General features: G+C 45.0%; 1 protein-coding gene and 1 long non-coding RNA gene across 6 annotated transcripts; both read left to right on the top strand.

The window, feature by feature from the left end:
- Positions 1–29,680: 29,680 nt before the first annotated feature.
- LOC128333588 (uncharacterized) lies at positions 29,681–39,955 on the top strand. The gene is made up of 2 exons (XR_008310978.1): positions 29,681–29,780; positions 39,579–39,955. It is a non-coding gene; the product is annotated as an uncharacterized LOC128333588 (long non-coding RNA).
- Positions 39,956–119,298: 79,343 nt separating this feature from the next.
- KCNU1 (potassium calcium-activated channel subfamily U member 1) lies at positions 119,299–242,248 on the top strand. 5 transcript variants are annotated; one of them, XM_053269093.1, is made up of 28 exons: positions 119,299–119,524; positions 122,086–122,190; positions 125,007–125,068; positions 131,574–131,664; positions 135,604–135,715; positions 138,320–138,395; positions 142,042–142,117; positions 142,823–142,993; positions 145,582–145,673; positions 146,623–146,733; positions 147,898–148,003; positions 150,200–150,282; positions 151,798–151,867; positions 153,353–153,505; positions 158,757–158,869; positions 162,699–162,767; positions 165,639–165,725; positions 168,294–168,436; positions 173,415–173,511; positions 203,019–203,115; positions 206,799–207,017; positions 210,117–210,291; positions 221,827–221,910; positions 224,894–225,024; positions 229,615–229,815; positions 234,208–234,339; positions 239,390–239,491; positions 242,044–242,248. In XM_053269093.1, the coding sequence occupies exons 1-28, from the start codon at positions 119,333–119,335 to the stop codon at positions 242,203–242,205; spliced, it is 3,312 nt and encodes a 1,103-aa protein (XP_053125068.1). In that variant the 5' UTR covers positions 119,299–119,332; the 3' UTR covers positions 242,206–242,248. The 5 variants fall into 5 exon arrangements, with proteins under 5 accessions (XP_053125068.1, XP_053125067.1, XP_053125069.1 ...); XM_053269092.1 differs by having other exon boundaries at positions 234,205–234,339; XM_053269094.1 differs by lacking the exon at positions 234,208–234,339.
- The last annotated feature ends 46,110 nt before the right edge of the window (positions 242,249–288,358 follow it).

Here is a 288,358-nt window from a genome sequence, read left to right as displayed (position 1 = left end):
CCTGCTGAACAGCCCTCAGCTCCTCCTTCCCAGCCAGCAACCCGCCTCTGCACCCCATGGGCTCAATGAGTTCAGGTTGCAATGGGAGAGAACTGAAGGCGGAAAGAGGAAGAAGAGCTTCACCTTCTGAAGCCAAAGCCAAGGCGTGCTGCTGCCTCCGCCCGTGACATTGGTGTTTTCCCCCCAACTTTTAAAGTTTAAGCAAATAAGGACCAACTCCCTGGCGATTAAATTATCTTTATTATTATAGGATAAATAAAAGGGGTCGAGCGCAAAGGCGAGACCCCTTTGCAAAAAGTGACCTGTTCCTATGTTCTAATCTTCTTTCTACTCCCTCCTGGTGCTGCTTAACAATACACCGCCCAGCACTGCAGAGTCCCTGTCCCCCGGTAATGCTTTCGCTCCCCACTGGATTCCCTGCCATTTTCACCTGCCCCCTCTGCCAGGGCCTGCCCCCACCGCTGCCGCTGAGCTCTCTCGGGCGCGGTGCCTGTTTAAGCTCATGATCATTCACAGAGAGGAACTTCATTTTACATAGCCAGCACGCACAGACAACAGGGTTCTTTTTTTTAACTTCTCTTCCCCACCAAGCAGGTTTCCTTAATGCATCCCTGCCCCATCTAATGCAGGATTACAATGGCATGCATCAAGAAGTACCCCACCATGGTTTTGGTTTACTTACTGAGTGATGGGGCTGGCAGGCAGTGGCAGGCAAAAAACAGCAAACACAGCTCCTCCGCTCACCAGGAGCCAATGGAAGAGCGCCCGCCCCACCTGGACAGATCTCGTGACTGGTGAGTCGCGCCCACACCGGGAAGGGGGTACCAGGGGCACCGCTGCTGGCTGGGCTAGAATTTTTTTTTTAAAAAAAAAAATTAAAGAAATTTTGTGGCGATGGGGGCGGGGGTGGGGTAGGCACCTTGCGCCCCCTTCAGCTGAGCCTAGGGCACGTGCCCTGCCTGCCTCACCCTGATTACGCGTCTGCATGCTCCTACTCTCTCTGAATTAAGAGAATCTCCAGGGATTGTGGGGATGATGGCAAAATGAGGGGTGTTGCTGGTGTTCATTTTTCTTCTCTTTTTCTTTTTAGTTTCATGAACTAACATGTTCATTGTGTGTAATTATGCTTCCCATTCATCCAAGACCTGATTGACACTTGAGGAGAATGAGGTGGTAAAGTAAGGTGGTAGCATTAAGAACCCATAAGAACAGCCCTGCAGGATCAAGCCCAAGGCCTGTCTAGCATCCTTTTCCTCACAGTGGCCCACCAGATGCCTCTGAGATGCCCATAGGCAAGAGGTAGGGGAATGCCCTCTCTCTGGCTGTTGCTCAGCTGGTATCTAGAGACATCTTGCTTCTGAGGCTGAAGATGGCCTATAGCCATAAGACTAATAGCCATGGATAGACCTGTCTTCCATTCACATGGCACATTGTCTAAGACCCTTTTAAATCCATCCAAGCTGGTGGCCATCATCACATCTCACAGCAGACAATTCCATAAATTAATTATGTGCCATGTGAATAAGTACTTTCCTTTGTTCATCCTAAATTTCCTAGTCATCTGTTTCATAGGATGACCCCTGGATGACCCTCTTGTTGTGAGAGAGGGAGAAAATAGGAAAATTTCCCGACTCTCTATGTTCCATGAATAATTTTATAAACATCTACCATTTCTCTCCATAGTCACCTCTTTTCCAAACTAAAAAGCTCCAGGTGTTGTAGCCTTGCCTCATAAGGAAGGTGCTCCAGGCCCCTGATCATTTTGGTTGCCCTCTTCTGCACCTTTCCAGTTCTACCATGTCCTTAAGATATGGTGACCAAAACTGTACACCATACTCCAAATGTGACCACACCATAGATTTGTATAAGGGCATTATAATATTAGCATTTTTATTTTCAACCCCCTTCCTGATAATCCCTAGCATGGAATTTGCCTCTTTCACAGCTGACAAGCATAGTCAACACTTACAATAAGCTGTCCCACCACGACTCCAAGATCTCTCTCATGGTCTGTCACCAACAGTTCTGACCTCATAAGTGTATATGTGAAGTTGACAGATTTTTGACTGTGCGACTTCAACAGAGAAGGCTCAAAATTATTGGGATGCTCCCCTACGGGAAACACAAACAAACAACCCTAGGAACACAGGAAGCTGCCATATACGGAGTCAGTCCATAGGTCTATCTAGCTCAATATTGTCTACAAAGACTGGCAGCGGCTTCTCCAAGGTTGTGGTCAGGAATCTCTCTCAGCCCTATCTTGGAGATGCTGCCAGGGAGGGAACGTGGAGACTTCTGCTCTTCCCAGAGTGGCTCCATCCCCTAAGGGGAATATCTTACAGTGCTCACCCTTCTAGTCTCCCATTCATATGCAACCAGGGCTGACCCTGCTTAGCTAAGGAGACAAGTCATGCTTGCTACCACAAGACCAGCATGCCACTGAGGATTTGAAATAAGTTCTTTGAATCCTTTCACTCAATTATAGCTACACCTCTGGCTTGGGCTAAATCTTCTCTTTCTGGGTGGTCTGGAACTACATTAACTATCTTGGGGGTACACTTTAATTGAGAGCACACTCCAGGACTTGGAATAGGATTTGCATCTAGGTACAATGAACAGATGAAGAGGGAGTGTGCTGGCAGAATCAACCCCAAACCAACCTGCATTGATATATCCATGTCAAATTTCAAACACAAATAGACTCCTGTATGTGTCTTACAACAGTCGTTGGAAAATGGAGACCCTTCTACTTGTGGGCTCCGTACAGAGGGTCTGATCAATTCATGGATGCTGTGGTGGGGCCTGCCACTGCAATCCTGCCCCCACCCCCACCATTTTTTCATTGTTTGAAACTGATTATTTCATTGTTTTTCATTGCTTGAAACTGACTACCTACCTAGGGCTTGATTCTTGCTTGCTGGCTCATTTTGAAGTGTCACCTTTTACATTAGGAGCTTTAAACCTGCCTCTCATTGTCCAGCCCAGAACTCTTCTGTGGCTGTGAATCATTTATAAAATTTTGTGAAATTAAATGCCAGTTAAAGTAATTGTTCCTCTTGGCACCGATTCCCCTATTCCTTTGAATTGATTTTCTCATGAGGGCTTTTCTAGAATTCCATTCAGTTCAACCCACAACCCCTGCCCTTAACAACGGGCCTTTTATTTCAAAGGAATTGACTATTTTTTGTATTTATCACATTCATGCTCACCCAGTTAATTACTCTGCTTGAAATCCACTTAATTTTTCAAATTGCCATGGAAGATGTAAAGGACAATTGAACGTTTTGTAACTCTGCCTGAGCTGGATTGCAATTTGGTGCTTGTGTATTGTTGCTTCTGCCAAATTAGTCCTTAATATCCTATCCTGAACCAAAAGATACATGCACATGATATAATCACAGAAAAATGCTTGGCCTTCACATTTACATGTCCCTTTAACCCTTGATTTGGGATTGCTTTTAAGCAAGTAATTTCCTATGTGCATATCAGTGCACATGGAAAATTATATGGCCACATGTAATGTGGAGCTGCAGGACCAATGGAACCATGGTTCCACTCCCCCCTCCCCCCACTTGCCAGTCCAAATTTGGACATCATGGAGAGCAATCTAACCACAGTCAGTGAGAAAGCAGAGGGGAGGGGGAACTGGTTGTGCAGGCTTTCTTCCTGCATGAAGGACAGCCCGCACAGCCAATCACAGCTGGAGGACAGGGGGAGCTTCCTCCCTTAACTCTGGCTACACCAAACACTGCCTGCAGTTCCAAATTTGGACAACATGCAGGCAGCATGGAACCTCGTGTTGGGAAGACAAAACTCACTATAACCCATGGGTTCAAATTGGCGTTAAAGAAGTTAAACCAAGGGTCCGGTGCATAGAACCAGAGTTGCAAGCATTCGACAACTTGGTGAGGAAACCTCCGTCCCCTAAAACTTCAGTTCCACGTTACGTGTGAATGCTGCCTCTATGAGTCTGTACAAGCATCTGCCTTATGCTGAGTGACATGCCATTGGTCAGTATTGTTTATACCAGGAATGGACAGAGTTCGGTCTTATGCAAGCTAGCTTGTTTGTTGATTGGTTTGTTTTAACTAGAACTCAGAGGTTCACTTTCCAAAGCCTGTACAAATACTGACTTAGAAGGAAAGATTTAGTATTAGGTGACTTACATGTTGCACAGAACCCAAGCAACCCAAGAGCAGGATGCTTGCATTGGTTCTGTCCATTTCTAAGTTGTGTTCACACTGTTACAGAACTCTCGAGGGATGGGGCCACTATGGGGAAAGCACCTGCATGCTTGCATGCAGAAGGTCCCAGGTTCCCTTCCTAGCATCTCCAAGATAGGGCTGAGAGAGACTAATGCGGTAAACTTGGAGAAGCCGCTGCCAGGCTGTTTAGACAATACTGAGCAAGATCAATAAATGGTCTGACTCTGTATAAGGCAGCTTCCTAACTTTTTATGTAAGGGACATATTTTGGGGTGACACAGAGTGTTTCTGCAGAAATGGGAGGTCACTGAAATTCTCACATCCCCATCCTAGCAACAGTGCAGCATTAGTCTTCAGAAGCACTGATGCTACATTGGTGCTTCTTCCAGTCAGGGTGTCCATCACTGTGAAATTCTGGCCAGGTGGATATGAATGGAGGCCTTCCTCCAAATCCTCCTGCCATCTGAAGCTTGGTGGGTTGTGACTGGAGAAATGGTCTTTTCAGCTGTGGTATCTGGATTGCCCTTCCAAGAGAAGCTTAGGGAGAAGCGGTCCGGGTTCCTCTCTCTCTCTCTCTCTGGCAACCCTGCCCCCAGAGTGAGGGAGATAATGAAGAATATAGGGAGTGGTGGATCTGGAGGGCCCTCAGGAGCTCGTGGGCCCAGGTTCTTTGAATCCTTTCACTCAATTATAGCTACACCCCTGGCTTGGGCTAAATCTTCTCTTTCTGGGTGGTCTGGAACTCCATTAACTATCTTGGGGGTACACTTTGAATGAGAGCACACTCCAGGACTGAGGGAGGGATGTGTCTGTAGTGGAAAGCATAAAAACATAAGAACAGCCCTGCTGGGTCAGGTCCAAGGCCTATCTAGTCCAGCATCCTGTTTCACACAGTGACCCACCAGATGCCTCTGGGGAGCCCACAAGCAGGGGCGTATCTAGGGGTAGGGCAGGCAGGGCACGTGCCCCGGGCGCCACTTGAAGGGGGGCGCCATTTTTCTGAAATTAAAAAAAAAAATTAAAATGGCTGCTGAAAACAAAATGGCCACCGCACATGCTCAAATGGCCTCTGTGAGTCCCTAGGCCATGCCAGGCCTCGCAGAGGCCATTTGAGCATGCGCAGTCGCCATTTTGTTTTCGGTGGCCATTAAAAATTTTTTTAAAAAAATATATATATATATGGCCACCGCATATGCTGAAATGGTCCCTGCGAGGCCCTAGAGGCCAGAGAGGGGAGGGGAAACCTTTGCAGACCCCCCACAGCCTTTAGGAAGCCCCCCGAAGGGGCTACAGGTAATTTTTTTTAAATTACTTTTTAAAATTTTTTTTAAAAAATTAATTTTTTTTCAAAATTTTTTTAAAAATTAATATAATATAAGTCACTGTACACATATTCAGTTTGGCACTATGTACAGAGAATCAGATGGGTGTCAGATGTTTGGACAGGGGGCACAATTTCAGTGCTTGCCCTAGGCACTATTTTCCCTAGATACGCCTCTGCCCACAAGCAAGAAGAGAGGGCATGCCTTCCCTCCTGCTCTTGCTCCCCTGCAACTGGTATTGAAGGGCATTGTGCCTCTGAGGCTGGAGGTGGCCCACAGCCGCCCGGCAGCAGAAGCAATCTGTCTATTGTAGAATGCAAGCTGAATTTTGGAGGATTCTGTCTGTCTCTCACCATGATCCTAACCAGGTCATTTTTGGCCTAATTTCCTTTAGCCTAATTTTCTTAAAGTAAGTTTATGAGATCACCCAGCTTTCTCTGTGTGTGTCTGTGTATATGTCTGTGTGTGTCTGTCCCCTATCAACTCTGCAAATGTGAACCAAATTTGATACAGTTGTAGAGATACATAGGGACACATCAACGTCATAGTTTGTGATGATGTCATCCATCCCAGTTTAAGATGGTGAACACATGAAACATTCAAATAGTGTGTGTGTGAGAACTGTACCAGTTTGAACCCCAGCTTGACTCAAACTAGGGCAGTTCAAGTTGTTCAGGTTCAAACCGGACCAGCTCTCCCAAAGAGGGTGCTGGTCTGAGTTTGCTGCATTTGAACCAGACTGGCTCTGGTTAGAACTGGACAAGTTTGTACTGGTTTGGGGGGGTCTACTCGTAAAGGGCAATCCAGCGAGGATTCCTCTTTATGAGAAAAAGGGTAGGGTGCTGGAGTGGAGTGGGCTACTTACTTTCAGTGGTTGCAGCAGCAGTATTGGGGTGGTTGTTGCCCCTGCCAGCCTCCTCCAGAGTAGCCCAGGTCGGCTGTAATTCAGGCCTTTCTGGCCGGGATTGGGCCTCCATGCACATGTAGAAGTACATGCACAGAGGTCACTAAAATAGCCTCTGCATAGCCCTAACTGGGCCGGAGAGGGCCCCAACTGGAAGCCAGCAGGGGTGTGGGGAGCCACTGCTCCCACCATTGCCACCACAGAATGTAAGTAGCCCTGACTCCCTCCCCACACCCTCTTAGTCCAGGAAGCCCCCCTGCCACTTTACTCATAAAGGAGAATCGTCACCAGATTCCCCTTTATGAGTAGACCCCCAAACCAGTCCGTGAACGGGTTCGAACCAGTCTGGTGGTAGGACCGGACCTGGCCAGTTCCAAGCACATCCCTACATTTCAGGTTCAAGTGGGCTAACTTGTGAACTGCCTGATTTGAACCAAATTTGGCACAGTTGTAGGGAGACATAGAGACACCTCAACAGTGTAGTGTGTGATGATGTCATCCATCCCAATTCAAGCTAGCGGATACATGAACATTTGAGGCAGAAGTGGGCCAACGTGAATATGGGAACGATCAATTAATATCATAGTAAAAGGAAAGTAGGCAGGTTAGTTTTTACCAGATATTCTTCTTAAATAAATCCCACAGTCATTCTTTAAGAAATCTTTTATACGTAGGGAAACACTAGTCATCTTGAGATGACATTTAATGAGATTTCCTCCTGCTGGCTTCTACAGGAATTAAAAGGTTAAATTAATCTACTGTACATTTTAACCAGCTCTGATTTTGCTGCATTTGGACGTTATTGATTTCATCTCCTTCAAGCATACTCCTAAGATGCCCCCCCTTCAGTTATGCACAATAGGAGTCTTTTGGTAGTGCAGAAATGCAAATCAAGTTGCTATTATCAACATGAATTGAGCTAGCTCCTTGGAGATTAAAGCCCCAGGAGCAGAATTATCCTCTGATGAATTTTACCAAGACTTATTCAAAGGCTTTTGAAGAATGTACCTCTATTGGGGCAGGGGTGGTTAGTCCCCCCCCCCCCCCCCGCCAGCAGTATTTATGGCAAGGTGAATGAAGAAACCCATCTTCCCAAAAGGAATAAATTAGCAGTTTTCAAGGAACATCTGTGATTGCTGCTGAAAAGATTAAGACTATGAAAAATAGCTTTGATCTACAAACTGTGTAATCTTAATACCCTCTGATATTCTCATTGATACTGTGTATTTCAGCCAAACAGCTGTGAGAGTGTTTCTGTGGGCATTGTGAGCTAGGCAGAATACACTGTAAAATATTAATATGAATTTGGTTTCTATTTGCACTTTGTTGTTGTTTTTAAACAAAATGTAATTAATTGTAGAAGAATTGAAATACACTAGTAAAACAAGACACAGCACAAACAGCATGCAGCTGTGAAATCAACACAATTAAGTAATTGCTCACAGAAAATATGATCTTCTGTGTCATAAGATCTGAATGTTGCTAGAGATAGGGATGCTTACAAAAATTAACCCTATCTGAATTTCTTACAAGATTCAGGGGTTCCAAAGCACCTGATCTTGTTTCCAGAGCACCACCAACCTATTAACCATCTATCATTCTTCTGATGTATGTCTAAACTTTGTTTCAAGGGCTGTGCATGTGCAGTTCACTGCAGTTTTCAGTTCACAGTTCTACCAATGCCGTAGCTTGTGAGCCCTTTGTGGACAGGGATCCCTCTTACTTATTTATTATTTCTCTATACCTCTATATTTATTTATGATTTCTCTAACTCACTTTGGAAACCTTTGTTGTAAAGTGACATATAAACATTTGTAGTAGTAGTTGTAGTCAATGTGCAAAAAGTAACCCCTGCCTGAGAACGAGGAGCTGGCTTGCTGCATGTCAGACTGGCTGGGCCATGGGCAGCAGCACCTGAGGGCATAGTTCCAGAAGCCAGGACTGAGAGCACCAGGAATGGTGCGGAGAGCACAAGTAGGGGATGGAAAGATCAAAACAGGATTCGAGACCCAAGTGCACACACCAGGACTGAAGCCAGGTAGTGTTACCCCAGAGCAATTTAAGTGAGCAAAGCGACACCTTTTAAAGTGGCGATTCTCTTATATTTAGCAGGAGGAGAGCAAGTGGCCCTATCCAGCCACAACACAGCAGTGCTTCAGTGGCTGTTGCTGGTGTCTACCTTATGTTTCTTTTTATATTGTGAGCCCTTTGGTGACAGGGAACCATCTTATTTATGTTGTATTTATTTTTACTCAAGGTACAAATGACCAGGCTCAAACTATCATACTTTGGACACATTATGTGAAAACCCAGCTCCCTTGAGAAGTCCATAATGCTGGGGAAAGTTGAAGGAAAGAGAAGAAGAGGACAACCAGCAGCAACCACTGAGAGATCTTAAAGGCCAAGTCAAAGACAGATCATCCTGGAGAGAATCTATCTATGTTGTCGCTAAGAGTCAACACCAACTTGATGGCATTTAATCAATCAATCAACTTTTCCCCCTATGTAAACCACTTTGAGAACTTTGGTTGAAGTTCTCCCCCCTACTCACCCATTCTGCCACAGTGCCAATCGCTGATGTAGTTGCAAATTCAGAAGTGCAAGCACTCTCCATGGTGATCGCCATGACAGGCCCCATGGCCATGCCCACCCCAAGAGCCAGAGAAACCAAGAAGTATCGGTTCTCCATCATCACACATCCCCCCTCCACTACACCCTGGTGCCAATCCATATTAGGCCCTGCCACATGTGCTGTTAGAAAAAGCAAGCTCTCCAGGACCAGTTATTATAGTCATTTCCCTTTTGGCTCTAAGAGGTCATGTGATGTGTGTTTGCATCAGAGAAGAGGAGGAAGGAACAAATAAGAAGTGAAAGTTGGCCTGGATCAAGGAATGGGTTAGCCAAAAACACCACAGGTAACAGAAGATTTCCTATCTGATAAAAGCAGTGTGACGAGATGATATGCTGTCTTTTCTCATGGGTTTCAACACCACTTTCAGTTTTCATTCCTTTCTTCCTCCTCTTTCTAATGCAAGCACAAACCATATGACCTTTTAGAGCCAAAAGGGAAATGACAGGATTGGTGAGTAGGGGGAGAAAGTTCTCATTAATCAGCCACTGAACATGTAACAAATTGTGGATAGTGGGATTTTTTTCTTTTCTCTCTGACTCAGCCAGCAACCAGGTGAATGATTGACTGGCAAGATTTAACTAGTTCTGCAGCATGAGGGAGACTTTAGCGCTGAGTTAGCACTTTCCTGTGCTCCTGTTCTGAGAAGCAGACAAGCTGGTTTAAAAATCTTTAACTTTCCAAACCCAGAAAAGTTAAAATATTCTGGTAAATCCACAAGTCCTGGTAGTTTAAAATGCTGCCACCAAGTCACCACCTGGGAGGTCTTTCCCAATGGGGTTTGGGTGACTAGCAATCCCTGTTCCACTTTGCTTCTCCTTGCTAGTAGTCAAGAATAAAACCTTTCCCTCCGGTGCATCTGCCTGCATGTGAAGTTAATTGTTAATTTGGCCAAGCTCTCCTTGAGATGTGTTCTGCACCAGAGAAAATCCCCCCTTCTCCTGCTCAGTTAATAACCAACCCTCTGAAGCTTGTAAAAAGTAAAGAACAGAGAGAAAAAGACTTTTTATTAAAAATTACTACAGACTAGTTCCATCTGGGCTTTTAGCTCCTTTTGATACACTTAAAGATGTTTAACTTTATTATAAGAATGCTTCAATACCTTACTAGTTCTAAGGTGGCACACTTTGAAATCTTAGTTACTTAGTTGCAAAGAACAGATATTTAGGAAAATGCAAAGCACACACACCAAGAAATATAAATTCCTGATCTGAACTCTGACTAAACAAACTTTTCCCTAGACTAAATTCCCAAAGCCAAAGCCCTGGCTCTTTTCCCTTGAACTCACCAAACTCCTGATGAGAACCAAGCCTCCTGCAGATCTCTCACTGGGAGATTATCCTGCAGCCTCCACCATGAGTTAGCCAACATCATGCTATTCCACACTCTCTGGCCAGACTTCCTTTCTTCTTCCCAGAATCCCCCCTGCAGCTCTTAGGTCCCACACACCTGCTTGGCTGATTGGTTGAGCCCTGGAGTTCACCAGCTTGTAAGTCAAGAAAGGGGTTCACTTCCTATTAACCCTATAGAGGGAGGAAAGGCTGGTCACTACAGAACAGTAGCACATTGGATGTGGGATAGAATTCCTATGTGAGAACAGTACTATTGTTGCTGTGTATTTGTATTTTGTGTATTTCTATCTGATCAAAGATTGTAAGAAACTCCGATCAATGATTGTAAGAAACTAATTCATTCATTCAGCATACCATCTAAAACAGAGGTTACATACCACCTTCACAGCTTTGTATAAGCATTCTCTTAACTTGCCAGGAGCCCTGCCAGGTTGCAGTCTTACTTTGCAAAGGCAGGTGTGTGTTCACATATCATCCAGATTTATGTTGACATCCCTGCAAGCTATCAGAGAGTACTCCATACACAATTCGGGTTTTTCATTGCACATTGGAGCTTAGCCCAACTCATGTCCAGGGTAAAAAATGCCACTTTTTTTGCATCAGGTTTTTGGACAAATTCAAAATATCCTATTTGCCCCATAACCCGCAGTATTTCACCCCTTGTAATCCCGCAATAAAGCCTACTGTCTGGGAAAGGCCCAGGTCCTGCTAAACTGTACATTCATTTCTTTTTATATTTGTGTTTTTAACAAAATATATAACAATCTCATTCTCTCAACTTTTTCTCAAATAATTTCTCGCAGTAAATATCTCATTCATAATGCATGGCGTCATTTTAGACAACTTTCAGATCTTGCAGTGGCAGTAAAATGTAAGGTTGTTAATGTGTTTCTTGGTGGAATTCATTATCCAAATACATTTAAACATGATAATCCTAACATTTTAGCAGTTTGCAGATGCCTCCATTCTTGTCTTCTGAACAGTGGATAAAGGACAAGCCAAGCATGCCAAGTCCAAGGAAAGTATTTTTTCCATAACTGCTAAGTACCAAATCGTTTATATATATTGATGAACATCTTAGCATTACTTGATCATTCCATTTTTGCAAGAGGACAGCTGCAGACACTAAGGAGATTATTGGATCTTCATTGCTCTTAGTGGGTCCATCATTATCTCACACAAATACACCCCCGCATGGCCTTCTCTTGGAGGCCGTTTAGTGTGCAACAGGACATGCCTACACAGGAAAACTTTCCCAAGACGTTCTCAATCATTCCAAAAACACAAAGAGGTCATTCACACAATCCAAAACAGTGTTCTACCCAGATTTAGGAGCGGTGTGTGCTTCCAATTTTTGCCTGTGTGGAAGCAAGGTAGGTGGAAAACCTGGGTATACAGGAACATGGGAAGCTGCTTTATACCAAGTCAGATCATTGGTCCTTCCAGCTCAGTATTCGTTACCCAGACTGGTAGCAGCTTCTCCAAGGTTGCAGACAGGAGTCCTTCTCAGTTCTATCTTGGAGATGCTGCCAGGGAGGGAACTTGGAACCTTCTGCATGCAAGTATACAGGTGCTCTTCCCAGAGTGGCCCCATCCCCTGGGGTGTGTGTGATATTTTACATTGCTCACACATGTAATCTCCCATTCAGATGCAACCAGAGTGGACCCTGCTTCGCAAAGGGGACAATTCATGCTTGCTACCATAAACAACATGGCTACCTCTTCCTCTTACCTTGTTTTCACCCAAACAAAAATTGGGAGTACACTCAGTTCCCAAACCATAGTAGAACACAGTTTTTGATTTTGTTAATGACCTCAAAGGATTTACAGATGGACAAGTCTAGTCACTAAAGCTACAATTCTACCATACATATGGCCCAGTGAACTCAGTGGAATTTCCTTCCAGGTATGCATGCATAGGATTTGGGTGCATAGCACTTCTTCCTGCTTTTTTCTGAGTTGTGATTAATCAACATTAGGCTGCATTTACAGGATTCACTAGACATATCTGTGGAGTGGAAGCAACAGATGAGGGATCTACAAATCCACTTGCCAGCTCAACAGTATTGCGCGCCCGAAGTCCTCTGGTGAGCAGGACATTCAGAACCACATGTCTCCACCCAGAAGTCTCATTTTCACCACCATTTCTGAGAAGGTAAGAAACAGCAGTAATCCTTTCTGAGCAGTATGAGAGGGCTCCCACTGTTTCTTACTATTTTCATATCCCAGGACAAATAGGACAAATATTTATATACCACTTTTCAACAAAGGTTCCTAAAATGGTTTACATAGATATGAATGAATGAATGAATGAATGAATGAATGAATGGCTCCCTGTCCCCAAAAGGCTCACAATCTTAAAAATAAAAATAAGATAGACACCAGCAACAGACCCTGGAGGGATACTGTAAAGTGTGCCGTCGAGTCAATGTCGACTCGTGGCAACCACAGAGCCCTGTGGTTGTCTCTGGTAGAATACAGAAAGGGTTTACCATTGCCTCCTCCTGCGTAGTGTGAGATGATGCCTTTCAGCATCTTCCCATATCACTGCTGCCTGATATAGGTGTTTCCCATAGTCTGGGAAACATACCAGCGGGCATTCGAACCAGCAACCTCTGGCTCCCTAGGCAAGTCATTTCCGAGGGATACTGTACTGGGGGTGAATAGGGCCAAATGACAGAAGATCTGCCCTCTCTGAAGTCCTGTGCCAGTGTGCCACAAAAGGATCTGAGGGAATATGGGATTGGGGGTGCCCACAAATAACAGCTGGCTACTGAGCTAAGCCTACAATTATGTATCCCTGGAAAAGACAATAACAAAAAGTGTAGTTTGAGGGTTTTTCTCCCCCTTTTAAACAGCAATGGAAGATAGTGCCAGGAAGATTTATGGGTGATATCGCACCACTAAGAGATTGTAGCTTGTAAGGAGCACATTACAACCATAATTTATTGGCTGCTCTTATGACAGAGCTCTCGATTGGAAATGAAAAAGGAGCTTTTAAAACAAAAGCAGGCTATCTGGAATGTTATCGTAAACAATGGCCCTCTTAACCCAGCATAGGGATGACCAATAGCTTGAGCAGCATGCTGTTGAAGATGAAGAATTCTTTGTGATTTGGTACTGTCCTACATTAGAAAAGAATGAAGTGCTTGACATCAGCAGGCAGAAATGGTAGAATCACGTCTTAGGGAAAGGAGATTCTGAGTGGTAGATCTGAAATGGGATAGGGTGTCTCTCTGGTGTAAAAACATGATTCCATACTCTCCCTCACCACCAGCAGATTTGCTATATTACATACACAAGGGCCCATTCACACAACCATTTGGGAGGGTGGTAGGCCAGGCGGGGAGGAAGGCTGCATAGCCTTACGTTCCCCACAGACGAATCCCAAGACAGTGCTGTGCATACAGATCGGGCACCCGGACAGTCTGCAATGTGGTGTGGGGGTTGGGATGTGTCTCCCCAGCCCCCAGACATCCCACAATGCACCACGTAGGTGCATGGTGCACTGCGGGGACCTCCCCACACTCCTGTGGCAGTGTTGGTTAGGAGCAGCCCGTACTAACACATGACCAGTTATCATGTGTTAAGGGTACTCTCATGCCCATAACATTGGCTAACCTGCAGGCTCCATAGGTGGGCTTGCCATGGTGACACTGCCGAGATGTTCATGGATCCCGTGGTTCTCATGGGCCTTAGCCCGGTCTTGGCTGCTTGTGAGAATAACCTCCAATTGTCTTCCAGGATAAACTGGAATCATTGGAATCCAATGATTTCAATGGAATCATTGGAATCCAACTGGAATCATCCAATGGAATCATTGGAATCCAACTGGAATCAATGACACAATAGGGGCTCTCCTTGTGCAAACTTTTCCTTGGATTCTGGAGATTCTGAATTACCTGGTGTTGTTTGCTTTGCATAATTGAAGCATTAAGAATTGTTTTTTTTAATTTCCAAATTTTATACAGAGCACCGTGGATGTACAGTTTACTTCTGCTTTCGGTCCTGTCATTTCATTAATGCATAGTCTCCCCACTAGTTTACCAGTGCATGTGGCTATTGATAAAATACTGTTTTAAAAACAACAACCAAACCTTAATGCAATCATGAATGAATGAATGAATCTTTATTTCTTTCACTGACCAGAAACAGAAAACAAAGAAATACTAATAGGTATATATATCACCTATTTGTTGTATACCGTCCAGAGACACAGGTTTTAGGAGGTATATAAATATGTTAACTGAAATAATAATAATAATAAAAGAAAAAATCACAAAATACAAAGATCTACAAATTGAAATTGAAAGGCTGTGGCAGAAAAAGACCAAAATAATCCCAGTGGTAATTGGCGCACTGGGTGCAGTTCCAAAAGACCTTGAAGAGCACCTCAACACCATAGGGGCCACAGAAATCACCATCAGCCAATTACAAAAAGCAGCTTTACTGGGAACAGCCTATATTCTGTGACGATATCTATAACAACAGCAACAACACTGACAATAAAATTCAGCCATCCTAGGTCCTTGGGAAGGACTCGATGTCTGGATAAAAGAAACCAGTCAATAACACCTGTCTGACTGTGTAAACAAGAAATAATAATATAATGACCATCAATCATGCTCTGCACCCCCGCAGTGATGTAGATAGGCTATGCCTCCCTCGCAGCTCAGGTGGAAGAGGAATGCTGCAAGTCCATCAAACAGTCGAGGAGGAGAAAAGAGGCCTTGAAGAATATATCAAGGACAGTGAAGAAGATGCACTTCAAATGGTCAATAATGAGAAACTATTCAACACCAATGAAAGAAAGCAGGCCTACAAGAAAGAGCAAGTCAAGAACGGAGCAGAAAAATGGAGAAATAAGCCCCTGCATGGTCAATATTTGCACAATATAAGTGGAAAATCAGATATCACCAAGACTTGGCAATGGCTTAAGAACGGCAACTTGAAGAAAGAAACAGAGGGTTTAATACTGGCTGCACAAGAACAGGCACTAAGAACAAATGCAATAAGAGCAAAAGTCAAAAAGTCAACAACAAACAGCAAATGACGCCTTTGCAAAGAAGCAGACGAAACAGTGGACCACCTAATCAGCTGTTGTAAAAAGATCGCACAGACTGACTACAAACAAAGGCATGACAAGGTAGCAGGGATGATACACTGGAACATCTGCAAAAAATACAAGCTACCTGTAGCCAAAAGTTGGTGGGACCATAAAATTGAAAAAGTTGTCGAAAATGAAGATGCAAAAATATTATGGGACTTCTGAATACAAACAGACAAACATCTGCCACACAATACACCAGATATAACTGTAGTTGAGAAGAAAGAAAAACAAGTTAAAATAATCGACATAGCAATACCAGGGGATAGCAGAATAGAAGAAAAAGAAATAGAAAAAATCACCAAATACAAAGATCTACAAATTGAAATTGAAAGGCTGCGGCAGAAGAAGACCCAAATAATCCCAGTGGTAATTGGCACCCTAGGTGCAATTCCAAAACAACTTGAAGATCACCTCAACACCATAGGGGCCTCAGAAATCACCATCAGCCAATTACAAAAAGCAACTTTACTGGGAACAGCCTATATACTGCGACGATATCTATAATAACAGCAACAACATTGACAATAAAATTCTGGCATCCCAGGTCCTTGGGAAGGACTCGATGTCTGGATAAAACAAACCAGTCAATAACACCTGTCTGACTGTGTAAACAAGAAATAATAATAATAGAGAGAGAGCTTATTTTTTGTGTGAACTTACACAAATGGGTTTGCATTCTTCTGTGCATTGATAGGACATTGTAAGAAAGCAAGTTTGATACAATTGTACATACAGCGGTATTGAAATCCTTTCTGTGAGGTGTTTTACCACTGTACAAGGGTGTGCATGTAGATCAGTTAAACAACACACAGCACATATCTAGGAAACCATAGGGAAAGATAGGAACGATTGAAATTCTCTAAATAAACTGAAAGCTGAGGCAAACTCTGCATGCTTCAGTAGAAATTTTCCTAGTGGAATTGGAATTCAGGAGGAATGGATTGTAGGTCTGAACAAACCAGAGAAACAACAAAGAGAAAGAATGGGGAAACTGCCACATCCATACATGTTCAGAATAATCATAGCTTGAAAGCCAATGATTCCAGTTTATCCTGGAAGACAATCTTCAGCATATTAGGCAGCTGTGTTTTTACTTATGTAAGAAAGCAAAAGATTTCAGGGAATGTTTTTTGAATCAGTTTAGAACATAAGAACAGACCTGCTGGATCAGGCCCAAGGAGGCCCATCTAGTCCAGCATCCTGTTTCACACAGTGGCCCACCAGATGCTGCTGGACGCCTACAGCAGGAGTTGAGGGCATGCCCTCTCTCCTGCTGTTACTCCCCTGCAACTGGTACTCAGAGGCATCTTGCCTTTGAGGTTGGAGGTGGCCTGTAGCCCTCCGAGTAGTAGCCGTTGATAGACCTCTCCTCCATGAAGTTATCCAAGCCCCTCTTAAAGCCATCCAGGTTGTTGGCTGTCACCACATCTTGTGGTAGAGAATTGCACAAGTTGATGATGCATTGTCTGAAAAAGTATGTCCATTTGCCAGTCCTAAATTTCCTGGCAACCAATTTCATGGGATGACACTGGTTTTATTGTTATATGAGAGGGAGAAGAATTTCTCTCTATCCATTTTCTCCATGCCATGCATGATTTTATAGACCTCCATAAGAACATGTTTTAATCAGTTTCTGCAGATGACAGTATGAGCTCAGGTGTCTCCAGCTCCATCCACTGGTCACCCTCCACTTCTTCAGATGGACTGAGACTCCATCTCAGTCTTTATGAGCAATCTTGGCAACTATTGGGAGAATGTTCTCTTCCAGGTCATGGTAGTTTCATGCAGATTATCACATTGCCCCCCTGGGAATTGTACTTTGGCTGTGGCAACCATTTTAAAATTGCAAGCTTGAGAAAGACGGATTTAATTTATTGTTATACCGCAAGATTGCTATGCCTTGTATTTTCAGACTCAGGATGGTGGCCAAATATGCAAATGTGATTAGCTTATTTGTTCACATTGAATGGTATTCTTTAGGAAGTGACTATCCAGTCATTTTCACAAAGCTTTGCAAGAAATAACAATAGCTTGAGAGTGAGGGGTTAATTTAAAGAACCTCTGCACAAGTCCTACAAAGCAAGCAGCTGCCTTTGAGTGCCTGCTATGCAGAATGCTGGCTAGACAATGCCCAGAATATTACACAATCCAGCCAAAGTTTTAAAAGTTGAAATTCCATTGATTTCAAGGGGAGAGTTAAGAACAAGGTTGAGTCTCTACCAGTGAAATCAATAGGATCTGAAAGACCCTTATTAGGGGTGGATCACTCTCTGAAATCTTAACTGTATTCATCATGACAGATGAACTTAAAGGCCATGATAAATATCAACTTGCCAAGTTCACACTTTTACGCTCTTTTATTTCATGGCAGCCGGAACACTCCTCAGTTTAAGAATGTCCATTATTGAGAAGGGTGGGTAAAAGTTCAAATGGATAGGCTATGAATTAGATTCCACCCACCCCCACCCAGCAAATTAGTAAAAATTACTTGAAAATTCTGCTTTCCATCAACATAAACTTTAAAAAATGATATATTGTAGACATCAAACCTCAGATTCATTGGTTATGATATCATCAGATACATGCAGTCCAGTGAGGTGTGCACCCAAGAGGGATACTTGCTTTTTCCCTACATGGAACTCAATACTCCATCAATGCTCAATGACAGAAGAGGCTCTATGCAAATGATGCTATGCATCACAGGAACATAGGAAGCTGCTGTATACTGAGTCAGACCATTGGTCGATCTAGCTCAGTATTGTCTACACAGACTGGCAGCAGCTTCTCCAAGGTTGCAGGCAGGAATCTCTCTCAGCCCTGTTTTGGAGATGCTGCCAGAGAGGGAACAGAACCTAGATGCTCTTTGCAGAGCAGATCCATCCCCTAAGGGGAATATCTTACCGTGCTCACACATCTAGTCTCTCATTCATATGCAACCAGGGCAGACCCAGCTTAGCTAAGGGGATGAGTCACGCTTGCTACCACAAGACCAGCTCTCCTCTCTGCTGTGCCAGCCATTCTTTGGAAATTTTGTTTGTTTGTTTTTCACATTTATATCCCACTCTTCCTCCAAGGAGACCAGAGTGGTGTACATGGTTGCTGAGGGATACATGACTGTCCCAGAGTCACCCAGTGAGTGTCATGGCTGAATGTGGATTTTAACTCGGGTCTTCCCGATCCTAGGCCAACAATTTAACCATTACGCCATGCTGGCTCTCCTGTTTGTTGTTGGGCAGATGAAGCACAGTATCATCTACATGGAGTCTCTTCTCCCTTTGCTGTAAGTACCAGAGTTGGTGAGTTCCATGTAGCCAGGGAGCCCACATTCCTCTTAGGTGTGTGGCTTGTTGCCCTGTACGTAAGCCCTCAGCTTCAATACTTGTGAAGAATCTGATTCTGGTCTGTAGGCAGCCCTTCATACTGGGCCATCTATACGTATTAGATATCCCAAAGGAAATTTATCAGTGGAGCAGGAGCTGTCAGACAGTCTATATCTACAGTTCACATGCTCAGATGGACATTGCTTAAATTGACATCAGAGCTGGATGTATTGAGTCCTGTGTGAGTATGTCATATCCTCATATGACAGATTATCTGTCATATCCTTATGATGGATCCAGCAGATCAGACACCACAGGCTTGTACAACATAAGGCCCGGGGACTGGATCTAGCCTGTGTGGACTTTTTCTGGCCCACATGTAGGACTATCCTGTAGCAACAGCAGGAGCCATGAAGAGCCTGTCCCGGGGGGAGGCTCTCCTCTCCTCATCTGAGAGGAACCTGTCTGAGTCCTCTGCCCCACCACTTTCATTGATAGCTTGAATAATTAATTTTAATGTAAATTAATGCTTGATATATAAATTAATGTAAATTAATGTCCAATAATGTAAACGATTGCCTAGGCATAAATGTAAATTAATGCCTGATTTGCCTGATATGTTTACAGGCAAAGTACAAAGTGCTGGTTATTACCTTTAAAGCCCCAAATGGCATGGGTCTGGGGTAACAGAGAGAGCACCTTTCTCTACAAGATCCCCACTGTTCATTGAGATCATCAGGAGGGGGCCGTCTTTGGGTGCCACTAGTTTATCTGATGGCCACCTGCTATAGAGCCTTCTCTGTTGTTGCCCCTAGGCTATGGAAGGCGTTCCCTCCAGATCTGAGGGGATTATCTTCCTTGGAGGCCTTCAGGAGAGCCTCAAAGACCCATCTTTTTAGCCTGGCTTTTAATTATATTTAGATTTAATTGCAATTTTATTTGCTGTAAACCACCTAGAGATTTTGGTAGTGGGCGGTATACAAATATGTTGAATGAATGAATTTTAATCTGCTTTTAATTGGTTTCTGATTGTAATTACTATATATTTCTGATTTTTGTGTCAGTTGCCCTGGGCCACTTTAGGAAGGGCAGTATATAAATGAATAAATAAAATAATAATTAATGTGCTGAAAATTGACCTCAGCCCCTGCACACCACGACATGGTTGGTTCTGGCCCATTGTGGTTGGTTCCGGCCCACCATTTCAGTTGTGCACCCCAGATCTACCAGCTTATTAAACAAATTCAGGGGCTGACATTCTGCACCAAATTGCATTTGCGCTGAAATGTAAATTGGTGCAGCTGCACGGGAATGTTCTTGCACAATTGCAAACATTTGCTTGGGACTGCATCCGATGCACTGAGTCCAGTGGGGTTTATTCCTAAGTAAGTGTGCATAGAATTACAGTCTTAGTCACAAACTATGGGTAACTTTAACTGGATTGACCTGTGCAATTAAGGCTCTAGCCATATGCATACTTAAGAAGGAGTAACTCCCACTTAACTCAATGGGTCTTTCTAACCCATTATTATTTCTGAATAAATGTGCTTAGGGTCATACTTTCCATGTCCTACATATGTTGTGCATGATAATGCACTTTAACTTGAATGTGTGAACTCTCAGGAATTGTATAGCTCTGTCAAAGAAGCATTTAAATAAAAAAGCATTTAAAAATAAAAGCTTTTTTAAAAAGCATTTGATGCATTCAAAGTGTTTTAGAAAGGATTAGTAATGTAACTTGTAAAATATCCAGATGGCTAAAAAAAGGAAATTTGTCAGGCTGATTTAAAACCAACAGCACACTAGTTTAAATAAAGTAAGGCTTACAGGATCAAAAGCTCAACATATCTTTGCATCCTCTTTTAAATAAGAAACCATTGCATCAGTGTTCATAAGTACAGTAGAAACTTCTCATCCCTCCATCTTAACTTAGGTTGCAAAGCAGAGGAGGAGGAGGAGGAGGAGAAATGGTGTTGCCATCTTCTCTTCCTTCTGCTTCTCATCTCATGGAGGTCAATAGAACCATCAACTGCCCTATTTTGAGCTCAAATGTTCATGCATCCGCCATCTTGAATTGGAGTGAATGGCATCACAACAAACTATGCCATGGAGGTGTCCCTAGGGGTGTCTGTACATCTCTACCAAATTTTGTCCAAATCAGTCCAGGCATTGTGAAGTTGATAGAGACACACACACACACACAGATGGGTGATCTCTCCTAAGCTAACTTTCCTTAAGGAAAGCAGGCTAATAAATAAATTGTGGTATCTTTCTGAAATGGGGTTCTGTGGTTTGGGAACAGTAAAATACAACTGAATGGGCACAACCTCTTTAGCAGTCTCATAAGAGAGAAGATCTGAGAACCAGAACAGATCCAGCATTAGCATCATTATGTTTTCCTCCCTTTAAGACATATTGTATGGATTTACTTCCAATGCTGAACAAAAAGTGTCATGTGATTCTTCAGGGTCCCCTACCCCCACAGCTCTGCTATGTGGCTGGCTGACATACTGTGCAACAAATTAAAACACAACATTCTGAAAATTAAATATTGTCATCTTTCAACAGAGTTTGCCTTTGGTCTCTCTGTTTGTTTTTTGCCTGTTTGGGACCCAGTTTCTATCAATCTCTCATGAAGATCTGTTTTATTCTCAAAATGCCTCTTTAAAAATCAGCCCCCACTCCCTTCACACGGATCCCCTGAAGAGGCAGGATTAGAAAGCCCGATAAAAGATAGTCTCTAAAATAACCCAGGCTGCCAATGGATTAGAAATAAAAGGAAATAAAATTGTATGCAATCTCAAAATCACATTTCTTTTCCCAACCATTTTATGGTTTGTCTGCAGTTTGCCTCTACTGTCTTCAGCCAGGATTCCCTGCAATGTGATGATGTTCAAAATACTTTGTCAAAGTTAAGTTAAAGTCAAGAAGCTATTTAATAACTTGTATCATTCTGCTAATTATCTTTCCAGCTCCACTCATTCACAGCCCTGGCTTAGGATTTCTTCAAGGAGGTGGATCCCACAACTGAAAACTGGGTAGGACCAGTGTCTCATCCAGGTTTGAGAACTGTGAACAATCCCAATTTGCAGTTGTATGGGATCAAGCAACCAGATAGGAGGAGGGAGATGTGATTAAGGCTGTGCACACGAGTAGCCCTACCCAGGTTAGAAAAGCCCTATGTGGGTAGGCCTGCTCATGTGCGGCTCCAGGATCGAGCCTGATCCTGGTGCTGCCCCCCGCCCCCACAAGCCAGGCTTTGGTAAAGTAAAGGTAAAGTGTGCCATTGAATCGATGTCAACTCCTGGTGACCACAGAGCCCTGTGGTTGTCTTTGGTAAAATATAGGAGAGGTTTACCATTGCCTTCTCCCATGAAATATGAGATGATGTCTTTCAGCATCTTCCAATACTGCCCAATATAGGTGTTTCCCATAGTCTAGGAAACATACCAGCAGGGATTCAAACGAGGAACCTCTGGCCTGCTAGTCAAGTCATTTCCCCGCTGCGCCATTAAGTGGTTTGGTACCTGGGCTTATACCTGGGGTAATGGTCATGAGTCAATCTTTTACACATGGTACGGGGTCATGCAGCCCAAGCATACACAGAGATGGGCACCTAGAGCACCCATCTAATGGGGGTATTCCCCAGTGTAGCATGCTCATTGGGGGATATCTGGAGGCTGAGACACATTGTCCTGGCCTCTGGAGATCCGTGCTGCTTGAAGCAGTGTGGCTCATCTGGGAGTGCAAGCCACACTTCCAGCAGCATTTGTTGGTCATCTGGAGGGAAGGAAAATTGGACCCTGCCTCCCCCCTACCTTCCTTCCCCATGTAATTGTGTGAATAGCCTCATTGTGTGAAAAACGGCAGCTGGGTAGGACAGCTTTTCCTCCTACTTTGGTAAGTTACTGGATATGAAAGCTGGGTAAGATGACACTGTTTACCCAACTTCCACACCATCACATCTCCCTCCTCCCACTTAATTGTTTGCTTCCACCCAACCCAAAATTGGGAGCACACACAGCTCCCAAACCTGGGTAGGACACTTGTCCTACCCAGTTTTTAATTGTGTGAACAGCCTTCGTATCTTCATTCTTGCTCCTGAGCCTGCTGAGGGTCTCTGGAGGAAGTTGAAGGACTTCACTGGCATGGATGGGCCAATGGTCTAATTCAGTGTAAGGCAGCTTCCAATGGTCCCGTGTTCTGAGATACAGCAGGATGCTGCTGCTGCTACTGCTGATTCCTCATCATCTTCTCTGGAGCTGGGGATTTGTTGCCAACCTCCCAGCAGAGCATCTCCCCTAGTGGCATTTTGCTGGTAGAGGCATTTGGTTTGAGTCTGTCATTTACTGGTAACCTTGAAGCTTAACCTTGAATTTGGCAGAAGATTCAGAAAAGTCTGCATCCAGGGCTGGTAATTGGGGGGCTTTGTTTAACAGACCAACACGTATGACAGACAGACCAACACGTATGACAGCCCTTCCAGATTGTGAAGAAACACTTGTCCTATTTTCTTGCTCTCTCCCCCAGGACTCTTCCTTTGCCGTTCCACTGAATGAACACCTAAGAAAACCCTGAAGAATTTGTGTGATTTTGATGAATAGGATGGCACTTCTGCAGCTGACTAAGAGTAATTGAAAATAGGCCAGTATCTAAGAGAAAGCAGCATTTTGGCATGATGGATGGCTTTCCTAGGGGAGGAAGCACATTGCAGGGAGACACTATTGCTGGGGCTTTTGGGGGAGAAAAGAACAGGTAATTGGGGCCACTGTGGTGTGTATTGCCCCCCAGAAAGCGGACAGGGGAGCTAAATAAATGCAGAGGTGCAAGTGGAGCCATCTGAAAAGAATCAAACACTCCTTGTGAATCCCGTTGATCTAGGTATAAAATGTAGTGTTGCACATCCCATGTAAGCCTTTAATTCTCTTAGAGATGTTGTAATGGGTTCTGTTTGAGCATTTATAAAATATTTATGCCCTGCATGATCCTCTGTACCCACATTCCCATTTTTCTGAGAGAATTCACATATGATGCAGATTCTTTCTCACGATTCTGTGGGTAAAGAGGTTCCTGTGAGCAGGCTAGCTGGCTGGCGGCGGGGAAGGTGGCCAAAGCCCACCTTCCCAGAAGACGACCCCTGGGACTGTCTGGGCATGTCGATCACGTGCCCAGACCATCCGCCGCTGCCCCAGGCAGCATGGAGGCATGAGGGCTGGGACACATAATTCCAACCCCTGGATACCCCACAATGCACCACACCAGTTCATGGTGGATTATGGGGATCCCTCCGGCGATGGCCAGGAGCCTGCTCCTGTGTCAATGCCACTTGGGAGCAGCTGGCTCCAACACATGAGCAGTTAGCCTGGGTTAAGGGCATGCTCGCACCCTTATCCTTGGCTAACCAACGGGCTCCATAGGTGCGTTTGCTGTGGAGGTGTCCCAGCTCCAAGTTCTTACTTGCAGCCAAGCCCAGTTTTGGTTGATTGTGAGAACAGCCTCATATTGTTGCTTCGATTCAAATTTTTGAACATATTTGAGAAGGCTAACCATTTTCCAGACACAGTTTACCATATTTGCAGGGTACAGATAGGAAGTGTACTTCTGTACCTGCCTTCAACGTAACATGTGAATGACTGTACCAGCGTACACTTGTACAAGTGTTGAACAAAATGTGTGAATGGGTTACGGAGCCATTAGAATGTAAGGAGCTCACTTAAGGCATCATGGTTAGTGATTTAAGGAAACAACAACATCTTCACATTCTATTGACCTACCTCTGCTTTCAAATTTGCATTGAGTTACTTAACTTTCTACTTCACCCTTTTAAAAGTTTCCCCATTTTTGCCTTCCTTTTTCTGTAGCCTGAGGAAGATCCTACAGCACATCACCTTCTTTAATTTTTTCTCTCTATTTCTAGCATTTACTTCAAGAAAACTCTTTTCTACCATTCTTTTGGGTTCTTTCTTCCTTTAGATAACAAAGTCTAAGTCCCTAGTCATTGTAATTATTAGCATACTCCGTGGGAAAAAAAAATTGCAACAGTCTACATAAAAGAGCTTGCTGCAGAAATTGACACAGTGGGTATCCAATTTTTCTTTAAATAAAAGGTACTTGGGAACTGTGAGGGAAGGGAACAAACAAGGCTTTGAGGCACAGCAGGGTACACCACAGTGGTCAGGAGCAGAGAACCATGCTGAATTATTTGGATAATTAGGCTTTGTTAGCAAATTGCAACAAATTATAATGTAGCATCAAGGATATATAACCTGCCAGATCGAATGTGCACTCTTGGTTAGAACTGGTCGGTATGTTGGTCAGAACTGGGAACATCTGTTAGTTGTCAAAAAAAATAATCAGGTTTGATGCAATCTGAAAACTGTTTAAATCAGTTGGAAGTGTAGTGCTGACATGACAAGTATGTATGTATGTATGTATGTATGTATGTATGTATTTATTTATATTCGATTTCTATACTGCCCTTCCAAAAATGGCTCAGGGCGGTTTACACAGAGAAATAATAAACAAATAAGATGGCTCCCTGTCCCCAAAGGGCTCACAATTTAAAAAGAAACATAAAATAGACACCAGCAGCAGTCACTGGAAGTACTGTGCTGGAGGTGGATAGGGCCAGTTAATCTCCCCCTGCTAAATAAAAGAGAATCGCCATGTTAAAAGGTGCTTCTTTGCCAAGTTAGCAGGAGTTTACTTAATAAGTATTTACTTACTTATTTGCTTATTTATTTATTTAATCTATATACTGCCTGACTCCAAAGGCTCTAGGCAGTTCACAAAGAGGAATACAATAAAAACAAAATAAAAACCGCCAAAACAACAATTTAAAACAATTTAAAACATTCAGAGATTACTAAAAGCAAGGCAAAAAAAAAAAAAGCCTCTGAAGGGGTCTTTTAAGCCACAAATGTTAAGCCACTAATGTCTATAGGGAGCACATTCCACAGCCTTGGAGTGACTACAGTGAAGCTATGTGATTGGTCCACTGTTGGGGCCGCCTCTGAGGTCACTTCTCTCCCTGCCGTTCTTCCCCCACAACCCAGCCCTCCAGCCCCCCACCCACTTGCTCACTCTCACCGCCTCCATGGGATTCATTTGAAAACTTAACTATGATAAGTTTCTTTGGAGGAATGATGATATTCCGTTATTATCCCAACCTGTGGATACATGAGTTTAAACCCTTTTTTGCCATTTTTTCCCATGTATACCATGGTTGGGTGATACACAACCACGGATGGTGAGTCCATGAATAGTGAGGTTCTCCTGCACAATTAATCTTAGTGCCTTAGAGGGTCACAAGTTGAACATGGATTTTTGAATGCTGTGGAGGCACTGTGCATGCAGCACCTCCACACAGTTAGCAAAGATGTCATAGGAACATAGGAAGCTGCCATATACTGAGTCAGATCATAGGTCCATTTACAGACTGGCAGCGACTTCTCCAAGACTGCAGACAGGAATCTCTTCCAGCACTACATATTCGAATTGAATTGGGCCTGATTCGGATTGAACCGGTTCAACCCAGTTCAACCTGGTTCGGGTGGCTATGCTTGTAAAGCAAAATCCAACATTCTGTGTCCAGCTTCAGAGGACACTGAAAATGGAGGAAGTACTCATGAGTGGCAGGAGCATATGTTTGCCAGGAAACTCCCTATCCCTCTTCCTTCATTTGAACTCACCCTGAGAATGCATCTCATGATCCCACCACTTTTAAGAACAGTTCCACAGGCTCCCTTCTATTTTCTGGAATGAGGGGCCCCAGAAGGAGGGTAAGAAGAGCAAATGCCTCCAGACAAGTAGCTTGCCCCTGACCTACCACCCATTGCTGGACCTATTGCTGAATCAAAAACTGGAAGTTAAAATAAGACTTCAGGCCTAATAATAAAAATGTGAACAAAAGTGAGGGTGAAATCAAGAGGAATAAATTTGGGCTACTCAGGAAACATAGTGAGGACAAAACATAGGAAACCGATAAAATCACAAGAGGGTGGATTTATTAACCATGAAAGAAAAAGCAAGATCGAATAAACTAGCATGTAGATTGCCTTTCAATAATGTCAATGCAATGCTGTAAAAAGAAGAAGCATAAATAGATATTGGCACATTTTAGGATGCACTCTGTCTTGTGACAAGAGATTCATGATAACCTCTAAGAACCAAAAAAAAAAAAAAAAAGCCAGGGCATTTTTCACATTGCAGGCTTTACCATGAGTTTACTGCAGTGTTTTACTGTGAGTTGGCAGTTGCCCCCCCCACCAAAATAAAATAAAATAAAAAATGAAAAATTTGAATTTTTTTACTGTGGATATAAATTGGACTACACTCTAAAACGCAATGAAAAACCCAAACTGTGAGTAAAGTGTTGCCCGATAGCTCGCAGGAACTTTGGGGTAAATCTGGCCAATATGTGAATGCACACCCTCCATTCCAGAGGAGATGCAAGCTAAAAGCCCTGTGTGAAAAACATCCAGGAGAGGCTTTACTGTGAGTTTGAAGTTACCCCCCCCAAAAAAAAAACCAGTGCAAAAAGTGAATTTTTTTAACCCCAGATATGATGACCACAGAGCCCTGTGGTTGTCTTCGGGAGGGGTTTACCATTGCCATCTCCCAGACAGTATGAGATGATGCCTTTCAGCATCTTCCTATATCACTGCTATGTGATATAGGTGTTTCCCATAGTCTGGGAAAGGGAAACATACCAGCGGGGATTCGAACCGGCAACCTCTGGCATGGTAATCAAGCCATTTCCCTGCTGCGCCATTAGGTGGTAGCTCACAGGGACTTTGGGGTAAATCTGGCCAATATGTGAACGCACAGCTTCCATTCAGGAGGAGATAAATGCTAAACGGCCTGTGTGAATAACACTTAGGAGGGGTTAGTATAGTCTAATGTTTTTCTAAGGACAGTTAAAAGTATATTACAAGTATTTTCCTAAGTATCCGTACATAGGCTATTTCCCATGTGGCCCTTACATCTGTTGCACATCTGCAGAGTAATGTTAACTCCAAGCTTTATGTACATGTAACAGTATTTGGTCACATCCTCCTCTCCCTTGACTCTCCCTCCTTCTCTCCATTGTTTTTCCAATAGCTATTTTAAATTTTAAGTTCCATGGGAGAGGGATCTGTCTATCCAGTAAGGTGCCATGTACACCTTAAGTAGCGCAGGGGGGGGGGAAATAACACAACAGTTGTGATCGTGGTCAGGATCTGGACTAAGTTAATTGTGACTAATTTCCATTGGAACTAATAGGACTTGTTTTTAGTGGCTAGCACCCAAATTAATGAAGATCTGGTGCAGCAAATGCTGGTGCTGTAGAGGAGGGGTAATTTTCGTCCATCTTCCCTTCCCCCTGAAGCTGACTGTGACTCCCAAAAATATGTCCCCAAGAGCTGTGCAATGCTCAGGGACATATTTTCAGGAGTCACAGTTGTAGAGAAGGGGAGATTATTCAAAAATTACAGCAAGATGAAAACATGTTTCTAGATGTTTCTCTGAATATGAGCAACTTTTGAAAAAATAAAATAAGAAGCAAACTTGGTACTGTTTTGTATGGGGTCACACTTCCCTGGAAGGAACAGGTACACAGTCTGGGGGTGCTTCTGGATCCGAGCCTCTCCCTGGTTTCCCAGGTTGAGGTAGTGGCCAGAAGTGTCTTCTATCAGCTTTGGCTGATATGCCAGCTGCATTCATTTCTTCTTCTTATTTATTATTAATTTGATTTCTATACTGCCCTTCCAAAAATGGCTCAGGGCGGTTTACACACAGTAATAATAAATAAATAAGATGGAGAAAAATGGCCTTTCTTGAGAAAAATGGCCTCAGAACAGTGGTACATATGCTGGTAACCTCCAGAATTGATTACAGCAATGTGCTCTATGTGAAGCTGCCCTTATATATAGTCCAGAAACTACAATTGGTACAGAATTACTCCCATATTGAAAGATCTACACTGGCTGTCGATAAGTTTCCAGGCAAAATACAAGGTGCTGATTATAACCTATAAAGCCCTAAATGTCTTGAGCCCTGGGTATTTAAGAGAACATCTTCTTCATTATGAATCCCACTGCCCATTGAGATAATCAGGAGAGGTCCATCTGCAGTTGCCACCAGCTCGTCTGGTGGCTACTCGAGGATGAGCCTTCTCCGCTGCTGCCCCAAAGCTTTGGAACATGCTCCCTGCTGAAAAAAGAGCCTCCCCATCTCTGACAACTTTTATAAAGTCTTTAAAGACGCAGCTATCCACCTAGGCTTTTATTTAATTTTTTTAAAAATAGTTTTAACATTGTTTAAAAAATTTTTTTTAATTTAAATTGTTGCAATGTTTTTAACTTTGACTGTATCATTTATTTTGTTTAAACTAATGTTTTAATTTTTGTTGTCATTTATTTTAACTTATGTTTTAACTTTTTTCTGTTTGTTTGTTTTGTTGACCACCTAGAGATGTGAGTTTTGGGCAGTATAAAAATATGTTAAATAAATAATTTTAAAAATACTGTATTTAACTGAATCTAAGAGTAGGCTTTTTCCAAGTTCTTTAGAAATCAGGGGGTCATCCTAAATTCAGAGTGCTCTTCCTTTTGGGTAAATATAGGCATAACCTGTATTTATCCTCCATTTTTAAGGCATTCATCTTAAATTGAGAGTCATATTGTATTGTGGTAAATATGGTATATTTTTGGCAAATGGCTCTTTCAGCCAACACCTTCAAATGCAAGGAACAGAAATTCCGCGTGTAAATCACATGACCATAGTCTTCCCTTCTTCTATGTAAGGGTCTTCCCATAGCCGTTGTTCTGATCTGTATAACAAGCAGTTGAAGAAACGTTTGAAGCAGACAAAAGAGGCCCCACAACGGGGAAAGATGAAAAGGAGAAGATAATGCTGACGCATACCTAAAGAATCCATGTGCAGTGGGAACATAAGGTGTGTAATTAACAACTAGCCCAAACCAGAGAAACCAAGGGAGATCTCCCAGCTCCTAGACTTCATTAGCAGTTAAAATAAAAGAGAAAAGGAGAGAGAACTCAACTGCCAGCAGGTTATAAGTTAATTAGGAGTGGTGCTAGGGGACTTCTGCTTGCCTCAGAAGCTTATAGGATAGTTTAAAGCTCTTTATTGCCACTATAAAAGTTCCCATGCCAGCATGCTCCCTGCAAAAGGAAAACAAATCTCAGAGTAATTGTAAGCCAGGTTGCAGCTAGTTGGGGCCTCCTGAGTACAAAATGAATGTGGCCAGGGATGGTTGCTATTGTGCTGTAGCAATTTTATTTTACTTGTCAGACAATAATTTGGACAACCAGAGGAGAAGGAAGTTGTTAAACAACGCAATCGTTTCGATCAAAGCTTTTGAATTCCAAACTGGAAAGTGATTTATAAAGACACTTGTCTGGTACAGGAGCTGTTTTCTGACTATGGAGTTTTGTGTGAGAGATGGAAGATGAGATCCCCAGTATACGATTAAGGGGAAGGTTGCCATTTATTTTGCGATTTTTACATCTATGCATCACCTTTTTGCTCCCAAAGCATACAGCGTAAAATAAGCTGAAACTCAGCAATTACAATATTCTTATCAATAAAATATAGGGCTGAACGGAAATGGGGAGACATCTTAGCGGGGGTGGGCATGAAACGCATGCATCCTAGGGATGTGCAGACCGGTTCAGTTCAAACCCCGGTTCGACTAGAACCGGGGCAGTTCAAGTGAACTGGGTTCAAAATGAACCGCCCACCCTCCCTCAGAGGGGTTGCTGATTTGGACCAGTTTGGGAGAATCTGGTGAGGATTTCTCTTTATGGGCAGGGGGGCTTCCTAGAACTAGAGGGTGTGGGAGGGGAGTCAGGGCTACTTACTTCAATGTCAGCAGTGGGGGTGGCAGCAGCAGCTCTACACACAACCCACCCCAACTCTGCAGTAGCTGTACTTTACTACTTTTACCACTTCTTGGTACCTAAAAAGTGTAACCACAGGGGTTGCCTGTGGAAACAGCTTTCATTTGTTACCTGGCTATGAATATCCCCCCTTCTTTGTGTTTATTTTGGTATATTCATGCACTGACTTTCACAAGATATTTCACATGGAGATAAGGATCTAAGATGGTATCATAAACTTCTTATTCTGAAAATTGTAACAAGCATACTGGTGATTTCAGGTAAAACAGAATGAGTTTTGAATCCGTCATATTGTGCCTTCTTTGTTTCCATGGGTGCAGTGTTTGGACGTTAGGCTTTTAAAGTTAAAACAATCATAGTATATACATAGATTATACTATGATTGCCTGCCCATACGATTGCTGGCTGCACCCGGCAGAGCAGAGGATCGGGAGCTGGGAAGCATCTTCTTTAAAGGCTTCTTTAGCTCAGTTTTGTCTGCACATGAGAACAGCCTCTGTCTGTAGCATGGTGATCTATCTAATGTTTACCAGAATAGCCCCACAACTCTGGATCTGTTCCTGTGGTTAAGTACTTAATGCTAACTTAACGCTGTTTGGGAACTGTTCATTTCTTCAGAAAAACAAAACAAGCCTGTCGATTAAATCAAAGGACCCAACAGGGGCGTAGCAAGGTTGGAGTGGGCCCAGAGACAAGATATGTGGACGATGCAAGTCATTTAATGGTACTAAAGAAAGACATGCTGATCTGGTAGCTCCAGGTCTTAACACCCACATCAGTTTAGGAGGATGAATACAACTGAAGGAAGCCCGGGTGGGTGAGTGGCTGGGGCAGTTAATCATGTGACTTGTCTCTGGGGGGCTCCCCAAGGCAGTGGGCCCCCAGACAACTGTCTCCCCTTGCCCTATTATAGATACGCCCCTGGGACCCAAGGCACCCACCTCACCATTTATTTTTTTCCATTTGTTTAGAAGGAAATTGGAGGAAAGCCAATTCTTTTTTTTTTGCGAAATGCACAATAATTAGGCAAACTGCATCCAATAGTGAGTGGTTGACAACATCAACATCTCTTTTGTAGCTCGTGTATATTGTTATGCATTTATTTGTCTGTCTGGAACCAGAGTCTTCATTGATCCCACCACCCACCACCTTCTGCAGACCCCACAAGCATTAGCTGCTCAATTCAGCCTTTAGCTGCTCAATTCAGCCTTTTGGAATTTCCTGGAGGAGTCCTAAGTCAGTCTGACATTTCTTTATTATTCATAAGCAAGGCCATCAGGCCTGCCATGTTTGCTGGTAAAACTAATTATTTAAAGATGCTGGCACTGTGTTTTTAGCATAAGGAGGCAGGCAAAGATTGACAGTAAATGAATGAATTCACTTTGCGTGAATTGAGCTTCGATGAATTATTCACCAGTTATTCATGAAATTGGTGTCCCCAGCACTGCATTTAGATGATTTTGGAATCTGGATTTAAAATCCTCTCTAAACATGAGTTCTGCAAGCTATTCAGCTGAATATTTACCAATCAAAAGACTGGATGCAATGGATTCCCACCCCCCACCCCTGTCACTCAAACCTGTTGTTTTAAAAGACTCCACCTGCTGGAGCAAGCAAGAAACTACTCATTTGGAAATAAAATAAGAGTGAAATACACATTCCCAGACAGACAGTAAGGTTGTTCTCACAATCATTGCAGCCCGACAAAGAGGGCACGGGGAAAAGTAAAGATCGATCTCCACCACGCCACGCCCCAGGTGACCAGAAGCCTTGTGTGTGGCATGCTAGGAACATAGGAATATAGGAAGCTGCCATTCACTGAGTCAGACCATTGGTCTATCTAGCTCAGTATCGTCTTCACAGAATGGCCGCGGCTTCTCCAAGGTTGCAGGCAGGCGTCTATCTCAGCCCTATCTTGGAGATGCTGCCAGGGAGGGAACTTGGAACCTTCTGCTCTTCCCAGAGCGGCTTCATCCCCTGAGGGGAATATCTTGCAGTGCTCACACATCAAGTCTCCCATTCCTATGCAACCAGGGCAGACCCTGCTTAGCTAAAGGGACAAGTCATGCTTGCTACCACAAGATCAGCTTTCCTCTCCTGCTCACACACCCAAATGATCTGTGCTGCTCGGGGCTACACGGATTTCTGGAGGTCGGAATAATGCAGCCCGGCCTCCAGAGTTCCCTCAATGTACTGCACAAGGAGCATGCTGCATTGAGGGATTTCCCCTCAAGCCAGGCAGTCTAGGCGCCCAGCTCTGTGTCTACGCAGTCCGAGCAGACACACGACCGGAGACACACACTAATAAAAATATTCGTATTAATTTCAATATATTAAAAGATTAAAAAACTGCTCCAAGCAATTACATCCTACTAGCCGACCCGCACAGAGCATCTGTGCGCTCTTTGGGGTCAGCTGTCCCCCCGCCCGCCCGCATCCTGTCCCACTCTCTCTTGCCCCCTCCCTTCTGCCCCTCCCCCCTCTCTTTTCCCCTCCCCTCCCCCACTCTCATTTACTTTCTTCCCCACACTCACCACAGGCTGCCCCACTCCTTCCCCACCCCCTTGGCTTCTCGCCAGCTCTTCTCCTCTCCCCTCCCCTCGCCTGACCATCCCGTTGCTGCCTCCTGCTCCCAGAGGCCAGGCCAGGCTGCCACCACCTCCTCACCTGGGACAGCCTGGCCAGGCCAGGTCGTCTTACCGCCACCTTCTCTGGCCGTTTTGTGGCTTCCTACCACTGCCGCCTCCATTTTTTTGATTGCCGATAGGAAGAGTGCCCTCTAGGCATGTGCAGAGTGCCTCCCCTACTCCTGGCTGCACAGCAAGAGTGCCTTCTCCAGGCATGTGCAGAGTGCCTCCTCTCCCATGCATAAGGAGATTCCCTTCTGACATGTGCAGAGTGCCTCCCATCCTCCCGCATGCATAGCAAAGGTGCCTTCTCTAGGCATGTGCAGAGTGCCTCCCCGCCCGTGCCACCCCCTCACCAACCTTGGCAGCCTTGTTGAGCCCCGGCACCCCTCCCTCACTCCCTCCAGGTGCTTTCAGCTCCGTGGGCCCTGAGTCTCCTCCGCGCCAAGACCCTCCATAGGGGGGCTGTGAGGCGAGGAGGAAACTGGCAGGCCAGGCCTGCTGAGTAGGCCCGTCGCCACCACCACATCCCCTCCAGGGTGGAGGAGGAAGTGCCGGCATGGCGCTGGGCCGGGCTCCCCGGAGCTGCTGCTGCTGCTGACAAGTCCCCCGGCTGGGTTGGCCCCTGATGCTGCGTGGCGGAAGAGGAAAAGGCGGTGGCAGGTGGCGGCGGGCGCAGCAGCAGCAAGTGGCGGCGTTGGCATTGCGCTCCCTTCAGGCCCAGCATGGCGGCGCCGGCGGTGGGGGTGGGGCTGGCCCTGGCCGGGGGTGCCGGGAGGCCAGAGAAGCAGCTAGTGCCGGCCTTGCTCAGCTTCTTCATCTGCAACTTGTGGCTCAGGCCCCGTGAGGGAGAGGTGATGAGGCCGGGCATGGAGGGGGAGGATTTTGTGGAGGAGATATTTCTATTTTACTGGGTTGTTGAGGAGAATTTGCCGTTTGTTACCTTGAGGAGAGGTTGTGTTCTGTCGTGTTTTGCGGTCCACTACCGCCACCGCCGCCACCTCCATTTTTACTTTTCCTTCAAGTCTCTCTCGCCCAAGGCTGGAACTCTCGCAATGTGTCGCAAGAGTTCCACCGCTAAATCCTGGGCACGCATGGTCCCAAGAGAATTAAATATATAGATAGGAAGACAAATTCTACAGAGAATTATTTGGGGAGCACCACCCCTCCCTATTTTCAACAGATATCATGCTGATGAACTGGTCATGCAACTGTTCAAATATGGACTGAGATGTTCTCAATAAAATTCACAACACTTGGGCTCAACACTACTTTTCAAAGGGCTGTTGGGACATGATGGGCCACAGTCCTGATATCTTTAAGATGGATTGACCATACCACAATTTCCAATAATTTCCAAGCCCCTAAACCCTTTTGGAAATTAATTGAAGTGGGGGCATTGGAAGTAGTTGGATATTACATAAGAAACACATAACATGAAACCAAATATTAAGGAGGTGAGAAAGATTCTCAGTCAGATGTGAAAATCTCTGCATCAGGTAAAGTATCTGTAAAGTGAAGTACACAGAGGGATAGTTGGTTGAATGCAGCCTCAAACATCTGTTTCCAATGCTCCCTGAAGCAAGATATAAATATAACAAGATGTCCTCCATTCTTTTCCATCTTCCTTTCCCACCTCTTTGCTTTTTTAAACACTTGAAACGGCTGTCACATTAAAACCCTCACCAGAATTTAAAATAAACCACAGAGATGCTGGTAATTAAAGTACATTTCCCTATACAATTCCCTATCATGCAGTTATAAAGTGGGTCATCATCTCTTGTGTTATACAATAATCTTTTTTTCTTGTTGTTTAGCAAGCAAGACCAATTTTATCTTTTTAAAAATAAAAAAGCCTTCAAAGCTGAAGAAGGGAGAAGAGAGGGTTACACAGTTACTTCCTTTTAGTGGATGAAAAAGAGGAAATGCTTGTAGCATTCCATTTCTAATACCAGATATTCTGAATCAGACCATAGGTATATCTAGCTCAGTATTGTCTACACGGATTGGCAGAGGATTCTCCAAGGTTGCAGGCAGGAATCTCTCTCAGCCCTGTCTTGGAGATGCCAGGGAGGCAACTTGGAACCTAGATGCTCTTTCCAGAGAGGCTCCATCCCCTAAGGGCAACATCTTACAGTGCTCACATGTAGTCTCCCATTCAAATGAAACCAGGGTGGACCCTGCTTAACAAAGCAGAGCTACCACAAAACCAGCTCTCCTTCCAAATATTGGTAGCAAGCATGAATTGTCCACTTTGCTAAGCAGGGTCTAACTTGGCTTGCATTTGAATGGGCAGCTACATGTGAGCACCGTTGGCTGTAAGATTCCCCTTAGGGGGTTGAGCCTTACTTCTGTGCTAGAGCATCTGCACTGGCATCTCCAGGTTGGGTTGGGAGAGACTCCTGTCTGCAACCTTGGAGAACAGCTGCTAGTCAGTTTAGACAATACTGAGCTAGATGGACTTGGTATAAGGCAGCTTCATACATAGGGAATATTGATTACAAAGCACATTTAATAAAAGCTAGTTTCAGGGAGCATAGTTCAAGAAGCATTGTACTTGTCTGCGTACAAACTGTAAAATAAGGAAAGAGCCTAGTAATTTAGCCCAAAGGCAACCAGAATCTTCATCAAAATTTGCACCTTTTTAATACTAAAACTTCTCATGACTCTACAAAACTGTAGTATTCCAGCCCTCTCTTGATAGGAAAATCATTGTCATATTCAAATTTGTTTACTGTTTCTTTAATATATTGTTATTCTAACTCAAATTTACGATGACCAATATGATGAATATTTATATACCACTTTTCAACAAAAGTTCCCAATAAAATGACTCCCTGTCCCCAAAGGGCTCACAATCTAAAAAAGAAACATAAGATAGACATGGAGGGATGCTGTGCTGCGGATGGAGAGGGCCAGTTGCCCCCCCCCGCTAAATAAAGAGAATCATCACTTTTAAAAGGTGCCTCTTTCCTCAGTTAGAAACAAGGGTTTTAAAAAAATATAAATGTATTCTAAATGTTTAATAACCTCCTCTCTAATCCATATGTTTGAGAAGCATAACATAAGTATGCTGTTCATTTCTCACCACAAAACTATCTCACAAATAAAAGAAACCCCATAACTCAAGAAAGCACCCATGTTCTGTTTTTATCAATCTGAGATCCAGCAAAACCAGATAGTTATAGCAGAAATAGCACAGCGAATTATACTCAGTGCTGAGAAATCCACAAATTCAAACCTCCCTTGATTCCTGGTGTATCCATCCCATTCAAGAAAGGCACACTATACGGATTCTCTCTGCCTCCCAGTCCCTTTGAATACATTTTGAAATTCTCTCCTTTTTTTCCCCCCCTCTCCCTCCCCCCCCCCGCCAATTGGGGCACAGTTGCCCATGACAGCACTTGACAAGCCAACCAAGAAGCAAGAAGATCACAAGCCAATCAGAAGCCAGTGGCAGAAAACAAATCAACAAGGGGGGGGGGGGAAAGGGGAAAACCAAAAAGGGTGCTCGAAACATCAAAATGTTTCGCTCAAAATGGGGTTGTTCAGCTCTGAGCTCAAAACAGGCCCTTTTAAAAGAGAGTGTTCTGTTTCGAGCTTGAGACACTCGAAATGGCCCATTTTAAGTTGAAACATCGAAATGTGCTAGAATTACAGGATCAGGTACTTCCCAAGCTGGTTTGGGCTCCCACATTTGTCTTCCCAACAGTTATCCTATGGTTCTGAAAACTAATTTAAAAATGTATGCTCTCATGGCTGTTGCTTTTACTGAGAATCTGTTCAAAAGTACCACAATACAAACACGAACATCCCTTGGCTGTTGCTACAAAATTAGCATTTCACCAATGCTGCTATTTTGTTTCATCTCAAGAATCTTCCAGGAAGAATCTTTGGCTGCACAGTGCACTACCTTTCCACCAGCCTATTCTAAGTCATAATGAGATGTTCAGCTCTTGTCTCCGGACAGTAGAAGAGGGACAGAAAGCAGTGTTGGGATCTCCATCCAGAGTGCTGAAAGCAAGAAACTCGGTGACAAGAAGTTAGTGGTGCCTCTTCCACCTTGTGCCATCTGCTGCCTGCCATCACCTCTCATCTGATATTCACCTCTAATTCAAATTAACAGGAAGATGTACCCTGCTAAATTACCCTTGAAATTGGAGGAGAGAGAGAAAGGGTGAGAGAGAGGGAGGGAGGCAGGGAGAGAGAGAGAGAGAATGTATGTATGTTGTAGAAATCCAAGGAAAAGAGTTGTGGTATGCAAGGACAAGGCAGTGGAGTGCAATCAGGAATATTAATAGTTTAATGAAATAGATATTATGTACAGAGGGGCAAATGCAGACTGCTTTTCAGTACTCGTTGCTGGCTGTTTGTTAGCTCCGCCTCTACTTCGGGACTGGAATACAAGTAACCAAAGCCCCATTCAAAAGCTGGCCTGGATCAAGGAATGGGTTAACCAAAAACACCACATATGTGTTTGTATGTATGTATATATACATATATGAAGTCTGTATGCAACATTCTATTGCATTCTCTTTATTTAATAAGCTAAGTTATTGAGAGCAGCTTACTTTCAGAAAACTAGGTTAGTATTGAATAAGCCCAAGTGAATATGTATTTGAAGACCCATTGTGTTCAGCTATTTTTATACCGCAGCTGTTCAGGGCATTGGAAAAAGTAGCTTATTAACTAGTGCTTTATAAGCCATGACAAGTGAGGGCTGATGAGGGCACCGTCCTCAGGAAACAAGGTCCCATGTGCCCACATAATTTCCTGAATACCAGAGCAAAGTGAGAAATGAGTAATTGTACATTTAATAAGTCTGTGCCAAATGTTCTTGGGGTTGGTTTCATTACTGACTTCTAAGCAAAACTGCATTATCTTTGTTAACAATGGTCAGATGTTGTGCAACAGATAAGATGCAATTGCATATTATTTATTGTGCTTGTATACCATCCCATATTGACTGATAACTAGAGAGCCAGGCTGCACATACAATACTCATAGATATCCTTTTGTCAGAAAGACCTCCAAGGTACCTAGCAATCCCCTTAAGGTAGAGGTGCACCTAGGTAATTTTGGAACCTGGACCTAAAGCCCTTTGGAAGTCCCACCTCCGCTGCAAATTAAGCATGATCATGCTTGGTTGGGCAACCAGACCAGCTGGGACAGACAAAAGATGATTTGGGGGGCCTCAGGGCTACAGAGGTCCTGGACTTTGGCTCGGAAGTCCAGGGGTAAGAGCACCTCTGCTTTAGAGGAATCAGGCCATAGCTCATATCTTCATTGCAGTATAGGATAAAATGGTATATTGAACTGGATATGGTATATAGAGTGCTATATGGCATATTGAATTGCTTTTCCCTGCCATGATGATTGGAGCTCTGATTTCAATGCATTTCTAATTGGTGTTGCCTATACCTTATAAAACTGACCTCAGTTAAGGAAGAGGCCATTTCTGATCACGGTGTGACAAACATAAGGTTGCCATTGCTGTACTTCACATAGATCTATATTGCTAGCGAATTATTTTTAAAGTATTGGCGGAAGATTCGTATTAATTCCGACTGCCAGAAAAGACTTACCTATGTGAAATCATTGTGATTACCATCTATTATTTGTTCGTGTCATAGCTGTACTTCTGTCAAACATTAAAGTGAAACCAATGTCATGCTTAATGCTAAGTGTCCATAAGCATTAAGCCACAAGTCAAGGATCTGAAATCCCACATCTGAAATAGAACATTTGCAGGTTTTTTTACATAATTTAATTTTGTGTTTTGCTGCATAAAAGAATTCAGAGTTGTATTGTCGGGGGAAGAAGCAAGTGGTTTGAATTCTACAGTGATGAAGTCTTGGCTGTTATATGCCAATTACAGCCATCTTCTGAATGCCATTTTCCTGCAGCATATTTTCAGATGTATTATCATTATTCTTAAAATGTCAACCTGGTTCTGTCAAATCTTCTCTGTATGCTCTTTAGAAAAGCTTACAAGCAACTGACGGGAGGTGATAGAAATAGAAAGCCACAGAGATATCTTTGGGGTTTTATTTTTAAAAAGATTTTTTTAACTCTTTAAAAACTAGAAAGAATACATACCTGTATGTTTATTTATGATCTTAAAACTATTTAAAATATTATTTGTAAATATTATTTTTAAAATGTTTATTATTTAACCACAGATTCCTATTTTTTCTCCTATTCAGAAAGAAATTCTTCACAGACATTTTAATGTGCTTGAACATTTATGATTTGGGATGTTGGAGTTCTTGCATTCTTTGCATTACAATTCTGAATGATGCCTTTTCAATATCCAGGAGGGAGCTATTGGAAAATTTCTATTGAACACACGTTATGGCCTGGTGGAGCATGGAAATTGAGTCTGTATGCCATTATATACTTCAGTGCTCCATTTATATGGAACCTAGACAAACATTTATGAAGGACTTGTTTGCACATCTGTTAATGCTGCTTATTTGGCTGGTTTTTTACTGTCTAGTTGGTAGAAATATTTATTTTTATTTTATATATGTATATTCTGCTTTGTCACCTGACAAGAGGGATAAAAGGCAGTTAACAGTAAGACTTTGTTGTTATTGTTGATAAAAACTTTCTTTTTTAGCTGCTCCATAACAAATTTTTCTCTGGATAGCTCACCACAGAGGATTAATACATACAATAAACACACAAAATGCATTAAATCATAACAGACAAAAAAGGTGAAAATAAAATACAAAATGCAATACAAATCAGTATTAAAACCCATTTTAAAATTAGTTAAAAATCAGATAAAAGCTGAAAAGCTGAATCTAAACACCCGAATTTAAAAGGCCTGGGTGAACAAAAAGGTCTTTACCTGGCTTCTAAAAGAACAAAGTGATGAAGCCAGGCAAACCTCACTAGGGAGGCTAAACAGTGTGCAACCACCAAAAGGGCCCTCTCCCTGGTAGCCACCTGCCTCACTTCATTTGGTGGGGCACCCTGAGGAGGACCTCTGAAGAAGATCTTAAGGTACACAGGTAGGGACATATGGTGCAAGGCATTCTCTCAAGTAACCTGGTCCCAAGCCATTTAGAGCTTTAAAGGTTAAAACCAGTACTTTGAATTGGGCCCAGAAATGGACTGGGAGCCAGTGCCGCTGATGAATCATTGGCGTAATATGCTCAAAATGTCCAGTTCAAGTTAATAACCTTGCAGCCCTATTTTTTAACAGATGCAGTTTCCAGACCGTTTTCAAAAGCAGCCCCGCATACAACACATTACAGTCATCTAAGCGAGAGGTTACCAGAGCGTGAGTAACTGTAGCCAAGCTATCACTGTCTAGGTAAGGTCGCAGTTGGCTTATCAGCCAAAGCAGTTAAAAGGCGCTCCGAGCCACAAAGGCCACTTGAGCCTCTGGTGACCAAGCTGGATTGATGAGCCGGACCCCTAGACAGCTAACCTAGTCCTTTCACTTAGTTAAATATACAATGAGGCTGTACACAAAACCAAAAAATGCTGGTGTCTCTCTTGTGTTTCTTTTTAGATTGTGAGCCCTTTGGGGACAGGGAGACATCTTTATTTTTATTTCTCTATGTAAATCGCTTTAGGAACTTTTGTTGAAAAGCGGTATATAAATATTTGTCATCGCCGAAGAAGTAGTTGTGGGGGAGAGAGGAGATGGGGAGGACAGTGTTTCCTCCAATCAGACTCAAAGGATGGGTGTGGAAGCACAAAGTCAGCCTGACTGAATCTCATCATACCAGCATGGCTTGGGCCAGTTTACAGTTTAATGTCTATTTTAAGCGACAAAGAGGGGAGTGGAGGATCAGCAGCAGCCTGCGTTTTGGGTGGCTGCAAATTTAGGAACGTCATGGCAAGAGCATTTAAATGATCACATCTGAAATTAATCCACCCTACTCAGGAGAGTCCATAGCTTAGGGACATAGGAACATAGGAAGCTGCCATATACTGAGTCAGGCCATTGGTCCATCTAGCTCAGTAATGTCTACACAGACTGGCAGCGAACATAGAAGGAGATGTTCTCATTTTGACAGGGAGCATATTCCAAAGCCCTGGGGTAGCCACAGAGAAGGCCCAATCCAGAGTCACTACAAATCGAGCTGATGGTAGCCATAACCCGGACCGGGTTCATGACAAGCCTGTTCCGTTATATATTTAAACTTCATTACCAATTACCCAATGGGTAATGTTTTTACAAATTATTTTTATTTTTGTTAGGTGTAAAACACTTAAAATGTTTATGTGGGGAGTATAATAATACATAACTATTGCTGCATGGGCATTTGTTCAAGCGGATGTATTTGCAATGTGGAAAAGCTGTTTTTAAGGCATTGTTATAATAGTTCACTTGTATACAGTCAGAATGGCATGCATCTTGTATGGAGAGGAGAGCTGGTCTGGTGGTAGCAAACATGACTTGTCCCCTTAGCTAAGCAGGGTCTACCCTGGTTGCATATGATTGGGAGACAAGAAGGGTGAGCACTGTCAGATATTCCCCTCAGGGGATGGAGCCACTCTGGGAAGAGCATCTAGGTTCCAAGTTCCCTCCCTGGCTTCTCCAGGATAGGGCTGAGAGAGATTCCTGCCTGCAACTTTGGAGATGAGAGCTGGTCTTGTGGTAGAAATCATGACTTGTCCCCTTAGCTAAGCAGGGTCTGCCCTGGCTGAATATGAAAGGGAGACTAGAATTGTGAGACCTGGAAGATATTCCCCTCAGGGGATGGAGCTGCTCTGGGAAGAGCAGAAGTTTCCAAATTCCCTCTCTGGCTTCTACAAGAGAGGGCTGAGGGAGATTCCTGCCTGCAACCTTGGAGAAGCCACTGCCAATCTGTGAAGACAATACTAAGCTTCCTATGTTCCTATGCTTCATGATTAACAACAGAAGAGATAATAATTAGGGCTGCAACTGTTCATCATTTAATTTGGCAGATTAATTGATTTGAAAAATTTGATTGACTCAAAGGTGCCCTCTGATTAATTGGGCAGGTAATAATTTTTAAATGTTAATTATTTTTAATAGACATACTTACATGGGTTTTTGGACTGGGAGCTGGGAAGCTGCCTGATATTGAGTCAACCCATTTGCCCATCTAGCTCGGAAATATTTACATTGGCCAACAGCAGCTCTCTAGGGTTTCCAATTTCCACCTTGAGATGGCAGGGACTGAACTTGGTTGACTATCCAAGCATGTCACATGTCTTGAGTGTGGCTTGTTTGCTCTCAACCACACTGCTAACGGGATGGCGATCTGGGGAGGGCAAGGTTTGAAACCCATTTTGTGCACAAAACACATTTTTTATTCATTTCAAATTTGAATTGAATTCTTAAGATTAATTTTTAATTCAAATCAGATTTGAATCTCATCCAAAAGTTTGATTTGGATTTGAATCTATTTGACCCTCTATTGGTTTTTATTAAAATACACACAAAAACAACCAATCAGGGGGTCTGATTGGGTTTTTAAAGTTGCTAAACAGCTCTCAAATTGAATTCTAATGAAATTTTGAAAATTCGTTTTGAATTTGAATCAAATTGCCCTTTTAAGGGGTGATTCGACTCAAATTTGAATCACTCAAATCACACAGATTTGAGTAGAAGCAATTCAAATTCAAATCCATTTGCACATCCCTCGTAGCTTACCCAGATCCCCATCCTGCATTTGAGAGGCAGTCCCTCCCTCCCACCCATCCATGACCATAATGTGGGTTTCGACTGATCCCTCTTTTGAGCACCAGGTAGGAATTCTTCAGAGGACTGGTTGTTGATGGGTGTGTGTGTGTCTTTCATCCACTACCTCACATTATGCTCTTAGGTTTCTTCACAACAGCAGGTACAGTGTGGAATGAAAAAATATTTGTGTTTGGTGAGCACCTAAAGGCACACATTTGGTCAGGGGCATAAGAAACTTGCTTGTGGTTGGGGGGGACAAGCTCCCAACAGTGGCTCTCACAGCTGTTTGAAATAGGTGTGTGCACATTAGCACACGTACCCTAGCCACGCCCTCTGTATCTATGTTAGATGCCAATATTGAGAAAGAGAGACCTGGTCTTCTGGTAGCAGACAGGAATTGTCCTCTTTGTTAACCAGGATCTACTCAGTTTGCATGGGAGACTACATGTGAGCACTGTTAGATAGATATTCCCTTTAGGGGACAAGGTAACACTGGGAAGAGCTCCTGCATGCAGAATGTTCAAAGTTCCGTCCCTGGCATCTCCAGATAGGGCTGAGAGAGACTCCTGCCTGCAACCTTGGAGAAGCCATCTGACAGTCTGTGTAGACAATACTGAGCTAGATGGACCTGTGGTCTGACTCTGTATATGGCAGCTTCCTATGTTCCTATGACCCCTCAGCCTCACACCCAATTTTCCCCAGTTAGCACTTCATTTCAGCACTGACTGGCTGGGGGTTTCTTTCTCTGCCACACTAAATTCACGTCTTGTAAATAGTTATATACATTATTATTTTTTGCCTTCACTTTTAAGATGACCATATTTTCCGTTACATATTCAACCACTGTGATTTTGATAATGCTGAGAACGGTACAATCACTATGGGAAACCTCTGGAGGATCACAGCTTGCATTTTATAAGATGGATTTGAGAGTGTTGCCACTTTTTCCATACTTGAATGACCTCTTTACGGACATTCCTCTATGCATCTCCCTGGCCTTCTTGTGTCTTGTGCTGCTGCTTCCCTCTTCAGCTGTGACATTGTCAAAGGAAGGTCACATTGCTGTGATTTCATATAACAAGAGCAGAAAGCAAATGTAGCACGCAGCCCCTTTCATTGCTGTTTGCTTTGCCTTGCAGTGTTTTGATTGCTTTTCACTTTGCGTTTGGTTCTCATGCTGAGTAGCAACCAGTATTTTGACATCTTGGGCATCATTCCTAGAGGGCACAAGGGGAGGAATTATATGGTCGAATCACAGGATTTGCCAGGTTTGATAAGAAGCTTGGCCGAGCAAACAAGCACAGGGATCCTAAATCCGGCCATCCTATTAAGCCTGAGGACAACCTAAATCTCCTTCAGAGTAAAACCTATTCAACTGTGTCGAGCTCCACACAGAATCCAGTTCTATCCAACCCCAGCTTTCCTGAAACATGAGATCTTATTGGATCCCTCCACCCCCACCCCAAAGCTGCAGATCTGAGTCTGAGATACTGAACAGCAACTGGTGACATTTTTTTTAGTTGCCTTGATTTTTTGAACTGCAGTAGTGATGAAAGCAGAGCTCATGAAGGTACTGTTCCACATGAATCACATCTCAGCTGTGAGTACCCAGTGTGGCAGCATCACAGAAGTCCTATTCAGACATTTTACATTAGACATGCATACAGGTGCTTGCACACATGTATATTTATTTATTTGATTTATATGCCACCTTTCCAGAAGTGGCTCAGAGCGGTTATATGTCTCAGCATATATGTTTGTGTGTGAATGACTGTACACTAGGCAGAGGTGTATCTAGGGAAAATAGCACCTAGGGCAAGCACTGAAATTGCGCCCCCTGTCCAAACATCTGACACCCACCTTTCAGATAACTTTACCTTAATGTCAGCTGAAAAATACAAGTCAAGCTCATTAATCTTTTAATATTTCAAAAACTATTTAGCAGTGGACATAGCCAGACCAAAAAATGCTGGACAACTACAAATTTCAGTATGCTGGGGCTCATGAAATACCCAAATGCTATGTGGAGGTGTACTTGGAAAACTAAACAGAAGTGCCTGTCTAATTCCCTACTATGCATTGTAGCATCACTATTACACAAGCTTTAAAAATAAATGGAGAATTTGACTTTTCCCAGATACTCTGAAAATAATTAAAGGATATGCAGAGTAAACTGTGTCAATGCTTGGAATATATTCAAGTGTTTCAGAAAGACAGTTAAAATGAGAGAAAGAGAGCAAGAAACTCCCAGTGGGCCTTAATACTAAGGATTTCACACTGATTCAAAGACAAACTCTCCATTAATAGCCATATTATTAAGACATCACATTTAACTCACTTATCACAAGAAGCAAAGTAAGAGCAAATGAATACAATCCTAGCACATAAGCTTCAGCTCAGTATTCACAAGCCCTGATTCTCTGTACGTATTGCCAATCTGAATATGTGTACAGTGACTTATATTACATTAATTTTTAAAAAAAAATTTTTTACCTGTAGCTCCTTTGGGGGTTCCCCAAAGCGGTTGGCTCCAAGCAGTTCTCACACACGGGAAAAGCCAGGCTGGGCTTCCGTAGCCCATTTTGTGCATGTGAATGAGAATGGTTGAACATAATAAGGCTGTTCACACAATCCAAAACTGGGTAGGACAAATGCCCTATCCTGGTTTGGAGCTGTATGCACTCCCAATTTTTGGTTGTGTGGGAGAGAGCCACTAGGTAGGAGGAGGGAGAAGTGATTGTGTGGGAGACAAGACCTGAGTGGGACAGCACTGTCCTACCCAGCTTTTCTACTCAGCATTTGACCAAAGTAGGAGGCAAGGCTGTCCTCCCCAGCTCCTGAGGCTATTCCCACGATCAGCTGAAATTGGATTAGGGGAGCCTAGCCCAATTTCGGCTGATCGTGGGAGCCACCAGGCTCACAGGCGAGCCCGGTTGCCCCCGGGTGGTTAACCTGCCTAAGTACCCCTCCCCTTAAACCGGGTTTGCAGAGCAAGCACTCCGCAAACCCAGTTTTTAAAATTGTGATCGTGAGTAGCCGCAGCGTGGCTCCGTGGCACGGCTACTCACGAGCAGACCCCCGGAGGGGAGGCGAAAAGCCACCTCCCGGCTCCAGGGGTCTCGCCAGCATGCTCTGCACACTCGCACAGGGCATGCTGGAGCTTCTGGGGACCAATTGGCCCCCGCTCCCCCCAGCACCCGCCGGCTCAGTTACGGAGCCGGCAGTCGCGTGGGTGGCCAGTTCGGCTGCCCAGAGCAGACTGTCTCCCTGCTCACCCTTACAAACCGGGTCTCGCTGATTGTGAGACCTGGTTCCCTGTCTCCCAAGCAATCCCTTCTCCTTCCTCCTACCTAGTTGTTTGCCCCACACAACCAAAAATTGGTTGTCCTATCGAGTGTTGGGTTGTGTGAACAGCCTCAGAGATTTTCCCAGTCCATGCTGGGTTAAAAAAAGGATGTTCCTCTGGGGCTCCTCCCACCAGCTTTTCCTGCCACTAGCCTCCCTCAAAAATTTACCCTTTAGAAGAGGGTGGACTTTCCGACAAAGGAAGCCTGAGACCTCATGCCCTCTCACAGGCATGCATGGGAGCAACTACTGTCACCAGGAAGCATGCCAATGAGAAGTTACTAACACTGCCTGGGCTCCATCCATTGGCCTAAGCAAGGAAACACTGAGAACGATATTTCTCATGCTTCTGGGTGATATGCTTGTGTATGGTCACAGGAGTGCTCAGACCCTTAAATCTGAGACTTCCATTTCCAGCAGCCCTCTTCACCATTCCTACCCAACTTCAGGACAAGTTTGGGAAAGGCAGGGACAGCTGTGGCAATAGAAGCCTCGAGCATTAAATGAATTGATAGGGCAACCTTCAGTGAGTCCATTTGCACCCTTTCTGAATAAAGATCATATGGTTCAAATTGAGCCATTCTGAATCAAATGGGTGAGCTTGCCTACCCCTAGTTATAGCCTCAATATCAAAGGATAACGGAAATTGGTTTTAAAGAGCAGGTGTAATTTCTGTGATTTCTTTGGACAGGATACTTTTTTCATGCCAGGTCTCAAGGGGGATTGAAGGGGATTTTTTTAATATTAACTCTGACAAATGCACCATTCCTATCTGTCTGGTATATTTTCTGTGAACTAACACGCAGTCCCTTGAGTTGGAGCAAAAAGCCAAGTCAAATATTATGGAAGGCCTTTTTTTTGTTTTGATAGCTTTGAAAAATAAGCACAATGCTATGAAAAGGAAAGGAAAGGGGGACAAAACACTCCTAACAATCTTCTCTGGAAATACATTTGTATTGGTGACAAGATTGCTTTTGGATTTGTTGCATTAAGAACGACACTCAGAGATTTAGCAAGATTGTGAAATTTCATTGCATTTGAATCCCCACATTTTCAGACATGGGTACATTTTGTGTCAGTCATATGCTAAAGCAGGGATTTTCAAACTTTGTGATAGAAAGCCTTTCAAAGCCAGGAAACAAACAATGGGAACACCATGAGTAACTGAGAGATGGGAAGGGAAAGAATTGAATGAGGAAGCCTAATTCAAATCACAGGTATAGACCAGGTAGATGACTATTGCCAGCATTGCCTAAATACAACTTGTAATGGGTCTGTCTTAGGGATGTGCACAAAATAGATTTTGCATTTTGTTTTGAGCTTGGAAGACAATACAGATGGCTGAAATGTTTTGTCAAAAGAGTGGTCAAACTGGTTGTATTGATGCAACAAACTCATAATGTTTCAAGTGTTTCGGCCACAGGGAACCATGAAATTTCCAATGGGAAAACTCCTAGAGACACCAAAGTGGGTTGGGCAGTAGGGCACTTTAAGTGCTTATTATTACTGTATGTCAGAAAATCCCTTTTGTTTCTCACTCTATGGTTCTGGAGGAAACTACTCTGTATACAGTTTCGCATCTAGGGCTGCTTCTAGACAGTGAAGGATTTAATGTTACCTGCTACAGCATGATGGGTACACCCAATCCACAAAAGAAATGGTTAAGTGGGTGACTTTAAACACTGCAGAAGCACGCAGTGAAAGGGAATCTGTCCCTCCCAACACAGAACACACAGCACAGTCCAAATATTAGGGATGTGCATGAACCTCAGTTCAAAATATGAACCAGTTCATTGTTCTGTGAACTGGTTTGTGCCAATTCAGCCAAACCATGAACAGGTTTGGTAGTTTGAGGGTGGCATCGGGCGGGGGGGGTCACTTCTGGAGCACAAAGAAAGTAGCAAGAATTGCTGCACTCGTGCATAAAGGTACCCACACTTTGGAAGTGCCAGTGTGGTGTGCATGTTGCTGTTAAAAGCATGCCCACATTAGTCAAGATGTCAGCTATTATTGTATTTTTTGGGAGAAAGGGATTTGAATTTCCAAATGATTTTTCACCATAGCTGGTACTGGGAACAGTATACACAGAACCTCATTATTCGTGGGTTCTCCATTCGTGGCTTCATGTATCTGTAGTTTCTTTAATTGTGGCATGGAAATAGGACTATTTTCACTAATCTGGAGTCCCTGGGTGGCCATAAATGATTTCTGTCATCATTTCTGGTTGTGATGTTGTGTAAGTTTATGTGGAAAGAGACAGTCCTTCAAGTATCCTGGGTCCAAGCAGAGGTGGCCAGTGAGGGCAATGCCAGGTGTGGGGGCGGAGATGTGGAGGTGAGATGTACCTTTAAAAGTCTTGACCTTTGATACTGCTCACACCTGGCAGTCCTTGTGAACAGAAGTGCACTATTTGGCATCCCACATGGATCATGCTGTGCCTTCAGCTCTCATTTGGCCTCTGCAAATATGCAGCAGCCGTTTGCATGGTCAACAACACCATGCAAATGGCACCACGCATGCCCAGTGGCCAGATGAGTGCCATTGGTGAGGCAGCCTCCTCACTTGGATACTGGATGGTGTGGCGCTGCTTGGGTACAAGGGGTATCAAAGGTCATGACTTTCAGAGGTACATCTCATCACCACCACCTGCCAGCGCCACCCTCACTGGCTGCCTCTGGGTCCAAGCCATCTAACACTTCAAAGATGATAGTAACAGCCAGTACTCTGAAATACATAAGTCAGGGAAGCCAATATAACAATGGAGTCAGAACCCTGGCTGCAACATTTTGTACCAATTTGTTTCCAAATGTTTTTCAAAGGTCTCTCTCTCTTCAGAAGTGGCTACAGCTGATGCACCAACCAATTGGCACATGGACAAAAAGTACTTTTGGCCACAGCCACTATCTGGACATTCAGGGTTGGGTTCAGCAGCACACCCAAATTGGGCATCTAGAGCATCAAGAGGAGTGAAACCCCATCCATAACCAGTGGAGCTTCTTTTCCCAGTTCAGCCATCCTACTTATTTGGTGTAAGCTCCAGTTGGCTAGTCCACATCTAGTTGATCATCAGTTTCAGACACTGGTTCAGAACTTTCTCAGCCTCTGTGGACCTTGATGGAAAGGGGAGAGTTGGTGTCACTGTATCTCAGATATCTAGATGATCTCTGTAGATGTTGCTTGTAGATGTTAAATGACATAGGGAGTATGATAGAAGCTACGGTTAAACATTGAGCAGAAATTGCCCAGCATCACCCTCTGTGATTTGCCCTCTAGGAAGGATCAGAACCATCACAAAATGGCACTCTCTCATCACATCTGGCCAGGTCATCCAGAAGGATACCATAGTCAATGATATCAAAAGTTATTGAGAGATCCAACAGAACCAGCAATGTTTCACTCTCGCATCCAACTCCCACCACAGATCTTCCACTAAGGTAACAAAGAGCAGTTTGGTCCTCAAACTAGGATTGAAATGGGTGACAATAAATCATCTCATCCAGGACCCTTTGGATATGTACATCCCTCTGGGTTTGCTTTTCCTGTTGGTTCCTGGCTGTTGACATTGCAGGTGGGATACTTGGACCAGGGTGAGTTTGTGCCTGGCTCAGTAACAAAATATGCTTTCACTAGCTGCCTTCAGACATTATAAAATGGAGGCTATACTCGAGTATAGCCTCCAAAAAAGAGGTGGAAGTTCCACCTAACAATCACTCTCCCCTGCCACATGGGCACCATATGCTTACAGCCTTCATCTGAAGCAGTGAAGGCTGTAAGCATGTTGGAGGTCAGTTTCATGAGTGGGAGACGCCTGTGCCTGAACTATGCGCTCACAACAGTAGGAATGTGCAAAACTGGTTTGCCATTGAACCAGTTCACCGTGAAATGGGCTGGATCAAGCAGTTCAATAGCGAACCGCTTTGAACTGAGCTGTTCTTGTGGTAGCAAGCATGACTTTTCCCCTTAGCTAAGCAGGGTCTGCCCTGGTTGCATGTGCATGGGAGACCAGAAGTATGAGCACTGTAAGATATTCCCCTCAGGGGATGGAGCCACTCTGGGAAGAGCAGAAGGTTTCAAGTTCTCTCCCTGGTGGAATCTGCAGATAGGGCTGAGAGAGATTCCTGCCTGCAACCTTGGAGAAGCCGCAGCCAGTCTGTGAAGACCATACTGAGCTAGATAGTCCAATGGTCTGACTCAGTATATGGCAGCTTCCTATGTTACTAACCAGTTTGAACCAGTTCATAGATCCGACTGACCCAGCCAATGGGTTTGATTGAAACAGTTCGGGGACCCATGGTTTGGTCTGAATTCAGTTTGAATTGAAACTGAACTGCACCAACCTACACAGAAGCACCCTCCAACATGCTTACAGCCTTCATCACTTCAGACAAAAGCCATAAGTGTGTGAGGCTCCTATCTGACTGCTGGGCATGACTTCTGGGTACTGATGCCCAGTAATCTACAATCCATGGTGGCTGGAGTGGGTGGGGTGGCAGCAAATGAGTCGCAACTGCCTCTTGCTCACATTCTCCTTGCCCCACCCTAGCAGCCTCTCTCTCTCCTTCTCCTCCTCCCACCTCAGCTTTTACTTTCGTTGTATTATTTCTCTTGGGTGGGCTGGTGAAAAGCCAAGGTGGGGTGAGAAATAGGGATATGCATTGAACCGGTCAATGTCCTTTATGGGCCTCCGAACGGATTCGAAGAAACGGTGGTTCCACTGGTCTGACACCAAGGGGGTTGGCTCTTTAAGGGCAGGGGAGGGTGCAATTACCCCTCCCACCTCTTTTCTCCCGCCAGCGTTCCGTTATTTGCCAAAATCCATGAGGTGGCAGCGTACCTTCCTGCTGTCCCTCCCCCTGTTGTTGTCCAGAAACACGGAAATATTGACTGAGCATGTGCCCGCTGTCGCACACGCACACCCGCCACACACGTCACATGTCGCATGCGCACATTATGCACGTGATGTGTGTGCGTGGCGTGCGACATGTGCGGTGGGCATGGACATGGGCACACAATAGTGGGGGCATGTGCAGTCATTACTTCTGTGTCTTGTTGGATGTGGCCAGTTGCTCTCTCCTTGCTAAATATAGGAAGACTATCACCTTAAGTGGCACAGCGGGGAAATGCTTGACAAACCAGCAGAAGGTTGCCAGTTCGAATCCCCGCTGGTATGTTTTCCAGACTATGGGAAACACCTATATCGGGCAGCAGTGATATAGTAAGATGCTGAAAGGCATCATCTCACACTGCATGGGAGATTGCAATGGTAAACCCCTCCTGTATTCTACCAAAGGAAAACCACAGTGCCAGGAATCAAAATCGACTTGATGACACACTTTACCTTTAAACCTACTTTAAAAGGTTTCTCTTTGCTCAGTTAGCAGGGGTAGCAGTTAGAACCTTGGAACATTCATTTTCCAAGGCACCCAGCACTCAACACTAGATGAGCATAATGCATGCACAACACACTTCATTGATTAAAAAAGCAAATCAGAAAGTTGGGAGACGCATGTTGCATGGTGATAAAATTCAGAAATTGTCTGAATGTTCTAGCCTACTGGAATCTTAAGAATTATGTACAATACTCTGGATCTCAGTAGCAACTCTATGGGTCGATCAAGGGAAGCATGAAGAAGTTCACCCTGGAGAATCCCCTGCTCACGACCAGTTAGAGAATGCTTGCTTGAGTTAAAAACAAAAATAAATTACATGGCTTGTGTAGTGCACCTAAACTCATCTAGGAGCATGTGGAGGAGGGCCCTTTCAAAAATCAATATGTTAGCATGGTTGCTCACAGCCTAGAGATTGTAACGAGGCAGAAGCCAGGAGGTAATCTCAAAAGAATGAGAATTATTGAAGAGGCTGCTCTATATTCTGTTTCCTGATTCAGAAAAGACGTCGAAAAAGAAAGGCTGATCAGAGAGGAATCCAAACCTGCCGAGTCACTGTTCAGCATCCATATTAATCAGAGCTATTCTTCTTGTTTTTTTTAAAAAAAATCTTTTTATTCCCTCCATTTGTTTCCCCCTCTGCTTTCTTTTTCTTTTTTCTTTTTTGGTATTGAGATAAATAGTTTGTTTTAAATTTGAAGATCAATAGGGAGGAATTATACTCTGTGTGTATGTATTTGGTTGCCCCTCCTTCCCATTTTTAAAAAACATTCATCATGTAGAAATTTTAGTTGTATAACTTATTATTTGAAATAAAGAAGAAGAATAAACAGAACAAAAAACTCTGAACTGTACTAATGTTATTTGGTTTAATGTATGTGGTGAAGAATAAGTTGTATGAATGCAAATAGTAAAACATGAGGAAAATTACTCAAAGTAGCTCCATTGAAATTAGGACAAGTTAGGCAATGCCCAAATTGTCCTTTAAATTTCAGCAAGATTACTATTCCGAATTGAAAACCTCAGAGAAGCATTCACTCAAACAAATTCTCTCAAACAAATATTATCCCAGCAAGACTTTTAAAGTAGTTTTATTCACTTCTTCCAATATTCAAGACTTACGCGTTGCATAGAGGCACTGCTTAAGATCAGGATGAAGTTGATGACAGACTTTCTGGAACTGGAGAGGTGTTTCTTTGGAGATTATGAATGTGGGGAACCAATTCATTAGGAGAAAAAGTCTGTAGTTTTAGCTGGGTTCAGAGCCTCTCCCTCTCAGAGAGGCCTTTTGTTGCTGCTTAATCAGCAGTGGTGTGATATTTTATTCAAATAGTTTAAATGTTTCTCTCTGGGCTTGGCCACAACCTCAGCAGAGACATTTTGGTTCATAAGGCAACATCCTTCCAGGCCATTTAACCTAATGTCTCCCAAAACAATGATCAGATCCTACTGTTCTCCAACGGACAGTTTATTAGGACTCACTGCAACGCAAGGAAAGGAAGAAGGAAGTGCCCAGATTTCCAGTGAAGATCTGAAGACCCCTACAATCTAACACAATCACATTATACAATTTCCTTGGTCATAACTGTTCAATTCTAATTTGAGGGGTTTTGAAATCTGTTCCCTCCCAGTCAATTTTACTTGTTCCCCAATTTTGTGTATCCCTAATTGTTTCAGTAATTACTAACTGGGCCGGGCACAGAGCATCTGCGCCTCTAGTTCTCCACCACCACCACCACTCACCTGCCCGCCACCGCTGTTTTCTTTCCCCACCCACCTGCCACCACCCGCCCACCCATCACCACCATTTTCTCCCCCCCATTTTGTTTCCCGCCTTGCCCACAAGCTTGTCCACCACCGCCACTTTCCTCTCCCCCTGCTGGCAGCTCGCTCACAAACTCTCACGAGAGTTGCCACGCATGGGATTAGTGATGGGTATGCCTGAAAGAGAGAGAGAGAGAGAGAGAGATTTCTAATATACTACTAATAATAAAATAATGAAATCTTACGTCTAACAGTGGGAAAGGAAATACAAAAGGCAATAGAGATGCTAGCCCAGCAGCCTGGCTGAGTGAAGGAGAGAGACCTATCTGAACAATTCCTCATGCATCAGTTGCTAAGCAGGCTCACCTAGCAGATTTATGCTTGCACAATCTGATACTTCTAAAGCATAGGCTAAGGCCCAGTTCCGATTGAACATGAAATTGAGGGTCCAAAGGACCCGCAGTTCCACACACACACACCACTTTCCTGCCCACATTCGTACATTTGAGTGAGCAGTCTCTCTGCAGTCAGCAATGCTGCAGAGAGATGGGGGAACTGGCTGTCCGGGCTGTCTTCTTCCCTGAAGGACAGCCCACACAGCCAATAGGAGTTGGAGCAAGGGAGGAGCTTCCTCCCTTAACTTGAGTTTCAGAATGATGAAACTGCATGCCAGTGTTCGTATGTAACGCTGGCACAGGCAAACCAGTGGCTGGGATAACAAAACTTTAAGAGAACCAAAGATGACAGACGCAGTTTGGAGAGGGAAACTGTGGGTCCATTTTTTAATTTAACTGTAATTCCCCAGGTTCATATGTTCAGGTTTGGGAACCAGAGGTGAAGGGACTTCTGGTTTCCCGTTACGTATGAACCGGGCCTAAGAAATTCTAGCACAAGCCATAGAGGCTAGCAGATTTACTACTATGCATGCATTTTAAACCCGTGGTGCTCTTGTGGCAACACAACTACTCTGAGTAATTTTCCTCAACACATCAGCCAGTGTTTGTAATGATTGCATACTAATACATAGTGTGTAAAATGTAGATTAATGAAATATAAAATATAGTCTGGCCATTTTTGTTTAATTTAATTGCTTGTTCATGTTAGTGCACAAGGAATCCCCCAGTTTCAGAAACTGAATTAGTCTCCAGCTGTCAAAATCACCTCTCTAATAGTTTCCTGGTTCCTTGATTATCTCCTTCCAGCTCTAAAGTGAGTTTGAAAAAGCAGACAGTTCTGTCAAGCTGCAATGAATTATATATTCTTTCCTACCCCCATAGATTCCTTGTATATTAGCATGGCACATCATTTCAGCTGTGGAGATGAATCAGCCCTAGCATTGTCATGTTCTCAGGAACAAACCTTTGCTACAAGAAATTGCTTAGGAAAACAAAAGGCTTAGAAAAGCAGGAAATGAGCAAACATCAGAACTCTTACCATCTGCTCAGCTTGTAAATTCTGCAGGTGGAAAACGTCAGAAACAGAAGATGTGGGAGGTGAGAAGATGTGGGCGGTCTATATATGTGTAAGCAAAGCTATGCTTTGCTGAAGAATTGTGGAATCACTCCTAATGGGCTTCAGTACATTTAAGACTGAAAAAAGTAGTATTTAAATCCCCATGTTGTTGGGCAACAGTGGGATGATGCCTTGGATTGGGGCCGGAAGGATGTGCACTTATCTCCTTTTAATTAATTAATATGCCTCCTGACTCCAAAGGCTCTAGGCGGTTCACACAAATAAATACAATAAAAACAAAACAAAACAGCTACTAAAACAACAATCTAAAACCATTTAAAGTATTCACAAATTACTAAATGCCAAGCTAAAAAAAAAAGCATCTTAAGAGGAACATAGGAACATAGGAAGCTTCCATATAGTGAGTCAGACCCTTGGTCTATCTAGCTCAGTATTGTCTACACCAGGGAGTCTCAACGCTGGGTCCCCAGATGTTACTGGACTTCGATTCCCATAATCCCCAGCTCCAGTGGCCTTTGGTTGGGGATTATGGGAGTTGAAATCCAATAACATCTGGGAGCCCAATGTTGAGAAACCTGGGTTTACACAGACTGGCAGCAGCTTCTCCAAGGTTGCAGACAGGAATCTCTCTCAGCCCTGTCTTGGAGATGCTACCAGGGAGGGAACTTGAACCCTTCAGCTCTTCCCAGAGTGGCTCCATTCCCTTAGGGGAATATCTTCTAGCGCTCACACTTCTTGGCTCCCATTCATATGCAATCAGGGCAGACCCTGCTTAGCTAAGGGGACAAGTCATGCTTGCTACCACAAGACCTCTTTTAAAGGCTGGTAAAGATGTTATTCCACAGCCCAAGAGCGACTACAGAGCAGGCAATGTGTGGCAGAGATCATGCAGAACAAGGGGATCATGCAGATTAATTTTAATGTCTGAAGAAATTCCCTGTTGCTAGGGCAAAATGAAACAAACGACCGAATGGAATATTATAAACAGTGAAAATGAACTTTTGTGATATTAAAGCCACGGAAGGTGATTATGATTAATTACTCCCAGTACAAGTGAGAAAGCTAGAGACTATTAACCAGTTTAATAATTTTCCAGTTGGTTTGACTCTTGGTTAATGAAACTTCTCAAATCATTGGGGGTGGGATATACAGATAGTGTGAAAGAAATGGTTATTGTTCCTGAGAGATGAACCATCTATTGTTAAAAACAATTTCTTTGTTTTCAGTTATCAAAATGCTTGGTTCTTATATTCTTGTTCAACCATGCTGCGATAATTTCAAATAACTTGGATCAGAATAGGATGGGATTACCTTGAGCAGCAGTGCACTGAAGTGATGCTTCTGCCCAGTGCTGGTTAAAAAGGAAGACTAGAGTCTTATTCTCACACAGATTCAGGGTAAATGAATCTGTGTTAGGAGAGGGTTGGAGTGAATCTACAGGTCTTCAGTTAAATATCTATTAGACCTGTGCAAATTCAGATTCGAAAATTCAGATTTTATCCACAATTGTCCCAAATCGGTAAAAATCGGTAAAATCCAAATCCAGGCTTGTTGTGTTTTGTTTTTTTAAAAATCAGATAAGTAAAGTCAAAATTAATTCCAAAATATCTGGTTGCTGGTCCTAGAAGCCTGGAACTGATTCCAATAACAACAGGAATACAGTGGTGCTCTTTGGGCTGGACTTCTGGGAAGAGGTCCAGTCCCCAGCAGGCCTGGGGGCCCTTTCTAAATGCTAGCCGGGGGGGCTCTGAATGGTGAATGGTCCACTAATTTAAGTGGCAGGATTGTCCACACAAAATGTGGCATCTCTCTGCAAGTCAGTAGGAAGTATCTTATTCAGAATCTCTTCTAAAAACAACAACCGCAACAACAACAAGAAGTTTCCAGCTTCCCCTGAGCATGTTCTAGTGTAAAAAGTAGTGAATTTCAGCTTCTCTAGTGGCAGCAGCAGCAGCTGGGGTGGGGACAGCACCCACCTCCAAGGCCTGTAGGTCCAGGCTCTAAAATTACCTAGGTGCACCTCTACAGGAATAAAGAGCTTCTTACATGTTCCAGAAGTGAATAACATTTTACCTTAAAGCATGACGTCCATTCCCAAGATCTGTTGTGTTGCAGTTGTTGACTCTGCAGTTGTTGACTCTGCCTCTGTGTTTATTTTCGGATGAATTGCTAGAAGTTACAACAAATAATATACTTTGCAAAGCTTCTCGATTAAATGGGAACTGTGTAACTGGTATTCAGGTTCTTCTGCCTTTATTGTTCAAGATGAACTTAGTGATTTTCTTTCAGAATAGTTTAGCTTTGGTGGTGTTTATTGCAAATTAGAAAAAATGAACTGATTTCACTAAAACTGGAGTGAAAAATCTTACCTGTAGAAAATGCAGATGGACATTAAGGTTAACATTTTTTGCACATTAATTATTTATGGGGACCTGGGGTAATTTAATTTAAAAAATAGATTTCGTGTGTGTGTGTCTGTGTGTCTGTGTGAGTGATGTGCGCACACTGCCTTGATATTGCCGCCCAGAACAAAACTCTTTCCACTCACTGGTGATAAAAATTAGAGGGAAATTTGACCATTTTTAGCCATTAAAAAAACAATCTCAAACATTCACCAAAAATCAGAAGAGTGATCCATACTGTAGCTTGGAAAATATAGCACAGAGTCCTGCCAATGTGGAGTTCATGTGTGCTGGATTTCATAATTGTATGTCCATCCTTTCCAGAAAAATAAAAGGGGGCAAAGGGGGCATGCCTTTTCATCAAGGCAAAGGGCAGATTCCTCCACAGGCTGGAGGAATGATGGTCCAAGGAGGGTCTTCAGTTTCAGACATTTTTGTACAGTTCTGGCTTGAAACAAGCCAGATTTCACAGTTTTTATCAATTTTTACAAAAAATAAATAAATCAAACTTTCACCAGAATTTAGGAGATTGGCCATTTCTTTTCAAATTCACTACAGGGGCCCTGACCCTCTTCTCCACATGTTTGGCAAGTGTTAATGCTCTAGGACTAACCAGTGGCTTTTGGCAATTTTTATGATTTCCCCATTGATCACTATGGGGGAAAATCTGAATTTAAGTCAAAATTCGATGACTAATGCCTGAATGGACATGCCATGTGATTGGTAATAATGTGTAATGTCAGAAATTGTGCTCGTTTACAACTTGCCCTCCATGCACCCACACTTTTTCTTGGTCTTTGAGGCTCAAATCAAGATTATTATTTATTTTATTATTTTACATTTATATCCCACTCTTCCTCCAAGGAGCCCAGAGTGGTGTACTACATACTTGAGTTTCTCTTTCACAACAACCCTGTGAAGTAGATTAGGCTGAGAGATAAGTGACTGGCCCAGAGTCACCCAGCTAGTTTTATGGCTGAATGGAGATTTGAACTCGGGTCTCCCTGGTCCTAGTCCAGCACTCTAACCACTACACCACGCTGGGATGGGGAGGATGGAGGGGGTGCACCAGCAAAAACACCCCATGTTGTCCTGGTCCTATAGCACCTTATTAAGCATCTGAGTCTCACTTTATTGCTAGAAAAATCCCCCTGTGAGTTGACCCATGCCTGTTTGTTGCTTACTTCATTACTCTGCAAGATGGGTGGAACAGCTGGAGGGGGGGTCCTCTTCTAGTACCCTGCATCATCTTTATCATACAAAGGAGTTTTTATGGGGCAATGCAGTAAAGGTTGAATGAACCACCTTCCCAAGTTTGTCCTAATTTAAGAGTGAAAGGTTTTCTGATGCCTCTCTATCCCTGGCTTGCCTCTGTTCTGTCAGGGAGCACAGACTTAGAAGACGCTAAAAACTGCCCATGGTTCCATAGACTATAGAAGATGTTAGAGTCACTAAGGTCTTCTGTAGTCTCTGGTCCCTTCTGGTTCTGTGGGTCATTCAGTGCCCCAGGCAGGGGGAGCTGCCCACATTATCCAGGAGGCTGAGCACATCGCCCATGTGCTCCCATGTTAAATGATGTGAGAATTCAAGTTTCTTACTCTGGATCTAAGACTGTAACATAGTGCACATACCTGTAGCAATTCAGGAAAGCCCATGATGGCTCAGATGCTTCATAGGACAGTACAGGACCAGGATAGGGTGGGAGTCTTTCCTGGTGACAAGTACTCCAGCATCCCCATCTTGATTTTGACCTCAAAGACCAAGGAAAATGTGGTAGCATGGAACTCAAGTTGTAAGTGAACAAAGTTTGTGACATTGCACAACATCATTACTGATCACATGGCGTATCAGTTAAGGCATCAGTCCTTGGTTCCAATTTTCCAGTTTAACTCTGGTCCTAAACTGGTGGAGTATTTTTTTTTTTTTTTTTAAAAACACATCAAGTATTTCATAGTACTTCAGGAGTTTCTAGGCAGAAGTGACCAGCTAAGCCAGAGCATACAACATTTGTCAGCACATTTATTAAACGGGGATGGGGCCTGAGCTGAGCTTATTTTTGTAAATATATGTAGGCCATCGGAGACAGCTGAAAGTGCTCAAATTAGCACTTCTATTGACTGTGCCATATCGATCTGCACAGTAATAGCACAACAGAAGAAAAACGCGTGGAAATATAGGCAGCTGTTATACAAGCTGGAAAATGTGCAACGCTTTAAAGCTGTGGTCCACTGAAATGCCTGCCATTAAGAACAAACAGAAAGATGTTGTTTTTAATGCCTTTCAAAATGTCATGAAAAGGCCAGAAAGAGCAATTTGGCAAGTGCCAAAAATTAACCCTCTCCTGGTAATTTGATCAGTCTATGTGTTTGTCTACCTTGGTGGGAGTGTACTTCCAAAAAAAAATAAATAAATAGTTATTCTATTTGTTTGCATTACTGAAAGATTCCTATGTTAATCTTTTTCTGGGGGGGAAATTGCATTTGTTCCCCTACCTTTTTGTTACGCATTCCTTTTCACACACACACACCCTCAATTTTTGGAGTATTTTTTGCCACTGCCATCAGTGAAGCCCATTTCAGCACCCACTACCCACTTTGCAGTTACAGGGAATAACTGTACCTATATTCAGAACTGCACCTATATACACAGGCAGTGTTCCCTCTAAGGCATGCACATGTGCGCACGCTCACAAGGTTTTTTTTTAATGTCCACTCAGTTAATTTTAGATCCTGCTCAGGCTGAATCAGGAAGACCTCACTCTGAATGCACATGCGCATACACTGCCTTGATACTGCCGCCCAGAACAAAACTTATTCTACACAGATGGGGTGGGAATAGAGAGAACACTGTACACGGGTACAGTTATCCACATGTTATGTTGAATGCAGGTACAGAAGCCCACTTCCTATCTGTAACCTGAATTTCAGAGGACCTGTACCCAGGTTCACTTCTAAAATAAAGGCAGGTTCAGTCATTCGCACAAAACATGTACCTGTGTACAGGTTTCTGAATGCAGGCACAACATAAGCCCTCTCCAGATATTATCAGCGTGAGGAATGCTCACGCTGATAACAGCAAAAGCAAGAAGGAAGTCCCACCCCACCACTGTCACTCACCTCTTACCTCTGAGTGCACACGCTTATGACATTGATTGTCTGAAGGGTAGCAGTGACTGGTGCGGCAGCGACCCAAGGCACCTTTAACTGTAAAGTCGTAGGTGCTTACCTCTCTTCCTACCACACTGGAAAGCTGTTTGAAGCAGCGATGTGGCACCCAGCACCCACTGCGGCGGAGGATCGACTCTGCCACTCAGCAGGAGGAGGCCATTTGTGTGGCTAGCAAATGGCCTCCATGCATGTGTGGAGGCCCACTGAGTGGCGGGACCGATTCTCCACTGCAGCGGATGCTGGGCGGCGCACTGCTGCTCCAAATAGCTTTCAGGTGAGGCAGGAGGAGAGGTAAGCACTTACTAATTTACAGTTAAAGGTGCCTCCTGCTGCCCTTCCCCTAGCAGCACCCACACCAGCCACTGCTGCTGAAGGGGGATGAGCCATAAGCCTGTTAATTGACAATTCTGTGGCCAGCAACCTGGATTGATCCAGGCGCATCCCCCTTCAGACAGACTACGTCATCAGTGTGTGTGCCCAGTGGAAGGAGGTCAGTGACAGCATCAGAGTGGGATCCTCCCTACTAGGCAGGGAGCAAGGCTGGCAGCGACCTGTGTTTGGCCGCCACCGTGGCCCCCTGGCCCCATCCCCCACATCTGGTGTCAGATGCAGGGGGGGTGGTTTCCCTCCCAAATGGAGCCAATGCAGTACGGACCGATCTCCCTCCCCGTTTGGGAGTGAAAGAACACACCCCTGCATCTGACGTCAGACACAGGGAGCATGTCAGGGCCGTGAGGTGTGGCCCCGATTGACGGCGTCCCAGGTTCTTTGAACCCGTTCGCCCAATGGTGGCTCCGCCCCTGCTCCCTGCTTTTGTCACTTTAAGCATGAGCACTGCTTATAACATCTGAAGAGGCTGTAATGTCTGAATAATAATTTGAGCTATGCAGACTCACAGTTTATCTGCCCAGAAAGAATTGTTAAGTGTCACAGAGAAAGGTTAATTGCAAGGCAGTCTTGAAGAAACTTGCCTGCTCTAAATCTCTATCTTATGGTAGGTGGATTGCCCTAGGTTCTGGGTAACAGGTTGGACTAAATTGCCCTGGCAGCTGATGGTTCTTGTTATTTTCACAGGAATAGAAGCAACCTTGAAATGTGGGGCCAGAAGTGGGCCACAGGGTGGGCTGGGCTTGAAATGTGGGGCCACAGCATTAATTTTTACAGTTCTCTGTAGCTCAACTCTTACTACTATTTCCCAACAAAATGGCTCTGGAGACTCCAAAGCAAAGCTACCAAATCCCTTTAGGCATCAGGATGATTCATGAAACTCTGGACACTTGGTCAGAGACTAAGCTCCAACCAAATGCAATCCTCAGTGCCTTCCAAGAAGGTTCCTCCAGTCAGGAAACCTGTCTAATTTGAATGATGACATTACTGCACGCTAATGAAGCTAAAATGAACACTCCAAAAAGCATCCAGCACAAAACACTAGAGACAAGTGTTAACATTTCTCTCAGTACGGTGAATTACTGAGCTGATGATTTGACTAGAAAGAAAACTCCAGAGCCCGAGTAAAAGGCAGAATGTGGAAGGCTCCTGTTTTCTGTCATTTGACAGTCAACATAACCTTAGTGACTTTCGTGGACTTCCACCTATTTTTCACCAGATGAAAAGTAATGTTGGATTCTGGCCCTGGAAGAAAATCATGTTGACACACAAGAAAACTCTAGTAATAGCACAATATAATGAGTACTAATAGAGATTGAAAAATGCTTTAATACAATGTAATAAGTAGGGATGCATGAACCGGCTCGTGCTTGAGCTGGTTCAACATTGAACGTGGCGGGCTCGAGGACTCACCCCTGGCTTGCCCTCCAACTGAAAAAGACTCAGTTTGGCTCAAACTTGTGCCCACCCCACCCGAGGTCGGTCTGGGGGCTCTAACCAATAATAATAATTATTATTATAATAAGAGAACTCATCATCTCTGGGGGGTGCTGCCACAGCCATGGGAGGATCTTCAACTGTTCCCCCTCCCCTCAACGGCGTACCCCCAATCTCAATCCGGTATGGTTTGGGTGGTTTATAGGTCATTTTTGGTCATTTTTTGCCTGTTCTGGGCCTCTTGGTGCTTGTGGCGGCCATTTGGAAGTCCCCCCACATGTGCACTGGCCATCCACATGACCCAGGTCATGTAGATGGCCAGTATGCATGCATGGTGGCCTCCAAAATGGCCACCAGCAGCAGGAAGTGGCCCAGAACTGGCCAAAAAATGGCCCATAAACTGCCCGAAATGGGCCAGATTGAGTCCAGAGGGAGGCCAGTGGGGGAGGGGGACATGCTGGAGTCCCCCTCAATGGCCACGGCAGCACCCCTCGGAGGCAGTGAGTTATTGTGAAAAATGTTTTTGTTGTTAAAACCCCTCGGCTGGCCCAAATTCAAACCAAACCATGGTGTATGTTCGGGGGGCAAAAGTGAACATGCACGATTTGGTTCAAGTCCACTTCACACTCAGACCGAACCAGGGATATTGGTTTCATGCACACCCCTAGTAATAAGCATGTAAAACACCAGTTTGGTGTGAAAGATACAAAATATAGAAAGGACCAAATATGCGAAAAATAGAACATGTGATAAAGTAGCAATTGTGGGGGAAATGAGAGACAATGCAGAAGATATTCACAAAAGAACATAAGGAAGAGGACGTGTTTCCCTCAGGTTACTGCCCCACCATGTTCCGTGTCCCCTGTTCCAATTTCCCTTCAATCTGCTCTCTTTTCTGATGTGCTGACCCTGCCCCCAGGGCCAGTGTAGGTGGTGCTCTGCCTCCCTCTAGTGTCGCTGGTGCCTGCACATCACAGACGGCATCGGCGTTGCTGCCCTCCTGCCTCCGCATGGCTTGACTAACACTGCTGGATCAGCTGATGCTGTTCTGGGCGACATCTGCTCCACTAGGTCCTCTGCACTGCTTCTTCTCTCTGGTTCTTACATTGGAACATAGGAAGCTGCCAAATACTGAGTCAGACCATTGTTCTATCTAGCTCAGTATTGTCTACACAGACTGGCAGCGGCTTCTCCAAGTTTGCAGGCAGGAATCTCTCTCAATCCTATCTTGGAGATGCCAACGAGGGAACTTGGAACCTTCGGCATGCAGATGATCTTCCCAGAGTGGCCTGGGGCGGCAGTTGATCCCTTCAATGTGATCCATATCTTTGTCTTGCAGTGAGTTAGGCATGGGCATTACTATGGTGTAACCCTGTTGCATTAGCTTCAGGGACGGAGCTATAAATGTGTGGATGGGTTCCCATTCCCCTGGCTCCACTATGGATTAGCTTACTACTTATAGAAACACCAGTTAAATATTCAGTGTATTGATTCTGTTTAAGATTCCCCAATAAGAAGTTTCTACCCTCCTGTGAGATACAAGTTTGTCCTGAGCCCCCGGAAATTCCATGATGCACCGTGTGAGTGCACAGAGCATTGTCGGTATCCCCTTGGCATTGGCCGGGAGCTCCACAGTCTCCCAGCCCCAGCTGCAAGCAGCTGATGCTGACAGATGATTTAAAAAATATGGGGCTAAGGGATAGCTCGCTCCCTTAACCGCATTTAAGAGGCTGGCCTCTGGCAGGTTTGCCACCAAAGCACTGCCGGGATTGGGCTCAATCCCGGTGGTTCTTATGATCAGCAAAGACTGGGCTTAGCTTCCTTAGCCTGTTTTTGGTTGACCATAAGAACAGCCTCAACATGCTACTTTCCCCAGGGATAGAGACCCACATACTGCACAGTATGTGACCCATCAAGAGCCGGGCATGCTGTCTCCATTGTCAAATTACATCCTGGCATCGAGTGAACCCACAGAGCCTCCACAGCTCCTAAGAATTGTTCAATTGCTGTAGCGATGAACCTCCCAATTGGGAATAAAGGGAAGTTTGTCACAGGAATAATGGGACTGCATGGATTGCAATTAGGAGCCTCCAAAAAGTTTACTAGATGTAAAGATTTAGGGATCTAAGATTCGGGGATCTAAGGATGTAGAACTGGTCTTGTAGTAGCAGACATGAATGGTCCTCTTTGCTAAGTAGGATCCGACTAGTTTACATTTGAATGGGAGCACATGTTAGATATACCACTCGGGATGGGGCCGCTCTGGGGAGAGCATCTGCATGGAGAAGGTTCCAAGTTCCCTTCCTGACAGCTACAGATAATGCTGGGATGAACTCCTGCCTGTAACCTTGGAGTAGCCTCTGCCAGTCTGTGCAGCCAATACTGAGCTCAATGGACCACTCATATGTCTCCATATACGGCAGCTTCCTATGATATCGATGCAAGGATTTGGGGCGCTCGGAGACAGTGCACATGCCAAGCCTTTCCATGTGTGGCACACTGTGCTGTATGTGAGTAGAAGTTTCTGACATGAGGAACATTCAGAAATGTGGTTCTCCTACCTGTATCTGGAAGTCGTACATCTATGGCAAGATCAGACTTGGAGATTCCACTGCGACTACTGACTTACCTTGTGATAAGTGACTGAACAGCTCTGAGGCAAGATCAGGGACTGAGCAGAAGTCTGCTATGTCCCAGGCATGCGGCATCACAGGTGGAACGTCCCTCTCCCTTTCCAGATTTTGATTCTCTTCCTGCTGCGAGGAGGTTGTGTCTGTTAGGCTTTTGGCTTTGCATATTTAAATCAAATATATATTTGCTAAGTGGTGAACAAAATACCATCACAGCAAGAACAGCTGGTTTCTGAACGTCATCGTTAAAAAAAAAAAAAAATTAAAAGGCCCTTTTGCCTCTCTGCCCAGCAGATGTGTCATCTCTTCTTCAACCTGCCTGACAAGTGAATTATACAGCGGGGCTCTTTAAAGTTCAAACCATATTGCATGCCAGATGCTCTCATACTATTAATTCAGGAGTTCCATCCAGACTCCCCATTGTCATTGCCTTCCCTTGTTGCAATTTATGCCCAACTCCCGCTTCATAGCACCACATTATGGCCACATTAATCCTAAAGATGCATTAATCTCACCTGCCCCCCCACCACAGAAGTCCTATGTCTCTTCCCTCCCCCACCCCCACCATTAATTCCCTGCAGTTATGTGTGTTCTGTTTTATATTTTCATGTTAACGCCAAAGTGATCTCTTTAATATATACGCCCAGTTTTTATTCTGCTTTTTAAATGTCTTTTTTTGACCCTTTAAGCATCCTTTTTCTAGGACGGCAATGATGATGTGGCTTAAGAAATTACCATCTTGCTAGTCTTTTCTTTTACTGAATTGCCTAGTCAATCTCCTTTTCTATTGGTCGGTTCTTCAGGAAGCTTTAGCACCATATAGAATTTGGTGCTAAATTTGGACAATTTTTTTTGTTTTTGTTTTTGTGTTTGTTTGTTTGTTTATTTATTTATTTATAGTTCAGTTTCTGTACTGCCTTTCTTAAAACTCATCCCAAGGCAGTTTACAAAAGTTAATCTACAATCAAATGCCATAAACCCCACATTAAAACATTAAAATAATAACCATCATAAAAACACCAAAAAGCAACATTTGTAGGTCCTGGCAGGGGTGGGGGGAGTCCGCTTCAGGACCAGTTGTAGGAAGTGTGACTCTGGATGTATTCATTGATTGATTGATTGATCGATTGGTTGATTGATTAAGTGCCATCAAGTGGGTGTCAACTCTTAGCGAACACATAGATAGATTCTCTCCAGGATGATCTGTCCAACTTGACCTTTAAGGTCTCTCAGTGGTGCATTCATTGCTGCCGTAATTAAGTCCATCCACCTTGCTGTTGGTTGTCCTCTTCTCTTTCCTTCAACTTTTCCCAGCATTATGGACCTTTCAAGGGAGCTGGGTCTTCACATAATATGTCCAAAGTATGATAGTTTGAGCCTGGTCATTTGTGCCTCGAGTGAAAATTCTGTATTGATTTGTTCTATGATCCATTTGTTTGTTTTCCTGGCTGTCCATGGTATCCTCAAAAGTCTTCTCCAGCACCAAAGTTCAAAAGCGTCAATACTTTTTCTATCTCGCTTCTTCAAAGTCCAGCTTTTGCATCCATAGAGTGTCAAAAGATAAACCATTGCCCGAATGATTCTAATCTTTCCATTTTGAAATGGATATAGATAACCAGTGTCCTCCAAAACTACTTGGAGTTGATCAGCAACCATTGTCTTGATCACCTTTCCCAACTAAGCAAGGTTGGAGACCAACCTATAGTTATCTATCTCTGAAGGCTCTAGGGCAGGAAAAAACATTGTCCGAATGATTCTAATCTTTATAGGTATAGACACATCATGGCATCTAAATATCCTTTCCAAGGCCTTCATTGAAACCCTAACAAGTGTTAGTCTGTGGTGTATTTCTTGACTGCTGGATCCTTTACTGTTGATGGTCAATCCTAAAAGGTAGAAGCTATCCACCACTTCCATGTCTTCATTATCAATTCTGAGGCTGGTTGCTGTACCCATTGAACAGGATGCAACCAACAAGATGTTGGAAATTTTATGTAAGTTCACATTTTCTGCCATAATTAAGTTGTAGACACAAAGAGATGCTTCTGTGGTTGCCAAGATGTCCAAAGCAACAATATGGAATCTACAGATCCATGTATTAGTGCCCTGTGTCACAAGCTATGAGGGATTCTGGTTGGAGAGTACTCAGGGTAGTGAAAGAACTGGAGTGACTTCATCCATCCAAATTGGCCATGGACTTCCCCTGATCTGAAAACCTATAAAGTAAGGCTCTGTGAAGCAGGCTTGATTTGATTAGGGGCAGTCTTGGCAGTTCAGAGGACTTCCTAATTAGATTCAACCCTTTGGAGTTTTACAGTTTGCTTTGGCCCCATGCAACAGGGTGGCTTCAAATCAGATCAAAGTCAAATCTCTGAAAGGCATAGAGGAGGAGGAGAGAATGGGGAGACGTGTACATTAAAAAGCACTGGGTCTCATTACTTCAAGTGTAGGTGACTAATGTCTCAACATAAGATAATTCTGAGCATTGAACAGAGGAGTCATATTAATCAGCTTGGAACATATCACCAACTTTCATTTCCTTGAATTCTGCTCTCCAGAATCCAGCTGGTTCACTAGATTCAGAGCAAATACATCCTAACCAGTGACTATGCATTTAGTGCTCATTATACTGACATAGTAGTACTCATATAGTTAAAGTGGGGAGTTGTTTCAACATTTCACCATTATAAGCCTTGAACATTCAATTGCTTATAAAATCAAAAGTATCTCTCCAATCTCTTCAGAGGTTTGCACACATAAAATAGGTGAAAGGAGACACACCGCTCCAAATTTGGTGCAAATCCATTGAAAAATGGGAGAGATACATCAGTTTAAAGTATTAAATCCTAAAAAGAGGGGTCAAGGTGTTGGTGACCTTTTTCTGGCACAGGTAACGCATATTTTTAAATATTTGATGTCTCTTTACTATTCCCCAAAAATTCAGCTTCTGGACTGGTGCCTTTTGCTGGTTTGAAAAACACACATCCAGTAGTTTTTGAATAATTATTCTCTGAGTTCCCCATTATAACAGGGAAAAATACTTAAGGGACAAATAACTGATTCTGCCCACTGTGAATTCTGAAGCCAAAGTTGGGAGGGGTAGGTTCTGGAAAGTCAGGAAGTGTTGCAATCTAGCAGTCTTTCCTCCCTCCTCCATTTAGATCAGGGTTTCTCAACGTGTGGGTCCCCAGATGTTATCAGACTTCAACTCCCATAATCCCCAGCCCCAGTGGCCTTTGGTTGGGAATTATGGGAGTTGAAGTCCAATTACATCTGGGGACCCACACGTTGAGAATCCCTGATTTAGACTGAGGGGCCAAGAAAGGACTTGCCTTGTCAAAGCTTGAACGTAGTGGAGAGAAAAGACTCTTAGAGGAACGGTATGTGAAACAGCTACAATTCTTGAATTTCTGCTGGACATTTACTATAGTACAAAGAATTGGGAGGAAGGGCTTTGCTGGGTAGAGATGCTTCACACAAGAATCCACAGGTGAATCTGTAGGAAGCGATGATGGCTGGACTGGCAACCTGTTGAATTTCTGGCTGAACATTTATATAAGTGGCATTTTGGGGAAACCCTGTGCATTGTAGATATGCATTAGGCAGAAATTCATCAGAGACATCTCTAAAAAGTGATTGGGGAAGTTGCACTTGTTGAATATTTCTGCCTGGATACTGTTAATGGAGTCCCTTCCCAGCCCACTATCCAGCTGAAAGACCAAGACACAGTGTGGCTGCATGGAGCCTCATTTGTAAAGCCAAATATAGGTGTCTGTACAAAGTTTTTATGGCTTATATGGCATGGAAGTTCTGATGGGTACCTTGATGAAGAATTTCCATGCTTTTTAGAGCATGAGTGAAAATATAAAGTCATCTTAACTCTCGTCTTACACAGAAGATTTTTGGATAAGTGTATATAATACAAGAGCTTGACAACAATATCCAGCATGGCAGACACATATTCTAGTCTTGGTTCTGTGTGGGCTACTCTTCTAGGAATAATAGCTTAAAGAAGATTCTGGCTCAGTGATAGAAATGAAGATGGTAGAATAGATAAGCTGGGGGTGGGGAAAGCAAATTTAAGCAGAATCTTGGCAGACTTTGCACATTGCCATCTGGATCATATATTCCTTCCAAATATTATGGCGTTTTAACTCCCATATGGACAGGGAATAATTTTACACAGCTTCATTTGCACAAGAAGAGTGATGGCAGCTGATCCAGGAAGATGTACAGGAACCATCTCAAGTTACCCAAGGCTTGGTGTGCTCCACTCAGGTCTCAGAGCCCTCTTCAGGCACAACAAAGACATAGGGATGTTTAACTTCAGCTCATATTATATATTAATATAATATATTATATATTAACCCCTGCTAAATTGGCAAACAGGCAGCTTTTAACGTGGTGATTCTCTTTCTTTAGCAGGGGGAGAGTAACTGGCCCTATCCACCCACAACACAGTACCTCCAGTGATTGTTGCTAGTGTCTATCTTATGTTTCTTTTAGACTGTGAGCCCTTTGGGGACAGGGATCCATCTCATTTATTTATTATTTCTCTGTGTAAACCGCCCTGAGCCATTTTCGGAAGGGCAGTATAGAAATCAAATCAAATCACATCACATCACATCACATCAATCAATAAAATTATAGGCAGATATCAAGTGTTCTCTGGATTGGACAGGCCAGGTATAAATATCAGGAGCCTTTTCTCCTCTGTGGGACAGCATGCTGTACATGCTGTTTTAAGCCCTTTGCAGAGACTGACCATGGTAGAGTTTGTATGTATGATGAGTTTGTATGTTTTTAAGAACACAGGAAGTAGCCATATACTGAGTCAGACCATAAGTCCATCGAGCTCAGTATTGTCTACACAGACTGGCAGCAGCTTCCCTAAGTTTGCAGGTAGGAATCCCTCTCAGCCCTATCTTGGAGATGCCATGGAGGGAACTTTAAACCTTCTGCTCTTCCCAGAGCGGCTCCATCCCCTGGGGTGAATATCTTACAGTGCTCACACATCAAGTCTCCCATTCAAATGCAACCAGGGCAGACCCTGCTTATCTAAAGGGACAAGTCATGCTTGCTACCACAAGACCAGCTCTTCTCTCTCAGACTGGCATGGTAATGCCAGTATAGTTTAGTCCGCCACCCCCCAACATTCCACTATTATAAGCCCTGAATATTTTATTGGTCATAAAACTGAAACAATTTAACAAATCTCCTTGACTGTTTGCAGTCACCAACTAGATGACAAGAGACAAATTTGGTGCAGATCCATTGAAAAATGACTTGGATACACAGCATAATTCCTGTAAAGAGGAGGTTTAAGTGCTGGCAACCTTTTCCACAGCAGGTAATGTACCTTTCCCCCCATTTTTAATGCCTCTTTAATCGCCTCAAAATTCAGGTCCATTTTGGAGTAGTGCCTTTGGCTTGTTTGAAAAACATTCATCCAGTATTTTTTGAGTAATTAGTACTCAAAATCCCCATAATAGTTTAAACTAAGAGCATTTAAAATTGATTTTGCCCAGTGAAGAATTTGAAGCCAGAGTTGGGAGAGGCAATTCCTGGCAGCTTCTGGTTCTGAACATGGCAGTCTGATAAGGAAAATCTATGAACACCCTGACACTTGTATCGTTAAACAACCATTCCCTCCCTCTCCCTTTTCTTTTATGGGCTTTTGATTTCTCCCTCAGCCCCTTTTCTCTCACCCCCACCAAAAGGAAGCAAATCTTGGAATAAGTTTATTATTATGAGAAGTCAATTAATCCCACTAGGGCTTGCATCTGAGTAAATACACATAGAATTGGGACCAGCAGAGGCCCTAAGCAAGAATGTGGACTTGCTTCCTTCAACCCTGACTCAGCAAAGCATAGAAGAACTTACTGAATAAAAATCCATTGATTTCTCTGGAGCTTACTACTGAGTAAACGTGAAGGATTGGGACCAAGATTAGGAAGCTCCAAAGAAGTGCATCAAGGAAGCAGATGCTCTACCGTTGAGCTAGAGTCAATGTGCCCATGTGGCACATTCTTGCCAACTGGCAAGTAAGTCACAGTGTGAGACTAGCTAGTTGCCTTTGGAAGCTGAGTGGGGTCTCCCCCCACACACACCTTTCGCCTGGGTTTTCACCTGCTCTGCATTGTCTCTATGGGTAAGATTCCCAACAATTGTAGGGCAGTATGTGTACTTAGTATTCCTCTTTGATCACAACTGGTATCAAATTGTGCTGTGGCAAAGGAAATAGGAAAGCAATCATTAATGAGGACTCTAAGGCAGGGATTCTCAACCGTGAGCCATCAGATGTTATTGGACTTCAACTCCCATAATCCCCAGCCCCAATGGCCTTTGGTTGGGGATTATGGGATTTGAAGTCCATCAATATCTGGGGACCCAAGGTTGAGAACTAGGGATATGCATGAACCTGTTCAGAGGCCCTTTACAGGCCTCCAAACAGGTTCCAACACCCGACAGTTCAGCCGGTTCAAAGCCCCCCCCCCCACCTTCAAACTGGCTGAACTATCGGGTGTTCAAACCTGTTTGGAGGCCTGTAAAGGGCCTCTGAACAGGTTCATGCATATCCCTAGTTCTAAACCTTGAGGTTGATAACTTTAAGGGTGGGGGGGTGCACTCCCCCACCACGTTTCCCCCACTGGCACTCTCTGTAAAACTGGTCTGGTGGGGGGTGCAACGTTACCTCCCTGCCACCCCATCCTCTCCTCGGACTGGAAGTGACTGGAAGTAACCCACGCGCACATGCGCATTGGGCACATGTTTGTGCATGTTGCACTTGCTCGCATGCACATCAGGCATGCAAGTGATGGGTGCACACACACACACCAATGTGTGCATGCACGCACTGACGTAATGTCCGGTCACTTCCAGTCTGAGGAGAGGTCGAGGTGGCAGGGAGTTACGCTGCTGCCCTGCTGAAACGGTTTTACAGAGACCGCCGGTGGGGGAAATGTGGTGGTGGGGGTAAGTGCACCCTCCCCTGCCCTTAAAGTTATCCCCCCTGCCTTGGAACTAGCCCCTGCCGGTTCTGTGAACATCCCTGTTGGGAACCCCTGCTCCAAGGTACTAATAAGGTGAAGGCGGATTTCCATGTACCAACCATGCAGAGCTTCAGGAATGGGGAATTGTATCCACCTGTGATCTGCCTACTTCACCACTCAAAGTCATATGGTGATGACCTAGGCAATCCTTTCATGCACAGGAAATAGTGTGGCAGGGAAGAAAGAAGAGTGGCCATATGACCATGTCTGAGACAGGGTAGAACAAAGGAAGGGTAAGGCAGCTCACACTCTGTCATGACATTCACAGGAGCAGTGATTACTCAAAAAAAAAAAATAATAATAATAATAACCATGTGTTTCCCAGAATCCATCCTGAGCTGTAAATAGGAACATAGGAATCTATTTTCTATCATGTCCAAGTGTTTCAATAGTAAAGTAAAGTTGTGCCATCAAGTCGGTGTTGACTCCTGGCAACCACAGAGCCCTGTGGTTGTTTTGGGCAGAATACAGGAGGGGTTTACTATTGCCCTCTCCCCTGCAGTATCAGATGATGCCTTTCAGCTTCATTAGGAAGCTGCCATATACTGAGCCAGACCATGGGTCCATCTAGTTCAGTACTGTCTACACAGACTGGCAGCGGCTTCTCAAAGGTTGCAGGCAGGAGTATTTCTCAGCCCTATCCTGGAGATGCCAGTGAAGCAACCAGGAACCTTCTGCATGCCAGCATGAAGGTGTTCTTCCCAGAGAAACCCCATCCTCTAAGGGAATATATTGTAGTGTTCACATGTAGTCTCCCATTCAAATCTAAGCAGAGTGGATCTTGCATAGCAAAAGGGACAATTCATGCTTGCTACCACAAGACCAGCTCTCATCCCAGCTCTGCATGTCTTCCAAGAGATGGAAAAACCAATGTCTTTGCACAAAGTCCATTTCCCTAGAAGCAATAGGAGCAGGGAAATCTCTGAGAAGTTTGGATTCAGACCTGCACAGCGGTTCCTGAAAAACTTCTCAATCAATTTGATCATCACGTTCTAGCTCCATCCATCTCTAATTGTATCCCTCTGTACCAGCCATTAAGACTGAAATGTAGCATGCTGCCCTTCAGTTGATTTCAAGAATGATATTATCCCATCAATTTTCTAGCAAATTATAGTGCTTTGCAGAAATGCATTAAACTATCGGATCTTTCTCATTATAGGCTTCTCACAAGGCTTTTCGTTCAAAATGAGCTTTGAGCCCACCTAAATCTCTGATGGAACTGCTTTCTTTCCCCTCTGTACAAAATGAGAAGTGCAACTTCCATGCAGTAATTTGGAGCTGGGCCACTTGGGTGGAGGTGCAGTGTTTATCTCGGAGTGGTGAGAAGGAACATTTTAGCAATGCAAAACAGCGAGAAGCCTGCAGATACTACACAATTATTTAAGGACTCTGTGTGTCATGATTAAGTTACCCATCACCTGTGGAGACTAGTTACTTCAGCCAGTCTTAATCTGGGGTCAAGTAATTATTAGTATGAAGTGAATGCTCAGAACCTGCTCCAGATTATAGGTTGCCTGTAGAATCCAGAGGAAAGAGTTGTCGTAGGCAAGGAGGACAAGGCAGTGGAGTGGAATTGGGCATATTAAAGGTTTAATGAGACAGATATTATTACAGAGAGGCAAGTGCAGACAGCTTTTCCTTGCTCTTGCTGCTGGCTGTTTGTTAGCCCCGCCTCTACTCCAGGACTGGAATACAAATAACTAAAGCCCCATTCAAAAGCTGGCCTGGATCATGGAATGGACTAACCAAAAACACCACACTGCTTTCTCCTGATAAAACAAGCAACACCTTTAATATGCTGGAGATATTTCTCTGGGAAGACCCAAGTTTGAATCCCCATTCAACTATGGAACTCACTTGGTGACTCTGGGCCAGTCATGTATCTCTCAGCCTAACCTACCTCACAGGGTTGTAACTGTTCTAAGCATGCACCATTTGTGACATTGCATGACATCTTTATTGATCACGTGGTACGTATGTTAAGGCATCGGACTTGGGTTTCCATTTCCTGCTTTTGTGGACTGTGATCCCAAATGAGATAGCCTTAACTCAGAAGAGGGACTATATGTCATGTAATCCCATGCTCCCCTTATTTCAGTTATAGAAGGCAGGGGACTGGTTCAGATGAACCCCACTCTGTCACTACTCCTACACGCAATAAGGTGGGGGCTGTGGTGTGAATGTGCCCACCCTATATCACTTGGAGTTTAAACAGGGCTTTGCCCTTTCTCATGATCAGTGAGAAAGGGCTCCAGTTTGGAGGGGAGGCAGCCTTAAAAGGCTTACCTCCCTGCAAGACGATTGAAGGTTCCTTCCTGGGTGGACAAGTCACCTACTCAGATGATTGCTGGCTACTGCTGGCAGCATGGAGGCTTGGGGGCTGAGATATGTCTTCCCAGCTCCCAGAACTCCTATAATGCAGCATGCGAGAGTGTGGTACATTATAGGGATCCTCCTGGCCCAGGAGGCTACTCACATGTAGGTGAGAGCTGTGCAGCACCTACATGTGAGTGCACATGAGCACTAAGTGCATATGAGCACTAAGACGAATTTAAGGGTGCCCTTCTGCCCTAAACTCAGGCTAAATGGCAGGCTCCCTAGGCAGGTTTGCAACCTCACCACCCCTGAGAACCGGGCGGTTCCCGGTAGAGATGTGCATGGAACCAGCTAGCCTGGTTCAGTTCAAGTCCGGACCGGACTCGAACCTGACCGGGCCAGTTTGCCCTGCATCCCCTCGAACCCCTCCAGTTCAGTTTGCTCTGGGGGGGATTCGTGAGTTGTTATTATTTATTTATTTTTAAAAATATATTAAGTCACTTACCCCCCCCCCCTTTGGGGGAGTTCCTTGAGACATGACCCAGGCCTCTCAGAGGCCAATTGCGCAGGTGCGACGGCATCCAAAATGGCCACCATGCTGAGGTTTGAAGGCCCAAACGGGTCGGAGGTGGTGATAACAAAGGGGGAGGGGGAACCTCCAAAGACCCCCCCCCAGCCACCTCAAGGAACTCCCCCGAAGGGGGTAAGTGACTTAAACATTTTTTAAAAAAACTTGCGAACCCCTGAACAGTCAGGGGTTGTTCGGTCCAGGGTCGGACCGAAAAGGGGGTGGTTCGTTTCGAACCATCGAACATCGAACCGAACTGGCTCAACTTCGAACCTCTTGAACGGCGAGCTGGTTTGCACACCCCTAGTTCCCGGCAGCTCACATGTGCTGGCAAAACCAGGCTTTGCCTGCACGTGTGAATAGCCCCATAATGTGGTGATTCATAGGATCAACACCACCCCTGATACGATTAAAGACATGTAGCAATTGTGTCAGCACATCCTTGAGCGGCATAGGGACAGCGTGGTCCCAGCCTTATTGCATGTAGGATCAGCAGTGGACTCAGGTTCATCTGAATCAGCCCACTGAAAAGCTTTTTGCCTATTCTGTGCTACCAAATCTGTATTCTGTGCAGCCCATGAGGCTCAACTCTTTCTTGGGGGTGTGTTCGATAAGATCTTTCTATAAATGTAAGGTGGGGAAGCAGATATGGTATCTGCTTTTATAGCTGATTAGCAGTACAGCTTAATTAACAAATAGCTGTGCTCAAAATTACTCAAGGTCTCCTTGCTTTCTTATATTTCTCCTTGAGATTCTCTTCCACCACCACACCACACACACACACACACACACACACACACGCCCTTTCTCTGGCTTGCAATCATATTGTAAAAACTCATCTTTTTAAAAGCAGGGAAGGCACAATGCTGAATGCCAGCTCCCACACCCCACATGCTCTGGATTGCAGCTGGAAAGATTTATGCAATAAGAGAGAGGCTAACAAAAGCAAGCCTACCTGACGCAAAGCACACATCCATTTAAAAAGCACACAATAGCAAGAGTGATGTATTTTAAACATACTCCCAACTGGCCTGTCAGTAACAAATTAGACTTGTCATATTCTCCAAACAGATTTAGCAAGAACATTAGCAATGTTAATGATCTGTGATCTCGGCAGGAGAAGTGAGGTTGAAACCTGGCTCATAGGTACTGCCAAATAGTTCACCTTCTCCTTTCAAAAGTGAAAGCAATGCATTGCTTTGCAAGCATAGATTGACTGGCAAAAATCACCCCCTACCCAGTCTTTGTTTTCTGAAGCTGATCCTTCGAACAGAGTTCTCCATTGTAACTGGGCCTGTGTGAAGCTTTGATCAAAGCTGCATACTCTGCACTTGCTAGGGTTGCCACAATCAAGCTTTGCAAATCCATCACGGAGCTGGCAGGGGCTGCTGGGATCGGGGGCTCAGAAGGTCCAGGATCCCCCGCTCCATTAACCTCATTTAAGGGGGTGGGGAATTAGGCGGGCTAGCCGCCTTGGAAGCACTGGGCTCACCTTCGAGCCCGGTGGTTCCCACGATCCCTGGAAAGTGGGCTAAGCTCCCTTAGCCCGCTTTCCAGGGATCGTGGGAATAGCTTCGGTGCCTTTCAGCATCTTCCTATATCGCTGCTGCTCGATATAGGTGTACCGGGGGGGATTCGAACCAGCAACCTCTTGCTTGATAGTCAAGCATTGAACTACAACTCCCATAATCCCCAGCCACAGTGGTCTATAGCCAGGGATTGTGGGAATTGTAGGCCAAACCTGCAGCAGGGCCAAAGTTGAGCATCCCTGATGAATAGTTTTTAATATATAGCAGCCGCATCATTCCCCGATAATATTATTGCCACTCCTTTGCTCCCCCATATCAATCGTTTTAGAATCACTCCTGATTGTCCTTTGGGTAACGAGATCTTTCCCCTGCATTTTTTCTCACACCACAATACCAAATTGGGAGCAGAAGAAAACTGCCATGCAAGCATAAGCTAAGCAATGAGGTGAGTAACGGCAGGAGAGAAGGCATGTTCTTAGCGCCTGCCTATGTGCTTTCCAGCAGCACCTGGTGGGAAACTGAAACAGGATGCTGGACTAGATGGGCCTTGGGCCTGATCCAGCAGGGTGGTTCTTATGTGATTTTGGTGGTAATCCCACTGGTCTATCTTAATTGCATGCAGCATTTGAATGGACCATGCCAGCCAGGCAACTGCAAGATTTGAATACCTATGCTCCATCTCCATGTGATTAGGATGGGCTGACGGAGTATTCTCGAAATGGGACAATGGAATTCTCTTCCTGGGGAGGCTCACCTGCTGCCTACACTGTTGTGCTTTACACACCATGGACATCTTCCTATCTCCCTGTGCCTTTTAGAAACAACTATTTTCAGTGCTGTTTTAAGACCCATTCACACATCACATTCAACACTCTTACAACGAGTGTACACTGTACATAGGTACTGTCATTCACATGTTACATGGAACCAGGTATAGAAGTACACTTCCTATCCGTACCATGCATTTGAAGGTCCTGTATCCAAGTTCACTTTTAAAATGAACACTACAGTTGTTCATACAAATGTGTGTATGAGTGTACAGACATCTGTACACCTGTACAGCATAATGCCTGAAATGGGCCTGATTCAGACATTATGCTGTACAAGTATGCAGATGTCTTTACATTCATTCACGTGTTTGTGTGAATGACTGTACCAGTGTTCATTTTAAAAGTGAACCTGGATACAGGACCTTCAAACGCATGGAACAGATACAAAGTGTACTTCTGCGTTCCACATAACATGTGAATGACTGTACCTGTGTATAGATCTGTACCTGTGTATGCTGTACACTCATACAAGAGTTGAATGCTTTCATTCTACTCCTGCAGTGCTGAGGCAGATTGTGCCATCTTGTATTTTAAATTCTTGCAAACCAACTCCTTTTAGCATTTTCTAGTGGCTCTCAATTACTGATTCAATTCTGAATCAAACCAGGAAGCATTTGCTCATCTGCCTGTTACAACAGATGCTGCACTGCTTATGGTGCATGGCTTCTTTTGAAACTGTTATGCTAAAATCTGGCAATTCTGACTTGGCCTTTTGGGGAAACAATCCCTTTCTTTATAGCTTTGAACCATGAGAGCTGGAAAGCGTTCTTCCCCTGTTCCCTGAATGATGGGAAGTTCCAGAATCAGTATTACAGGGTTTGGTTTCCTTTTGATGAAACAATGGAGTCACACAGCATCTCGGCAATATCTGCTTTGTTTTCAAATGCATAAGCAAAGCATAATGAGTACAAACACACACCTTTCTTCAAGCTGTCACCTCTTCCATGCTCTAATGGGTATCTCATTGGGAACATTTGAGAGAGATCCCCAGCTATCAGGAGAGCATTTCTTAGTCATTACTATCCATTGATGAAACATCACCTGAGGATCCTGGAGTATTAAGCACCAATCCACTGAAAAAATTAATGGTTAGCCAGCAGCGTGACATCATAATAAATGTAGTAGATTTTGCATACTTATTTACTACCATTAGAATCCTTTGTTATCACCTTTGTTCCCATTTCTGCAATTGTTAAGGGTTAGAAAGAAAGGGGTCAATGAAAACTATGAGCTCCCCTTTGTCTGATTCAAGACATCTAAGGCACTATTTCCCAGGTGAGCTATTTTATTGCCTGACTGTATGGAATGAGGATAACATTTTCCCCCATTATATTTTTGATCATTTTTTGTTTGCAAAGAGCCACGAACAGGATCCATTAATGTGCCACCAACGCAATTAAGATCATGCAATTAATTTCACTAATGAAAGAATCTCCCAATGTGCTTTTTTTTTTTAAAGATAATTATTTTTTCTTATGGTTGTCTAATTTTCTAAGGTAAATACCAAGCTATTGACATTTTGCAAAACTCGCCTTTATAAATAGCACATTTCAATTGCATTAAGTGTAATAGAATCCTCTTAGAAAACCTATTAGATCTTTAAATGTACTGTAAAGTTTTATTACTTCTACTAATTACTGTGTTTGTTTAGCTGAATTAATTACCAATGGTCTTCAGTCTGAATGGCTCATTCCTCCAATCTCTTCCCCCCTCCTCCTCTAGGAATTCTGCATCTGGATCATTGCCATAATTATTGATTATTTAAAAGAACAGATAGATTGGTTTCTGGTCTCCACTGCACAGGAGAACCTTGTTAATCATGGTCCAGCACCTGCGGTTTTGCAAATCCATTGTCGGGTAATGGACACCTGGCCTCAGAGGTAATTTCTGGCTGCCATTTTGACTTTGGGAGCCATTTTACTGCTCATTTCTTCCAAAAATGAGGCAAAAAAGCAATTTTGGGGTGATTTTTTTTTTACTCTTTGTGCTCTTTGAGGGCAATGGAGCATGATAAGGCACTTTATTTGGCCCATTTTGTCCAATTTGGGGTGATGTGGGAACCTAACCCTCCCAATTTTCATTCAGTTTAATGACCTGTTTATTCATGGATTCACTGTCTGCAAACCACCACCACCCATGAAAAAGAACCCCCATGAATAATGGGGTTCTCCCATATCTTTGATAATAAACATGCTGTCTTGAGCAAGAAACTCCTCTTGGTGGTGGTTATGGAACGATCCTGGATTCCATACCAGGTATTTTTTTATTTTGTATTTTAAAACTGACCTATGGATGTAGGACTGTAAATGACCACTTCTTTGGAGAGCTGATATTGGTCACTTCAGTCAGTACTGGTCTAGAGAGAACCAAGAATCAAATCAAATCTTTATTGTTACGGTCATTCGACCAGCAAAACACAAAGTACAAAAGCTTTACATAAAAGCGAGCTTTACATAAAAGCGAAGAATCTGACTCAATATAATTCATTTAAAATATTTCTATTCAGCCAATGGGCAAGAGCCAGGAAGCAGTCCATCAAGAGCAGGTGAGATCCAGGTCGCAATGAGCAGGAAGTCATAAGCCCGGAAGCAGTCTGTCAAGAGCAGGCAGGGCCAAGGTCAAGCTAGCAGTAAACCTGCCCATCTTGAAAAGCTCCAAGGTTGGCACCAGGTTTCAGTGGGCCCTCAGCAAAGTGCCTTCCATGGGTCCCTTCCTATCTGGATGGGCCCCCAAAGAGTTACTCCACTGTCACCACACAAAAGCTACAGGTATAAATGTGGTCTGGGGGGGGGAGGCTTTCAGATGGCATTCAGTAGCTGCTCTGGGGATGACTATGGTATTGCAGTCACCATGACCTTTGGCCTCATTGTTTTAGAAAATGAATTGTGCAAGATAAGCTATGAAGCAACCTTAGTGGCAAGACAGAAAAACAGAAGCTTGATTTTAAGTGAGTCTGTAATCAAGACACAGCCAAACAGAAGTGATGTATCATTTTTGTTATTAAACCAGAAAATAATAATAATAATCTATCTTTTTTTAAAAAGAGTGGGGAATCGTTGCAATATTCAGAAGAAATGCATGGAGAGAGAATATGGAAAGAGACTAAAAGAAGCAAAATATAAACTAACACACACACACACACACACACACAAATCTGATCAAACACTTCATCCAAGTGGAATACCTTGTCGCTTCTGCTCAGAGACAATAAATGCTGTAGGTTTACAGTGAGGAGAAATGAGAACCGCCATCCCCAAGGGACCCCGAATACATCTTTTCCAATGACAAGCAGTTAAGATTATGGATAGCATCTGCCCAGGATTTTATCATGATTTAAATTTGTTTTCCATTCCATTCACCAAGCTGGATTGCAAGAGAATAATATTGAAATGTGTGCGAATCACCGGATAGCAATTTTAATCGCATCTCTGTGGTGATCCTTGTGCAGAGAAGGAAGTTTATGAGTGAACAGGAGTGCAAGGTACTTTGTCGTCACCTATATTTCCTGCACCAGCACCAAATGGAAGGTGTAATTGATTTTCTAATAATACCGAGAATTCTCCTTTGGAAACATAATACTGCAGCATTACGCCGCGTCTCGTTTCTGTAATCCACACTATATGGAGCCATTCTAGTGCTTTATTGCAAAGGCAAATGGCTTACAGGCTTATTTGTTGTTGGTGTCTGCATGGATATGCAATACCAAGCCTTGCCAAGCCACTAAAGTAATTAGATAGTCCAGGTCCACATTTCATAGAAATATGAGGCCAAATTTGGTACAAGGGCAGCTATGAGAAATGTATGGTGGTGCTGGTGGGGAAACTTATTTTCCTTGCTCTGCCCTGTATATTTCATATTTACTTGATGCTGGGAACTTGTAGAAACTGGTGCCACAGCCTGGCAGCTGCTGGGCTGTGATGACAGATTTCCTCTGAGACATTTCACCCAGTGGGTCCTTGGAACTAGGCAGATGAAGGGCAAATGGGGAGGCTGCCTGCCTCCATATGCCTAGACTTGCTGAAATCTCCAGAGCCAGCCCATCCACTAAGAAGAGCTGGTCTGGTGGTAGCAAGCATGTCTTGTCCCCTAAGCTAAGCAGGGTCCACCCTGGTTGCATATGAAGGGGAGACTACATACATGAGCACTGTAAGAGATTCCCCTCAGGGGATGGAGCCACTCTGGGAAGAGCATCTAGGTTCCAAGTTCCCTTCCTGGCGGCATCATAATTGAGTCCATCCACCTTGCTGCTGGTCATCCTCTTCTTCTCTTTCCTTCCACTTTCCCCAGCATTATGGACTTCTCAAGGGACATGGGTTTTTGCATAATGTGTCCAAAGTATGAGCCTGGTGGTCATTTGTGCCTCGAGTGAAAATTCAGGATTGATGTGTTCAATAATCCATTTGTTTGTTTTCCTGGCTGTCCATGGTATCCTCAAAAGTCTTCTCCAGCACCAGAGTTCAAAAGCGTCAATACTTTTTCTATCTCGCTTCTTCAGAGTCCAGCTTTTGCATCCATAGAGTATCATGGGATAAACCATTGTCCGAATGATTCTAATCTTTCCATTTTGAAATGGATCTAGATAACCAGTGTACTCCAAAACCACCTGGAGTTGATCAGCCATCATCATCTTGATCACTTTTCCCAACCAAGCAAGGTTGGAGACCAACCTATAGTTATCTATCTCTGAAGGCTCTAGGGCAGGCTTCTTAAGTAAAGGTCTCACCGTTGCCTCCTTCAAGCATGGAGGCATCCTGCCCTCCCATTTACTAGTATCCTTCACCACTATAGCCATTATATTTTCCTGTTATATCCATATTATGTCTGCATTCTTCCTTTTTAATATGCCATGTTAAAATTGTAGAAGTGTGGATTGAGCTTCCCTTCAACAGTTTCTAGTAATTGAGAAATAGATGTATCTTTCTTATACATGTTGGTACATTCATGCACATGAATACTGGCATTTCACCCATGGTAGCTGCTGAGATATATTTTGCACCACTGATAACATGTTGCAACAGCTATGTTTTTCTAGTCTCTCTTGTAACCAAAAAACCACTCTCTTAAATCAGTGGGAGCTAGGCTATTGCAGCTGACATGCAACCAGAGGAAACCTGATTCAATGGGCACAGAGCTGAGTCAATCGGAGGAGAGCTGATCTTGTGGTAGCAAGCGTGAATTGTCCCTTTTGCAGAGCAGGGTCTTCCCTGGTTTGCATTTGAATGGTAGACCACATGTATGAGCACTGTAAGATGTGTGAGCACTGTAAAACAAGATAGTCTTGTTTTAATTTTTCTATGTGAACCACCTTGGGATTGTTTTGAATGAAAGGCGGTATATAAATTTAATAAAATAAATAAATAAATAAAATTAACACAGAAATATTCCCTTTAGGAAATGGGGCCATTTTGGATACATTTTGGATACAGAGGATGACCTCAAAACAGTGGAGCATCAGCTGGTAACCTCCCGGCTTGACTATTGCAATGCGCTCTACGTGGGGCTGCCTTTGTACGTAGTCCGGAAACTTCAGTTAGTTCAGAATGCGGCAGCCAGACTGGTCTCTGGGGCAACCCGGAGAGACCATATTATGCCTGTTTTGAAACAGCTACACTGGCTGCTGATATGTTTCCTGGCAAAATACAAAGTGCTGGTTATTACCTTTAAAGCCCTGAACGGCTTGGGACTGAGATATCTTAGAGAGCGCCTTCTTTTACATGATCCCCCCGCACGTTAAGGCCATCTGGGGAGGTCCGTCTCCAGTTACCACCGGTTCGTTTGGTGGCGACTCAGAGGCGGGCCTTCTCTGTAGCTGCTCCTGGGCTGTGGAATGCACTCCCAGCAGAAATTCGTAATCTTAATTCCTTACTGACCTTCAAGAGAGCCCTTAAAACCCATCTGTTTGGCCTGGCTTTTCAGGGATTTTAATTAGTTTTAATTGTTTTAATGTTAACCTGGTTTTCAGGGTTTTAATTCTTTTGATAGTTTAATTGTTTTTTAGATGTTTTTAAACTGGTGTTTATATTTGTATTTCTGTTTTAATTGTGTTTAATGATTTCTGTTTTTTAATTGTAAGCCGCCCTGAGCCAGCTCGGAAGGGCGGTATAAAAAGCAAATAAATAAATAAATAAATAGATAAGTTTTGGAAATGGGAGCATTTGCCATATGTGCATGTAGAAAGTTCCAAGTACCCTCTTTGGCATCTCCCGATAGGGCTGAAAGAGACTCCTGCCTGCAACCTTGGGGAGGCTGCTGCCAGTCTGTGTTGACAATACTGAGCTAGATAGACCAAGGGTCTGACTCAGTAGAGAGCAGCTTCCTAAGTTCCTATGCATACAGCACACAAAAAGTCTTTGGTAAGGTGTAATACTATGGAGCGGGGCCTGGATAGCAATCTTGGGCATTAGAATTGGGGTGTCTCTGTTTTCATCTGTGAAATGTAGGAGGCCATGACAGGTGTAATCTTGCTGGTGCAGTTGCCTTCCAAGCTCTGCGCTGGTACTCAAAATATTCCCTCCCAGAAAACAGACAGGAAGTCGCCAAGGGACTATTTCTCTCTCAGTAAAATGGAAATGAACAGCCATGATATGAGGGCAAGAGCAGAAAGGTGGAAAGTATTCACAATGTAAATCAATAGTATTGGAATTAAGGTTTAACGTGAGGGGCAGCTGTCACCGAGACAAGGCTAACAAGAGCAGAATACCTTTCGAGGAGATTAACACGCTGCGCACTATTGGAGCAGACATGCTGCCGAGGGGATGGGAGAGAAAGAGAACGAGGGAGTTGTCTTGCAAGACAAGTGCCAGACTGATGTGTTGGCATATTCAAAGGCCTGTTTCCCAGGATCCTCCTCCACAGATTGCAGAGAAATCCCCGGAAATTTATCCCTCAAACCAATATCTGGTTAGCCATGCAGAAGAACTGCCAATCAGTTTCATTGGGTGATCCCCCCTCCCCTTGCAAGTCCTAGTATGACAGGAGAGAGATGGGGAACACTCTCTGAGCAATTTCTCACAATCGTGAGAGAGGGCTCCAAGGGGTGAGGGGAGGAAAGCTTTAAAAGCTTATCTCCCCCACTGCAGATGATCCATTCCTCTTTGCTGGGTGCATGGATTATGCACCCCGATGATTCTCCACCACTGTATTATGGGGAATAGTGCATTATGGAGATTCCCTAGAATTGTCAGGGAGGCCTGCAGTCTGCACGCAGCCGGGGCTGGCAGACAATAGAAAAAAATGTGGTTAAGGGAGTACTTGCTCCCTTAACATTTTGAAGGTGGGCTCCCGAGGTTGGTTTGTTGCCACACCACCGCTGGGAGTTGTGGGGCTCCCTGTGGTTCTCACAGGCTGGCAAAACCAAGCTGGGCTTCCTTAGCCAGGTTTTGCCTGCTGTGAGAATATCCGCCCCCCCCCACATACGAAAGCTCAGGGTCTCCCAATGACATTGGTTGACTGTAGGATTAGGGAGAGGATATCTGGTCTTGTGGTAGCAAGCATGACTTGTCCCCTTAGCTAAGCAGGGTCCACTCTGGTTGCAGATGAATGGGAGAGTAGAAGTGTGAGCACTGTAAGAGATTCCCCTCAGGGGATGGAGCAGCTCTGGGAAGAGCATCTAGGCTCCAAGTTCCCTCCCTGGCAGCATCTCCAAGACAGGGCTGAGAGAGATTCCTGCCTGCAACCTTGGAGAAGCCGATGCCAGTCTGTGTAAGTATTGAGCTAGATGGACCAATGGTCTGACTCAGTACATGGCAGCTGCATATGTTCCTATGTTCCTAAAGCAAGTGTCTGGGTGCACGGGATCATGGGCCCTGACCCTCCCAGACCCGGCAGTCAGATCTTCTGTCGGGAAGGTGAGCTTCTGTTTCCTTCCCTGCTGCCCTCTCTGCAGTCCTCTCACGAGATCATGAGAAAGGGCTCACAGTGTTACATGCAGGAGGGAAACATTCTGGTATGCAGAGGGGAGAGGAACAAGAGACAAGATTCAGAAAGCTGTAAAGGTGGTCAGCTCAGCAGTCTGTGAACTGGCAGAGACACAAACAGTCATGATGTATGCATCTGTAAATAAAGTATAAATACATTGATCCTTCTGAGACTGGTTCTTCTTATCAACTACACATTTGCAGTAGCTAGCTGTTGGGAGCTGGCATTCCAGGCTAGAGTGCTGGTGCAAGAAGATATGATCCCAGTGATCAATTCTCATTGAGTGTCGTTTAACCATAGCGATTTGATCAGCGTTGCCTGGGAAATCTGCAGTGCCCCCACGCCCCAGCCGCAAACATTCTTAAATAATCAAATTAGCAAGCTGAGTGTGAATAAACTCTACCCCTCAAACAGTGCAGGCTGACCAAAGGCCAGGTTCAGACATTTATGTCCTTGCCCATGCCTTGAATGGGTGACACACCCTTAGTCCTGCTTCATCTCCATCATTGCCAACCACAAAGGGTCAGGGCAACTTCTAGGGCTTGACACCCCCAAGCTGCTCAGATTTTAAGGTCTGTGAAGCCCTGAAGCAGGTGTCATGGCAAATTGAAGTCCCCAAGCCGTGAAGCCTCTAAGGACTGATCCACCCTTTCCACGGGTGCTCACCGATCTCAAACCCTTCTCCACCTCCACCCAGCCCACATTGTACCTGCCCAGTTGTGACTGAAGACTAACTAGCACTAGGGAAGACAGAATGGAGTAGGCAAAAAGACCCCCCAACACGGCCAATCAGTTGAGGGTCCAAAATTTCCTACTCGGCCTCCAAAAGGAGGACCAGCACAGCTCACTCTGCCCCTAGGGACAGGAGGGAGGGGAAGCCGATCTCAACCAACTGAGGAGGGGAGAAGAGGGACAGCCTCGATGGCATGCAAGCCCTGCCTCTCCTCCAGCCCTGTCCAATCAGGGCGTTCCTTTCAGCTGTTGCTAAGAGGGTGCAGCAAGAGGCTGCAGGATGAGGCATTCTTACATCACACTCCACGGGAATGTACGGCATCTGGCAATCCTGGTTAACTCTTTCACCCAGATTGCAGTGATTATCAGGACACAGTCAGGGTGCACAACCTGTGGCATGCCACCTGCTGTTAAACGTGTTGGAACAGACCCCCCCCCCTCACACACACACACTCCAACCTACATAATTCCTAGGAATCTCCCAGCCATAATCTCCCAGCCAGAACCAGGACCCTAGGTCCAGATTGCATGGATCCAGAGACTGCACACAAAAATGGCATTTTAAAATGTGGTTTGAGTGCAATCCAAGTGCCTAGCTCACCCCCCACTCTGTTCTTATGAATGGGCTACAGATCCCTGAAGGGCTTGACCATCTGGGAAGACTTAGGGAAACTAAATCACCCAGTCATGCCAAAATATACATATATAGTAGAAAACACTTCTCAAAATAAAATTCTATATTAGAAGTTGCCTCCCTCCAGCTAAGAACGATTCCTCACCTGATTGATTGAATTAATCTAGGAAACACAATACTCTTCTGATTGAGTCTTTGCCTAAGGCTAGAACACCCCTTGATTAATTAAGCTAAGCAACCCGCCTTCCCAAAAGACTTGCTTCCAAAATCTTCAAGACAAGAGGTCCCTCCAGGTAGTATAAGCATCAGGACAAGCAGAAGAGGAAATTCTTTTCTTTACGTTTCTTCTCGCCCCATCCTTCTGAAAGGAATAATCTGGAGAAATCTTTGTTATTCTCAGTCAATTTGGGGCATAACTACCGGGGCCCAAGAGTAGCAGTCTGAGCCACTCATTCCCTCACTAGACAAGAGAGGGAACATTGATGAACTTGCTCCCAGAGATCACACCTAAACACTTAATTTTGCTAATTCCCTAATCAAGGTGTATGTAGAATCCAAGGGAAAAGAGTTGTGGTATGCAAGGACAAGGCAGTGGAGCGGAATAAGGAATATTTAATGAAATAGATATTGAGCCCTTTCTCATGATCAGCCAAACTGTTCTCCGGGGCAACTCGGAGAGACCATATTATGCCTGTTTTGAAACAGGTGCACTGGCTGCCAATATATTTCCGGGCAAAATACAAAGTGCTGGTTATTACCTTTAAAGCCCTGAATGGCTTAGATCCAGGTTACCTTAGAGAGTGCCGCCTTCTGCATGATCCACACTGCACATTGAGGTCATCTGAGGAGGTCCGTCTCCAGTTACTACTGGTACGTCTGGTGGCGACTCAGAGGTGGGCCTTCTCTGTAGCCGCTCCTGGACTGTGGAATGTGCTCCCTGCAGAAATCCGTAATTCGAACTCTTTATTGGTGTTTTGGTGTTTAAGCAAGCCCTTAAGACCTATCTGTTTGGCCTGGTCTTCCAGGGTTTTTAAATTGTTATAAAGCATTTTTAATGTACCTGTTTTTCAGGGTTTTAAACTCTTTTATTGTTTAATTGTTTTATGGTATTTTATATTTTTAATTGTTGATTGATTTTAACTGTCTTTGTTTTATTTGTAAACTGCCCGGAGCCAGCTTGGGAAGGGCAGTATAAAAATTGAATGAATGAATGAATGAAAGAAAGAATAAACAAACAAATAAATAAATGATCAGTGAGAAAGGGCTTGAAGGGGTGAGGGGAGGAACCCTTGAAATGTTTACCTACCCTTCAGATGATCCCTCGTCAATGCTGGGTGTGGAGATTGCGTGCCCAGATGAGCAGCTGCATCCTTGGGCAGTGCAGAGGGCTGGGGGCTGGGATGCATCACTCTGACCCCTAGAACTCCCATAATGCACTATGTGAGTGCATGGTGCATTGTGGAGATTCCCCCGACAACAGCCAGGATACCCACATTCTCCCAGCCTCAGCTTCAAGCAGCTGGGTCTGGCAGATGATTAGAGAAACTGAGTGAAGAGAATGCTCACTCCCTTAAGCCAGTTTAAGCTGAGGGCTCTGCAGGTGAATTGATGCTCACCTCTAGGGATGTGTAAACAGGTTCAACGTCGAACATGTTCAGTGTCGAACCAGTTCAGTTCAACTGTTCAGGGTCACACTGAACTACCCCCTGTTCAATCTGACCTTAGACTGAACCTCCACTTCAGGGGTTCACGAGTTTGTTTGGTTTTTAAAGTTTTTTTAAAAAACTTACCCCTCCGGGGGAGTTGTCTGAGGAGGTGGGGGGGGGTGTCTGAGGAGGTTCCCCCTCCCCCCACTGGCCTCCCTTACTTCAGAAATCAGCATGCCAGGCCACACAGAGGCCTGCTGTGCAGGCATGGCAGCCTCCAAAATGGCCGCTGCACCGAGGGGGAAAGGCCGAAAACTGGCCAAAGAATTAGAACAAAAAAACAAAAACAAAACCCAAACCTCGTTTGGAGGAACTGCCCCCCCAGACCGAACTGAACACTGGGGGTTTCGAGGGGGTGCCGGACAGAACTGGCCAAGTTCAGTTCGGACTTGAACAGAACCGGACCAGCCGGTTCTGTGCACACCCCTACTCACCTCCCATTGCTTTTCACAAGCAGCCAAGTGTAGGCTGTCTTAGCCTGCTCTTGGCTCCTTGTGAGAACAGCCTCGTTATGTATAGGCAAATGGAGACCGTTTTTCAGAGCTCTTGCTGCTGGCTGTTTGTTAGCCTCACCTCTACTCCAGGACTGGAATACAAGTAACTAAAGCCCCATTCAAAAGCTGGCCTGGATCAAGGAATGGATTAACCAAACACATTACAGTGTATTATTTATTTCTCTCTTAATAAATTTGAGTATTTGTTCATAGAAATATGGTCTTGCCCCTTTTATATCAGTTCCACATCCGTTGCAGAGGATATCCCTTGGATTAATAGTCCCGAATCAGTCACGTATGTTTTGCCCACATGTTGTAACAATCCTTTTCCTCAGTCCATAGATGTTGCAGGGCTAGCCACTGATCCAGTTGCAGAAATGCAACACATGTGTAAGAGGACTCAGAGCACAAGCAATTGTGAAACTTCAAGGATCTGCTCAGCTACGTTACCTTCTTGCATGTGTGCATATTTGTTCATAGGAACATAGGAAGCTGCCATGTACTGAGTCAGACCATTGGTCCATCTAATTCAGCATTGTCTCCACAGTCTGCGAGCTGCTTTTCCAAGGTCACCGGCAGGAGTTGCTCTCAGGCCTATCTTGGAGATGCCAGGGAGGGAACTTGGAACCTTCTGCATGCAAGCATGCAGATGCTCTTCCCAGAGCAGCCCCATCCCCATTCAAATGAAAACCAGGGTGGACCCTGCTTAGCAAAGGAGACAATTCATGCTTACTACAACAAGATCAGCTCTCCTTCTCAGTGCAACTAGTTTGTTTCATTAGGGCAGCGTGACATGCATGTCAGCCCCTATTTATCAAATTCACCAGCCTCATCCAGACATCATGTTGTACGAGTGTGCAGATATCTTTATACTTGTACATCATTTTTTTGTGAATGACTGTACCTGGGTTCATTTTAAATGTGCAACTGGAGACAGGACCTTCAAGTGCATGGTACAGATAGGAGGTATACCTGCACATATGTATCTGCATAAGACATAACATGTGAATCACTGTACCTGTGTACCCTGGACATTCAACATATGAGTGTTGAACATAATATGTGAATGAGGATTCTGCCAGATGATGTAGTGATTGGCCGCTGACTTAGATATCTTTACCAGTGTGATTAGGTTAAACTAATCAATTGAATTCATGGAGGATAGGTTTATTGATGATGGCTATACAGAAAATCCAGATTGGAAAGCAATATTTCAGTGAATATTCACTGCTGGTGGCGGGGGAGCAAGAACCAGGGGAGAGCTATTGCCTTTATGTAAAGGCAAAATCGAGCAACCCAAAGGCTAAAAAAACCACCCAGCCTTCAAACAGGTGCCCCATATCCCATTTGTGGACATCCTGAGGGTCACTGTATGAAACAGGAAGCCGATCTAGATGGATCTTCAGAGTAAAGTTCTTATAAAGTGTTTCTGGGAATGGCTGTTGACCCTTCCTGTGTTAGGGCAGAAAGAGACTTGGAAGGGATGTACAGGGTAGTTCCAAGCACTGACATCTGAAGAGAAGAGCTAGATCCTAAAGAACCCAAAAAGATAGATTCTTTTGAATGAATGAATGAACCAAACAAACAACCCTCAACAACCAGGATGAGTCACATAATATCTCCTTCTCCTTCTTCTCCTTCTAATCTTCCCCTCCCCTCCCCCTCCTTTCCCTCCTACTCTTCCTCCTCCTCCTCCTCCTCCTCCTCCTCCTCCTTATCCTCCTCCTCCTCCTCCTCCTTTCCCTGCTCCTCCTTCTCCTCCTTCCTCTCTTCCTTCTCCTCCTTCTCCTCCTCCTTCTTATTCATCATCATCATCATTATGGTCACATCCCCGCTATATTAATTTCTCCTGAAGATAAGTTTCCAGGCAAAATACAAGGTGCTGGTTATAACCTATAAAGCCCTAAACAACTTAGGCCCTGGATATTTAAGAGGCCTGGATATTTAAGGCCCTGTCTTCTTCATCACAAACACCACCACCCATTGAAATCATCTGGAGAGATTCGTCTGCAGTTGCCATCAACTTGTTTGGTGACTACTCAGGGATGGGCCTTCTCTGTTGCTGCCCCCAAGGTTTTAGAATGTGCTCCCTGCTGAAATAAGAGCCTCCCTATCTCTGACAACTGTTAAGAAGGCATTTAAGACACATTTGTTCACCCAGGCTTTTCATTAGATTCACAGTTTTAAATAGTTTTAACATTGTGTTAATTATAAAAATTGTGTGTTAATTTTAAAATTTGTAATGTTTTAACATTTTAATTGGGTTTTAATTCATATTTTATTGTGAAACACCCAGAGATGCAAGTTTGGGTGGTATACAAGTGTGCCCAATACATACATACATACATAACGGCGTTATTTTATATATTCCCACCATCGCTCTGGCAAGCATCTTTATCTGCCACATCTTCCCTCACTCCCAGGAAGAGAGAAGTCATCATATTAAACACCAGTCCTAGATTCCAGATGTTATTGAGCTTTCTGTCCCCTCATCCTAATCCCTTTGGGCATATCCTGTCATTTAACAGCAAGAATAACAGCAGATATGCAGAGAATGAATGTATTGTTTGTCAATGAAAAAGAGGAAGTAAAAGATGAATGCAGAAAGACATATAACCCTAATAGCATCACTTCAAAAGAAAAGAAAGGTCTAATGTTACAAGATTCAAGGCATGATTGGATCTGGTTACACGCCAGCAGAATAAATGCTTTGTTGGCAGTCCTGTTTACATAACAGATGCATGAATATAACCTATTTCTCAGCTGTCATTCGCAGACTGGATAGTACAAGGATCACTGTCCAATTTCTTCAATACTCCTGTATATGTTTCCGAGCAAAATACGAGGTGTTATTTATAACCTATAAAGCCCTAAACAGCTTGGGCCCTGGGTATTTAAGAGAACATCTTCTTCGTTATGAACCCCACCGCCCACTGAGATCATCAGGAGAGGTCCATCTGCATTTGCCACCGGCTCGTCTGGTGGCTACTCAGGGACGGGCCTTCTCCGTTGCTGCCCCGAGGCTTTGGAATGTGCTACCTAGTGAAATAAGAGCCTCCCCATCTCTGACAATTTTAAGTCTTAAAAGATGCAGCTGTTCACCCAGGCTTTTAACTGATACTGTTTTGATTGTTTTTAATGTTGTTTTAGAATATTATTTAAAAATTTAAAAATTGTTGTGTTTTAAATTTCTTGTTTTTAACTAATGTTTCAGTATTGTTTTTATCTTGTTGTAAACCGCCCAGAGACATAAGTTTAGGGTGGTATAAAAATATGTAAAATAAAATAAAATAATAAAATAATATTATCAGTTCCTTTCTTTACCCCTGCTAACTTGGCAAAGAGGCAGCTTTTACCGTGGTGATTCTCTTTATTTAGCAGGGGGAGAGTAACTGGCCCTCTCCACCCCCAGTACAGTACCTCCAGTGACTGTTGCTGGTGTCTGTCTTGTGTTTCTTTTTAGATTGTGAGCCCTTTGGGGACAGGGAGCCATCTTATTTGTTATTTCTCTTTGTAAACCACCCTGAGCCATTTTTGGAAGGGCGGTATAGAAATTGAATTATTAATTATTATTATTATTATTATTATTTAAAAGCTCTGAATATTTTCATCAATACAGGTGGACTTCACTATACACAGAACCAGCATCCACAGTTTTGCGTATCCATGGACAGGTAATTGACACCTGACCTTGGCATATGTGGGGAAAAACTGGCCAAAAGTGGGTTAATTTTGCATATCTGTGGTTTGAAGATAGCTAGAAATGACCTTGGGGATCATTTCCGGTCACCATTTTGTGACTCATCTGGGACAAAAAAACTCCCCCCCCCCAAAAAAAAATCACGGAAAAATGAATCAACTTGGACTTCTGGGCGTTATTGCTGGGCAGCTGGAGGCCCACAAAGCATGGTAGGGCAGGTTTTTTTGCCCATTTTTACATGTTTAGACCATTTCCCTAGAGATTTTAGGACCTCCGGGAACCTAACCCCCACAATCCCATTGATCTAATGATTTGGTATTTGTATTTTCCTTATCCGCTGTAATTGCAAGGAATGGAATCCTCATGCATACTGAGGTTCATCAGTGCATGTTTTTGTTGAGCATGCATTAGTACATTGTGGGTTATGCAGTTTGGTGTCTGTTTATGCAATTATTCTCATGTGAAGTGGAAAACAAGAGGATGAAGACAGTGAAAGGGGAAAAATGATACCAAAAGCCCTATGAACTTGGAACAGGAGTTAAAATGTCACGAGGATATAGGTATATTGAAAATACATAATAGCTACATCATGCAGGTAACCTTGTTGGTCTTGTAAAAAAAACAACACACACACATCTGAATGTAAAAGTAGGAACCTGTGCCTTTAGATCAGTTGAATTAATTGAATAAATGCCAATATTTATATTCTCAAAAAGAAAACAATGATGCATCTTTTTCACTGTAATATTTGGTGCAATCAGATTTTATTTTATTTTTGCTTAAATATGATTTAATTAAATCTGTGTAATGCATTTTCCATTCCATTTGAAGTCTGTTACAAAACATAGACAAGATATTTTTCACCTTGCCCAACAACATCTTTTTCCCCTCAGACTTTTCTTTTTCTTTGTGTGGCTGTGTTCTCACAGTCATGGTGATCCTGATTAAATCATTAACCAGGATTGCTGAGACCTGCAGACCTGGTTGTGAGAATGCAGATATCCCAGACAATCCTGGTCAAACCATTGTGGATAAACCAAATTTAACCAAGATTACATCTTAGTTAATTGCAGTTTTAACCACAGCAGTTTGACCAGGATTGCCCAAGAAATTTGTGTTCTCACAACAAGCTTTCTCGTTTGTTTTCATGCTTAACATCCAACCTCATGAACAGTTTGAAACTTGCTCATGTGAGCTTTTGAGGGTTCTAACAAAGGTAAGGTAAAGTGTGCCGTAAAGTCAATTTCAACTCTTGGCGCACACAGAGCCCTGTGGTTTTCTTTGGTAGAATACAGGAGGGATTTACCATTGCTTCCTCCCGCACAGTATGAGGTAGTGCCTTTCTGCATCTTCCTATATATTGCTGCTCCCCAATATAGTACCAGCGAGGATTCGGACTGTCAACCTTCTGCTTGTTAGTCAAGCATTTCCCTACTGTACCACTTAAGGTGATGCGAACTGTGTTTTAGCACTGGCCAATCAGAAAGGGTTGAATCAATTCAACCTGAATCTGGTTGATTCGAGTGATTCAACCCCAAAACGTCACCCCCTGGCCAAATTTGAGCTCGAATCGAATCTCCCCAGTTTTGATTAGACTCGATTCAAGATTCAAGTTTTCCTTATTCATTCTCCCCTGATTCCCAGCTCTCATCCCCTTTCCCGGGATGGCTGGCCAGGCCAGGCCAGGTTGTCCTGCCACCACCTCCCAGCGGCCAGCTGAGGCTGCCTCCTCAGGCTGTTTTGGGGCCCACCACCACCACCCTCCGCCATTTCTTTTTGCCCCGAACTCTCACCCAATGCCAGGAACTCTCGCAAGAGTTCCGCCACCAAATCCTGGGCACGCATGCCAGCTAAGAGAATTAAATATATAGAATCTAAAAACTGAGAACTATAAAAACTAAACTATAAAAACCTGCCATATATAAGCACCAGATAAAACATTAAAACTCCTATTGTAAAAGATGTGTTTTTATGTGTTTTGTTAATGACCAGCTTTGAAGTCTTTGTCCACAAAACACATGATATGACTGGGTAGCCACATTTAACTAATGGTGTGCTTTTCATGAGCATTTTAAAATACCATCACAGTAGCATGAGTTCCAAAAGCGGTGGGGTGGGGTAGGGATGATGATAAAAAGAATACATTAAGCTCAACAATGTAGAAAGTGGAAAGTTTCTCTTTCCTCCAACAGTGTTAATCAGAAAAGGCTGAAATATAGAATATCATTTCTCTTGAATAAAACTGACAGAATATAAATCACTCTTAATACCTCCAGTCCTCCACAAGAATACAGAAGGAATAAGGCTGTCGCTGTTCTCCACACACTTTGTATGCTTCAAAGCCTTCCGCTTTGTCTGGCAATTCTGAATAATAGAGGATACTGAGCCATGTATATGAAACTTGGATTAATGTGCAAGATTTAATCTACGGGTTGCACGGATCTGGCAAGTTCCAGGGGAAATCAAGAGTTGAGGAAGTCTCCCTCCCAAACAGGAAATAGGTCTCTAGTCCAACTTGCAACATATTGCTTATGACACATTTCTTGTTTTCGGCCAATTCCCTCCCCCATTAACTGAATATGCTGTACAGGGAATTGGGTCTCATTGACACCTCAGAGAGCTCTGGACTTCCATCAGTTGAAAAGGAAGATTGAAATGCCAGGATTCAGCAACGGTTTCCAAGGGTTGGAGGAAATCCTGCAGCTTTTGTCCAAGAAGCTGATTTACCTCTTAGGAATGCATATATGAAGATGAATACGATGGATATTTATATACCGCTTTTCAACAAAGGTTCCCAGAGCAGTTTATTTATTTTATTTATGCATTTATTTGTCAAATTTGTACAGCACCCCAAACTTTAGACTTTAGTTAACAATAGCATCAAACAAGTTAAAACATACACAAAAATCTTAAAACAATTTAGGCCACCTAAAAATCAAAAACAGATTAAAACTTAAAAATTTTTAAAAGCTGAAAAAGCTTGGGGGAAGAGGTGGGTTTTCAAGTGCTTTAAAAAAATTGTCAGATATGGGGAGGGTCGTATTTCAGTTGGGAGCACATTCCACAGTCTCGGTACTGGCTGGCGGCAACTGGAGACGGACCTCTCCAGACAACCTCAATGGGTGGTGGGGCTCATAATAAAGAAGCAGTTCCCCTTTAATACCCAGGGCCCTAAATACACAGGGCCTTATATCTATCTCTGGATGGATGGATGGATAGATGGATAGATAGATAGATAGACAGACAGACAGATAGATAGATAGATAGATAGATAGATAGATAGATAGATAGATAGAAAGCAATAATTGAATTTTAAAAATGGCGCCCTGTCCCCAAAGGGCTCACAATCAGAAAAAGAAACACAAGATAGAAACCAGCAGCAGCCACTGGAGGGATGCTGTGCTGGGGATGGATAGGGCCAGTTGCTCTCCCTCGGCTAAATAAAGAGAATCACCACTTTTAAAAGGCGCCCTTTTTGCTCATGTACACTCCAACTGACCTGATCAGGAATAGCCCATTTCTTTGGAGGGATGCATTCTTTTGTTCATGTGAATTGATAGACTTGTTTTTCTACAAGGTTCTACAAGGTTTAGTTCCCTCTCCATGATTTCTAGAAGTTTAATCACAAGTAAAGGGTTAACATTAAAACATATTTCTGAATACATTTCTGAATGATCAGCTGGATTTGTAGTTCACTCAAGCCTTTTCCTGTTACGTTCCTGGGTAGAGTCATCAGTGGCATTGCAAGGTGGGTGGCCTGTGCCCAAACTTTATGGTGGGCCCCCTCTGCCACTCCACCCCATAGGCCTCCACTGGCCTCAGCAAGCCTGCTGCCATCACAGGCTGACCACTCACCTGGCTCTTGCTAGATGCCAGCAACCCACCTGGCCTGTAACAGGTGTCAGGTGGTGACGTCATTATAACATGCCATGGCTTGTGATAGCAGCATATAGCAGGGGCAGCAGAGGTCAGGTGGGTGGCTTGTGGTGGCAGCAGCAGCAACAGATGGTGGTGGTGGGGGGGTGGAGGAGGTGAATGATGGCTCCCTGGTAGGGCCACCGGGAGCTGGGGGCCCGTGTTCACAGAATACAGGCAAACTCCAGTGGTTATGCCCCAGGCAAAAATCTGGAATGGGCTTTGAGATTGTGCCTGCCAGCCATGCTCCATGCTCCTGCACCCATCTACTTATGAGCCAAATCCTTGGACTTTGGCATATTCCGTGCTTCTCTGCAGAAGGCAGCAGTGAACATAGGGAAGGTGTCTCCACACAATGTTTAAAGCAGGGGTTCCCAACCTGTAGTCTTCCAGGTGTTGCTGAACTACAATTCCCATCATCCCCAGCTAGAATTTATAGTGGCTGGGGATGATGGGAGTTGTAGTTCAGCAACATCTGGAGGACCGCAGGTTGGAAACCCCTGGTTTACAGGGTTCCACACCCTTCTGTATTCTACCAAAGACAACCACAGGGCTCTGTGGTCACCATGAGTCAACACCGACTCGACAGCATACTTTACCTTACTTACATCATGTGGAGAATGATCTCCTGCATTTGGTGCAACCTTTTCAAGACAAACACTGGATTGTGCAGAGGCCCACATGGGTTGTTGCTTTTCAGTGATCAGAGTCTCAATGGATATCTTTGAGAGCAGGGAGGAAATGGGAAAGAACTTTTGTGCATTCACCTACATAGCAGCCTAGTCATCTCAAACCCTGGGGTGCAGGATCTCATTCCACATTCCACATTGGAGAACCTTTTGGAGAATGACACTCATACAGCCAAACATTACAAGTTGGACAAATTAATATTCTGATTCACACGATGATGCGTCACTCTGGGAAAAGCTCCTGCATGCTTGTGTGCAGCAGGTTCTAAGGTCCCTCCCTAGTACCTCCAGATGGGGCTGAGAGATACTGCTTCCTGCAACCTTGGAGAAGCCACTGCCAGTCTGTGTAGACAATACTGAGCTAGATGGACCAATGGTAGAAGTATATTCCTATGAAGTTCATCAACATATCTTCTTAGACGATATGCTTTTAGCATATCTTTTAAAAGCTTTTAAAAATAGGCAACGAGACACAAAACATGCAATTCTTTTTTTAAGGTGCACTAGAACTCAGACCTTGATAAAGCATGCCAATAATTTCTCCTCCCTCTGCCAAAGACGCTTCCAGCAGACTCCAGTGCTACCCCCAAAAATGCTTCACCAATTAACATAGCACTGTTCTGCAAGCCATCAAATTCCCAGTTCTGGGGATTTTCTCCCACTCTGGGTCGGCTTCTAATTGTCATGGATTGCGGTTCTAGGCAACAAAGTATGTGTGCATAGGCAAGGATAATGCAAGTATTGTAGCAACTCATGCTACATGCATGGATTTTGCTCACACATCATTGTGCAGTTCTCAGTTTTCCATTTAAAAAGCCCTGCATGCAACGGACATTTTGGCTGTGTTCAGACATACAGGACAACCACAGTTATAGCTGGCTGAGGTTGTAACTGCAGTACACCCAGACATGTGAAACAGCAGTTACGGGCCAAAAGCTAGCTCGCCAAAATCCAGTTGGAACTTTTGGTTATCTCTAAGTTTTGCTGCCGACAACTGAGGTTTTACTGCTGAAGCATTATGCCCATATGCTGACTCAGCTATAACCATGGTTTCATGCCTATTCCAAATTCCAATCATAGAGGTGATGGAGATCTGCCTCGGTGGCAGGGTAGCAGGGAGGGTCTCCCCTCTCCTTCAAGTGGAATTTGACTGTCCATGGTTTGGTGAAAGTCTGCGGTGCAGTTTGGAGAATTGAAACCTCAGCCATACTTAACTCCAGTTAACTTATATGTCTGAACTAAGCCTTTGAGAACACTGTCCTGAGCTATTCATAGACCTTTTATTGTCAATAATGGAAGGAAGAGAGTTTCTGTCCACCCCCCAATTCCATTGCCTGCTGACCAAACTCCAGCTTGAGAAACCCTGGATCAGGGACAGTCCACACAGCTCTTCTCTGTGCTAAAACCACTGCATCAGCATAATGCTTTGCTGACCCGTCCTTCACCCCCTATTTTCTGGCCAGTTCGATTAAGTTCTGATTTCAGGGTTATAGCGATCTCTTGTTGCAAGCAGACAGAGATGAAAGGCCTTCTGCTGCGATTTCGGGAGACACAAGGCCCTTCCATGACCAAAAAAGTAATTATTCTTCAAAGTTCTTTGAAAGAGAGAGTTTAAGGTATTTAATGATTAAAAACTTGATGTCCTTGAGTAGAACTAAGATAAAGGAATTAACATGGACCTTAAGGCAGCTGAAATGACAAACATAAAGGCAGCAATAATGAGTCTGCCCGAGGTGATTACATTTTCTAATTAGAAGAACACATGTCTCATTTAGGTGTGGTAATCTCCATCTCTCTTGCTGACGTCACTTGGTTTGTCCCCAGCTAACATAAGCGACTCAGATTCTAAAATAGTACAGAAGGAATACTGCATGGCCCACTCTTAAAGGGAGAGCACATCAGCACCATACTTCTTAAGCTTTGGTTTTCCGTGCATGTTGGGGAAAGATTCACTGACAAAGTTGTGCTAGTCACTCTATAGTTCAGGGCACAGAGGCCGTGCTGCAAAAATGTTGGCAAAGTCTCTGACAGATAAAAAGGGGGAAACAGAGCTCAATAAGGTTACCACTAGTGATCTCTCTCTCACACACAAACACACACTCACTTATTCTACACATGATCCATGTGTCGAGCTTGGAGGGTTCTGCAGGGAGAGTGGGCTTAGCCCGCTTTCCCCGCACACGAGCAGTTGGGCAGCCCTGGGTGGCCACATCAGCTGTCCACATGACTACCAGCTCTGTGATGGCTCCGTGTCCGCTCCGTTAACCTCGTTAAATAAATAAATAAATATGGCCTCCATACATGCACGGAGGTAACAAAAATGTGTGGAAGCCCAAAACGGGCTGCAGCTGGCCCGGGCTATACTTCAAGTGGCCAGCGGGGTGCTTGGAGTAGCCCCAAACGCCATGCCTCTCCACCACCAATATCTCTTCTACCTCTGCCACCACCTCAGATAAAGTACAGGGTACCTTATCCCCCACCCAGCCGCAGTATAAGGACGGCCCCTTTACTTGTAAAGGGAAATCCTCACAGAATTCCCCTTTACAAGTATATCCCCAAACTGGTTCAGCCCAGTTCTTTGAGAATTGGGAAAGGGCCAGTTCGAACTCGAACAAGCACCCCCATGTCAGTTTGATTCAAACCTGTTTGAACTGAGCCAGCTTGCACATCCCTGATAGTAACTGTAATCAATATACAATGTTGATTGTATACACTATTGAAAAAATATTGATGACAATATACAATATTGATTCCTCTTTACAAGTTTATACCCGAATTGGTTCAGACTGGTTCTTTTCGAATTGGGGCTGGGCCAGTTTAAACTCGGATGGCCAGTTTGAACTTGGACCAGGAGAGCTGGTCTTGTGGTAGCAAGCATGACTTGTTCTCTTAGCTAAGCAGGATCTGTCCTGGTTGCATCTGAATGGGAGACTTGATATGTGAGCACTGCAAGATATTCCCCTCAGGGGATGAAGCTGCTCTGGGAAGAGCAGAAGGTTTCAAGTTTCCTCCCTGGCAGCATCTCCAAGATAGGGCTGAGAGAGAGATTCCTGCCTGCAACCTTGGAGAAGCCACTGCCAGTCTGTGAAGACAACACTGAGCTAGATAGACCAATGTCTGACTCAGTATATGGCAGTTTCCTATGTCCCTATGTTCCTGACCAGCTGACCTGGGCCGGTTTGATTCTAACCACAGTTTAAATCGAGCCAGCTTGCACATCCCTAATGGTAACTATAATGCAGCATTTAACCGTTTTCCTGTGTGAACTAGGAGTGTATGTACACAAATGCCTTTCTCTTCCCCCCGCTTCAAAGAGCTACTACAGATTCAGTAGATAAACTTGAGAGACATTCTAACGACAGCCTCTACCATCTACCTTCCTAGTGTTTGAAGGACAGGGCAGGGAATTCAACAGAGAACAGAGAACAGAGGATCGGGAGTGGGGATCAAATTTAACTGTCCTTCTCTGGACAAAATAAAATGAAGTCATCTTACTTTGAAAAGGTCCACCATCCTCCTTTTCTGTACAAGAGTGTCTGCTGTGGATAATTGGCACCTATGAATTCCACAAGGGCTGCCCTCACGCTGGAGTCTCCAAGGGCATAGGGAAGAGTGTGGAAGTGCCTCACCCCACCACTGTTTTTCTATTTTACACACGCCCACCACACGTCTGGTGTGAATTCAGATTGCCGCCACCACTTCTTCAGCTCATGGTGTGCAGCCAGCTCCTCTAGCTTGATCTGCTCATTGCAAGCATCCAACTCCTGCTGCCTGCACCCTCTCAGACCCCAAAGCATGGAGGCTAGCCAGGGAAAGAAGTGGGAGAGGCTAAGGAGTAGAGGAAAGGTTGCTGTTGCTAGCGACTGAGGTTTACTTCTAAGTAAGCAGTTGCAGAGCTTAGTGAAAGCATGGGACAGGGTGAGATCCCCAAGTAGGGTTTACTTTTCAGTAAGCATAGCCTGCAGAGCTTGGTGGGAGTGTGTTTTCTCCAAGGCTCTGCAGCTCAGGGCCGGCTCAAATGTGAAGGGTGCCTCAGGCAGTGGGCATGAGAGGGGGTAGGCAATGGGGAATATGTGGCTATCCTCCTTGACACCACCTCTACCCAGGCGCATAGCTAGGGGAGAGGGGCCCGTGTTCACCCCTCTCTCCATCAGCCCCTTGGAGTGAGGGAGATAATGAAGAAAATAGAGAGGGGTGGAGCTGGGGGACCCTCTGGAGCTTGGGGGCCTGGGTTCTTTGAACCTATCCACTCAATTATAGCTACACCCCTGCCTCTACCCGCCATTTTGCGGATGTGGCAAGTGGGTGATGGGAACACCCACTCACCCGCTTGCCCTCCTCACTGCTGCATCCACTCACTGTGAAAGTGGCAGGTGGAGGTGGAGGTGGTGGTGGCGAGGAGGGCAGGTGGGCAGATGGGTGTTCCCATCATCCGGCCATAAGTAAGTGAGCCTTTCCCAATTTTCCCCTCCACCACAACATGACAAGGAGGCACAATCCTTCTCTCTCTGAGGCAGCTAACAGCACCTGAGAAGAACATATGGTCAAGCAGGAGGAAGAGGCTTCCAGGACTCAGGGGTATGGCAAGGGGGAGCACTGGCTCCGAGGAGCAACTCCTGCTGCTCTTGATCACAACCAGCTGTCCCTGCAGGGATTCCTGGAGGCTTTCCAAACGGCAGGCTTTACCGTGGGTTTATCACAAGGCTTTACTGCGAGCTTGGGGCATAAAGGATACTCCGATGCAAAAAGAGGATTTTTTAACCCTGGACATATTTTGGGCTAGGTTCTAATATGGAGGGGGAAACCCAAATTGTGTATCAAGTACGCTCTGAAATATCACATGGACGTTGGGGTAAATCTGGCCAATATGTGAACTCACACCCACCCTCCCAAAATAAAATTGCAGTAAAGTCACCATCTGAAAAAGCTCCTGGTATGTGCATTTAAGATGGTTCCCCCTTTCCCATTTGGGGAAAGATTTATCCTGGATTTGGGTAAATACAGTAGATTTGAATCAGAATGAGACCAACCTTTTTGAATGGTGAGGACTTCACATTTCAAGCCACCCACTCAAACTTTATCAGCATCAGTAGTTGCCCCCTTTCCCAGTCTACTTCTGTGTTAAGCAGCCTGGCATAAACAAATCAGCAAGGGTTCAGAGGTGCACCTAGGTAATTTTGGAGCCTGGATCTAAAGGTCTTTGGAGGCCCCCCCTGCAAATTAATCATCATCATGCTTGGCCGGGTGACCACACCACCTGGGAAAGACTAAAGGGGATTTGGGGCAGCCCAGGGGCTGTGGAGGCCCTGGACTTTGGCCCTGAAGTCCAGGTGTAAGAGCACTTCTGCAAGGGTTATAAGGGTGGGCAAGAGAATACAATATTTCAAAAACCCCTTCATTTTGACTAGTAAAACTTTCATCAAGCCCTTGTTTCTGTTCATTTCAGAACCCATTTCTGGTTATTCCTCCCATTCTTTGCTTTTTATCCCACTTTCCTCTTTCTTCTACAAATGCAGTATTTTAGTGGCACCACCTGTGAGTCAAACGATCCATGAGACCTGCTTTCTGCAAAACTGCAGGGAGAGCGGGCTAAGCCTAGGCTCTCCTAGCCCGATTTTTGTTAATCGTGAGAATAGCTGCAATGTCTTCTTATGAGCACCATATTGAATACCATACATCCTAGGGAAATATAGCACTCAATAGGGTGCCCACAGGAAGGCAGCTATGTCAAAGAAGGGGGGAAGGAAGAAGGGAACAGCCTGGGTGGGGCACTGACTGTGCTGTTTTTGCCTCTGCCCCACCTGTCCTCCAGGTGTGTTGGATCTCCTCTGGGCTGCTGCTGCTGGGGCTCTGTTCCTGTATAGGGCAGGCTGGCCCAAGGGCATGAGCCGAAGGGCGAGAGCAGAAGGGCTCTTGTCCTTGTGGCTCTCAGCCATGGGGCAAGCTGCCGGGGGCCGGGAAGACTCTCCTTCCTGCTACCAAGAAGTCAGCAAGAATTTGAACAAGAGACTGCATAAGTCTGGATTTGTTTTCTTATTGAGCCAAGGATCTGTGGTTGGTTAGGCTGAGGAGATGTGTCCGGGAGAGCAGAAAAATGGGGATGGAGTGGGGGCAGCAATGTCACAGGTAGCAGGCAGAGGGAGGTATGGCGGTGGGAGTTAGGCAGGCCATTACAGGGGAAAACGGTCCAGGCAATTGGGGCCTGTTCCTTTTTCCAGCTCTTCTCCCAACCCTCTGACCCCAGGGAGCTCTGAGAACACTCCCTCGAGGATTAGGGTGCTGCTGCTGAATGCCAGGTCACTCAATGCAAAAATATCTCTCATCCATGATTTGATTGTGGATGAGCATGCTGACCTGGTATGTTTGATGGAGACCTGGTTGGATGAGCTGGGTGGGGTTGGTCTCTCTCAGCTCTGTCCTCCAGGTTTCCAGATCGTGCAACAGCCCCACCTCGAGGGTTGGGGAGGGGGCATTGCAGTGTAGACCTGCGGAGCTGTTTCGTGTAGCAAAGACATTTCTTCATAATTTTTTTTTGTGGGGGTCATGATTTGGGGGGGTGTTCATAGGTGATTAGGGGGGACGGGGGTGATTGGGGGGTGATTTCTGAGGGTCTGCCTTCACTCCTCTTGCTGACTATTAGTTATTTAAAGGGATTTGGGGTGATATTTGGTAAAATATTGTCATTTTTTCTGTATTTTTCAGTCTTTTTATGACTGTAATTCCCCTAACCCCATTTCCAATGCTTTTCAATTGCTCTCCAACCGCGAATTTGTCAACCACAAGGTTTTCCTGGAACAGAACCCTTGCAGTTGGCATGGGTTGACTGTATAGTGGGGAAGCTCTCTGAAATGCTGACACATCTTCCTTGGGATCTATGCAGTGTTAGTTAGGATCCCAACCCCGCCCCCCCCGCCATTTTGCCTTTTCCCTGTACAGCATGCTTTATTACTCCTCCTTCTCCTATAGTACCTTTCCATTAGGGGCCAAGTAAATGGGACTGAACAATTGTGCAAAAACAGTAAAAGAGGGGGACAATATTGTGAAGAGATGTCCATTAGCAAATGCTTCTCAATACTCTGAAATATGCAGACATGCACGGATCAGAAAAGTAAAGAAAATACATCCACACTTGGGGAGAGGGAACCATGGTGGCCCTGAGAGGAGGGAGGATGGAGCAGGTGAATTAAGATGGTCACTAGCTGCAGCCTTGCCATGGGAAAGAGAGAGGGAAAGATGGACAGCTGCACCTGATAATTGCTTGCTGCTGCAGCACCCATTTAAAAGAAAGAGACAGCTCAGCTCTACATTTCTGCAGAGGAAAGAAGGGGGAGAAATAAAAGTGGTGGTGGGAGGGGAGACGAAGGAAGGGTGAGGGAGAAATCAAAACAATGCTGTATAACCTGCATCAACTTAGATCCCCACACGCCACCTCAAGGAAGCTAACAAGTACAACCAGCGGATTATATACGCAAAAATGTGGTATGTATAATGGATCATTTCCACTCATTGTTTTCCCTTTCCCTGGCTTTGTGTGCATGAAATGTCTGTGGAGGCCTGAAAAACATGACAGGATCACCATGGCAAATGGACAAAGTGTGTGTCTGTGTCTGTGTCTGTGAGAGAGAGAGAGAGAGAGAGAGAGAGAGAGAGAGAGAGAACGCTGGGTGGGGTGGAGGGCATGCTTCCAAGAGAGACTTGCAGGGTATAATTTGTGGGCTTCAACATCTCTGAAATTAGCTCCAATGGATGTATGAAATATAATCTTAGTTTTAACTAGAGGAGTGCACGGAAACGGCTGTCCCTGCTTGGTTCGAGTCCGAACTGGACCCAAACCAGACCAGGCCAGTTCAGTCCAGCACCCCCTCAACCCCCCCCCCTCGGTCCAGTCCAGGAGGGGTGGGGTTCATGGACCTTTTATTAAAAAAATTTTTAAAACTTTTTTTAACTTACCCACTCCAGGGTGCTTCTCCAAGGTGATGATGGGTCCATCATGGGCCAGATGGGCCTCTGTGTGGCCTACGTCATACTGAATTGGGCCGTATTTGAGAAAAGGAAGGCTGGTGGGTGGAAGGAAAACTCCGCAGACCGCCCCCATCTTGGAGAAGTCCCCCCTGAGGGGGTAAGTTTAAAACAAAATTTAAAATTTAAAATTCAATTTAAAATTGACTTAAATTTGGATTTTCCCCTACAGTGGTCAATAGGAAAATTAAAAAATCACTGAAAATCACTGTTTGGTCCTAAAGACTTGAAACATGCCACAAATATGGAGAATGAAGCCAGGGGGCTCTGTAGTGAATTTGAAGAGAATCAATCAATCCCCTGATTTTGGTGAATTTTTGATTTTTTTTTTTCCTTTTAAGATGGCTTAAAATTGTGAGATCTGGCTTGTTTCAAGTCAGACCTTTACAAAAAGTTGTAGATGTGAAGCTTCTCCTTGGACCATCACTCTACTCTATATGGGAAAAGGACATTCCTTTGATTTTGTATTATTTCTTCTTCTTCTCCATTGCAGGAACAGCAGACCTTTTAAAAGTGGTTAAAAGGACTTCACACCTTTTAATCCCTTAATGGCCCAAAGGGAAAGTGAGAAATTCTTTCTAACCACAAAAACAGAAACATTCAAAGTACTTTCACATTTCTTGACTGTGTACTTCTGCAATTGGTAAATCAAAAATTAATATAAAATCAAAGCAATGTCCTTTTTCCTCTGCATGTTCCTTATTTTTCCTTGTTTCTCCTTATCAGAGTGGAATGATGGTCCTAAAGAGGGCTTCAGATTTTTTTGTAAAGTTATGACGTGAAAGGAGCCAGTTTAAACCCCTTTTTCCCTCTTTTTAATTTCCTCCCAAAACTTCCCCAAAAATAAGAGGAATTACCAATACCCTTGGGGAAAAAATAACACAAAGTCCTGCCAATGTGACTTAATGTGTGCCAGATTTCATAACTGTATGATCTCCCATTCCTGAAATATAAAAGGAGGGGGAAGGGGCATGCTGTTACATATTTTCATAAAGGCAAAAGGCAGAATCTTCCACACACCGGTGTAATGACATGGAGGTTCTTCAGAACTTCTTTCAGAAGTTTTTCTAAAGTTCTGGCTTAAAACAAACCAGATCTCACCACTTTTAGCCATTTTTAACAACAACAACAACAAACCAACCGAAAATTCACCAGAAATCAAGAGATTGACCAATTATCTTCAAATTCACCGCAGAGGGCTCTGTCCTCCTTTCATACATTTGTTTAAAGGCTCTAGGACCAACCAGTGATTCTTAGTGATTTTTTTCCTATTTTCCCATTCACATCTATGGGGGGAAATCCTATTCCATTTTGCCAATTCTGAAATTCCAAAGCATTTCCAAAATTAATTTTGATATTTTGGAATTAAATCTGACTTTGCCAATACATTTTTTTTTAAAAAGCATGAGGATTTTACTAATTTGGGACAATTTTGGATAAAATCTGAATTTTCAAATCTGAATTTGGACAGGCCTACCTACCATAACTAAGTCTGAGTGATGAAAAACACACATCCTATTCCCATTTCCATAGCCCAATTCAGACATTATGCTATATGAGTGTACAGATGTCTGTACACTTGTACACGCATTTGTGTGAATAACTGTATCTGTGTTCATGTTAAAACTGAACCCAGATACAGGCCTTTCAAATGCATGGTATCGATAACAAGTGTACATTTGTACTTGTGTTCCACATAGCATGTGAATGACTGTACCTGCATAGAGATCTGTATCTAGACCCCTTCACACATTATGTTCAGCACTTGTATGGTGAGTACACAGTGTACACAGATACAGATCTGTACACCTGTACAGTCATTCACAAATGATGTTGAATGCAGATATATAAGTCCAATCCCTACCTGCACCATGCATTTGAAGGTTCACATTTAAAATGAATACAGATACAGGCATTCACACAAACACGTTTATGTGAGTGTACAGACATCGGTACACTCATACAGCATAATGTCTGTATCAGGCTCCTGTGTACATTATATGATCATCGTATGGGTGTTGAACATAATGCATGAATGGGCCTCATGTCCCTCCCCTTTCTCTATTGTCTCCTGTAAGTAGAATGTTTGATTTTGAGATCTAATCTACCTACCTACCTTTCTTTAAGGAGGCTTTCTGAAAATACCAAATGCCAAATACCTTTAAGAAAATGCTAGTGTAGTTGTATATCTTATCATGGTTCTATATCATGATCGCATATCAGCTGCAAATGTATATCATGGTTGCATATCATGGTTTTCCTTGCAACCAAAGAACTGAAGCATAGGATGAAAAGGCTACCGGGGGAAGGAGACAGTAGTGGGAAGAACTAAGAAAAGGTTGGCCCAAACCACGTTGTAGTGCATCCCACCTCTGCTTGCCCATGGGCTCTGTAATCTGCTTGCACAGCTTCAAGGCATCTGTGTTTGAAGAACCAGTTCTCAGCCACGGCAAACCCTGCTCTGTGGTGCCTGTAATGTGCTGCTTAATCATGGGCTGTGGCAGCTTTGCTCCCTTCGGCATTTCTGCGCTTATTTTCCTTGGCATATTTTTTTTTGTCCCCTTATTAGGCTTAAGAGGCCCCATCAGATAAAACACTATTTCCAAATCAGCCTGATTGAGGCAATCAAGCTGCTTGCAGAAGGCTTTTTAAAACCCTTCATTAGCCTCAAGGATGCCTTTGTAATGAACACTGCAGCCAAGGAAATTCATTGACCATATGAGAGGAGAATATCAACCCTAAAGAGCCAAGATCATGGGCACAAGGGGGTTCTTGACTAACAGCCAGAATCAAAGGCAGGGCAAACACAGTGGAAACCAGAGGAAACCTGCTCTGCATTACTTTTGCCATCCATCAGCTCTGACATTACACATTGTATTAGAATCCAAGACAAGGTTTCCCCCCACCCCACAAGTTCTTTAAATATTAGAAACCTGGAAGTAGATATGATGTCAGAGTTTGGTTCCTTTAGAGTAAATGTACAACCCGTATTTAACGTCTGCTTTTTATGGGGGTCATCTTATATTCAGAGTCGTCTTTAATTCAGGTAAAGATGGTACTGTCTGCCACAAGATCCCTCAGGGGATGAAGCCACTCTGGGAAGAGCAGAAGGCTCCAAGTTCCCTCCCTGGCGGCATCTCAAGATAGGGCTGAGAGAGATTTCTGCCTGCAACCTTGGAGAAGCCGCTGCCGGTCTATGAAGACAATACTGAGCTAGATAGACCATTAGTCTGACTCAGTATATGGCAGCTTCCTATGTTCCTATGTTCCTAAGATGTGGTGACAGCCAACAACCTGGATGGCTGGAAAAGGGGTTTGGATAACTTCATGGAGGAGAGGTCTATCAACGGCTACTAGTTGGAGGGCTATAGGCCACCTCCAGCCTCAAAGGCAGGATGCGTCTGAGTACCAGTTGCAGTGGAGTAACAGCAGGAGAGAGGGCATGCCCTCAACTCGTGCTGTAGACTTCCAGTGGCATCTAGTGGGCCACTGTGTAAAACAGGATGCTGGACTGGATGGGCCTCAGGCCTGATCCAGCAGGGCTGTTCTTATGTTCTTACGTTCTTCCCTCCTCCCATAACATTTCACATGAATATTTCACATTCTTATGTTTTCGTACCAGCATGGTGTAGTGAACATAGGAACGTAGGAAGCTGCCATATACTGAGTCAGACCCTAGGTCCATCTATCTCAGTATTGTCTGCACAGACTGGTAGTGGATTCTCCAAAGTTGCAGGCAGGAATCTCTCTCAGCCTTTTCTTGGAGATGCCGCCAGGGAGTGAACTTGGAACCTAGATCCTCTTCCCAGAGCGACTCCGTCCCCTGAGGGGAATATCTTCCAGGGCTCACACTTCTAGTCTCCCTTTCATATGCAGCCAGGGCACACCCTGCTTAGCTAAGGGAACAAGTCATGCTTGATACCACAAGACCAGCTCTCCTCTCCAAGGCTGCAGGCAAGAATCTCTCTCAGCCCTATCTGGGAGATGCTGCCAGGGAGGGTACTTGGAACCTAGATGCTCTTCCCAGAGCAGCTCCATACCCTGAGGAGCATCTTGCAGTGCTCACACTTCTAGTCTCCCTTTCATATGCAACCAGGGTAGACCCTGCTTAGCTAAGGGAACAAGTCATGCTTGCTACCACAAGACCAGCTCAAGACCTACCACATGACGAGTGGTTAGCATACCAAGCTTGCACTGGGGAGAATTGGGTTCAAATCCTCACTCAGTCATGAAGATAAGCGGGTGACACTGGGCCAGTCACTTAGCTCAACCTACCTCACAGGGCTGTTGTGAGGATAAAAATAGCCATGTATACTGCTCTGAACTCCTGTGAGAGAGCGCAGAATATAAATGTAAAAATACCACAGCCTGAGGCATGTAGTGTGTGTGCCGCGAACTAACCATAGATTCTATTAGTCCTTAACTGAGTAATTTGGATTAGTGAAGGTGTATTGGTGTTTTTGGTTAACTGGACTGCTCTGAAGTTTAGTGTCTATATATTGTATTTTTGGTTATTATCATAGACCATAATAAAGAACTTGACTTGACATGACCCAGCCTGACCTCCATGTACTGCTGAAGGCTTTACTGGTTGCTGTACAACCTATTCCAGTGGTTTCCAACCTGTGATCCACCAGATGTTGCTGAACTACAACTCCCATCACCCCCAGCCACAATGAAGTTGGGAACCCTTGTTCTATGCATTGACATAGCAATTGCCTGTCCTCCACTGACGTAAAAGCCAAGGAGTAATCAAGAATCATAATTGGCTGACAGCCTGCTTGATGAAACACATGTGCAATGAGCAAAGTTACACAAGTGCAAAAAGACTGCATTGTTGCACACACACACCCAAAGGGACTTGCAAAAATGTTGCCTTTAAAACAAATGCTGCAGGTTGCGCAATGCAAGGTTTTGCAAGACTAGTGCAACACTAGTCTGAAATGTAAAGCTCCAAGTTTACCACAAGTAAAGGTAAAGTCTGTCATTGAGTCGGTTTTGACTCCTGGCGACCACAGAGACCTGTGGTTGTCTTTTGTCAAATACAGGAGGGATTTACCATTGCCATCTCCTGCAGAGTGTGAGATGATACCTTTCAGCATCTTCCGATATCGCTGCTACCCGATATAGGTTTTTCCCATAGTCTGGGAAACACACCAGCAGAGATTTGAACTGGCAACCTCTGGTTTGATAATCAAGTCATTTCCCCTAGTGTAATATCCTTCTGCAAGCATCTCATTATTCAGGATGTCAGCTACTATTTATTTATTTATTTCATGTATTTGTACGCCACCCCAAACTCACATCCCCGGGCTTACAAGAAGCATGGAACAAATTAAAACAGAAATTAGAACATGGAAACAGTTTAAAACCACAATTCCAGTTAAAAAGCGTGGGTGGATAATCCTTAAGAGTCTTTTAAAAAGCTGCTAGAGATTGGGAGGCTCTTATTTTGGCAGAAAAACAACATTCCAAAGCCTCAGGGCAGAAATAGAGAACACGATCATCTCAGTCATCATCATCGAGAGGATATGGCACACAATCTGGTGGTGGCCTTTGCCCTAGCTGCGTCCCTTTCTTGAGAAGGCAGATCTAGTCACAGTTACCCATGCCTTAGGCACACCACGGCTGGATTACTGTAACACACTCTACATGGGGCTGCCCTTTTTGAAAGCAAGTGAAATCTTGGCTTTTTACCCAGGCTTTTATATGAGTGTTTTGTTGGTGTTGTTGCTGCTGCTGCTGCTGTTGCTCTATATTTTATGGTCTCATTGTGTGTGGTTTTTTAAAACTTTTAAATAGATTTGTATTGTTATATTCCTATTTAACATTTTTATTCTGTAACTGTTTTATAGTTTTATATCATTTTGTAAACCACCTTGAGATTATTTTAATGAAAGGTGGTATTTAAAAAAATCTAACGATCAATCAATCAATACATACATACATAATACATAAATCTCATTCGTAATGTTATAGACTATCTATCTATCTATCTATCTATCTATCTATCTATCTATCTATCTATCTAAATCATAAAACAGAGACCATTTTAAACCTTTCCAGTGATGCTGAAGAAGAATATATACCACTCCTCAACAAAATCCTCAAAGTGGTTCACATAGAAAAATAAATAACACATAAACAAGATGGTCTCCTGTCCCCAAAAGACTCACAATCTAAAAAGAAGCATAAGGTAGACACGAGCAACAGCCACTGGAAGGGTGCTGTGCTGGGGATGGATAGGGCCAGTTGCTCTCCCCCTGCTAAATGTAAGATAATCACCACTTTTAACGATGTCTCTTTGCTCAGTTAGCAGGGGCTGAGTAGATACAGCCATTTCAGCTTCCACCTTCCACAGCTGCTGTGTCATATCAGGAGTCTTGCCTGTATTAACCAGAGTAATGGTCTTTCGGAAAAGATATTAGCAGGAAATTTACCTCCTGGAGCAGGTGGCATTAAGTTGTCCTGGCTATTATGCTGTCAATTTGTTTAATGATTATTAGAGAAGCAGGTGATTCTATTAAAGGGAACTGACAGGCTGTCCATTAGATATAGATGCATGTTTATTAAACTGGAATCAATTATTGAAACTGGAAACTGGGAAGGAACAGAGCTGGCTGGGTCATTTGCTTCCAAACTCCAAGAGAACCTCTTTATTTTTTTTTTCACTCTACAAGTTCTGGTCCTGGTTTTTAAGTGGCCAAGTGGTAAGAAGAGAGAATCCTTAGCCACATTTATTTTATATCCTGATAATAGGATTGTATTTCGCTAATCTTTTCGGTTATGGCCTAATCAAAGCATGTTGAGGTTTTATGCTGTGCCTTTTCCTGGAGTGTCACAGATGGTGGAGCAAAGTGGGGCTCCAATAGAGAATGCAGTGGGCCACCAAAGGGGGGCCTCCAGTTTGTGCAAATCATGGTGCAAATCATGGTGTCTGTCTTCCAATGAAAGGCTGCCAGAGGGAATGGCAGGAGATCAAGGAGATGATTAGAAGTGTAGGAAGCTGCCTTCTATGGAGTTGTTGGAGGAAAACTGGTACTGAAGATGACCGAATGTGACTACTTGCCTATTTTCAGGAATATTCTAGGACGATAAGAGTTGCGAAATCCCACTATTTCTCCGCTCTTATCACATCAGCTGACTCTCATCCAGCGGCCTTATTTTGGATTACCCGCTCCCTTCTTAGGAGAGAGGAGCCGGTAGCTGTTCAGTCTGGCCACTGCGATCAATTTGCTCGATTCTTTGCTGATAAAGTCACCCGCCTTCGGCTAGAGTTGGACTCTACTTCTGTAGGATCTGATCAGATAGAGGAGATTCCACCCTATGATGTTATATGGGACACCTTTGAGTTGGTCAAGGATATGGACACAATTCTCTCGGGTATGGGTGCGGCAACATGTTGCTTGGACCCTTGTCCCTCCTGGCTGGTTAGAACAGCTGGTGGGAATGTTCGTTCTTGGCTACGGGAATTGGTTAACTCTTCACTACGTGAGGGTTTCGTACCAGCAGCCCTTAAAGAGGCGATAGTTCGCCCTCACTTGAAGAAACCCTCCCTGGACCCTGAGGTCCTTGACAACTATAGGCCAATCTCCAACCTCCCTTTTGTAGTGAAGGTGTTAGCAAGGATTGTATGTGCCCAGCTTGAGAGGGTCTTAGAGGAAACTGGCTATCTTAATTCTTATCAGTCGAGTTTCAGGCTTTGGCATAGCACAGAGACAGCATTGCTCGCTCTGGTAGCTGATTTTCTTCTGGACCTTGATGAGGGTAGTGTCCCTCTCTTGGTCCTTCTAGATTTCTCAGAGGCTTTTGATACTATTGATAATGCTATCCTCCTTGACCGCCTACGTGGGTTGGGTATCGGGGACACTGTCTTACAGTGGTTCCGTTCTTACCTTAGCGGGTGTGTCCAGTCGGTATGCATTGAGGACAGATGCTCTGACCCATGGCCACTCCTTTATGGAGTTCCTCAGGGTTCAGTTCTTGCCCCTGTCCTCTTTAACATCTATATGGAGCCGCTGGGTCAGGTCATTTCCCAGTTTGGGGTGAGATTTCATCAATACGCTGATGATACTCAGCTGTATTGCCATCCCAGACCATTCTGGAGATGTTGTTTCTGTGCTTACTCGATGCCTGGAAGCTGTTAAGGTCTGGATGAATCAAAATAAGCACAGACTGAATCCCACCAAGACTGAACTACTCTTACTCAGCCCTCATACCGGCCAACAGCTGGATGTGAACCTTGTTTTAGATGGGGTGGCACTCCCCGCGAAGGAGCTTGTATGTGATTTGGGGTCCTTTTGGATTCGTACCTCCTGCTTGAACAGCAGGTGGATGCTGCAGCCAGAAGTGCCTTTGCCCAGCTCCATCTGATTCATCAATTACACCCTTACCTTGATCGGCAAGCATTAATGACAGTGACCCATGCCCTTGTTATCTCCCACCTAGATTATTGTAAAGCCGTCTATCTAGGGTTACCTTTGAGGATGATTGAAAAACTACAACGGGTCCAGAATGCAGTGGCTCATTTACTTATGGGAGCCAGAAAATATGACAGGGTAACACCTCTCCTGCAGTCATTGCACTGGTTGCCTGTTCGCTACCGAGTTCAATTTAAGGTCCTGGTTTTGACCTTCAAAGCCTTGTGGGGTTTGGCACCTGTTTACCTACAGACCTGCCTCTCCCATCCAGTTACATCCAGTCCGGTCAGATCTGCTCAGATGGCCCTTTTTTTGGTCCCCAATTTCCGAGAGGTTCGGGGTGCTAGGACCTGTGAAAGGGCCTTCTCGGTTGCCACCCCACTTCTCTGGAATTCCCTTCCCCTGCAGATTTGTTTAGCTCCTTCCTTGTCAATTTTTAAATCTTTATTGAAGACTTTTCTTTTTTGCCAGGCTTTTACCTTGTAGTTATCTATCCCCCCCCCCCGTTACTTACTTTAGTTTTATTTATAATGTAATTTTAATGCTGTCTTGTTTTGCATGTTCACCGCCCAGAGTCTTCAGAGTGGGTGGTATATCAAATGTTTCAAACAAACAAACAAACAAACAAATTAACACAATCAAAAACTGAGTAGAACAAGTGTCCTACCCAGCTTTGTGAGCTGTGCAGTATCCCATTTTTGGCTGTGTGGGAGCAAATTTTTGATTGAGTGAGAGCAAACAACTAGGTAGGAGGAGGGAGAATTGATTGTGTGGGAGACAGGATTTGGGGAGGACAGCTCTTCTTCCAACCTTGGTCAAATGCTGCATATGAAAGCTGGGCAAGATGGCACTGTCCTACCCAGATCCTGTCTCCCACACTTCAGTTCTCCCTCCTCCTCCTCCCACACAACCAAAATTTGGGAGTGCGCAAAGCTCCCAAATGGGGGTAGGAAACTTGTCCTGCCCAGTTTTTGATTGTATGAGCAGCCTCTCTACATCTTTTTCACAGCAATAGATTACAAATATATTCCCTGGGATTTCTGTGTCTGTTTCAGCTAAGGTTCGCCCACAGATCCACCCCCAAATGGGACATACTGCAGCAACCTCTCTGGCTACTTGTCAACTCCCAACAAAAAGTATTATGAGATATTCTTTTACACCTTTTAAAAAAGCTATAAAGCCCTTCTCAGTCTATCCCCTTTCACCATCTTGCCCAGAGTCTCACCTATATAAAGCAAGATCTTTGTCAGTATTCAGGGCAGGTGGTGGTGGGAGCTTGACTAAATATCTCCTCTGCAAGCTCATCTAAAATTGGCCTTGTGAACAATTTCCTTTTGCAAATATTTAATTGAATTATCTCAAGTAAACAAGCAACTTCTCTCTACAAAGGAGGCACAAACCTTGCTGTAATTATTACTAAATGCTGACTGCTTGCTTTTTTCTTTTATTCGATTTTATCCATCAGTGAAACTTTTGGAACCCCCCCACCCCCAATAAGTGAAAATCCAAGAAGCATTTCCTTGCCCGAGAGTTCTCCCTTGTATCACGAAGACAAAGTAGAATGTGTCCTACTTTGTACATCTACCCCCTCCCCTTTTTATGTTGTATTGTGTTTTTGCTGTGAAGTTGTGGTTTCTGACTGGCTTGTTTGCATTGATAAATGAGCAGGAGTGGTACTTCATGTTAAAGGCAGGACTTTGCTGCCATCCAATGGTCACCCTATATATGGCAAGAGCCCAGTTTCCCAAAACAGACAGCAAGACTATAGCTGCAACTGGCAAGATGCAAATTTGACAAGCAGAGGCTGGATGGCCATCTGCTGGGAGTTGTATTGCCATGGATTTTCTACATCAAGCAGGGGGTTGATCAAGATTTCTGTCCTGACCTGGTTGATCTCAAGGTGAGGTGAGGCAAGAGCAAGGCCAGGTCTGTCTGCAGAACCACGGAGAGCTCCGAGGGACTACGTTAACTCAATATTACTCAGAGGTATGGATGTGCATGGAACCGGCTGGCCCGGTCCGGTCCGGCACCCCCTCGAAACCCCCGGTTCCATTGTGGGTTTTTTCCCCCCACAATTTTTAAATTCTTTTTTTTTAATTGTATTTTTTTAAACCTTTGACTCCTCTCAGGCGAGTTCCTGGAGGTGGTGTGTGTGTGTGTGTGTGTGTGTGTGTGTGTGTGTGTCCACGAAGGTTCCCCCTCCCCCGCCGGCCTTCTAAATCACCCCCTCACCTGGTTCAAGCGCTCTTCAGCCAGTTTTCAACCTTCGCCCTGTGGCCATATTGGGGGCTGGGCACCTGTGCACATGGCCTCTGTGTGGCTTAGACCCCAACATGGCTGGGGGTGAAGGTCAAAAACTGGCCAAAGAGTGTCCGAACCGGGTGAGGGGGTGATTTAGAAGGCCAGTAGGGGAGGGGGAACCTCCATGGACCCCCCTGCCACCTTCAGGAACTTTCCCAAGAGGAGTAAAAGGTAAATAAATCAGTAAGGTGATCAGTAAGGTTGTGCAATGTCACAAACTGTGCTTGCTTACAACTTGCCCTCTGTGCACCCACATGGACAATGTGGGGCATCTCCATCATGATTTCAGCCTCAAAGGCCAAAGAAAAGTGTGGGTAAATGGAGGGCAAGTTGCAAGTTAGCATCATTTTTGACATTGCACAACATCATTACTGATCACGTGGCTTGTTTGTTAAGGCATCAGTCTTAGGTTTCAAATTCCCTGCTTTATGGAGCTTGAACCCTAAACCTGATCAGCAGGTTTTTGGACCATCAAATTTCCATTGTTTATGAAAAGGGTGCTCCACTGACCTCATTTTGTTGCTTGAGTGTTGCCGCAGCGCGTGCTGACACATGAGTAGACCCCCCAGCCGGGAGGATGCAAGAGGTCTCCCGGGCTCGGGGGTCTCTCCAGGGTGAATATCTGAATTGCTGCTCAAACCTTCACCAAACTATTAAAAAGCACTCTTCCTCAATAAGCCTGGACAGAGTACATCAATCATTTTTACCAAATGTGAAAGAATTCTATGTCACACTGGTCTGACACTTGGACAAAAAAGGACCAATGCGAATGTGTCAGTTTGTAGCACAATTTAACTTGCTATACCTGGGTCAATTTTTATCGCATCACTTTGAAATTAGACACATTTGCAGACCTTGTCTAGTATATCACGCATGAGTTTCAGGCGATTAACTCAACATATGTCATATTTATAAGCAATACAATTTAGAGGCATATAATGGCAGAACATTCTTTTGCTACTCACATTTTTGCTACTCCTGTGATCCTTTAATGTATTGACTTTAGTGTTTTGTAATTTTGATTTGTCCTTTATCTGCTCTATCCATGACAGAAAAGGATGGGAGACTTGATGTGTGAGCACTGTAAGATATTCCCCTTAGGGGATGGGGCTGCTCTGGGAAGAGCATCTAAGGTTCCCAGTTCCCTCCCTGGCATCTCCAAGATAGGGCTGAGAGAGATTCCTGCCTGCAACCTTGGAGAAGCTGCTGCCAGTCTGTGAAGACAATACTGAGCTAGATGGACCAATGGTCTGATTCAGAATATGGCAGTTTCCTATGCTCCTATGTTTCTATGACTACTTACTTTTTAGGAGGGGGAGAAAGGCATATCTCTCCAATCGTTTCACTAAACAAAACCCTTATGGGCAATGCATTTCCTGTATACAAAGACACTAGTACCATAATGATGTCAAGCAAACATATCAGGTAACCAATAAAGACAAGTCTGTTTTTGTGTACCCACAATCCATATCTAGGAATATAATTCAACAGAGGTTGGCTTGATGCTAGGCTGTCTGTAAAAGCGAATTGATTATAATGGCACTGGATTATGCAGAAAGCAGATACACAAACACAAATAGCCATTTTACCAGTGTTACAAAAGGGCTGCCATCTGAACATAGCTTCATCACAACACAGATGCACCAAATGCAACTAGAACCCTTTGGCTTGTAGATGGAGCAGGATGGTCATTAGGTAAACAGTACACTGCATCTGAAGGCCACAATATTGCATTCTTTGCCTACCAGTCCTCATGCCAGTGTTTGCAACTTGCTTTTCCTGGCCACGTGTCCCCTTTTAAGACAAAATCACCACTTTCCTATTCAGCTGCTCTGATTGCATGAAGAGGAACCTGATTGCATTATTCATCCATTGGCGTCCTTAAAAAAAAATAACTCTGGAGGAATCCTAGCGCTTTTGATGATATTATGTTGCAGTGGGAGGGAACTGTTGAGATAACTAGTGACATCTGATCCCAGCAGCTGTAGGCGTGGGTTGTGTGGCCTGAATGGAGGGGAAATGGACTGGTGTTTTACTGAACATTTTTGATAGACTAAAGTGCATTGTTCTTTCTTCTTCTTCTTCTTCTTCTTCTTCTTCTTCTTCTTCTTCTTCTTCTTCTTGGCTGGTCATTTGATCAGGGAAGTGGGGTGTGGGTGGGGGATAATTTCTCAGTGTTTTTTCCCCTGATTAAAATCCCGCCCCCAACAAAGCTGCTTTTAGCCCCATACAGACCTTCTTTCCCAAGTGAGGCTAATGACAACTTCAGGGACAGAGTTATTACTGTTGGGGAAACAACAAATGGTTAACTCCTCTCCCTCAGTACTGCTTTTCTTGAACAAATTAGCAGCCCTCCATAAATGTTTTGAAGTGAAGAGAAGGAATCTGGAAGACCCAGTCATGGATCTCCCACATCACACTGGCCACATTCACAAGTAACTCCAAACCAGAGTTGAATGGGACATTTTGAATGGGAACCTCCCCATTTCCCATTGGTTCCCACATGATGTTCTCTTTAAGTTCTTGCAGCTGCCATGCTTAGGTGGAGTAGCTTTGTCAGGAGAATGGTCCATCCAGAGCTAGGAAGCAGGCTGTTGGGGACCAGCTAAGCCAAAGTCAGAGCAGTGGTCAGGAGTTAGGACATCAGTCTGTCATGATGAGCAAGCTAGGTCAAAGTCACAATGAACAAGAGGTCAGGAGCCAGAAAACTGAAAGAAGCAGAACACCAGAACAAGGCAGTTGCAAAGACATTACTTATCCTTCAAAAGTCACTGAACAGGAAGCCAACTTTAACTGAGAAACAAGAGTTTGCTATTTATTACTAACTAAACCTTGGCCCTATGAAAACATAAGCAGGCTAACAGTCTCTTATGCAGAGAGAGGGAGAACCTCTCAGTTTGAATCCAAGTTAGGAAGCAAAGAGCAGACAAACACTGTGACTCTGCCCCAAGTCAGCACATAGACACATTCAAACAGAGAAGTATGCCCCATGCAAACAACTGCGAAAATGTCCACGGATAAATCCTAATAGGCAGAGCACATCCACAATGTGGAGGAAACAGAGCAGTCAAAAATGTGGCCCCACCTGAGCCTGGAATATTCCAGATCGTAAAGGGCCTGTGCCCTGTATTTACCAGGTACTGGGCTGGCTATGGTGGATCTGGGCAGCTGTTGGAGCTGGTAGTGCCTCTGCTTCATCCTCTAGTAGGGGACTGTCAAGGGGATCAGAACGTATAGAGAACCCTGGAGTTTGAGGCCTCTGGAACCATGCCCCATGTGCAAGTCCTCTGTGTCAGACCTCCAGAGATTACAGGGTCAGACTCAGGGTTCATGGCAACAGCCTATAATCTACCTCTCAAACTATGACATCATAGCCTGCATGTTGGCAGTGACGTCATAAAGATTCTCCAAAGGCACAGTATTTCTGAGAACACCCCAAGACAAACAAGTGGGCAGCTGAAGAGACAAGCAAGATGGAGAACGAAATATATATTGCTAGGCAAGAAGATGATTTGTCGGAGGTGCTTGGAAGTCACTGCACTCAATATATCCAGATGGCATTTATCTGCTCCTGTCTGGCCATTTTCCTGGGCGGTATTATCTTCATCCTGATATACAGGATAAACCAATTCATATACACCTTCTTCTTTTCAGAGCATCTAAAGGTAAATCCATAGCTAGGTGCCGAAATGTGAGGGTGGTGGTGGTGGAGGGATTGTGTACCTGAACTTCTCCAAATGGCGAATGAATGCAGCTTTGCTATACTTCAGCTGGGGGGTGGGCAGCATTCAAGGGAACTATTTACTGCATCATCAGGATGGCGACAGAAGGTCCCGATTAGGGGTGTGCATTTCAGATTTGTTTTGTTTTCGGCCTAATCCGAAGCCCCCCCAATTCAGATAGAGTCTGAAATGAAGCCCACTGACCCCCCCTTTCTGGTTTCGGAGCCAACTTGCTCCAAAACTGAAGCTGAATTACAGGCTGTCAATCTCCCCGCTGTTCCCCCCTCTCTTCCGCCCCAGCCCGATTCCTGTTCCCCATTGTTCTGTACGCCTTGTTCTGTTCTCCTTCCCGAGTCTGCATTCCTGTCCATTCTCTCCCTGGCGCCGGACTCCCCACCCCACCATTTTCGCCCACCCGCATCCTCTGCCAGGGCATGCCACCACCGCCTCCTCACCCCGCTGTCCACCAAACACCCATGATGGCTGTGTGTCACCCTTCGGACAATAGTGCCTGTCACCACCCACACTAAAGAGTGAGCCAGCAAGCCAAGCTCCCTGAAGCCTGTCCCTGCCACTCCGGAAACTCCCTGCCACATCCAACCCTGCTTTTGCCTTCCAATCTGCAGGCCTGAAGGGTGGGAAATTCAAACTGATGTCAGAAGAACTAAAGGGAGACTCTTGAGAGACTGCTAGAGATCGCAAAACGGGTCCGAATTTCCCCCCGAAAAACAAAGCTTCATTTCCAAAATAGGCTCATTTCGATTCGGCTATAAACATCTTCATTGCAGTATTTTTCATTTTCGGTATGTGTACAAAATGTCTGAAAGTGCCATTTTCAGACACAAAACATTTTGTAGCCGAATCAAAATGCACATCCCTAGTCCTGACATACAGCCAATGGCATTCTTCAGCTTTGCTCCTGACAATTCACAGTCACTGCACATTATGTGTACCCTAAAAAATAGCACTTTGGTGCAATGCTCAAAATGGCTTAACCTCAGACACTTCCTGCTACAGTAAAGCCACCCATCTGAGTATTCAGATAGAACTACAAATAACCTTGACTCTATAGAAGTGTATCAATGGGTGGAAGGGTGGGAGATACATTTTCACACTGAATAATGTATTTTTCTGAGCACACAAGCTAGCCAACATGATCTACAGCCCTCCAGTGATGGACAAAGGCTGCAGGGTAGGGATGTGCACAGGTTCAGCACTGAACCATTTCGGGCAAGGTCCGATCCGGTTTGGTGCCAGCAAGGGGTCTTTTAAAAGGATGAGAGCAGGTTTTTACCTGCTTTCCGCTGCCCCCTTTAGCTTCCTGCTCTGACGGTGCTCCATTTGACCCAACCTGTTCAGTGGATTGAGGGCCTATACTTGTAAAGGGGAATCCGGTTGAGAATTCCCCTTTACAAGCAAACAGGTGGGGGGGATCCTTTAAAGGGTGGCAGTGGGCAGTGGTGAGAGGAGTAGTTTAAAGCTCCTACCAGCCTGGGACAGCTGCCGCTGCTGCTGCTTGCCTCTCGTTTAAGAAAATGGCAGCCAAAAACAAAATGTCCACCGCACATGCTCAAATGGTCCCTGTGAGGCCCAAGGCCTTGCCAGGCCTCACAGAGGCCATTTGAGCATGCGCAGCAGCCTCCAAAATGGCCACTGCACCGATCTTTACAGGCCTGAATGGGCCAAAAATCAGCCTGGGACGGGCTGTGGGGGTGAGATAGGAGGCCAGTGGGGGGAGAGGGAACATTTGTAGACATACACACATACACCCGCGGCCTTTAGGAAGCCCCCTGAAGGCACTACAGGTAAAGGGATTTTTAAAACTTTTTAAAACAACAAAAACAACAACAACAACCCGTGAACCCCCCAGACTGAACCGAACCGGGGGGGAGGTGGTTCGAGGGGTGCCAGACTGAACTGGCCCAGTCAGGTTTGGGTGCAGTTCACACCCAAACCGAACCAGGCCAGCCGATTCTGTACACAACCCTACCTGGCACAGCCGAAGCACATGGCTATCCCCATTCAGCAAGATGCCTGCATGGCAGCAACACAATTTCAGCCTCTGTGGATGCACAGAGGTCATATGCATGGTGTCTGTGGGTGCGCAGAGGGCACGCAAATGGCCTCCATGCATCTGCAGAGGCTGGAACAGCAACACCACCACCATGTGGGTGGCTTGCCGAATGTGGAATGCTATACATTTGGGCTGTGCCAGTGGGGCAAGTGACAGCACCGATAGTCAGGCCAGGCCAGTAAGAGCTTTAAGCTACTTCTCTTGCTGCCACCCCACTGCCACCCTTTTGATGCTGAATCGGTCTGCCCAAACTGGCTATCCCCAGGATACCTGGCTTGGGTTTTTAACCAGAGTGTTGTCTCTTGCGCACTTCCTGCCAGAAGGCTAGGCTGAGATCATGTGCCAAATGCATAGGCAGAGGGGAAGTATTCAATTAATGCAATGTAGACTGGCAATTTGGGAATTCCTAATGTATTTTTCTTGCCTCTAGGGAATGTTTGCTGTAAAGAATGTCTTTTACATTCGTTGGAAAGGTTATTTTCAGGACTGGGTAGTGATGATGCTTTCAGGTCAGACCGCTGTGGGGCGTGTGCTGGTGAGTGGTTTGATGAATAAGTAAGCCAAGAGGGTGGGAAACATAAGAAAGCATAGGTGCAATCGTACGAGGAGAGGAGTTGGGACTGGAAGACCATTAACTTTTTTTGATGGGCTGGTTCTCAAAATCCATCTCATGGCCGACAGGGATTGGAGTGTCTTGCTGTGAATGAGCTCTCGGAGAGAGCATCACAAGGATTCAGAACTTTTTGCTCAGCGCTGCTTGGCAACGTGCCAAACTGATAAGAAGCTGAGATCTGTAATCCAAATGTGAAGTTAAGTCCAGGGATGGGCAAACTTGACCCTCTTTACTCCAAGCTGTTGGAGTAAATTGCAGCTGGTGATCATGGTTGCTCAACAACAGCTGGAGGGCCAAGTTTGCCCACCCCAGAGCTAACTCCACATTCGGATTACAGATCTCCGCTTTGTGTCAATTTGGCATGTTGTCAAATGGAGATTGGGAAAACATACCGAGTTCTCATGAAACGCTTGAAGGGAGGGCATGCATCAAACTAATATGAGACTGAACATAAGAACCCACTCAGTGTATAGTTTATGATGTCTTAAGGGCTTGGGTTGTATAACTGCAGTATCACATTAATAGATAGATAGATAGATAGATAGATAGATAGATAGATAGATAGATAAATAGATAGATAGATAGATAGATAGATACTGCTTGTGTTCACTTAAAAGGCCATCATCATCATCATCATCATCATCATCATTATTATTATTATTATCATCATCATCATCTATTTATTTATACCCCACCCCTCCATTGCACTTCTGCTTGAGTTGCTTTCAACGTTAATAAAATAGACACAGTATAGAACAGAACATTAATACAATTAAAAAGTGAAAAGACCAGGTTAAAACCAAAATTAAAATGACACTTTTTTCAGCATTTGAATTTAAAAGTTATCATTAAACAGCTAAATACTAAGAAATCAACCAGATATAAGCAGAATATAAAATATAAAAAGGGGAAAAAATTAAAAGGATAAGATATTAAAATTTTAAATATTAAAATTAATATTAACATATTTAAAATTATTAAATATTTTTTAAAATATTAAGATATGTCTTCAGTTGTTTCTTAAGAACACTGAGGGAGGGATCATGGTGATGATCTTCAGGGAGGGCATTCCAAAGTTGAGGGGCCACAACCCAAAAGGCCCACATACATCACATTGGAAGCAACCTTAACTTTAAAGTGAGTCCTACAGCTTTTAACAACAACAAATATTTATATACCACTTTTCAACAAAAGTTTCCAAAGCAGTTTACATAGTGAAATAATAATAAAATAAGGTTGGTATTATGACTGATGAACTAACTATTGGCACTTATTTTCTTCCTTTTGCCAAACAACTTCAAGGCATATAAAACACCAAGAAAGGGATAAAATTTATAATGAACTTGGTAGATGGGGAAATGGGGCTGAAATGAACAAAATAGAATTCAACAGAAACACAAGCTAATATGATTTTAAGCCATTTTCACAAAACCATAGTTTCCAAGTCATGAGAAGCAGTGAATCTATGCTATCCCCCACTAGTCAGACCTTATCTGGCATCCTACATCCAGTCCTGGGCATTGCACTTTAGAGTATGTAGACAAACTGGAACATATTCAGACAAAAGCAACAAAGATGATCAGGGTATTTAGCCAGGATAATGTATGTATGTATGTATGTATTTAAAATATTTTATATGTCGCCATACTTCATAAATGAATTCATGGTGGCTTACCACAAAATTCATTAAAAACAGTAGAACAGACTAAAATGAGTCTCTAAAGTCATAGAACTGCAGGATAAGACAGTCATTAAAAACAAAAACAAAAAAGGGATGGGAGGCATACATTCTTTCTAATTGTTCTATCACAAAGAACAAGGAATCCCAACCCGTGAGCCTTCAGATGCTGCTGAACTACAACTCCCATCATTCCCAGCTACAATTACTATGGCTGGGAATGATGGGAGTTGTAGTTTAGCAGCATCTGGAGTACAACAGGTTGGGAATCCCGGACACAGAAGAGAGCAAAGCTTTATTCTCTACCACCCCAAAGGGTAGGATTGGATGAAATGGACTTATGTTACAGGAGTGAAGTTTGCAGCTGAATATTAGGAGAAGTGTCTTAATGGTACTAGCAGCTTCAGAATTGAATCAATTACTGAGGGGAGTGGTGGGCAGGCCCTCAATTGAGAAGGCATGGAAAGGAACTCCTAGTCAGTGATTCCATGAACTGCTTACTGGGGAACGAATGCTCTGCTGGAGCTGACGGGCCCTGTCCTCGGCATTGGCTCCACCCCCTTGCATCTGACATCACACAGGAGGTGGGACTTGGGACACACACACGCTTTGTGTGCACGACTGCCAAGTCTAGCGGGCAGGGAAGCCGCCGGAGGACTTTGTCCTCCGGCTATGGCCAAGTTCCCTACACCTCTGGTGTGAGGCATCACAAGATAAACTGGATCTGCTAGCTGGGATGAGTTTTGTTTACATCCAAGACTGGTGCCTGGTCATCACACAGCTTGGGCAGTTTGGAACAATTGTTGCAGATGAAAAAAAGCTGGGGTGACTGAAGAATATCTCTCGATTTTGCATGGCAAACTGTTGATTGCATGCCCCCAAACTCAAAGTGATTTGAAGCAGCCTCCATGTGGAAATCAAAATAAGTGCCTCTGCCTTTTCTTTTGAGGGGTGTTTTGAGATGGGGAAAGACATGAATATCACATTTCAGAAGTGGGGCACCAACTGGATCCTCTTGTCATTGGAGTTGTCACTGATGCACTGTGGATTTCCGTTTTAGGTAATACTGGTGTTCCTGTTTAGTATTGGATCGCTCAACATATATATCATGAACTGTTACAGGTAACTGGAACCCAATTATTGCTTCAAAAGCTTTATTTATCTATTCCAAAAGTTTGTATTTCATTCATAAAATGGAAATCCTTGGAAATAATGGAGGTGGCATATAGTATAATTAAAAGAAAAAAATATTAATGCAAAATAAAGATTTGAAGAACATGTTTGCCATGTTTAAGACTGAACAGCAATCCAGCAATCCAGGGCCAGCCATAGGGGTGGGTGAGTTGGGCAGTTCACCAGGGCACCTACCTGAAGGGGATCCTGAGTTGAGCTTAGCTGGGGAGGAGAGCTGGACTTGTGGTAGCAAGCATGAATTGTCTCCTTTGTTAAGCAGGTCCACCCTGGTTGCATATGAATGGGAGGCTACATGTGATATTCCCCTTAGGGGATGGGCCCACTCTGGGAAGAGCATCTGCATGTTGCAGGCAGAACCTCTCCAAGGGAGAACCTTGGAGAAGCCACTGCCAGTCTGTGTAGACAATATTGAGCTATATGGACCAATGGTCTGACTTGGTATATGGCATCTTCCTATGTTAGGTGGCTGGGAGGGGGAAGAAAATCAGTGATAAACTAACCACGATACAGTGAAGCTGAAGGCACTCCTTTTTATGATGGAGCCAACTCTGCATAAATCTTATTAAAGCAGTAGCTGTCAAAATATCATCTCAAGTGGCAGCAGTCAAAAATGAAAAACATTTCCGTGCTACCTGTCAAAAGGCAAGTAAAGATGCCAGCTGAATTTTTCTTTACAGCACAATCCAAAATCTCTTCACCACAGCAGAGAAGGTTCAGACAAGGGTCACACAACTCTCAGGGGCATATGTGGTACACAGAGCATTTCTGGGGGAAGGAGAGATCAGCAAAATCTCCCCCTCCTATGCAAATGCCTGTGGTCATCAAGAAGCCATTTGAAGTGTGGGAACTTCACCCTGCTGACAGTGAGATTCTGTCAAAATATACTTGTTTGTCCTGGCCTTCCAAGGTTTTTCAATTGTTTTGAAAAATTTTAATTGGCTTTACATGGTTTGGAATGGGTATAACATTGTTTTTTTTATGTTGTTTTAAGCAGTGTGTTTTAAGTGGTGCTCGTTTTTAAATATCTTTTTAAACTTGTTGTGCACTGCCCAGAGCCCTTGGATGGGGTGGTCTATAAATGTAACAAATAAATAAAATAAAATAAAAGTGATTAGTCTTTCAGATTCAGAACACAGATGAACATTTGAACACCCCACGAGAAAAAAAACTACATAAAGCTAAAGCAACAATGCCCACAATTTTTTTAAGCAGGGGCCACTGGGGCAAAATCCTTCAAGGTGAGACCCATTCCCCACCGTGCTGACTTCCACACAGTGCCGAGCTTTTTCCAGTTCAAGGGGTCCACTAAGAGAAACAGACCCTGTCCCCACTCCAGTGCCATCTTGGAAGGCAGGAATAGTCCTTCCCATTGTTTCCCCCATAGAGCTCATGGAGAAAGCTCTGGGAAAGACTACAATTCCCAGTGCTCCATGTCTGCCTTCCAAGGTGATACTAGGGCTTGAGAGGGATGTTTCTAGAGATGTGTGGATCGATTTGTGGCTGAATGGATTTGTCTCAAATCTGGTCCATGTGCATGATTTGACCTTGAAACTAATTGCTCTTGGGGCACTGACCAGATTTGAGATTGAATCAAATCACCCTAGATTCAAGCTCAAATTGATTCAGCGATTCGAGTCACCATTTTGTCCCCGCAATGCCAGCCCTCCAAGCTCCTCTGCATTCTAGTTGGTTCCTTTGCACTATCTCATGATTGGCTGGCAATTTCCCTTGGCTGGCAATCTCCTTTGCTTCTTGGTGTGGATTCTCGGTTTGAAATAGGTTCTTCATAGGGATTCCTTATGAAGGAGTTATTTCACAGCCTAGAATTCACAACGCAGAAATTGGGGAGTTGGGTGGTAGTTGGCACCCATGGGGTTCTACCACCTAACCCACTTTGGTGCCCCCAACCCCTTAACATTAGCCTGAAACAATTTGAATTTGAATCAAAATGTATCAAATTCAAATTGGATCGACTCTAGATTTGAGGCAGCAGATTCAAGCTCGAATTGAATCAAGCTGGTTCGAACTCAAATTAAATCACTGATTTGTGCACATCCCTAGCTGTTTGTCTAAAAAGAGCCCCATAGGTGCTGGGCAAAGCACAGCACTGCACTATGGGAACAGTTGCCTCTGCACAGTGCTATGGGCCCGGTGTGGAGCATTCTGCTTGAGCTGAATCTTTGCACAAATCTAACAACAACAACAAATAGTCCAGGAGCTGCATTTAACATTCATGGAAGCTGCCATTGGCTCTTAGGCCTTTCAATGAAGTACACTGAGCATATAGTGGAGTTTTTTAAAAAATGAAGGTACATAGCTGCAATAAAAATGGGATTTTACTTGGCTGGAAGTGGCAGCACCATTTTAAAAAGCACAGAACAAAATGGCTTAAGCAATTTTGTTCTGTACTTGTCAAAAGCAAGAAATCTGGGAACTGTCAATGGTGTCAGATAGGATTTTGAATTGAATATTGATATTTTGAAGTGGCATAATATGGTGGAGCATGGATACAGTTGGTGCCAGGTTGTGGATCATCTGATTAAACCTGAATTCAGTTTTAATGGTGAATTTTGCACTTGCACTGCGATTTCTTAATACAGTCAAAGAGAAGCATGAAACATTCTTGGATGGAGAGCCAAGTGAGTTTTGAGATAAGTCCTAAGAATTGGGCCAGATTAAACTCAGAGTGTAAACAGAATGTACACCTCAATGGGAATACATGACATGGAAGGCGGGGGGAATTAGCTGTGATTGTTTTCTGCTATGTCATGAATTCTCATTGAGGATGTCATTCGTTATACCAGATAAGTAACTCCTTAGAAAAGAGTAACAAAATAGTGTAATTTTTAGAAGATGGGACACACAGTTTTAAAAAATTACTTGTTTGGGGACTGTAAAGTAAAAGTAAAGTGTGCCGTCGAGCTGGTGTCGACTCCTGGCAACCACAGAGCCCTGTGGTTGTCTTTGGTAGAATACAGGAGGGGTTTACCATTGCCATCTCCCATGCAGTATGAGATTATGCCTTTCAGCTTCTTCCTATATTGCTGCTACCCAGTATAGGCATTTCCATAGTCTGGGAAACATACCAGCGGGGATTCAAACTGGCAACCTCTGGCTTGCTAGTCAAGTCATTTCCCCGCCGCGCCATTAGGTGGATTTGGGAACTGTAATGTCATTTAAAAGCACATATAAAAACAGATTTGACAGTGTCATACCATTTGATACTTGTCAACTGAATGTAATGTGGAAGCTGTCAAATTTGAACATCAGTTTGTTGATATTTTATATAATAGGAACACAGTTTTTTGCTCCATCTTCTGAGTTAGACAGAGCTGTCAGGTTCCTTAGGAAATGTAGCAGTTATGGGATGACTTCAAGTTCTTCTTTCAATTCATAGTTGGTTTCTATTTTGATCTAGGTTGTGCCACTCAAGACTGTACTGTGCTATTTCCAATAAGACTGAATGCAATTTTAAAGAAAAGGAAAATTTTCACAGAATAAAAGAACATCCACTCCCCCCTCATTCACACAGAGAGAGAGAGAGAGAGAATGTGCAGAACATTTCAACATTTTTATTTGGGCCGTTTCGAGCTCGAAACAGAACACCCTTCAAATCAAGGGCATATTTCAGGTTTCGAGCAGAACACCATTTCAATCAAAATGTTTCAAGCACCATTTGGCAGACCTGACTTTCCCTTGCTGATTGGTTTTCTGGCACTGGCTTCTGATTGGCTTGCAATCTTTGTGCTTCTTGGTTAGTTTGTTATACTGCTGTTTTCAATTAAACAGTTTGGCCATTTGCGTTCGAGCTTGAAACGGAACAAAAAAAAACCCCATTTCATGCACATCCCCACCACCACCACACACACACCACAAACATGTTGGGGATAAGAATTCTAGCCTAGCCTTCCCCCTCACCTGTTAGTTTTCTATGTATAGGGATGTTTTTGTATGAAGGAGCCTCCTTTCACTTTCACTTTGCAGAGGTAGTTGAAGAGGTTCCTCACTTCCAGAGGAACTAGGCCTAAGACAGATGGAAAAGAAAGAACAATCTTTATATTTAGTGAAAAGAAGCAAACTGTACTCCAACCCCTCCTAAAAGATTAGGGCTGCAACTTGTTCTCCATTCCTCGATCCAGGAATGGATCAACTTGTTCTCCATTCCTTGATCCAGGCCAGCTTTTGAATGGGGCTTTAGTTACTTGTATTCCAATCCCGGAGTAAACGCGGGGCTAACAAACAGCCAGCAGCAAGAGCACTGAAAAGCAGTTTGCACTTGCTTCTCTGTACATACTAGCTTTTTCATTAAACTATTAACTAGCTGACGCCGCACAGAGCATCTGTGCCGCTGTGCACTGAGCCTGTGGCATCCCCACACAGCTCTCTCGCTTGCTCCCCCCCAGTGCTCTCGCTTGCTCTCCCCCCGCAGCACTCTCACTCACTCCCCCACAACACTCTCGCTCGCTCCCCCCCGCAGCTCGCTCGCTCTCCCCCCCGCAGCTCGCTCGCTCACTCCCCCCACAACACTCTCGCTCACTCTCCCCCCACAACACTCTCGCTCACTCTCCCCCCACAACACTCTCACTTGCTCTCCCCCGCAGCTCACTCGCTCGCTCTCCCCCCCGCAGCTCGCTCGCTCACTCTCCCACCCACAGCTCTCTCCCCCCACAGCTCTCCCCATTGGGCAGACCAGGGCCAGGCCATCCCCCCGCTGCCTCCCACCTCCTCCTCCTGGGTGGTAGGGCTTTGCCCGCCATCTGCCCACCTCCTCGCCACCGCCATTATTTTTCCCTGCCACCACCTCCTCCTCCTGGCTGGCGGGGCTTCGCCCGCTGTCCACCCACCTCTTCTGGCTGGAGGGGCTTTTCCTGCCGGCCCTCCACCTCTGCATCCTGACTGCTGCCATTATTTCTCTCTGCTTCAGTGTTGGAACTCTTGCACGTTCTAGAGCATCTGTGCATTAGTACTTGATTGCTCCCCTCACCTCAGAGATCTCCCCACCCTAACCTGAGCTACACTCCTGCTCCTCCTCCATCCCGTTGCTTCCATCCCCCTCACCCTTCTTGGTCATGGCTGCAACATTGCTGCTGCCTATTGGCCAAGCTGCAGCCCCCTATCCCCAGAGACCTCCCCACCCTCACCCAAGCCTCGCACTTGCTCCTCCCCCAGGAACAGCAGCAGTGGTTGACTGGGCCCTTCCTCGCTGCTGTTGTCACTGCCATGGCCGCTCCTTCCCCTCAGGCTGCTGACAGGCCCGGGCCCGGGCCCGTCCCTTGCCTGCCTGCCTCTCTCTGACAATGGCCTCGATAGCCCCAGACAGCAGCAGTGGTTGCCTGGGCCCTTCCTTGCTGCTAGTGCTGCCATGACCGCTTATTCCTCTAAGGCTGCTGACAGGCTCGGGCTCGTCTGTTGCCCTTCCTTCTGTCTCTCTTCCCCCTCCCTTCTTGTTCTCTCTTTCTCTCTCCTCCACTCGCTCTTCCCCACTCTTCCTTCCCTTCCCTTCATGTTTTTTCTCTCTCCCTCCCTCCCTGAGTTAACAGATTTTGTTCAGTGTGTTTCCTCATTTAATTCACATAATGGCATCCTCCTTCTCCTGAAGGGGCTCTTTCCTCCCTCACGACCCGTCTTTTTGCAGACCCTTGCCTACTATCCTTTTATATATAGATAGATAGATAGATTTCTCTCCTCTACAATCAAGAACATCTTCCAACCAGTAACAGTTGCATTCCAACTGACCTTAACCATCACAGGCTCCTCCTCCTTATCTGCACAGGGAATCCCCACTTCCCAGTCACCACGGTGCCACAGGCTCCTCCTCCCTATCTGCAGATGGAATCCCCACTGCCCAATCACCATGGTGCTTCTGCTCTAACAGGCTCCTTCTCCCTATCTGCATATGGAATCCCCACTGCCCAATCAGGTGCAAACTCTGTCAGCCAATCGCCTCCTTTCTACCACGTCCCTACGCATGGGCCTGGACCATCTCAGATAATTAATAATCTAGATATTCCTGATTCCATTCCACTCCACTGCCTTGCCCTTGCATTCCACAACTCTTTCCCTTGGATTCCACACCATGGGATTCAGAACTCCAGGATTGATTTCAACAGTTTCTTGGAGACTGATGCCAATCCTCAAAGGCTGGCAACCCTATCCGAAATCTGTATTTAATATATACACAAATTACCTGGAGTCAATGGTGGAGAGTAGGACAGCAAGTCTGACATAATACTTCTGTCCAGAATTCCAACAGTATTCAGCTGGCCACTTTTCTTTTTGAATGCAAATGGTTAAGAGCTTCCTATCTGTTATTGGTCCAAAGGATGCAAGTTGCTTATTTTTAATGAATTGCTATGTGGTGATGTCTATAATTGCATGGAAAGTTCAATTGTAATACAAAAAGTGAATCCTTTTCTTTTTGCCTCTCTCCCAGTGTTAAACAGTTTTGCCTAGCCTTTGAAGACCAGACAGTTGCAATTGATCTCATATTCAATTCATTCTTCCTCTTTTACTTTGGATTGCGGGTAAGAGATATTTATTTTTGTTTTATTTTATTTACATTAATATCCTGCTCTTCCTCCAAAGAACCCAGAGCAGTGCACATACATGGTTATTTTTATCCTCACAACAACCCTGTGAAGTAGGTGAGGCTGAGAGAGGAGTGACGGGCCCGGAGTAGGGATGTGCACGAACCTGTTCGTAGGCCCTTTTACGGGCCTCCAAACAGGTTTGAACCAGGGCTGGCTTGAAGTTCAAAGGCCCCGGGGGTGGCGCTTTAAGGGCAGAGGGAGGGTGCCTTTGGGCTGGCAGTGTCCCTCCCTGCTGCCCAGTTGCCCTCCTCGGCCGGAAGTGGCCGGAAGTACCGGGTGCGCTGTGCACGTCACATGTGCGCCCGGTACTTCTGGCCACTGCCAGCTGAGGAGAGCAACAGGGCAGCAGGAAGCAAAACTGCCACCCCAAAGGTTTTTACAAAAAAATTACACCGGCAGTGGAAAAGAGGTGGTAGGGGTAAGTGCACCCTCCCCCTGCCCTTAAAATGCCACCCCCACTGCTTCCAAACCTCCCAGTTGCGGTTCCGTGCACATCCCTAGCCTGGAGTCACCCAGCGAGTTTCATGGCTGAATGGGGATTTTAACTTGGGTCTTCCTAGTCCTGGTCCAACACTCTCACCACTACATCGCAATGCCTCCATTGCAAATAAAACAATGGAGAAAATGATGATCAAGAAAGAAGCATGAAGACAAATATTGACATTTAGGGCTGAATAGAGGAAATTTGCCTATCCCTAAAGCCTTACATACAGTGGATGAAATGTAAATCTGTTTCTGGACTGATGGATTGCTTCACCAGAGAGAGATTGAGATTGAGATTGAGATTGAGATTGAGATTGAGATTGAGAGCGGGAGCACCAGGCTAGGTTTCTAGCCAAGTCCTTGCCCTGAAATGGGTCTTCTCTATGAACCAGGAAATTTATAGAAGGAAATTCAGCTTGGCAGCCCCCCACTTCAATCTGAAGTGGCATAGTCCAGAAACAGGTGTACTACCTCATCTATCTATTGCATTGATTCCCAACCAGTAGTCTTCCAGATGTTGCTGAACTACAACTCCCATCATCCCTAGTCACAATTTATTGTGGCTGAGGATGATGGGAGTTCTAGTTCAGCAACATCTGGAGGACCACAGGTTGGGGACCCCTGATCAATTTTCACAGTATACAAGGAGGAACAAATGACGGGCGGGTTCATTTCCTATCTACAAAGCCAGTGACACTTTAGCCCTATTGAGACCTTGGCTGACATGTCGCACAGCATATCTCCCATTCCACCGCAGGTGTCTCACACTGCCAGTGCTGTTGCAGAACAATCCTGTTCCACTACTACTGAAAATTGTGCCACTGTAGTTCCACAACACTGTGCCTACTGGAAATAAGAGATGTAGAACTGCACAACCAGGTTTACACAATTATAAGTAGTAACAGAACAGGGCTGTTCCATAATAGCTCAGGCTGTGTTTGAGACATCTCTACAGTAGCATGGGTGGTTCTAAACTACCTGCGTTACACTGGACAACATGTCAACCATTATATTTATGGGTGTCCAGATACCTAGACACAAGTATATGTTTTTGTGTGACTGAGGACCGGGTCTCACGATCAGTGAGACCTGGTTTTGTCCGGTGAGCTGGCAGGGAGCCCTGGGCGGCCGGATCAGCTGCCCACACGATGGCCAGCTCCGAGACAGAGCCAGCAGGGGGTGGGGGGGATAGGGGTCTGTGCGGCCCCTGCAAACCCCAGTATGCCCTGCGTGAGCGTGCAGGGCATACTGGGGAAACCCCCGAGCCAGGAGGCTGCTTTTAAGCCTCCCAGCCGGGGGGGGGGTCTACTCATGAGTAGGTGCGGCGCGAAGGTGCGCTGTGGCTATTCATGATCACACAAAGCAGGTTTGCACGAGTGCTCGCTCCGCAAACCTGCTTTTTTACCAGGGGTTCTCGAGCGGGTTAGCCACTCCAGAACCACTGGGCTCGGCTGTGAGCCCAGTTGTTCTGATGACCAACAACAATCGGGCTACCCTCTGCTAGCCCAATCTTTGTTGGTCGTTAGAATAGCCCCTGAGTGTACATGTAATAATTGTAAATGTGAACTTACATATAGGCCCCTTCAATATTGGCATATGCAGGACTTTTTTGTGGTGGGGGGCAAAGCCAGCAATCCAATACCTCCCTCCCTAGGACAATACCCCATTGAATAGCTCCCCCCCCAGACACCCATGCCCCTCAAAAGATGGGCATAGATAAGAAGCATACTATTGTATGTGCACAGTGTTCTCTCTAACAGGGATTCCCAGATGTTGTTGACTACAACTCCCAGAATTCCCAGCTACAATGGCTTTTGCATGGGGATTTTGGGAATATAGTAGTCAACAATGAGGCTATTCCCATGATCAGCTAAAATTGGTCTGGGGAGCCCAGCCCGATTTCGGCTGATCGTGGGAGCCACCGGGCTCGCAGGCAGTTGCCGCCTGGCGGTTAACCCACCAAACGACCTTTCCCCTTAAACTGGGATAGCAGAGCGAGCACTCCGCAAACCCGGTTTTTTTAATCGTGAGTAGCCACAATGCAGCTCCGCGCTGTGGCTACTTATGAGTAGACCCCCAGAGGGGAGGTGAAAAGCCACCTCCTGGCTCCTGCACACTCGCAGTATGCCATTCGCAGTATGCCGCTCGCAGTATGCCGCTCGCAGTATGCCTCACGGCCCCCAATCCTCCCAGCCCCCGCCGGCTCTGTCACGGAGCTGGCAGTCATGTGGGCAGCCACTGCAGCCGCCCAGAGCAGGCTGGCTGGTCGTCTGCGAGGAGAGCGGGCCTAGCCTGCTCTCCTCGCAAACCCCATAGAGGCTCTTCTCCGTGATTGTGAGAAGAGCCTCAATATCTGGGAATCCCTGTTGGAGAGAACACTGTATGTGTATTGAACATAATGGGCCAGTTGGGAAGATGCTTCATCCACTCATAGGAACATAGGAAGCTGCCTCAGACCATGGATCCATCTAGCTCAGGACTGTCTACACTGACTGGCAGTAGCTCTCCAATATTTCATGCAGGAGTCTTTCCCAGTCCTACTGGGAGATGCCAAGGATTGAACTTGGAACCTTCTGCATGCAAGCAGATGCTCTACCACTGAGCTACAGTCCCCTTTTCTTAACTTACAGCAGACAGTACTCACATATTGTAACTCATCTAAATGCAAACCATTGTAAACCCTATTTAGCAAAGGGTACAACTCATGCTCACTACCACAGGAATGGCTCTCTACCCACATGATCAGTGTGTGCCTGCCATGATCATCCACTTCCTTCCACACTCCTTATACAGTATTTGGACCATGTACAGAGGAGCGCTTTGAATGAACCCCCACATAATTGGGAACAGGCACCCTAACACAGAGTGGGGATGGACACATGCTCAAACACGCTGATGTGTAGAGTTGGACTGGAGGATGAAGTGTCATCAAAACTGACACAATGAGTTCATATCTGTATGTGTGCACAGGAATTAGGAATGTGCACAAATCTTTTTTTTTTTCAATTTGATTTGTAACCGAATTGAATCATCCCCAATTTGTTTTGGGTCCGAATCTGGCCAGCTAGCAAAGGGGTGATTTGTTTTGTCCACAAAGCGCCCAAAATAGGTAGATTTGGGTAGAAATCATTTTGTACCCGAATCAATTCACACATCCCTACTGTACATGTGTACACTCCTCACAAATTTTATGCACCTTGAACATGACATGCAAATAAAGGCCTACATTCTGTTTGGGTCATACAGTTCATACAATTAAAATAAATGTTGTTAAATGCAATTTTGTAACTAGCTTGGAGGATGATGGATGGATTGATGGATGGAAGAATGGGAAGAAAAGTTTTTAGAAAGATATGGCTCATGTCTTCTCATTTTGGGTCCTTTCTCTAGTTCTTGGCAGCTAGTGATAAGCTATCATTTTGGCTTGAAGTCAATTCGATGGTGGACTTCTTCACAATCACTCCAGTCTGTGTTTCCTTCTATTTACAGAGAAACTGGCTTGGTGAGTGCTCTTCTATCTGACTCAGTTCTTTAGGTTTGCATTCCTCAAACACGTCCAGCACCGAAACAGTTCAGTCAAGGTCCAAACCAGTTCGGCACTGCAGGGAGGGGAACGGCAAGCAGGATATTTTAAAAAGAGGAGGACAGATCCTTACCTGCTCTCTGCCACTGCATGCACCTTCCTGCTGCAATGGTGCTACCCCCCAAGAACCCACATGCAGTGCCGGCACACACATGGCATCTGTCCATGCATGGATTCCATGTGTGTGCCGGCTCAATGCACGGGTTCTCAGGGTAGCATCGTTGCAGCAGGAAGCTGCATGCAGCTGTGGGGAGTAGGTAAGGACCAAAATGTACATCTGCTGTCAGCTCCTGTCCCCTCCACACAGCAGCACTTAAAAAAAAATTATTTATTTATTAGAAACATTTAATATACTGCCCACTCTGAAGACTCTGGGCGGTGTACAAAAACATGCAAAGCAAGACAGCATTGAAATTACATTCTAAATTAAAAACTAAAGGAACTAACAAAAAAGAAAAAACCAAATAGGTAAACTACAGGGCAAAAGACTGGCGAAAAAGAAAAGTCTTCAATAGAGATTTAAAAATCAATAAGGAAGGAATAAGGAAAGGAGTAAGGAAGGAATAAGGAAAAATGTAGACAAAAAGATTTTACTTTTCCCCCTAGGTGTGCTCTTGGATGTGCATTTGTCATCACCCACACTTAGTTACAGTAGGATGTAGGCCTGTGCAAATTCGGATTCGAAAATTCAGATCTTATCAGAAATTTCCCAAAATCATCATAGTGCCTGAACTGGGCTTCTGTGAATCTGTGTGAATTGATGTGTTGCCCTCTAATAATGTTTGTGTTTACAGTCAGACAGAAACCAAATTCATAGCACATGGGAGGAAGTCATAGTGGGTGTATTTTTGACAGGGGTGTATTTTTGCTGATCTGCTTTATTTCAAAATGGCACCATTCAAAGTATATCCAATGCCGCTTTGTAACCTATTTTCAGATAGTCAGATACAAACCAAATCCACAGTACATTCACGGGGGTCCTAGGGAAAGGTAATATGTTGAAAGAAGCAGAAAGTCGGCTCCATTAGTTCTGCTTAGAACTATGTTTTTCTGTGGGTTTGTTATTTTTTTGGTTAAACTTGTGATGAGCTAGTAAGTATGATATTTGCTGGGGGGTGCAGTATAATTCAGACATCCATTTCACCCACGTGGGAATAATGAAGTAATTTCTTACAAGAAATCCTCTTAGAAGAAGAAATTCCCATTGTCTCTCACACAGGAGGGAATGCCTCTTCTAAGATGACACTTGCCATTAGGTGCTTTATGAGGCTATTCACACGATGGGAGAACCACTAGGCTCAGCTGAGAGCCCAGTGGTTCTTAAGTAGGTTACCCGCTAAACTACCCCGCCCTTAAACCAGGTTTGTGGAGCGAGCGCTCCGCAAACCCGGTTTTTAAAATCATGTGTTGCCGAGGCGCGGCTCCGCGCCGCGGCAACTCACGAGGAGACCCCCGACCAGGAGGCTGAAAAGCATCGGGGGTCTCTCCAGCATGCCCTGAGCACTCGCGCAGGGCATGCTGGAGCTTCTGGGGGTCATGCGGCCCCGAACTCCCAAGCCCCCACCAGCTCCGTAATGGAGCTGGCAGTCGTGTGGCCAGCCGTTGTGGCTACCCAGAGCAGACTGACTGCTTGTCTATGGGGAGAGTGGGCTAAACCCGCTCTCCCCACTAACCCTCTCCAGGTGGCTCCCACTGATTGTGGGAACCGCTTCTATGTGTCGGGGCCTCGCTGGAGTTGTCATGGAAACCCCTCCATCTGTGGTGCTGCCACCAATTGTGGCTGCACCTGAAGAAGTATAGGGGGGAAGAGTGCAAGTGGGGACAGATTGATAAAGGAAGGCACACCTGGAGCCTGCAGTGATGCCAGCCACTGTCGTGATGGGCTCGGGCCTTGCGGAGTGGGATGGAGAGGTAGAGCTCCCCAAACTGGAATTGGGAAAATAGGAAGTGCCCAAAGGGGTGGAATTTCCAAAGGTGGGGTTTGCATGACGGGCCTGCTCGGGCATATTTAGCGGAAGGCTGGCCGGTGATGAAGAGCTCTTACCCCAGTACTGGGCAGGCTGGGGTCTTCTGGAGAGAGGCCCAAATGTGGGAAACACTTACTTGGAGGTGGACTCAGGGTCTGTAACCCCCTTCCCAAGAGACTCTGAGGCCAAGCAGAAGGGACCAAGTCAGGCTCCTCACTGGACGATACCACAGAGAAGACCCAGACACTGGCATTATTAAAGATAACACTAGAGGGGAAATAAATATCTGTTCCTTCCTCTAACTCAGGGGTTCCCAACCTGTGGTACTCCAGATGTTGCTGAACTACAACTCCCATCATTCCCAGCTACAATTTATTGTGGCTTGGTGTGATGGGAGTTGTAGTTCAGCAACATCTGGAGTACCACAGGTTGGGAACCCCTGGTTTACTGATTAAAAGCTGTCACTCTATTAATAACAGAAGTGTCACCCAGTCAGACCAGCACAAAAGCATTTTTTCTTTTCTCTTCTCTCCTGACCCCACCTCCCTGCCCATAGGTTTGCGGTTCTTGAGAGCACTCAGATTGTTGGAACTTCCCAAAATATTACAGTTCCTCCACATGACCACAAGTGGGTGAGTCAAAGTCCCATCATGTTATCTTTCTTTTGAATTATCCATCCCCCTTCTTCAGCGGCAAAACCAGAAAAAATTTGGAGGGGTGGGGCAGAGAAAGAGCAAAGTGCATTTATGGGTGAGTGAGCTGTGTCTCACATATTAGATGTATGAAACAGAAATGGGGGACAGTGGGGGGCAACCTACTTTTCTGGGGCAGTGAATGCCTCCCTGTCCCCTCTGGAGCCACTCTTGCCCTCCCCCTCTTTTGAATTTTGGTTGGCTTGATAAGGTCATTTGCTTGATATGATGTTTCAGCCCAAGTTACCAACACTGGTGAAGGGGTTATTCCTCTAACTAATTGCAAAATCAGAGAAGAGTTGGATCTGACATTGGAGGTCTTGAAGTTCTACCCCCTGAACAGTGAAGGAAGTTGCTAAAGCATTCTGGTCAAATGGCTGCCCAGTCTCTGCTTGAAAATATCTGGAGAAGGAAGAGCCCACCACTGTGTGAGGCAGTCTGTTCCACTATTGAATGCCATTTACAGTTATGAAATTCCTCCCAATATCTGTGACCCACATAAGTTTCCTTATAATTTTAATGCATTGAACCAGTTCAGATGTCCCCCAATCTCAGTTTATTTCATGTAAGCTAGGTTGCTTCTATCATTTGAACACACACCATTGCATTAACTGTGGTTTGTTTTTTAGCTCTCTAACCAAGATCAGAGCCCTAGGTTCGATGGTAACTTGTGTACCTGTGTTAAGCCTAACCTTATTTCCATGTGTCCAACCTCAGAATAAACAATTTCTTGACTGCTCCCTCCAAGGGCTGCCATTCACAGAGATGTTCACACACAGCAGCTGCAAAACATGACCCCTCTAGATTGTAAATGTCTCTCACCGGTGCCAGCTCGAAACCTCCCCTAGTCTGCCTAGCAATTTCCCATGTCACCTCTCCAGTATTTGCCTAGAAACACAATAACTGACAGGATTCATTTTTCCCTTTAAATCCAGAGGCTTTTAGAAAGTAATTCAAACACCACTCTGCTCTCCTGCTACTCTCATCCTCACCAGAGGTGAAATACAGCAGCAGTACCTTGACACAGCAATAACAAAGACAGCACAGACTGCATTCAAATCCCTTTGCCAATACAGTCTTTAACTCTGTTGTACATTGTATCCTATTATTTACCAGCTAGAGTGGAACTGAACAGCCCAATTCCCCCCCCCCACCCTTCGGGTTAGCCCAGTGAGGTTGCCTAGCCACTCCCTCATACAAGGGGATGCTTTGCTGCATCACTCTGTTAAAAGCCCAAAGGAACACAAAAAACATACATTAATGAATGAACATTCTCTGTGGTCCCTGGCCACCCATTAAGTCAGCCCTCCAAATTATCCCTTCTCTTTCCTTCCCATGGTTCTAACACTGCATGGTAGTCATCACGAAAAATCCTCCTCCTTCCTGGCAATACTACATCCACAGGGAGTTTTCTTCAGTTCCTCCTTCCACTCCAGTAACTATGCCTTTTCTGTGTGAAAGGTCAGTCCATCTTCCCTTTGCTCAGGTATGCAATTACTGACCAGATGCCTTTCTTCTGCTTTCTAACAACATTCTCTTTTACTCTTCCCTTCTGCCCCTTTAAACCAGATCATTGATCCATAATCAATCCATTCCTTCACTCCCCTTTCTGGCTCCTTTCACATCTTACCCAATCAGAACACTCTTTTTGTAATCTTTAACAGCTTGTTTCAGGTGGTCCCACTCCTTCATAAAGGGCTTGCCAGGAGCAGGGCAGAGCAAGGCATCCTCAGATTGCATGCAGGCTCATCCTTGAAGGCAAAATTGGGGTGGTCCCTTACAAACCATGGTTAAGAACTCTGATTATCTTCAGAGTTGATCTTGGTTTATTTAGTAAACCTTGGAGCTCTTCTCACAATCATTGAGAAGAGCTCCTCGTTGGACTGCAAGGAGACTGGGTTTGCCTGATCCTCCCCAAAGATGATCATTCACCCTTCCCTGGGTGGGCATTTGCCTGTCCAGATGAGTGGTGGCTTCTCCAGCAGCTCACCCGGTAGCTCCGGGGGTCAGGTGCAAGGATGCACTACCGTGTGGAGCCCCAGCCCTGGAGTTCCAGTAACGCACCTCACGAGTGCATGGTGCATTACTGGAATCCCTCTACCCCCCCCATGTGTGACCACTGCAGCTGCAACCAGCTGCAGCAGACACACAATTCTAAAAAATGAGGGTAAGGGAGCACTCACTCCCTTAACCTCATTTAACTAGGAGGCTTCAAAGGCAGGTTTGCCGCTGTGTAGCCACCGAGATCAATCCCGATCCCAGTGATTCACACAACTGTGCAAAACCGGCCTGGGCTCCCTTAGTGAGCGGTTTTGCATGCTCATGTGAATACTCTCCTTAGTTAAACTTAACTGAGGTTCCGGGTGATGTCTGAACTGACCCATTGATTCAACACTGTAACAGAAGAGTGGTCGTCAGAGGGGAAGGTAAGTTTAAGCAGCCTTCCTCGCTGCCCACCCTCACTCAATCATGCAAATGGGCTAAATGTCTGAATAGGGCATTTGAGGCACACTTTGCCCCAATAAGAGAAATGAAACAGGGTTTGCCTGAGACACCCTGAAGAGTTATTACACTCCGTGGCTCTTCACACCATTAGTATGAAAAGCCTCTAGGGGGTTTGTGGGGAGAGCGGGCTTAGCCCGCTGTCCCCGCAGATGAGCAGCAGTCTGCTCTGGGCGGCCACAGCAGCCACCCACACGACTGCCGGCTCCATCATGGAGCTGGCTGGGGAGTTCGGGAGCCGTGCAGCCCCCGGAAGCTCCAGCATGCCCTGCGTGAGCGGGCAGGGCATGCTGGATAGACTCCTGAGCTGGGAGGCTGCTTTTCAGCCTCCTGGTCGGGGGTCTACTTGTGAGTAGCCACGACGTGGAGCCATGTCACGGCAACTCACGAGTTAAAAAAAAACAGGTTTCAGAGTGCTCGCTCCGCAAACCCAGTTTAAGGGGAGGGTTACTTTGGCGGGTTAACTGCCTGGAGGCTCTCCTAGCCCAATTTCGCCTGGTTGTCGGAATAGCCTCCTTCACTAGAGTTGGAGAAAGTAAACAAAATTTTGCTGCAGACCAGCCATTTGATACAGTTACCTACCTAATTTAACACAGTTCACAATTCAGAGTCCCATCTCTTCATTTTTGGGAGCAGAAGGGAGGACTTTTTTTTTTTAGCAGCATGTGCTTTGAAAATGTATAGGGTGGGAAAGATGCAGATGAACTGAAGGGTCTGGAAGCGGCAGCAAACTGCAGATTCACATCACTCTATAAGAGTTTGAAGATTATAACAATGAAGCTTTTTAATGCATCACTTCCACCAAAAACAGGTTGAAAACCGAGGGAGTAGCTTAGATAATGTGAAAACTGGGAGAAGCACAGAGCCCCAAAGCATGATGAAAATATAACTGATGCATTAACACACATCAGCCTCTAATTTGCAGAACAACAATAGGATTATAATGCCCAGTGGGTTGTCTACATGCCTGAGAGGTACTGGAAGGAATGATGCTCGTATGTGTCTGAGAAATGCTGGATGGAGTTAGTTAGTGACATCTGCCACTGTTGTGTCATTCATGACATGTCTTTCCTTATCTGCTCAGTACTTCAATCAAGTTGTCCAAACTGATAGCTCAGTTTATCAGCGCCTGGCTCACTGCTGCAGGATTTGTTCACTGGGTAAGTAGCTTAGGCAGACGTGGGCAGACTTAAAGCTTCCAGGAACTCCTTGGGTGGGTGGGGCGTGGTCAGAACAAAATAGCAGCCTGGGGTGGTTGAGCTTCATAAGCTTTGGACTCTTGCCCTTCATGGCTAATACAATCTGCTAGAGGGGGTACAGTCAGGTGGTTGGAGGCTATAATCAATACTCATTAAGGGAGGGCAAGATATCCTCATGCCTCAAGGAGGAGGTGGTAAGACTACTATTCAAAATGCCCTTCCTTGATCCCTCCAACCTGGGCAATTAAAGACGTGTTTCAAACCTTCCCCTTTGGGGCATTGTGATAGGGTGTGTGGTGGCAGTTCAGCTGCAAATGGTCTTGGATGATACAGGTCAGCGTTTTCCAACCAGTGGTACTCCAGACGTTGCCAAATTAAAACTCCCATCATCCCCAGCCACAATAAATTATAGCAAAGGATGATGGGAGTTGTAGTTCAGCAACATCTGGAGTAACACAGGTTGGGAACCCTGATACAGATTATTTAGATTACTTTCAATCTGTTTTCTATCCTGGGTACGAGACTGAAATTTTCTTGGTTACCCTGGTTGATGTTCTTCACCAGAAACTTGATGGGGGAGTGCATCCCTGTTGGTTCTGTCAGTGAATCACTGTTACCAGCAATGTGGATTTTATACATAGCGTATTTTGTTCCCCTCTTGTGCAGATGGAGAATTCTGGTGATCCCTGGGTGCAGCAGCAAAATTACCATAACTTGACGTACTTTGAATGCTTATATTTGATTATGGCGACCATGTCTACAGTTGGGTATGGAGATATAGTGGTCAGAACAGCCTTAGGACGGGCTTTCATTCTCATCTTCATTATTGCTGCTTTGGTAAGAAACTGTATGAATATCTGGACCAGGGATGCACAACTCAAATACCCTGGTGGGCCAAAACCAACTGCGACTTGGAGTGTGGGGGCTGAATTTTATTTTTAGTGCACTGGTCCTTGAATTAAAATTTAAAATTAATAAAAATATATTAAATGAATATTAAAGTGTGTGTGTGTGTGTGTACACACACACACACACACACACACAATATCAATCTCTTCATTACGGTACTGACCAGATCTCAGCATTGTAGTACAAAGTTAGCATTCAATTGTAGTTGGTACAATCTGTCAGATATCACAGTTACATTTGGTAGAGGAAGTTTACCCAGTCAATCAATCTTTATTATGGTCAAAAACCAGCACAGGTTATAAAACAGTAATGCAATACAATAAATGATATAAAAGAGTGTTACATGTAATACTGAGATTGAGATTGGTATAACAATTAAAACTAAGAAGGGAGGGATCTAAAAATACAAAATATTTAAGATATGCTATGAAGCGCAAACAGAATAGCTAAAATACATATAGACTAAAAGAACACATAAAACCCCTAATTAAAATAATAAGGCGGGTAACTAAAACAGAAAATAGGATTATAAAATCTGCTACAGAAAATGAATAAAAAGTACAGGAGGGTCATCAAAGATCTAATATTAAAAGTGATTGCATTTTACGAGTAGTTAAAGTGCATATCTACTGAAAGAGCTAGAAAATACTAAAAATAAAGAAGGTAAAATAATACTAAAGTAATACTATTTCCATTATAATACCAGTATAAGTACATATATAACTATAAGATAAAAACAACTAAGGCAGTACATTTAGTTAAAATATTTAAAAGGACATGGTAAAATAAATTGGTCAATAATTAAAATCACGAGTTATGGATTGGCTGTCAGGGTCCATTGGATCTTGCATGCTTCCGCACAGAATCTAGCAACATTATACATGAAAGTTGACTTTTCATCCGAGAGCAGCATCTTACTGTAGGCATGAGTGGAGCGGCCAGGGTAGTTTCGAAGCAGAGGAAGTATAAGCCTCTCCTGACTATCTTTGTAAAACTGACAGCTCAAGAGAACATGTTCAGTGGTTTCCACCTCCCCAGAAGAACAGAGGCATAGCCTTTCTGGCAGAGGGATCTTCCTGTATTTACCTTCCAAGACAGCAGATGGAAGGGCATGGCAGCGGGCGAGGGTGAATGCCCTTCTGTGAGTTGGTAGCTCCAGCTGAGTCAAATATGTAGAGGGGGATACCGTGAACCTAGAGCTGTCCGGGGTCTGGGGGGCGGCAATCCACTTGGAAAGGGAGCCAATCCACTTGGTTGAAATTTTAGCTTTAGCCAATACTTAAAGACTACCAGCCACACTCTGGTCTCCACCTTATTCACCCCCACCTCCAGCCTTAAGGCCGAGTTGGATACGCCTTTTAGCATTTGAAGAACCATTCCTAGACATATAGGTTGGACAACTCTTCATTACGGTACTGACCAGATCTCAGCATTGTAGTACAAAGTTAGCTGGATACACCTTTTAGCATTTGAAGAACCATTCTTAGACATATAGGTTGGACAACTTTCACTGAGGTAAAGTTCGGATACACACTTTTATCTAAACACACACAAACAAATATTCCAAAACGGGCTCTGAACATACACAGAGCACCTTCCCCTTCACAGAGGATGGGGCTGTAGTTTGGTGACCAAACCCCTCTTTGTATGCAGAAGGTCCCTGCTTCAGTCCCTTGGTAGCATCTCCATGTAGGAATGGCCCCATGTACTGAACACGGGCAGCCTCCCTCTTCGTGCTTGCACCCACCATAGCATGCCACCTTGCCACTGCTGCTACCACTCGCCTTTTTGCTGGCTGTTTCCTCCAAACTGACAGTCACCCACTCACCAGCCTCTCACTGGCCGCACTGCTTCCCGGGTGGTGGGAGGCAGCCTTCAGCTCTCTCCGCTTCAGCTAGCTTCCCTCTGGCTCCTATGATGATCACCAGCCACCTTGCCCCACCACTTGCCCTGAGGGCTCCCGAGCCCATCTGCTTCCGTTGGGGCCAGGAGCCTTCTGGGAATGTGCCCTGATGGAGACACAGGGTACATGTGTGCTTTAATCCTAAGAGGCTCCTAGCCCAGGGGAGGCAGACAGGCTCCGAAGTCAGGGTGAGTCATTTGGGAGGCTGGCAGGAGTCGTGGTTGAAGGAGCCCCTGCCACCGCCTCTGCCGTCTCCACTGTAGCCATTGTTTTTAAAGGTAAAGACTACCTTTTCTCCCCCTCCCCCCCACATTTACTATTGCAAAAGCCACTTACAATTATACCTGCCAAGCCTCTCGAACCGGCTTGTGAGGCAGGTTTTCAGTTGGGCTTGGCTCAACTTGAATTCGGACCGGCATGGGGCTGGTTCGTTCCATGCATGAGCCTTCGAGTCAAGCCAGCTCAAATCCGAGCCAGCTCGTATACACCTATCAGAAATTATTATCGTTGCAATTTGATGCACAGCCCTAAGAGCTAATCAGAATATTTCCATTACATCCCCTCAATGCTTTGATCCTTCATAGAAGACTAAATTCAATTTCTGTTCCCCTAGCTCCTGTTTGCAAATGCGATGACTGAACTGGTAGACATCCTTCGAAACACCAAACGATACAGAGGTTTCTATGAGGGTGTGAAAGGCAGAAAGTAAGTAATTTAATTGCATGTTTATTGCAATTTAATTTGCAATTTATATTTTAATTGTAAAATATTATGGCATCACTTGATTTTGTAGATGTTGGATATGAAACTCCATGTGCCCCTGGACCAACTAGGAGGCATATATACATGAAAGCAGTTTTCTATCCCAGTCTGGAGGCTGGCCTGCTAGATTAGCTCTGGAACTGAGCTTCTCAGGCTTGGAGGCTGAGGAACTGCTGGATCAGGCCCAAGGCCTATCTAGTCCAGCATCCTGTTTCCCACAGTGGCCCACCAGATGCTTCTGAGAGGCATTCTCTCTCTCCCCCTACTGTTGCTCCTCTGCAACTGGTATTCAGAAACATCTTGCCTCCAAGGCTGGAAGTGGCCTATAACCATCAGACTCTATAAGAACATAAGAACAGCCTGCTGGATCAGGCTCAAGGCCCATCTAGTATAGCATCATATTAACAAAGTGGCCCTTCAGCACAGGAACACAGGAAGCTGTCTTAGTCCAAGTCAGACCCTTGGTCCATCTAGCTCAGTATTGTCTTCACAGACTGGCAGTGACTTCTCCCAGGTTGGAGGCAGGGATCTCTCTCAGCCCTGTCTTGGAGCTGCCAGGGAGGGAACTTGGGACCTTCTGCATGCAGATGTTCTTTCCAGAGCGGCCCCATCCCTTGAGGGGAATATCTTACACTGTTCACATGTAGTTTTCCATTCAAATGCCAACTGGGGTGGACCCTGCTTAGTGTAGGGAGCTTTGCTACCGCAAGACCAGCTGTCCTCCCATAGACCAGCAATCCTCCCATGCAACTTGGTGGAGGTTGTTAAAGATTTGGAAGATTAGTAGTGGCACTTTAGATTGATTTTAAGTGTTACTAGACACGTGATCTTGATCTCAGATCAATACTGATATGAGAAAGCAAGCCATGGAAATGTCTTCATCCTTCTGTAGGTATATTGTTGTCTGTGGTGATGTTAATCTGCTCAGCGTCACTGCTTTCCTCAGGGACTTCCTGTCCCAGGACACAGAAGAGGTTACCACAGAGATTGTATTTTTGGGAGAGTAAGTACTATCTATTGTCTGTGAAATATCAGATTGACTTTCATTGATAACTGTCAACTTGATTGATTGATTGCCATCAAAGTGACCACATGGATAGATTCTCTTCAAGATGATCTGTCTTCAACTTGGCCTTTAAGTTCTCTCAATGGTGCCTTCATTGCTGTCCTAATCGAGTCCATCCACCTTGCTGCTGGTCATCCTCTTCTTTTCTTTCCTTCCACTTTCCCCAACATTATGGACTTCTCAAGGGAACTGGGTCTTCGAATAATGTATCCAAAGTATGATAGTTTGAGCCTGTCAACTAGGGGTGCACTAATTTTAAAGGCTTTTGTTTTAGGACCCTATTCTGCAGCTTGTAATCATTTCAGAACAGAAACTTCTATCTTATGACAGATTCATTAGCTAGGGTGATGCTCAGTGCACAAAAATCTCTGCTTGCACCTTTGGTGGTGGCTCTCAAAAAAATACACATGCACAGAAGGGAAAATATCCCTTCTGCAAGGTATTTTACTGCTTATGTTTCAGATGGCATTTAGATGGTTGTGTTAAACCTGTTATTAGCACCGATAGGTTTAACATAACAGCAGCTGGATTGACCCCTCCCATAGATCAGGACCACAGAAGGATGGTAGCGGGGCCTTAAGCACGCATGCAGGTGTTCTTCCTGGAGTGGCCCCATCTCCTGAGGGGAATATCTTCCAGTGCTCACACATGCATATGCAACCAGGGTGGACCCTGCTTAGCAAAGGTGACAATTCATGTTTGCTACCACAAGATCAGCTCCCCAATCTGACACTATAGAAGGAACAAGCTTAAAATCCCCTTAGTCACTGGCGCAATCCTGATCCACAGTGTGGCTCAGTCTCCCTCACTTGTGTACCCACATGACCTGAATCCCAAATGTAAAGGAGATGGGCTATTTTCCTCTACCTCACATTTCAACTTGTTATAAATGCTGGGCTACCTACTTGGGGAAAAGCTGAGTAGGAGAGGGTTCCATGGCTACAGAGGAACCTCTGTTCCCAAGTTAACCCTCTCCTCCCCTAAAGGGCTGGTCGTGTGAATGACGTTCATCAATTTTAATGATGGACTCAACACACCATGTAATGTGACCCTTATCTGAGGGGATCTTCTGTTCTATTGCCAATTATGTTCTCTATCCAGAGAAGCCCCCTGCGTGGAGCTGGAAACTATATTCAGATGCTATACTGCATACACCACTTTCTTTGAAGGCTCTGTAATGATATATGAAGATCTGCAGAGAATTAAGGTAAGGCTTCCCTTGCATTTCCAAGAAAGGACATTACTGTAACACTGTTTCAAGTAGTGAGTTCACTTCTGTGGAACTAAAGAGCAAGTTCTTCCTAATGATGCTCACAAAGTTCATGCAAGGATGGACTCAAGATATGAACGTCACCTGGTCAAAAAGGTGTGCCCTCTTTTGAGTAAAGTTGCCATATAGAGATATTTGTAGCATCAGTCATTTCAAGTTGGACCTGGCTCTCGAAGGAGGCTCAAAATGGCGACTCAAAATGAGAGCAGGGAGGAGTTCACATTTCAAGCTCACTTCATTTGAAGTCCTCACTTGGAATCATGTGTCCAGGTCTGGTCACTGCATTTTAAGCAGGATGTTGATAAACTGTAATGGGTTCGGAGGAGGGTGACAAAGATGGTGAATAGCCTGGATGTTTAGCGTCAGGGAGGAAAGGATACAAGTGATCCTAAAATATCTGTCTTCTGCTGCTCCTTTGCGTAGAATCCAAAGGAAAGAGTTGTGGTATGTAAGGCCAAGTTGTGGTATGCTCTGGCCACTGCCTCAACCTGGGAAACCAGGGAGAGGCCCAGATCCAGAAGCACCCCCAGACTGCACAGCTGTTCCTTCTGGGGGATTCAGGATTTTTAATAGTTTAATGCAATAGATATTGTGGCTATTCAAACGTGTACGCAAAACCCCGCTGAGGGAGCCCACCCTGGTTTCGTGCACATGTGTGAACTGCTAGGGTTGGACCCGATCCTGGCAGCTACATGGCGGCAAAGCCACCTAAGTTGCCTCCTTCTAAAACGAGTCTGCAGAAAGGGTAATTGAACCCCGCTCTCCTTGCAGACCTCCCCTGAGCCCTCCTCACTGATCGTGAGAAGAGCTCCCTTATGTACAGAGAGGCAAGTGCAGAGTGCTTTTCGGTGCCCTTGCTGCTGGCTCTTTGTTAGCCCTGCCTCTACTCCAGGACTGACATACAAGTAACTAAAGCCCCATTTCAAAACCTGGCCTGGATCAAGGAATGGATTAACCCAAACCACCACAGTTGTTTTCTGTCAGTCCTGTTGGAACAAGAACCAGTACCCTAAAAGGTATCAGAAAGAAGCAGACTCAGTCTTGACATTAGGAGACAAGCTGTTGAGCTGTTTGACTGTCTGCCTCATGCAGTGGTAGGCTCCCCTTCTCTGGAGATTTTCAAACGGAGTCTGGAAGGCCAGCTCTCAATGATACTGTAACAGTTTGCTGCACTGAGCAACTCTGGGTAGGACTAGGAGACCTCCTTGCAACTCTAAAATGCTATCACATGCAGGCAGAACCAAAAAAAAAGAGCCAAGCCTGGTCTTGTGAATGCACCTGCGGGCGGTGGGAGGCACATTTAAAAGTAAATTAATTCAGTGCTCACCTCCTCCGCCACTCACCTGGCTTCCATGGAGCCAAGCCTCTGCCAGCAGCCAGAGTGGTGAGGCGCTTCCCCACCGTAGTGGCTGCTGGGTGGTACCTTGCAGCTCCAAACAGCGTTCAGGTGCCACCACAGAGGAGGTGAGCACTGAATTAATTTACTTTTAAATGTGCCTCCCACCGCCCGCCCGCCCCACCCCACCCCGACGTGTTCACGGGCCGCCACTGAGAGCCCCCGGGATTGCACCCGATCCCGGAGGCACCTTGGCTGCAAACCCGCCAAGCCAACCACTCTCTTAAATGGGGTTAAGAGAGCGCATTGGGGTAGGAGCTGGCGCAGGGAGACTGGGGGGCTCCCAGCCGGTGTCAGGGGAATCCTCATAATGCACTGCACACTCATGCAGTGCATTATGGAAGTTCCGGGGTCTGGGGCAAAGCATCCCAGCCCCTGACCCTCCATGGTGCCGGCAGCTGCCATCAATTATGTGGCTGAGCGATCCGCCCGCCCAGGGAGAGAAGAGGGATCATCTGCGGGGAGGTAAGTGCACGCAGCCTTCCTCCCCGCTCGCCCTCGAGACCGTCCTCACCGATCGTGAGAAAGGGCTCCATAAGTCTTGAGCCATCATTAAACATAAAGACGAAATTGCTTTGCAGGGCGAATGTGTACATGAGCGGAAAAGCAGCCATATTTAACCAGCCCCTGAGGCTGCAATCGAGTATTGTATTGCGGAGGAGTAACTCCAACTGAGCACAATTCAACTTGCTTCTGCCTAAGAGTGGACTTTTTTGTTTTCTTTCTCTGGGAAACAGATGGATCAAGCTGAAGCATGTCTCATCTTAGCTGACACGTGTTCTCCCCAGCCTTTCATTGAGGATACTTCCAACATCATGAGGTAAGCTAAGATCTGGAAGAGGGCTTCTTGCAATGTGGAACTGCTGGGTTATTGAACCTAAGAACAGCCATGCTGGATTAGGCTCAAGGCCTATCTAGTCCAGCAGCCTGTTTCCCACAGTGGCCCACCAGATGCCTCCAGGAAGCCCACAAGCAAGAGATGTGGGCATGCCCTCTCCTGCTGTTGCTCCCCTGCATCTGGTACATAGAGGCATTTTGCCTCCAAGGTGGCCTGTAGCCATCGGACTAGTAGCCATTGATAGGCCTGTCCTCCATGAACTTGTCTAAGCCCTCTTTAAAGCCATCCAAGCTGGTGGCCACCACCACATCATGTGGCAGAGGGTTCCATATGTTAATTATGTGCTGTGAGATCAAGTCTGTCAGTGGTAGTAGTATCTCTGTATTCAAATCAGTACAATTTTTATTAGGCTGGTTAGTCTTTGTGATCCCACATGTACATGTACGCATATACACATGCTATCTGAAGACAAGTCCACATGCACTGCTGAGCCTTCTACTGCTTCTGCTGCCCCTCTTAGCTTTCTTTGCAATTTTATTTTATTTATTTATTACATTTATATCCCGCTCTTCCTCCTAGAGCCTAGAGCAGTGTACATGGTTATGTTTATCCTCACAACAACCCTGTGAGGTAGGTTAGGCTGAGGGATACATAGGAAGCTGCCATATACTGAGTCAGAACATTGGTCTGTCTAGCTCAGTGTTGTCTTCACAGACTGGTAGTGGCTTCTCCAAGGTTGCAGGCAGGAATCTCTCTCAGCCCTATCTTAGAGAAGCCAGGGAGGGAACTTGGAACCAAGATGCTCTTCCCAGAGTGGCTCCATCCCCTGAGGGGAATATCTTACAGTGCTCACACTTCTAGTCTCCCTTTCATATGCAGCCAGGGCAGACCCTGCTTAGCTAAGGGGACAAGTCATGCTTGCTACCACAAGACCAGCTCTCCTCTCCCTGGCCCAAACATGATGCATGATACAGATACATGACTGGCCCAGACTCACCCAGTGAACTTCGTGGCTGAATGGGGATTTGAACTTGGGTCTTCCCAGTCCCAATCCAACACTCTAAACACTGTGCCATGCTGGCCCTCTGTGACATCTGCCACAGTTTGGAGCAGTCACTCCTTTGGCCATCACGATGGAGCAAGTAGTGCTGTCAAAATGCATCTCAGAACCAAATCAAGCCCAAAAAATAAATAAATGAGAAGACACTGGTGATCTTCTTTTGGACCAATATCTGATACTGGGGCTCTGTTGCCAGATTTGACTTTTTTAAAGCCAAATTTTGGGTTACAGCCCATTTGACTCACGAGTATACCCCTGAGGTTCTGGCTACACTGGCGCCGGGTTGGGGGGAGAGCAAGTTTTTGAATTAGAGTTCTTTTTGAAACAATCAGGGAGGTTGCTAACTTCAGCTTCATTGAATGCAAGATTATTGGACATAGATCCTTTCAGGGACTGCTTGTGGTGGCTGGTGTTCAACAACTTTACTTCTTTTGCAGGGTACTGTCCATCAAGAACCACTGCCCAGGCACCAGAGTAATTGTGCAGATCATCCAGTCTTCTAACAAGGTTGGTCTCTCTTGCCTTTCTCAGTGGCTGAGTGCCTCTTTGCGGATGGAGGTGGGGAAAAGTTGTAGTTCACCCCGATTATAACCAAGCAAGCGTGTGTGAGAAGAGCAAGCCCATTAAAGAGCGTCTTGAGACAGATGCTTAAGGTTCAAAAGCAAGTATGGTTTATTGGGCAATTACATACTTGGCCAGAAAAGCCCATGTCCCTGAGCTTTCTGGCATCATAGTGCAGAGCAGACAGAGTGAGAGAAAGAGGCTGCATGACTGATGGAGAATGCAGCAGCACAGGGAGCAAGGAGGAAGAGAGAGAGCCATGGGAATATCAGTTGATCAATCAGAGAAAGCCAGAACAAAAGGGGAGCCAACAAAGCGGGGGGTGGGGGGGAAAGACTCTTTACCTCTTTAAAGAGGACCCTTCCTCACTATCTCTACTCATAACAGCCCTGCTGGTTCAGGCCCAAGGCCCATCTAGTCCAGCATCCTGTTTCACACAGTGGCCCACCAGATGCCTCTGAGAAGCCCACAGGCAAGAGGTATGTGCATGCTCTCTCTCCTGTCGTTGCTGCCCTGCAACTGGTATTTAAGGCATCTTGCCTCTGAGGCTGGAGGTGGCCTACAGCCACTAGACTAGTAGCCATTGATAGATCTATCCTCCATGAATTTGCCTAAGCCTCTTTTCAAGCCATCCAAGTTAGTGGCCATCACCACATCCTGTGTGGTGGAGAATTCCATTGATTTATTCTGCAGGATGTGAAAAGGTACTTCCTTTCATTGGTCCTAAACTTCTTGGCCATCAGGTTAATGGGATGACCACTGTTTCTAGTGTTGTTAGCAAAGGAGAAAAAATCTTTCTCTGTCCACTCTCTATAGGTTAAGTAAAGTGTGCCATTGAGTTGGTGTCGGCTCCTGGCGACCACAGATCCCTGTGGTTATCTTTGGTAGAATACAGGAGGGGTTTACCATCGCCTCCTCCCACGCAGTATGAGAATTTGAGCATCCCTTTCAGCATCTTCCTATTTCGCCACTGCCCAATATAGGTGGCTCCACTCACTCTACTCCAGGCATAATTTTATACAGCTCTACCATTTTATACACCTCTCCCTATAGTCACCCTTTTCCAGACTAAAAAGCCCCAGATGCTGTAGGGCTTATAGGGAAGGTACTCCAGGCCCCTGATCTCTCTCCTGGTCAGTCACTCCTGCTGCTCAGACTCTATCAGTGTATATATGAAGTTGGGTTTATTTTGCCCCAATATGCATCACTTTATACAACACCCCCAATGTGAGCGTACAAAACCAAGTTGCTTGGGTCCATAGCAACTTTTTTTAAGAAAAAACCCTTAAAGTTAAAAAAAAAAATCTAATTTACAAATCGTATATGGATGTGTCAGAAATCTGAAATGGTTGTCATTTATTTAAAATGGGGAAGCTCGCTATTTTCTGTTTCCCCTCCATTTATATTTTTCCTTCTTTTCTCCTGAAACAGGTGTACCTCCCAAAGCTTCCCAACTGGGACTGGAGAAGAGGGGACAGTATCATCTGCTTTGCTGAACTCAAGCTTGGATTAATAGCACAGAGTTGTGTGGTGCCAGGTCTGACAAAGTTGTTGACCAGTCTCTTCATCAGAGAGGACTCTCAGGTAGTTCCACATTTCCAGGACTTGACACTCCCAACTCTTACTTCAGAATGGTCAATGGGCAAAATAACGGATCTTCTGCACCCTTAGTTGACTTTACCCTGATTATGGATAGGGATCTGCAAACTGATTCAGAACCAAACCAGTTCAACATTGAACTGGTTTGGTTCAATGGCTTGATGTCGAGCCGAACCTCACATTCCATTCAGTATCAGTCGAACCCCCCGACCTGTTTGGGGGGTTCAAAGTTAAAATTCTTTTTAAAATCAACTTACCCTCTCGGGGGGGCGCTGCCATGGCCACAGGGGGTCTCCGAAGGTTCCCCCTCCCCTACCAGCTGAACAAAGAGGCACCTTTAAAAGTGGGAAGAGCAGGGGAAGAGCAAATGGCCCTATCTATCCCCAGCACAGCTCCTCTCTAGTGGCTTTTGCTGGTGTCTATTTTATGTTTCACTTTAGAGAGATTAATCTATTGGGGACAGGGAACCATCTTATTTATTATTTATTTCTCTATGTAAACCACTTTGGGAACTTTTGTCGAAAAGCAGTCTAGTAATATTTGTAGTAGTAATATTTGTTGTAGAGGAGTGGTGTCTGTACATTTTCAGGCAGATGGTTTAGATTTTATGACCAATAGAATGTTCAGGGCTTATATGGGTGCCAGAATAATATTCAGGGTGGCTGGATTATTATAATCTATTTTCTTCACATATCTCATTTATATTGATTTCTCTGATTGTTAATTGCTTCAAGAGCATTGCTGTGAAGCACTTCATAAATCAAATGAAACAATAAAATGACATTATAAAACAATAATAAATTGGCAGCAACATCCAAGATGAAAATTAAACCAACAAGACAAGAATAAATGTTTTAGCTTTTAAGGAAGCTTTGGGTGTGTGCTCTATGAACAGATTGTTATTTTTTGTTCGTTCTGTCTGTCTGTCTATTTGAAGCATTTAATATGCTGCCCAATTCAAAGACTCAGAGGCAGTATACAAGGGCATGTAAATAAGGTAACATTAAAAATTACAATCAAAATTACATTAAAAATAGCAAACTAAAATAGATAATGGAAAGGAAATAAAGTAAACTACAGGGCAAATGCCCGGTAGAAAAGAAAGGTCTTTAGTAAGGATTTAAAGACCGGTAAAGAGGGGACTAGACAAATCTGAAGGGGAAGAGAATTCCAAAGAAGTGGGGCCAACCAGTTTTTCAAATGGTTGGTAAATTAGTAGTAGTTTGCTACTAAATTGTTACAGGACTGGGTTGGTTGTTGTTGTTGTCGTCGTCGTCATCATCATCATCATCATCATCATAGTATGTCTTGTGGCAGGGTCTGTCCTGGTTTGTATTTGAATGAGAGGCTATATGTAAGCACTGTCAGATATTCCCATTAGCAGATGGGGCTGCTCTGGGAAGTACATCTGCCTGATTGCATGCAGAAGGTTCCAGGTCCCCTCCCTGGCATCTCCAGATAGGGTTGAGAGAGACTCCTGCCTGCAACCTTGGAGATACTGCTGCCAGTTTGGGTGGACAAAACTGAGCTAGATGGACCAATGGTCTGAGTCAGCTTCGTTTGTTCCTAAATACATCATTCTGTCTGTTTATGGTTTTTCCTGAATTTGGCTAGAAATATAAAGCATGAAAATATGAATACAATAAATATTTATATATTGCTTTTCAACAAAGTTCCCAAAGCAGTTTACATAGATAGAAATAAGATGAGATCTGGTTGCTCTTTTACTCCTGTTGGTTGATTCTTAGTGCCAAACATCTTATAAAAGTAGCAGATCTATATATTTACATATGAATCAGTCATAGTCAAGACTGGTGACATGCGCCAGCATTCTTAGGCAACTGCCAAAGTGCCAATATCTTGGGAGGGCTCACTGATAACCTCTTATCTGCTGACACACAGCCAAGGCAAGCATAAGGTCCTAGACAATCAAAGAGTCTTGCTGAATCAGTTCAAAACTTCATGGGTCCAGAATCCTGCTTCCCACAGTGACCAGCCAGTTGCCATGGGGAAGCCCACACAGGAAGGATACATATGTAGGCAAATGGAGTTCTTCTACTGTTGCTTCCCAGCAACTAGTTTCAGACACATCTTGCCTCTGAACCTTTTGGCAGCTATGATAACAGAAGAACAGCCCTGTTTGATCAGGCCCAAGGCCTATCTGGTCCAGCTCCTGTTTCCCACAGTGACCCACCAGATACCTCTGAGAAGCCCACAGGCAAGAGGTGAGGGCATGCCCTCTATCTTGCTGTTGCTCCCCTGCAACTGGTATTCAGAGGCATCTTGCTTCTGAGGCGGGATGTGGCCTATAGCCCTCAAGACTAGTAGCATTTGATAGTCTTAATGGATTTGTCTAAACCCCTTTTAAAGCCATCCATGCTAATGGCCATCACCACATCCCATGGCAGAGAATTCCATAGATTAATTATGCACTGCTTGAAAAAGTACCTCTTTTTGTTGGTCCTAAACTTCCTCCCTGGCCATCAAGTCCATGGGGTGACCCCTGGTTCTAGTGTCTTGAGAGAGGGGGAAAATGTTTCTCTCTGTCCACTATCTCTATGCCATGCATACTTTTATAAACCTCTACCATATCTCCCCATAGTAGACTCCCCAGTGAGTAATCACTGATGGACTTGCCCTCTATGAATTTGTTCAGCCTCATTTAAGAACCATCGAAGTCATCAGCATACATTAGGGCATTACACACAACCATTTGAGGCTTGGTAGGAGGCTAGGCATGTGTTTATCTCATGAGGGACAGACAAGCAGAAGTGCTGTTAGGGTTAGCAAATCTGCCAAGCGTCTGCGCACTGGCCAAGCCTCGAATCAGGAACAGCAAGCCCCGCCCTGCCATGGAAGGTCCTCTGGGCATGCCCCTGCAATACCAGCAGGCATTGTGCCAGAGGCGTAACTAACATTAGGCAAGGGGAGGCAGTCGTCTTGGGGCCCCACTGCCTCGAGGCCCCCCCCCAGAGGCACATCACATGACTCCCCACCCACCCATGTTGCACCCCCTATGAATTATGTTGAGTCTCTTGGAGATCGGCAGGAGCAGAGAGTAAAAAAACTATATTCAATGTGAACTAGATATTCACCGTATTCATAATGGGGATGTGAGTGTGAGTGCACTATATATTGTGAAATGTGTTTGTATGTGTGTATCAGCGAGGGGCCCATTTTAAAATCTTGTCTCTGGGCCCCCTCCAACCTTGCTACGCCCCTGCATTGTGCCACAAGTAAAATGGAAAACACTCATGACATCAGCAGTTTCCCCATGATTGGGCAAGAAGGGGCATGTTAACCAGGCCATGTCAAATACCCTTGGATATTTCTGTCATGCCTTAGGAGGGGCACCACAGCATACAGGTCTTCAAGATAGCCCCAAACCCTTTAGTTGTATTCTCAGCAGCAAATGAGTATTATCTACATTGACCCTCCTTGGTGGCGTTAGAAAATTATATGCCAGGCCCACAGAAGAGCCCTGACATTCGCCTGGATAGATGTGTTGCCCTCTGTGGTATTAGAGGGTAGGTTTAGGAGGGCCCCTTATTTGGAGAGATTGTGTCCTTGTCGGAATGGCGATGTTGAAACAGTCAGTCATGCTCTTTTTATCATGATTTGCATCTTAGATTCATTGCTCCTCTTGTTTTTAGATACCCAAACTCCTGATGAGTTTTATATACACTTCTGTGTGTGTGTGTGTGTGTGTGTGTGTGTGTACCGCACAGCTCCAGCATGCCCTGTGTGAGTGCGCAGGGCATGCTGGATAGACCCCCGATCCGGGAGGCTGCTTTTCAGCCTCCAGGTTGGGGGTCTCCTCGTGAGTAGCCGCAGCATGGAGCCGTGGCACAGCAACCCACGATTAAAAAAACTGGGTTTGCGGATCACTCGCTCCACAAACCCGGTTTAAGGGGAGGGGTGGTTTGGTGGGTTGACCGCCTGGAGGCTACCGGGCTCGCCTGCGAGCCTGGTGGTTCTCACGGTCAGGTGAAATCATGCTAGGCTCCCCTAGCCCGATTTTGCCCGATTGTGGGAATAGCCTCGATGTCTCACATCTGATGGTCAAATTCTGTATGGCTATGATTAAGATCCGCACATGGTGTGTTAGAGATGGTTAATACAGGTGCTTACCTCTGAAGTGTGTGTGTGTGTGTGTGTGTGTGTGTGTGTGTGTGTACAAACACACATATTTGTATGAATATTCACTTTTACAGACCCTTATATCCAGATCTGAACTGTATATAGATCTATGATTGTAATAAAGTGAATCTGAATCTATATGCCAGGCATCTGTATGAAAAATTAATTGATTGGCTCAAACACGAGAACAAACTTTCAGAGGAGCAAGTGAGTTTCAGAATGAGGCTACTATAAATCCGCTCTACAAGGGCTCGTGCTCCATAAAAATTCTTATTGACTGGCAGCCATTCTCCAAGGTTTCACATAGGTTTTCCCAGCTCTGCCTGGAGGTGCCAAGGATTGTACCTGGGACCTTCTGTCTACTACCTGTTCCCCTCTGGATCCTTGGCACAGGGCCTTTTTGGTTGTGGCCTCTTGGCTTTGGGATGCACTCCCTGAAGAGCTTCGCCATGCCCCTTCCCTCAGTGGTTGGTTTTTTTAAAAAAATGAAAGCACAACCTTTTAAAGAGGCTTTTTAATGTTTCATCTGTGTTTATATCTGATAGGTTATTTGGTTTTTATGGTTCTCAGTTTTTTGCTTTTAATTTGAAACTTTTTTTAAAAAAATGCAATTTTAAATTTGGTTATAGCCTTTTTAAAAAACTTGTTTAACTTAAATCTGGTTAACTTTATTATTCTTATTCTACTTTGTATCTTTTTATTAATGGTGTGAACCACCCTGAGCAGGAGTGTACTGGAGGGGTGGGCTATCAATATTTCAAATAAATAAATACATAAATTATTACATTTCAATGGACCTTACCCCTTACTTTCTACATCAGGAGTGGGCAAACTTGTCCCTTCAGCTGTTATTGAACTACAACTCTCAACAAACCCCAGTTGGAGTTCAACAACAGCTGAAAGGCCAAGTTTGCCCACCTCTGTTCTATAGGCAGATCAATCTTTATTTCTTTTTAACGCGTGCATCTTCCTTTGTCATCTCTAGTTTGGCCTGATCTCTGAAACCTGGGTACCATATATTAATCTCCAAGACTCCCAGTTCTATCTCAGATCTTAAGCTTCTAACCGGAACTCATCTCATAATGATTTGTTACAGAAAGTGAGCAGTCTGCTTAAGCACCAACTGGAAATAGAAGGCCAGGATTATAAAGTGATGACTCAGTATCTCTCCAATGATTTTGCTAACATGTCATTCCAAGATGTTTGCCGGTAAGTAGACTTCCTGAATCTGAATTTGTTCTCATGTATTTCCTTTCTGGAGTGCTTACTGAACCCCTCTTAGGCAGATGAGTTGGCCTAGCTTTTCAGCATCTGATCCATACCTGTTAGTCCACTATCACTCCATGCCATACATAAGGTGAGCAGTGCTGCTGTGTAGGGATGTGCCCAGAACCGTTCTGCAGGCAGCAGGGGTGTTCCCTTAAGGGCGGATGTTCCCTTAAGGGCAGTGTTCCCTTAAGAAGGGGGTAAATACTTACCCCTCCAGCCATATTTCCCCCACTAGCGCTCCATTGGATCAAAGTCCCTCGGTGCAGCAGCATACCTCCCTGCTGCCCCGTTGTCCTCATTGGCAGGAAGTGGCCGGAAGTATTGGGCGGACATGTGCATGTCGCATGCGCATGGATGCCTGTCTGCCATGCACGTGTGTGCGCATGATGGGTGCACGCGTGCCTGGTCCTTCTGGCCACTTCCGGCTGATGAGGGCAACAGTGTGGCAGGGAGGTACACTGCCGCCCCAAGGGGCTTTGATCCAACAGAGCGCTGGCAGGGGAAATGTGGTGGGAGGGGTAAGTGCACCCTCCCCCGCCCTTAAGGGAACATGCCCTCCACCTCTGAAAGCCGAAATGGCCCCGGGGGCCAAAATGTTTTGGAAGCCTCTATAATGGTCTCCAAAATGTTTCAGGCTCAAGCCTACTGCTGTGGTGGTGGTATCCCTAGATTGCATCTGGGCTTTATTTAGGAGTTCTCAATCTTGTGGTACTCCAGATGTTGCTGAACTACAATTCCCATCACCCCTTGCTACAATTTATAGTGGATGATGGGAGTTTCAGTTCAGCAACATGTGGGGGAGCACAGGTTGTGGACCCCTGATCTATAATAAAAAGCTGCTTGGGTCTCACTGACTGACTGACTGACATGAAACTCCCAGACTAAACCACAAAAAATAAAAGCATGCTGTTTTTGCAGGTAGGTTCCAGACCTCACCCTGATTACCAAGAAATAAATAAATATGTACGACTACAAATATTTATATACCACTCTTCAACCAAAGTTCTCAAAGCGGTTTGCATAGAAAAATAAATAGAAGATAAATAAGATGGATCCCTGTCCCCAAAGGGCTCACAATCTAAAAAGAAACATAAGGCAGATACAAGCAACAGCCACTGGAGGGATGCTGTGCTGGAGTTGGATTGGGCCAGTTGTTCTCCCCCTGCTAACTGAGCAAAGAGATGCTTTAAAAATTGGCAATTGTCTTCTATTTAGCAGGGCAAACTGGTAAACTACAAGCCCTTTACTATATATACTGTATATCTATAAATATAAAGCTATTTGGGCCTCACACACTCACTCACTGGCCATAGCTATACATAATGTGATACCAGAGATCACCGGTAAGATAAAGTGTGCTGTCAAGTCGATTTGGGCCCTGTGGTTTTCTTTTGGTAGAATACAGGAGGGGTTTATCATTGCCTCCTCCCGCACAGTAGGAGTTCATGCCTATCAGCATCTTCCTATATTGCTGCTGCCTGATATAGTACCAGCGGACTTTCGAACCGGCAACCTTCTGCTTGTTAGTCAAGCCTTTTCCCACTGTGCCACTTAAGGTGACAGCGGAGGTTGCTGGACCCCACAGTCATCTCATCGCAGATCTTTGTCCAACCGTGGTCTGGCCACCTCCATTTTCAGGGCAGGGGAGCCCCTCCTTCTTACTGGTCTGCTGAGGCTGCATCCCAGCAAGCTCTGTAGTGCTTGTGTCACAGACTGCAGGCAAGGCGTCAGCACATCACTAGAGCAGCTGCCATTGGCCATGAACTTAAAGGGGGCATGCCGAGCACAATCAGTTCTTTTCAAAATGGTCTGCCCACCCTCGACAGGGAAAGGACATTAAAACCTCTTTAAATGCCATGCCAGTGCCTCTTCTTACAGCTATTGTACCACCGCCCTCCTTAAAGCCCTGAAACAAAAGTTTATCGCACAAGCACAATTAATGGGGGGGTTGTCCAGAGGGGGAACTATTTCCCTCTTACTCAGGAAAGGAAAGGGGACATTGTGACTTCCTAGAAGGGGATATGTATATGAGGGAGGGTAAAGGATCCTGGCATCTGGCCTGTTCTGACCAAGATGCTCTTTCAAGGGTTCACTCTGGTCATGACCCAGGCCATGCAGAGGCCCATTGTGCATGCGTGATGGCCTCCAAAATGCTCACCGCTAAGAGGAAAGGCCCGGAATGGGCCAAAGAACACCTGAATCGGGCAATTTTTGGCATCAGGAATGCCAGCGAGGGAAGGGGGAACCTCCATGGACCTCCCTGTGGCCTCAGAGAATCCCTGCAGAGGGAGTAAATACTTTAAAAAAATTAAAGGCAAAATGACTCAACTGTCCTCCCTGAATATAACTGAACTGGGGGGTGGTTTTGATGGGGGGCAAAACCAAAGTGGCCTGGTCCAGTTCGGGTCTGGTTCGAACTCAAACCATACTGGGCCAGACAGTTTTCTGCACACCCCTAGTAGGTTCTAGACCTTGGCCACACTACCACAAATATCTAAAACCCCAGAAAAAATCATTAATGTCCTGGAAATGCAGAAAAGCTCTCCCACTGAAAAGCATGGGGAATGATATCTCATAGACAGAGAAAAGGTCTACAGTCACACTGAGGAAAGAGATCCATATGCCTACAAATGGCAAGCCCTTTTACTATTATTAAATAAATTTATTTCCCACCTTTCTTCCATTCTGATACTTAAGGCAGTGGACATGGAATTCTCAAACATTCTCCGAATTGTTTGGCCCCATACACAGGACTCAGACTTACTTTCTTATCAGCTGCAGGAGTGTTGCATCATGTGCCTTCCAGAGGCGTAACTATAGGGGGGGCAGGGGGGCACATGCCCCGGGCGCCATCTTTTCTGGTCACGTGGGGGGCGCTGCCATGACCAATTTTTAAAAAAAAATTTTTAAATTTTTTGTTAATACAAATGTTTCCTGCTCAGTGCAGCAGTGCTGCAGCAGTCAAGGGAGCACGTCGGTGCCCCCTTCCCCACGAGCGGTCCCTTCCGCGCCGCCTGCGCCCCCCACCATTGCTTTGCTGGTGCCTGGCGGCCAGTCAGTGGCCTGGCTTGGCGGCGGCGGGCGCTTGTGAGGAAAAACCTAAGTATAATGTAGTATGTTGGGGGTGGGTGGGCGCCATTTCAGTGCTTGCCCCGGGCGCCGTTTTCCCTAGTTACGCCTCTGGTGCCTTCACACCACACCTTGAGACCAAAAACTTGGAGGCTGTTCTCACAACCAGCCTAACCAGCCACAACCTGCCTAGGCTGCCCCAAGCAGGGTTAGGCTGGTCGTAAGAAGCAGCAGGATCCTAACAGATCCCCCTGCTTCCCGCCCACCTAGCCCCCTTAATGAACCCATTTTTTAGCCAAGGTCTCACACCCTTACCCTGGCTACTGGATATCATAAGCAGCCCCACGGAGTCACAGAGACAGGCACATAAAGCACCCGTCTGATGGGGGGATTCCCAATGCAATGCACGTGCCGCACATTGCATTGAGGGATGCCCGGAAACTGTAAAGACAAGTTATGATCCCGGATCCCTCCACCCTGCTCCGTGATTCACTGAGCTGCATGGAGCAGGGCTTCCTGTGTGGGCACTTGGGAGGCATGCTGAGGATGGACAGTTTGGCCGCCTGCGAGGAAGGTAGGTTAAGAGCAGCCTTTCCCCTGTGCCCTCTCGGCCTGCATGGGACAATCGTGTGAATCTTTCCCCTTCCTTATTTATGTCTAGGTTCGAACATTTTTAACCTGAGCTAAATTCTTTTTGTAGGTTGTGCTTTGTGAAGTTGAATCTCATGCTGGTTGCTATTGAGATTAGATCTGGCATGCATGCAAACAGGTGATGAACTACTCTGCTGAACATTTCCGTTTATTAGGATTAACTAAGGTGTAGCGACCCATTCCCCTTTGGGTCCTTTCGTTGTCTCGAACAACCTGAATGAAACCTGAGCTGAGTTGTAGAGACAGATTCATGACAGTGATCACCTGTGCTAAATGATTATGAAGATGTTTTTACATGGGACCTTCCTTGGCTCAACTAAAGCACAAAACAGGAAGTGTGGAGGCAAGGATACCAAATGTTGGGCAGTCAGACTGCTACTGCTTCTGTATATGGTCTCTCCCCCTATTATCAGATCAAGCTGACTTATACCAAGTCAAATCGATGGTCCATTGAGTATTCCAACTGGCAACAGCTCTCCATCATTTCAGACAAGAGTTTTTCCAGGCCTTGTTACCTGAGATCTTTTAACTCAAGGTTTTGGGGCCTTCTGGATGCAAAGAAATTTTGTGGCTAAACTGCTGAAAATAAGTGACACTTTGGTCCACAAGCATGAAATCTGGCAGAAATGTCATCAGATATGTATGGTTTTAGAAGGTAAATGTGGGCACCCCCCAAATAAAACACAGTGACTAAAAATTACAATATCACAATATTAAATCACAATATTAAATGTTAAAGACAGTCAGAATCATTCTAACTAGAGCATCTGCACACTAGTTCTCCCTGTCTCTCCCCCCGCCCGCTGATCCAGTTCCTTGCACCACCTTCCCCCTGCCCCTGTCACCCCCTGCCATGTGGAATGGCAGCAGAGGCAGCGAAACCTCCTTCCTGCCCCCCCACCAGCCAATTTGACCCCCTGCCCCGCGTCCCCCCACATTAAGCTGCTCCATGGTGATGAAGAAGATGGGCAATGAAGGGGCACCGGTGGCAGAGAGGGCAGCGAAAGCTCCTTAGCTAATCCAAGAAATGACAAGCACTGAAGGCTTCTGGGAAAAGGTAAAACTCTGGCACAAATCCCAGTTGTACACTAATATGCAGTGGAGGACCAGTGGGTGTGGGAGACGGGAGAGGGCCATTCCCATAACTAGCCCGATCTAAACCAGGGCCAGATTAAGCTAGTGCAAGTCCTGTAGCATATGCAATAAAGGGGCTCCAAATTTTTTTAAATGCACATAAATATTAAAACATAAATTACTTACTTGCATAGTAAAGTAATTCAATTTTTTCATTTGCTATATTTTGGAGTGTGGGAGACCAAGCCACAAACTCACACGTACTACAACAGTGAACGTTCATATACCGTTTTTCAATCAAAATTCTCAAAGTGGTTTACATAGAAGAATAAAGAGTAGATAGATGATTCTCTGTCTCCAAAGCGCTCACGCTCTAAAAAGAAAAATGTGGTATGCACCAGCAACAGCCACTGGACAGATGCTGTGCTGGGCCTTCTCTTAAGAGGCACATTTAGGAGGAAAGGGATATTTATTGGAAGCCGGACGTGCGGGGCCCTTGAAAACGCGGGGCCCATAGCAAATGCTACATTTGCTACTACATTAATCCGCTTTAGATCCAAACTCAAGAGACTCTGGGCCCAACATGAAACAAAGATGCAGAGGGACCTTTTTGAGCATGGGGAGTTTGCATGTTTAGTGTCTGTAGAACCCAGAGGAGAGAGTTGTAGCATACAATGCCAAGGCAGTGGAGTAGAACTTGGAATTTTAATGGTTTAATGAAAAAGATTTTATTTACAGAAAGGCAAGTGCAGACTGCTTTCTATGTTCTTGCTGCTGGCTGTTTGTTAGCCCCACCTCCACTCCTGGACTGGACTAAAAATAACTAGAGCACTATTCAAAAGCTGGCCTGGGTCACGGAGTGGATTAACCAAAAACATCAGTGTTCTGACTTGAATGCTGCAACCAATGCCATACAATTGAGCCTTGCTAGAAGAATCAGTCTCTCCCACTTCAGGTTTATACATGTGTGTTAGATACCTCATGGACAGCTGACCTTGTGATAGCAAGCATGAGGGTGTGCCCTGGTTGCATATGAAAGGGAGACTAGAAGTGTGAGTACTATAAGATCTTCCCCTTAAGGGATGGAGCTGCTCTGGGAAGAGCATCAAGGTTCCAAGTTCCCTCCCTGGCAGCATCACCAAGACAGGGCTGAGAGAGTTTTCTGCCTGTAACCTTGGAGAAGCCACTGCCAGTCTGTGTAGACAATACTGAGCTTGATAGACCTATGGTCTGACTTAGTATATGGCAGCTTCCTATGTTCCTATAGGAAGGGAGCTGGTCTTGTGGTAGCAAGCATAACCTGTCCCCTTAGCTAAGCAGGGTCTACCCTAGTTGCATTTGAATGGGAGACTAGAAGTGTGAGCACTGTAAGATATTCCCTTCAGGGGATGGAGCCGCTCTAGGAAGAGCAGAAGGTTTCAAGTTCTCTCCCTGGTGAAATCTCCAGATAGGGCTGAGAGATTCCTGCCTGCAACCTTGGAGAAGCTGCTGCCAGTCTGTGTAGACAATCCTGAGCTAGATGGACCAATGGTCTGACTCGGTATATGGCAGCTTCCTATGTAAAGGTAAAGTTTGCCATTGAGTTGGTGTTGAATCCTGGAGACCACAAAGCCCTGTGGTTGTCTTTGGTAGAATACAGGAGGGGTTTACCATTGCCATCTCTCGCACAGTATGAGATGATGCCTTTGAGCATCTTCCTATATCACTGCTGCCCGATATAGGTGTTTCCCATAGTCTGGGAAACTTACCAGCGGGGATTGAAACTGGCAACTTCTGGCTTGCTAGTCAAGTCATTCCCCACTGTACCATGTACCTAGATTTAAAACAAATGGGTTGTGAGTGATAGGGTTAAAGCAGTAAACGTAGTGGGGATTAAAATTACATTTATTGTTTCTTTCAAACTTTTTGGACATAGCATCCTGATCAATCCATCTGAAGCAATCAAAATCCATCATGACACACTGGGATTTTTCATTGCCAAATCTCCAGAAGAAGCCAGAAGGTAACTTCCTTGTATTTGGGATTTGATGTTTGAATGACATTCTGAGTTGATGTTTAAGGTACATTTCAGTCCTTGAACTGTCATACATCTCTTTGCCGTTGCCTCTCCCCTTGAAGGAAACACACCTCCCATGCACACATAATGACGTGCACGCATCAGCTGAACACATGGACATATGGATATACTTCCACACACTTCCTGGCATGCACACAAATGTTCACACACAGCCTTCCGTCAGTAACTTCCTGGAGCTATTTTCACGATCAGCAAAAATTGGGCTAGGAAAGCCTAGCCCGATTTTTGCTGACCGTGTAAACCATCGGGCTTGCAGGCAAGCCTGGTGTCTTACAAGTGGCCAGCTCGCTTTTGTATCCCTCCCCAAAGCCCAGGTTTGCAGAGCAAGTGCTCCGCAAACCCAGGCTTTCTGATCGTGAGTAGCTGCAGTGTGGCTCCGCACCACAACTACTCATGAGTAGACCCCGGGGGGAGGCAAAAAGCCGCCTCCCAGCTCCGGGGGTCTCCCCAGTATTCCCTGCGCTCTCATGCAGGGCATACTGGAACTTCCGGGGATCGCGCAGCCCTCGAGCTCCCCAGCCTCTGCCGGCTCTGTCATAGAGCTGGCAATTGTGTGGGCTGTCAATCTGGCCACCCAGGGCTCTCTCCCTGCGCGCCCTGCTAAACCAGGACTCACTGATCGTGAGCCCCAGCTCCCTGTGTTAAGGCTAGGAATTGAAAAACCGACATAATGTTAACTCATGCAGCATCCAGCTGAAGAATAGCAGTATTGCCAGGAATGGAGTTCTCAGGTCCTAGACTGATCTTGCCCAACCAGGATCTTTCTAGGACAGGCTTTACTTGAGCCAACTAAAGGCTTTCTTCCTGGGCTCAGTTTCACGACTCCTAGATCCTGCCATGGTGTGCTTTCTGATCCTATTTCCTGTTTGGCTTGACCTCTGGTTGTGGTGAGGGATGTGCACGGAGCAGGCCAGGCCAGTTTGAATCTGAATTGAACTAGATTCCAACTCACCTGGCCCCTTTTTGGTCTTGGTCTTGGCTGAACCAGGTCCAGTCTGCTTTGGGCATCGAACCAGGCTGAGGTAGTTCGCAGGCCAGCTCAGTGGCTATACTTGTAAAGGGGAATCTGGTGACTAACCTTTTAACCAGGATCACCTTAAGACTATTCCCACGATCACTAGAGAGCAGGCTGAGGGACCTCAGCCCACTTTCTAGGGATCATGGGAACCACCAGGCTTGCAGGCGAGCCTGCCTAATTCCCCCTCCTCTTAAATGAGGTTAACGGAGCAAGCATTCCATTAACCTCATTTTTTTTGCTTATGTGTCACTGCGGTGCATGACAACACATGACAACACACAAGCAGCCTCCCAGGCTTGGGCGTCTCTCCAGAATGCCCCGCGTGCTCATGTGGGGCATCCTGGAACTTCTGGGGCCTCATGGCCCCCAATCCCCACAGCCCCTGCCGGGTCTGTGTCGGAGCCAGCAGCCGTGCTGCCCAGCTATGAGTGGCTGTTTGTCTAAGGGGACAGGGGGCTAAACCCTATCCCCCCACAGATCCCTGTCAGGCACTTCGCAGGTGTCATGTGAAGCACTTCCTTGAATTTGAGAATGCAGCCATTAAATGACCCACCACCACCGTTGCCTCTGAATTCATTTCGGTGTTGTTCTTTGGAGTGAAGACTTTGGGATAAATCATAAAAGGCTGGATGTGTACTTGTGTGTTGCTGCTTCCATTGGAAGTAGCCCTATGGAAATGCCTGTGTGCCACTTTAAGGAGTTTTGGAACAGCCCACCTCCACAACAGGGCTGCCCTTTACCTATACAACAGCCTCAGAGGGTTACAAATGCCAAGGTTTCGCTGTGCAGAATTGCGGCCACCGCTTTGATCAATTATGCCCTTGTGGACATTGTTATCATAGGATTTATGATATCTTTAGCCTACTTTCCTTAAGGAAAGTTAGCTTATGAGATCACCCAGTTCTGTGTTTGTGTGCGCGCACTCATGCATGTGGTGCGCATGCGTCCCTATTAACGTCACAATGCCTGAACTGATTTGGATCAAATTTAATACAGTTGGACCAAATTTAGTACTACATGTAGGGAAACCTCAGCGGTGTAGTTTGTGGTGATGTCATCCACCCCAATTCAAGCTGATGGATGCATGAACATGTAGGCACAAGTGAGCTAATTTGTGAACCGACTAACCGATTTGAACCAAATTGGGCACCATTGAAGTGACACATGGGGAAACCTCAACAGCATAGTTTGTGATGATATCATCCACCCCAATTCAAGATGTCAGGCATGTTAACCTTTGAGGTGCAGGTGGGCTAACTTTTGAAGATGGCAATTATTGATTCAGATCATAGTGAAAGGAAAGTAGGCAGATGAATTCTTGCCAGAGCTTCTTGTAGTATTATTATGTACACCACCCTGTAAAACTATGTTGAAAATTTGTTTATTTATAAAATTTTTAGAAAAATGCAATATCTTGGCCTTTTTCCTACTGTTTCAATTTAATCCATCCCCCCCCTTCTGCTTTTGTTGTCCAGGGCTCATTATTATTGTATACGTTGCCACAGTGACCTCTCTAATCCAGAGAACATTGGAAAATGTCGTTGTAGAAGGAAACGTATGAGAAATGCATACTCATATCAAGCTTCTCGTAATCTTGTTCTACATCAGAATTACATGGGTACGTGCAGAGATGGGTCGCATAACTGCCCTTCTTGGAAATCTACCCAGTGTTCATTACTGAGGGACAGCTTTGGAGCTGTAAAATTATCCGTCATTTTTGGCTAGAAATATTTAGAAATATTCAGTTACTACTTCCTATTTCATATGAATTCACACTTGGAATTCTCCTGCTAGGAATTATGTCAGATGTCAATATATCCCCACATACTCAATAATGGATTTGGGAGTGGATTATTCTAGCACCTGGAGAAAAGGGGATTTTGACTGAAAGTAGGCATGAAAGTCTATATTTAGCTATTTGGGCTTAATAAGGACCTCTTTGCAACTTAAAGCACCTATGTGGTTGTAATAAAGGCTGATGCTGGTGCTTAGGCTTGAACAGTTATATTTCATCGCTAAGATTGCGCTCTCTCTCTCTCTCTTCCTCCCTCCTTCCCTTCCTTTCGAGGGTGGGAATGAATCGATGGGTGTGTATGTTCTGTCATATTGATATGTGATATATCACCTTGTTGACCTGTCTCCGCCAATTCCTGGGGAGCAACAGCAAAGAAGATCTGTTCCCTTCATGCCTCAGTTGTGGCCTTCACACAGGCATCTGGTTGGCCATCATGTTTATCAGTGGTAAACAAGATGCTGGGCTAGATGGATTTTTGGTTGATCTAACAGCTGATCTAACATAGGAACATAGGAATCTGCCAAATACTGAGTCAGACCATAGGTCCATCTAGCTCAGTATTGTCTGCACAGACTGACAGTGGCTTCTCCAAGGTTGCAGGCAAGAGTCTCTCTCAGCCCTATCTGGAGATGCCAGAGAGGGAACGTGGAACCTTCTGCTCTTCCCAGAGCAGTGGCTCCATCCCCTGAGGGGAATGTCTTATAGTGCTCACAATTCTAGTCGCCCATTCATATGCAACCAGGGTAGACCCTGCTTAGCTAAGGGAACAAGTCATGCTATCCACCAGACCAGCTCTCCTCTTCTTCTGATGGTGCCTTGTATGCAGTAGTGCCCAGCAAATAGTGCACCTTTAAGCATTAATTAGTAGATGCTTGCCTCTGCCCCAGCCGCACCTGCAAACTGCTCTGAGCAGCAGTGCACACCCAGCACCCCCTGCTGCAGGGGATCAGCTCCACCACTCACATGGCTGCCGGAGGGGTGTCAGCTCCGTGGAAGTCAGGTGGGGGGCGGAGCCGATCCCCCACCACTGGGAGTGCTGGGTGGCATGACGCTGCCTCTCACCACCACCACCACCACCCCCAGTGACACCAGCACCAGCTGCTATTGCTTATATGGCCAAGAATTCCCCATCCCCTTCCAATGCCCCACAGAAACAGCTCACAGTTAGGGAAGCACATTTTGGGGCACCACTGTCTAGACCAGACCTGCTCAACCTAGCCCCCCCAGCTGTTTTTTGACTATAACTCCCATAATCCCCAGCCACGGTGGCCAATAGCCAGGGATTATGGGAGTTGTAGCCCAACATCTGCAGGAGGTTGAAGTTGAGCAGCCCTGGTCTAGACTGACATCCTGACTAAAGAAGAACTTGCACTAGTGTAAGAAGATGACAGAGTGGCACCCAAACCAGGGGTTCACCCCTTCAAAACAAATCCATTTATTTATTTATTCATTTATTCATTCACTCACTCACTCACTCACTCACTCATTTAGTGAATTGCTAGACCATCCAAAACTTAGGTCTCTGGGCAGCTCACAAGAAAAACACAATCAAAACAAAATGTAAACAGTAAAATCAAATTAAAACTTAAAACTGTAAATCTAATTAAAAGCCTGGGTGAGCAAATGTGTCTGAATTGGCTTTTTAAAAGTTGTCAGAGATGGGGAGGTTCTCATTTCAACAGCGAATGCATTCCAAAGCCCCAGAGCAGCAACAGAGAGGGCCTATCCCTGAGTCGCTACCAGACAAGCTGGTGACAACTGTAGACGAATCTCTCCAGATGATCTTAATGAGCGTTGGGAAGCATAGCGAAGAAGACATTCCCTTGCATACCCACGGCCTAAGCTGTATAGGGCTTTATAGGTTATAACCAGCACCTTGTATTTTGCCCGGAAATTTATCAACAGCCAGTGTGGCTCTTTCAATATAGGGGTAATATGGTCTCACCAAGATGACCCAGAGACCCACCTGGCTGCAGCATTCTGTACCGTGTTTCCAGGCTATGTATAAAGGCAGATGAGACGAGATGAGCCCCACATAGACGAGATGCCTTGCAGTTGTGCAAGGGCAGGCATTCTTGTGGTAGTCTGAAATGCAAGCTCTGGATGCCGTGCAAGTAGCAAGCATAACAGCTTTGCACTGCAGTGATATCCTTCGACGAGTGCTTTGTTAGTCAGTGTGCCCCATGCTCATTATCAGCTCAGAGGAAGGATCAGACCTTAGTGGAAGAGCATCTGCTTTTTCTGCAGAAGCTCCTGGGATCTACCCTTGGCATCTCCAGGTTGGGAAATGCCCATCTGAAATCCTGGAGAGCTGCCACCACTCGGTGTAAACCCGTGGGTCCCAACCAGGGTTCCTCCAGATGTTGCTGAACTACAACTCCCAGCATCCCCGGCTGCAATTTATTATGTTGGGTGATGCTGGGAGTTGTAGCTCGGCAACATCTGGAGGAAACTTGGTTGGGAACTACTGGTATAGACAATAGCATGAATCATCCCCTTTGCTAAGCAGGGTCTACCCTGGTTTGCATTTGAATGGGAGACTACATGCGAGCGCTGTAAGATATTCCCCTCAGGGGATGGGGCCACTCTGGGAAGAGCACCTGCATGCTTGCAGGCAGAAGGTTCCAGATCCCCTCCCTGGCACCCCCACGATAGGGCTGAGAGAGACTCCATGGAGAAGCCACCTCCTGTCTGTGTAGACAGTCCTGAGCTCGATGGACCAATGGTCTGCCTCAGAATAAGGCAGCTTCTTATGTTCCTATGGTCTGATAGGCAGCATCCTATTTATCATATGGTGATTTTCATCTTCCAGGCTGCCTGCAGTTATCAGTAAGGCCACTTTTACTGCATGGAGAACTGTCTGTCCCCTAGCAATACTAGCTATGTTCCTTTGGTTTGCCCGGGTTTGCATTTGAATAGGAGACTACATGTGTGAGCACTGGATGATATTCCCCTTAGGGCGGGTCTGTCAAATTCCTGGCCCACAAGCCAGATCCAGCCCATAGGGCTCCATTGTCACTCCCCGAGCATGGGTAAGGAAGCCAATCATTGGCCTGGAAAAACTGTCACTGCTACAGACAAGCTGCGACCAATAACCCCCTTTTAGCTGCCATTGCACACCCCGCCCTTCCTCCCAGCCTTCCTACACACCAATGTTCTGCTTCCTATTTCCCTATGTTCCCTTCAAGAATTATTATTATTTTAAAAATATCATTCCTTGCGTCTGAACAGCAGATGGCAGGCAAGCCCCACCACTGAGTTAGCAGGGTTGTGTAAATTGCACAAGGCTGGAATAAAAGGAACATAGACATCTAAATAGAGCTTGAAATCCCACACCTGTGTGGTTGTTCAGACATTACAGGTAAGTGTTGTGATTTGTCTGTAGTAGCCACATATTATGTAGGTAGCAATTTCTGATTCAGTTTCAATGTAGCACAACCCAGGGTGGAGTTGTGATTAAATACTGTTCAGCTGAGGTTAATATGTGGACACTACAAGCCAATGATTAGAAACCACAAGATGAATCCCATGTATGTTAGATTACCAAGTTCCATGTATTATATAGGCCAGGGATTCTCAACGTTGGGTCCCCAGATGTTATTGGACTTCAACTCCCATAATCCTCAGGCCCAGTGGCCTTTGGCTGGGGATTATGGGAGTTGAAGTCCGATAACATTGGGGACCCAACATTGAGAATCCCTAATATAGGCTGCATGGAGAGACATTGCCATAAAACACTGGTAGAGATCATACTCTGCATCTGTGGAGCTTAGTCACCTGAAAATATTAGCCATTAGATTCTCTTTTATCAAAGGGAAAAGGGTGGGGGGAATAGTGGATTTATTATTTATTATTATTTATTTATTCATTACATTTATAAACCGCCCCATCCAAAGGCTCTGGGTGGTGGATGTAGTTAATGCCAATAATGTGGTGCCCATACACAATGAACTTAATAATTATAACAAAGGTTCCCACTTGGGGTCACCAGAACATGTTGGACTATTTAATTTATTTATTTATTTGAAACATTTAATATACCGCCCACTCCGAAGACTCTGGGCGGTGTACAAAAACATGCAAAACAAGACAGCATTAAAATTACATTCTAAATAAAACTAGAGTAACTAACGGGGGTGTGGCGGCTCAGGGTGGTTTACGCAGAGAAATAATAAATAAATAAGATGGATCCCTGCCCCCAAAGGGCTCACAATCTAAAAAGAAACATAAGATAGACACCAGCAACAGTCACTGGAGGTCCTGTGGTGGGGGTGGATAGGGCCAGTAACTCTCCCCCCGCTAAATAAAGAGAATCACCACGTTAAAAGGTGCCTCTTTGCCAAGTTAGCAGGGGTTCAGATGGAACCATGGGTCCAGTTGACCCATGGTTCCACACCCCCTCCCCGTGCTCTCCCCTCTGTATTCAGACCTACTGCAGTCTCGCTGACCTGTAGTCAGTGAGACTGCAGAGAGGTGGGGGAGCTGGCTGAGTGGGCTTCCTTCTTTCCTGAAGGACAGTCCGCACAGCCAATAGGAGCCAGCGCAAGGGAAGAGCTTCAGCCTTCAGCTCCAGCTGGAGGCAAAGGCAAACCACAATCTCAGATTGGATGTAATGAAGGTGCTGCCAAAATGCAGCCATCAGTGTCATAACTCACTGTGAACATGAACCATACTTTTCTATGCGCTTATCTGATTGTATGGCCAATATGTCTTTGACTGGCCCTTGGTGTGATCCCAGATGGTTGACATACAATTGAGACAAGGAAGAAAACAAAGGCTCTCTATGCTATCTTAATTCCAGAAAATATCAAGGAATCTAAGTGGACTACAGATCGGGGCCCAGGAAAGTCACGGTCCCTTGGGATTCTCCCTCTTTCAAATATCCCTGACCCTAGCAAGTAAGTTATTGAGAGCTTTGTGTATCATGCAAATGTTCCTGATCTGATTTCCTGGGGAATTTTTGGGTGACAGAGAAGGATGAGCTTGTTTCCTTTTGAATTATGATTTAAAAGCCTTCTGGCTTCTTCCTTTTTTTCCTTTCATGCCAAAAGCCCTGGATTTGGCTGGAAGAGGATATGGCTAATGGTGGAGAAGAAACTGGAAATGTAGACATTCCAGAGAAAATAGCCTGTCTGACACTCACTCTCTCTCTCTCTCTCTCTCTCTCTCTCTCACACACACACACACACACACACACACACACACACACACACACACACACATGAGTTCATTGTATAACTGAACACGAGTTCATCCATAAAGTTCATTGAGTGGCCTGCTGCCAGTAACTCTCTCAGCCTAACAGGCTTGTTGAGGAGATGACAGTGTTCATATGTGAGATAAAGAAAGATGAAATAAATCCAGTGTGGCTGAAGGCATTTCATAGAGTGGGAAAGAAAATGCTCTCTGCACATCCCCAGAAGGATGGTTCTCTCTATTGTAGATGAATGTGCTCCAAGACAGCATCAGATTCTGCTGCTAAGCTTATACTTCCTGGGAATGAACTGGACAAGGCAGCAATGAAAAATCACAATTCCTTATTAATCTTGTGCAAAACATACAAGTATCATACAAGCACCTGCTTGCAATAAATTAGGTCAGCAGTAAATAGACAGTAGCCAAGTATATATACCCTTATACATCCATACAGGTATGCACGTAATGTGATGCATAATGTGATTACACAGTGATATGTAAAGGAACATAGGAAGCTGCCTTATACTGAATCAGACCATTGGTCTATCCAGTATTGTCTACACAGACTGGCATCAGCTTCTCCAAGGTTGCAGGCAGGAATCTCTCTCAGCCCTATCTTGGAGATGCTGCCAGGGAACTTGGAACCTCCTGCATGCAAGTATGCAGGTGCTCTTCCCAGAATGGTCCCACCCCACAAGAGCTCTTCCCAGAGCAGCCTGATCCCTTAAGGGGAATCTGTTACAGTGCTCACACCTTTAGTCTCCCATTCAAATGCAAACCAGGGCAGACCCTGCTTAGGAAAAAGGGACTATTTATGTTTGCTACCACAAGACCAGCTCTCCTCAAATAGAATCCCAAACAGAATCTAAATCCTCAAATAAAATACCTTATTTAATCCAACATATTGTTGTTGTTGTTGTTGTTGTTGTTTACACAGACAGGTTTTATTGACTGGTTTGTTTTATCCAGACATTGAGTCCTTCCCAAGGACATGAGATGGCTGGATTTTATGATCAGTGTTGTTGCTGTTATGATTATAGATATGGTTGCAGAATATTGGCTGTTCTCAGTAAAGTTGCTTTTTGTAATTGGCTGACGGTGATTTCTCTGGCCCCTATGGTGTTGAGGTGCTCTTCAAGTTGTTTTGGAATGGCACCTAGGGCACCAATTACCACTGGGATTATTTTGGTCTTTTTCTGCCACAGCCTTTCAATTTCAATTTTTAGATCTTTGTATTTTGTGATTTTTTCTATTTCTTCTATTCTGCTATCCCCTGGTATTGCTATGTCAGTTATTTTTACTTGTTTTTCTTTCTTCTCACCTACAGTGATATCTGGTGTATTGTGTGGCAGATGTTTGTCTGTTTGTAGTTGGAAGTCCCACAATATTTTTACATCTTCATATTCTACAACTTTTTCAATTTTATGGTCCCACCAATTTTTGGCTATAGGTAGCTTGTATTTTTTGCAGATGTTCCAGTGTATCATCCCTGCTACCTTGTCATGCCTTTGTTTGTAGTCAGTCTGTGCGATCTTTTTACAACAGCTGATTAGGTGGTCCACTGTTTCGTCTGCTTCTTTGCAAAGGCGTCATTTGCTGTTTGTTGTTGATTTTTCAACTTTTGCTCTTATTGCATTTGTTCTTAGTGCCTGTTCTTGTGCGCCAGTATTAAACCCTCTGTTTCTTTCTTCAAGTTGCCATTCTTAAGCCATTGCCAGGTCTTGGTGATGGCTGATTTTCCACTTATATTGTGCAAATATTGACCATGCAGGGGCTTATTTTTCCATTTTTCTTCTCGGTTCTTGACTTGTTCTTTCTTGTAGGCCTGCTTTGTTTCATTGATATTGAATAGTTTCACGTTATTGACCATTTGAAGTGCATCTTCTTCACTGTCCTTGATATATTCTTCAAGGCCTCTTTTCTCCTCCTCTACTGTTTGATGGACTTGCAGCATTCCTCTTCCACCTGAGCTGTGAGGGAGGTATAGCCTATCTACATCACTGCGGGGGTGCAGAGCATGATGGATGGTCATTATTTTCCTGGTCTTACAATCTAGTGTCACTAGCTCTGCCTGGGTCCAGTCTATTATTCCTGCAGTGTATCTGATAACATTATTATTATTATTATTATTATTATTATTATTATTATTATTATTATTTATTATTAATTCGATTTCTATACTGCCATTCCGAAAATGGGTCAGGGCGGTTTACACAGAAAAATAATAAATTAATTAAATAAATAAAATGGATCCCTGTCCCCAAAAGGGCTCACAATCTAAAAACTTATAACATTTATTATGAAACAACCACCCTTATAAATCATATATCTCATACACTAGTAAACCTTCACAGATAATCCATATGAAGAAGGCAATACAATCCACTATAAACCATACACATACAAGCCATACAATATGAAGCTCTGAATTGATGACATCTGTTCCAAAAAAGTGTCCCTGAGCCTTTCCAGACAGGGCTTTCAGCTCTTGGCATAACTGACAAGCACAGTCACTTCAAATTAGACTCACAGCATTTGGGAAGGTGCCACTCCCCTCTCTTCTCCAAGTTTTCTTTTGTGTAAGTTTGCTTGCGTCTGGGTTTTGTTTGTAGCCAATGGCTTCCTAGAGGACGAGGCGGGACAACAACAACAACAACAAATATTGGGACACCACACCTCCCTTTCCCCCCAAGGGTTTCATAATTAAAACATCCTCTGTTGAAGTCAACAAACACATGTTTCTGCTTCATTGGTTTGTGGATTGGACTGCCTGTTATCTATCAGGCTTGGCTTTCTATTCCCCCCTCCACCTTGGCCCCCAAACACACACACAGACATGTGTGCGTGCGTGCACACACACACGGCCCAAGCACATGTCAGCCCTCCTGCCTTCTGTTTTTGCAGCCCACTTCCCGGCTTGGATTGCATGCCCATTTTCTGCAAGGAAAGCCCTCTTCAAACCTTCTCTCCTCTCTGGATCTCCCCCCTTCAAAAATTTTCAAAGAGCGAAAAGGTAGCTATGCTGCCTAAAATCTGGTTTTCCTGCTCTTTGCCTCTGGGTTGAAAGCAAGGCAGATTCCAATTTGCAACTGACTTGCTCTTATCTAGGAGTGTGCAATTCGGATTTTTGGTGTTTCGATTTGGATACGAATAGAAACACCCCCGATTAGTTTTTGGGTCTGAATCTGATGCACCTGTATCACCCCAGATTCAATTTGGATCTGAATTAATCCGAATCTGAATCCGAATCCGAATCAATTCGGATCAAAAAATGGGTCCCAGGGCTAAAAGAGTGGGGTGGGGTGGTAGTGCCTAATGGGTGGAGGCTACCACCCAAATTGCAAAGGGATTTGGCAACGGGCTGGTTTTTGGTGAATTGTTGAAGTTCTGAGTGTAGATTCTTTGGTAGCAAATGAGATTTTGAATACCAACCATGAATCCCCTCTCATTTGCTATCAGAGAATCTACACTCAGAACACCTCAGAAACAACAGAACCCCGTAACCCATGGGTTTCCCATGGGGGTGGTGGCACCCTCTGTTCACTACACCACCACTCACTCTGGGCCACCCCAGCGCCCCCCAATTGCAGTTATGGGGCTGCTGAAACCTACATGATTCCCTATGGAGAAAAACCTTAAAGTTGCGTAAACTTCAACAAATCACCAAAAATCAGCCCTCTGCCCAAATCCTTTGAAAAACTTCTGGTAGCTTCCTTGCCCCCCTTGGGCACAACCACCAACCCCACACTGCTCTAGGCCTTCCCTTTCCCCCAAATGTGAAGCGATACACCTCCATTATACCTTATGGGGGAAAACCTTAAGGATGCATAAACTTCAACCATTCACCAAAAATCAGCCCTTTGCCCAATCCCCCTGAAATTTGGGTGGTAGCCTCCACCCATTAGGCACTACCACCCCAGACCACTCTTCTTCCCCAGATCCCCTTTTATGCCCCAAATATGCCCCAAAGACACTAAAACTTCAACAATTCACCAAAAATCAGCCCTTTGCCCAATTCCTCTGCAATTTAGGTGGTAGCCTCTACCCATTAGGCACTTAACTTAAACTGAGTAGTAGCTCACTGCCCTGTGGTTGGGAGTGGGGTGTAGTTGGCACATGGCAGTTGACAGTTGGTGCTGTCGAAAAGACAGTCAAAATGAATAGAAGAAATGAAGGTGTGTAATGAATCCTCATAAGGATTCATTGAGTGAAAGTTTTTATACACCAAAGAATCCAAACACTTGGAAAAATAGTGACCACACATTTTGTTCCATAACTCCACTTCTATAAGGGTTAGAGCTTAGCTTTTTTTTTTTTAAAGAAAGCTGGCAGTCTTTGGGAATTAATAGGAGAGATCTGAAACTCAAATTGTACCCGAATCTAGCCAATGGACCACAGGGGTGATTTGTTTTTTCTCCAAATCACCCAAATCAGCTAGATTCGGGTACAAATCAATTTGTATCAAAATCAATTTGCACATCCCTACTCTTATCATGTTAACATGAAGACTTGACATCAGTGCATTGCTGCAGCCCCTCCAGTTTATCCAGAAAACTCTGCTAAAATACACGATTTTTTAAAACTTGGACATAAATTGGGATGAGGTGAAATTCAGAAGGGAAAGCCCAAATTCTGTGTTATGTTCCTGAAGATCCCACATGGACTTTGGAGTAAATCTGGCTGATGTGTGAATGCACACACTCCTTTCCGATGGAGATTCGAGGTAAAAGCCCTGTTTGGAAAGACTTCCTGTAGGTGATCAATGGATGTATCCCATGAAGCTGTAAGTACTGGCAATCCTATCCAAAGAGACTTCTTCTGATGATGTACCATCAATCAGCCTTCTTCAGTGGCAGTAATAGGGAAATCCCTAACTCATTGTAAATCATCAAGACATTTTAGTACATACAATATTCTGGTTCTATTCAGGGTAGAGCCATCCTTATTTGTCTTCTGGGGCAAAACATACAAATATCATATGAGTGCCTGCTTGCAGTAAATTAGCTCAGCTGTAAGTAGAGAGTAGCCATGTAAATACACCCTGACACATCCATACATATATGCACATAAATATAATTGCATTGTGCTGGTTTAATCAGAAGGGAAATCATCATTAAGTTTCTAACACATATTCACTCCTCTCTTTCTCTTTGTTTCCCTCTTGGCCCATAACATCATTTGGGGGAAAAAAAAGTCCTCTCTCAACCTGCTGAAATATCATTATTAAAATGTGCATGAAAAGTCAATTATGCCAGAGGGAGGTATTTAAGAGAAGCGACTTTCCATACTGTGGGATTACACCTTGGGGATTACAGATATTGCTGAAATCTTTGCAGCTGTTTAACTTAAAAGAGGAGAGGATTTGAACTGTCAGATGCTCTATAGCCCTCACAAGAGGAGGGCAAATACGGAGGGAATCCATTGTTCCAAGTGGGCCTTGAAGCTGACTCCCGCCACCAAAATGATAGCGCTGGAGATTATTCCCATGAGAGGTTGCTTCATTATTTTCTTGAGATGGTTTTGTAGCAACCTTCCGAATTTGAGCTCTTTGCCCTAGAATATGGAAACACTGCAGTGCTCAAGTTTAGAGCAGGCTAGAGACCTGCTAGAGTGGCTAGAGTGGCTACTGTTCGGGTTCAACGTGGCTAGAGACCCACAAGAGCAGGGATTCTCAGTGTTGAGTCTCCAGATGTTATTGGACTTCAACTCCCATAATCCCCAGCCCCAGTGGCCTTTGGTTGGGAATTATGGGAATTGAAGTCCAATAACATCTGGGGACCCAACGTTGAGAATCCCGGCACTAGAGTTTCGCCCATGGGAAGGCGGAACCCTCATAAGGATAAGCAAATGGACAAAAAGATTTCAGTTGCAGTCAAGGGTGATTGATTGATTGATAAAGGAGATGTGCAGTCAGTTCTCTCTAGTATTCAGCAACTGACTGCAGTGTCTTGCTCTGCAGGGTTCCTTCCAAGGACAGGGTTCTTTCAGGGTTCCTTCCATGCCCTCAACTCCTGCCTGTAGGCTTCCAGCGGCATCTGGGAGGCCACTGTGCGAAACAGGATGCTGGACTAGATGGGCCTTCTTAGGCCTGATCCAGCAGGGCTCTTCTTATGTTCTTATGCTTGCTGTGCCTAAGGGTGAAGCAGTGTTTAGCTGTAGAGGGAGGATCCCAGTTGAGGAGAAACCGTCTGGGGTCATTTTCAGATGTCTGTCCTTGGAAGGAATCCTGAAATCTTTCTTCAGAATCCACTTTGGAGACATTTCAGTCTCATTGGTCAGGCTCCAAGAGCTGCTGTTTGTGAAAAGACTACAGGAGGACCTCATTATTTGTGGGTCCAGCACTTGCATTTTCATGTATCCGTGGTTGGGTAATTAGTACCTGACCTAAGTATACACACAGGGGAGGGGGAAAGGGTTAAACCTGCATATCCGCAAGTTGAGAATGGCCAGAAATGACCTCAGAGATCATTTCCAGCTGCAGTTTTGTTTTTGGGAGCCATTTAATGACTCATTTTAACAAAAAATGGGGCAAAACCAGCTATTTTCTGATGCTTTTCAGCTGATTTTCTGAACGGTGGATTACTTGCAAGCTTGGTAGGGTACTTTAGGGGGATATTTGGTGAGGGGAACACCTATTTTCAGCCAATGTTTGGCAGTCCAGGAACCTAACACCCTGATTCCCATAGCCTCATCATCCATAATTCATGGATTCACTACCCCCCCCCCACCGCAGAATGGAACCCCCACAAATAATGAGGTTCTCCTCTATGTCTGAATAAGACTTAAGGTTGGCCAACTCTCTAGGAGTTATCTGGAGCCTTCAGGAATTGGCACCAATCTCCAGGTGATTATTGAAAGCAATCCTGGAGATGCTAGTGGCTGACATATAGAGCAAGGATGTACCAGTGCAATGAGAAAGCAGCCTATCAGAACTTCCCAACTAACTTCACCTTTTCTAGGAAGCTCTCTGTGCCATCTGAAAGTATGTCCCTGAGGGGTGCACAGACCTTGGGGACATATTTTCAGGTGGCACAGAGGATTTCCTGGGTAAGAGAAGGCAGTAAAAAAAATATGCTTTTTCCTCCCGGCATCAGGACAGTTACAGTAATTGGGATGTTGTGATAGGTTGTTCTTTCACTGCACTGGTGCATTTTTGCTCTGTAGTTCAGCCAATGTCTTTAAATTGTGAAAAACATTGGGGGGGGGGCGGTCTGGGAATAGCTTCTGTGAGAGTTTGCAAGCCTAGATTGAAAGAGAAGGCCAGAGATTTATGAAGATTCATGTTCTGTGTCTGCAGATGGGAGGGAAGGGAGGTATACTCAGAGGATGAAAAATGCCTCAGAAAAAGATTTGACTAATTGCAAAAGGCCTATGAGGGAGCAGAACAAAACAGAAAGAGATATATACTTAGAAACAGAAATGGTGTGTGTGTGGGGGGGAAGTCCTGAGCTGTGGGTCTCCGGAGCCATCTGCTACCCGCTTCTTCCCCCTACACATGCTGCTGACCCAGTGCCAGCAGGTCGCTGCCCCATCCCAGCAAGAAGAGAGAGCTCTTTTAAGGCAGGCCTGTTTTCGTGCTGGATTGTAACAGTACACTGATATGGTGCCCAGTGTCCCCCATAACAGGGATTTCCAGAAGTTGTTGACTACAACTCCCAGCATCCCAAACTGCAATGGTCTTTGCCTGGGGATTATGGTAGTCAACAACTTCTAGAAATCCTTGTTACAGGTAACATTGGTGATGACCGTGTCAGACCATTGCTGGCACAGAGAGGGGTGGGTGCTGTCAGCAAAGGAAGGCTGGTGACTGACTAGGTGTGGGGTGCCAACCATGGCTGCGAAGGCAGGTGGCAGGAGCTACTGCCTCAAATTTCGTCTAGGGCCACATTAAGCCTTGCTAAGTCCTTGCCTCTCCCACTTGTTAATATAATTTCATTCAGATTCTGCTTGATATTCCTTACGAAGAAGCCATTTATAAGTTCAGGAGCCCACTGGTGGTTCTGAAGTATCACAGGTTGAAAACCTCTGGTCTAGACTTATACAGTTGGACCTTATTTGGAGATGCCTGAATGGTGGTTTCTTGATTTGAGAATAGAGATGTGCATGAAACAATTTTTTTTATTTCTTTGGAATTCGAATCAAATTCCAAGAATTCATTTTGAATTTGAATCAGGTTTAAATTTGGTCTGAAAATTTGTTTCAAATTTGAATCTCTTTGACCTTGTTTTGGCACATTTTTATGGGCCTGGGTGGTTTTAAAAAGGTGCTAAACAGCTCTCGAATCGAATTCAAATCGAATTTTGAAAATTCATTTCAAATTTGAATCAAATTGCACTTTTAAGAGGTGACTCAATACGAATTCAATGCACTTGAGTCACCCATATTTGAATCAAATTGATTCAACTTCAAATCGATTTGCACATCCCTACTTGAGAAGGCTCACAGTGTGAGTGTGTGAAGTTCTCAGCAAGATGTATTTATGCAATGGATTCCATTTATATCTCACCTTGTTTCCATGATTGATCTTGAGATGTCATCTGTAGAGTTCCCAGGCAGTCTCTCATCCACACACATACCTGCTGAGCTTCAACCAGGTTGCTGCATCATGTGCCTTCAGACCATGCCCTGATGTTCCTCTCTTTTTGATACTATAGTTTATTAGGTAGGGATATCTACACAGTTCTTGCCAGTTCTTGCATGGCAAACGCTTTGATGATTTCCTTTTTGTAAAGCTGTTGAGTCTTGCAGTTCAGTTTGGTAATTTGGTTATGTTTTCAGCTTCAGCAGAGTAGAAGAGGTGCTGTTGGATTCATAAACATTTATACTGGGTGCAGAAACACAGGGCCAACTCCTATTCTGATTTAAAACAACAGCAGCAAACACCTGAACCTCTTCACCAAACAAAACATTCATTAGAAATATGCTAGATGAAAGAGAAACCCCGGTTAAAAAAAGCAAATGTGTGTCCCTTCTTAACTGAAACTTATCTAACATCTGGATAATTGCTCATAAATACCTGTGCAGTTGCCAAGGTGCAGTTATGGCATGTCAGTCTTTAATAAATCTCCAGGGCTTAAAATCATATCCTTTGATGCTACCCATCACACCCTGATCCAAAGGCAAGACAAGGGAAGAAAACACCCAAGAAAGCAATAATACTAAGCACTCCTGCATTCACTTAATCTGGCAGAATGCATTGCACTCTTTATGAATGCATATGAGAGGTTGTGCAGGAGCCTGCAAAAAGGTCACTGATATTTTTGGAGCGATAAATCACACAAGGAGGTGGGGGGAATTGCATTTTGGCTGTATAACATTCAGGGATGGATTAGAGAGAAAGGGAGAGGAGAATTCTTTGAAGTCATATTTCTCTGCTGACTTGTTTTATTAGCTCCCTTTTAACATGTTACATTATTGCTTATAGAATTTCATTTACTTGGATTGGCAGCTTGATAAATATGTCTATTGGCGATGATTTGGATTGCTCTGGGCATTAATATTATTAAAACCTGTCACAAGGAAATGTCTGAAAGATGACTTACTGTAAAGATTACAGCACAAAATAAATCACACAGTGGTATTTGTTACCGTTTATGGCCTCTTGGAGCCGAGTCAATCCTTTTTTATGTTGCATTATTCTTCAAGTTTTTATAGCTTTACATTATATATCGCTGTCAGAAATGAACAGATGGGGTGTCAAACATGAGCTTTCTGAATAATTCCCACCCTCGGGTTATTTGTGTGAAGGACAAGTGTAAAACTCTGTTCTCCAGGAAAGGGAGACAGGCAGGGGTGGGGAATATACTGCTGCATGAAAGCAAGCTCTCCTTTCTTGTCAGTTTGGACAGGGTGGTTTTAACTTTTAACCTTACCTGGCTTGCCTTTAACCCCATGGTGGGGTTTCTAGAGATTCTAGCTGCCTGCAATATAGATGGAGGACTGTGGCTTGTGAGTTAAGCAGGCCAGAAGGAAGCACCTGGCACATGGAAAACCCTGCTTGTCATGTTTTCCTTCTCAACGGATGGGAAAACCCACCCTGCAAATCATATATGCTCTGACAGTACACTTAATATGGGTTATATGCCACCGACACATTTCTCTGCACTGTTCAGGAATGGTGCCACAACTATCTGTTCTCTCAGCACCATTGTTTTTCTGCACAGTAATTGCCAGAAAATAATATGTACCTTCCTATTTGTTTATTTTGCTATTCCTCAAGACTGTTCACACAACTGAGAACTGGGTCGGGTTAGGGTTGGTTTTGCACCCAGGCTTGGAAGTTGCTGGCACTCTCCATTTTTGGTTGTGTGAGATCAAACAACTAGGTAGGAGGAAGAAGTGATTGTGTGGGAGATTGGAGCTGGGGAGGGCAGACCATCCTACCCAGCTTTCATACCCAGCATTTGACCAAGGCAGGAGGAAAAGCTGCCCTACCCAGCTGCTGTCTCCTGCATAATCCCCCCCACCCCGCCAAACTAGTTATTTGTAGGGAAATGCATGAATATATTTGGATTCAATTTGAATTCGAATCAAATTTTCATCAAATATTGAATATTCTTTTCAAATTTCAATTGAATTCAAATCGATTCGAGCCTGTTTTGGCTTCCTTTTTAACCAATCAAGGGGCCTGAATGGTTTTTAAAAGGTGCCAAACGGCCCTCAAATCGAATCTGAATCAAATTTCAAAAACTCGAGTCAAATCCCAATCCTACACAACCAAAAACTGGGAGTATGCACAGCTCCGAAACATGGGTAGGACACTTGTCCTACACAGTTTATGGTTGTGTGAATAGCCTCCTTTTCTTGTTTGTAGGTGTTCCTCTCACAAATTGCTTCACTAAAGATGTAGAAATGTAGAGACAAATGCACAGGGACTGGTTTTAGTTGATATTCAATCTTGTGTGAACATTTGTGTTAGGAAAGTAGTGAGGACAAGCGTCAGGTCCCTTTAGCCCCAGTCAAAAGGAAGGAGAAAGGGCATAGTTCTCCCTTAACATAAACAGCCATGTAAGCCCTTCCTCCTCTAATCAGGGTCAGCCCAAAACATTTTGCCACCTGAGGTGAAGTAAAAAAATAAGATCCTGCCCCCCGCCTGAATCTGAGGGTGTGTGTGTGTGTTTGACTGGAAAGAACATATAGGAACATATCCTATAGTAAAAGAGTCTGCCCTTGTGATCTCTGCTCAGTTGAATCCATAGAACATGTATTTTCTCCACTATACCATTTATCAGGAAATGTGGAATTATTTAATTGCTCCTCTATTATCGTCCCTACCAGGTCGAACCAAAGCACTTCAATCAATCAATCAATCAAAGTTTATTACGGTCTATGACCAGCACAACAAGTGGGGGAAAAACAATACTTTATGTGACTTACTTACTAGCTGATCGAAGTTCTGAAATTAGTTACCAGGTGGCTAAAATCTGCTCTGCGGTGTGTAAAATTAGACAGTGTCTATAATCTATTAACTTTTCACTAGTTTATGGGTTGGTACTAAACGTTATTGTTTGTAACTGGTTTGCTTGACTGTATTATTGATCAAGCTAAAGTGAAAGTGAAACTGCCCCTTCATTTGAGGGTGTGTGCTCAGCATCTTCATTCCAGGAGGCTGAGGCAGTGATGGGCATGTACAAGCAGTGATGCCAGGGGTGAGTTCCTGGTTCAAACTGGGGAGGGAGGAAGAAAAGGTGCACAGGTTGAGGCAGTCTGACCCAGTGAGCATGGAATAGCAGCTGCAGTGGAAAACAGGATGGTGTTTGTGGTGGTAGAAGTCTGGCACTTCCCATGCCCTGTGCCCCGCCCCCCGCCCCCGCGATGACCGTTTCACACTGCATCATGGAAGGACTACCCTGATGTGGCATAGGAAAGAAAGGGGTAGGAAGATGGAGCAGCACCAAAAAGCCAAGACAAAAACAATTGTATAATATTTTTTAAAAGTGTTTTTACAGTTGCCTCTGAGGAAGAGCTCTTGTTGTGTTTGAAATGTGTCAGGCAATGACTGAATAAATAATTTATCTATACTCATTTAAAATCCTTGGGACCCCCTCCCCCCCCCCTTTTTTTGGTCTTGGCTCTCAGGCCGCACCCATTGCTTTAACCTGTACTGGAATTATTGGACCTGTGTAAGGTGGAATAGAAGTGTGCTCTAGGTAGCCCAGCAGGGGGAAGTTGGCCTTCAGGAAGACCAGCCATTCTACCAAGCAGAAGGGCTCTTAGCCCTGGACTTTGGGGCCAAAGTCCAGAGCCTCCACATCCCCTAGAGGCCCCTAAATCATCTTTAGTCTGCCCTGGGTGGTGTGGTTTGTGCCCTCAAGAACCTACATGTTGGAAAAAAATTATGCTTAACTTACAGCAGGAGGGGGGCTCCAAAATTACCTAGGTGCACCTCTGTCACCAAGTCCATGTGTGCATGATGGGTGTCACCATGTCCCTGGCCATGGAGAACACCCTCTTGCTCTGGACACTGGTTGGTGTGCACAAGAGGAAACATCTGGCAACTGCCACCAAGTCCTGCCAGACTTGGCAACACGTTACCCCCAAACTTCCTCCATCTTCTGGCCTTCCACAAGCTCCTGCAGGCACTGCAAGACACTCTGCTCAGCACAGTTACAGGGCTTGGTGGGCTCCTCACGTACCCATGGCAAGGTGCCAAGGAACCCCTCCCTGAACCAGCGGGTGGAATGTGGAGGTGGAACGGCTGGCATTTTAAAAGTGAACCTGGATACAGGCCCTTCAAATGTGTGGCACAGATAGGAAGTGTACTTCTGTATCTGTGTTCATCATAACAGGTGAATGACTGTACTTGTGTGCGCTGTCCACTGGTTGTACGAGTGTGGAACCTAGCATGTGAATGGTTCTGCAGAATGAATGTGTGAATGCTTCTGCAGACAAAAACTATATTCAGAGGATCAGGGTGTGTGGCTATGGGGCATGCTAATGCCGTGGGTAGGGCTAGCTGACATACTTATGTTCTCCTGCAGCCAGATACAGTAATGTATCAATAGAGCTCTTGTCTAGTGCATGAGAGTAGGTCTTTTATCATGAGGAGGCCTCTCCCAGTATCAGGGATATGAGGTGACTGTGGAGAGAAGCCAACCACTCACCACCTCCATGCCAGGGCTGATAATTCTGGGTGGAATTCCCTTCCCCCAAAGTAGCCAGGCACTAGGGGAAGCTGATTCCCTGAATCTAAGCAGGCCTTTCCAAGTGCACGAGTTAGTTAATTAGTTTCCCTTATGAACTCATGTAAACCAGTCTATTTATAATCTGGTCAGCTTCTGATTCTGTTGGGAGGATGTGGAGAATGGCTGAACCCCCTGGCACTGTGCACTTTATATTTTAATTACCCACAGTAATTCTAACAATTACGCATATATCATAAATCACATCATAATGACCCTCATTTAATTGCTGAATGGGGACTTGAGTTATACAGGTATGAAGGGAATTAATAAAGAGATTCAGGCTCTCCAGCGTACAAGCCTGCCACATGTTGCTTGTAGGCTGGGGAAAAGGAGCTCATGGCTCTATCGTAGGACCAGATCTTGAATCCTATAGAGCAGGGTTTCTTAATGTTGGCCCCCCAGATGTTGTTTGACAACAACTCCCAGAATCCACAGACATGGCCTTTGTGGCTGGGGATTCTGGGAGTTGTAGTCCAACAACATCTGGGGGCCCAAGGTTAAGAAACCGTGCTTTAGAGTGAATAGAGCAGGGCTGCTCAACTTCAGCCTTCCTGCAGATGTTGGCCCATAATCCCTGGCTCTTGGCCACTGTCCCTGGGGATTGTAGGAATTGTAGTCCAAAAACAGCTGGTAGGCCAAAGCTGAGCAGGCCTAGAATAGGGTTTGCTCTAGGTAGTAATCTAGCACAAGGCTTTTCCACAGAGTTAAGGCCCCATCCCTATGTGGATGTGCATATAATTTCCTAATTGGGTGGGGGAATACTCTATTGCCCCATCCAGCTCTTCTGCAGCCTGTTGACAAGCAATGCCTGTAATTCAATTAACCCACTAACTAGCCATGCAAATGAAGGTGATAAAAAGCGGTCAAAAACAATGGGGAGCTACCAAGAATGTCTGGTAAATGACAATATTGTCACTGGAGATTATTTGTCACTGGAGATTATTTGTCACTTCCATAAAATCCTTTTCTGCTTGCCAGTTCAGTTTTTTCCCCTGTCTTAAGACTTCAGCTGTTGCCTACCCACCACCCACCCCGCCACCAGTGCTGCATTTGCAAGAAAATCTCCTATGACTTCATATGGGTACTTTAGCATACAACCAGAAACGCAGACACCAGTCCCTAAAAAGCTGGCCTGCTCTTGAGGTGAGCTAATTTTTACAGAAGGAATAAAGAAATGGAGATGAGCATAGTGGCTACAACACGGCCAACACTTTATTACATCTAAGCAAATTCAAACAAATGACTAACGTGAGTATCAGATGGCAAGTAAAGCTGACATTAAAACCCATGAAGGACTGGCTGGATTCATTCTTCTGGGGCTGCCCTCTATTCCTTCACTGGGTCTAGAGTCATCAATACCCAACCCAGGAGTCCCTTTGCTGGGTGGTCCCCTTGGTTAATCCATTCCTTGATCCAGGCCAGCTTTTGAATGAGGATTTGTATTCCAGTCCAGGAGCCGAGGCAGGGCTAACAAATAGCCAGCAGCAAGTTGGGATGTGCGAACCAGCTCAAAGGCAAGCCGGTTCACCATCAAACTGGGACGGTTTGAGGGCTCACCCAGTTCAGGGTTCTAAATGTCGTCATCATCATCATCATCATCAATCATCATCATCATTCTGCTTACTGGTGGGTCTGGCAGCCACCAGGGGTGCTATAGTGTGGGGGGAGGTCTCCGGAGGTTCTTCCTCTCCCTGCTGCCCCCAGTCTTCAATGGGCTGGTTCAACCTGTTTTCAGACCATTTCAGCCCTCTCCATGATTCTGGCAGCCATTTTGGAGGGCCCCACCCATGCACCCTGGCCATTTGCATAGCCTGGTTTTGTTTTAAAAAAAAAAATTAGAACCCCAAACTGGGTATAACCCAAGCAAAGCTGGGGTTCTACTTTGGGGGTACAAAACCAAACATGCCCGGTCCAGTTCGAGTCCAATCCGGACTCAAACCGAACTGAGCAAACCAGTTTTGTGCACAACCCTAGCAGGAAGAGCATAGAAAAACAGTCTGCACTTGCCTCTCTGTATATGATATCTATTTCATTAAACTATTAATATTCCTGATTCCACTCCACTGTCTTGTCCTTGCATACCACAACTCTTTCCCTTCAATTCTACAAGGGGTAAAACCAAGCAGCAGTCTTCTCTGACTGCATGCCTTAGTCCTCAGCCTCCAAGATTTTTGAGCCCTTTGAGTGTTGTAGCAGCCACACAAGAAGCTCCTATCAAAATAAATCTTCTTGCTCCAGATTACCATTGTATCTGTGGATACGGGTGTGAATTCTGCATAAAGTGGGGTATGTGTCCACTAATGGAGGAAAATGAGAAAAGAGGTTACTTTAAAAAGAATATTTATTCATTTATTCATTCATTTATTTTTATTTATTTATATACTGCCTTTCATTCAAACAATCCCAAGTCGGTTTACAGCAAAATTTAAAAACAAGATTGTAAAAAAGACACAATTAAAATATTAAGCTAAAAATATAAAACAAATCTGATTAAAAATTTAAACCAAAAGCATAAAAGCAATACCGAGTACAAAGAGCAGCAGCAGAGACAATCAAATAAAAGCCTGGGCAAAAAGCCAAGATTTTACACTCTTTCTAAAAACTGTGATGGAGACCGAGGAGTGAATAGCCACTGAGAGAGCATTGCAGAGTCTGGGAGCAGCAACAGAGAAGGCCCTGTCCCGCGTGCACGACATCCGAGCTTCCCTCATTGTCGGCACCCGGAGCAGAGCCCCCTCAGATGACTTCGTCAAGCAGGCAGCAACCCTTGGGAGCAGGCGGTCCCTCAGGTATCCCGAATTATTTTGTTATTCAATATTTTGAATTTGCATAGGACCACTTCACATGATTATATCACTGAGATCATTAACACAATCAAAAACTGTGTTCTGCCTGGTTAGGGAGCTGTGTGGGCTCCCAATTTTCAGTTGTGTGGAAGCAAAGTAAAAGGAAAACCTGGGTAGAAGTGATTGTGTGGAAGCAAGGTAGGAGGAAAAGCTACCCAGGTTTACCTATCTTGCTTCCACACAACCAAAATTTGGAAGCACACATGACTCCTAAACCTAGGTAGAACACTGTGTGAATGACCTCAGTGAATGGTAAGTGGGGATTCTGAGATTCCAGTGGCACATACGCACGATTCTGATTGTGTGAACATGGAAACTTTGAGTGAAGTTGGGTTTACACCACACCAGCCTGACATTTACCGAGGATCGTGAATCTTAGATCTGGACTTCAGCTGTCATTCCTGGGTAAATGGGTTGGCACAGTGCTGACCCAACGTCGCCCAAAATTTCTGGGTTCACATGACTGGAAATTGGGAATGTCTCTGCCATGGGAATCCTCAATTACTAGGCATTAATTGGATTGTGTGAACCGGCCAATGATCAATCATGGAAAGGCTAGGACTTATTTAATAGGGTACAAGTGTTTGCATTAAAGAAATAGGAGGTATAATCACGGAACAATTATGGGATGCAGTTTGGACTGCACGGCCGCATGCAATATTCTCTAACAGATCATGCAAAAGTTGCTGGTGTGAATATTTGCTTAGAATAACAGAACCATCCATTTTAGTGCTTAGTCTATTGCCACAGTCCCTGTATCATAGATAAAACCATTTGGATTTCATGAGGATTGTTAAGCCTTGTATTAAGGGAATTAGTTAATTTGGTGGAGATAATCACTATTCAGATGTTATTGCTTATTTGGTTATTTACCTGTCCACAGAGCCTTTTTGCTGATTAGTGGTTAGAATGCTATAAATAATGATCCTTTCCAATTACAAACAGCACCTCTAGATATGTGTTAATTTATTAAATTTCACATGAGGGTAAGCAAAATACTTTGTTGAGTTGTTATGAATCATGGTGTTAATTCATGGTAATGAAGATTGGGAACGGCAGGGAGGTAACCGTCTCCCAAAACATAGCAATAAAGTAAAAAGCTAATATTATGAAGTCTTTGTTACAGAGGAATTAATTAATTTAATCCTACTGTTTGTGACAGCATTACCAGTGTTGGTTTTAAGAACCAATGTAATGCCCTGATTGGCAGACCAGGAAGATCCTAGCTCAGTTATGAAGGTCATTGAGTGACCTTGGGACTATTGGTTCTTTTCATCCTAACATATCTCACAGGGTGGTTGTGAGGATAACATGATAGGGAGAATCACCTATGGCCCCTTGAGCTCTTTGGAGAAGGATGGATAAAATGGCGTATATAAGCAAGTAGTAGAGGGAAAGTAGAGGGAAAATAATCATCTGCACTGCTATGAGCTCCTTGAAGAAAGAGCAGGATATAAATGTAAAAATAAATTTTAAAAAATGTAAATAAAAATGTGTGGTATGACAGCTCCCATTTAAACATTTATTTATTTATTTAGCTAGCTAGCTAGCTAGCATATTTTTATACTGCCCACAACCTGCGTCTCTGGATGGTTTACAGTTAAAAACATTTGAACATTACATCAGTTCAACAATCAAAATCATTTACACATTAAAATCATTAACATTAAAAATCATTTAAAAACCCAATGTTACAATATTTAAACTATGAATCTAATTAAAAGCCTGGGTGAATAAATATGTCTTCAGTGCCTTTTTAAAAATCACCAGAGATGGGGAGACTCTTATCTCAACAGGGAGTGCATTCCATAGTCCAGGGACAGCAATGGCCCGTCCCCAAGTTGCCGCCAGATGAGTTGGTGGCAACCGGAGATGAACCTCTCCAGATGATCTTAGCAGGCGGAGGGGCCCATGGTGAAGAAGACGTTGTCTTAAAAACACAGGGCCCAAGCTGTTTAGGGCTTTATAGGTAATAACCAGCATCTTGTATTTTGCCTGGAAATGTATCGGCAGCCAGTGTAGTTCTTTCAACACAGGAGTAATATGGTCTCTCCTAGATAACCCAGAGACCAACCTGGCTGCCACATCCTGAACCAACTGCAGTTTCCGGACTGTGAACAAAGGTAGCCCCACATAGAGGGCATTGCAGTAATCCAGCCTAGAGGTTACCAGCTTATTATTATTATTATTATTTATTATTATTAATTCAATTTCTATACTGCCCTTCCAAAAAATGGCTCAGGGTGGTTTACAAAGAGAAATAACAAACAAATAAATAATATGGCTCCCTGTCCCCAAAGGGCTCACATTCTAAAAAGAAACATAAGACACACACCAGCAACAGTCACTGGAAGTACTGTGCTGGGGGTGGATAGGGCCAGTTACTCTCCCCTTGCTAAATAAAGAGAATCACCACGGTAAAAGGTGCCTCTTTGCCCAGTTAGCAGGGGCAACTGTGTACCACCGTTTGGAGCTTGCTTGTAGAACAGATTAATTTATGTTTAAAAAGAATGTTGGGATGCATCGCTGCTTTCTCCCAAGACTCAGGGCTGAGATGGTAGGGTGTGCAACTTGCCCTCACCAGAAAGACCCAGTGGGCCATGGCTATCTAGTGACGTCTATTCCTGCCCATTTATTTCTGCCAAGCCTCTCTTCTCCTGCACAGTCCCGAAGATCTCCAGCAGACAGTGCATTCACTAGAATGATTCAGTGTTCTCCCAAGAAAAGGAGATTCTTGAAAGGCTTGCATCATTTGCAGGGAATATGGCACCAGGGAACATTAGTTAAGGTATTGTGAGATAGATGAGCATCCATTTTGCTTTTGCAATGATATCTGGAGAAGGATGCCTTTGTGATGAAGTGTGTTTCAAGCAGTCTTGCCTTTTTATTTCCCTACCCAGGGCTCTGACAGGTGTTTCCTCCAGGGCATCGATGCTTCCTATAACATTTGAGTGAAGGGAGATATCATCTGTGACAGCTTGGGTACATAGATCATGGTTTTATGATGATGGAAAAGTGTGCACTGATTGATTTGCTGAGCTGGGCTGAGTTAAAAGAGCTTGCAAGAAGATAGCTTCTCTCTTGCCAAAACACAATTTAATCACCAGCTGACCAATCTATCATCCAGGCAGGAGGGAGGAGGCTTCAAATGCTGGGGAGGTGCCATCTGACTAATGGACAGAAATGTATATTCTTGGCATAAGCATACCGAGAGACACTGGTTAATTTATTCTCCCATATTATCCACTGTTATCAGTGATTCCTTTATAAGAAGCTCATGCTGAATGGCAAACAACATGGCCCCTATACTGTGTTTTGCTTCCTGCTGCATAAACTCAAACATGTGTTCAAACAACAGCTTTTCATTCACTGGAAGGGAATTTGGCAAGGCACCATCATTAATTCCTGGCTTAGCTAAGAGGGAGACCTTTTGTGGCTTGCATATCATGTGCCGACCTCGTGATGGAAGTGTATTTATAACGCCTGAACATAATTTAAGAAAACAAAACACTCTGTTCATTTTTGTGCTTTCCTAGGAATCAGGAGCTTTCCCAGACATAGCAGGCTTTACTGTGAGGCTTTACTACGAGTTCGAATTTGCCCCCCAAAACATGCAAAATGTGGATTTTTAAAAAAACACATTAAAAAAAATTGTTTTTTAACATAAATTGGGCTAGGCTCTATGCACAGTCTAGAGCTGTGCTCTTGGGTTTTCTCAATTAAAAACCCAAATGTTGTGTGAAGTGCTCCCCAATATCTCACGTGGCTTTTGGTGCAAATCTGGCCGCTCACCATTCTGAGCCTATATGGAAAAGCCCTACATGGAAATGTTCCAGGTGTGTAGCCCTGATCTGATGCAGGTTTATTAGAAAATTACCCCCACTGTTAGGGGTGAGCACAGACCCCGCAATGTGGATTGGTTCTATTTCAAATTGTATTTGAGCTGAACTGAACCGCATTTCCCTGATCTGCATTCTGGCCAGTCCGCTCAATCAAACCAGTTCTGCAGTTCGGGCTGCAATACTTGTAAATGGGTGGGGGGGATCCACTGAAGCATGGCATGGAAGCAGCAAAAAAAGGTTTTTCAGGTGCTTACCAGCTCCGTGCTGCTCGCCAACACTCACCACTGCTCACTGCCCTGTAGGACACCTCAATCACCTCTGGAAATCGCCATTGGAACAGGCTGCCTGAGCAAATGGCCTGCACGAATTCATGGAGGCCAGAACTATGCTGCCTCTGCATCAGCAGACGGTTGGCATGGCTATTTCTGGAGGCGGTTGGGGTATACTGGGAGACAGTGAGTGGTGGCAAGCAGCAGGGAGCCAGTAAGCACTTTCACAATGATTCTCTGTGCCCGCCTACCACCACCACCCACTGCTCTTCAATGTTGAACTGGCTCACATCAAAGTGGGCTTGGTCTAGTTCCATCACGGAATGAACCAGCCCTGGTTTGGTTAATGATCAGGCCCCAGTCCGACCCGGTTCCACGTAAACTGTTTCAAAACCGAATGGTCCATGCACACTCCTGTGCACTGAATGGTCCATGTACACCCAACACATAGTCAGGTCCATACCAGGGGTCAAAACGCCAGTTGTTATCCATCAGCCAAAGAAAGTCCAATTTAACACCAAAATGTAGTGATCATGGAAGTGGAAGGAAAGCCGGAAATGGGCTGCAGATAGCAAAGTCCAGTGGCCATGCAGTCACCTGGGAGGAGGGGAGGAAGAAGGAGCTTGTCACCATCTACACAGCGGGCTTAGAGGTTAAAAGGGGGCACTGTGACACTCCCCTCCTCACCCCACATGAAGACAGCCACCGCCACGCCCCATCCCGCCACCGACAATGGCAGTCTCTAGGGAGCAAAGGGGAAATTCTCCCCTCAAATTTTATTATATTTACCCAAATACAAGGCAACTCTGAATGTAAGATGATGACTTAAAAGACAGGTGTTAATACAGGTTATATCTGTATTTACCCAAAAGAAAGAAGATTCCAAATTTAAAATGAACCACTACCACCACCCACACCCCAATATCTAACAGGTAAGAACTAGGGGGAAAACCTTGTCTTAGATTCGGGTAAATACAGTATCAGCTTGTCAAGAAGGGGGACTTTGTCAAATGCTTTGCTGAAATCAAGATACCTTATCTCCGTAGCATTGCTGAAATCTACTAAGCTAGTAACTCTGTCAAAAAAAGGAGATGAGGTTATTCTGGCATGATTTGTTCTTGACAAATCCATGCTGGCTTCTCCTGATCACCAGATTCCTGTCTAAATGCTCACAGACAGGCTTCTTAAAATAATTAGTCAAAGAAACCTCAATTTAAAATACCATTTTTCCTTTGAAGGTTCTGGCTCTGTACAATATGGACCTGGAGTCCTGGCTCTGACTGGAAGACCCTTAGGCAGTGCTTTCCCCATAGTTCTTTTAAGAGACTGCTCAGTCTCTCTTAAAGGGCCCAGCCAGCACTGAGAAAATTTAGGAAGCTGAGAAAGCTTGGGCGAAAAGATGGGTTTTCAGGTGGTTTTTGAAAATTGCCAGAGATAGGGAGGACATTACAGCGGGAAATCCTTTTCACCTTGAAGGTTTTTTGCCAAAGTGGCCCCAGCTTGAGAAATGGTGATGATCACTGCACTCAGGAACATAGGAAGCTACCATATACTGAGTCAGACCTTTGGTGGATCTAGCTTAGTATTATCTATACAGACTGGCAGCAGCTTCTCCAAGGTTACAGGCAGGAATCTCTCTCAGCCCTAGCTTGGAGATGTTCAGTTTCATGGATTTATGTACAGCGATATACATTCTTTACACATAATGCAACTCCTCCCCACTTTGGGGCAGGGGTTATTCCTTTTGAACAAGTTATTTATTTGTTTGTTTGTTTGTTTGTTTTAATCAAATTTGTACACCGCCCCAAACTTCCATCTCTGGGCAGTTAACAATAGCATAAAACAAGTTTAAAACATATACAAAAAAACCTTAAAACAATTTAACCATTTAAAAATAAACCAGAGATTAAAACCTAAAGAATTTAGGAAGCTGAGAAAGCTTGGGCGAAAAGATGGGTTTTCAGGTGGTTTTTGAAAATTGACAGAGATAGGGAGGGTCATATCTTAGTAGGGAGTGCATTCCACAATCTTGGGGCAGCAACCGAGAAGGCCAGTCTCTGTGTAGCCACCAAGTGAGTTGGCAGTACCTGGAGACAGACCTCCATAGATGACCTCAGTGGGAGGTGGACTCATAGTGAAGAAGACACTCTTTTAGATACCCAGGGCCTAAGCCGTTTATGGCTTTATAAGTTATAACTAGCACTTTGTATTTTGTCTGGAAACATATTGGCAGCCTGTGTAGCTCCATCAATAAAGGAGTAATGTGGTCTCTCCGACATGATGCCCTTCAAGCAGTCTCTCCGAGATGATGTGGTCTCTCTGAGATGATGCCCTTCAAGTTATGCCCTTCAAGCAGTGGTGTAGTGCAGAGATGGGCAAGGATGCAGTCCTGGTACTTCCCCCCTTAGGAGAGGAGAGCTGGTCTTGTGGTCGCAAGCATGACTTGTCCCCATAGCTAAGCAGGGTCTGCCCCGGTTGCATATGAATGGGAGACTTGATGTATGAGCACTGGAAGATATTCCCCTCAGGGAATGAAGCTGCTCTGGGAAGAGCGGAAGGTTTCAAGTTCCCTCCCTGGCTTCTCCAAGATAGTGCTGAGAGAGATTCCTGCCTGCAACCTTGGAGAAGCCGCTGCCAGTCTGTGAAGACAATACTGAGCTAGATAGACCAATGGTATGACTCACTATATGGCAGTTTCCTATGTTACTATGTTCCCCTTGCAGGGTCTCAAAGCCCTTGGCTTTCTACATGGAAATAATGTTCTGCTCTTTCAATTCCAAACATTATCATTCTTCCTGTCTTAGAAACATAGCAACCTGGCTTATACTGAGTCAGACTCTTGGTCGATCTAGATCAGTATCATCTGCACTGACTGGCAGTGGCTCCACCATCCTTAAAGGCTGAACAGCTTGGGGAGATAAAGCCGCTGAACCCTCTTGGGGTTGGCAAAGAGGGGCAGGCCTCAGCACTGGCCTGATCCACTGCTTCAAGCCAGAGTGTGATCACCTGGAAGCACTGGGGGAAGGACACTCTTGCCTGACCTCCAACTTAGGAACATCGGAAGCTGCCATATACTGAGTCAGACCATTGGTTGATCTAGTTCAGTATTGTCTGCACTGACTGGCAGTGGCTCTCCATGGTTTGGGGCAGGAGTCTTTCCCAGCCCTCACTGGAGATGTTGCCAGGGATTGAACCTGGGACTGTCAGCATTCCCATGGCGGACTAGTGTCAGGACACAAATGACAGGGAATGCCCACTGAAATGGACTGGTTTATTCACCGTGAATGCATTTCAGTAGGCATTCCCTGTCATTTGCATCATTCCTATGGCCATTGGGAATGAACCTGAGCCATTTTGGAGGGGCGGTATATAACTCAAATAAATAAATAAAACCAAACTAGTGCATTTCAATGGGCAATCCTTGTTATTTATTTGAGTACATTCCCCAGTCTCTGTGTGATCTTTGACTTCTTGTAACAGACCCCTTCCCACATCATTGCATCTATCTAATTGACGGGTGTGACCACTGGGGTGGGCGTAGCCATGGGGGCATGGCCATCAGAGTGGGAGTGGCTATGGGGGCTATTGGGGGGGTCTGTCAGGGAGAGCACCTGCACTTCTGAATTTGCAACTGCATCACTGCCTTCAGGGACTGTACTCCAATCATGAGTCATATCCCATTGAGTTTCACTGATACCGATAGGATATATTTGCCCTTCTCCATTAAGATTTCAGGTTTTACTTGTTTGATTCCCATCAGTGACTGTGGATGTCAGTGTCTTTTGGCTTCCTTGTTGTAGTGACTTGGGCAGTTCTGTCACCCCTCCCCCATTTTCCTTCCATCTTTGGCATGTCTTTTCTTTCCCCTGGTTGATTAATTGATTTGATTAAGTGCCGTCAAGTCGGTGGTGTCAACTCTTAGTGCCCACATAGAACCACAGAACCATAGATTCTCTCTGGGATGATCTGTCTTCAACTTGGCCTTTAAGGTCTCTCAGTGGTGCATTCATTGCTGTCGTAATCGAGTCCATCCACCTTGCTGCTGGTCGTCCTCTTCTTCTCCTCTTTCCTTCAACTTTTCCCAGCATTATGGACTTCTCAAGGGAGCTGGATCTTCACATAATGTGTCCAAAGTATGATAGTTTGAGCCTGGTCATTTGTGCCTCAAGTGAAAAGTCTGGATTGATTTATTCTATCCCTAGCACTGGTTTTATATTTGGTACTGGCTTTTTGCCTCCTTCCCCAGCTGAGTTCAGTTTGAAGTAGACTTGGGAAGAATATTTGCCAATGCATTAATTGGAATTGAAGAGAATGTTTCAGAGAATTATTCTATCCATTCTATTAAAAGCATTGCAGAATATTATAGCCTTTCTGATGTAATGTGTGAGGCTCTGCCAAACAAATTCTTCCCAGTCCCTGTGAGGTAAACATCATCAAGTTCTCAGAATCCATCATGTAAGTAGTATCTCCCTAGTGGCTGTTGCTGATGTCTCCACGGTTTTTATCTCAAGCTTTTGCTATAAGGACATTTTTCTTGGAAAGTGGTGTATAATTTTCCTTTAATAATAATAATAAACTAGCTGGGCCGGGACCTCTAGTTGCCGTAGCCATTTCCTTTCCCCTGCTCCCGCTTATTTTCGGGGCTGGCTGGCCACCCAGCCATCTGGCCAGCCACCCTCCTGCCAGCTTACTCAGCCTACCAGCCCACCACCTCCACTGGCTGGCTTGCCCGGCATCACCCACCTACTCCCGCCGCCGGCCACGTCTTCACACCTGCCCAAACGCACTTCCTCTTGCTAGCTGGTCCACCGGCCGGCTGCTTCCTCCCACCAGCTGGTCGCATTTTCTTTCACTGGCCGGCTGGCAGGCCCGCCTCCTCCTCTGGCCCACTGCTTCCTCCTACCGGCTGGCTGCGTTTTTTCTTGCCATCCAGCTGGCGGGCCTGCTGCCTCCTCTAGCCCACCACCGGCCACCATCACTGTTTTCTCCCGCACCCCCGTTGCTCACCCCGCCCAGCAGATGCTCACAAACTCTCGTGAGAACTGCTATGTATGGGATTAGCCATGGGTACATCTAGGAGAATTATATATAAAGATAATACTCAAGGAAACAGCTTTCTTATTTGGCTTGCATATATCTGTGTCGTTAACCTTTTGTTCAATTAACAAAAACATAAAACAGATTCTATCATGGCCTTAAATTGTTTTACTCTTTTTACTTTGTTTTTAATCTGTGTTGTTCTATAGTAAACCGTTCAGAGACGTGACTTTTGAGAGATATACAAATGTGCCAAATAAATAAATAAAACAAAGAGAAAGATGAGCCTGTTGCTAAATATTACATGTTGGAAGATATTTTACTAAAAGTGTTTATGAAAGATCAACTTCATAGTATACAAAAGAGTGTCTGGAACAAGATCAGTTGCAAACAAATCATCCCCAGATGTTGTTCGAGGCCTGGAAATAGGGGGCACTCCACACTAGGCAAACAGCCAGATTGGTTTACTTGTGATGTGGACTGACACATTAAAACTCTATGTTTGGGCATTTAAGCAAGCAACCTGTGCAACTCTCTTTTCCAGGGCAAAAATACTGTATTGCAATAAAACAAACTAGCTGGGCTGGGCACAGAGTATCTGTGCCTCTAGCTGCCTAGCCCACCTCCGCCTCCCCACCACCACTCGCCGGCACCATTTCCCCCACTGCAGTTGTTTTCTCTCCCACACCCCGCCTGCCTGGCTTCTTCCTTTCCCTGCCCTCTGGCCCACTTGCTGTCTGACCTCCATTGCTTGCCTGCCGTTTTGCCCTCCCGTCCGCCTGCTGTTTTACCTACCCACCCGCCGTTTTGCCCGCCCGCCCGCTGTTTTTCCTGCCCACATGGCGTGCGGCCCGCCACCATTTTGTCCTCCCACTCATCCTGCCACTGACCGCAGTTTTCTTCAGGTGCGGCAGCCGCTGCCATTTCCCCCCTCCCACCCGTCCCATGGCTAGCCTGTGTGGCAGCTCTCCAAACTACCATGAGAGCTGCCACACATGGGATTAGCCATGGGTGTGCCTTAGAGAATTAAATATATAGGCGATCTATCAATGCTTGCCACAATCGCCACGCCTTCAATGTAACCTCCATTTCATATGGAATGTCCAGGATGAAAATAGACTCTTGCGGCATTATAATGTTTCTGTTCTCTATTCTTGAATGCCTCTGTGCTCTCTTTTCTCACATGAAGGGTTACTACCTATCCCCACCGCAGGTGGTGGCTTATACTTAATGTCCATGTGCATGATTCCTGTGCATGTGCATTGTCTAAAGATGTACCTGCCTTGTGCTCCGAGGTTTAACATTGGCAGGGGAAGAGCTGGAATGTGGAGATCTCAGCGATTCTAGGGCACAAGTATGCACACTAGCAAAATCTGAATAAAACAATCCTTAAATGGCACAACCACAAGAAAACAGGAACAAGAGTGATCAGGGACAGCCAGAAAATAGGGAGGCTATTCTCACACACAGACAAAGCCAGGCTAATGAAGCTATGCCCTGCCTTGCCCACGTTTGAAACTGATGGAATCGCACCTGATCCTGGTGGTACATCAGCAGCAAACCTGCCAAGCCAGCCACCCTCTTAGCCAGGGTATATCTAGGGTAGGGCAGGCAGGGCATGTGCTCTGGGTGCCACTTGAAGGGGTGTGTGCAATTTTTTAAAATGATTTTTTTTAAAAAGAAATGGCCACCGCATATGCTTTTATGGCCTCTTTGAGGCCCTAGACCATGCTAGGCCTCGCAGAGGATATTTGAGCATGTGCGGCAGCCATTTTGTTTTTGGTGGCCATTTAAAAAAATTATTTTTAAAAATGGCCACCACACATGCTCAAATGGTCCCTGCGAGGCCCTAGGCCTCGCCAGGCCTCACAGAGGCCATTTGAGCATGCAGGACGGCCTACAAAATGGCCATCATGACGATCTTTGCAGGCCCAAACAGGCTTGAAAATCAGCCTGGGACAGGCTGAGGCAGTGAATTAAGAGGCCAGCAGGGGGAGGGGGAACCTTTGCAGACCCCCCCCCCGCAGCCCTTAGGAAGCCCCCTGAAGGGGCTACTGGTAAAAAAATAATAATATAATATGTCACTGTACACATATTCAGTTTGGCACTATGTACAGAGAATCAGGGCTTGTGAATACTGAGCTGAAGCTTATGAGCTAGCATTGTATTCATTTGCTCTTACTTTGCTTCTTATGATAAGTTAGTTAAATGTGATGTCAATAATATTAATGGTGAGTTTGTCTTTGAATCAGTGTGAAATCCTTAGTATTAAGCCCCACTGGGAGTCTCTTTATCTCATTTTAACTGTCTTTCTGAAATACTAGAATATATTCCAAGCAGTGACACAGTTTACTTGGCATATCCTTGAATTATTTTCAGAGTATTTGGGAAAAGTCAAATTCTCCATTTATTTTTAAAACTTATGTAATAGTGATGCTGCAATGCATAGTAGAGAATTAGACAGACACTTCTGTTTAGTTTTCCGAGTACACCTCCACATAGTATTTGGGTATTTTATGAGACCCAGCATACTGAAATTTGTAGTTTTCCAGCATTTTTTGGTGTGTCCACTGCTAAATAGTTTTTGAAATATTAAAAGATTAATGAGCTTGACTTGTATTTTTCAGCTGATATTATGGTAAAGTTATCGGAAAGATGGGTGTCAGATGTTTGGACAGGGGGCGCAATTTCAGTGCTTGCCCTAGGCTCTATTTTCCCTAGAGACGCCTCTGCTCTTAGCCCCATTTCTTTGATCGTCTGCCAGCCTTGGCTGCTTGCAGCCAGGGCTGGCAGACCATGGGGCTCCTGGAAAGCATTTGGGTGATCCCCACAATGCACTGCACATTCATGAGATGCTTTATGAAAGTTCTGGGGGAAGGTGTGATGCATCCTGCCCCCACCCCGCTCTCCGCACTGCCCGAGGAGGCAGCTTCACGTCTGGCTGTGCAGTCTCCAACCAGACCAGAGGCAATAGTCATCAGCAGGAATGAAAGATTTTTGAGGCTTCCTCCACACTCTCCCTTGAGCCCTTTCTCTCTGATAGTTAGGGGTGTGCACAAAACCAGAAAACCCAGTTCAGTTTGAGTAGAACCAGATGTGATTGAACCGGTCTGGTCCAGTGCACAACAGCTCGAGTCCAAACAAGTTTGGGTGCAGCTCAGGTGTGTGGGGGAATTAACCAGAAAAATGGCATTCTTACCACCATTACAAGGCTTCAGGGGGTGCTACTGCAGCCATGGGGGAATGTCTCCTGAGGTTCCCCCTCCCACAGCCGGATTCCCCTGGTCTCAAACGGCCTGTTTCGGGCTGTTTTCAGCTCATTCTGGGCCTCTCTTGGATGCCACCCATGCGTACTGGAATTTGCGTGGCTGGGTTCCAGTCATGCAGATGGCCAGTGCACATGTGCGGCGGCCTCTAAAATGGCCACAACCGGTTTAGAGAGGCCCACAACAGGCTGAAACTTCCCCAAATGGGCCGTTTGAGACTGAGGGTGAGGCAGGTGGAGAAGCCTCAGGAGAGCCTCCATGGCTGAGGCAGCACACCCCCCCCCCCGAAGCCCCACAATGGCAAATGTCCACCATTTTTTTGTTAAAAACAAACAAACTGGCCCCGGCCTGGCAGGTTTGACTCGACTTCAAGCTGAATTGGGCCCAGACATGGGCAAGCCCTTGAGCTGGGCCAGTTTGAGTGTGTTTGACCTCGAGCCAGCTCACACATCCCTACCAATCATGAGAAAGGGCTTATGAAGATATTTATGCGTATGCTTCAACTTGAGGCTTCTTTCTTGCTGTCATCCATGTAGATGGACGTAGCCACACCAAAAAATGCTGGAAAACCACAGATTTCAGAATGCTGGGGCTCATGAAATACCCAAATACTATGTAGAGGTGTACTCGGAAAACTAAACAGAAGTGCCTGTCTAATTCTCTACTATTGAATTTATTGACAGAACTGCTTCTATAGGGAAGTCCTTCTCAGAGAGGCAAAGGCAATACCAGCTAGGCCACTAATCCATTATTTTGTCCATCTAGACCTCAAAAACCCGTGAAAGAAGGTAGTGACAGCATGCTAGACGCAACAGGAATGTTCCACTGGTGTGATTCTGTTCCTTTCAAAAAAGCCCTTTTGGTACGTATATGAAGTGAATGTAGCATTGCTGATTTGTTCCTAGTATGGCTTCTGAGCTTTTAACGCCTGCATATAATGAAACTTTTTCCTGCTAAATATGGGTGAGTTCAAACATAATGCCAATAGGTTGTGCTACTAAGTGTAGTTTAGTCTCGATACCCTGATTTCTGCTCTAGATGTGCAGGCAAACGGTGGTTATGGTGGCTTTCTTTTTCTCCCATCTCCCCTGAGAATCCCCTGATGCTGTCCCAAACAGCTGCATCTGAGGACAAGGCAATCCACATCACCGTTTGATGTTGTGTTTACCATCTCTACAGGCCAGTAATTATAGTTATGCCATTTACTATAATGTTGGTCAGTAGAGGAAGAGGGAAGAGGTTTGTGTGTTCTGAGTTCCAGGCTATCAACATGGTGAAAACGCTCAGGTTACGACACATGGCCCCTGAGGGGTGGTGGCCCAGGTTCTTTGAACCTGTTCACACAATTTTGACTCTGCCCCTGGTGCTCACAAATGTCTTCCATTCAAATGCAAACCTCTGCTTAGCAAAGGGGACAATTGATGCTTGCTACCACAAGACCATCTCTCCTCTCTAGACCAGCTCTTTTCTCTAGACCTCTCTTAGCAGTGAATGGGCTAGAAAGGAGGTCGGTCCCCACAAGAGGTTATTGGACCTTTCCCTCTTAGCAGAGTTAGACTTTCAGCAGATACCTTGCTAGGCCAAGATGGGTCTAAAATGAAATGAAACATGAAGAGCTTTGCTTCTGACACAGCCGTGGAGTCCTCTCATATGGTACTACCTTCAGCGTTCCTTTACTCCACTGCCCCAATTCTGTCAGTACGAAGACAGACATGTATTTTAAAGTGTGAGGGTGGAAGTGGATTGAAGTCATGCTTGTTGCATTCCAGAGTATTTTGTGTTCATGACAGCAAATGTGTGTCACACATTTGGAAGGTGTGCCTGTCTTCACCCTCTGCTTACCAAAAGCATTCTTTCCCTCATATTCTACCCAGGCTCCCACCCCCACATTGTTCCTCATAAATTGTCTATAGAATGGATCATTTCAATTGTTTAGCAACAGTCATCAGAGTAATAATTGGACTGAAGGAACATTCTACTAAATACGGCTCAAGATTTCATTCAGTTAAATTAATCCAGTTAGTTAGAAATGATCATTTGATTTGGCTACAATTCTAATCGCTCATCAGCAAATTTCCCGACACAATTCTTTTTTATTTCCCTTCAAAGTGGCAGGAGGGACGTGAAGACAGTCTTGTATGAATGTACTTGTTTGACAGCTCATGATTGGGCATATGGACATATACCATGTGTCGGGATGCTGGCTCACCTGGTTGCCTGTGTGGCCCTGTGGAGTCCAGCAGAGAGCATGGCATCCCTCCTTTGGTGCTTTTGTCTCCCCCCGCAAAGGGAACGGGGGTAAAATCATTCCAGGCTGGTCAGACCCTGGTGGGGTTCAGCAAGTGAGGCAGGGAGAGCTGCAGGGAACAGCTCCATTGGGGCAGCCATGCTGGGCGTGGCAGGAAGCAGGAAGTGAGACGGGGGAGGGCTTAGAGTAGGCTTTAATCCCTGTCAGTTCTGTACTGGGGCATTTAAAGCCAAGGCAGCCAATGATGAAGGCTTCGTATGTTCCCCTGGAGAGGGAACTGGCTGGATGCAGCAGGCAAGGAGGAGGGCTGAGGTCATGAAGGAACCTCCTCCCCTGGCCTATTCTGAGGCTGACCTTGCCTGTCCCCATCCTGTAATTCTGGGTTCAAGAAAAGCCAGGAACACACCTCCTCCCCCTTGAAGCCTAGCACCATGTACCAATCATGTCAAGATTTCCTCAGTCAGCCCTAATAAATATTCACTTTGTCATGACATATGCAGAGTGATGATGCAGAAATTAGCACCATCATTATCATGAGTGACATTAGCCTGATTCAGACATTATGCTGTATGAGCGTACAGATGTCTGCACATGTGTTTGTGTGAATGGTTGTGCCTGTGTTCATTTTTAAAGTGAGCCTGGATACAGGCCTTTCAAATGCATGGTACAGATAGGAAGTGTACTTTTGCACCTGCATTTAGCATAACATGTGAATGACTGTACTTGTGGACAGGTCTGTACCTACGGACACTGTCCACTAGGGATGTGCGAATCAAATTGGATACAAATTGATTTGTAAACAAATCTAGATTATTTGGATGATTTTGAGACAGAGCAAATCACCCCTGTGGTCCATTGGCAATATTTGGGTCCAAATCAAATTGCGCCTGATTCGAATCGAATCAATTCGAGATTTGGATTTGTCCTATTAATTCCCCCCGATTCCCAGCTTTCATTAAACACATTTTTCAAGTGTTTAGACTGTTTGGTGTCTAATAACCTTTCCTCATAATGAATCCCTATGAGGATTCACTACACACCAAAGAATCTAAACACTTCAAAAATTCCTAAAAGATAAACTGAGTACCCAGTGGCTTGCAGGTTGGAGGGTAGTTGGTGCATGGGATGCCACTAATTCCCCACCAAGCAGTGGGGTCAAAATGAACAGAAGAAATGAAAGTGTGTAATGAAGACACCAAAGAATCTAAGCACTTCAAAAATTCCTAAAAAATAGTGTTTGTGTGTGTGGGGGGGGGTTGTAGTTGCAACATGGCAGTTGACAGTTGGCACTGTCAGAATGAACAGAAGAAATGAAGGTGTGCAATGAATCCTCATAGGGATTCATGATGAGAAAAGGTTATACACCAAAGAATCCAAACACATCTTGCTCCAAAACTCCACTTATACAAGGGCTAGAGCTTAGCTTTTAAAAAAAATAAAAATAAAAATAAAGCTGGGGATCCATGTTAGGGTTAGGATAGAGCGACTTCAAATCCCCATTATTTTCTATGGCAGAAAATATCAAAATAAGTAACGAGATATAGGGTTGGATTGAGTTACATTTTAGATTATTATAATGAATGGAGCCCTCTGTTTTTTGTAATGGATGAACTCGGGTGATATGGTTCTGTTTTATGTTTCAACAGTTTATTATTTTATTTGACCAAGGTCGCTTTTATGTAAAGCTTTTATACTTTGTGTTTTGCTGGTCAAATGAATGTAACAATAAAGATTTTTTTGAAAATAAGTAAAAACTAAAGAAAATCATTAAAACTCAACCAAGTGCCCCACTGCCTTGAAATATGGGTGGTTGGTAGCACCCATGGGAACTTACCCATCAACCAAATTTGGTGCCCCTAAGACCTTTATAAGTGGTCTGAATCGATCCAAATCCAAATCAAATCTGGGGTGATTCGGGGGGACAGATTTGGAAACAAAAGAAATCAGGGGTGATCTGATTTGGGCACAAAACAAATTTAAAAAAATCAATTTGTGCACATCCCTACTGTCCACTCATGGTACAAGTGTTGAACATAACATGGAAATGGGCCTTTTGTCAGGCGTTTGAACGTCCAGGGTACAACAAATCCAGAAACAGCAAAACTGATTTCTTCAAGTGGACCTATAAAAAGTTTTGCTCCTGGATTGCTTAGATAACGCCTGTGAAAGGGAGGTGCTTTATCTTGTGCAAGTTATGACCTTCTGTTGATGATCTGTTTGTCAGCAAGAGGATGCTCTTGAGCTTTCCTGAAATACTTCTTTTCAGTACTACAGACAGTTCTGCTTTGCATTTTTAGAAGCGCAAGAAGGTTATCTCTCAGAGTGACCACATCGTGGCCTGTGTTTTTGGAGAAGCTACCTCTGCATTGATTGGATTGCGCAATTTTGTGATGCCCCTACGTGCCAGTAACTTCACCTTCCGTCAGTTGAAGCCTATCGTATTTATTGGAAATGCAGAGTTTCTCGAGAGGGAATGGGAATTCCTCCAGAATTTCCCCAAATTATATGTACTGGAGGTATATGTGTCCTTTACTTCATACCCCTCTCCTTAATCTTCTCTTGCCAAATCATTTATTAGGGAATGTGAGACAGGTGAATCTCAGAACAACTATAAGGAGACTGGATCTCCAATACTCAAATATTCCCAATAGAGTTACGCATGTTAATCTTTTATTGATTGATTGATTGATCAATTTCTATACCGCTTTTCATTGGAATAGTTTACAATGTAATTAAAACAATGCACAATTACAATATAAAAGTACAGATCATATACATATAGAATAATATATCTATTAAAAATTTAAAAACCTATATAAAACAGTAATACCTAAAACACAAAGCAGCAGTAGTAAAAACAATTGATTGATTGATTGATTGATTGATTGATTGATTAAGTGTCATCAAGTCGGTGTTGACTCTTTGCAACCACATAGATAGATTCTCTCCAGGATTGTCTATCTTCAACCTAACCTTTAAGGTCTCTCAGTGGTGCATTCATTGCTGTTGTAAAGACAGCAATACCTTCATTTAAAGGCCTGGGTGAAGAGCCATGTTTTCCACTTGTTTTCTAAAAACTGTCATGGAGGCTGAGGAGAGGATGCCAGCTGGGAGAGCATTCCAAAGCCTGGGGGCAATGATCAAGAAGGCCCTGTACCACATGCTCGATATTATGATCTATGTTTTATTTTATCTGTTTGAAGCATTTTTGCACCACTCTTCAAACAACAAGGCTCTCTCAGTGGCTAACATAAAGTAAACAAAAACAACAAATCTTTGCAAAAATAAAAAGGGGAGATGCTCACCTTGATGACATCATTGGCTCTACTTCCTGCTCACAAGTTAGCAATTGGTTCTATTTTCATAATGTGGTGTTTTAATTTAGTCCTGTTCAGACATGCCAAAAAAGGGATACTGGATTCGTTTGCTGCTCCCCAAGGACATGGCTTGAAGCCATGACATGCTGAGAGGCATAACCCTCCCCATGCTATCAATGCTTTCAGCATCTACTGTATATCCTTACCCATAAAAGCCTTGGGCGTGCGTCCGTGCCGCCCGTGTCTTTTTCGCCCGTTCTGGGCATGCGCGGAGATGGGCGGCCATGTTGGACCCGGCCGCCGGTGGGCGACTGGCCCTGATGGCGGCGGCGGCCGCCACGGGAGACCAGAAGGAGCAGAAGTGGCGGGTGGAGAGTGCGGCCGAGGCGGCGGCGGAGCCGCGGCCTCGGCCAAAGGAGTGCGGGCCAAGGAGGCGGTGGCCGTGGTGGGGCGACTGGCTCCGATGGCGGCGGCCGCCGCCACAAGAAACGGCGGGCGGAGAGAGCGCCCGAGGCGGCGGCGGAGGTGTCGGCCCAAGGAGTGCGCCCGAGGCGGGTGAGGCGGCAGCGGGAACCGCCCCCCCACTAGAGCCCGTTATTACAACGGGCTTACACATACTAGTATATATATAATTCTCCTGGGTGTGCCTTGGAATGTGCATCTCAGAGCCCAGCTGATTGGCTGGGTGGCGGATGCGCCTGATTGGCTGAGGCGCACCCAGGAGGATTGGTTGCCATGGCAGCAGCCCAGCCGTGGAGGCAAGGCCTAGGAGGGGGGAAAGAAAGTGGGTGGGTGGGGCAGAAGTGGCAGTGCGGAGTAGAGGTGGCTGGGCCCAGAAGCAGAGACTGGGGCAGAAGGGGGGGGGAGAGGTAACCGACGGCCCCAAAGAGCGCACAGATGCTCTGTGCGGGGTCAGCTAGTTTGTCTGAGAAGTGCCATAAGCAAGTGTGCTCTTTGGGAGGAGGTGAGTGGCAGCAGTGGGGGCGGGACTTCCTCCCTCTTTCCCCACTGTAAGCGTGAGTGCTGCTTGCACTGATAACGTTCAAAGAGGGCTCTATTTAATTGATGAGGGGAAGAAATCATTAAAGGGCAAAAGGCCCACTAAGAGGAAAGCCCAGAAAAATGCAGAAGGATGAGAAATAACTCCCAGGTCATCACTGGTAGGATCTCTCTCAAGTGAAAGCCTGATACCCTGCTGATTGAATGTTGGTTAAGTAGTTACAGTCCACCGTTCTGGTGTCAGAATATTATGAATATGAGTTTTCTCTTTCATGTTGGGGCATTTGCAATGCCATAGCTAGATACTAGAGATGATCATCACACTACCCCCACCTCAAAGTACCTCTAAAATTATGCAATGGGTGGGGGGAATTGGGGGTGTGGTTATCAGATAATCTTTGGCCAAGGCTTAGAAATCTCCCCAAAACACCCTCCTTGCCAGCCCCCAACTTTCAAACATATTGGCTGACATGCAGATTAACACTGTGGGTGTATAACTAACAATAGTGCACCCACAGCAGCAGTGCATGTGCTTCAGAAATGTGGGGGGAGTGGGTTTTTTTACCAGTCTCCCCACACCATAAGTGCTAAGGTTTGTGCTGTCTCTCCAAGGAGAAAGTGAATTTCTTCCCAGATTTCAGAAGGTTTCTTCCACAGAGAACCTGAAATTCTCTCCCAACCTCAAGAGTCCTCCCAAAATTTGGAGAATTTTCTCAAGTGAATCAGAATCAGATATTTCTTATTGTCATTGACTGGTAAAGATAAAGTTGTGCTGTTGAGTCAGTGTTGACTCCTAGTGACCACAGAGCCATGTGGTTTTCTTGGGTAGAATACAGGGAGGGTTTACCATTGCCATCTCCCGCGCAGTATGAGATGATGCCTTTCAGCATCTTCCTATATCGTTGCTGCCCAATATTGGTTTTTCCCATAGTCTGGTACATCACAATTAATCCCATCATCATCTACCCAATCATCTATATCATTCTGAAACTATCAATCTAATAAATCAATGTAAAATGAAAGAAACCTTTGTAACCTATATAACATAAATAATTTAGTTTTCTTAACTATCATGATCTACTAGAATGGGGGAAGCCTTTACAATTTCTTGTCACACAGGTGGTTTCTCCATACCCATGGACTTTGGGCAGTGTTGCTGATTTTGGACCTGTGTTCTGGGATGTGGGAATCCTTGGAACATGCTTTTGCATTCACATCTCAAGAGGATTGCATGCATCTTTCACTGCTCCATGTCTCCTGGCTCTCATGTCTTCACTCCTTCCTACTTTTTCTTAACAGGGCACTGCACTTTCCTGTGCAGATCTGAAGTTAGCTAACATCAAGAAATGTTGCATGTGTGCCATCCTCTCAGCTCATGCCAGAGGTCCTGGTGATCAAGCTTTAGTGGATACAAAATCTGTCCTGGCTACTCTGAACATCCGTTCCTTACAGTTTAAACTAAATGTAACCACAGGTAAGGAGGAAGCATGAAAAACCCTAGTAAGTTGCACAAGGGAGAGTTCATTCCTCACATAACAGAACTAGAGCCAGGGGCGTATCTAGGGTGGGGCAGGCAGGGCACGTGCCCCGGGCGCCACTTGAAGGGGGCACCATTTTAAAAAATTTAAAAAATAATAATAAATGGCCACCAAAACAAAATGGCTACCATGCATGCTCTAATGGCCTCTATGAGGCCCTAGGCCATGCCAGGCCTCACAGAGGCCATTTGAGCATGCACAGTGGCCATTTTGTTTTCAGCTGCCATTAAAAAAAAATACTTTTAAAAATGGCCACTGCACATGCTCAAATGGTCCCTGCAAGGCTCTAGAGGCCAGCAGGGGGAGGGGGAACTTTTGCAGACACCCCCCCCCCCAGCCTTTAGGAAGCCCCCTGAAGGGGCTACAGATTTTAAAAAATTAAATTAATATAATATAAGTCACTGTACACATATTTAGTTTGGCACTATGTACAGAGAATCAGGGCTTGTGAATACTGAGCTGAAGCTTATGAGCTAGGATTGTATTCATTTGCTCTACTTTGCTTCTTGTGATAAGTGAGTTAAATGTGATGTCTTAATAATATGACTATTAATGGTGAGTTTGTCTTTGAATCAGTGTGAAATCCTTAGTATTAAGACCCACTGGGAGTTTCTTGCTCTCTTTCTCTCATTTTAACTGTCTTTCTCTGAAATACTAGAATATATTCCAAGCAGTGACACAGTTTACTCTGCATATCCTTTCATTATTTTCAGAGTATCTGGGAAAAGTCAAATTCTCCATTTGTTTTTAAAACTTATGTGATAGTGATGCTACAATGCATAGTAGAGAATTAGAGAGGCACTTCTGTTTAGTTTTCCAAGTACACCTCCACATAGTATTTAGGTATTTCATGAGCCCCAGCATACTGAAATTTGTCATTTTCTGGCATTTTTTGGTCTGGCTACGTCCACTGCTAAATATTTTTTTTAAATATTAAAAGATTAAGGAGCTTGACTTGTATTTTTCAGCCAATATTATGGTAAAGTTATCTGAAAGATGGGTGTCAGATGTTTGGATAGGGGGCGCCATTTCAGTGCTTGCCCTAGGAGCTATTTTCCCTAGATACGCCTCTGACTAGAGCAGAGATTGCCTACCTGAAAATTCGCCACCCTGTCTGCAATCTGCAATGCTGAGGAGCATTTCAGCAATTCACTGGTGGGTGGGACAGGATACAGACAGGAGTCAAGGTTCCTAGAAAGTTGCCTTATACTGAGTCAATCAGGCAAGTCCCACTGGCTAATTCTCAGAAAATCATGCATAAGATGGATGATACCAGGTCAGGGACAGATTCCATAAGAGGAAACAACTTCAGGAAGTTAATTAAGAAGCGACAATGTTCCTTCTTAACAGCTACAGTGAAATGAGTGTTTACTCATTCAGATCTACTAAGATTTGGAACCACTTCAATCCCGTAGAGAAAATCAAGCTTTGCTCCCCGTTTTCCTGATCCAGTGCTAATGATCTAGTGCCTGTGCCTGTCTGTAATCAAGACAGCAGCACAATCACTGTGTGCTTACTCAGAAGTAAGTTCCATTAACTGTAGTGGCATACACTCCCAGAGAACACTATGAGGCTGTTCTCATGTGCAGGTAAAACAAGGTTAGAGTAGCAGCCCAGTTTTGCCTGCCTGTGAGAACCACCGAGAACCATGCAGTCCCAGTGCCACCACTGGTGGCAAACCCACAAGGGTGCCCCGGCTGTTAGCCTGGGTTAAAGGTGCAAACGTGCCATTAGCCCTAACTAACATTAGGGCTAACTGATCATGTGCCAGCTCCATGCGGCACTCACATACTAGCAGCCTCCTGTCCAGCACCACAGGACTCCCCATAATACACGGTGCACTTGCGCAGTGCATTATGGGATTTCCAGGGGGCTCCCAACAACCAAACCTCCCTGTTGCCAGCTGAAGGCAACAATCATCTGGGTGGGCAACCTGCCCGCCCAGCAATAAGGAGAGGATTGTCTGTGGTAGAGGTACATTTTTCGAGGCTTCCTCCCTCGCCCCTTCAAGCCCTTCTCATGGATCGTGAGAAAGGGCTCCATATTTATGAACAGCAATGAATTGAAAGCCTAGGATATTAAAGAAATATTGGGTGAATCGATAGGCCTTCTGGAACTGTGCTGCAGCATAAAAATGAATGGAAATATGTACTGAGGGGTGGATTTTCACAAAGAGAGAATGGAAATATGTACAGGGTGGATCTCAGTGTCACATGCATACAATATGTGGGAAATTGAAAGGGACGTGATAATGGTGGATGGGAAAATGGGAAGTGACCAAAACCTGCAGTATTTCCTGACACAGAGTTGCAGAGTGAATGGAAAACTGTGGGGAGAAATGGAGTAAGTGTGGACATCCACACTGACACCCAACAGAATTAACTGTGAATGTCCATTGAACCTCCAGCACAAAAACCTTCCATCTGGAAAACCGCTTAGTCTGGCATCTCTGGGTTAGGAAGGAACATTGGAAAATAAATGATGCTTAGCATTAGCTGAGTGTGCAATCTCCAGTTCTTCCAGGATCACCAACAGGCAGGCAGTGAAAAGGTGAAGATCCACAGTTTAACACAGACCTCACTCAAAATGTTCTTTCCATGTTTGATAAGGAAGATGTAATCAATTTACATGCCAAATTCATGGTGTTAGGAATGCCTTTTAGTCTACAGTGCATGGCCTTTGAAGGTGGTTAAAGTGACACTTTTAAAAGGGGTTATTCACTGTTAAATGGAATGTACATTCTGAACTCATCTGTTGGGTTTACAAACCGACACTTTCAAATACCATTCTTAGTGTCTGTTGGCAAGCATCCTATATTTTAAAACTGAAACCTGTTTTATAGTCATGGCTTTCCTCAAGTACTCTAGTGAAGATCCTATGGCTTTCTACTGCAGAATTAATAGCAGCCTCAGAAGACTAGGGCCAGCACCCTAAGGCTGTGCATATGCAGCTAAAAACAGTTCACCTGCAGTGGCAATGATCTCACACCATTAGCATGCACAGTGCAGGAGGGATTTTTGGTGCGGGAAGGATTTTTGCAGATACCCCATCCCCCAGAAGCATTGTGACTGTGAATGGCCTAGGGACCTTTTTGTATGGAGTTGTATAGAAACTTACGAAATATAAATGAATGAATGAATGAATGAATGAATGAATGAATGAATAAGCACTCTGAGACACCCAGACTTATGTGTGGCTCAGAGTGCTTATTCATTCATTCATTCATTTGTTTATTTATTTATATTTAGTAAGTTTATATACAACTCCATACAAAAAAGTCCCTAGGCCATTCATAGTCACAATGCTTCTGGGGGATGGGGTATCTGCAAAAATCCTTCCCGCACCGAAAATCCTTCCCGCACCGAAAATCCCTCCTACACTGTGCATGCTAATGGTGTGAGATCATTGCCACTGCAGGTGAACTGTTTTTAGCTGCATACGCACAGCCTTAGTCAGGGTGCCAGCCGATCTAAGTAGGTCTAGGTCTGGTCAATATCTGGATGGGTGACTGCCCAGGGACCCCTTGTACGTGGCCTTGAGTTCTATCCTGAGCAGGATATAAATGTAATTATTAATTGGGATCCTAGCCCCAATTGCAGGTGCTCTGAACCAAATCAGGAAGATGGATTTTTCTGATCAAAACAATTTAAAATTGATTGCAGGTTGTATGTAAAAGTAGTCTTTGGGTGTGAAGAAAATAAGCAGAGCATGCTATCTCTGCAAGCTAAGACTATTCAACTCACAATGGAAGGAGATGCAAACTTCACATTGTAGATGTTGTACAGAAGCACATAAACCATGAGGGGTAGTCCTGTCTACCCAGTTTTCATATCCATCGTTTGACCAAGGTAGGAGGAAAAGCTGTCCTACCCAGCTTTTCCTCGAGGCCACACAATCAGTTCTCCCTCCTCCTAACTAGTTATTTGCTCCTACACAAGCAAAAACTGGGAGGACACACAGCTCTAAAACCTGGATTTGTCCTACCCTTGTTCTTGTCCTTCCTGGTTTTGGGTTCTGTGAATGACCTCTTAGAGTTTCCCCCAAGGGGAGACTCCAAAAATTCTCTGTGGGGGTTGGAGACTCAGGGGGTATCATTCCTATACGTGAGCCTGAAATGCAGTTGGCTTGTTTTTAAAATGACTCTGAATTTTTGCCTTGATTGCCTCTCATCTTCCACCTTTAATTCTGCAAGAGTCAAGATTTGTCTTCCTCATGGGAAAGACAAAATATTAACTAACTGCAAATGAGTCGGGAATAGATGGCCCTCCTAAGTGCTCTGTCAATTTCTTCATTATCATTCAGGGAGGCTTTATAACACCATGGCCGTGCCAAAAGAAAGCCCCCGCCCAATACAGAAGGGGGGTGCTGAGAAGAACAAGACAGATCACTATTTCTACACAGTTAGGACAGGTGTGAGGGTGTCTTTAAAAAAGGGCTGTATTCCTATGATATGAACCAGTTTCCAGAAAGGAGGAGTGCATTTTCTTGCTCTCAAACTCCATCTGTGGGTGTCATTTAAAACGTGGGAAATAACTTCAGGCATGACATTCAGACTAATGCATATATTCAGTAATTAAAAACCTCCAGTTCAAAGCTGGGTTAAGATGTGTTTACATTTTTATTTGTGCTCTAAAAAGCACGGAAACTCCACGGTTAGGTGCCCATCTTAACTTACACAATATAAGCTGTAAAGGATTTGTGCTATTACACCAGTATACGAAAATTAGTCTGAATTAAACATTCAGACTAACGCACATATAAAAGGGAACACGTGTGCCCTGTCCTGAATTCCAGACTGAGACAACATGGACACAGAGTGATTGTCTCCAATCTCCTGCTTCCCAATCTCCCCTTCCTTCATAGCCCTTGGGGACATATTCTCAGGTGTCACAGAACACTTGGCAGGGAAGAGGAGATTGGAGAAAATCGTTACCACCACCATCAGTAAAGAACTAGTCTGGTATACAGAACAGGTTGTGTGCACTTCCCTTCAGTATGTGTGTGCTGGATGTCAGATTCTGATATCAGTTTGGAATTCAGCTCCTGATACCAGAATCAAGGGCAAAAAGACTGTTTACTCCCCTAGTAACTGGATTGTGTCTAGAAGTTGTAGACACCATTCTCTTTTTATATAAATGAAGGAACTGGTTCTTGAAAACACCACCACGTGGCTGTATGGATAGTTTACCACATTTCCAAAGTGCCTGTGTACCATGAGGGAAACAATAAATCTGATGATGCGGGGGAGACTTCTATAGGCAAGCCTTAATCATGCAAGAATGACCGGGGGGGGGGCGGAATCAACATGTGGTGCCATTTTCCTGTCAAAAATTGTTCAGGAAAGTCACCCGCAGAGAAGGTTAACAGTAAAGGAGACCAGCTGCAGTAAACTTGATTCCTGAGTGCTGAATACAGCATAATAGTTCCACAAGCTATAGGAATAGATTTAATATGCTTTTTTGTGAAGCTGCTTCTCCCTCCCTCTTTCTGTCTTTAAAAATAAAGACAATTAAAAACCTGCCTTTTAAATGCAATGCTTCTCAGCTGCTGACAGACCAGTTTCTGAGTTGTTTTGACATACTGCCACCCTGCTGTTCCCATTCAGTTGTTATTTTAAACTTTGCAACAGTAGATAAAGTCTCTTTGTTTCACATCAAAAACTTTGCCAAAACTGCATTTTTGTCATGAATGTGATGAAGGTTCAAAATACAACTTCTTTGAATAATCGGGGGGGGGGGGGTGTTCCAGGAATATTAGGTCTGGGTTTCAAAGAGGAGGACAACTAAATAGGAATAATGCTTTTCAAGGTTTTATAATGCATATAATGAAGAGGTAGACTAGCCATTAAAAAGAAAATATCCACATATTTGCTGTCATAGCCTCTGGCGCATAAACCGTACATGATGGTGGCAGAACCAAATGATCAATCACATCTAAAGCAGATGGAGTGCAGGTGCCGAATATACATACTGTCCTCCTTCTATACTTACCCCACAGAGTACCTTTTCTTCCAACCAACATAGGAACATAGGAAGCTGCATTAAATTGAGTAGAGATGTGCAAACCGGCTGAACATTTGACAGGTTCAAAGTCGAGCTGGTTCAGTTTGACGGTCTGGGGCCAAACCGAATCACCCTGCTAGGTCTGACCCCAGACCGAACCCCCCCGCAACAGTTCAGGGGGTTCGTGAACTTATTAAATTATTATTATTTCTTGTTTACACAGTCAGACAGGTGTTATTGACTGGTTTTTTTTATCCAGACATTGAGTCCTTCCCAAGGACCTGGAATGGCTGAATTTTATTATCAATATCGTTGTTGTTGTTGTTATTAAACCTTTACTCCCTTTGGGGAAGTTCCTTGAGGCGGTGGGGGGTCTGCGGAGATTTCCCCGCCCCCCACCAGCCTCCCTTATTGCCTCCAGTGACCCATTCGGCTGGTTTTTTGTTGGGCCTTCGAAATTCGGCACAGTGGACATTTTGGACACCACCACACCTGTGCAATTGGCCTCTGCGAGGCCGGGCATGAACCAGGCCTCACAGAGGCCCGTTGTGCAGGTGCAGCGGCATCCAAAATGGCCACTGCGCCGAAGTAAAGGCCCAAACAGGCTGAAAAACCAGCCGAACAGGCCACTGGCGGCAATAAGGGAGGCCAGTAAGGGGGTGGGGGAACTTCTGCGGACCCCCTGAAGGGGAGTAAAGGTCAAGCCTTCAAGCTGAACCAGTTTGAGGTTGAGCCAGCTCAACCTTGAACCGGCTCGCAGACCCCTATTGCACTGTCTGGCAGCAGCTCTCCATGGTTACAGGCACGAGTCTTTCTCACCCTTATCTGGAGATGCCAGGGAGCATGCAGATGCTCTTTATCAGCCTCCGATACAGCCTCCGATACCAGAAGTTAGCCCAGCTGGGAGAAAACTGGGGAGGGGTTACAGGTGGGTAGAACAAAAGATTGAGGCTAACAATCCATCTGTTCCAGCTGCCATGCTCCACTGGGCTATGTGGTGCTGGTCTGTCAGCAAGGACTCACCAAGGGGGTGAGATATTAATCAGGATCACCAAGCCAAGGGTCAGAATCCAAGTGGTCAGGTCTATATGAGAGCAAGATAATACAGGTCCAGACACAGTCCAAGGTCAGAAGCCAAAAGATAAGTACACAGGGAAAAGATAACAGGTCGGGTAGAAAGCCAAGGTCAAGCCAGGAGATCAGCTCTACAAGGGAGCAAGCTGACACAAGGATTAGGCTGAGAATTGGGCAACAATATTACTTCAGCAACTGCTTCTTCCAGATGGAGTCCTTAAGTAGATCTGCCCCCAAATCCCAGTTTTAGGCTCGTCCCTGTGTTTCCAGAGGCAGCTGTGCTTAAACGGGTCATGACCTATTTTTAAAACATAAGCTGCTCTGGCCAGGCAGCGGTTCCTCTATCACTGGTGGTGGTTCCAAAGAGCCATCAGAGCCAGAGTCGATGGGCAGAGGTGTATCTTCTGGGCATGGTGGAGGTGGTGTGGCTCTTTCTGAACAGTTATTTCTTGTGGTGCCCAGCTCCCCAGAATCCTCTTCCTCACACCCCGATATTGGTGGGTCTCCATTTGAATCCATTATCGGCTGCTCAGAACTGGGAGCTGCTGACACCACAAGAGGTTCTGTGACCCATTCTGGATCCTCTTCTCCCGAGCTTTCACCACTTGTGTCTGACCAGTGAGGTCAGCTGTCAGATTTGGGTTCAGGACACCAGCAGTGCCTTATATACTACTCAGCAAGCTGCACACTCAAGAGGGATACAGGGTTGCTCCTTAGTGACCCTTACCTCATTGCCGCTCCTAAGGCAGGCGGGAGAGGCTCTGTGCCAATGATGCTATGTGTCAGTGCAGCTGATTCCCATTGGGAGTGCTGGAAGTCGGGTGCAGTTGCTTTGATGCACAGCACTGTTGACCCAGAGCATCCTCCTCCTGTTGTGCTAGGGAACAGCAATGGGCTGTTAAGTGCTACACAAGCAGTGAGCCCACATCCCACTTGGGTGTGTGCTTTGCTGCACAGTATGTAAGCCAGTAGCTACAGCACTCAAGCAGGACAAAATAATGAATGACAGCCATTCCCAGCATCTGCAACTCTGAGATGCATGGCCTCTAGACATAGATAATGCATTCCTAGCTATCATGACTGTTGGCCATGAATGTACCTCTTGTCGATGGATTAAACTCATCAATATGATTTTGTAGAGTTCAATGGCAGCGCTCATTCCTCCCCCTCTCGCCCCCTTCTCATTTCTACATACTTTCTTCCAAAGCTCTAGATTGTAATGGTGGTGCCCCTCTGAACTATTAGCCCCCTCTGAACTTTTCGCTGGCAGATATAGCAAAATTCTGTTGGAGCAGAGATACTGCCCCTACAACTCAGATGATATTGAGTCAGTTGCACATGTGCTCTTGCGGTGTGCTTTTTATTCAGATCTTAGGCAATGGTTTCCCGGGATGACCAGTTGAATTTTATCTCAAATATTTGTTGATATCCATGAATTGGTCAAATAAGAACATAAGAACAGCCCTGCTGGATTAGGCCCAAGGCCCATCTAGTCCAGCATCCTGTTTCACACAGTGGCCCACCAGATGCCACTGGAAGCCCACAGGCAGGAATTGAGGGCATGCCCTCTCTACTGCTGTTACTCCCCTGCAACTGGCACTCAGAGGCATCCTGCCTTTGAGGCTGGAGGTGGCCTATAGCCCTCCGACTAGTAGCCATTGATAGACCTCTCCTCCATGAAGTTATCCAAACCTCTCTTAAAGCCATCCAGGTTGTTGGCTGTCACCACATCTTGTGGCAGAGAATCCCACAAGTTGATTATGCGTTGTGTGAAAAAGTACTTATGTTTGTTGGTCCTAAATTTCCTGGCAATCAATTTCATGGGATGACCCTGGTTCTAGTGTTATCGGAGAGGGAGAAGAATTTCTCCCTATCTTCAATTACATATTTAGTTGTGAAATTTTGTAGTACTGCAGTACGAGTCTGATGTACTCTGCTCGCTAATGGGTAAAATCAATGTACAGCTATGTAATCAGCACAATTAGGTTTAAATTTATATAACTGTTTTAGGTGTTCTGGTCAAAGACCATAATAAAGACTGGCTGACTGACTGAATTATGGTAAACAAAATCTTTGTAAGTCAACTGCAACTTACAGATACAAAAAATAATGTTTTCTGAGGTCAGGGTAATGACTAGAGCCTAATATTGTCCACATTTTTTTCTCGATTCCTCAATATTATTTTAATTAGTATCCTGTCATGTTATATCACCAGCAGGTTGGCAAACCTAGGTACTGAACTCAATAATCTGTGGCAAAATCTAAACATACAACAGTAATTAAGTCTGACAACTTAATATGCTACTGCAATTCAAATATACAGAAGAAATGTGCAATTAAGTAATCTTTTGTAATAGCACCCTGCCAAGATGAGAGCTTTCAGGTATAGGCCTATGTACTCTTTGAGAGCAAAAATATTGACATAAGGAAAACATAGCCAGGCTATGAACAACCGTATATTCAAATTAAGCAGTCACATATGAGAGCTTTCCCCACTTTGTTGCTACCTATAGTGGTAAGGTAATTAATGTTGCTTACTTGACATTTTCAAAATTATTCAGAAAATAGGCTAGGTTCCTCTTAGAAAATACTGATCCAGTTCACACAATCATTTGAATCCAGGTTTCATCTGGGTTACCAATATTCATGTGATTGTCTGAACCCATGACGAGGCAGGAATCTCAGATTCATTTCAAGCATAAATCACCATGATGTTGGTTCACACAAAAGTCAATAACCCATATTAAACCTAAATGTGAACCAGGCTACTGTTTTGTGTGTGTGTGTGTGTGTGTGTTTTTAAATCAGGCCAAACCCAGTCTGGTTTCCAGACTTGTTTTCACTTCCTGTCCACAGCCATGTGACAGGAAGAACTGGATTGAAGAAAGATGTTGGTACCAACCCAGCTGAAATCTGTTGGGGAGATGACCCTTCATCCCCCTGACACATGGTTTCACCCAGTCTATTTCTTGGCCAGGAAGGAAGCTAAGGGCTTGGCCTGGTTCCTGGGAGGTTGGAGGAGTCTCCTACCTTTGTGGCTCTACTGGTTTCTGCTGCTTGTATACTGTTGATCTATATCATCTTTTATATTTATTTGAATTGTTTATTGTTAACCACTTTTGTTCTAAACAGGACCCGCTGTTCTTGCACAATAAATAAATAAATGTTTGATACAGTGGTCCCTCAACTTACGAAGCACTCGACATCCGAATGTTTCGACATACGAACGACAAAAAATACCGGAAGTCGTTGCCGGTTTAGATGCGGCTTCCTCGACCTACGAATTTTTAGATGCGGTTTCCTCGACTTACGAGTGTTCCGGACCTCCGTGGATGCGCTTTTCGACTTACGAAAATTCCGACCTACGAACGTGCGTTCGGATCGGATTATCTTCGTAAGTCGAGGGACCACTGTATTGGATAATACAAGCCACTGTGGTATAGTGGTTAGAGTGCTGGACTAGGACCGGGGAGACCCGAGTTCAAATCCCCATTCAGCCATGATACATGCTGGGTAACTCTGGGCCAGTCACTTCTCTCTCAGCCTAGCCTACTTCACAGGGTTGTTGTGAAAGAGAAACTTAAGTATGTAGTACACTGCTCTGGGCTCCTTGGAGGAAGAGCGCGGTATAAATGTAATAATAATAATAATAATAATAATAATAATTTTTAAAAACTGTGTGCCTCTCATATTCCGCTTTTCTAACATACTCAAGGGCTCAAGTGATAGGAGCTTCCTACAGTTCATCTCCTTCGTCTATTCTTACAATTTGCTGAGTGACTTTATAGTAGCTTCATTGAAATATAAATTGGATTACGTGCTGCATAAAGTTCCTCCTGTATTCTGTAGGATTGTATATGTCTATGTGCACTCCAAAATCTGCTTTTTAATTCTTTTATCTCATGACATAAATATCTCACAAAGATGTTTAATACCACCCAAATTCCTGCTTATGCAGCCAATTCAGTTTTTAATCCAATTTATTCCCACCTTGGTAGTGTGACCTTGTTTTCTTGATTAGCATATTGGAGGAAGACATAAATGCAGCAAATGCTTCCCTGGATAGAATTCAAAACTTGGAGATTCAAGTCCTGCATTTTGATTTGTTTATTTACAGGCCCAGAGTGGCCTCATCCCCTAAGGGGAATATTTTACAGTACTCATATATGTAGTCTCCCATTCAAATGCAAACCAGGGTCAACCCTGCTTAGCAAAGTGGACAATTTAACACGGAACAAAAACATTCCCATATAACATGTAACAAAAACATTCTCAATATAGCTAATGAGGGGAGAGGTTGCATATCTGCTAAATCATTTTCTGTGGTCTTCAAAATTGATCTTTCCATTACTGACTTCACTTTTTCCTTTCCTTTCCTCGTGTTGTTATTGACAGCTGCTAAAGGTGGACCCACCACAGATTTGACAAATCAATCAGTGCGTGTTTTTTATACCAAGATACCCGTCATCACTGAGCTGAGTAAGTTCTTCTTTGGGAACAAATTTCACCAAAGCAATATGCCTGATGCATTATTTATTTACTCCTAGCCCTCTTTAGAATTCAGAGACAGAAAGTGACAGCACACCGTGTCCACGAAACATTAAAAAGTTTGACTCAAATGTTAATTCAGTGGCTTTGAAGGAGTCTGGATGGCTTACTGAGGGGGAAAAACTATAACGTGTTACAAAGGCTCCGCAGGAAACGAAGACAGAACATTTTCATTTTGAAAAGACTTCCCCCCCAGAATGGGCACATTCGCATGGAGGTTTCAGAAGGGTCTCAAAGTGCTTTTAAGAGCCAATAGTTTTCACTGTACATCCTTGATGGATTTGGAATTTCATAGAAGTTAAAACTTATATTTCCTAATTGTGGAATCGGTAGAGTACATTGGGGGGGGGGAAACACAAACACACACAGCAGCGGAGGGAGGCTGGCGGCGGCCCATGTGTGGCCACCACCATGGCCCTATGGACCTACCCCACGTCTGACATCAGATGGGGGGGGCAGCTATCCACACCCCCGCATCTCACGTCAGACTCGGGGATGTGGTCTCCCTCCCAAACGGGGCGCGCAGCCACGTTTGGAAGGGAGATCGGCCTACACCGCGTTGGGCAGCGTTAAAGGCAGGGAGAGCTGTTTCGGCTGTGCTGCCAATGCAGCGTGGGCTGATCTCTCTCTGAAATGGGGTCACGCAGCCACATTTGGGAGGGAGATCGATTGGCCCTGCTGCATTGGTTGCAGGAACGGGAGGCGTTCTCCCTGCCTTTAAGGCCGGGAGAGTCACTCTGGCCACACTACCAATGCAGCGAGGACCAATTTCAGCTCCAAATAGGGCCGTGCGGCCTCGTTTGGGACCAAAATAATGCCCCCCCCCGTGTCTTCCATCAGACACAGGGCGTGTGTCTAGGGCCACACCCACGGCCCCTGATTGGTGGCAGCCTGGGTTTTTTGAACCTGTTCGCCCAATGGTGGCCCGCCCCTGAACACACACACACACACACACAATGAGGTTGTTTTCACGACCAGCCGTATCCAGATAGGACAGTGCTCGCTCAGGTAGAGCTGGTGGTGAAAAGCACTGGGATCACTCCTGATCCTCACACTCCTCCCTCAGGCAGCTCAGCCTTTGTAACCAAGCTAAAACTACCTCCCACCTCATGGCTAAAACTAAACTCCTTCTCACACCTGCATCGTTTGGGCCCTTGGGCTTCTGGCAGCCATCATTACTATAGAGCTGGGAAGAAAGAATGGCCTAGCAGCCAGGAGATATCCCAATGCATTGCACTACTTGTGCAGTGCATTGTGGGATATCTGGTAGCCAGGCTTCCTTCCACCCACCTCTCCTTCAGCATGCTGCTTGCCACCTCACTACTCACATGGTTGCACCGGCAGCAGAGACAACTCTGGGCCTCAGATCATGTGAGGTAAGGTAGATAGGATTCTGCTTTTTACCCAGCCTGCTCCAGCCTCTAAGGTTGTGTGAACAACCTTACTGAGTTTCAGTAAAACTTAATTGAGGTGAGTCTCATGATCAGTGAGACTCGCCTGAATGGGGTTTGCAGGGGACGATCAGTCCTGCAGCCCTGGGTGGCCGAATTGGCCACCCACATGACTGCCAGCTCCATCACAGAGCCGGCAGGGGTTGCTGGGATCAGGGACCATGTGGTCCCCGGAAGTTACAGGATGCCCCACTTAAGAGCGTGAGACATCCTGGAGAGACAATTCAAATTTGAGTTACTCAGGTCACCCAGATTCAAGATGAATTTATTTGAATTCAAATAGATTTGCATATCCCTAGCATGGACCATTCAAAAATGGCCCTTGTTCCCTGTCTTTTACCCAAAAATTACCTTCCAAAAGCAGTGAAACTTATGTACTCAAGTCAAGCAGAGAGAGGTGACAGCTTCTCCCCTGCTTTGAATATTTAAAACCTGTTATGGCCAGTGCATGGCTGGGGAGGCTATTTCCTGAACAACACTGGATACAAATTTTCATTTGATGTATTTATTTTTAATTGTTCTATTATAATAAATAAATAAGATGGCCCCCTGTCCCCAAAGGACTCACAATCTAGACACCAGCAACAGTCACTGGAAGTACTGTGCTGGAGGTGGGTAGGGACAGTTACTCTCCCCCTGCTAAATAAAGAGAATCACCATGTTTAAAGGTGCCTCTTTGCCAAGTTAGCAGGGGCAGAACACTGAGGCGGGTCTCACAATCAGTGAGACCCGCTTTTGTCAGTTTTGCGGGGAGAGGGGGCTAAGCCCGCTCTCCCCGCAGTCGAGCAGGGCAGGAGTCCTGGACGGCCGGATAAGCCACCCACACGACTGCCAGCTCCATGACGGAGCCGGCAGGGGCTGGGGAGTTCGGGGGCCGTGCAACCCCAGGAAGCTCCAGTATGCCCTGCGCGAGTGCGCAGGGCATACTGAGGAGACTCCCGAGCCGGGAGGCTGCTTTTCAGCCTCCTGCCGGGGGTCTACTCGTGAGTAGCCATGGTGCGGAGCCACAGCACAGCTACTCACAATCCCCAAAACCGGGCTTGTGGAGCGCTTGCTCCGCAAACCCTGTTTAAGTGGCGGGCTACTTGAATGGGTTACCCACTCAAGAACCACCGGGCTCGCAGCCAAGCCTGGTGCTTCACACATTTGAACCCAATTTTCTACAATTGTGTGAATAGCATCATTGTCTCCTTGCCACCCACCCTACCCACCCACCACCCTCTACCCAAATTTTGTGCTAGTTTTGTTCCAAAAATCCTGAATTTGTGTGCCACCTCCTTAGGGTTGTAGTGGACACCCCAATTTGTGTTCCCAGGAAATGCTGGCGGGAAAAATGAATATTGTCCAATCATTATCATATTCCCCTCAAAACCAAATGTTTTCTTCCAAGTCAGACCAGCCCATCTAGCTCAGCCCTGATATTTGCATGAAATTGAGCACCTATTTGTTCTGTCATCTTACAGAAATAGCGTCAAATGCACAGTTCTTTCAACAGAGACATAATGATGAATCTCATGAAGAACACAGCCGTGCGGAGCAATTACCCAAAGGGACAGTATTCTCTGACAGCTTTTTGGATTCTGTGTTGTGCACAGTAAGTCTCTTGTAGCCTGCAAGTCTCAAATCAGGTCTCTTATTAAACTGACTATCTCTAGGAAACTGGTGATAGAAACAATCAAATGTGTGCCTCCTTCTAGTGCCTCCAATAAGTGGCTTATCTCTCTTCCCAAAGAATTTCACCATAGGGTGAAACATCAAATTCACCATCAGTGTTTAGCTTTTGTTTATTTTGCTTACTTATAAAGTGTATAAGCTGCATTTAAATCAACAAGACTACTTAAAGCCATGCACAGCATGCCATCTAAGGTCAAGCATTTAAATTAACATTAAAGCAGGGTTGTTATTGTTGTTGGTTGTTAGTCTACTTAATGAAAAAGTTTTCAAAGTTGTTTACATAGAATATAATGAATTTATATAATATAATTATATTACAATAATAAAAAATAATAAAATAATAATGGATTAATAATAATAAAAATAATGGAGGTGGAGCATATAGGCCTGCCTCATTGTTCTTTCTTTGTTCCATGTGGGGATGTGCAAGATAGTTAGATCATGAACCGCTCCACCGTGAACCAGGCTGATTCGAGTGGTTCAGTCGCAAACTGGACTGCCCTTCAGGAAAGGGGGCCAGTCTGAGATCAACCCCAATCAAACCTGGTTTGAAGCGAACTGGTTTGACGGTTCAAGTGGTTATGCTGGGTGTCCCCAGGTGCCATGTATGAGGGCTGTTGTCTTGCTGTTTTGCCCTTGTTGATTGATTTTCTCTCACTGCCTACCAACTAGCTTGTGATTTCTGATTGGCTTGCAATCTCCTTTCTTCTTGGTTGGCTTGTTATTCAAAATCAAATGTTGTCAGGGCAATTCTGCCCCCATTCACTGGAGGGGGAAGGAGTTTCAAACTTCCCTCCTTTTTCTCATATTTCTTGGTGACTGCTGTGAGCTCCGTGTCTGGCCTTGTGCTTCACTCACTGCTCTGGTCTGTTCTTCAATCTGGTTCTTCATTTGCAAGGTTCTTCATTTGCAAAGCCAAAACAGCCTTATATTTCCATTGAGAGCAGGTCTACTTATTGGGGTTGGTGGATAGACCAGTCCTCCAAGGCGGGCTGATGTGCTTAGTCTAGGTGGAGCTGATCTACACATCACATGAAGCAGGTAGACCAGGCCTCTGCCCCAGACTTAACGCACTCGCCTGCCTGGAAGGACCGGTCTACTCACTGACCCCAATTGGTAGACCAACTCTACCCTGAAAAACAGGCCTCAAAATGGTGCTTGAAACACTCAAATTGATTCAAGTATTTCAAGGTTGATTTGACAAAACAGCTGGCTTTGGCTGCTGTTTCAACGAATCAATTCAAGGATTTTGTGATCCGTTTTCAGCTTGAAACGAAGTACAAAATCTGTCCCATGCACATCCCTGGTAGCTAATACAGGGTGCAGGCTTTTCTATCTATGTTTGTTACTTCTTAAAATAAATCTTGACTGTACTTGTTTTTGACCTTTAGCAGTTGTCTCCCAATCTCTTCTGTGAGCTCTTTTCTCACCAACCTGGGCTCCTCTGCTAATTAAAGGCTTCAAATTCTCCCCTACAGAATACACTGAAATCTCACATTCCTTGCAAGCAGGTCTTTATGCCAGCACATCTTCCTTTCATTGCCTTTCTTTTCACTTTGCAAACTCCAACGGTGTATAACTCAGCAGATAAAATACAGAACACAGGTGACACACAAATCCTATTAATTCATTCAAGTATGTAAATGCAATCCTTTTGATGTCAAAAAAAATGTAGCAGTGATGTGTTCAAGAGCTCAGCACCATTCAGCTAAGTATGTAAAATGCCAGTTCCCTTTGAGCAAGATAAAAACCGGGTGTATGGCAGAGGATAACTCTGGATAACTTGCTGCTTTAAAAGGTTGACAAGTGCTATTAACAGTATTAGAGTGCAACAGGAGTCACCATGGCCTATATGTTCAGAAGGACCTTTCAGTTATCTGTGTGCTTCTCAGTTCTTCACATTTGTCCTAACAGAAACAGTCTAGGCTGAGAGACAGAAGCTTGTCCCCATCATTAGTCAGGATGTCGGCCACTAACATCAGTGCACACACAGCAGCAACCCATGCATAGTCTCTGTATTTCTGAAGCATGTGCATGCTTGCACAACAGTGCAAATATAGGTGGCCCTCATTATCCATGGTTTTGGAACTCGCCGTTTCATGTATCTGCAGTCAGGCAATATATACCCAAACTTATTTGCCCCTGGACCCCCAAATGAAGGTAGGACAAACATGTATGGGATGAAATACAGCCACACTGTATTAACTATCTATAAAGGATATGCAACAAGGGCAGAGCTACCATTGGGTGAATGGGTTCAAAGAACCCGGGCCGCCGCCCCCAGGAGCCATGAGCACAGCCCTTGACATGCCCCCCATGTCTGACGTCAAATGCAGGAGGTGTTATTTTGCTCCCAAATAGGGCCATACAGACCCATTTGGGAGGGATATCGGCCCACACTGCATTGGCAGAGAGGGCAGAGTGGCTCTCCCTGCCTTTTAAAATCAGGGAGAGTTGCTGTTCTGCCCAAAGCAGCATGGGCAAATCTCCCTTCCAAACAAGGCTGCATGGCCCCATTTTGGACACCATGACCCCGCATCTGACATCAGATGCAGGTGTGTGGTTAGCACCTGATGTCAGATGCGGGGGTGGGGCCAGGGGGCTGCCACCAGCCTCCCTGCATGCCTGCTTAGCAACTCTTAACTAGAGTGCGTGCAACTCCAACCCTTCACAAGGGCATTCATTCTCTTAGCGAGAACTGTCTGCCCCCATAACTGTTTGGGCAAATCAACCGGGCCTGAAAGCTGCCAGCAGCAACTGCTGCCTAGCTTCTTCCAGCCACACTGTGTTTACTGTGCCGAGGAGCTAACCACCCAGATCATGCCTCGCCTGAGTCCCTGCATGCTCTGAGGGGGTGATCCAAGAGGCCACCTAAAAATGGTCCATTCCCAGTAAGCCTGGGCCCTGAAACCATGGGGGGCTGTTCCATGGAGCCACCCATCACCTAAGATAGGTGCCTTGCCTGCACTCACCCACTCATGAGACCAACTCCTTAACGATGACCCCCACCCCCAACTCCCCAAAAATATTCCTCAGTGAAGAGTAGGCAAAAGATTGTACACCCGAAGCCAATCTGGGTGAAGACAAACATTACTACACACTGGATAGTCTATCACTGGCTAATTGGGAGGGTGGGAGGGAGTCAGAGCCTGGTTAGAAGTGAGGGGGGAGCATGTGCCACGTATATGCCCATGGCTCTTGCTCCCTCTTTGGGCCAGTGCAACCCTATGGCTGACCCCTAGGGATGTGCACAAAACCGGTTTGCCCGGTTCAGTTTGAATTCGAACCAGGTTCGAACTGGAGTGTGGAGGTTCGGTTTTGGTTTTGCTCAAACCCTGCTTTGGTTCAGTTCAAATTTGAACCAGGTTCGAATCATTTTGAACTAGTTTGAACTGGTTTGAGCCTCCAAATCTGGGTTGGGTGGTAGGCACCTATGGGTGCCAACCCTGCAAAGCAATGCAATCAGAGGCTCCTGCGATTATTTGTGAATTTTTGAAGGTCCCCCCCATTTTAAAATACCTCCCATAGGGAATAATGGGGATTCCAGCAAATGTACCACTTCACATCGGGGGGAAGGGGTGGCCCAGTGCGGAGTATGGTGGGTGGTAGTGCCCAATGGGGGGCAAGGAAGCTACCAGAATTATTTCAAAGGAATTGGGTAAAGGGCTGACTTTTTGTGATTTGTTGAAGTTTATGTGTTTAATTAAAAATTTAAATTAAAAATTTCAAATTTAAGAATTAGTTGATACTAGCTGGGTCGGGCACATAGCATCTGCACCTCCAGCCAGCCCACCCAACACTGCTTCCTTTTGCTCCCCTCCCGCTGTTGGACAACCCAGCTTTCTGGCAGTCTGGCCAGTCCATTTCTCCCCCCGCCCACTTCTCAGCCCCCCGTGCTTTCTGGCTGTCAGGCCAGCCGGCCCACTTCTTCTCCCCCGCCCTTCCGCTCCCCCTCCCCTGGTGCTTTCTGGCTGGTGGGCAGATAATCTTGGTGAAATATCAGGCAGGGAATCTCAGTAACTAAATTTGGGAGGGTTTAGATTACACACCTGAGGGAAACATGCACTCCCTGCAGTCTCGAGCTCCTCTTCATCCTATTTGGTAAGTACTTACAGGCAGTTGTCCGAACCCACCCATAATGGCCACAGAAAATATTCTCTTTAACAGAACTGCTGATTAAATGTTATTGCATTGATACCCTATTTACCTGAATCCAAGACAATGTCCCCCACCCCAATTTATTTGATGATAGAAATCAGGGGGTCATCTTATATTCAGAATCCTCTTCATTTGGGGCAAATACAGATTTAACCTAAATTTAACCTCTATTTTTAAGGGGTTTGTCTTAAATTCATAGTCATTTTCTGTGTGGGTAAATACAGTACAGCCAACAAACACATTAATTTTTAAAAAAATTAAGAAAAGCTGATGAAATAGGAGTTCACCATCCTTTGTTCATCATTACTACAAATAAGTGTTTTTCTCTAACTACTGTCCCTTTCCATTGCAGACCTATCACAACAACCATGTGTTGGCTTTGTTCCAGACACTGGTTACTGGTGGGACCAGCCCAGAACTAGAAGAATATTTGGCAGAAGAGACAGTATTGACTGGCAGTGCTAGTGATGTGGTTCATGTTGGACCTAGGGACAGGTGTAAACTGGCACTTTACCCCGTGACAAATAATCCAGTTGCACTCGAAGACATGGTGGTGAGTTGCATTGAGGCAGCTGGTTGTGTTCATTCTAACCCTTCTGGTCCCACTGATCGTGGTACAAGCCAACATTAATGGCCATTTTAGGAATCTAGGTATCTAGTTTCCATCTCTTTCTGAATTAACAAGCTTGAGTGTTGGTGACTTTCAGCATTTTCAAAACGCAACATTAGAACAGTTAGGCACAGATTAAGGTCATTCACATGACCAAACAGCAGGCGGGGGGAGCCTGAGGGAAGGCAGAAATCTATCTGCCTTTCCCCACATGACCAGAGCCTGAACAGGGCTCTGCTGACCCCCTGCCAAATCGAGCAGGGCTGTGGTAAGTGGGGTAGTGATTAGGAGGCAGGGGGAAGGAAACTGGGCCACCAGGTATCCCACAGTGCACCAGCATCTGGGAAAACTCCCAGCTCCCAGGCTGCTCCTTCCCCTGGACTCTATGGCCAGGATGGCTGCCGGGAGCCTGGGAGCATCTGCCAGCAGCACTAGAGCCCACTCAACTAGGCAGTGGGGTAGAATGCACACACTTCTCCTCCTACTTCATTTTTAGCCTGGGTTGAAAAGCAGGGCTACTCGGGGGAGGAGCAGTGGGATCAGGAGCAATCCCAGTGCTTCACACAAGAAGCCCTACCTGGGCTATCCCTGTCCTGCCCAAATAGGGCTGGTCATGCGAACAACCTCCTTATGTCAGTGATCACAGTTAAGCATGTACTCAGTCAGCAGTTGTGAACCTGAGAAGGTTCCCATTGGGAAGGGGAAATCACTTTCCATGCCTGAGCTTGGAACAAGCTCAGACACAAGCATCTTATCTATGGCAGAAAGACAAGAGTGTATTGAATAGTGATTCTATAATATCTGTAGCATTTCTGTAAATGTATGTATGTATGTATGTATGTATGTATTTGTTCATTTGTTTGTTTATTTCTCTATATAAACTGCTTTGGAAACTTTTGCTGAAAAGCGGTATATAAATATTTAGTGTAGTAGTGTAGTAGTTGTTCCTTCAGTTGTCTGTCTTCTCTGACTGGCTTCCAAGGTACCAGCAATGCTTATGGCTTGAATAGCACTCCCTTGGCCCATCCTAACAAGCCAGTCAGCCTTAAAGATTCCTGCATCTAGCCTCCAAAATTCTCTTTCCTTCTTTGGCCTTCCTCAAGGTCAGAGTCAGAAGTGAGCTGGTATGGCCCCTCTTCTAGCTCCAGCCTTCCACACATCCCTGCTAGGGCTGTGCATCAAATTGGAATAATGGCCAATATCCTACACAGACTAACACAGGTGGTTCTCAACAGTCTGTGCTGCTTCTGCATCTAATACACTACCCATGGTCTTGTGTAAGAGTGCTGCAGCACTAAGACTGAAAATTGTGCAATCACCGTTGGGTGACGCTATGTCCATTGGAAAGAATGGACGTCATGTCACACAACTGCAGTTGCGCAATTTTAGGTGACTGCATGATGGACAGCCCTCCATTGATGGAAAGGATCCATTAGGACTCCTGACTGTTTCATGATGGGGCTGCTGCTGTAGGGAAACAGCGTAGCATTAGACAGGGAAGAGAATATTCTACCATTTTACTTTCTTAAAATATTCTGCACCTGCAGCAGGAAAGGACTATTAAAAGAATAAAACTGCATCAGTAAATTCTGAACCACAGATATTCTCAAAGACAGCCCATGTTTAAATTTGTAAAATCCTATTGCTTCAGGGCATGAAGATAGTTCTGTGAAAGGTTAAATCTGTCCTCTCTTACATATGAATGGAAACTGATTATTATCGGCAATTACCAGCTTGGGACAAGGAATTGGTGTCTCTTAGCAGGAGAGACAGAGTCATGCCTTCTCTGAAAAAGACAATTTGTTTTAAGGTATGGGAGAAAGGTGTTTGTTTGTTTGTTTTAATTATTTTTGAGACATCTGAGCATGGGATTGGCACAAGGTCACCTGGTCAGCTTAGTGGTTGAGGAGGATAATTGGACATAGGTTCTTTCTCCACTGCTCTGAAGACCATGGTGAGGCCATGCTATGATTTATACAAACAGATTGATACCTTATGTCTACAATTTTATTATTGCACCCACACCCCAAGAAGACACAAGACAACAGTATATGGGGAAAAGGGCCACAATTTTATTGGAATTAAATCAACCGTAAATGGAAACAGAAACTAGGATTGGCTCTCCATCCACACAGTGTGGAAGCTAAAGGCATGCCATGACGGTGGCAGCCTTACCTAAAACCTACAGGTGATGCACTTTGGCTCTAGGCAGCCACCTTGCCCTAAAGAAGATGCTGCCCATCTTAGCCAACCTAAGGTCAGGTCTCTGCCCTAGGTGGCACCTCCCCAAAGCCACCAAACCTTTCTGAAAGGTGTCGCCGGACAGAGTAGAGCATCCAGATCAGAGTTCCCTGATCCACCAAGTCTCTAGGGAGTTGACCTACCACTCTGTCACCAAACACTTACCTGACGGTGCTCACCAAGACTCGGTTGTTACTCCACACCGCACTGTACCTGCCACGGTGGAGGTACCTGCCACCAGCTACACAAAACAGCAGCCAATCCCTTCCTTAGGTGCTCCAAGAAATTCTTGGTGTCATGAGGCAAAAGGTGGCCCCCATCACCTCTGTATCACTCAGGAGAAGAAATAATAATATCGGGGTGGGCCAGACCATCTAGTGATTGTACGAAACGGGTCAGGTCCTCATTGATCTTTTTTCTAGCCTTCCCACCTATCCTCAGTTGGTCTCCAGCCTAGCCTAGCCTCCCTCCTAGCCTTGCCTCACCTCCTGCCTAACCTCATCTACAGCCTCCTGCCTCACTCATGTCACCTCCAGCCTCTCTGGAGGCTAGGCAAGGCTGGAGGCAAGATGAAGTGAAGTGAGGTGGGAGGTACAAGGCAATGCAGGAGTCCCTCAAGTTAGGGTCCCCAAGCTCTGGTCCCGAGCTTGGTGTGGCTTCCATCATGCCCTGCCACAATGGAAGATAGAGTGATGGGTGTTGGAGTCCACCACAACTAGGGACCCACTGGGAAATAATATAATTTTAGAGTCATAAGGTACAAATCTGTTTGTATAAATCTGAGCATGGCCACACCACAGTCTTCAGAGCAGTGGGAAAAGAACCCATGTCCAATTCTTCTCAACTACCAAGCTGATCAGGTATCCTTGTGCCAATATCATGCTCAGATTAATCAAAAATCAAATTAACTAATAAAAAAACTTTCTCCCATACCTTAAAACAAATTGAACCGGGTCTCACGATCCGTGAGACCCGGTTTGGGGAAGTGAGCGGAAAGAATGAGCTAAGCCCGCTCTCCCTGCTCATGAGCAGGGAGGGAGCCCTGGGGCGGCCGGATCAGCTGCCCACACAATTGCAGGCTCCGAGATGGAGCCAGTGGGGGCTGGGGAGCTTGGGGGGGCGCGGCCCCCAGAAGCCCCAGTATGCCCTGCAGGGCATACTGGGGAGACCCCCGAGCCGGGAGGATGCTTTTAAGCCTCCCAGCCAGGGGTCTACTCTTGAGTAGCTGTGGTGTGGAGCCGCACCTTGGCTACTCATGAGCAGATAGCCCAGGTTTGAGGAGTGCTCGCTCCGCAAACCCGGGCTAAGGGGTAGGCTATGGGAGCGGGTTAGCCACTCCAGAACCACCGGGCTTGGTTGCGAGCCCAGTGATTCTGACGACCGACAAAAATCGGGCTAGGCTTTCCTAGCCCGATTTTTGTGATCATAGAGCTGCTCGCCGCTTCCGCGGCGTGGCTAGCTTGTCCCAGCCCCCTCTGCAAGGAGCACGTGAACCACGTATCCTTTGGCCTGCCTGGGGGCTGTTGTGGCAGGCCTCTCCGATGACGGGAGCAACTGGCCGGGCTTCTACCCGTCCCAGGTTTGGGGGAATAAGTGCGCGTGGCTGGGTGGGGCTACAGTGCACGGGGACTCCGCTAGGCTGGGATGGTCCTTGAGAGGGTGGGACCCCGGGTTCACCATCCATCCTTGCTGGATCTTAAAGGCTCGCACCAGACCCCTATTTCTCACTCCTTATCTCTCACCCCCGGACAAGGGGGCACGCTCATTATGGCTCCTAATATGGCTCCGCCGGGGAAGGGTAAGAAAGCCCCACTAGAGAAGGGCGGGAAGGCCAAAAAGCCCGCCGCAAAGGCCAGGGCACGCCGAGTCCCGCAGGACTCCTCCTCTAAGGATGAGCGGGATATGGAACTGGGTGCCATTAAGGCCCTTATCGCGCGCCTGGAGGCTATCGTGGGGGGGGAGTCCTCCAGGGGGCCCATCGGGCGTGACAGCGCCCAGGGAAGGGGGTACCCCTGGCCCCCCCCAACCCGTGAGGGATGACCAGGGCTGTGAAGCGCACCAAGTTAATGCAAGGTTTCACTGACCGTCTAGCAGCGCTTGAGGCGGCCACGGAGCCTGTTATTGCCCCGGGGGGCGAAAAAGAAGCGGAGGAAGCTAGTGGTGACGGTGCCGCAGCGTCAGGATGGGAAACAGGAGCGGCGGCAGAGGACCAGGCTGGAAGAAAAGGTGAGTCCCCGCAAGGGGTCTGGCCGTGGGGCTTGTCATGGAACCCCCCTGGGGGTCCCTTTGGCTGGTTCCCGGGCCCGATGAACTGGGCTTCCCCGCATGCAACGTGCAACCAAGTTTGGCAAGGGGGGACGGGTCAGGCAGGGACTCACGCAGCCCCGGTACCAGCGCAGCCAGCCGGCGGCGGGAACGGCTTGGACGGACCGGTCCCTATGGGCGACCATTTGCTACCGCATGTGAAGGAACGTATCTGGAAAGGCGAATTCATAGATGCCTTCCAGCTTCTGTTCAAGGAGCCAGAGCCCGTAGGGAAGGATGGGGACCTAAAGAGGGAGAAGGAAAGGACCAGGAGGAAGCAATAGAGCGCAATTGGAACAACAGGGTGTCGGGGTTCACCATATACATGGGGATGATCACGGAGCAGTACCCGGAGAGAGGCCCTGCCCTTATTAAGTATTTCGATACCATCCATAGGGCATTTATGGATTTCGCGGGCAACTCCTGGGAGGCATATGACCAAGCTTTCAGGGATCGCGCATCCAACTACCCAGGAATATCATGGGAAAAGCAGCATTCCAAGCTGTGGTTCAGAATCATGACCCCTTCCAGGCCACTTAACGGCGAACGCACTGAGAGCGACCAACTAATTTCCAAAACCCCGGCAGTGTCAGCTGCTTCCTCCGCCAGCACCCAGAGGGTTCAGAGTCCCCTGGTGTGCTGGGAGTACAACAGGAGCAGGAAGTGCACGTGGTCCCCCTGCAAGTTCAGGCATGACTGCGGCTTCTGCGGGGGCAAGCACTCCGGCCTTAGCTGCCCACGCACAAAGGGCTTCAGGGGGACTGGCAGGGGCCACCAAGCTGGTGGGGGCAAAGGTCCCCTGCCGGCCCAGGGGGGCTCTGGAAAAGGGTCCCACTCCAATTAAGATTGCGGTCCTGCGGGGCCTGCTGCACGTCTACCCAGACAGGGAGGGTGCACGGTACTTGGAAGCTGGATTCTCGGAAGGCTTCAGAATTCTGAGCCAGTTTCCGCGTGAGTTTAGTTTGGCCAACAACCTGCGATCAGTAAAGGGGATGGAACAGGTAGTGCTTAAAAAGATTAACAAGGAGGTGGCCCTGGGATGGGTCTTGGGCCTGTTTGATGAGCCCCCCCTGCGAACGCTGAGAATATCCCCACTAGGTGTGGTACCCAAGAAAGCCCCTGGAGAGTATAGGCTGATTCACCACCTGTCTTACCCCATAGGCGGCTCGGTCAACGACGGTATACCGGCTGAGCTCTGCTCGGTCCGATATACTTCATTCGATGAAGCGACCACAATGGTCCAGGCCTGCGGGCCTGGGGCATTGCTAGCTAAGTGCGACATCGAATCCGCCTTCCAGCTACTTCCTGTCCATCCCGGCGACTTTGATCTGTTGGGTTTCACTTTCATGGGAAAATATTACATTGACCAGGCCCTCCCTATGGGCTGCTCAGTGTTGTGCGCAGCCTTCGAGGCCTTCAGCATGATGCTGGAGTGGGTGTTGCGCAGGAGGGCGGGGCTTAGCTCCTCAGCCCATTTCCTTGATGACTATCTTTTCGGGGGCCAGGCAGGCTCGGATCAATGCTCCAGGCTGCTGGGCACCTTCGTGGCCCTGTGCCAGGAGCTTGGGGTCCCATTGGCCAAGGACAAAACGGAGGGGCTGGCCACCAGGATCTCGTTTCTGGGCATAGAGTTGGACACGCAGGTGCAGCTGTCGCAGCTGCCCTTGGACAAGCTAGAGGCGCTCAGGGCCCTCTTAAGGGCCTGCACAAAGGTCAAAAAGGTCACCCTGTGCCAGCTACAATCGCTGATCGGGCATCTTAACTTTGCCTGCCGGGTGGTGGCTCCCGGCCGCCCATTCTTACGGCATCTCTGCGATGCCACGTCGGGATGCAGGCTGCCACACTTCAAGATTAGGGTCACGGCGACCATGAGGGAGGACATGAGGTTGTGGATGAGCTTCCTCGACTCCTTTAATGGGGTTTCCTTCTGGCGGGTGTCACAACTCCTGGAAGCTGACTTCCAGGTACAGTTTGACGCAGCCGGTGGCCTCGGGTTTGGGCTATACTTAAGGGGTAGGTGGTGCGCGTAGCGATGGCCGGGTGGTTGGGCTGAGCGGGGGGTCACAAGGGACCTCACCTTCCTTGAGGTATTCCCTATAGTGGTTGCCGTCCACATCTGGGTGGACCAGTTTCGCAACTCAGCCGTGCGTTTCTGGTGCGACAATATGGCAACAACAGTGCAGGTCGTCAACCGGCATACCTCCAAGTCTCCGAGGGTCATGAGGCTAGTCCGGGCGTTGGTGCTGTCGTGCCTGCGGAATAACATACTGTTCACAGTGCAGCACGTGCCGGGAGCTCAGAACAATATCACAGATGCTCTGTCTCATTTTCAGATGCAGCGCTTTTGGCAACTGGCTCCCGATGCACGCCCAAGGCCCGAGAAGATTTCTGCTGGGCTATGGAGTCTTGGAGTGTAGAGGCACTTAGGGCGATCGAAGCCTCTATAGCACCTAGGACGCGGGTGGCCTATGGAAGGAGGGTAGAGGCTTTCCAACTCTTCAGATTGCGGGCAGGGATCGGTCAGGCTTGGCCGGCCCCACCCGAGCACCTAATGCAGTACCTGGTTCACCTCCACGCAGGCGGGCTTGCAGTGGGCACCATGGCCGGGCACTTGGCATCGCTGGCCTTCCATGTGAAGGCCAGGGGCCTTCTCGACCATTCAGGCGATTCCAGAGTATGACACATGCTGGAGGGCTGGGCCAGGGAGTCGCCAGCCCAGCCGGACCAGCGCCGTCCCATTACATCCCAACGTGTTGCAGTGCGCTGTGCGGGTCCTAGGTGAGGTGTGCGCGTCTCCCCATGAGGCGACGCTCTTCCAGGCTGCGTCCTTGGTGGCCTTTAGGGTCTGGGAGCTGTTCACCAGGGCCCCCCGAGGCGCTACAGGGGGCATCGTGCAGCTGTGCGACCTAGCCGTGGAAGCTGCCTCAGTGACGCTGAGGTTGCGCTTTTCAAAGACCAACCAGCAGGCCCAGGGGCACCTGGTTACACTACACAGGGCTCACGATCCCCTCATGTGCCCGGTGCGGGCCTTGGCGGCCTACAGGGCAGCCAAGGGTGAGGCGGAGGGCTGCCTGTTTGTGCACGCCAACGGCCGCCATCTGACCCAATACCAATTCTGGGCGGTTATGAAGAAGGCCTTGAATGTAGCTGGGGTGGCCACACAACACCTGTCGGGGCACTCCTTCCGAACAGGGTCGGCCTCGGCGGCCGCCAGCCTCAGCTACTCAGGCGCAGTCATCTGAGGCCTGGGCTGCTGGCAGTCTGTGGTTTACCACAGATACGTGCGCTGAGAGCACGGGGCTCTCCCCCCGCCCCTCCCCCCTTCCAGTCCAGTCCAGCGGCCTTCTCCCCGCCCGTCTCACATGCCTTTTCTCTCTTGCACAGGGGCAAATTCTCCGGTGAAGCGGACCAGGGTCCTGGTCCTGGGCCATTCATTTATTTTCTGGGCCCTCAAGTGGGCACAGGGTATGGAGCCGGGAACTCAGCTGGGCCTGGGGCGCTGGGCTGACAAAGAGTGGCTGGGGTGGAAGGGTATGCGAAGAGCACTGCTGCTGCCGATGCATCGGGAGTACCTGGATGAGAATCCAGCGCCGGATGTCTTGCTCTTGCATTTCGGGGGGAATGACCTGACTAGCCAGTCGGGGATTTCACTGACATGGCAGATTGAGCAGGATCTCGGCGTGGTGCTGTCTTGGTGCCCCGGGTTGGTCATTCTTTGGTCCGACATCACACAGCACAGAGTCTGGTGGGGGGCACTCAGGCAGAACAAGGTGGATAGGGCTAGGTGGGGGGTTAATGCGTCGGTTGTGCGCTTCCTGGCCTCCAATGGAGGCGGATGCGTTCCACATGACGACATCGTGTTCTCGCAGCCTGGACTCTATCAAGGCGATGGGGTTCACCTGTCAGCCATGGGCATGTGGTTTTTCATAGATGACCTGAGGCTGGGATTGGCATTAGTGATTTTGGGTCTGTGGGGTGCGGGACATTAAGCAGGGCTAATGTCCGCTATGGCAGGTACAGTGTGGTAAAAAATGCTAACTAAATGGGTGTGGCACCTGAGGTGACGTAAATCTATGAGGGCGGGCTGATCCCTTGAGGCTTGACAGATCAGGGATGTGGCCCATGCCTTGCTACAGGCGACATCCTCACCGTATGGCTGTGCAGCGTTGCGGGGGATGACGTGCTGTTAGTTAAATGCCTGACTTTAGGTTGGCTAAGAAGGGCACCTCCGCAATTTTGGTGGAGGACTAGCCTGGAGCCAGGGTGCTATCGCCACGGTCTTTAGGAGGTGGCGGCCACAACGTGGCCAGCCCATTAGCCACTGCACTGCATGGGGGGCTTGCCAATCCCAGCCCGTATGTTTGTAACCAAATCAAAATAAATATTGACCGTTTCACCATCACATGGCTCCGTGTCTCCTTGGGGTCTTGGGACAATCAGAATAGCCCCATTGTCTTTTTCTGAGAAGGAATGACTCTATATTCACTGCGGAGAGACACTAATTCCTGGTGCTAAGCTGGTAATTGCCTGGTAACTGATTTGCAAAAATGTGCTGATTAACTTTTCATTTGCAAATGAAGCCACAGCATGAGAATTATTTGGAGAATGTTATAAGAATAACTGGAAGTTCAGCAGGATATTCTTGGAATTTCCCACCTCACATATACACCATGCAAATCATTCCAGAATTCTGTGTGGCATATTGGTCCCATGTCTATGTAGCATTCGTTCCATTCTAATGCTCAGTTATCTTTCTCTCCCTATTCTCCTGTTGTTTTGCTTAACATCCAGCCTGAATAAGAGTTCTTGAGAACTGAAAGCTTACAGTTCTGGAATGGTAGTTTCTCATCATAAGAGCATTGCCCAGATTTGGCTATTGTTTCAAGCCATGGGATTCAACCCTTAGTTTGCTGGATAGGCAACTTATCAAGTAATGTTGATGTCAAGTCAATCTTTTTATTTCTTTTTGCAGTTTCACTTTGGGGATTTGTACTCTAAAGCACTCGACATGTTCGGAATTCTATGTTTTGGTGTCCACCGTCTGAAAGACGAACCCAATCCATATTTAAACAGGAAAGTATACTACAATTGAAACATCTCCATAGATGCAGAACATAGATTAGGACATATAAATATATTCAGATGCATATAAATCAATATGTATCAAACTACTGTAGTTGCCAATGCATGATGTGGGTCCCAAATATGTATGCTACTCTGGAAGGAGATCATTAAGTAGAAAGAGCAAAGCCAGCAATGAATAGCACAAAACTTATCCCATAAAACACAGGCCCTCCTGCTGCCCTCAATCCCCCATTAGAACCATAGGGGTCAGCAATATGGATGTGTACAAAATGGATCTTGCCTTTTGTTTCAAGCTCAAAACAAAACATAGATGGCCAAAATGTTTCATTAAAACCGTGGTCGAACCAGCTGTTTTGATGAAACAAACTCAGAACGTTTCATGTGTTTGGGCCATAGGGAAAATGGGGAAATTCAAAACACTCCATTGTTCCCCATGGGTAGCTCTAAAAAAAAAAACCCCAAACCCATAGGATCTTATTTGGGTGGGGGAAGTAAAAAAGAAATGGTTAAAATTTGCCCACTTGTCCATTTCCTTTGTGGGCTGGGTGGTAGGTAGCACCCATCATGCCCTACCACCCAACCCACTTTGGTGCCCATAGTTGCTACCCATAGGGGACAATGGGGTGTTCTGAATTTCCCCATTGTCCCCTATGCCTGGAACAAGCTGCATGCACAGAGTGAAACTTGGCCCTGAAAGTTTGCATCCCTGCTTTGAAAAACACCACAGAGGCACATGGGAATCTGTCCCTCCCAATAGAGAACACACATTTCAAACATAGTCCAACTATGGCCTAAAAAGAATCATGCAGATAAGGCCACAAATATATCTGCTAACCAAATGCAATGATACTTCCATCCAGTCAAGGCTCTTCCATCTTTGTCATCTCATAAGAGAAACATTGTGGCCAATTCAATTTAATTCAAGATGTGGAAAAGAGTACAGTCAGTGTGAGATGCCAAAGAGGAACATGTGAAAGGATCCGCTGGATATTTATGGTTTACTAGCACTTTTTGAATAAACATTAGTGATATACCCATCAATTCAGTTTGAATCTATTCAATTTGAATTGATACATCTCAAATCTGGGTGATTTGAGTTATCCAAATTAGAATTGCATCACCCCTTAAAAGGGCAGTTTGATTCAAATTTAAATCAATTTTGTGAAATTTGATTTGAATTGGATTTGAGAACCGCTCAGCACCTTTAAAAACAACTATTCTGGCCCCCTGGTTGGTTAAAAAGGCTCCAAAACAGGGTTGAATTGATTGAAATGTTATTTGAATCAGATTTTTTGACCAGATTCAAATCCAATTCTAATTTGAAAAGAATTTTTGGAATGAAATTCAAATTTGAAAGGAATTTTCAGAATTTGATTTGAATTCAAAGTGAATAGAAAAATAAGTTTCATGCATCTCTCTAATAAACATGCACATCTTTGATTTTAAACTCCATAATAATAAAGAATGGCTTTTTGAGAACTTCATTTGGAAAAGAGGTAACTACAGTAGAGGTTGGGAGACATGGTAGAGGTTTATAAAATTATGCATAGGGTGGAAAGAGTGGAGAGAGGGTTTTTTTCCCCCTCCCTCCCTCACAACATTAGAACCAGGGGTGATCCCATGAAACTGATTGCCAGGAAGTTTAGGACCAAAAAAAGGAATTACTTTTCCACACAGTGAGGCGGTTCCCATGATCAGTGGTAGCTGCCTGGAGAGGGTTGCATGGAGAGTGGGCTAAGCCCGCTCTCCCCGCAGGCGAGCAGTCAGTCTGCTCCGGGTGGCCGAACTGGTCACCCACATGACTGCTGGCTCCATTGTGGATCTGGTGGGGGCTGGGGAGTTCGGGGGTCATGTGGCCCCCAGAAGCTCCAGCATGCCCTGTGCAAGCACGCAGGGCATGCTGGAGAATGCCGCTGAACTGGGAAGCTGCATTTAGCCTCCCCGCCGGGGGTTTCCTCGTGAGTTGCTGCAGCGCAGAGCCACGCCATGGCAACTCACAATAAAAAAAGCTGGGTTAGTGGAGCACTTGCTCCGCTAACCTCTGCTAAGGGGAGGATTGTTCTAGCGGATGACCCGCTTGAGAACAACTGGGCTCGGCTGAGAGCCCGGTGGTTCTCATGATCGCCAGAAAGCAGGCTAGGCTCCCTTAGCCCACTTTTTGGCAATCATAAGAATCATCTCAGTGCATAATTAATCTACAGAATTCTTTGCCATGGAATGCAGTGATGGCCACGAGCTTGAATGGCTTAGACAAATTCATACAGGACAGGTCCATCAATGACTACTAGTTTGATAGCTATAGTACACCTCCAGCCTCAAAGATGCCTCTAAATAGCAGTTGCAGTGGAGCAACAGCAGAAAAGGGTGCATGCCATCATCTTTTTCCTGTGGGTTTTGCAGAGGCATCTGGTAGGTCACTGTGTGAAATAGGATGCTGGACTAGATAGGCTTTGAGCCTGATCCAGCAGAGCTGTTCTTATGTTCTAATGTTCTAGATTTTCACATTCTGATACTGTTGACTTTTTTCTCCAAAAAAATAGGCGTGTAATTGCTCGGCCAATCAACCATTTTAGGGTCCGCTCTACCGATCTCATCTTTTGTCTTGTTCCATACAACAGTCCAGCAAATGACCTGACAGCTGTTGTGATGTCTCTTACACCAGTCAAACAAAAGCTGATTCGAGGATCACCTATCATGATGTAAAATAGTCAAAAATCTCTAAATAATGATTAAAAATCATGCTGTACCAAGTGTGTTCAACTGTACTTTTTTTTTTACCCCTAGACAGTATGATGATGCTAGATCATCATACTGTCCTCATATTAATTAAAACATGCAGACAGGCAGAATAGTCTCAGGGAACCTATGTGGTATAATGGTTAGAGTGCTAGAACAGGGATTCTCAATGTTGGGTCTTCAGATGTTATTGGACTTCAACTCCCATAATCCCCAACCAAAGGCCGCTGAAGCTGGGGATTATGGGAGTTGAAGTCCAATAACATCTGGGGACCCAACTTTGAGAACCCCTGTGCTTGAAGGTACCTTGTGCACCTTACTTATGAGGTAAGGTTACAACCCATGGGGGTTTTTTTAGTTTGGAGAAAAGATGACTAAGGGGAGACATGGGAGAAGTCTACAAGTATATACATGGTGTGAAGAGAGGAGAGAGAAAGAGGGAGGGAGGGAATGAGAATTTTTTATCCCGCTTTCACAACACTAGAACCAGGGGTCATCTCATGAAACTGATTGCCAGGAAGTTTAGGACCGAGACAAGGAAGCACTTTCTCACACAGTGCATAACTACCCTATGGAATTCTCTGCCACAGAATCTGGTCTGTCCTGCTGGCTTTGCTGCATTAATGCAATAAAGGACAGGACTGGTGGCAACCACTAATCCCCAAGATCAAGGATGTCTTCTGTGTGTGAAGTATTTCTTCACACAGCACATAATTAATCTATGGAATCCTCTGCCATGGGATGTAGTGATGGCCGCCAGCCAGGAAGGCTTTAAAAGGGGCTTAGACAAATTCATGGAGGACAGGTCGATCAATGTCTACAGGTCTGGATGGCTATGGGTTATCTCCAGGTTCAGAGGCAGAAGCCTCTGCCTGTGTGTAGACAATATTGACCTAGATGAACCAATGTTCTGACTCAGTGTAAGGCAGCTTCCTATGTTCCTAGTGTCAGGTGGTGAGGCCAAGGGATGTAGGGACCTTGGAGCAATGGTGGATGATGCCCACAACCAATGCCAGGTTTGGGGGACACACCAAGGCTCCTCCTCATTCTTGGCCAGGTACCCCCTTGCCTCCTCCTGCACCCAGCTGGTGAATGAAGCACTCGCTGGCTGGGGGTGCAAGGCATGCTCCTTTTTTCTCCAGCCAGTGTTTCACTGAAATGCTGGGGAGGGATGGGAGATGGTCTGAATGGACCATCTCCTCAGTACTGGCCCTCCCCCTGAATCTGTCAAACATGAGGGGGCGGGGCCATTGCCAAGAATGGGGCATGCCAGCCCTGGCAGAGCTTCCCTTCCCCCATCAGCTGTTCATAGAATCACTGACTGGGGAAGGGAAGCTCTGCTGGGGCTGATCAGGCCCCGTTTCCAGCATTGGCCCCACCCCCTTTCATCTGATATCAGATATGGGGGGGTGGCTTGGGGCAAGCGTGCTTTGCACACACAATGATAAACCTACTACTACTACTACAACTACAAATATTTATATCCCACTCTTCAGCCAAAGTTCTCAAAGCGGTTTACATTGGAAAATACATAAGTAAGATGGCTACCTGTCCCCAAAGAGCTCACAATCTAAAAAAAGAAGCATGATGGAAACCAGCAACAGCCACTGGAGGGATGCTGTGCTGGGGTTGGATAGGACCAGTTGCTCTCCCCCTGCTAAATATAAGAGAATCACCACATTAAAAAAGCTGCTGTCTCTTTGCTCCTTTAGAAGGGGAGTGGGGAAGTCACCATAGGACTTTGTAGTCCGGCCCCAGCGAAGCTCCCTATGTCCCTGGTGAGGCTAGTGGGTGGGGCCCTGCTCTTCCATCCCCACATTTACCAAACATTTGGAGATTTGAGAGAAAGGGGTTAGAGTGTGATCTTTTATGATACCTTATGGTATTATTGGTGCCACCTAATGGTGCTTCAGCTGGGAAATGACTTGATTAGCAAGCCAGAGGCTGCTGGTTTGAATCCCCACTGGTATGTTTCCCACCTATATCAGACAGCAGTGATATAGGAAGATGCTGAAAGGCATCATCTCATACTGCGTGGGAGGAGGCAATGGTAAATCCCTCCTGTATTCTACCAAAGACAACCACAGGGCTCTGGGGTCGCCAGGAGTCGACACCGACTCACTGGCACACTTTACCTTTATGGTATTATTATTTCTTCTTTACACAGTTAGACAGGTGTTATTGACTGGTTTGTTTTATCCAGACATCATCATCATCATCAATATTATTTTAGCTGTGTGCAATGTGTTTGGAATAGCCATAATATACTATGTGCTACAAAACACTAGGGGTGTGCAATTCGGGATTTCGGGTGATTCAGCTTGGACCCGAACCGAATCACCCCTGTTCTGTTTTGTGCCCGAATCTGGGTCACCCGAATCACCCTTGATTCGGTTCAGATTCGGATTTAATCTGAATCCGAATCCGAATCGATTCGGGGGGGTAAAAAGGGGCCCAGGGGCAAAATTTTGGGGTGGGGTGGTAGTGCCCAATGGGTAGAGTCTACCACCCCAATTTCAGGGGGATTGGGCAAAGAAAAGGTGTGAATTCTCATTCTATCATAGCAAATGTGATATTTTTCAATTAAACAACTCTCATGACCCCACTTTCACTTTTTCACACTTTCCTTTACTATGAATAATATGAGGAAGTAATCAATTTAGCACACTTCACCTTATGAAGACAAACCTCATACAAATAAATTCACCATAATTCACCCCTCTGCCCAATCACTCTTAAATTGGGGATGGGTGGTAGCCTTCACCCATTAGGCACTATCTACCAGCCCACCCCACTCCTTTGGGGCAGATCCACTTTCTGCCCCCAATCTGCCCCAAAGACACCCAAACTTCAAAAATTCTCAAAAAATCAGCCCTCTGCCCAATCCCCCTGAAATTGTGGTGGTAGCCTCCACCCATGAGGCACTACCACCCCACCCCACTATTTTGGGGCAGATCCACTTTCTTTTGCCTGGACCCCTCCTTGCTGCCAGTGCCGCCATGGCCACTCATTCCCCTCAAGCTGCTCACAGGCTCAGGGCCGTCCCTTGCCCTTCCTTCTGTCTCTCTTCCCCCTCCCTTCTTTTTCTCTCTCTCTCTCCTCCACTCGCTCTTCTCAACTCTTTCTTTCCCCTCCCTTCATGTTTTTTCTCCCTCCCTCCCTGAGTTAAAAGATTTTGTTCATTTACACAGTGGCATCCTCCTTCTCCTGAAGGGGCTCTTTTCTCCCTCACGTCCTGTCTTTTTGCAGACCCCTGCCTGCTATCCTTTTATATCCAGAACATCTTCCAACCAGTAACAGCTGCATTCCAACTGACCTTAATCATCACAGGCCCCTCCTCCTGATCTGCATAGGGGATCCCCACTGCCCAATCACCCTGGTGCTTCTGCTCTCACAGGCTCCTCCCTATCTGCATATGGAATCCCCACCAATCAGGTGCTTCTGCTTGCTAACTTCTGCATATGGAATCCCCACTGCCCAATCAGGTGCTTCTGCTTGCAAACTCAGCCAATCGCCGCCATCCCACCACGTCGCAACGCATGACCCGTCTTGCTCCTTCTCCCTATCTGCATATGGAATCCCCACTGCCCAATCAGGTGCTTCTGCTTGCAAACTCTGCATATGGAATCCCCACTGCCCAGTTGCCTCCTTCCTACCACGTCGTCACGCATGGCCTGTCTTGGAGAAATAATAATATAGATCTTTCCGTTTATATCACTCTCTTCCTCCCAAGAGCCCAGAGCAGTGTACATGGTTATGTTTATCCTCACAACATACTGAAGATCATTCTCACGACCAAATTGGCTGGGGTTGGGGAGCGGGACGCAGGAGCCTATCTCCTTTCCCCTACATGATCGAAGCCCAAAGAAGGCTCTGCCACTCATGCACCCAGAGGAATGGCACAATGATGACTGAAACAGCAAGCAGGAAGTGGAGGATAGAGAGTTGGGCTACCAAATACCCCACAATCTACCACAGGAGCAGCCATGGTCCATTGGGATATCTCCCTGCTGCTGGCCATGACTTCCTCCAGCCTTTATGGCCAAGGTAGCTGCCAGCAGCATTCAGGAGGAGCAGCAAGATAGGAAGTGTGGGCTCATCCTCCTATCTAACCTTTAGCCCAGCTTTAAAACCAGGGCTACCTAGGGGTGGAGTGCCAGGATCAGGACTAGGCCAATGTTCTAATCATGACACCACACCGACTCTCGACAAATACCTCAACATAGACCTCAGCAACTGCGTGTGTTAAATGGCAAGCATGTGTTTCCACATATGCATTGATAGGCATGTGCACCTGCTCAGACATTTAACCTTAGAAGACCAGAGAAGGGGACTGAATCCTGGATATGTGCGCAAAACTGGTTTGCCCAATTCGGTTTGAATCCAAGCTGGATTCGAACCAGACTGGGCATGTTTGTTTTTGTCCCCCTCCCCACAAATGGGGCACCCAGTTCGGTTCAGATTTGAACCTGTTTGGACCACATTTGGGGGTGCCGGGTGCCATTTAATTTTGTTTTTAAGAAGTCTAACTTACCACCACCAAGGACTTTGGTGGCTTCGGGGGTGCTTCTGTGGCTGTGGAGGTGGCTCCGTCAGCTCCCCCTCTCCCGCCAACATCCCTGTGAGTCCCCATGGACCAGTGTGGCCCATTTGGGGGTCATCTTGACCTTGTTTGCATGTGCAGCATCCATTTTTTGGTCCGCTGCACATGCTCACAAGCCATTTGTGTGACTGGGTCATAACCATAACATTGAACCGGTATATGCATCCCTATGGAAACCTGGGGAATGACAACTTTAGGAATTCAATGTAAAGCATGTCATAAAGGCATCTTCCAAATGCCAAAACAGTTGTACATATGCTGGTAACCTCCAGACTGGATTACTGCAAAGGGCTCTACATGAGGCTGCCCTTGTATGTAGTCTGGAAACTATAGTTGGTCTAGAATGTGGCAACCAGGTTGGTCTCCAGGTCATCTCGGAGAGACCATATTACTCCTGTATTGAAAGAGCTACACTGGCTGCTTATAAGTTTCTGGGCAAAATGCAACATGCTGGTTATAATCTATAAAGCCCTAAACGGCTTGAGCTCTGGGTATTTAAGAGAACGTCTTCTTCGTTATGAACCCCATCGCCTATTGAGATAATCAGGAGAGGTCCTTCTGCAGTTGCCACCAGCTTGTCTGGTGGCCACTCAGGGATGGGCCTTCTCCGCTGCTGCCTCCACAACTTTGGAATGTGCTCCCTGCTAAAATAAGAGCCTCCCCATCTCTGACCAATTTTAAAAAGTCTTTAAAGATGCATCTGTTCACCCAGGCTTTTAATTAAATAGTGTTTTAATAGTTCTAACATTATTTTAAAAATATTTTAAAATTGTATATTTTTACAATGTGTCAATCTTTTCCATTATCATTTATTTTGTTTTAATTAATGTTTTAACTTTTCTGTTGTAAACCACCTGGAGACATGAGTTTGGGTGGTATAGAAATATGTTAAATAAATAAATAAACATAAATGTAAAAAGAAGGTCAATGACTCCTCAAGCCGAGTATCAGGGGTTTAGCAGAAAACCGGCAGCCGGGTCCAAACTCCAGGAGTTGAAGCACGTGCTATACTACATGTGAATTTTCTGGCACCACAATGTACACCATGAGGCCTAAAGTCTCAAATTTTGCAAGCACAGCAAATAGTCTCCTAGATTTTTTTTTTTTAAAGTACAAATACATACAGTGCTTATATCTTGAATACAGCCCTGGTCATGCCTTACAAACTGATCAAGGGTAAAAGGAAAGCTTTCCCCCCGCCCCGCCCTCTTCCCCTAACACTAATTGGGTATGAAAGACTGCAGCTTGAGTCCAGCCACCACATACTGAGAAGAAAGGAGCCCGAGCAGCTGATGCAGAGTTCAGACTAAACTAACTGCAAACTCCCTGGAGATGTCCCAAGGTAAATCTGATAGTCTCTGTCATTTATAATCATTATCAAGCAACCGAGCTTGCTGCATTTTTACTGGGGAGCCAATTAAGTGATCCCTGATGCTGGAGACAAAGATCTGCGCTGCTTCCTCTGCTTTAAGGAGAAGCGCCATGCTTTGTTTCAAACAAATAGTGTGGATCTAAGTGCATAAACAAATATGATATGGCAGAGGCCAAACTGGGACATGTGAGAGTGTAAGATGCAGCCTTAGTCTGCAGAAGACCAACAGCTCAGACATCCAAGTGATAACTCATAGGTCACAGTTAGGGTTGCCACATGTCAATGACAAAACATATTTATACACATAGGAACATAGAAAGCTGCCATATACTGAGTCAGACCATTGGTCTATCTAGCTCAGTATTGTCTTCACAGACTGACAGCGGCTTCTCCAAGGTTGCAGGCAGGAAACTCTCTCAACTCTACCTTGGAAATGCCAGGGAGGGAACTTAGAATCTAGATGCTCTTCCCAGAGCGGTTCTATCCCCTGAGCGGAATATCTTACAGTGCTCACACTTCTAGTCTCCCATTCATATGTAACCAAGGGCTAGAGTGTGGGCTGTGGGGAAGGCTGTGAAAACATATATTCTCCACTTTTTGTTACCACTATTCAGCCTCATTTAAGATTTCTTTACTTCATGACTTGAGCTTCATGGGGGGGGGGCATTTTAAAATCTTGTCTCTGGGCCCACTACAACCTTGCTACGCCCCTGCCCGAGTGTGCCAGCAGCCACGGCTGACACACAGTCTAAAAAATGGGGTTAGGAAAGTGCTCACTCTCCTAACCCCATTTTGAAGGGTGGCTAGTTAGGTGGGTTGGCCGCCATGCTGGTGCCGAGATCAAGCCCGATCTAGCCATTCACATGTGCGTGCAAAACCAGGCTGGACTCTCTTAGTACGGTCTTGCGCATGTGCGTGAATAGCCTCACCGCTTTTCCACAAGAGTCCCCAAAGCGATTTACATAGATATAAATAAATAATAATAATAATAATAAATAAAACGTGCATGTCCAGAATGTGCCCAGACAGTCCAGGAATCAGACATCCTATCCAGGATACAAAATGTCCAGAAATTTGAGCAGCAAGATTGCCTTAATGAATTTTTACCTTGCTTTGTTTTTTGGTGTTTCTCTCCAGGCATCATAGCTACAAAACCAAACACGAAGGGAACCAAGTGTATATTTCTAATGTATCAAAATAAATTATTAAAAATACATTCTACATCCAATAAAATATACAAGCAATTCTTAATTAAAGGGTATTGTAAAAACCAATACCACCAGGGGTGTAACTATAATAAGGCAAAGGGAGACAGTTGTCTGGGGGCCCACTGCCTTGCCCCCCCCAGGCAAGTCACATGATTGACTCCCCCAGTCGCGTACCCGCCAAGGCTTCCTTCAGTTGTATTCATCCTCCGAAATTGATGTGAGTATTTAGACCTGGAGCTACCAGAACAGCATGTCTTTCTCTAGTACCATTTAATGACTTGCAATTTAGGATGATGTTCTATTGTGGCACATAGGTGTGTGTGTATAAATTTTACTATTCTTTTTGTTACCACTACTCAGCCTTATTTAAGTGGGGGGCATTTTAAAATCTTGTCTCTGGGCCCACTCCAACCTTGCTACGCCCCTGAATACCACCACAGAGTAAACCATAAAAATATGTACAGACATCAGTTTCACCAAAAACTAGTCTATGCCTAGGACATACTCAGCAACCCATTCCAATACTCCTTATTCAGTTTCATTAGAAATCCAGTAATGTGGTCACATTGTAAATTCAAAGGAAAAAATGCAGCCGGTGCTTCGTTGCCAGCTGAGAGATGAGCTAACGAGGGCCGAGCAGGCCTTTCTGGGTGCTGGCCACACTAGAAACAATGGTCATCCCATGAAACTGAAAGCTAGGAAATTTAGGACCAAAAAAAAGGAAGTACTTTTCACATAGTGCATAATTAATCTATGGAATTCATTGCCACATAATTTGGTAATAGCCAACAGCTTGGATGGCTTTAAAAGCTGCTTGGATAAATTCATGGAAGACAGGTCTGCCAATGGCTACTAGTCTTGATGGATATATGCCACCAGGTTCATAGGAACATAGCATAGGAAGCTGTTGTCACGTGGAACCATGGTTAAATCTTACTTCTGCACAATGTCTCCATAGGGACATAGGAATCTGCCTTATACTGCATCAGACCATTGATCCATCTAGCTCAAGATTGTCTACACAGACTGGCAGCAGCTTCTCCAAGATCTAAATGTCTCTCAGGCCTATCTTGGAGATGACAGGGATGGAACATGGGAACTTCTGCTCTTCCCAAAGTGGCTCCATCTCCTAAGGGGCTCACATGTAGTCTCACATATGCAGTCTCCCATTCATCTTCAACCAGGGCAGACCCTGCTTAGCAAAGGGGGCAAGTCATGCTTGCTCCCACAAGATCAGCTCTCCTCTAAGAGGCCTCTGAATCCCAGTTGCAAGTGAGCAACAGCAGGAGAGGGACATGCTTTCACTTGCTGCTTGTGGGCTTCCCTGAGGCATCTGGTAGACTACAAACTGCATGAAACAGGATGCTGGACTAGTTAGGCCCTGATCCAGCAGGGCTGTTCTTATGTTTAATATACTTGTGACTGTTGTTGGAGACACCTGTCCCATGAAGCTGTTTTTGTCTGCAGGATGGGGCAGGACCAAAAATAAAAAATAAAAATCCAGAAGAGCCAGAGGCAGGTGCATAGTCAAAACAAGGCCTCTGTCAAATTCTAAGAGAGCAATCAGAGAAAGAGAGTAAGAGCTTAGGCAATGTCCTCAGACCGAAGACAAGTTGCTCAGATTCAGGAACATAGGAAGCTGCCTTATATCGAATCAGACCATTCTACAGTGCTGAGAAAAAGATTGTGAGGATGGTCTGTATGTTAGCACCATTCTCATTCAAAACATGATTATATCCTAAGCTAAACCCATATGAGCGAGAAAGGGCAGTGGCTTTTCCAAGGTTACACACCAGAGTCTCTTCTAGCCCTATGCAGATGCTATTCTCAGAGCGGCCCCATCCTGTAAGGGGAACATCTTATAGTGCGCACACATATAGTTTCCCATTCAAATAAAAACCCAGATGGCCCCTGCTTAGTCAATGGGACAATTCATGCTTGCTATCACAAGACATCATAGAATCCCTGCTAACTTGGCAAAGAGGCACCTTTTAATGTGGCAATTCTCTTTATTTAGCAGGGGGAGAGTAACTGGCCCTATCCACCCCCAGCACAGTACTTTCAGTGACTGTTTCTGGTGTCTGTCTTATGTTTCTTTTTAGGCTGTGAGCCCTTTGGGGACAGGGAGCCATCTTATTTATTTGTTGTTTCTCTGTGTAAACCGCCTTGAGCCATTTCTGGAAGGGTGGTATAGAAATTGAATGAATGAATGAATGGGAATGAATGAGAATGAATGAATGAATAAAATAAGACGAGCCCCCCTCCCATAAAATGTTGGGTTTCTCACCAGCAGGGCCTAGTGGATAGGGATTGCTTCTTGGGATGAGCTGACAATGCTCAGGTGGGTTGGTGCTTCAGCCTAGATGGCACTCTTGAATCAAAGAATTCAGGCAGTATAGCTGGTGCCTCAGAGAACAAGAACCAGGTAAGCAGGTTAATAGAGCCAATTCCTTTGACTTCCCTTTCTTTCCCAGAAGGTGGATTGTGTGCTGTTGAAAGCACCTTCTAGCACCTCTGAAGGATTTTCATCACCAAGGTGTCATAGCTTGTGGCATTTCCCTAGTAGAGAGGTTGACTTGTAAACAGCAAAACAGAGCCCCTCCTGAGTTGCATAATGGCTGTGCAAAAGGCAAACTCCCAGGTGGAGTCTTGCTCGAGACAGGTGAGAAGAGAGTGATGATGGAAGTTAGATGTAAAAGTATTTTTGAAGAAGTGCCCAACTGTAACAGATCTAATCTCTAATCAGGGGAAATGAATCTGAGATCATCTGTCACTCAGGGATTAGAACTTGCCTTGGGAATTTCCAACCCATCATCTTAAGAAGGTGGGTGGCTTAACTGTTTGCTTAATAGGATACATTTTTCTTCTTCTGGGGTGTGTTTTGTTTCATTTTATGCAGTGCTTCTAAGGCCAGAAGAGACATAATCTTCTGGCTTGTCATTTCCAATTACTCTTCAGAGGGATGTTGCTGATTCATTGAGGCAGTGACAGAAAACACATGGCTAATAGCTGTGGTGTTGCAGACTAATAGCAGACAATGAAATGATCTTTAAAAAGACTGAAGTGTACAAGCCAAAGATCACTAGCACTAGGTGGGTTCAGACAACCTGCAGAAAGTAAATAGGAAGAAAGCGACCATTCCATCAACCTGATGTTGGTAACCAACATTTGAAGTTGGCTTGACGAGGTTGGGTGGTGGAGGCATCCTGGCATTCTCCACTGGATATTTCTAGATTCAGACAACATGGGAATGGAGAGAAGTACTGACGAGTGGTGGGAGTCATCCCATGAAACTGATGTCCAGGAAGGAAATTTAGGACCAACAAAAGGGAGTACCTTTTCATATTATGCATAATTAATCTATGGAATTCTCTGCCGTGGGATGTGGTGATGGCCACTAGCTTGGATGGCTTTAAAAGGAGCTTGGACAAATTCATGCAGGACAGGTCTATCAAAAGCTACTAGTCTGATGGTTATAGGCCACCTGAAGCCTCAGAGGCAAGATGCCTCTGGATACCAGTTGCGAGGAGCAAGAGCAGGAAAGAGGCGTGCCCTCAGCTCTTGCCTGTGGGCTTCTCGGATACATCTGGTCAGACACTATGGGAAATGGGATGCTGGACTAAATAGACTTTAAACCTGATTCAGCAGGGCTGTTCTTATGTTCTTGTGTGTGTGCACTCTCTGGGAACTGTCATTTTCTTCCTCCTTACTTTCTACAGGTCATCTGGGCCCACCCACTGATTCTTCCCAAAGGACCCCTGTCTTTCTAGTTCATTATAAAATTTGAAATTAACCAGCTTTCATTGATTCAGGAATGCTGGATAAGATCAAGGAATGGATCTACCATAAACCAGGCCATTCTGGCTTGATTTGGTCATATCATTACAAACCAGGACTTCATTTACCCTACACAAATGATATCTGTGGTGGCAGGTGCAAGTCACTCCTGTAACAGCATGAGAGCGAAGGAGGAAGAAGTGACTGGCTGACATACACAACAAGGATGCACATGGAGCAAGCCATCTAACAGAACTAACCAACTAACTAGATTGGTGCAGCGGGGAAGGGGGAAATTTTGACACCCTTCCATTCCCCAGGAAACCCTCAGTGCCACCCAAGAATATGCCTCTAATAATGGTGCAGGCCTAAAGGGAATATTATGGGGTGGCACAGAGGGCTTCCTGGGGAAGTGCAGTTACTTGGGAAGATCTTGGGAAGACTTGGGAAGGCTTCTCTCTCAATGAGCTGGTGCATCCTGGATCTGGGTGTCAGCCACTGGCTGCATTCACATGTAATATGCAACTGGAGTTGAAGGTGGCCAGAGGTTCTCCAAGTATTATGTGTCAAGTCAAGTCAAGTTTATTTACGGTCAAAGACCAGAATTCAAAACATATGTACAGATAAGAATCAACAGTGCTTACAGTAGTTTGGTATAATGTCTCAGCATAACAAGTATAATGTGCAAATGTGTGCTACTGTGGTTCTGTGTGACGATGTACCATAGCTTTGATTATTCTGACTCCACAGCCTGCCTTGCATCAAAATTCAGAACCACAGGCTGTATTCCCTTCAAATGGAATTGAGGGAGGAAGCTCCTCCCTCAACGGCAGCCATTATTGTGTGGGCAATCGTTCATGCAAAAAGAAAGCTCACACACCCAGTTCCCCCTCCTCTTTACAGTCTTGTTGTCTGTAGAGAAGGTGCTTTCTGTTACGTCCATATTCAGACAGAAGAGCAGGGGAGGGGGGTGGAACCATGGGTCCACTGGATCCATGGTTCCATGTGAATGTGACCACTGTCTCCTCACACACATGTGCACTTGTATCTAGAGGCAACTCCAAGGTTGCCTCCTGTCTGTCCAGTCCTACTGGTGCAGAATCCACAGCAAATGATCTGGGGTGTTTTGCTTGATTATCAGGAGCTGTCTCCAGCGAGGAACTGCATGAATGATCAGGGGGCAAGAAAAGAAGTGTGTGATCCAAAGAAGGTTCTCTAGTAGTCATGATAGCTCCCATACTGCAGACAACTCACTCCAACTAGTCCCCAAGTCAAATCAAGCTCATCTCCTCTGAGGGCCTGCCTGCCTGTCATTTGCTCTTCCTACTTTTTTCTTGTTTTTTGACTGAGCGGATTTCTTTGGCTCCACTCCACTGTGGTCCCTCTGATTCTTCGCCTCCTGAATTCCAGTTTAATTAAGAAAATTTCTAAAATTAACTGTGGAATCAAATGTGCAATTTGCTGCAGCTTATAGTTTCTTCAGTTCATTTCCATCTCTTCTCCCTCCACATGACCAATGTGCATGTACTTACTGTTAAAAATTCTGCAAAAAGAAAGTCTTGATACTACTATATGGTTGCAGCAAGATTATTTTTGTGTGCATAGCATAGACTGCTACAAATTAGTGAAACACCACCACAAAAGAATCCTGCTAAACCATTCATAATATACATCAAGCTTGTTTTGGATGGCATTTCTTCCCATGCCCCAAAATGTGCATGCATATCATTAAAGCACCACATACAAAAATCTTGATGCAAGCATGTGGACAATGCCATGAACATTGTTTTTTGTAACGGCCACATTCACACATCGCACAGAACCATGGGTCCAATGGACCCATAGTTCTGTTCCTCACCCCACCCCCTACTCCCTGTCCACATGACTGGTAGTGTGTCCTCTCTGCAGTCAGCAAGACTGGAGGAGGAACTGGCTGTCCTGGCTTCCTTTTTGTTTGAAGGACAGTTTGCACAGCCAGTCACAGAGGGAGAGATGGAAGAGCTTCCTCCCTCAACTCCAAGCTGGCTGAATGCAATCTCCAGAGCTGCATTTGGATATGATGGAGGCTCTGTGGAGCCTCAGTTTTGAGCAATGAAACTCATAACAAACCAAGGGTTCAAAATGGAGTCTCCAGAGTGAAACCTTGGGTTGCGGAAGGGATGAGACCAGAGTTGCACATGTCTGGACGTAATGGTAAAAAAACCTCAGGCCCCTGAAACTCCAGTTCTCTGTTACATGCAATTGTGGCCAATGTTTCATCAAGGCACATCTGTAATGTAGAGGTAAGAAAAGAGACTTGAACTGTACTGCAAGCTGCATGGTGCCCCACGGGGCATCACAAGATTGGAGGCAGCCCTGGGGTAAGCCTGCCACCTTCCTTTGTGCCCCACTCAAAATATTTCCCTTTGTAGCCCCCACCAGAACCTGCCTTCACCACTGCACCACCGCTGCCCTGGAGGAGGAGAGCTGGTCTTGTGGTGGTAACAAGCATGAATTGTCCCATTTCCTAAGAAGGGTGTATCCTGGTTTGCATTTGAATGAGAGACTACATGCTCAAGGTTGACTCAGCCTTCCATCCTTCTGAGGTCGGTAAAATGAGTACCCAGAATGTTGGGGGCAATATGCTAAATCATTGTAAACCGCTTAGAGAGCTCCGGCTATAGAGCGGTATATAAATGTAAGTGTAATTGCTATTGCTATGTGTGAGCAATGGAAGATATTCCCCTCGGGGGATGGGGGATCTCTGGGAAGAGCAACTGCATGTTTGCATGCAGAAGGTTCCAAGTTCCCTCACTAGCATCTCCAGATAGAGCTGAGGAATATTCAGAACATTAGAGAGGAGAGCAGGCCTTGTGGTAGCAAGCATGACTTTCTCCTCTAGCTAAGCAGGGTCCACCCGGGTTGTATTAGAATGGGAGACCACATGTGAGCACTGTAAGATATTCCCCTCAGGGGATGGAGCTGCTCTGGGAAGAGCAGAAGGTTTCAAGTTCCCTCTCTGGTTTCTCCAAGATAGGGCTGAGAGAGATTCCTGTCTGCAACCTTGGAGATGCTGCTGCCAGTCTGGGTAGACAATACTGAGCTAGATGGACCAATGTTCTGACTCAGTAATGTATATGGCAGCTTCCTATGTTCCTATTCCTGCCTATAACCTTGCAGACACCACTGCCAGTCTCGGTAGACAATAGTGAGTTAGGTGGACCAATGGTGTGACTTGGTATAAGGCACCTTCCTATGTTCCTATGCCAACAGCCTATCCCCATTATAGCTACGTCCCTGGTGCTCTGTACAACATCCAGAAATAAAAATCAACACAACAGAGGATACCAAATGAATTTGTTTGAGTTTGGAAACAAGGCTGAATCATTTGGAATTCTAAGATCCAGAGCAAACCTGCTCAGAAGCATTTACACTCTCTTGTATGCTGATGTTGTGCTTCTTTCGCCAGAAATATATGCATGCTGGGCATCCAGTGCGCTTGTATCTATTTATAGCAAAATTACCATTCACACCAACTGCACATGCAATGGTGTACATTTCCCCCTCATGGGGATTATTTTTAAGGGTATTCTTTTACAAGTCACACATAAGCTGGAGAGTGTAAGGAGTTCTGGGACACACTGGGGAGGCATTTAGAACCATTTGGTGCAAAACTGAAATAACTTTTAGGGACATCTGGCCCCTTCTTCCCCAAAATGACAAAATGACATGGAATCTGTTGTTTGTTTGCTCACCTAGCCTACCCCTAAAGGGCCCTGGAGGTGGAAAGCTGTCAGAGACATTGAGGTGACTGTCACTCATGCTTATGAGAGATGGCTGATTGGCGATGCTCTCTTCTCCGACATTCAGAATGGAAGAAAAGGGAATTATTAAGGTTGTGTGCAAAGGACTTCAGCTGTGACCTTATTCTTTCAGCCTAACTAAACATTATGCATAAACACATGCAACAAATGAACCTCAATGATTTTACTATTAGAGATAAAGAGATCATGTGGTTTATAAATATGATACATTTTTAAATATATATATTATTATGATTTATTGGTTGACATACGGTGCAAGGGTATGTCAACTGACTAAGGTCGCGGGTACGCAAGTTGCACAAATGAAATGTGCAAATGATGCCACACATGAGTAATCCCCTTATTGCCAGAGGGGTTACTCTGTGTAATGTTTTGCACAATTTTTGCATTTGCGCAGCTTGCATACATGCATACGTGTAGCACTACTGCTGATGTATCCTTGTGTGGTATCTCAGCCAGTATTATTTTAAAGAGAATTCGTTTCACGCGGGGCGGGTGATTTGGGATAAGCTTCAATTGTTTGTGTTTCCCAGGGACAGTATTTGGGCCAGTTCAGATGTCATGTGGAACCATGGTTAAATCTTACTTCTGCACAATGTCTCCATAGGAACATAGGAAGCTGCCATATACTGAGTCAGACCCTTGGTCCATCTAGCTCAGTATTGCCTACACAGACTGGAAGTGGTTTCTCCAAGGTTGCAGGCAGGAATCTTTCTCAGCCCTATCTTGGAGATGCCAGGGAGGGGACTTGGAACCTTCTGCATGCAAGCATGCTCTTCCCAGAGTGGCCCCATCTCTTTGCTAAGCAGAGTCCACCATGGTTTCTATTTGAATGGGAGACATGTGAGCACTGTAGATATTCCCCTCAGGGGATGAGGCCGCTCTGGGAAGAGCATCTGCATGCTTGCATGCAGAAGGTTCCAAGTTGCCTCCCTGGCATCAAGATAGGGCTGAAAGAGGCTCCTGCCTGCAACCTTGGAGAAGCCACTGCCAGTTGGGGTAGACAATACTGTGCCAGATGGACCAATGGTCTGATGGTATAAGGCAGCTTCCTATGTTCCTATGTTCCATATTAGTCTGTTGAAGCAGAGAGTTCTTAGGCACCTTAAAGACTAATAATGGTGGCACTTACATTTTGGTCAAGCAGCATCCGCTCTGTCTATTGTATCATTTGGTGGCACTTAGTGGTTAGAGATATACACACACCAAGTACAGGCAATATTTTCACAGTGCTGCCAAATCTTCCAGCAATGCAAGAGATAACAACATGTCAAAGTATGATACACTCAATTCCAAATCACTCACTTCCAAAGCAGCTTTTCAAAAAAGGCTATGAGGATTTTGTTACACATTTGTGTGTTGCATTGATTTAGGCCCAAAGAAAATGGTTGCTGCTACCCTGCCTTATCTTGCCATAACACTCTGAGCTCTTTTCTTTGGCATTTATAGAGAGTAGGAACTTTTTTCATTTTCCGTCTTCTTGTCTTGGAGTCCTTTGTGTGCTAATGTGTCCTGCTTTGCAGGAGATGGAAGCTGGGCGACATACCTTAAGCAAAATAAGAGCATTATTGGGTCAAGGCCTTCTTTGCATAATGCTATTATTGCCAGGAAGACTCAGAAATAATCATGTTATGTATGTATTCTGGAGTATCAAAGTGAATTGTCTTACCTTACTTTTTGATGTTGGACGAATTCAAGTTCTTTACTGAGACTAGGTATTTGAGACAGCTGATTGTGACTGAAAGTGCAGGATGGAACAAAATAAAGGTGAAGGTCTCTTCTCCCCTCTCTTCAGTGTAGCATTAACCAGGAATAAACTATCCTGCAGCTATTAGTTTTGGCATTAATATTGCATAGATGTGTGTGCGCACACCAGAGATGTTTCAAAAAATCAGTATTCAGTTTATATTTTGAACAGTTTGATTGTTTGTGTGAAATAAAGTCATAATTACTTCTCAATGACCTACAGATACCAAATTTTGCATACACAATCTTGCCACTGAAATGAGCAGAAAGCACTTCTTTTTATGCTTGGTGAAAGGTTAAATAATTGCATTTTTAATTTTTTTTTAGCAGAAATGCTGAAGATGACCATCTTCACTGTTTTTGTTCTCAACAGATTTTTAATGCTCACTAATCAGATCAATAATTCACAAACAACATCATGCCCAAGAGAAGCATAAGATCTTTCTCAGATTCAAATTCATTATGATCCAAATTCACCACATATGGTAGACTAACTTTTATTTACAGTCAATGATCAGATACACAAAGGCCAGAACCCAAAGAGTAAAGGTTCCATAGAGTCAGTGTCAACTCCTGGTGACCACAGAGCCCTGTGGTTAACTTTGGTAGAATACAGGAGGAGTATACTATTGCCATCTCCCATGCAGTATGAGATTATGCCTTTCAGCATCTTCCTATATCGCTGCTGCCTGATATAGCTGTTTCCCATAGACTGGGAAACATAAGAGCGGGGATTTGAACAGGCAGCCTCTTGCTCGGTAGGCAAGTTATTTCCCTGATATTATTTCCCTCTTATTTTAGAGACTAAATCCCAAAACACCTCCCACAAGCATTTTACAATACATTAAATACAATAAATGGAGTTAATTATGACAAGAATACCTCTCGCGTATAAGATCAAATTACATCTCATCGGCAGTCCTTTGTTATCTGATTGTAAAATATTAGCTACCTTTGGGGTAGTATCTACACAATATGCAGAGAAGAGAAACTGTGTATAGTAAGACCCATTCTTACCTGGCCTATTCAACAGCAAGCATGTAATCATGCTGGCATGTGACTCTTTATAGAAGGAACCGTGCAAAAGAACATGCTATATTGTCTCAAGAATTCCTTCACCGCAACAACAGATCCTATTGGCTTCAGGCATTTTATAATCCCTGCCAAAAAGTATTGCCGAGGAGAGCACATCAAAATCTGGCAAAATATCATACGTAACTTGGGGAAGTTAATAGAGTTATAATAGTTATTTCACCGGAGAACGGCTGATACTTACATAATACTCTCGATTGATGTCAGAGATCATACAGAGATCCGTTTGGCATTCTGCATCCTCTAATCTCTGTGCAAGTACCCTCTGAGCTTGAACTTAGGCCTAAGGACAGCAGCTAGTCTGGGGACAGTCCATAGGACACAAATTTCTCCAGTCTCCCATCCCAATCTGTAATTATCAGCCAGGACCAGAGGGGCCAGACCCACAGGACACAATTTAATCTTCAGCCAATAGTTGCCATCAGCCTCCACTCTTAAAGTCCCTGTCTCCAACCATAAGCTTGCATTGGACACACATCTAGGCCCATGTCCAACCAGGGTAAGACACTTTTCCTACTCAGTTTTTAATTGTGGGAACAGCTTCAGCATAGACCAGTGGTTCCCAACCAGAGTTCCTCCAGACGTTGCTGAACTAGAACTCCCATAACACCTAGCTACAATTCATTGTGGCTGGGGATGTGGGGAGTTGTAGCTCAGCAACATCTGGAGGGACCCTGGTTGGGAACCACTGGTGTAGAAAACAGTGAGCTAAATGGACAAAGGGTCTAACACTATATGACAGCTTCCTATGTAACTTTTCAAGCAGGGGCGTAACTATAATAGGGCAAGGGGAGACAGTTGTCTGGGGGCCCACTGCCTTGGGCACCCCCCCCAGAGGCAAGTCACATGACTGACTCCCCCAGCTGCACACCCACCTGGGCTTCCTTCAGTTGTATTCATCCTCCGAAATTGATGTGAATATTAAGACCTGGAGCTACCAGAACAGCATGTCTTTCTCTAGTACCATTAAATGACTTGCATTATTTAAAACCTTTTAAAAAATAATTTAGGATGATGTTCTATTGTGGCACATAGCATATATATATATATATATATATATATATATATATATATATATATATATATACACACACACACACACACACACACACACACACACACAGTGGGTATAGGAAAGAATCACCCCCTTTGATAGACCTTAAATTCTGGTTCCCTTACATCCTGAAATGAAAACACAAAGAAAATTCCCTTCACCAGCTGTACTTATCCAATGCAACCTATAACATCCAACTGAAAAACATCACAATTACAGTCCAGAAAAAGTGTCAGAAATAAAAAACAAGAATTACTGAGATTGAAAAAGGATACCCCCCCCCAATGTCAATATTTTGTTGAACCACCTTTTGCTTTAATAACAGCCTTGAGTCTGTTGGGATACTTCTCTATCAACCTTGCACATCTAGACGGAGCAATATTTGCCCACTCCTCCATACAGAACTGTTCAAGTTCAGTCACATTGGATGTGTCTTTGTGTTTTCATTTCAGGATGTAAGGGAACCAGAATTTAAGGTCTGTCAAAGGGGGTGATTCTTTCCTATACCCACTGTATATATATGCATATATATGCATATATATATATGCATATATATATATATATATATATACACACACACATACACACACACACACATACATACATACATATATATATATATATGCTTTTTGTTACCACTATTCAGCCTCCTTTAAGATTTCTTTACTTCATGAGCTGAGCTTCAGTGGGGGGTGGCATTTTTGAATCTTGTCTGTGGGCCCACTCCAACCTTGTTACGCCCCTGTTTTCAAGAAAACCTTTTGGTTGATTTAACCTGTGCCGACGAACCATTTGCTGCTATGTGTCTTTGACAGCATATCTTTTGATCTCCTTATGGGTGGTATAAATTTTAAACTATGTTATTATAAGCCACCTTGAATGTATCTACCGGAAGGGAGGGTATAAATATTTTAATTGATGTCAATAAAAAGAATCTTAATGCAATCAGAGGTATATAAATATGTAGTGATGGTAATAATATGTACAGTCGCATCAGGACTGCATTCCTTGCTGTGCTTTTGTCAGAACAGACACATGCATTGTTACAGTGGGGAAAGACACAAAAGAACGGAATGGTTCATCATACTGAACATGGATAGTGCTCTATTAAAAACAATTCAGAAAGAGAAAATAGAATAATGGAACAATGGTTCTGAACATATTTCATTAGGAACAAAGAAGCCTGCCTTAGGAACATAGGAACATAGGAAGCTGTCTTATACTTAATCAGACCACTGGAACATCAAGCTCAGTATTGTCTACACAAACTGGCCAGGGTTGCAGGCAGGAATCTTTCTAAGCCCTCTCTTGGAGATACCAGAGCGGGAACTTGGAACCTTCTGTTCTTTCCAGAGCAGCACCACCCCTTGAGGGGAATATCTTCCAGTGCTCACACATCAAGTCTCCCATTCATAGGCAACTAGGGTGGACCTTGCTTAGCTAAGGGGCCAAGTCATGCTTGCTACTACAAGACCAGCTCTCCTTAAAGCAAGTCAGACCATTGGTCCATCTAGCACAGTATTGTCTACTCTGACTGGCAGTAGCTCTCCAAGGATTCAGGCAGGAGTCTTGGTCAGCTCTGCCTGCTGATGACAGAGATTGAATCTGGGACCTTCTACATGTAAAGCAGATGCTCTACCACTGAGATATGGTCCCATCCCAGAAGCAAAATCAGGTAATTCAGAATCCCAAAATCTAGGGATAAGGAGATTTGGAGAAATATCTCCAATGGCAGGTGAGGCCTGCCATTGACTAGGCCGAGTCATTTTGCATAAGTACACTGGTAGGAAAGCTGAAGAAATCAAAGATATGTTATAGAATTTGTTATTAATGTACTTGCGAAAGAGACATAACAGAACAGTTTGACATCTGTAGGATTTCAACATCAAAATACCCAACTTAGGCCCTGGGTCTTCTTTGCCATGAGTCCCATCGCCTGTTAAGATCATCTGGAAAGATCCACTGCAGTTGCCGCCAACTCGTCTGGTGGCTACTCAGGAACAGGCTTTCTCTGTTGCTGCCCCTGGACTTTGGAATGCACTCCCTCTTGAAATAAGAGCCTCCCCATCTCTGGCAACTTTTAAAAAGGCACTGAAGACACATTTATTCAACCAGATTTTAATTAGATTTATAGTTTTAATAGTTTTAATATTGGTTTTAAATATTTAATTTTTAAAATGATTTTAATTGTAAACCACTCAGAGATGCAAGTTTTGGGTGGTATAGAAATGTTTTAAATAAAAACAAACAAACAAACAAACAAACATTATTCATTTTATTGAATAATTACCACATATGGTGTGTGTTTTACCAGAGGCAGTCAAAGCAAACCTAGAGTGGTGAATCCCACTTCTGGTTCACATTAACCATGTGATTGGGGGGCTTACGGCCATAGTTCCTTTATATAAGAGCGACAACATGGATAACCTGGCCAATTATTGTCCAATCAGTTTGCTAATTGTGGTCAGCAAACTGTACACAAGACACCTAATTTTGAAATTTCAGGAGTGGTTAGACATGGAAGGGCACAAATTGGCTTTAGGGAAGGGCGTTCTACAGTTGATCAGGTATTGGGGCTGCAGCATTTAATGGCCAAATATTCTGGCAGATCAAAGGTTTGGGAGCTATGTCACGCCCCCAATCTTCAGATGTGTGGGAGCAAACAAATGGGAAGGAGGAGGGAGAAGTGATTGTGTGGGAGACAGAAGCTGGAGGGAGAAGTGTGGGAGATAGGAGCTTGAGGGAGAAGTGATGGAGAAGTGATGGTGTGGGAGACAGGATCTGGAGGGAGAAGTGATGGGAGAAGTGATTATGCAGAAGACAGGAGCTGGAGGGAGAAGTGATTGTGTGGGAGATAGGAGCTGAGTGGGGCAGCACCGTCCTACCTAGCTTTCATACCTAGCATTTGGAACATAGGAACATAAGGAGCTGCCATATACTGAGTCAGACCATTGGTCCATCTAGTGCAGTTTTGTCTTCACAGACTGGAAACAGATTCTCCAAGGCTGCAGGCAGGAATCTCTCTCAGCCCTATCTTGGAGATGCCAGGGAGGGAACTTGGAACCTAGATACTCATCTCAGAGTAGCTCCATCCCCTAAGGGGGATAGCTTACAATGCTCACACATCAAGTCTCCCATTCAAATGTAATCAGGGAGGACTCTGCTTAGCTAAGGGGACAAGTCATGCTTGCTACCAGAAGACCAGCTCTCTTCTTTGAGTAAAGAAGTAGGAAATGCTGACCTATGCAGCTCCTGATTCCCACACAATAACTTCTGCCTCCAATCGGAGAGTGTTAGATATGGAGAAACCAAGGGACATAAGCCTGGTTACTTCCAAAAACACCCTAGGTAGTTTTCCAAATTATACTCACCCAGCAGCGTACCTCACTCACCTGACCACATTAAGTCAGAGGAGAGCATTTTCACAAGCATGTTGCCTTCTGCTGTCTTAGATGGGAGATTTAAAGGAATCCCCCTAAGGAATCGGCATGTGGTGGGGGTGATATTGAGACGGTAGCCCATGTTTTACTGTACTGTGTTTTCTATAAGACCATTTGCTCCATCTGGATAGAGCCATTATTAAAAAATAGGCCGGGTCACTCGGATGATTATTATGTTTCCCATTGTTTAATGGATAGTCACATGGAGGTCACAGAGAGGTTAGCAAGATTTTGTGCAGTGGCTAGCAAATTGAGATGAGAACAACTCAGTTGTAAGTGAGTCTTTTAAGTCACTTTAATCTAAGTTATTGTTCTGAACTTTTGTCTTATGTTTATGCTGTATTCTGCTTTATTATCTGGTCATGGACCGTAATAAACTATTCATCATCAACTTCTGCCTCCTCCCTCCTAGTAGTTTGCTCCCACACAACCAAAAATTGGGAGTAAGCACAAATCTCAAACCTGGGTAGGTAGGATGCTTGTCCTACCCAGTTTTTGGTTATCTGAAGAGCCTCACTGACTGGCGGCAGCTTTGCAGGGTTTCAAGCAGGTATTCCCCAACTCTGCTTGGAAATGTCAGGGATTGATGCTAGGGCCTTTTGCAGACAAAACATGTGCTCTCCTCCTGCTGAGCAATGACTCCATGCAAATCAGGCAGCTTGTCAAAAGGCTAGAAATTCAATTCATGAAGGTGCACATATGGACCTTTGGGGGAAGAATGGTGCACAGTCTAGGTGCTAGAGATGAACAGGCACCTTCACCAATTGCACTGCAGGCAGTGTGGCACCAATCAACTAGGAACTCAGTTGTTGGATTGAGTCTGCAGGGAGGAGAGCTGGTCTTGTGGTAGCAAGCATGATTTATCTCCTTTGCTAAGCAGGGTCCACCCTGGTTGCATATGATTGGGAGACTGCATGTGAGCACTCACAGTAAGATGTTCCCCTTAGGAGATGGAGCTGCTCTGGGAAGAGTACCTGCATGCTTGCCTACCAAAAGTCCCAATTTCCCCTCTCTGGAATCTCCAAAATTCAACTGAGAGAGTCCTGCCTGCAACCTTGGAGAAATTGCTGCAAATCTGGCCCGGGTCATGCATAATGTGGAACTGTGGGTCCAATGGATCCACAGTTCCATGCTCCTCCCCTCACTCTCCTGTCCACATTTATACGTTTGGGAGAGCAATCTCTCTGCAATCAGCAAGACTGCAGAGATGTGGGGAGCGGGCTGTGTGGGCTTCCTTCTTTCTTGAAGGACAGTCCACACAACCAATGGGAGCTTCCTCCCTTAACTCTGGTTTCAGAGCACTGAAAGTGCATCCAAGCATTTGTATGTAATGCTAGCAAAGGCAAAGCGGAGGCTGGGACAATGAAACTTTATGAGAACTGAAGGTGACAAACACAGTTTGGGGAGGGTCAGTTTCTGTGGGTCAGTTTCTTTCTCAGAAACTGTGGGTCAGTTTCTTTATTTAACTGTAATTTACCGGGTTCATACGTTCAAGTTTGGGAACTGGGGTTGAAGGGACTTCTGGTTTCCTATTAAATATCAACTGGGTTTCTTGTTTAGTCAATACTGAGCTAGATGGACCAGTGATCTGACTCAGTTTAAGTCAACTCCCTATGTTTCCTATGAATGCAGCACCTAATCAGGTTCATGTGGGAGGAGGTGGTCCTATTTCCTGTGGGTGTCACACTGTGCAACTATGTTTGTGCAACATTAGAGCAGGGCTGAACTGCCCTGTTCTGCAACACCACTGGTGGTGGTTGCCCACATGCACAGGCACAGGCAGAGATGCAGTCGCCTATATTACCCTTCTTGGTATGTTAGCCATGATCTTTAGGAAGGAGTGGAACTCCACCCAGAACCAGCTGGACGCCCAATCCCAAAGAGGCAGAACCCCCAACCAACTGTATTTCCACCTTGTTTAGATTCAGTTTCAGCTGGTTTACCTACGTCCACTCCATCACTGGCCTCAAGCACCAGTTCACACCCACCTCCATCTCCTTTGAAAGCAGATGGAAACGAGAGAGTCGAGTGCCATCAGCTATTGATGACCTTGCAGCCCAAATCAGGAATCAGAAGTGTCCAGAGCCCCTGAAGTATGGGGAATGCACTTGTTCAGAAGAAAGATATTGCTGTATAAAAGTTGGGGGAAATGTGGTTTCCCTGCAAAGGGGATAGTTCCTTAAGGCAGGGGTTCCCAATTGGTGGTAATTCAGATGTTGCTGAACTACAACTCCCATCATACCCCGCCACAATAAATTTCAGCTGAGGATGATGAGAGTTGTAGTAACATCGGAAGTGTCACAAGCTGGCAAACCCTGCCTTAAGGTAAGTGCATAATCGGCAAAAAGTGCATATACATGTGACACTCAATGCTTCGAGGATCCTATCTAAGAGGATCTGCTTAGAGGATTCCCTTAAACTAATGAGTTATGGCTGAATAGGGTTAAAAATCTATAAGGTCCTATGGGCTGCCTTGTAGTTTTCAAAGGCTAGTGGGTGTTCACACACTAGAAAAGGAAGCTGCAGCACCCAACACCAGACTAATCCATCAGTCATAATCCCTGAGCTGCCAGAAATCATGTAACTGCTTAAAGAACTCGGCAGCCCCCTGGCACTCATTGGGGGGGGGGGCATTTAATTAATCACAGGTGAAACAGCTTGGCCTCACTCCAAAAGGCTCAGAGTTTCTGCCAAGCTTTGATGCTAATTTTCTTTCTAAGTAACCCCCTACAGAAATTGACGATTAAGTAATTAAAGTGATGAATAAAGAGATACTTAGTAAATGCAGGAATGTTGGGGAGTTGGGGGCGGGGGAGAAAAGGGCCAATGCATTTTCTTCCCTCCTGAACGACACACAGTCTTTTCACATGTGCATTGTCGACAGAAACCAAACACACACAAATAATGTTAGATTCAACACATGCACAGGAGCTGGGGAGGTCAGCACCGTCTTACCCAGCTTTCATACCCAGCATTTGACCAAAGTAGGAAGAAAAGCTGTCCTCCCCAGCTCCTGTCTCCTACACAATCACTTCTCCCTCCTTCTGCCTAGTTGTTTGCTCCCACACAACTGAAAACTGGGAGGGTGCACAGCGTCCAAACATGTTTTTGGTTGTGTGAACAGCAGTGATGTAGTCCCAAATTCAGAAGTGCAGGCACTCTCCCTGACAGCTCCCATAGCCTCACCCATCTTGGCAGCCATCCCCACCCCAATGGCTACACCCCTCACTTAGATAGATGCAATAATTTTTTTGTGGTGCGGGGAGAGGTTCTGTTACAAAACAGCCACCTAATGGCACAGCAGGGAAGCAACCTGCCTACAGAGCATGAGGCTGTTGGTTCGAATCCCCACTGGTGTGTTTCCCAGAATATGAGAAACTCCTATATTGGGCAGGAGCAATATAGGAAGGTGCTGACAGATATCATCTCATGCTGCATGGGAGATGGCAATGGTAAACTCCTCCTGTATTCTACCCAAGAAAACCACATGGCTCTGTGGTCGCTAGGAGTCGACACCAACTCAACGGCACAACCTTCTGTTACAAGAAGTCAAGGCTCATGTAGACTCTAGGGAATTGACTAGAATAAATGATAGGGAATGCCCTTTGGAATTTATTTATTTATTTATTTATTTATTTATTTATTTATTTATTTATTTATTTATTTAAGTTTCCTTATATACCACCTCCTCCAAAGACTCTAGGCAGTGGACAACAACAATGCCAATAGCAATTAAAATAAAATAAATTTGCCAGCAAATGGCTGGCAAAACAGGTAGGTCTTAAGAAAGGCCTTAAAAGCCGCTAGGGAGGGGGCTGAACTAATCTGGAGGGAAGAGTGTTCCAAAGAAGAGGGGCGGCCACAGAGAAGGCCCTCTTATGGGCCCATTCACTACGCACTACACCAGGGCCTGGGAAACTAAGGAGGGCCAACTGAGAAGACCTAACAGGACAGGATACAACTGTCTGAGAAAGCTAATCCCGGAGATATGCAGATGCTAAACCCATAAGTCCATTTGGAGATGCAGGCCATTGGCCATTTGGAAGTTCAGTGCATTCCATGGCCATTTTGAAGGAACCCAAGCATTTCAGTGGGCATTCCCTATCATTCATTTTAGAATGTCCTGACACTAGTCCACTGTACGACTTGCATGCTGACCGTCCCAGGTCCAATCTCTGGCAGCATCTTCAGCTAGAAGAGATTCCTGCTTGAAATCATGGATTGCTGCTGCCAGTCAGTGTAGACCAGGGGTTCTCTCAATGTTGGGTCTCCAGATATTATTGGACTTCAACTCCCATAACCCCCTGCCCCAGTGGCCTTTGGTTGGGAATTATGGGAGTTGAAGTCCAATCACAACTGGAGACCAGACGTTGAGAACCCCTGGTGTAGACAATCCTGAGCCAGAAGTCGCAATGGTCTGACTCAGTATAAGGCAGCTTCCAATGTACCTAAGACAGGAAGAATGGTAATAAACAGTTGGAATCACAAGAGCAACACTTTATTTTTCATGTAGCAAGTCAAAGGCTTTGCATTCTTGCTGAGACCCTGGAGGGGAAAAATGTACCAGGACGGCATCCCGGACCGTCCCTGTAGCACGACACCACTGGTGAACAGCCTCAATGACTTTAAAACGTTTTCTGCACCCTATAAGGACAGTATCCCTATATCTAAAACATCCTGAAGATTTTATTACAGAACAATAGTCCTATGTGGAATATGAAAAGTCCACTGCTAGGAACTGGACAGGTGAAAGATAAACTTCCAGCTCATTTGTGGGCCACTTGTAAGCACAACTTTCTGAGAGAGTTGGTTTGGAATATTTGGAGTAGGAGGTCTCAAATAATGATGAAGCTCTTCGAAGGGCAAAGGTTAGTTGCTCTCCTTCTCCATCTTCCCCTTCCCTTGATGTTTTATGGTGCCATCATAGTTTATAGTTTTAATAACAGCAATTATAATTTGAATTGGTCAGTTCTGGAAACTGAGCTGCGGCACAAGACAAAGATGAACCGACAGCACTCTAGGCCTGCTAATGAAGCCAAAGGACCCCCTGCCTGTGGGACCCAGCAAGCTACAAGTTCCTTGGACTGGGTCAATTAGCTCTCGGTGCTGTCCTATCACCTAGGAAAATGATTTAGATCATGCAGGGATTTTAATTTTGTTCCTGGACAAACCATTTCTCGGCTGCTATCCAGCTCCACTACTCACTTCTTTTTAACTCCTGCTTAATGCCATGCTAACTGAGCAAAGCGACACCTTTTAAAGTGGCAATTCTCTTCTCTTTAGTAAGGCGAGAGCAACTGGCCCCATCCAGCCCCAGCACAGCATCCCTCCAGTGGCTGTTGCTGGTATCTGCCTTGTATTTCTTTTTAGATTGTGAGGCCTTTAGGGACAGGGGACCATTTCATTTATGTATTTTTCTTTGTAAACAGCTTTGTCAACTTTGGTTGAAGAGTGGTATATAAATAGTAGTAGTAGTAGTAGTAGTAGTAGTAGTAGTAGTAGTAATAGTAGTAGTACTTTGTTTGTTTGTTTGTTTGTTTGTTTGTTTGTTTGTTTGTTTAAATTGTAGTGGTAGTGATGCTTTATTTGACCTGATGTCCTTGATGCACCCCCAGTAGGATGGGTGGATGGCCAATTATGCTTCAGGGCTTTTCCTCCATATTGATGTGAAGGAAATATCATAAAGCCCAGCAAAGTTGAAGTACATGCAACTAAAGTACATGCAACTTCAGCTTACTAAAGGAGAGCCTGATCAGGCAGATACACTTAGCCAGATCTGGACAATGGAATCTAGCTCTCTTGAATCATGTGATTTCATTTACTGAAGCTCAGTGGTGTCACCTCCACCACCACATCCTCCTCCTCCTCCTCCCTCTTCTTCTTCTTCTTCTTCTTCTTCTTCTTCTTCTTCATTTAAAAACCCTAGAAGGCCAGACCAAACCAATAGATTTTAAGGGCCCTCTTGAAAGCCAACAATGATTCCAAACAATGAATTTCTGCTGGGATTGCATTCCACAACCCAGAAGCAGCTACAGAGAAGGCCTGGTTCCAAGTCAGCAACAGATATACTGGTGGTAACCGGAGATGGACCTCCTCAGATAACATTAACATGTAGTGGGGATCATTCAGAAGAAGGCGCTCTCTAAGGTAATCCAGACCTTATGTCATGTTATCTCAGTTAGCTCATTCAGTTTGATAAATAGTGCGCCCATTCTCACGACACAAGCAACATGTGTAGAAGAGAGTTAAATTATAGAGTGGTGGGGGAAGCGAGTCCAGGGAGATTAGTTCTGCTGCACTGTGGGACATGGAGGACTTACAGTTCCACTTTGGGAGTCTGCCACCATGCTGGCCGTGTGGACACACATGTGGCGGAGGCCAGAGAAGGCTCCGACCATCTGGGGGAAGTCAGATAGGATCCTGCCTTCTCCAGAGCCCACCTCATTGTGGTTGTGACAATGGCCTCCATATCTGATATGGATATTTAGAAGCACCTGATCACATATGTGGAAGTCATTGACGAAGGCAGCAGTGGAAACAATGACACAAAAGAGTTTTAAAAAATATTAGTTCTCACACTAATATGAGAGTCACTTCTTGGATCTCTCATTCCCTCTGAAGTTGACTATGATTTTCAAAAGTATGTCCCTGAGGACTGCACAACTCTCAGTGAGATATTTTAAGGAGCCACAGTATGCTTCAGTGGTAAGGGGAAATGGATGAATAGTGCCCCTTCCACATAGCACCAGTGCTTCATTAGACTTTGGTTTAGGAGTGGGACTCCTCCACTTCTATTATTCGAGCTCAGTAAACATGCCAATTCCTGTCTGAACATCAGTGTGTACTGAGGGCTTTCTGTTCACTGTAAGTTAGTGGAAAGCTCTCAAAATCATTTGTGGTAAGGTTTCCCCTCTTGAACACTGAGGTGAATTCAGATAGCATAATTTGGACCTTATTACTTGGAGTATGAAATGAATAAAAATGGTTTGAAAAAAGTGCTAAGAACATTTCTGGAAGTACCCTCAACAAAGCGGTAATTAGCCATTGCAAATTTCTATGTATTTCAGAACATTCTGAGCTACCAATTCAGCTGGGAAATGGACTCCACAGACGTCTCCTTAAATTGGTATGCAATAATTAAAACATTGAAATTGCTGGAGAGGAAAGGAGCGGTCCTGTGCTATCAGCCTCTCAGCTATTAGAAAACCCTCTTAATACCCACAGTTGAAAGCACGGGTTTTAATTTCTAAAGGCAACTGCTTGGACCCTGGGTCCTTAAAGGAGCACCCTCTCTAACATTACTGGGAGCATTTCCAGACAGCAGGCTTTACTGTGGGTTTACTGCAAGGCTTTACTATGAATTCAAATTTGCCCCCCAAACCGACATAAAAAGTGGATTTTTTCCCCACCCCAGACATAAATCAGGCTACATTCTAATGTGCAATGAAAAACCCAAATCGTGTCTGGGATGCTCCCCAATAGCTCGCAGGGACTTCGAGGTAAATATGGCCAATATGTGAAAGTACACCCTCCATTCCAGAGGTGTTGTGAACTAAAAGCTCCGTATGAAAATGTTCCTGCTTGTTCTTCAAAGGTGGTGGGCCTTTTCCACGCATGCATACAGTGCTGACCCGGAAACCGATCTTAACCAGTTGCTGACTCGGAAACGGAACTTTTCAGTGGTGGTGGTGGTGCATCATCTTTAAAATTACTTCCCTGGGCAGAACTGGGTAGTGTCTTCATTACTATCTTTTCAGGGCCAGGTTAAACCTTTATATTCTTGAAGATCTGCCTAATCTCCATTGATCTGTTTATTCTACTGATACCATATTCATGGTTATATTGACCATGGTTGCACCACATGCTATTTTTTTCTTCTTTTTTTAACCTAGGTTTTTGTCTTCTTTTCATTTTTAGAATGTTTTTCTGAAGCAGCTCTGGAGACAATTTTTAGTGTACATAGGGCATTTATATAAGCATCTTCCTTAGAAGGCAAGCAAACAACACTTAGGGCTTTTTAGCTTAGACAAAAAGACAACTAAGGGGAGACATGATAGAGGTCTATAAAATTATGCTCACCATCTAACCCTGAGACGTCGCCCCAGTTCTGCATTTCTTTCAGCTAACTGGGCCACGTCTTGCAACTGTTGCTGTGTCATTTACCAAGTGAAACTCCCTTCATCCCTCGAGCATATTTCTCCACTCTGACATTTCAAGGACATCTGCTCTGCAGAAGTTATGCAGAAGTAATGGATTAGCATTTAAAATAGAAACATTTTTCCTTGTGGTAATGATTGTTATGGAGAAATAAGGAGTGGAACAGTCTCCATATTTCCCCCCCCCCATGGAAAACACAAGGATTGTGGCATATTCATACAATCCACATCTCACACTGGTTTAAAATTTAAAAAAAACCATGCATGTGGCCTTCAGACAGTGAGAGGCTCTGGACGTGGGTTCCATGCCCTGTTGTAAAGTCAATTAGGAATCATTTTTGTTCAAAGTTAGCTCCTATCGTGCCAGGGGATTTAGGCAACGTTTCTTACACTGAAATATATATATTTCGGGATAGCGGTTCACGTTGCACAATGCAACGTGGACAGTTGGAGCAGCGCCTGCACTGCACTGCTGTACAGGTGTAAACACCATCAACGAACTCAGGAACATAGGAAGCTGCCATATACAGCCATATACTGCTGACAATCATATCATATCATCAATCATATATGACTGATGATCATATACTGCCATATACTTGGGGCTGACCATTGGCCAGCTCAGTATTTTCTTCACAGAGTGGCGGCAGCTTCTCCAAGGTTGTAGGCAAGAGTCTCTCTCAGCCCTATCTTGGAGAAGCCAGAGAAGAAACATGGAACCTTCTGCATGCAAGCATGTAGGTGCTCTTCCCAGAGTGGCCCCATCCAGTAAGGGGACTATCTTACAGTGCTCACAGGTAGTCTCCTATTCAGATGCAAACCAGGGAGGACCCTGCTTAGCAAAGGGGACAATTCATATTTTCTAGCACAAGACCAGTTCTCCTTACTTACTTAGCATGGTATTTAGGTACCTAACTTACATATTTAGATATGTAGGTATTTGCACTTTGGGTCCCATCCTTCCGGAGGAATGGAGTAATGAGGCCCTGGCACGTGGCTTTCTCCATGGTTGCACTGAGGACGCTGCACTGATCGTGTGGAGCCACCTGACCAGAGAAAACCAGAAAACCAACCAGAACCAGATTTCAACCAAACCAAGAATGTTTGGTTGTGTGCCCCCCAAACAGACCCCCCCAGCTCAGCTCAAGTTTGAGCCTGTTTGGGGGTTCTAAGGTTTGGAGATTTTTAAAAAAAGGATTCACAGTCTCTGCCAACTCCCCCTCCACCCTCAGGCCTTCCCCCGCTCTTCAAAGGGCTGTTTTTGGCCCATTTGGGGTAGCAATAGCAATAGCACTTACATTTATATACCGCTGTATAGCCGGAGCTCTCTAAGCGGTTTACAATGATTTAGCATATTGCCCCCAACATTCTGGGTACTCATTTTACCGACCTCGGGAGGATGGAAGGTTGAGTCAACCTTGAGCCCCTGGTCAGGATCGAACTTGTAACCTTCTGGTTACAGGGCGGCAGTTTTACCACTGCGCCACCAGGGGCTCATATTGCTATTTGGGGTAGCGTTTGGGCCCTTCCTCCAGTGGCGGTGGCCATTTTGGAGGCCACTGCACATGTTCACACATCCCTATCACCTCACTCTTCTTCTATTCTATGGAAAACCTGCTGTTTTGGCAGGCTATTACATCAATCCCGGACTCTGATGAAAGTTTCATATAGACTGCAGCTGGGATTGGGTCCAACCTGATCAAATTTGGTCCTGTAAATGCCAGTTCAGGTTCCTTTGGACCCTTCTTAATTTGGGATTTGGATTCAGGATTGGGGTCGGACCAGGGTCAGCGTTGGACAAACCTTAAACTCTTTTTTCAAAGTAACCATGTATATTCTCGCTGTGAACTAGCAAGAAAGGTTCTTTTCACAGGGGAAGTGTCACAGGGGAAGTGCAGCAACATCAAATAATTTAAGGGAAAGTTACCTCACACCAGAGAATCGCAGGAGAAATCTGGAAACTGGCTGCTTGGGAGTGAAAGGACTAAAAAAAAAAGATTTAAAAAAAAAGATATACATGGGTAGGCAGGCAGATAGAAGGCAGAAGATGCCTCCCCCTCACTGTGCTGTGATTGCAATTTTTTTAAAAAAACCCAGACTCCTGTTGCAATTTGGAGCTTTGGAATGCTCCAGTTTTTCTGGAAAGGATAGATAGAATTTTTAATTTATGGGAGGATGAGTTGATGAGATTGTTTTTGTGTTGTTAAGTGCCATGATTTGAGGAATATGGTAAAAAGCAAACATTTTACACATTGTGTTGATAAGAATACTTAGCAAATTTTACAGTGTTTCCAAGGGCCAATGCACTTCCCATGCATTGGTTATAATCCTTACAACAATCCTGTATTGTGAGTGAGTATTATTTTCCTCATCTTGTAGATAGGGGGCTGAGGAAGAGTGGCTTGCTGAAAGTTGTCTAGTGAGTTTATGCCAGAGAAGAAATTCACCCCAGGAAAGTTCTGATCTGCAGCTCAGAGTTTCAGCTGCTATACCAGCACTCTATCATCATGGACTGCATCAGCATCTAGACATTTGTGAAAGTTTGTGCCAAACTGCAATGCTATTCTAATTGAGTACTTAGGGCACGGTCCACTTGGAGTAAGTAGCTGGCATATAGAGCAAAGGAAGCACTGGCAGTGAAATAACAGCCTAACAGAACTCCTCACCTAACAGGGAAAGGAAAGGGCCATTTTTGACACCCTGCTCTTATAATATGTATCTGAGGGCTGCACAACAGTCAGGCACATATTTTGGGGTGGCACGTAGGGCTTCCTGGGGAAGGGGAGGCCATTTAGAAACACAGGAACATAGGAAGCTGCCATATACTGAGTCAGACCTTTGGTCCATCTAGCTCAGTATTGTCTACACAGACTAGCAGTGTCTTCTCCAAGGTTGCAGGAATCTTCCAAGGAATCTCTCTCAGCCCTAATTTGGAGATACTGGGGAGGGTACTTGAGAACCTTCTGGCATGCAAATGCTCTTCCCAGAGTGGCTCCATCGCTGAGGGGACTATCTTACATTGCACTCACATATGTCTCCCATTCATATGCAAGCAGGGCGGACCTTGCTTAGCAAATTGGACAAGTCATGCTTGCTACCACAAGACCAGCTCTTGTATCAGCACAATTAGTTGAGACCTTCTGTTAGGTTGCCCTCTTGCTGCATCAGTGCTTCCTTGCTCTGTATGTCAGCACTTTACTGCTATGAGCTTAACCATGTCATTTCTCGATGGAGGGAAAATGGAGAATGGAGGCGTATCTCCCTCTGGTTAATAACAAACCCCATACAGACTTACTGCCCTGCTGTCCTAGTTTATAATAGAGTTTTCAGCAGTTGCATCGACTGAGTGCCCTCTGCCATCCTGCACACAGCCATCTCCCCATTTGCTTTGTTCTGCTTGCGCATAATGTCAACTCATAAACCTTTCGTCAAGTCAACCAAGTGGAAAAAAACCATTACTGAAAGAAGTATTCATTCAGGTTCTGGGGCGGAGACAAATCGGGCCAAAGGAGGCCGAGAAAGTTCCCTGATGGCTAAAGAATAGCTGTGTGTACTCTCAGCTGAAAAGTCGGCTTTGCTCTGCCCCTCAGGGGCTGCTGGACCCCTAAGAAGTGAAGCCTGACAAATCAGTCATCCCAGTGACAGGATCTGGAATGGGCTGTGTACATAAGCAAAGAGGCAGCACTTTCAGCTTAATACAGGGCGATGAAAGGAAGGTTTCAGCACAAGATGGCTGTGCCAGTTTAAACACAAACACTTGTACTTTTCTATGGAATCCTTGAGATTGGGAGGGAAGCCCTTCTCCGCAGAAGGGATGTGTTCAAGTTCCCTTGGCACCGGCTAACCTGTTGATGGATCATGTTAGCTACATGAACTGGCCTATTTCAGCAGGTTTGGATAAATGGGAAGGGTGAGGAAGGAAAGTGTGACAAGCAGGAAGTATCTCAGTCTGTGGGTCACTGTCAACCCCCACCCCCACCCCCCCAGCTACAACTGTTCCTATTTATCAGGAACAATTTTTTTTTTGTATCTGTCCCAGGTAAATCATTTCCCCAGTTTTATCCCTTTGCCTTTGGGGGATACCCGTCTAGAACTAATTTTCCTTCCACTGAGTTTATAAAGCAAACAGAGAGAGTAGCTGGTTTACATGCACACCCTGCTTCAGTAAAACAGGGCTGTGGCAGAGTAAATGCATACCCACAGTTCGGGTTGCCAACTTTCCAACAACAAAGTCCCTGTAGCTTTTAATAGCAGCATGGTTTGCAGCTATTAGCAGGTGATAATGTTGATCTCCATGATGCAATTAAGATATCATGAAAGGCATTGCACCAAGTTCTGATTAAAAAGTCAGTGACAACTTTTAATTACAGGTTTTTTGAAAAAAAATTTTAAAAAATTGTCATTGCATACAAACAGCAGGTGAGGATAAAACGGCAGCAGTCTGTAAGAGTGGAAGGTGGAGATTAAGTGGCTGATATACTGCACAATGTTATGTGCATATAGCGACATAACTTTTGTGCAGCTATGCAAGAGTGCAATTGTGTTATGCACAAGAATGACACAAATGCAGTTGTGCAACTGACCGCCATTGGAAATAATTTGCCCTGCCCTGCCCTGCCCTGAGTACCACTGAGGACTCTGGAGAGGTCCCAGGGAACAATTGGACTCACCACTGTCTGCAGGCAGACTGAACCCTTAAATACTCTGGAGCTCAGACTGTACTTTTCACACAATGCATAATCCACTTGTGGAATTCTCTGCCACGAGATGTGGAGACAACCAACAACCTGGATGGCTTTAAGAGGGGTTTGGATAACTTCATGGAGGAGAGGTCTATCAACGGCTACTCATTGGAGGGCTATAAGCCACCTCCAGCTGGCTCAGCTGTCATGCATGTGGGACATGACCTTCTCAGTTATTGCCCCCAGACTTTCGAATGCTCTCCCGGTGGGTATCCACTCCTCAGTCTCCATCACAGTTTCTAGAAAGCAAGTGAAATCTTGGCTTTTTACCCAGTGTTGTTTCAATTGCTTCTGCTTTGTATTTTATGGTTATATTGTGTGTGTGTGTGTGTTAAAAAAACTTTTAATTAGATTTGTATTTTTATTCCAATTTTAATATTTTATAGTTTTATATTGTTTTAAATGTTTTGTAAACTGCCTCGAGATTGCTTTAATGAAAGGCGGTATTAAAAGGTACTGATAAAATAAATAAATAAAAACAATGGTCATCAAATGCACAACTGCATTTGCTTGCTTCTTACATTTGTATGGAAAACTCCTATATTGGGCAGCAGCGATATAGGGAGATGCTGAAAGGCATCATCTCATACTCTGTGGGGAAAGGCAATGGTAAACCCCTCCTGTACTCTGCCTTCAAAAACCACATGGCTCTGTGGTAGCGAGGAGCCAACACTATCTCGACGGCAAAACATTACCTTTTTTACATTTAGCGAAACAGCTCTCTTGTGCAACTGTGTGACAGTTACATTGCAACATACACATGATGTCACACAGTATGCCACTCAGTGATTCTTGATGGGAGAACATGGATGTTAAAAATACACAAGAGTGCTCCCTATTTGCAGCACCATCAAATATCAGAGGTATACACTGCAGCTGAGGCACAAGGGTTTGTGCATCCTGGGTAATGCGTGTATAAAACCAGTACAATAACATTCATGTGAATAGTCCATTTCCCATTAACCATCTTGGAAGCACCTGTCCAGTATGAAGCCATGTTACATTGTGTCTATATGGCTGCTTTGTTTATAGTGGCCCACCACATTTCATGAGCGTTTCCGATCAGCGTATGCTGCTACAGGTGTCTAAGGAAGTGTTGGCAGTCTTACACAAAGGCTGTGCAATTCCAACAGTACTATCGGGACTTATAGTACCAACCTTATAATTAATTCTAATGTGACTTTCACAGAGTCCCATTGTGTGGGAAATGTCAGAATTAATTCTCTGTTATGCTGATTTCCAGTTGGAATTTCTGACTTCTGTTGGATTTCCCATATGGATCAATGGGAAATATTTTTTTTAAAAAATGGCTGGGCATAAAGCTCTGAAATGTCACATTGATAGTAGCACATGACAGCACAGTGTCTGTTGAATCTGAAGATAATAGGGCCACCCATTGATTTTTAATTAGCTTAAAAATAGTTTCACAAACTTTTTCCAAAAATCATTAAAATTTGAATCACCCTCAAATTCTACACACATAGTGCTGCCATGATGTGCTACAAATATGTGACATTTTAGCGCTTTATGCTCAGACATTGCCAATTGTTTGTTTCCCGTTAATCCCTTTGAGAAATCCAGCAAAGGTTGGACATTCCAACCAGAAACCACATGACATTTTACAGTGCTCCTCATTCTGATTCCGATAATGTTTATGTTGGCTCAAGTCATGTTGGATCCAACTTTTTTTTAGTGCACCAGCCTAGCAGATACTTAAAGTTGCACACTTGCACTTTGTTAGTGCAACTTACCTCAGAAACAATATAAGTGTGCAAGACTGCTGGTGCTTCCTTAGATGCCTGCAACAGTATGGGCTGATCAGAAATACCCAGGTAATGATGTGCAACATGTGGCCATCAACACATTTAAGCTGAAGTCCATGCCTGGTGCCAAAACATCAGTTCTCACAATATAAAGTGCCTTATATAGGGTCAGACCCTTGGTCCTTCTTGCTTAGTATTGTCTACACCAGGGTTTCTTAAACTTGGGCCCTCAGATGTTGTTGGACTACAACTCTCATCATCCCCAGACATGGCCCTTGTGGCTGAGGATGATGAGAGTTGTAGTCTAACAACATCTGGGGGCCCAAGGTTAAGAAACCTTGGTCTACACTGACTGGCAGCCGCTCTCCAAGGTTTCAGGCGGGAGTCTTTCCCAGCCTTACCTGAATATGCCGAGGATTGAACCAGGGACCTTCTACAAAGGGGCAGAGTGCTGGAGTCACCGGTTGACATGAGGGAAAGAACAATGGTGCCAGTGGACTCCAGCCCAAGGGTGGGACCAGCAAGTTGGAGCATCTATGGGACCAGCAAGTGCTATCTGTGGCACCAGATGTCATGTCAAAACAGTCATCTCAAAAAACGATCCTCCCACAACAGTCCTCCCAAAAACTGTCATCTCCTAAAAACGGTTGTCCCCCAAACATCATCCCCAAAAAAGATCCTCCCCCCAAAACAGACCTCCCCCTCCCCAAATGGCCCTCCTAAAAATGGTCATCTACCAAAAATGGTCATCCCCAAAACAGTCCTCCCAAAAAATGATCCTCCAAAAAACCAACAACAACAAAAAACACAGTCCTCCCAAAAATGGTCTTCCCAAATATGCCATCTCCCCCAGATGGTCATCTCCTAAAAACCGGCATCTGTGGGACCAGCAAGTTGGGACAGCTGTCTAAACTGCATTGAGCTGCTTGTCAGTAGGATAGGCCCAAGATCTTTATGGTTTCTGCTGTTGCTGCACGATATCCCTACCTGAAGGCCAAAAAACTCCCCATGGGCTGCATCGGGCCCTTGGGTGTTATGTTGTGTAGGTCTGTTTTAGAGCAGTTGGGGTTGAAAGCCGGTCTTGTGGCAGCATGCATGGATGGTCCTTGTTACACTGAAATGAGTGGCTACATGTGAGCACTGTCTGCTGTAGGATAGCTGTAATAAGTACCCTTATTACTATGCTGTGTATGTAAATCTGCTGTCTGCTGTAATAATTACCCTTATTACTATGCAGTGTATATGATCATTATTATTGTAGTATATGCAAACCTTATTATTGTATCTGGTCTTTGACCAAAATAAAGACAACTATTACTATGACATATTCCCCTTAGGGGAGGGGGCTATAGTTCAGTGATAAAGCATCTGATTTGCATGTAGAAAGTCTCAGAAAAAGCGACAGCTATTGCCTGAAAACAATAGTGATTTAAAGAGGAGAAGAGGTGAGCTGGTCTTGTGGTAGCAAGCATGACTTGTCTCCTTAGCTAAGCAGGGTCTGCCCTGGTTGCATATGAATGGGAGATGATGTGTGAGCTCTGTAAGATATTCCTCTTTGGGGATTGAGCCACCCCATGAAGAGCAGAAGGTTCCAAGTTCCCTCCCTGGCATCTCCAAGAAGGGCTGAGAGAGAGATTCCTGCCTGCAACCTTGCAGAACCCGCTGCCAGTCTCAGTATGCCGCTGCCATACTGAGCTAGATGGACCTATGGTCTGACTCAGTATATGGCAGCTTCCTATGTTCCTATGACATTTGTTTGGGGCTGGCATGCACTTCAGGTGACCCACTGACTGAACAGGGACAGGGCCTATTTTCTGGCCACTGAGGGTTAAAACTGATGGACCCTTGATGGCAGGTATGGGAGATCCACAAATAACTAACTGCTGTTACTAACTAAGAATGTGGTATAGTGATTAGAGTTTTGGACTAAGACTGGGGAGACCTGAGTTCAAATCCCCATTCAGATATGAAACTCACTGGGTGACTCTGGGCCAGTCACACCTCTCTCAGCCTAACCTACCTCACAGGGTTGTTGTGAGGATAAACATAACCATGTACACCACTCTGGGCTCTATGGAGGAAAAGCGGCATATAAATGTAAAAATAAAATAAAAATAAATTAATATTTATAACAATTAATTCTAATGTAATAATTAAAGCACTGAAAATTTACCTAAGCCCCCACTCACCATGTTCATGATTGGTTCCGGCCCACCAGGGCATTGGTAGGAATATCCTGCACTACAACACAAGGCAAAAGAGGACTCGATCATGGAACTGTGCTTGCTGCCATTGGCCAAAGGTGGGACACCTTCTGAGAGTGATGTGACTTAGGAACACAGGTGCATAGGAAGCAGCCATATACTGATTCAGAACATTGGTTTATCTAGCTCAGTATTGTCTGCACAGACTGGCAGCGGCTTCTCCAAGGTTGCAGGCAGGAGTCTCTCTGAGCCCTATCTTGGAGATGCCAGAGAGGGGACTTGGAAACTTCAGCTCTTCCCAAAGCAGCTCAATTTCTTAAGGGGAATATCTTACAGTGCTCACACTTCTAGTCTCCCATTCATTCCTTTCTAACCAGGGCAGACCCTGCTTAGCTAATGGGACAAGTCACGCTTGCAACCACAAGACCAGATCTCCTCTCCTAAGCCACCACACCCCATTTTTTGCTTCCTCCTTCCACAGCTATCAGGAACAAAGGACACAGTCATAAGGAAGGAGGAAGCCACTATTGCCAATAGAAAAATGGCCAACATGAGAAGGGCAGTCAGCCAAGTCTCTTAGGTCTCAAATCTCCAGTCATGGATGGCTCCAATTTTCAGGACCCCTCCTGTCTGGGTAGCCCAGAACCACAACCATCATAGACACAGAGATGGTCTCAGAGATCAGCAGCAGGCCTTCAGCAGCTACCCAATAATTCCTACCCCTGATGCCAGCCCTGCCTCCAGTAATACAATCAAGTTGCCATTCCTTAAGCCAAAAATTGCTTAATTTATTTCCCCTGGATAAATACTGTAACACCAATAGTACTGTTCCAAGTATGCATGGGGAGATTTAGTTAATATGTTCTTGAATTAGGAGAACCTCTTATGGGAATGTTTGGGAACATCTGATATGAACCAAAGAGCTAAAAGTACACATTTAGGGGAAGCCCATGATGTTTTGTTAGCAACTTATCTTGGTTTTGCTTCTTGTACTATAAACCATGACTTGATACTTAGCCATGATAAAATAACCTGTGGCTTATTTGTGCTAAGCTCAATTTACATCAGGCCAATAGCCAGGGATTATTGGAACTGTAGGCCAACATCTGCAGGAGGGCCAAAGTTGAGCAGTCCTGATTTGCATACTCACAATTCTGCTGTCAAACTCACAATTAGGAACACAGATTAGAAACCCCCATTTAAATCATAAATTTGCACTGGGTGGTGAAGGGGTGGATGAGAATTTCTAAGACTTCAATTTGAGAGAACACCAGGGTGGTTACACAGAGTAATTTATGCACTAGTGCGAACCTTGAGCATAACTTGGAAGACCTGATGCTGAATTTCTCATTCTAATAATCAGACGGCACCATAAAAGCCAGTGAGCCTTGACTGCCAATACCAAATGCTCCCATAAATAATTTCCTGTAAAATAGCAGGGCAGAATGGGAGGGAGGAAATTTGTCTGTTCTGATAAATATTGAAATCAGATCAGCCAGTGTTGGCTGATGCCATCCTGAGTTCAAGTCTAGCAGGATTGCAATGATTTCCACATAAATTAATTCAAGTGTTTCATTTTGACTCATATGGGATAAGAATGAAGCCATCTGGCTCTTGCCTTAGGTGTCAGAACCACTCACAAAACCAAAGTCTAATCCTGAACGATGTAATCTGACTGCCTGTATTAATGTCTCCTTTCTTCCTCCCAGAAACCAAATTCAGATGTTGCTGTCCCATTACGGGCCAGCCGGTTACACAATCAAGACCAATAGTAGCAATACGGGATTCAGCCGGAACTGCCATGAAAATGTGAAAACACGCACTGGCATGAGGATAATCGACTTACTTTCTCTTGTGGCATTATTCACTCATAGAGTAAAACCTGAATAAGAGTTATGTTTAAAGTTCCAGAAAGGCAGATATATTGATAATAAAAGCAATCTTGACTCTATGGAGCTTACAACATGTGTTAGGCCAGAAAGTAAACAGCCTCAAAAAATGCTGAATGCTTGGAAGCATCTGTTCATTTTCCAGTGATCTGTCACTGAAATTGCATAATACGGACACTAATACAACAAATATTTATAGACTGCTTTTCAACAAAAGTTCCAGAAGTGGTTTACAGAGATATAAATAAATAAATAAATAAATAAATAAATAAATAAAGATGGCTCCCTGTCCCAAAAGGGCTCACAATCTAAAAAAGAAACATAAGACACAGACACCAGCAATAGCCACTGGAGGGATGCTGTGCTGGGGATGGATAGGGCCAGTTATTCTCCCCCCCTGCTAAATAAAGAGAATCATTCACCACTTTAAAAAGGTGCCTCTTTGCTCCATTAGCAGGTGCAGTCCATACCTTGTCCCATGTTCTGTCTGGGATTACCCCACATTCATGTCCTTGTTTCTTTATAGCAAAAGGACTGGAAAGTCCTGTGGTGAAGTTACACTGATGTCATCGGGATGTGCACAAATCGCTCTTGCCACCTGCCCCCCTGCTCAACAGCTGTTTATATATCAGCTCTGACTCTTGGTTCCAGATGTTATTTAAAAGCAATAGTCATCTGGTAACTTCTCCATCCATGGAGCCATGGAAGCATCCCATTCTTTGATTTTCATGACTCTATTCATGGCTATCCCCAAGAGGGTTTGTTATTAACAGTGCCTTTAAGCATGCACAAAGCTGGTCCTTACCTGCTCGTCCGCCACCCCACTGCATTTTCTGGTGCAGTGCTACGCTGCTCAGAAGTCCATGCACAGCTGCGCTCATGTGTGTCCCAAGGTGTTGCTGTGCATCGGCTGCTGGGTGCCGTGCCACAGCCATGCACGGACTTCTGAGCGGTGCAGCGCTGCAACAGGAAATGCGGTGGGGTGGTGGAAGTGAAGGTAAGGCCTGGCGTTACCCATTCTTAAAGGTGCAGCTCCCAGCCAAAACAATTTGGTGGGTCATGCCGAAGCAATTCGGCATGTCCCTACTGGCCACCTCAAATTGATTTGTGCACATCCCTATTCATAGTGACAGCTGAGGCATATCTGAAGATAATCCTATACCAATCAACCTTTTTAAAAAAAGAAGGCTAGCATTTCCCTGCTGCTCCATTTAAGGTGGTACCTTATTAAAGAGATACTGAGGCTGTTCACACGAGCAGCCAAGCCCAGGCTTGGGCGTCCCAGCCTGAGCTTTGCTGCTCATGTGAAGCGCAGGGATTGAGTCTAATCCTAGTGCTGCCTAGTCTAGGAATTTAAGGTTCTGGTTTGCATGTGTGCATGGGTTGCGGGCAGCCTGTGCACACACAGAGCCAGGTGGCAAGAGCACCCAGCTGAGCGAGGATCCCTTAATGCACTGCACTTCTGGCACAGTGCACTGAGGAATGCTGGATGACTTCCTCTGGCTCCCTGCTCTGCCACTCACTGCAGCTCCGATCATGTGCTGTGGTGAGCAGTAGGGCCTTTAAATGGAAATTGCCCGTGTGGTGGTGGGGAGCCTGCCTCCCCACCAGCCCCCCACTCTGCCTGAGTTTTTGGTTATGTGCACAACTTTATTGGCTGACATACAGCAAGAGAGTGGCCTGACAAAACCTCCCTTCCCCAGGAAGCCCTCTGTGCTGGCTAAAAATATATCCCTGAAGGTTCTGCAGTCTTTGGGAACATATTTTTGGGTGGCACAGAGGGCTTCGGGGAAGGGGAGGGTGCCAAAAATTGTTTTCTCCCTGCTGAACTGGTTCAGTTAGTTGGGAAGTTTTGATAGGCTGTTCTCTCATTGAACCAGTGCTTCCTTGCTCTTGAGGTCAACCATTAATTTATCTTCAGCCTCGCTTACTTATGTCTGGACTACTAGTCTCAAGAAGATAGCCTTCATCCTGCCCACTGTCACATCCTTCTCCCTCATTATTGAAATTTTAAAGTATTGAGGGGAGGTGGAATTTGCAGCAGAGAAGTACCAGGGGAATTAAGCATCTACCTGGCCTTTCACCAGAATCCCACTCCTGATGGAATCCTTTAAGTTTGTTTTTAGTAAACAAATAAGGGGAAGAGAAGAAACCATCTGAGAAAATTATCCAATGTTTCTCTTTGGGATGAACCTTTAATTTCTCTTTGAAATTTGCTTTTGAATTCATTTGCTTTTGAATTTTGCTTAAGGGAAATTTCGGTTGCAACTCAAAGGAACCAACAATTGCATACATTGTGTAGTTTGGCCTTTAAACTGAGTTATATAGCTTATTTCAAAAAAGTGACAGGTGGGAGAGAAGGCATATTTTATTTTATTTTACATTATTTCATTTTATTATTTATATACTGCCCTTCCAAAAATGGCTCATAATGAAGAGAAGAACTGAGATAATGAGGTTATTCTCACAATTGCCAGGGGTGGGCTGGGAGAGCCCAGGGGGAAGGCAGCTCTTAACCTACTCCCCCCACCCAGATGACCAAACTGTCCATCTTCGGCATGTCTCCCGCACACCCACATGGGTAGACCTGCTCCATGAAGCTCCCTGAGGTGTGGAACAGGGCAGAGGCATCTAGGGCTGGAACATATTGTTCTGGCCTCCAGATATCCCACTATGCAACATGTGACACACACATTGCATTGGGGGTTCCCACATCAGACGGGCGCTCGATGGGGATTCCCATGTCAGTAGACATCTCTGTGTCTCCTTGGGCTGTACTCAGTCTTGAGCTGAACACAATACCCAGTAGCCAGGTAAGGGTGCAAGCGCACCGATAGCCTCGGCCAGCAGCTGGGTTTCTTAAGAGGGTTAGGTGGATACGGAGCAGAGGGATCTGCAAGGATCCCACTGCTGCTCACAACCAGCTTAATCTTGGCTGGGCTGCCACAGGCTGTGTCAAGCTGGTCATGAGAACAGTTTCTAAGTCTTCCATTTTGTGTTCTATTATCATTGTATGTTTTAAAATGGCAGCCTAAGGTCAAAAGGTTAGCCTAGGAAATCATTTACAGCCTTAGGTCAAAAGGTTAGCCTAGGAAATTAATCACCTCCTGAGGTGAAAAGGTTAACATAGGAAAACATTTACAACCTGAAGTGGAAATGTTAGCCTGGGAAACAAAAACCAAGAATGCAATATCTGCCCTCTTGATTGGCTATTTTAGAGAGAAGTCGTCGTTTTAGGCAGAGTATGGAAAGGGATTTGGTCAGAGTTAGAAGGAGTCCGAGAGAGATTGAAAGATAGCAGCCAAAACAAGAAGATCAGAGCTGTTGCACAAAGAAGAAAGCTTCTGAAGGCCTGAGGACCTGAAGAGACAGTGAGTGTTAGGGACACTATCTTAGATGGAATAGCTGGATATGTTTATCCTACTTTGTTTTATTACCCTTTGCTCATATGTGTTTAAAAAAAAAAAATTCAGAAAACAATTTTAAGAATATGAATTGGATTGTTTTGTTTTTCTTTCTAAGTAAAAAAAAGTAACTTTATTCCAGTCCTTTCTAGTAGCTGAGTTTTGTTCCCCACTCCACACTTACTTGCCATCCTACTTTACCTAAGTTGTCCTTGGAAAGATAATGTGGGCAATTTGGTGGAGGCAGCAAGGGAATAAAGATTTCCACTTAGTCACAGTGGTAAAAACCAAAAGGTGGGAGAAGTAAGAGGCTGGTTTGCTTCTCTCCCCTCCACCCGCCCCACTTATTTACAGGGCTTGTTACTACTGGACCATGACAAAGAGGCAGGTCAAGAACATGGTAGGGCCAGCATCAGAGTTCAGCATCTAAGGTAACAGCTGATCACTCTTTATGTCCATAGGCTCCATTGGCCAAGAGAATCATCCTGTGGGCTCTGTGGTTGCCAGGAGTCAACACCGACTCGATGGCACATTTTACTTTACGTAACCCTTAACTACTCAAGAATTTATGTTAAATGCAAATAAAATAAAATAGAATCCCAGAAGCTACAACATCAGTCTCTGTTCCAGAACAACAGCACAATTTGTCTCTCAACTTGGTAAATTAGGCTGTCTGTTGTTCCACAAGAAGACCCAGAGCTAGCTAATTTGTTGGTGACCAAACAAAGTATTTCAAGTATGCCTGAGTGAAATGTTGTGACATTTAAAATCATGTTCATTCCTACAGTCTAAAAACATTTGCTTCAGGTTTGACATTTTCAAAATATTTTCTCTTAGAAATGTGGAAAAAATCAGTTTTGTCACAAAATAATGACAGTTGTGTCATAATTCAGTCTGTACAGAGTTTTGAAAGACTGCATGTTCACAGAAAGTAAAATGCTCTCTCTCTTTCTGTCAGTTCACCTGATTCATTGCTGCACTCATAAAGCTAAACATGACAGGCTAATGTCACCGATGTGGTACTGATGGTGCTTCTGGTTACCTTAAGGCCTAGTTTTCACCAAGGAAGTAGACTTAGCCTGATTAAGACATTATAAAATTGCACCTCAGTAGCAATGAACAGTGGCATGAAGGGGGAGGAAGTCTCACCCCTGCTGTGTCAATCACACTCATGCCCTGCCGCTCATGCTTACAGCAGGGCTTGTTTGAAGAGGGGAGAGCCCTAAACATGAGGGTGGGCGCTTCTGTGATCGTGAGCCTGGATCAATCCAGCCTCACAATCAAGGAAGTGCCTGCCATCATGGGGAGGGCTCTTCTCTCTCCAGAGAAGACCATAAGCATGAACACCGGGTGTGAGGGTGATTGACACAGCAGGGGTGGGACTTCCTTCCCCATTGCGCCACTGTACACACCTACAGTGGTGTGGTTTTATAATGTCTGAATGAGGTTCTTGTGTCTAGACTCCTCCACTTCAGACTGCCCAGTGGGTTCACATGATGTAGTACTTCTCCACCTAAAAATTCCATCCATGCAGCAAGCTAGGTGCTAATGGGAAGGGTTCCACCCTTACCTTACTTTTCTTGCTGCCCTTTCATGTAAAACTGGTTTGCTCAAACCAAGTCTGGTTCAGTTCAATTGTGGAACGAATTGGCCCCAGTTTTCTCTGGAACTGAACCACCGAAGTGGCTCAGTTCGATACGAACCGGTTCTACATCGAAAGGTTCGTGCACACTCCTATTTTTAAACAACGGAGACCTTTTACAATAATCAGTCCAAGTTACATGGTCATAATATACTTTGATAATAGTAGACTTTGCTGAGATGATGCCAAGAAGAAAAATGTGCAAATCTGGCTGTAAAGGTAAAG

The sequence above is a fragment of the Hemicordylus capensis genome, chromosome 8 (assembly GCF_027244095.1).
Source record: "Hemicordylus capensis ecotype Gifberg chromosome 8, rHemCap1.1.pri, whole genome shotgun sequence".
Taxonomy (NCBI): Eukaryota; Metazoa; Chordata; class Lepidosauria; order Squamata; family Cordylidae; genus Hemicordylus; species Hemicordylus capensis.
Note: the sequence above shows the minus strand (reverse complement) of the source record. Positions and strands in the feature narration are given on the sequence as shown.

What these genes read in the sequence shown, in the direction of transcription:
- KCNU1 (XM_053269092.1), top strand. Translation starts at nt 119,333, where the DNA reads ATGGAGAACGAAATATATATTGCTAGGCAAGAAGATGATTTGTCGGAG. An exon ending in TCATTCCAAGATGTTTGCCG is followed by an intron (nt 158,870 to 162,698) that starts GTAAGTAGACTT and finishes TTCTTTTTGTAG; the next exon opens with GTTGTGCTTTGTGAAGTTGA. An exon ending in GGACCAGGCTGGAAGAAAAG is followed by an intron (nt 234,340 to 239,389) that starts GTGAGTCCCCGC and finishes TTCTTTTTGCAG; the next exon opens with TTTCACTTTGGGGATTTGTA.